The sequence below is a fragment of the Aythya marila genome (genome assembly GCF_965140915.1).
Source record: "Aythya marila genome assembly, chromosome: 3".
In the NCBI taxonomy this organism is placed as follows: Eukaryota; Metazoa; Chordata; class Aves; order Anseriformes; family Anatidae; genus Aythya; species Aythya marila.
In genome coordinates, this window is record NC_139044.1 from 93,831,413 (window position 1) to 94,115,728 (window position 284,316).

Genomic DNA, 284,316 nt, shown 5'->3' on the forward strand with positions numbered 1-284,316 from the left:
GACAAAAAACTTTTTAAATTAAGCTTAACTGTAATAACCTGTTTATCAGTAGCCATATAATTGATTGAGATAAGCTTGTGATATTGAATTTCATGAGGTAATGTTAAAAATATTTTTAATTTATCCTTTCCATCTCTGTTCTCCTTTAAATTCTTTTCGTTTATTGTATCATAAAAATTATTAGAAATACATTATTTCCCTTAATCATATCATTCTTTAATATTCTTTTTTATAATGTAGCAGAAATGATACAATCTTTCATATGATTAAGAAAAAAATAAAGATAGAAAATTATTTTGGCTTAAAAGAGACATGATCATAAAATTAAGGGGAAAACAGAATCCAATATGAGACATACACTTGAGAAAAAAATCTTCTTTAGCTGGAAAAAAAAAAAAAAAAAGGGAAGATATCAGAAATACTCTGTGCTCCACAGCACACAGAAGTATCAGAAAAAAAAATGCATTATTTCTCTGAATAGAATACTATAGTTGGGATGTCTTTGTACATGCTAAGGTAGGTTTTAAACATTTTTTCATTAGTCTGGCACTGGATTTGAAAATCAATACTGCATTCCCTGAATCAACTTTTGCTGGAGATGGCAGAAGGCAACTTTCAGAATTCATTTGCTGTTAATACAACTACTTAAGTTTGCACAGCTGGGAGACTTCTATTTTTTCCTGCAGCCTTTTTTTCCCCCTCCCCCATTCTGATTTGTTATTGTTTGAAATTCTGAGAATGTTTTACACACATTTCCAGTGTACAACATTTGGACACTGATAAACGAATGACAAGTATGATATAAAGCCTTGTGGAAGACCCTGCAGGGTCTATCCAGGGAGAGGCACACATCTGTCTCCAGCTGTGCAGCTATTTAGGAGTGAAATGACTTGTCCTGGGTTGGGCAGAGATGGTAATTATTTTCGTTGTTGATGTGAAGATCAAAGGTTATTCTCAGGAAGTAAGGACAAGGACTCTGCTATTTAGCAGGAAAGATTTATACAGGACATAATTTAATACACGGTTTGCACATTAACCTGGTGCTAATGCATGTAGATGACAGAGAAAATGTAAACAGTCCTGATGTAAGATAAATTATAATTGGTGAAAAGCAAATTAATCTACTGGTCATGAATCTCCCACAAGTTAGCAGAATCTTGAGCAGCTGCTACATTCCACAATCACACTTTGAAAGGGGCTGCTTGGTCAGGATTTCTTGCTACAGTGCAAGTAACTTGTTCCTCCTGTCCAGTGTGGCTGCTTTTTTTTTTTTTTTCTTTCTTTTTTAATAATGACCCCCTGCTTCTAACAACAGCATCCAGTCCTAGACTAACCTAACTTACGTATTTATTCCCGTAAGAGTGAATCATTAGGGTTAAGGATTTTCAAGGTACAAATGAAAAACCACTCCCCTCCCCCAAACCACAAAGGTAGTAGTTTATAAATGACTTTTCATAACTGAGTGTACCATGACCTCATGGTCAGTAGATGAGATGTAATGTTTACTTCTCCACAGTTTCCTGATACAAGGCCAGAAATCCATGAAGTAGATTTCGCATATTTTTGGTTCCTAAAATCGATTTATACGTGCAAATAGTTTTTCTCTGTTAAAAGTTATTCAGTGTTAAACACAAATATACAAAGTGCTTGAGCAAAGAGGAAAAAAAAAAGCTGAAGAAATTATGTGGGAGAAAACATCAGGATCTCACAGAAAACCAAGACTAAGACTAATGAACTAAGACTTATGCACTAAGCATTGTGACATAGCCCGTTTTTCAATAACACTGACACACGCATAAAAGCTTTTCTGTTCAACAGCAAGAGTTCCAGTATCAGTAGGACCTTAGTTCTCTTTACTGTTAGATTCTGTTCAGATATGTACAGGTTTAAATCAGGAAAAATGCTATGAGCCAGAATGAGTTTTACTGATATGAAATCAATACAAATGAGTTTTGAATAAACATGACATGCTCATTGCAGATTCTTATGATAAACAACTACCTGTTTGGCAGAAGTTTAGTCAAAAACAGTGGCCAAACTATTTCAGAACTGTAGTTCATTCACCAATATTCATGGAAACTTGTTTTGCCATATCTATTAGAATCCAGTCATTTATCTCCTGGATAACTGCTAGGCTATGGAGAAACAGTGCAGGGAATGAAATTCTAGACTTTTTCCCTTGTCTAACTTTCTTTCAATTTTTGAATGTGCAAGAAAGCACATCCAAGGGATCAAAAGAAATGTTCTCCTCAGATGGCATTGCTATGATGCAGGCATCAGATGTCTGAGGAAAGCAGCTAGTGGTAGAATGCGCAGAGAATATCCAAGCAGGCTTTCACATCGTAGAGAAGTTTCCACCATAAGAAAATTTGGTTTTCTAATTTTGTGCAGGCCCTAGTAAATCTCTCAGCATAGACTAATCTGCAATTACAATTAAGTACAGCCAAAACCCAGAAATACTCCACCTAATTCTTCTGCAAGCCAAACCTCACTATTTCCCCACTGTACTGCCCTCCCACAGAACAAAATTTTACTGGATTCCCTTAAAATAGCAAATGAACTTTGAATTCATTGAGGGAAAATCAGCTTCAACCAATGAAAGATAGGCTAACCAAGCGAGGGGTTACTCTTAATTTAACACATAAAACATTAATATATTATATATGATTTCTTATTATATATTATATATTTTTATATATATATTATGTAATGTAGCATCCTTCAAGAATTTAGACAGCATTTCGGTTTAGTTAAACCAGTGAGGTAGTGGAGTGGTGGTGGAGTGGTGAAGAAAGAAGAAGTAAGAAAGGCTTGGAAAAGGAGGCTCCACACCTGCTTTTTCGTATGTAGTAAGCAGAGAACAACAGGTACAGTAAAGCTTAAAGTGATGAGATTACCAGTCATTACTGGACTGAGATAATTAAAAACTGACCTGATAGGAGCTTCAGCTACTGAGACTACAGCTTCCTTATTTACCTTGGTGATAAAGAGCTTCCATGTTGAAAGATTTGGGTGCCAGCAGTCCATAGTGTCAAATTGCTAGGAAAGAAGCATCATGAAATCTATAGCAGTTGTTTGTGGGCATGAAGAGATGGTTTCTACTGAGCAAAGCTAGGTCATATCAGGTAGAGCAACTGCTGTGCCATCACCAGGAGAGAAAGAGCTGTATGTGCTCTTCTCACAATTGTGATACCATATCAAAATTACTATAAAGGTAATAAATGTTGGGAACAGGTTATCTGTACTACAGCTGATTAGTATACAGAAAAATGTTTCTCCACGTAGCTATAAATGATTCATCAAAAACAAACAAAGCAAAACTAGCAAAAACTCTAATATGTCTTGTATTATCTGTGACTGTAACACAGTATGGAAAGTTTATAATGGAGCTCAACTCTTTCCTGGTCTCTTTTTCATTTCCTTTATCATGTTCAGAATGTTCTAATGCATTTATTTTTAATGCATTTGCTACATTTTACACTTACTACTCTGTTAACACTATTTTTAATTTTTCCCCTGAATAAGTCTGAAACAAAATTGTTTTGTATCAATTTCTATTCCACAGTTATTGCTAGAGAAAAACAAGAAACTCCACAATTATCTTTCTAAAATGTTCTATAATGACAAAACTACAAAACTTTCAGAAAATATTTTGGAAAAAAAAAAAATCTAACCTTTAGCTTTCAAAAGATCACAATGTGGACAAAAGCATATTTAATAAAGTTATATTGCATACAGTTAACCTCTGAAGTACAAGATGGATATTTGCCACTTGTGTCATGTTTTCCAGGATGAATCAATTCTCTACGATTTTACCTATGTTACATATCTTGTGGTAGAAGCTCATAAAAATCCACAGCTAGTCACTTAATAAAGACTAATAACATTAACTGTGCAGTGCTGGGAAAAGCAACTGAAATGGTCCATGCTACTGACAAAGCCAGATTTCACAATAACTTACAGCAAATCTGTAGAATGTGAATAAACTCCTTAGAGGATAATTCAATTGTTGAAAGAAAAAAAAAAAAAAAAAGACAGTGGCAATACAAGAATCCAACACTTAGAAACGTTCTTTTCTAGCAGTGTCATGAAAAACTAATGACTTCCTAGTGTCACAGAAATATAGCCGTTTCACAATATCGCTGGGGAGTGATATTATTAAGCACACAGTGCTATTAAACAGAAGTTCATTCAAAAAAAAAAAAAAAGAAAAAAGAAAAAAGCTCGTGTTTCCTCCCAGCCGTGCAGCTCTCATACATTTTTTCTTTGTAAAGACAATTGCTGAGGATCTGGTGGTAATGAAGACTCCTATTATGTAGGAATGTTTACAGTCATTAGCCTTCAGGCAAAGTTCATCAAAGGAATACAATTACTTTAAAAAATACCTCTGACACTTTAAAAATGCCTTAGCGGCACTTAACTCATCTGCTTTCAAACTAGTTCCACAGGTTGCTGCAGAGCTGGACTGCAAGGGAAGCCAGGGTGCATGGTGTGGATCAGCTTTCTAAAACCAAGGGGCTGCAAAATTCGGTGTCATACCACATTCCTCACCATGTGAATCACAGGCCATCGCAGCTGCTGGGTTTGGGTGGATCACCTTGTTCAGTAGCATGATCAACTGGCTGATAGAAATCAGGAAAAACAGAGCGATTTCCTGGCAGCAGATCTAGAAGTGACGTATGGAAATGTTTCTTCATACCAGTCGTGGTTAGCTGGTGGAACGCATTGCTGCAAGAGCACATTGAGACGGGCTCTAGAGTGAACATCTATCATTTTATTTCTAACTCCCAAGATTTACACCTATAAAGCCTAAATATATAGATGAAAATGCTAGGAGATAAAACTTCACACACCACAGTGTTATAAATGAAGTCTCAACTCTGAATTTAGTAATATAAAAGAATATTTATAAAACAAATATTTCTAAAAGGTATAAAAGGCAAGTAAACAGCGCTGGGTGTGCAGGGAGTCTACGCTCCACCAACAGGCGCACAAGAACATCAAACATTCTAAATATACAGAACATTGCTTTACATACTAAACCCGAGTATGCCTATACATATGTACAATCAGTAAAGGTAACAAACAATCCTTTAATTCCATAACTTACTAAAATTGAGTACGCCTATACATAGAAGGTAACAAACAATCCTTTAAGTTCCATGACTTAACAGTCTCCATTTTCCATTCTTCGGGCCTTATGTATCCCGTTCTTCACGGATAGAAGAGAAGCATATCCATCTCCTTTTCAAGGCCAATAGGCCTGGGTCAAAAGGCACGTCCAGGTCAACAGGGGGCGTAACAGCAAAAGCCTTCGATGGCTGTAGCAGCAGAGGGGCCGATGGCATAGCAGTCGGATCAGTAAAGGAGCCCACAGCTCCCTCACTATCTGGCAAACCACACGTTTGTGATTGTGGCTCCACATGGCTCTTTAAGGCCTCAGAGATTGCTTGCCAGGTGCCGAGCAATCCCACTTCAACCTTGTCATTTTTAGTTGCAGAGCCCCACACCTTGACCTCAGTTTGGTCCCATATTTCAGGCTCATAAACTGTCCAATTGTTAATAAGGAGAATAAGCTGTAAGGTTACCAGGACAGTCTTTGTTCTAAGGACGTATGATTCACCATAATGCGCAACTGCTTACCAGCGAGAGGCAGTTGTGTGCACAGGTCCGCTTCTCTCAGCTCGAGCTTCTCTCCAGCTCCAGGGCGCCTATTTCCAGCGACTTTCTGTACGAGCTTCTCTGAGCAGTTTGCTAAGTTTGGCCGAACCTATCTTCATGAGGCAATCAAAATGCCTGTTCCCGTCCTGGTCTCCATTCTGCCAGCCTGTTCCTCTTCACTTCTTTTTCCTGCTTCTTTATTGATGTAACTTCATCGTGCTGCTTTTTTTTTTTTTTTTTTTTATCTTGAGGGCAGGCTCCCCTCTTATACCCTTCTCTCCACAGCAGTTCTTTTCAAAACAACTTTTTCATTGGTCAAACAACTTTGAATGTAACAACAACAGCAAACACCCAGAAACATCCATGCCTTAACGGCTGGAGAACAAGAGAACCATCTGGAGAACAAGAAACCGGAGACTGCATGGAGTCTCCTGAATCACCCTTCTTTGTTCCCTCTAAACTCTTTTATATTCTTGATGGTCTCATCGTTAAGAGTCTAATGTTATCTCAGTCATGGGGTTTTCCAACCCCCATGGCCACATTCCTAAATCTCCCCCTTCTTTATTAATATCAACCATTTTCTCGACACGAATTACCACTCCATATATAACAACAGTAAATGAACCAACTCCTAATAGATGGTTTACAGGAGAATTTTCTGACGTATTACCCATTTATTTCACCAGTTTTCATAGGTGGCTGAGAAATAGTGATGGGACTATGTTAGATAACTGACAGTGTGACAGTTTGACAGCTACTTATAATTTAGGCTATGCTTTGGACTTTACCAAAAACTTCAGCAATTTATACCAAAAGTGAGTTTATATTTTTTTGTATATATCCCACCATTTCTGAGTCCTAACATTAGTTTCTATGCAACAAAGCTTAGCTAAGAAATCATAGTCATTTCCAGCTTTAGTGAACAAGCAGTTTTATTCCTCACTGCCACAGAACCTTTGGTCTTGATAACCTAATTTTGCCTGTTCCATGTGTCTGGAATAAGGTTGCTGAATGTTAGAAATGGTAGGATTTTATTTGATGAACTTGTATCCTGCCTCACCTTGCATTAATTACATACAGGAATGTCAAAGGGATAAGAATCTATTATTTTAAAATGTAATGCAAGTGAGAATAATTCATATGGAGCTATTGGTCTCTGTGAGAGCAGAACTGTCAAGAAGAGTCCTTACTGTCACTGTGCACTGTTGATGCTGCTTCCTGAGCTCTACATTTAACTAAAATGTTATTAATTTATAGCATCCATAGCTTTTTGGTGTTTAAAGTAGATTGAGCAAGTTTCTATTGCTTCTGGCCTGTAGATATTTGATGTGTATTGCTAAACTATTAAAATAAAGAAATCTGATGATAAATTAAAAAAAAAAAAAAAAAAAAAAAAAAGATTTAGCTCCAGGATACCCTACAGTCTTTGTGGATATAACTATTCACTATTCACTATGTTAAAATACAGCGCTGTGAGTCCTCTCTTGTCCTGGACTCATTGCTCATTGTCTTTGGGAACTCTTTGGAATAGGAAAAGGCAAAAGATTAAAAAAAAAAATAATAAAGAGAGAGAGAGAGAGAATTTTGAGCTCTCCTTAAGTATAGCACTTAAATCTTTCTTAAAAACTGTGATTACTTATAATAGGGGAAAACTTATACACAACTGAAAACACAACATCTGGCACTATCAAAATTTTTAGGCAGCCTTACATAAGTAATCTCTGCACAAGTTTATGAGTTGTAGCTTTGGTGCTGTTGCAGAGGGCTGTTGGTGCAGCCTTCCCTGTCACACAATTACTTGGTGTTGGCAGCTACCCATCCAGTCTCCATTTTTGATGCAATGTATCTACCCCAGCTCCTAGTCTCTGACTGTAAAATCCTCAGCTGTATTAGGAGAAATCACCTTTGAGAAGATATCAACACTTATTTTCAGTTCAATCATTTACTTTTATGCTTTTTTTTTTTTTTTTTGTACTTTCTATGCTTTTTTTACTTTCACTTGAGAAAAGAGAACACAAATTATTGTTTTCACATCCTGATTTTTACACACTAGCCTAGTGATTGCTTGGCAAATACTTCTACCTTTGCAAGAAAAACAGTAGGTAGATCGGATTTACCATACAAGTTTAAAGAAATCTTGTAAAATCTATGCACTTGGGCCAAGCTTCATCTGTGAAGCTGTGCAATGTAGTGGCATTATCTGGCTGAGCAAGAAACTTGTTTTAGGACAACACTTTCTTTAAGTGGTGGAAATTCTGCATTTCCCACTGCCAGGAGAGACTGGCTGCCACATTCCAGAACACTATAAATACCACCATGCTTTCTGAACTGGGTAGCACAGTTTGGGCTGAAACCATAAAAGAGGAAAAGAAAAAAAATGATTGATATGCTAAATAGACAAAAAGGAAATTAGATGAAAAAAAAAATTATGAGAATTTACCAAGAATAGCAGCAGCTCTGTAAAGCCGCTCAAATGTATTTATTCTATAGCTAAATTTATTTATTTAATTGGTTTTGTGTTGTACTTTGTGTGTTGCAACACACAAAGTATTGTAAAAAGATGTTAGATACAAAATGTTAAAGAACTTTTCCTGTAGATTTAATGAACAGTCTAAAAGGAGTTTATATTTGGAGGATACGAGTTAAATATGTATATAATTCAGAGTGCAAATATGCATTCACTTTGGTGTAGCAGAAGAATTTTTCAAGACTGAAATCTCAGGTTGCAATTTTTAAATGATTTTCCATATATTATATGGATTGAGATTAATCTTAATTTTAAATTGGTTAGAGAGCCCTTCAGTATTAATCAACAGATTTTTCCAAGTAATACATATTTTTCTACCTTCCTGTCTTTGACTCCTTGAATTTAATAAGGTAGGGATTTCCTCCTCCAAAGATGGATCTGCTAAATAAATTTGAATTAACTTAAACGTGTAAAAAAATATATATATATGAAAATAATGGTCTGATAATATCAGGAGTCTGAATCTATAATCCCACAAACACAACAATTTGAAATTAAATCTGAATCTACATGCTTTTCAATTACTGTTCAGAAATGTTAGCTCCTTCGTATATCTTTTAAAAACCCTTTCCCCAAGCCCATAACCTGAATGTGAAGTTCATATAGGAAAATATTATAGAATAAGGCTATTATTCTACAAGCTCCATAACTCCCACAGAATTTCCCTTATGAAAGGGAACTCCAGACTGGCCAGTTGGCTTCACAGTCATCTTTAGTGGTAGAGATATTCAGTGGGGTTATTATTGTGGGTAATGCCCCATATGCTTCCTGCATTAAGAAGGTGAGGGGAGAAGCACACCTGCCATGACATAAGTCATAATGAAATGCACTCTGCAAGGTAGAAAAGCCCTAACAAAAATGAGTGGAAAATCTCTATTTCTGAATTTCAGTGTGGAGTTGTAGAAGGCACTTCCAGCCAAAAAACGATCAGGTTTTGAAACGAATGATGGGGACAATCTGTATCCTGCATTTGCAAGTTCACAGGAAAGGCTAGAAAAGAAAATGAGAAGAGTTGCCAGGTTTTTAAAACAGGATGGTGAGTTCTGAGGGTGTTTTTGGATGGCAGCACTGACAGGCCACACCAGTTCATTGGTGTTAAGCTCCATGCAAACACAAACACACAAGAGTAAAAGTACATTCCTGTGTGCCCCACAACAGATGGTTTGTAGAAATCACAGAATGAACTGACATTTAATAATATAACTGTACTTCGAAGCAGGTTTTATGATGCCAAGTACAGTATATGTCTGCTAAAATGTAACCATAAAAAAATCATGCACAACTTGCATATGTCAACCCATTTATATGGCAAACGTGGGGCAATGCTATGTCAGTGGTTGGGAAGTGTGGCAGGGGTATCGCTTTTTCTCCAGCATCTGCTGCAACCCCTGCTGCAGACAGGTGCCAAGCTGGGTGGACTTCTGCTTGGACCTTGTGTAGCTTTTTGAAGCTTTAAAAATGAACAAACAAAAGGGGCATGCAAATTGAGTACTCCTCCATTTTCATTTTAGTTGGCTGCTTCAAACCATTTCAGCAGAACTACCTGAATGACTCTTTGAAAAGCAACCTATACTTTTTACCTATAAACCTTTCTCAGACATGATCAGTTTAGAGGGTATTTCGTAAAGCATCAATAGACTAGTGCAAAAACACAAAGGTGTGCAGAATGGAAACGCTGACAGACCTTCAGCTACAGTTGTAAGCAACCCAACTCAAATGTACTGCTGCTAATTAAGTAGATGAAACAGAAAACGGAGAAAAATTAGTTCAAGTTCAGTGGTTACTTGCTGCAAATTTGTAAATGGGCTCTCTACCATGGAGATATGTAAAATAATGCTCTTGTTAAAAGTTATGTGGAAAATAAAGGTTCTCAGCAAGCTAATTTTACTCTGTTAACAAAGCATGGTTTCAAGCTATTCTTGTTAACCATCCACCCACTTTCTCTTCCTTCACCACCTCAGATTTGCAGATAGGAGGTACAATTACAGTCCTTTGTTTCATCCTGAGATCTCTTTACAAAATAAAGTCTGCTTTCATCCTGTTGAAACCTATGTGCTTCATTGTGTAAAACTAAAGGAGCTGAGGTCTAACTTTAAAGTAATCCTTTGTGCTGCTTTTTTTCCCCTCCCTTCTCTTTGTTGTATGTATAGTCTAACTGTGTGCCTTCAATTGAACTTTTCCCCTGCCAAATCACACACTTAAAGCAAGAAAAAAAAGAAGCTGGGGTGAAATCCTGGCCCCACTATAGTTAATGGACTTTAACAGGGTTAGGTTTCCACTCTAGTGACCAGTACTCTTTTTGATGCTCCTTTTAATCTTGCCTGAGATGTTTGCTGCTGGGATGGAGGTGATATGATGCAAATTTCTGATGTAGATGGTCTTCTAGAAAGAACAGAGTGCCATGAATTTGTGTGATTTAACTGGGTGTGAAAACCGAACTTGACAGAGTAATGGGAGTCAGGGTCTAAGAACAAGTACCCCATTTTTAACACATAAGCAATTCCTAATACAATTCCAAAAGTGAGCTGTATTTGCATTTGTATTGTATTTGTGTTTGTGTCTATGTTTTTGTTCATATTTTCATTTCTTCTTCTCTACTGGACTTTTCTGATCTGCCAGAACATCCCAGCATCCCAGGCCAACTGATTTGTCCAGTGTGCTTCATGGGGTGTTCTGGCAACTTGTAGCAGAAGAAAATGCTGCAGAAGACAAGCAGAAAGGGTTGTAGAAATAAGGTAAAGCAGTCAAAAACAATAAAAAATTACCAACATAAGACTGACAACTGTGGTGGGAATCTTTCTCACTAAGGTGGCTGGGGCAAGCAGAAGACTGTCTGCAAGATCGATGTAGTGAAGTTAGAGGGACAGAACAGTTAAGATATTGATGTTAGAGTGCTTTTTGTGATAGTCTCTGCTTTTTTTTTTTTTTTTTTTTTTTTTTTTTTCATGCCTGTAACACAGCTGGTCTCTGAAGGAGCCACAGGAGATGGGATTGATGGCAGTCTTGTCAAAAGAGTGTGTGCCTGAAAACTAAACCCTTCCCCCTTCCTCTGTCACTAGTTTCATCCCATGGTGATTTCCTGGCCATCTACTTCATTTCCATTAAGTAATCCTGCTGAGTGCACACTGAGCCTTCGAGGCAGCACGTGCTTTGTGTTGATCAAATCCACAGGGAAACAGAGATTGCAGTAGATATGCTTGCTCAAATAGGCAGAATGAGCAGCTTCACATTTCTGTATCTTTCTCTGTATCTTTCACCAGTGAGTCTCAGGATGTGCACCATCATGATCCTGGAGAAACTCTTCTTCTTCCTTACTCAGTATCAGCTCCTCTCTGTGACTGAGGCACCACTTTTCTGAAATCAATACTGAAAAATGGTTAAAATTCTTTAAGTTTAGCTTCTACAAGAAAATTTACTTAATTGTTCAGGCTCTAAGAAATCACATAATGACCTCTACTCAAATTTAGCTTAAAAGGAAGACTAGTTTCACTGTGATCATAGATTTTTTTTCCCTTTGTATTTCTCTTCAAATATCTTTTCTTATTTTCTTCTCCTGACACACAGGGGAGCTGATTTTTAAAAATTATTAGCTGATTTTTAAAATTATTATTATTATTATTAATTATTATTATCATTATTATTAGTTATCCTCCTACAAATACATCCATGACAAGAATACTAACAGAAATCATAGAGATCTCTGGTGTTTGCGTTTTGCATAGGATCTTCAGAAATTAGAGATGATGGCAACATTTCTTAAGAACTGGAAAAAAGGTCTAAAAACCTTCAATCTGTTTAGGTTATCAAAAAGATGACTGAGTGGTGATTTGATTACTGTGTTTAAATACATCTGGTGAAACATTTTGACATTGTGAACTAATCCAAAACAGGACTTTTATGAGGACTGAAATAACCAGCAAATGTCAATGAATTCAGAGTGTAGTTTCAGCCAAAAGTGGAAAAGCTTTTTGTTTTGGTGCTTTTAAAGCTAAAGCTATTCCTGCATTTGAAAAAGACTTTAAAAATTTACTGAAGTGAAAAGAAGTTAAATAAAGGACGAACCTAGACATTTCATATTGACCCACACCTTTTGTTTGTTAAAGCAAATACTATTATATTATATATTATGTTGAAACTAACTGCTCTAGCTGTCCAGCTATTATTGTGTTAATTATTCCAGTGCTAAAGAGACATCCCCTGCAGTAGGCTTTGTACTCTTAAATTGATGTAATCAAGAAAAGCAACAAGACTCTGTAACTCTCTGAGCCTTCTTGGATATACAAATAACTATGGTCTTCTGTCAATGGGAAAGTCAGGGAATGGCCTACCCACATTTTAATCTGATTAGTCTCATGTATGCTGAGAAGGGGAAGGAAAATTATGCCAAGTATTGTTATCTTCATTGTTTTTTAGTCTAAGTAATGATTCAAGGCTTTCCTATTGTAACCAAATGATATTAGCAGCAACCTTAGGGCAGAGCATTCTTATGAGTTCTGATTTTTGGCTTTGTGATTTGAAGATGCTCAGCTTTATAAAAGTACTTTGCTAAAATATTTATTCTGTATATCCCTGCATGAGAACTGCCATATTTTGGTACATTTAAACTATCATGTACAAATTTATAGAGAATGTAAGAAAAATAGACTTTGGGAGTGAGATTGTTGAGTCAGGGAAATGGACCCCTGAGAGGGATGACACGAACTTTTGTCTGAATGAGGAATATCAAGCTTAGTGTTTAGGTTGGAGAAGGAAAAACTGTGAAATAGAAGGACACATTTTCATAATTCCTATGAGGCAAAGTGACTTTGTTCATATACAGCCCTTGTACCTGCACTCTGCTTTTTGGAATAAGAGGTAGAACTGGTCTCTCACTGTAAAGAGGACCAAATTTAAAACAGTAAAGATTAACAGTCTTCAGCAGCAGTACTTATGTCTGCTCCATAGGCCAGCCAACAGCTCTGGACTCCTCCAAGCTGTTCTGAAAAAGAAAGCATTTGGCTAATTGGACAAAGGTGCTTGGTGGAGCTCTAAAATAATCACTACCATCCCTCATCTTTCCCAGCCCTAAATATACATTTGAACTCTATCTTTTAATCCTGTTTTTTTGGCAGAACATCTTTAATCTCCTGCCCTCCATACTCAGAAAAATTCATCTGCATGTGAGTGTAAATAAAAGTTACTATTTATAGTAGGTTTAAGTGATTTATATTGTCTAAATTTTTATTATACTGTCATGATGAATTTACAGGCTTTTTTCAGTGTTTTGCTTTGAATAGAGACTCAAATGTGTGCTCTGCTTACACTGTCTAATTACTGAAGTGGGCTGTTTTTTTCTTCCAGTAAGAATTATCTTTGCCCCTTCCTATCTTTTTCTAAAACACAATTTGAAGTCATTCACAAACAGTTGCAAATTTGACTTGAAGTTTGTTTAACTGCTCTCACCAAATGAAAAATAAAGAAAAATTTTGGAAATTAGAAATTTTCCAAATGTTTTAAAGCCTGGTTTAGTTCATAGCAAATCTAAAATGCCTTCATAACCCTGTTTTGCTGCTGTTAGTGCATCCATAGGTAGGACACAATGAAGTAGTTTGAATATTTGCTTAGATGTCCTTCTCAAATTCTCTGCCTTTTTTCTTCTTGGAGTGTTTTCAGCCTTTTCCCGCAGAATACAGTGTGGTGGCTTTCTCTGTCACTCTTTCTCTCCCCATGAATTCCTGTTTAAACCCCTATTATTTTAAAGAAAAACAAAAACAAACAACAACAACAACAAAATTAGTAAATGCTATTTTGATTAGTGGGAGAGGAAATAAGAATTTTATTGTATATTTTGGTTCTGTGGTCATACAGAAAATGTAATTATTTGTACAGTCCACTACCCACACACTAAATTTTTGGGTGATGAATTCCTGGATGCATTACATTGAATTAATAAAGCAATTTGATGTCCTGGGTGGGGGAAGGTCTATGAAAAGTTGGCTGGATGAGTTAGTGACCTAAGGACTGCTTACTTCTTAGTGACTCAACCTGTTTCTTTAATGACTGTTTCATTTTGTTTTAATTCCATGGTTGTTGTGACAGAATGAATTATCGGATGTAGAAAAATGTCAAAGAATCTGGTTTCAATTAATCATTAATCCCCTTGTGGTTTGCAGGGAGCTGTGGCAGGAGTGGGGAGAAGGCTCTAAGGCCTCCATAAGCCAGGCTTAAGTCACAGCAGGGCAAGAAGTACTCAGAAGTTTCTGAAGTGTCAAGAAAGAACTTGTCTAGCTCAAAACTGACAGACTTTGTGGTATGAAAAATAATCCTTTCATTCTGATTGAGCCTTATTGCATCCAGTTATGGGCTTTGCACTTCAGGAAAAAATGTCGTTCAGATAAAAAGGGAAGCAGAGGAAGTAAGTTGCCTCTCCAACATAATCCTAACTATCTTCCACCATGTGAGCTTTGAATCAACAAGATTCAAGTGTGGTCATCTTCCTTCAAGCCAAATGCTGTAAATCTTGGACCAGTGGATTCCAAATCAGAAGACAAGGTGTGAACACAATGAAATGAACTACAAAGCTACAAAGCAAGCTGTAGGTCTGCAGGGCAGTATCAACACCAGTCTCGGAACTGGTATGGGGAAGGCTATGGTCTGACTATGGAGTCAGACCCAGTAATGCATGGGACAGGACCAGTTTGTTTTCCTGATATAATATAAATACCATGAAGATGGTATTGCTCTAAGAGAGTGTTAACAGAGTCAGAAATAGGCAGTGATTCTGGTCTCAGTAAGTTACTCACCCAAGTGAGTAAAGCCTGTGTTTTGGTCCCTGATCTAGTGGAAATGTATTTACATGAAATAGCATAGTTTCAACAGACACTGAGTTTGCCCACTTGCTCCCAGAAGGCTTTGTAACTTTTAAGACTCTCCCTAAAGATGAGGGTTAAAATTCTTAAACACAGAGAATTAATTAGCTACTGTCTGGATTAGTACTTTAACTCATGAGATACGGGATGAAACGAAAAGGAAGTTCTGTGTAAAACTTAACCTGAAGAAAAACAAATGAAACTATTGTATGAATTCAGCAGAATTTATGTGTAGGGTTAGGATGACTGAAACTGAACCTTTCAGGGGAAAAAAAAGAAAGACCTTATCACTGTTAAAGGTTGTCAAGACATTCTTATAGCACTTTTTATTATATTACAGTGCTAATACATTTAGACATACAAAGCTAACTCTAATGCTTGGACATGTTCTCTGCGAATGTAATATCTTCATTCTTTTCTGGAAAGATAAGACCTGAAAACAGTTGTTCCCCTCATGAGAATGATGTCCTAGGTATTGTGTAGATGTTTGCTGCTGTTTTAAATAGTTTCAGTGGATCAGTTGACAATGCTTCTTTATAGTTTATTCTACAAAGAGAGAAAAAGTTAATGGATCTTCTAGGATCACATCATGATCCTAGAAGGCAATGAATGAAAGCAAATGGAGAAACCTTGTTTTATAATTAGGGCACAATATGTGCAAATACTTCTTTTCAGCTCTGCTCATTGATATTAAAATGTAGTACCAATTGCAGTAGAACTATTTTCTTACAAGAACATCCCTTTTGTTGCTTATCAATTTACCAATGTACTAGAACAGTCTTCTGCACTATTTATGACTTGGAAACCTAAAATAAGTGATTGTTTCAATAAGCGAAGCCTCTTTGATCACACAAAATACAGTATTTTAAAGAGAGATTACGTTAAAATTTCTCAGTATGAGATTAGATATTTAGTGTGTCTCCATTTTGACTTGCGCTCCAAAGCTCTACGTTCCCAAGCTGCAGCTACAGAACAAGTTTAAAGTAGTATTCCCACCATATTTGTTGCTTAGCTTATTAAGATTTGGAGAGCAACTGTGGTATAGTCAAATGTAAGTGCTAGTAAATAGATTACTCATTCTGGCATATAGAACCTACACAGTTCTCAGACAGTCGAAACAAGTACTTATCCACTCCTTAATTCCCCACTATCCAAAGGAGAGAATCATTGTTTTCTAAGCCAGATTTTTTTTCCCCTCTTTTTTTCACAGTACATTACATAGCTCCATTACATAGCTATCAGTGATGGCACTGATGATCAACATGGTGGGAAAGGTGGTCCACTGGTCTAAAAAGAGAAAAACAATAAGCAATATAAGTGGAAGCCAGAAAAAAAATAAAAATCTGCAAAATAGAAACAAAAGAATACATTTGGTCTTTTCTGTTAGTTTGCTGCTGTCATTCCTCATTCAGTTCAAGAAAAGAGCTTGCCCAGTTTAACTTACTTTTTTTATTAAAAGAAAACAAAACTGGCACTACTAAAGAGCTCTATGTGCAGTTTCTAATGGGGTAAAAAAAGTTGTAAGAACCTCAAGAGCAGATGAAGGGCTGTTGAAGCCTATAGCTGTGACAATGCTTGTGGGAAAGTCTGGAACAGCAGGGAGGAAAGTGTCAGCCAAGAAACCAGAAAAATGGTCCAAACGCTATCATAAAGCCCTTCTTTTAATAATATGTTTTTAATTTTAATAATATATTATTATTTGGTTTGTTTCTTAGGGCTCTGTGTTTATTAAAATGCATTCCTTGAAGCTGCCAGTCTTTTGGAGCTCCCCTAAATTCCCTCAACATGCAGCTTTGGTGTTTTTCCTCTGTTTTGAGATGGTACATTAATAACCACACACTACTATAGGCATTAAATGGGCCACCCACCTTCCTAACAAGTCCTGTGTTTCTATCTACTCATCATGGCAGCTAGCCTAATGGGAACGATGTCAAGGGGTGCAATGAAACACTCTGTGTACTTCTTGACTTCTATCTTAGGGAGGATCTTTCCCTGTTTGACAGCTATTCATTCGGTCAGGGAGTGGAGTTGATTTAGTGCTGACTAGAAAGGAAGAGTGCCACCCGCCATACCATCAACAGCAGATCTGGCTTCCAGCCTGTGCTGTTGCCCTCCGGTCACGTCTGCATACATATGACCTGTAAGTTGCTTTAATGACTCATAACTCTTGAGTTTATCACTCATGCATGCTGCATGACTGTGACCTATAAGCAATGTCTGCAGTGGTGGGAGCCTCATTTCTGGCTGACTCCAGACAGTTCATGCTTGTTCTGCACTCCTCCCGTCTCTGTCTGGCCAGCTCTGCTGTTTCTGTCCAGAAGGAGACATGTGAGCACAGATGAGGTTTCTGAGGAAGTCTATGTCTGTGTGTGCATGTACAACTTTTTTTTTTTTTTTTTTTCCCCCACAGGCAGGGCTGGCAGCTCTGCTTATTTGAAGTTGCCTGACACTTCTGTCTATAAAATCTCATTTTCAATAGGTGAAATGTAACCATCTGATCTGAAATGGTCCAAAACTGGTCCACATCAGACCCCAGTCATTGTATGGGATATAAGCTTCTTTATTTGAAGTTTTCAGGCAAACCTCTTCAGTGGTCCTCTGAAAGTTAGGGACATCGACATATGGCTTTACAAGGAGTGCATATCTTTTCCCCCAGTGGTAACTCTTTGGTGAGTTTTTCTCTGAAAATCGCTCATGCCTTCACAGTGGCAGGGATGCCTGCCAGCTCAGCTGCCACACTGGTGACCTCTAGAGTACAGGGATATGGTTTCAGTGAAAATGTGTCCAAATCCAGATGAGAGTAAAGTCACCACCTCAGAAATTGTAACCTGCCCTATAATTGCAGCTTCACTTGCTGTTGCTGCAACCACATAAAGGGCTGTGAACTGGTTGTAGGCTGTTCACTAGCGTTTCTTGATTGACTAAGCTCCAGACTACAGTGCTCACGTGTGCAAGCCTGACACGTATCCTACAAGTCCTTAGGACGTGCCTTACAAGGCACCGTGGATTCACTAGATATACCCAGTAAATACAGATAAGACATTATGCTGGTGGCCACCTTCCAATGATCCCAATTGATCTTACTAAGGCCAGGTGCAGGGATCATCCTCTAGATTTAAAACTAGGTGGCTTGCCTGCAGCCATACTATGTAACACTTGGCCCAGCATTACCTGTGGGTGCCCCAAATCATTCCCTTACCTTTGAGGAATAGTTATTAGTTTGTGTGTACATGTGTGTGTGCTGACAAATTCATATCTCTCTGAAATAATCTGAGGGATATCTTGCAGTTAATTGAAGTTGTATTTTCATAGTGTATACCTGAGGGTAGCTGTGTGGCATAAAAGCATGTGAGGATGTTTTATGACACAAAGGCAATTTGGATAGTGAAGGACTGTGTACAGCAGCGGAAGGCAAACTGGGCTCAAGCATTTGATTGCAGTGTTCTTTATTGCCTGAGCAATGGACTGGTTCAGTTTATGATCTGTACTGCTGATTACGGATGGTCCCTGGTGTGTGTGGCCCACCTAGCAGTGTTGTGGCATTGGAGGGAAAAGTTAGCATGAGGGAATTAAGTGAAGCCATTTCTTTGATATTTCTCATCATTCAATAGCCCCTCATTCAATGGCCAGAGTACTCAAATTCCTCAAATGCAAAGATTCTGTGCAGTTTAAAAGTAAGGGTATTTATGATGAAACTCAGATGTTCAGTAAACATATATTCAGTCAGACTGGTGAAGAGGCAAATACCAAGGTACCTTAGAAGGACCAGGTGGGCTCCAACTCAGCAGACAGAAGAAAATCTTACTTACCAAAGGCTGCTTACTCTTCTCCAGTCAGAACACAACACTTCTCCCCTGCTATCACGTTGCTATCAGCAGATGCTAAAAACGTGACCTACCCTTTCTAGTGATAATGAACAAAGAAGACCACTCTAAGTGTGTTATTGAGTTACTTCATTTGTTCAAGTGGAAGAATTTTTGTCTCATGTACTAGGAGATCAAAGGGAGTTACATAGAGTTTCAGTTTTATTTTCTTTCTTATATTTGTAATTTTCTTTAAATGACCTCCCTGACCTACTTCAGGTATAAAATAATTGTAATCTAATCACATATTCTGATATTCAGAATTTAGGAAATTCCAGAATAAAAGACATTTCATCCTGTTAGTGTTTATATTAAAATGTAATTCTATAAAACATAAATATAGAAAAATTCCAGCTATATCAGTATACATATCAGATGTATTGGTATAAAATGCAACCAGATTATTTTTTTTTACAAGTCTCAATCACAACCTACATTATTCTGTTTCCTAATATATAATATATATATAATTTATTACTGTGTCTGCTTTACAAAATATTCTTGAACTGGTATTTTTTACTACTTCTTTCATATATGCCTAATAATATTTCCCAATCAACTGCTAAAAAAAATCCTCAGTTTGATCCTCCCTTCTTTCTAAAATTGCTAGTCATGAGTAATGAGCCTAATCACTGAGGTATTTTCCTACTTTATTTGACATTTTCTTTATGTAAGTATCCCATATTTTAATAATAATAATAAAAAAATAGAAGTCCTTCAATCATAAATTACATACAAGAAGAAAAATGCATAATACAAAGTAATAGCAGACTATTGTTTTTAATAATTGCTTCTAATAATTTTTAATGTTGTGAAAGAAAAAATACAATGCATGTTGTTTTCAAGCAGAGCAGCTTTTAGAGAGCTTTTATCAACAGCAGCTGTCACAGATGGGTTATGTTAGTTAAGAAGATTCCAAAACAGGAACAACAACAACAAAAAAAAAGCAGCTTATATAAATGAGTAGAATATCAGCTTGATTATAATAGTCTTTCACTAAGAGAGTATATAATTCTGGGATCATCTGTGTTTCCTTAGACATGAGTAAGGAAGCATAGACCATAAAAATATAGTTCAGAGCACTTTTTCCCACCTAAAATCTTGTATCTACTCACTAGCTCAGTGATTAACCAGAACACAATATATCATTCTGCATATTTTGAGGACTTCGTAGGAGCCTGGATGAGGGAACTGTTAAGAAGATCATGAAGCCAAATACTAAATTATTTAGTCAAAAGATAAATACTTTATTGCCAGATTCACTTCTGAACTGCACTGATATTTTTATCTTAATGTATTACAAATTTATGTTTTTTTTTCTTTTTTTTTTTTTTTTTAATTTGAATCTTTACAGAATTTTAATTAAACAAAACTCTTTTCCATAGAATTAACATAGACAGTCACAAAACCAATTATATTAATAATCTGGAAATGACTGAAACTTTGTCTGATGTGATCTCACATTTTCTGGTTTTAGTCATGTTGATAGTATTAACTGGAGTATTGTCAATGATTCCTGTAATCCGTTTTACAGCACAGCTCTTCATGATGGTGGTTGTATTTTGTCAAATTCATGGCACAGTCAGATGGGAGAACTAATTAACATCATTGGAACTAATCAGGCCATTGCTTTAAGTAACATTTTTCTGGCAAAATCCATCAACAATCTAATAATAAACCATTCATTTCAGTTTTTGCTATCGAGATTGTTTCTATATTCTGATTACCAATTGTAATGCATATGGATGCAAAAATATGAACATTTTCTTGATCTTATATGATCTTATAGTCATTCTAACAGTCACAGGTCTTTTTAATTCTATAGTTTGTGTTCTTGACAGCCCAGCAGTGCACCTTCAGCAGGACAGTCAATAAATAGTTTCATCTTCTGGAAGAAAGATAAGGATTTGAATTACCTGAGGTTCAGGTGGGACCTTGTCTTTCATTTCTTGTCCATATGCCAAAGGCAGTAGATCACGATGTGAATGGAGGTAGTACTACTGTCACTTCTTACTTGAAGAACAGGCCAATCAAAAAGCAAATGTGATGTTTTAGGTACTGACAGTAGTTCAAGCATATAAATCCATTTGACAGCATTTGAAATATGTGGCAGGGTCAGAAGTCTGAACACTCTCCTTTGGCTGTGTCTCTTGTACTCAAGTAGGCTGAAGTTACCCATACCCTCCTAAGGCAGCTAACTTTCTCAGTTTATTGGGAAATACAGGGAATGCAGATTCTTGACTCAGTGTTATGAATTTTATTCCATAACACTGGCACCTGCAATCATCCTGGCCACATCAATGTGCTCTTAGAATGTGCCTGAACTAGTGAGTATGACTAGTGAGTACACATCAAGCTATAGTGGAGTTTGAACTGCACAAGCTGCTGGTGCAGAGGAATGACTGGAGAACAGTTCATCTCTGCCTGCACTTAGACATGGATTTACTGCTTTACAAACTCTCTCTCTCTCTCTCTCTCTTTTTTTTTTTTTTATGCATGATATTTTGGTATCCTGGCTATATTAGAGAGGTTTGTTTGTTTGTTTGTTTGTTTGTTAGCTTCCTGTCTGACAGTGATTGGTTTCATATTAGCAATGAGGTTTTGGGGGAATCAACAGAGAGCAGCTGTAAACCCATGGGATCTCAATTTTAATAACTGCCTTATAAATTGGTGTTCATAGTGTGAATATGAGAGTTGAAAATTAAAAAAAAAAAAAAAAAAAAAAAAAGGTTTATGTATTCCCCTGAACTACAATCTCTTGGAGAAAATACTTCACTAACAAGTTGTCTTTTTGCTCTTTAAGGGCTAAGAACTTCATCGCTTATACTGTTGCTGTCATCCTCCTTTATTCATAATCTCTGAATAAGTAATTCAGAAAAGTCATAATCAGTCTGAACTTAGACTGAAGTTTGCTGCCTGCATTTCAGATCTGTAGAACATCCCATGTTTTTAAAAGCATTATCTGCTATTTCTAACAACATTGATCTAATCAATATGTACCATCCTTCTAAAATCCTCACCCTGTGTTATTGAAAATCACAGGCTAAAGGAATCTGTTGTAGCTCTATTTTTCTAAGCATGTCTGTAAGCTCTTTTTGGATATCAGCTACATATAAAGAGTTTTCTAAACTCTTTGTTAAGATAAGGCATGGAACATTCTGTGTGGGAACTGTCATATAACACGTTGTAAAACTTTTTAAAGTTTAAAAAGTTTCACTGTATCAAGAGGTCAGAAAGATAGGGTATTTGGGAAAAGGAATGTGTTAGCTTGTTTTTGATATGACAAAAGGAAGAGCCAGTAAGTAATGCATACTAAAGCTACTAAAGGATTAAAAGGTGCAAAATGCTAAATAAAATGGCAATAATATTTAACAGTAATTACATCACCAGTTCCAATGATTTTGTATATTTTTTCTTTATGTGAATAACAATAACATATTAGATACTAAAAATAAAGTTTTTTTTTTTTTTATAAAAACTTTTTCACAAATTTATATCTTAAGAATCATTCATCATTTTAGAGAGAGTAAAAAAAAGACATATAGCAATAAATTGCTCATACAACCAATATCTAAACAAAATAACAATCTTCAGTTCAAACTGCTGGCAAAATTGAATTTGTTTGAATGAAATGCCTTCAAGTAGGCCAATGAACCAGCTAAATTGAAATTACAAAATTGAAACCAGCTATCGAAAGCACATCAAGACATCATCGAAAGAACTCACTGGAACTAGAAGTAGAAGAGACTATCACTGATTTTTACATAAGAGTGAATGATATAAAACACAAGAAATCCAAACATAAATGTTATTTATTTATTTATTTTTTAATCAATGTTAATCAAACACAGAGTAGGAATTTTAGATTGCTATTTCCCAAAATAAAGTCAGAATGAAATATTAAGGTAACTCATCCTTTTGCCAAACATTTTTTTTTTCTTTTTATTGTTTACTGTTTGTACTGCAGAACGATCTTGGCCTAACTCTTACTAAGTATTGCACTAGCCTGGACCACAGTGCTAGTGTTTTTCCTTTTTGCCTTGAGCCATAATTCAAAAAAAAAAAAAAAGAAAAGTCTAACAACTACATTTCCAATGGTGTAGCTGTAGTGGAAGAGCTAAGAGCACATGTGAAAGGGAGCAAAATGAGCAGCCTTTTTGTTCTCACTTCCATGAAGTAAATACCCTTGTTTGGTAGACCAGAGGAGGAAATTCAGCCTGCATGTAACATTTTCACCCAATCTCCTGTTCAAAAGAATAGTTAGCAGAGCTGAAGTCATTCTGCCAGAACACTGTGTATCTTTGGCATTCCGAAATAATCAGACACAGAATATATTCCTGTAGGTATAATTGAATTCTGAAATAAGTACTTACCGTAGTATAAAATACACTTGGGCAGCATTTTCATTACAGCACTTAATGCAGCTGAAATCTGTATGAGTGCCTCAGAATTCCCCCAAAGAGTATCATGTTTTCAAAAATAGATTTGACAGATGTACAATAGGTCATGAAGTACTTAACAGAGATAACACCTCGAAAACATAATTGCTTCCACAATAAAATGAATAAAAGTGTAGAGTCTTCAATAAAAGAAGTCTGAAATGCTACACATTTGACTGAAGTACCAAAGAGAGGTTGATCTTTCCAAGAAAAGAGCTGAAATTTATTACAAAGCAGAGGTGGAATATCTACACTCAAGACATGGATTCCAAAATACCAATTATTTTATTGTGACTGTAGGACATTTAAGACATAGATTGGTAGGAGAATTAAAATTAATTCCTACAGTCTATGAAAATGATTCTGATGATTTATTTTCAAAAACTCCACACTTAATTACAAGATATAATAGAAAAATGCTGATTAGGTTCTCAGTTGCCAAACTGATTTAAGAACTGAAATAAGTCTGGAACTTTTTGAGCTTCTACTGTCATTCTGAGATTTCAATATTTTGGAAAGCAGTACTTATAGAGACACTTATTTCCATTTGATGGTGTTTCTGCCTTCTTTACCAAAGAGATTGTAAATTAAGGAAAGTATGTTCAGGTACAAAGAATGTGTTAAAAAGAAATGTGTCTGATAAGATGTCTCATTAAGTATACGCATAAATTCCCTTATGAGCAAAAAGAAACATATAATAATATAAGAAACAGATGTTTTCAGAATGGATGACTGTGGAGAGTCATTATAGTTATATATAGTTAGTGAAATTGAATGGTATAGTGTCTTTTTTCCATTTACACAGTATCAAAATGCTTCAGTGCTAGGTGTCTGATTTGCCTAACCACTTATAGTTGTTTCTTAACTATGCAGTTTGTAAATCTGTTGGCTCTGATTACTAATACTGGCTGTCAGGTAATCAGAACAGAATAATTTGCATGATGTTTATGTATTTCTTCTTTAACAGCCATGAGCTGAATAGACAAATCTCTACTTGATTGGATGAATACAGTCCTGAAGCTTTTCAGAATCGTTATGATAGTTACCAGCATTAAGGATTCAGTTTCTCTCTTGCCTTCTCTTTAATGAAGACAACCACCCCAAACTCAAACCAAATAAATGGTGGAATTTACACAAAAGAGAAAGAAAATCTCTTCCCCCCAGGCCTTGCTCTGCTGCAGTTAGAGTCAGTGGAAGTTTTGCCAATGACCTCAGTAGGAGCAACACTCTCTAAACTTCCTTTTTTTCTAGCAGGCCAATAAACTTCTTATCTGCACCATGACTGCCACATATTTGTACCACATATTTTTGCCTACAGTTAGACTAGCTTAACACTGGGAAAAGTTACATAGCCATAAATTTTGAAGGCGTTTAATAGGGCTTTTAGGCACATAAACCCCTGTGAATCAGCAGAAGTTATGCAGCTGAAACCTGACATTCACTCTGGAAGTGCTATGGAGGTACCATTTTCTTGTATATGCTATGACTGTTATTAGACATATGGGCTTTTTATATAAGAATAATGAATGTAAAATGGACTGTTTATTTGTGATATATGCTATTGTCTGAATTAATAAAACAGTTTCTGCATGGATGGCATGTTCAGGAAGAATAAAATATTAATAATGAAATGAAATATTCAACCTTTGACATACACATTTATGAGTGGCTGAGGTGGCTTTGGCACATTGCTGGTTTTGTTGTCTCTTACACTTTTTTGTTATAATTTCAGCTTTCTAGGAGGGAGGTCAAATATCCACATTATATTTATAATTACAGTGCAGACACATTCAGGCAGGCTATTTTCCAAACATTGGTCTGGTAGTGTTCCTCAGCTCAGACTTGAGAGGGTATCACAGGATGTAATGCCAGTCAGATGCAGTCTTTTCTGACTGGAGGAAGAAAAAAAAAGCAACTGTGATGTAGCTGTGGGTTGATCTGCCCACTAGGACATCTATCTCTCTTCAAGCAGAGCTACTGCACAGCCATCATTTACATTAAAACTCCCAGTCCATTACCAACAGGTGACCTTGTGACCTTAGTTTAAATGCTTCACATCCCATTACTTTCCTCCTGAGCCATCTACTTTCTGAATATTTTTATAGTGCATCTCAGCATTGTCACATGTTTCTGGCTTCATTTCTGGAAAATGTGTCTGTTCAAGAAAACACTCCACTGTGTGCTTTATTTTATGTATCTTGTGAAATTAAAATGTAGTGTGCCATTACCTTTTGCTCTCCATAGAGATAGGCTGAAAACACACTTATGTGCTTTTCTTATGTCTTGGGCTCTGAACAATGGCAGTTATTTTTTCCAGTCTTTCAAACATAAAAACTAATGTAATCATAAATGCATTGAAATTAAATACTAATAAAGGGTCTTCAGAAGAATGCATATATTCATGTTCTCACTTAAAATAAAGGTTTATTATACTTGAAAAAGATATTTGAAGTATTCCAGCTTTCTAAAGCCTTGCAGTATACTTCTGTAATAGCTTGTTACCCATTACTGAATAGATTTAATTATGCTTTCTCTGTAGTAGAATTACAGTTACAGATGTTTTTTTGCTACTGATTGGAACGTCAGTAATAATTTAATTAGATATTATGACAGTTTCCATAGCTTATACGTTAACACAGTTAAATTCTCTCTGTAAACTAATTTTGAGGACAAATGTTTCTGTTCAAAACCTTTTACAGTGGAAATGTTTCAAAGGTAGAAAAAGTTAATTATAAGGCTTTTTTCCCCTTCTAAATCCTCTGAAGGAACAAGAACATTTTCCATGGAAATATGGTCAGTCACTGAAATGTTAGAGAGGCTCTAACTGTTGAACACTGAATAGTATATGGAAAGTATATGAAATCTAAACTACCTTACAATCTAAGTTAAACGGTACTATTTATTTATATAACTATAGTGACCCTCAGTGTGTAGAAGATATGCTTTTTACTGTGTGGTTTTCTTGTATGCGAGAACATTGAATGGCGGTATTATATTTAATTAAAAGCAATAGTGGGCCTACCCAGATGTTAAAAGGGCTTGATGTGAACAGTGTGTTGACATCAGATGAATAGGAGAGGCCACCTGCTAGCTCCACTTTTGGCTTTGTGGATGATTTGCATTCCTGTGGCCTGTTGCTCTGCATGATTGCTCTCAGCACTTCACAGCCCCATGAGCTGTTTAATATCATGGATACCTTCCAGCCATGCAGGCTATCTCCTTTTGTAACATCAGTGCAAAAGAAAGAATGACCACTTGCATGATTTTGATGGGTAGAGTATGATGTTTTCACTTAGTATATACCACATCAAAGAAGAGGAAACGCTTTTATATAAACTGGATTAAGATAAAAATTAATCCATTCTTGCCTAATAACAGATTTTTTTTTTCTCTTTCTGAAAGATAATGCTCATCATTTGAATCTGAGTACCATACAGTTCAGTCTGTGAGCAGTATCCCTGTCTTTCCACTTCAGCACAAAATATTTTTACTGTAAATCTGTAATATTAAAATAATTTACTAATTGTGTGCACTCTGTGAACACTGAGGATTCCTTTAGTAGTGTAAATGTATTCATGAGTGCAAATGCAACTGTTAGACTGTATGCTTTGTTAGGCCAGTGCAGTCCTAATTCCTATCACGCTTCTAAGAAATTATACATATAGCAAGAAATTATACATATAGAGGCAAGAAAAAAATGAAACCAAGAGGAAAAAGAAATCATAATAATATTTCCCAGTAGATAATATTAAAAGAGAAAATAAAAAAATCAGATGCATATTGTCCTCTTCTGAGATTACACTTGCTGCATAAGACTTAGTGTAAGTTCCAGCTTGAAGGGAGTATTATCACTCAAGGAGCAGAAGCATGCCATTAGCTAAAAATAGTCAGAGTTATTTTCCAGATTCTTTTGTATTTGTGATCTATATTTACTTTTCTAGCAGCAAGTTGACCTCATCCCAGCAAGCTCCACTAACATTTCCTTGTAGTTTTATATTTTGGTATTAAATAATGTATTTAGCAGACATAAAAATGCATCTCATTATGGTGTGATAAAAGATACGTTCATTCATTTAATTTCTAGAAACAAAAAATAACAATTACTTTAGCTTACAGTAAGCTGCTGAGAAACATGCTTGCTTTTATGTTTGATATATCTTTTTCATTATACAGTATGGTGATTTAAGGTACAAGACATAAAAATAGAATATTAGTGCATAACAGATTTATATATATTGTGTGTGGTAATTCAGTTTTAACTTCATGTTAAAGGTTTGTTAAAATGTTGAACATTTTAAATCAACTTTTTGCTATAACTGAACAACGAACTTTGTGCCAAATTAGCTATTTAAGAGCTAGAATAGCTGAGATTAAAGCAGAATTTATATACCTAAATACCTCTTTAGAAGCCTAAATCTAAAGCACAGATTTTCTCACTCCTTACTCAGCTAACTCTGAGCACTGGCAGTATATAAAATTCCTATGTACTTAGGATTATGATTTCAAAGCTGCTCATATGTCTCAAATTTTATTTCTCAGCATATCCACAGACAACTCAGCCTTAATGCTTAAAGACAGTAGAGATTTTATTTTGAATTTCAGAAGATAAAGTGTCCCTAGCACTTATGAGAAATATGTTTTTGGGCCAATCCTTTGGCTGAAAGGGTCTAACAGTGTTTGTAAACCACCAGACTTCAGAGGTTTTAGGGCATTTGAGCTGTCAGTTTCTTCTGGTTCTTTAAAATTTTTCATTGACTGATTAGATGCTGTTTAGTCAGTGATTAAAAAAGTCAGCAACTCCATGGCTTGCTTACTGGTATTACCCAAGGAAAAATACAGTGATGACTAGGGTACTCCTGCAGGGAAATACAAGGATTTGGCTCTGCTCTGGCAGGATCTGGACCACTGCCACTGGACTACTGGCTAAACAGGAGGTGTGTGGTTGTCTTGGTTTTCTTGGAAGAAAAAAATGTCCCCAGTTTCTAGATGGTGATACACCATCAGATGGAGTTATCTCTTCAGCCTGTAATTAGGTATAGAAAGTCTTAAATAGGGTGACAATCTGCTACTTAGAGCATTTTCTACTAGCTGCTTTTTTAGACCTCTGCTTTCTGAATCCCATTCAGGGGTCCCTGATTCTGCCCCACTATTGAATAGAAAATCTAACACGTGGCTGCAGATCTCCCTGAAACCTGCATTTGAGTGCTGGATGTTTACAACTGCAGTGCTTGATTACTACTTTTTTTTTTTTTTTTTTTTTTTTTTTTTTTTTTAAGACAGTTCCAGCATTGGGCATTGCAAAGAGACTTTAAAAATGCTTGCAGTGTCTGCAAACACACCATGGGGGGTTGTACCTAGGACCATGTGAGGAGCTCTAGGGTGTCCAAGATATGCGCAGCAGGTCTGACAGATATCGCAGGACCTGCAGGAGATATCTGTTCCTCCAGACTGCCAGCTAGGGGACTAAGGCTTCTCAAATGGCACTGGGTTTTTGTAAGTAGGCAGTTGAATTCCAGTAAGGGTGTTTAAGTTCCCATGACAGCCGTTATCTAATCAGCACAGTCTAGAGAGTGATTTAATTTACTTTGTGCCTGGATCTGGGAATGGCTCTTCCAGCTCCACGGGCTGTATTGGTTAAGCCTTCACTGGAGCTTGTGTGTCTGGCATACACAGAGACAATTAAATGTAGACATGTAAATATAAGTATCTTAATCACGCACTGAATCTTATACTTAATTGTGGTATTTTCCACTGCAATTAGTAAAAGTGTAAGGATTTAGAGAACATTTTGAAACTAATGCAAATGTTGTAAACCACCTATTCTAAGGTGACCATGGAAGCCAAGTATTGTACAGTTGGACTGCAGCATAAACAGCAATTACTTATGTCCATCTGCATAGGATCAGGAAAATGCAGCAAGAATAAGACATAGTGATATCATTCTGCCAGTGAGCAGGATTGCAGCACTAGGTTTAACTAAGACACCTTACAGCTCATGTCCACTATGCTTCTTCTGGAGGGGTCATGCAGGCCTAGGAAGGCTGAAGAACTTGCGACTGGCAGCAAATTAAAGTTTAATATGCACTGCAATTTGTATCTTTCAGAATCCTACATCACTTCCCCATCATAACTGTGTGTTAACTGCCATTACTTCCAAGTATATGAAGTAATAAATAGGTCCCAAGTGCCAAGTAAATACAAAAAAAAAAAAGAAAAAAAAAAAAAGAAAAAAAAAAGAGGCATTTCTTCTCCATGTGGGAACCATCACTAGTGAACTATACTTATGTAAAAAGAAAGTTATTACTGTTGTTCTACAAGTGTTTTCCTTCACTGGAAAGCTGCTATGGAAAACGACAAAGAGTTTACTCTTTTGTTGAGTGCTCTGTAAATGCTGTATGCCTTCTCCAGATACAGCTTTGCAGATGGAAATGTTTGAGGTGAGGCTGAAAGGTTTACTGAATTGTGACCTGCTATAACATGAGTTTTCTTCTCAGCCTTATTCTTTCTGCTTTGCACTACCCAGGTGCTGCAAAACAGCTGTTGGGATAGCAGATCTATGCAGATGTAAATTCTCCTTCATGCATGAATGCCCATATAATATTGATAGAAAAGAACTGGAAAGCTGTGTACCAACAGATTTTTAGCCTTGAAAATGAAAATGAATGAGGTTTCCCTGAATAGGTGAGAGTCCAGAGCATTCCTGCACTCCAGTGATCCCTGCTTCTTTGAGGCTACGAACAGATTCGTATCATTTTGAAGCAGAGCTAACTTCTACTACAGTCAAATTAGTTTCTACTGAACCTCAAGAACACTGAAAATGACCTAAAGTCATCTGTGCCACCCATACATGACAGGGGATTATGTTTAATCAACCCTAATTAAGGATTTTCAGGATTATATAAATTTCACTTTTAAACAAATGCTAGAATATCACCCCTTTGACTGTATCATGGAGACAGCTTTACAATAATATCTCCAGGTACATCCAAAACATGATAAGGAATTGATAGAGTATCTTTTTTGTTGCTATAGCTAATGGAATGGTTAGGCATGATGATAACTACTGCTGTGCACTGATATTGTATACATAATGATTGGGTTGTGGGGTACCACACTCTTTACGACTTATCTTTGTCTATTTTTAAGCAAAGGATTTATATTATTGTATTATATTAAAGTATTAAAGCATTAAAAATATTAAAGTATTATATATTGTATATATTAATTGAGTGCAAATGTGTCTGATTCTCTGATGTAAAGAACTGTTCTTTGTTGACAGTCCTTAGTCTCTTGATTGCTTGTTTGGTACTGACCAGCTGTGGCCTTAAATGATGAAATCTATTAAAATAGGAACTGTGGTTTCTTCAAAGTATGTATTTCACCTTCAATATGGTGAAGCAATCAAACACTTAGATGTAGCTTACAGGAAGAGACTAACTTTGCTATAATAAGTGCTGGCAGGGCCTCAGTTCAAGGAAAGAGGATGCTGAGGAATGTTAAAAGCAGATACTGTTATCACTTTCTTTGAGTGCTGAGTTTACCTTCACATACAGTTGCTTCAGATCCGCCCTCTCTAACCTTAAAGAAAGCCTTTCACTAGTATTGTGACATAATTTAAGGAAGGTGTAGGACTGAGGGAGGTCAGGAGGGGAGTATCTCTATCTTTTCTTTGTAGTATTTCTACAGGAAATATATAGGCAACTCTCTGGATTACATGAATCTCTTTAAAGATTTGCCGTCCCAGTAACAATTAAAAAACAAACAAACAATCAAAAAAAAAACAAAACACAAAACTCTTGTTTTGTAAGAGAAACATATTTATATAATATAATCAGAAATTCTGACCTAGGAAAAGATTAGAATACTTTCATGTAAATTCCTATGTTTGGAAAATTAGAAAACATACATTGCATTCTTGACTGCTGTGTGTTGGCAACTTCTCCCCCTGCTCACTTTGCAGGGAATCAAACACAGTTTCCCTGATATTGTGATAGAAGATGAGTATCATGAATTGATTCTTTTTGAGGATAAGCCTTTCCACAGTACAAAACCTTAGGACCCTTCTGCTTACAAAATAAATATAAAGAACTGGTCCCAATCTCACCCACCACCAGCCTTACAAACACACTTATCTGGTGACTAAAAACTCACTGAAATCTATGGATTCACTAGGACTGCAATGAGGCCACTGGGAGATTCACTTCAACAGAGATACTCAGATGTGATGAGAATTTACAGGACCAAGCACTACTTAGGTGTTTGTCCCACACAGAGAAAACAATCCTTTCTCCCTCTTTTCCAGAATGTAACTTGTTCCTTGTGTTTTCTCTCTAGCATATTCTCTGGTGTCTCACAAGATTTTTTCTGCTTCCTCGAGAAATAAATGTAACAATCATATTTGTGGTTCACATTCATTCCAGTGGGATTCTTGCTTCCTAGCTCTTCTGAAGTACTAGTCACATATTCCCAGCTTTCAAATGAGCTCTTACCTTCATTTGGCTCCACTGGGAGAGACTCAAGCCTTTTGTGACTCTCTCCTTGTGAGAAGCATTTGGTTTCCTTATTCTTTGTCTTGTATTTATTACCTGGTGAAGGCAAGAAAGTTCTCTTCTGGTTACCCTGGCTGGCTGTGTTCCTTCAGCAGAAAAGGTGGCCTCCTGCTAGCGCATCTTTCTCACTAGTGCTTTGTGGACACTCATTGATGTGGGCACAGTGGAGATCTCAATAGCTGGAAATGGATTGCTAGGTCCAGCTGTTGGTAACGTCCAGAGCTCCCAAAGTCAGGTGTTTAAAAAAACAGTAGATTCTGTTTTTTCTCAAAAAAGGCAGTAGACAGTTGCCTTTTTATCTGCAGTGATCACATGAATTGGACATGTTTGGATATGTTTAAGCTGCAGTCTTTCACATATGCGTGACTCTATCTTGCATGAACCTATTTGGTAAGTTGGTATCAACAATATAGATAGAAAAAAAGTAGGATGTGATTTTTTTTTTTTCCTGGATTTTCTGCAAACTTCAGTTATGACAGAAGAAACTTCAAAACAGTGCTTTGGGACCTCAGTGGAGATCATCATACCATGTTTGCTTCTGCTGTTGTGAGCCAGCAGGAGTTACACTAATTCAACAGCGAGTAGAGCTTGCGTGAGCTGTACCCAAATTTCTTGCAACTGGAGGCTGGAAAAGGGCAAAGAAGTAAGGAAAAATAGAAGGGGTTAGAAATGGAGCATGCTATTCCGTTTCCTTCCAAAATGAGCTCTGGAAAAACACGACTTTGCTGTCAGGACTGTGCTCTTAACCCACGGTAAAGAGCCTGGTCTGCCAAAACAAGGATGATTTTCCACCTTTGAGCCTCCTGTACTTTTTCAGTGAAACTAACAGAGCAGAACTGCTTTACTGCATAAAGCAACAATACTCTTAGAAAAAAAAAAAAAAAATCTGTTGTCAAAAAGAAATGTTATTCCTAAGTCACTTTGTTGTGGTTAATTATAGAGTAGAAATACCTTTGAGGTTTTGATTTTTTCTTTTTTCCCTCTGCTAGCATACTAGCAGGTATTATGAATCTGGACTATCTCTTCCTGAAGCATGATTATGGTTATCTTTAGTCCTGAAGCACTGCGCTCTTCAGAGTTAAGAAGGCAGAGCAAAGGTCAATGGAAGCTCAGCTCATGACTTTTTACAATCCATTTTTTTCCTTAGCACACAGTATGAGGAAGTCCAAGCTGTGGTGTTTCAGTCATATGAATGTCTTTTGGCTTTCACTTCAGCTTGTATTTAAAGCTGGATAACTGTTTTAAAGGGCACTTGAATTCAGTGTCCTTTGTAGCATACTGTTCTGCGTCTGTTTAAGAGGTGTTCCATGTGCTTTTGGCAGATGATATTTCCAGCCATTCTGAAATGTTTAAAAAGGCCAGTTTTCTGAACTGCCTGCTGCTGTATATGTTGTAATTCCAATTCAGGCTTTTGAAATTATGGTTAGATTCAGTATTTTAGTTTTACTTTGTTGTGAAAAATAATAACCAAAATAAAATACCCTTCCAAAATACAAATAATAGAGGAAAAATAGAAAAATGTCGGTTTAATACTTTTGTGGTTCGTCTTTTTACATTTGGAAGACTTCATTTTGTTCCTTTTTGACCTTGCTGGGAGCCAAGAAAATCAGTTCTCACTGTAGCAATACAGGAAGCTTCAGGACCAGAATATAGCTTTACAAAAGAACAATATTGTTAATTGCTGGATAAACAAAAGCACTGGGGATGATCCCCAGAATGAGACCAGATCTTCATGACCTTATAAATTTTGACACTCTTCATGGTCACATGCACAACATGAGATAATAGAGAGAACAGCTGTTTCACCTTGCTGCATGATGCAACATACATACTTAAGCAAGTAAGATGGGATGATATATATGGATGCTCTTTCTTTCCTTTCTGTTTTGCTCATTAGAAAATAAAAAGAAGCTGTTGCGACAGAGCTCAGGGCAGAGCTTAAATTGCAGAGGGCCTTAAGCTGCTTATCTTTATGGTAACCTTAAACCAATGCTACTTGTTAGGTAATTATAGCAAACAGCCATTCTAGATGGGCATGGGTCACAGTCTCATTCATCTGCCAATCCTCTACAAACTATGTATCACCTTATATTTCATAATTGTTAGCCCCATACAAATGTCTCATTCACTAAAGTGCTTAAAAATATCGGGCATCCATGTTTACGAACTTGAATCATTTGCCAGATACATAATTGTGAAGAAGCCATAAAAGAGACTTATTGTTGCAAATATTTATAAAGGAGGGTTCACTGGTTTTCTGGTGCTTTGCTCATCAATCAAATAGTTCGCTGTGCGTAATTTAGATGTTGGAGATGTAAATATGTCAATATTTAAAGGCTGGTGGAAATATACATGAATGTTGTGCAAATTCATGTCTCAGTATTAATAATAAAAGGTACACTTCAACGTGTGTGTGTGTGTATTTATGCAAATTTTCTCATTAGAAATTATATTATTGGAAATACAAATCTAGCACATTTTCACACGTATAGAGAAGGAACTATTTCTTCCAATTTAGTATACATTGCGCATAATCCCTCAAGTTACATGCTTATGAAATCCAATTGGAATAAATATGTATCCTTTCTATGTGGGAGCTGCTACATTTATTTAGGTTTCTAAATTTATGTTAAGCAATATAGCTAATGTATTTTTAGTTGACATAGCGTTGTTCTACAGAATGAAATGGCAGTAACACTGAATCTGTACAGGCATTTGAGGTGTTGAAGGCTTTTAACTCTGACCTTTTAATTTTCATTAGCATTCATATAAAACTAGCATATAAGGATTCTGGGGTGTTCATTCAAGCACTGTTATTTTGGGTATCCAGACCAGAAACATAATGAAATGCCTTTCTTTTTGCTCTGTATAGCTCCACATTTAAAAATATTATGTGTCTTAAGTTAGTAGTGCTCAGCACCTCACAAAACAGAGTCCTGAAGCAGCACAGTTGTACAGTTGCATTTTATTAAGCTAACATTAAACACACACATTTCAGGCTTGGTATCAATTTTATACTGTTCACATGCTATGGTGGTTTGCTGTTTTCAGGTTTGTTGCTTTTGCCTCACAGTAAGAGGCCAGTTTACAATGCAGGAGAACAGGCTGCACCTTGGTAAGAGTAAATAAATTGCAGACATGTGCTAAGCAGCCACCCCCAGATTGCCTCCCCATTGCACCCATTGCACTTTGTTTCTGATCTGCCACACCATGGTTATCACCGGCCAGAGCCTCTCTTCAGCGAAGGCTGCCAAATTTGCTGAAATCCTTCAAACTTGAGTGGCAAGTCTCTGAAGGATTCATCTGATGGAGGCTTGATATGTAAGGAGGCCTTTGCCTTAAAAAAAGTGTATCAAATTGAAAGCAGTTGTAATTTGGAGCATAAATCATAGATCAAATAACATATCCATAGTTTGCCTGTCATTTTTCATGAGAAAAACATGCATAAAAGGTATTTTGCTGAGGAATACATAAGTGGAGTTAAAACGTAAGAGAGAATGCTTGCTTTAAAGAATGACTGGAGCTTTATTTGAGAAAATATACTTTATCATTAAGATTAATATAGGTATCCAAAACAGTATGTGTCTGCAAAATTCCACAATAATTTAAAATAGATTCCTGTTGGTGAGCAAGGCCTACCTCAGACTGATTGTCACATTTGGCGACTTGCAGATCAGGGTCTAAAAAGTTTACATCTCAGTGGGAAATGTCCTTTATCTCCTTTCACAGCAGGTGACTCTGTCAGATGTGAAGAATGATACCAAGAAGAGTCGTTCCAGCCCACTTTATCTTTCAGTCTTGTTTTGCTTTATTAAATTTTTTAAACAGTTCATCAGGTTAGTCACCAAGCTTTATTCTCTATTATTGCACTAATTTTAAAATGATACTATTTTGTCTGCAAGAATAATGAGAAAAAGTCATTGGGGATCAGCTGTGGATACATGGCCCCTCCTTTACTCATGCTCTCATGGGGCAGATTAGTCATGTGTTGGTTTAACACATCCCTACAGGCAATGTCTTATTGCTTAAGGTTCAGAAATATGAATAATAAAACTAGACCATAAGCTATTTAGCTTGCTAGAAATTAAATTTAACAGCTTCAGCTCATGAATCCAGCTGTAAAAGTACATACAAGGCATTAAATTAACAGGAACACATGGAAATCTACAGGATCATATTCCAGAGGAACCAAGGTTTGTGCTTGTCTTACCAGATAATCTGGTATGACTAGACAAAACAGATTTCTTTTTCTTTTCCTAATGTTAAACTTTTCATTCCACTAACAAAATCCTTCTCTGAAGAAACTTTACTGCTGGAGAACAATATTCATAACCATTATTTGTCCTTCTCTCATAAAAACACCAAATCTCTCAACTAGTCCTCCCTGTCCCTGTAGCAAAAAAGTTGAAGCACTTTTGGAGGGATTCATGTGCCCAAAGAATGATCTTTTTTCAAATATACTGACTAATCTCAATAAAAATATACACGTAGCTGCTGCCTACAGACTTGTGCATATCCTTAAACCATCACAGCCACAGTAGCACTAACAGTATTAGCATTTATATATCCATAAAAAAAAATAAATTAATGACTAGAATCTTGCATCTCAAAAAAAAAAAAAATCCAACTCAAAGGGACTATCTTATTATCATCATCATCATCATCATCATCATCATCATCATCATCATCATCATCATCATCATATTATCATCATCATTATTATCATTATCGTTATTACAGTAAAGACATTGCTGTTGTTACTGATTCTATGTGGGAAGCATTCAGACACTGCAGTAAGAGGCAGCAGTATGAAATTCCAGGGTAGATATGATGGGGTTCACTTATTTTTCACTGTACAGATCATCATTCACTGATATTGTAAGATATATTTGAGCCTTTTGTGGCAGAAATTTCATATAAGTTCTCATGTTTAATGCTATAACTGGTTTTAATACAGTGATGAGTAAGGAAGTATGGGTGACAGAGTATTGTGCTTTATAGAAAGGTGTGCTTTGCATCTATTATGGATGTATCAGTGGGGACATGTTGGGGTAGGCCAGGTTACGAGGAGTAAGGAACACCTGGCCACTTGTCTTCCTCCAGATCCTACATGCAACACCTGCACGAAGGCCAAATAATATGTCATTACACGGGACTTCAGCATTTCTCATTGTATGGGGAAAATAAAGTGTTTTTTTTTTTTTTTTTTTTTTTTTTTTTCCCCCATAGGGAAAATCCCAATTCTGATTCTGACGCCAAAAAAAGAGTCCTTTGGCATTAACATTGTGTTTTGGCAGCAAAAGTCATGACAACAGACTTTGATGGTATATCTCTGTACAGACCAGCGTACCAGCAATAGCTATGAAGGAGAGCCAAGCCAACGATCAGCTTCTAGCCAACAATCCTCCTCCTGCACAGCTACACTAGCAATAGGGTGTACTTCTTACTTATCCCACAGCGCCCTGTAAAAGATGAACTGCTATCAAAGTCTTGGGTCATATCTTGTATGAAGTCAGTTTTCCCTTGTTGCCTAGATATTCTTTACATAGTTACTGCTGGGTAGCCCTTTAGGAGAAAGTTGGTTTCATCATAGCCACAAATCCATCAACTTTATTGTTTTCTGACATCATCTCTCTTGCCCTTGTATTGCTGTTGCTAGGTGACATGTTACCTATTGTGAAATCAGAGCTGAATAAGTGTTGCTCAAGTTGTCATGCTTACTATCATTTCAGCTATTGTATCTAGCCTTATCTTTTGTGGTGGTAGAGATGGAAGGGCTAAGTTATGGCACTATAAAAGGGAGCAATCAAGTCTTTGAAATTACAGCCCAATCAATATTCTGGTGCTGGCTAATCGAAATAAATAAATAGAATTGTATATTGATGTGGATGATGTGTTTTGTTCACATCAAAGATACATATTGAGATACTTCTACATACACATTAAGATACAAATACATCAAGTCTTAGATCTATCTGCTAAGTAACCTGTCTCAGGATCTACAATCCATTGGTTATCGTATAAAATCAGGCAGTGATCAAAAATTAAATCTGCCTTTAAGGAAAACTATCCTTCCAAGCATCAACTGTACAAATACTTGTTATATTTTTTAGCCTTTTGTTCTTAGCTATCCTCTCATGCATGTTGTCACTAGTCCTTAGAATTCTGGTAAACTCTTAGCTTTTGTGATATGCAAAGATAATAATCCCTACTAGTTGAGAGTTCCCAAAATATGTATTGAAATTAAAATATTTCTGTCATTTTGAAATGTTCTGCCTGCCACGAAATTCATTCTTGTTTTTATGCTATAAGGGAAAAACGTGACATACTCAATTTTAACCTTGGTTAAAAAGTCATACTTCTCTGTTTTGTCATGATGACATGTGTTAAGAATCAAAGGAATCATTTGCTTTCTTAATGGGATGGGAATATAATTTGCAGTTTGTTTTAAAAGCTGAATCACTGTTTTCAGATATAATTCCTCAGGAAATATGTTTTCAATTATATTCCCCTCCTCTTTTTCTCTCAGAGCAGCTACACAATCTTTTTAAGCAAGACATATTAATGTTTTTCATAAAGATACTTCTGAAACACCTTCTTTTCTAATTTTCCATTTTTGGTAGAGTTGCTTATGTAATACTTAAAATCATAGGCCACTTATTTTGATTATGTCTATCTCATTGATTGCTGACTTCATTCACTCTTGCTCTGAGTCATGACTAGCACATATCATTAGTGTCCTCTCTGGTTAAAACTCTGCCTCATGATTTGGGGACTCCACCTATTTCCCTACTCTTAGGGCTTGACTTTGATCTCCTTCCATTTTAGAAGGTCCCATCTTATTCTCTTCCTAGCGTATCACTGTTGAAACGCCATAAAAATGATTCACTCTGAGATCTAACTAGAGAAAACAGAGATTATTTCTTGGTTTTCTTAAAAGGTTTTCAGCAATGCATCTACCCTTTCATGTGCTCATTCATAAAATCTAGTCATGACACAGATAACAGAAAACAATGAGACTTTTTATTCCTTGTTTACAACTTGTTCCTAGGTATTTGTGTCTAAAAGAAGCATCATTTTTCATGTATCATTTTTGTCAATGAAAGGCTTTTAAAGAGGATTATTTTCTGATTACCTTTCCCTTTCTATATTTTGCTTTCTTTGGGAATTTTGATAAATTGGGATAGGGACAATGTTTTATGTTATGCCTGGATACAGCTAAGCTCAAGACAAGCAAGCAAGTATTGTTATATTTTTGTGTCATCGTAATTAACCTCCAATGTGTTAGCAGGATGATCTCTTGCTGGACATCATTATTTTAGTAGAAATAAATAGTCCACAGGCACAACAAAATACCTTCAGAGCTAGTATTCTGAGAATTAGCATTCTATGGCCTTTCTACCCTTACTATAAAAAACAAGAATCAGACATTTAATCTATGAAGCACCACATCCTGTCTGTGATGGTAGCCAGCACCAGATGTTTTAGACAAAGGTGCAAAAAACCCTTACAGTAGGCAGATGTTGGATTATTTCTCTATTAAGGAGGTCTCATCCTAAGACCTAATAAGAGATTGTCTGAAGTCCTAAAGAATGAAGTTTTATGTACATTCCAGAACAGTTTTCCAGTGTCTTACTTACTAAGTTTCACTCTTTGAGAGTTTGTTTGTTGTGGAACAATGGCAGGAATTGTGTTGTGTGGGCTCCAGATGTAGGATCAGCAGTTTCCCATGCCAGAGCAACATGCAAGAACAAAATCTGCTCAAACAAAAAATTAAACTGCTTAGCTGTTAGCCCCTAGCAAACATAAAGAAGCAAAACATAGCAAAAACAAAACAAAAACAAAAACAAAAAACATTTCTCAACAGTTTAGAAATTAAATCGATGTTCGCCAGAACAACAGAAGGCATGTTCCTGACTCCAGGCTGTCCTACTGCTAAGCTCCAAAGTCACACTATAAGACATGGAGATGTCTGTGCTTTTAGAAATAGTTGGACATACTTCTGTCATGGGAAAGCTTTGGCAACTTAAATACAGTGGTCACTACTTCAGGCACAGATTTACCATGGGTAAATGCCACTGTGTTTACAATGGGAACACAAGTTCATTGTCCCGACAACATGTGCAGTGACAACACTATGGCAAAAAGCAGGAAATGGATGCTAATGAGGCTGGAAGAGGCAAAGTCTCTCTGGGACCCATTGAAAAAGCAAGTTAAATCTTCTCTTTCTTTCTGTTACGCACTGTGCTACTGCCTCTGTGGATACAATACTGCCTCTGCTGTTTGTGTTAGGTCTTCTGGTGCTCCATGGCTACCTTCCTTTTTGTTCCTCAGAGGTCCCACTGAAAGAGGAGTGTAAGAACTCAAACCACCTCCATTAACACTATAGTACTGCACATCTTTGATAGCTCTCCTTGAGCTTTGAATTACAAATCTGATTTATAATAATCAAGGCATTGTGTCAAATCATGATCCTTAACATCATGTGAAACACCTCAAAAAATTTAATGGAAATTCTGTATGAGCAGGTGAGGAAAAAAGCTTTTTACAAAAACAGTAAAGAATAGCCTTAAGTCCAAAGGTCTATTTACCTGTCATCCTCAAGGGGAGTTATAGATCTTTAAGCGTCTCTCCATACTAGGACCAGCAATACTTAAAGGTCAAAGAAAAGTCAGAACTAATGTATCACTGTAGAACTTAAAGAAATACTCTATGCATTGTTTTTAATTCCTTATTACTCAAATTCCTGGCTGTACAGTGATCCAGTGTCAACATTTGGTTTGGCATTTAGGATTCTCTCCTAGGAAATGGGAAGTGTGGGCTCAGTAGTCTCAAGGCTTCTCAAACCCTGAGCCAGGAACTTCATGGCTGTTCTGTGCTTGATGTTTCCTGCTGACCAAAGCTTACTGGCTACCTGTTCACTATGTGGACATGCTGCACTGCCTAGAAGATCCACCTAAGCTTCCTTCGTTACAGTGGAGAAGCAAGTCTAAAACTAAGCTGCTCCAAATAACTCCCTGAGAGTGTTGTGGACCCCTCGCTCTCTCCACTGACTCTGCAGAAATATGCAGCTAATAGGCAGTCTAAATTGCTCTAAAGTCTTATAAATGTTGCAATGCCTAATTTAAATGCCTAAAGTAGGAATTGACTAGTGCTATCCATACCTATTTTAATTTTCTGCAGACAGACTGCTGTATCTGTTGTCCCTGGTAGGCACCTGAGCACCATGCAGCCACTCGCTCACTCCCCCTCAGTGGGATGGAGGAGAGAATCGCAAGGGTAAAAGGGAGAAAACTTGTGGGTTGAGCTAAAGACAGCTTAATAGGCAAAGCAAAAGTTGCAGAACTAAGCAAAGCAAAACAAGGGATTAATTCACTACTTCCCATTGGCAGGCAGGTGTTCAGCGACTTCCAGAGAAGCAAGACTTATCACATGTAGTGGTTTCTTGGGAAGACAAACACCATCTCTCCAAACATCTGCCCTTTTTCCTCCTTTCAGCCAGCTTTTACTGCTGAGCATGATGCCATATATACAGTAATAGGTAAAACATGGGTGTGTTATCAACGCTGTCTGCATCACAAACCTGAAACACTGCACCATACAAACTACCATGAAGAGAATGCCACCCCAGCCAAAATCAGCACACTGCTGTACTAGGAGCACACTATTACATTTTAAAACCATTCTTTATGATCAGAAAGATTAGAAAATTGCTAATTTTCTTAAGAAAGCTAATTTCTGTGTTGCCATAAGACAGCTGACACACAGACCTTAAACCCCTCCAGACCTTCTATGTGAAACAAATCCCCTTGTCATTGGTAATACAAATATCTGCTTTGGAGGCAAATTGTCTTTTAACTGGGGGAAAGAAATCATTAAGGATAGAGTGGAGTAGCTGATACTGCAAATGACATTCTTGTTATGAAAAAGAATGTTGTTCTCTTTCACAACATGGCATCAATATTTTCATTTAAGGGTATTATTTTCCTTACAGATATGCATTTGTTTCAGATGCTTTGGACTCAAGAAAGTGTTTGTTACTGCAACAGCAATATGAAATAGTGCACATGAGTTTTTATGTGATAACATCTTACATTAGTGGTGCAGTGAAAAAGTAGACATAAAAAACCCTACAGTTTTTCCAAGTGTTTTATTTTAACTTGTTGTTGCTACCATTATGCTGAAAGGGGAATCTCTGAATGTAAATATCATTCCAGTGTTTCCTATGTGATCCTTTCCTCTAGAGTTACAGCATTCATTTGCTTGATTCAGTTTTTGCTATTGAAGCCAAAAAATACAATCCTTTGTCTTAACTTATGCATGCTACCAAAGAGGATTTAAGATCACAGGACACAGCTGAAAACTGCAATCTGACTCTGAAGTTAAATACAAACAGAAATGGAAGAAATAAATGATGCACACATTTACTTGATGATCTCAGATTACTTTGTATTATGGTGCATGTGATATTTGTTTTTCTTCCCCATTACACACTATTTCAATTTATTTTTCATTATTTAGTCATATTTTGTCCAAAAGCTTTTGCTATGTTGATAGTTTAACAACTGCACTTCGTTACCGTGATATGCATTTTTAATTACACATTGTTTAGGCAAAATGATATGAAATAAATTGAAAAATACCACTGCCATATTAAACATGAGGAGACTACCTTGGCAAGCATGTTTTTTACCATGCAAAATTTTGCTCTAAGGAACAGAAAATGTCTACACAATATGTGTTATTTCTGTCTTTTCCACCACTGTATTTTTAATTGGAGTGAAAGTAATTTAAAGTGGAGTTAATACAACTGAGCATGTATTACTAACTTAAGAATGCAATAAAAATCTTCAGAGAATGCTTGGAAAATTTACAGAGAATACAAAGACTTTGGAACCCTAGCAAATTCAGAATTAACATAAAGTTAAAAAAAATAAAAATTGTAAATTATATCAAAATATATCCTGTTATACACATGTACAAATGTATTCAGTAGATGGTAGCTGTAGAAGTAGATGGTAGATCTTTTTAAATGAAAGTTCATGTCTTTAAGCACTCTAAACAACAACAAAAATGTTCCTGAGGCTAAGTGTACACCTTTAGTCTGTGTTATAACAAAGTGTATCTCCAACATTTAATACCTAGGGCTTAAGTTCTTACACATTCTTAGAGTTCTGAGTAAAGGTGGGAAAAAATAAAGGTCCATGGAGTAACTTTCCTTACTCTGGTTTTGGAATATGTTTTTAATGAAATATGCATCTAAAACTGTGCTTTGGACATTAGATTTCAGAAAAGCAAAATTGATCCACTTAGCTGTCATCTTCTATTGTGTTTTTCAGTAATTGTTGTTTAGAACATTTCAAGTTTTTGAAAATATGCTATGTTAATCCTCTTGGAATCAATGATTCCTGTTTTATATAGCTACCACAGTAAACTCTGGTCTTTGAAGATAATGTTTGCCTGTTCAGTAACACCTCTGCCTACAGAGGCACCTGCTTTTTGGTTGGCAAGTTAGGAGGCAAGTTTGTACTGCACTGGATTTTTTTTTTCCCTGTATTTTTGGTCCTAGGTTGAGTAATGTTGGTGAAAGAGAAGAAATAGAAAAGTTCTAGTAACAGACAAGTCACTGTACCAGAATATAAACTTACTGTTGCTCTGGGACACTGTAATGCCGGGGACATAGCAAACAGTGCACACCAAAACAGTTTTAAAGACAGTTATATGGCCAATGCCTAAACAAAAAAATCAAATATAGTTATACTGTGTATGCTCACAAAATATTTTTTTTTTTATATGAACATAGCAATTAGAAGAATAACACTAAAAAGAATACTAAAATCTGACTTTTGATTCTTATTGCCAATGTATATTTGTGCGTTATTCGATGGTGTCTAATTCATTGTCACTTGCTAGAAAAGTTTGAAATAGAGAAGATGCATATTAGATATTAGTTTATTAGATCCTACAGTTTGTAATAAAATAACCATCAAGTTAGCAACCCATCAATCTCTATTTGTCTTGTGTTTCATTGCCTAAGTACCTGGTTCCTTGGACTATCTGGGCTTCTCAGAAACACTCCTGTCCTATTCCATCTTGTCTTCCCTCCCCTTAATGCTGAAACTGCACCCAGCTCTGATAGCCTGCAGGAGGGACACACTGTTTACTTATCTCTTTTATCTACCTGCCTCAAAGCTATTACCACTCAACCAATCAAGTTTGGCACCATATCTTTTGCGGTATACGATGAGATTATATACCCCTATATGCAGATTGCATTCCTGTTTGCATTTCATTTGCACCTTTCTGTAACAGGATGTTGACAAAAACTAGGATGATAAACTTGCACATGTTGTTTCCAAATAAACATAGCATTCTATTATTTAAATCAAATTTACTACACGTAAAAAAACAAAACAAACAAAAAACCCTCTATCCATCTCTTACCAAAATCACAAAACCTGACATAGACAATTTCATTTTGTAGATATCATCCTGCTGTAAGTTCAGTCCACTTCTATCTTCGATGGTGACCCTTTCTCTGAAGCCAGCAACATGTTTGCCAAGTATGCTGGTTTGAGACTTTCCCTGTCTGCAAAAGTAGAAACCAGGTATAGAGTTGAATGAAGTGACAATGTAATGGACTTAATAATGTTATCTGGATTAGGATTTATTTAATTAAATGTAGCTAATACAGCTATCTACATCTGAGTAGTTACGTGTGGGTCTTGATAGTGAGTAGATACATATGCATATAGTAAAATATGGTTAATTTGTTCCTGAAATAAATATTTAAAATATAATTGTTGCCTATGAGAAAACAGAAAAGGCGCATCTTTATTTTTTTTTTCCTTGTTGGAAAGCACTGGCCCCAGAAAGCAGTGCAGATACACTTGCTAGGTGATTATTTTGCCATTCTTTGACTCAACTCTAATAAATGCTCTGTACTTGTGAAGAAATGGATCTAGCATAAAAGTCATCTCAGCATCTCTGTCATCATTCAGTGAATAGTTCTTAAGGATGATTTAAAGCTTCTCTTTGTACCAAGTGATGTGAAGGGAATGCTTACTGGAAGAACAAGAAGTCTGGCCGCACAGACAGTCAATACTGCTTTTTTGTTTCTTAATAGCATAAAGGGAGGAAGGAAATCAGAGGTTACTGCCTATTCCAGCTTATACGCCATATAAAAAAAAAAAATAAAATCAGTATTTATTGGCAGAAAAAAATGGGTGGAGAGGGAGATACCAGCTGCATTTATGTGAAAAACAGAGATGGAAACATAGGCTACATAATGGTAGGCAAAATATTTGCTCTGAAAAGGAAATATTTTCTTAAATATTATAATAGCATCTTGAGAATCCATTCAGGAATTGGCTCGTTGCTTCTCCTGATAATGCTGCGTAGTAGGTCAAGCCACTGAGACGAAGAACTTACAGCCTAAGAGATGGAGTCAGACAAAAGGCATATTTGGTTTTCATTTACAGAAATATCTCAAATGGAAAATGTAACCCATAAATAATTCCTGCCATAATTCTCTGTTTTTTGTTTATTTGTTTGTTTTTGATAAGCTTCATAACAATTACATTTACCTATGTAGAGCTGACACTTTGGAGAGCACCCAAAAGGCTGCAGAGTACCATTCTTACCGATGTCAAAAGCAGTGTCCTTCATAAATACAAAATAACATCGCTTATGGTACAAGTCCTTTCTTTTGTGATTCTGTGAATAGATGAAGAACTTCTGTGATTATGAAACTAGGTCTAAGGTCACAGAATTCCCCTTTTATTTAATACTGCTTAGTAGTACTAGAATAAAATTAATATTGTTGTTGTTGTCATTTGCGTGTTTTACACTGTGACCTAGTTGGCAAAAACACTGCTATCTGATTGAATTAGGGAAAGGATAGAAAAGAACAGCATTCAACATCTGGCAAGATGTAACTTGGACTTTCTTCCTGATTATGTCTGTTTCAAATGCCAGGTGTCTATCACCTGGGGTGCAGCCTTACTTTGGCAAAGTAAATCTATTACTACCTCTCTGAAGAATGCTGTCTCTGAATGATGCCGCTGCTAATGGAACACTGATTTACTGCCACAACTGTAAAGAATCTTTTCTAACATCGTGTTACACTTCCCATCAATTTAGATCAACCAGACCTACCATATGTGAGAAGTTATCTGCATTTTTCTCCAATAAAGCTGAAATGATGAAAGCTTTGCTTTCCCTGAGGTATCATCCAATATTGGTAGCTCAGTTGTTTTTTCTTTAGCCCTCATCTTCTCCGTCAAGGCTGGAGCATATTATGCCTGCAATGCTTGCCAGAACTCTATGGCTTATTTGTTGTTTGAGACTCACCATATGTGTCTTTGATCCCTGCCTAGTAGGCACCTTGGCTGCTTGCCAGTTTGGCACTTATGATTATCAGCGGTATGAATAGCTCCCTTGCTTCTGATTCTGTCCTTCTTGCTGTCATCAAATCACTCTTTAAACAACTTTCTTATTTTCTTTTAGATGCTTGTAAATGATCGACCTATTTTTACCATGCCTCTCTTGGCCAAGGGTTTGTGTCACATTGCAGGAAATCCAACAGTTTGATGTTTCCACTTCTAATGATCTGGCTGCCAGCTACCTGTGTAATTGCATGGGAACAATAACCAGTACAGCAACATCTCTTGTGGTAATATTTGAAGTTTCTCTGTGTTTTACACAAATGTGCCCGTTCTTCCCATGTGGTAGACTTGGTGGCATGATTTCTTTGAGAGATTATTTATTTTAGTGAAAAGCATTCCTTTCAATAAACATTTTAAAACTTTTAACCAAAATATAGTGAGCCAATGACAATGATAGATTCAGAGGAGTATCAGAATGATAAATAGTTTTAAGAGACAGATGGAAATCCAAAAGCCAGTCATGTTCAATTTCTATTCACTATCCTGATGTAGCACTAAACACATCTGAGTCCTTCCATGTGTTCTAGTAAACTGAAGTTGTTCCAAAATGCCATTGAACAAAAAATATGCAGAATCAAAATAAGGAACAGCACAGGGTATATAAAGGTCCAGACCACGAGAGGCCCATGTGCTCTCACAGCCAGATCAGCCAGAAGTCTCCATTATTCTTCACATGATTTTGCAAAAAATGCTGGTACTACCACTGAAACTAGACGAGGTTAAGCAGCATATGGTACCATAACTACCTTCAGGTTGACACATAAAGTAGGGTTCAGTAATTTTTTTTAGCCTCTGCAACTAAAGAACAGCATTAGCATGATTATGCTTGCTTAAGACACACTCTGCTCAGAGCTACTTTCACATTGTGCTGTTCCACGTGACTCTTGTTCAGGAATAACAATTTGCTGTAGTTCTACAGCTTTTAACACAGTGCTTTTTTAATAGATAAATCATCATGCCCTTCTCCTAAGAAACACAGAGTTTCAGATGAGTATTGTACTCACACAAGTATGTCTCCTGATTTTGAGGCAACTGCCTACATATAATTAGAAGCACTTGAAAAATTCAGTGCAGAATTGCCAAGGATGAAAAAAAGAAATGATTAAATGATTTCAGGGAGAATTAGAGGTGCAATAGAAAAAAAAAAAAAAAAAGAAATTTTATTTGGTATAATCTTTTAATGTATCATTATTGTGTTTTCCTTCTTTGCCCAACAACACTAGGATTTCAGCTAGAGATGCTCCTTTTCAGCATACTTGGTGGCAATCTGAGTCTTACAGCAGATTTGTGTCAGAAAATGTTGACAGGGGACTTAGCATGGCAGAGCACATTGAAGGTTTAAGCCCTACAAGAACAACATTCAGATCTTGCAATATGTTTGGTTATGCTAAGGAGCAGGGATATGAGAGGGATTTAATTTGGAGAAGGTAGCAGTTTGATGGCTAAGTATGACTTGCTTATGATGGGTATTATCATGAAGCTAGAGTCATCATGTAATAGGTAATTAGTGGAATTTTGAACTGTTAAAATGTAAGAATTTTGAAGATACATTTTTTTTTTTCCAAAAGAAGAGAGAAAAGATAGTAACTACCTTAGATCACAGTCAACACCTCATCACTTCCTTGTGGTCAGATTTGAACTTATATTAGAGATGCCCACTAGTGCCATTTAAAAATAAATTTAAAAATTGTACTTTAAATATTTCATTTCTTTAGAGCTGTGATGATGCTTGAAGAGCAAAATTTCCCAGCCCCTCAAATGCTACCTAGGTTTGGTTTACAATGGGAACAGAAACAGGGAAGGGTTTTGATGTGCAGAAGAGCAAGCTCGAACTGCAATACAGCAAAAAAGGCAGTGCTTCAAGGGCATCATGCCTATCAGCAAAGGATGGAAACACAGACTTAACTGTAAATCTGGTAGTCTTGCAGAAAATGACAGAGGGAAAGGTTTAGTGAAATTAAATACTCATTAATACCCAGGAAAAGGAATCAATCCAGAAACAATTTCCAGTGCATACGGTGTTTCACTTGCGAGTAGCCTGGAAAGTTGGCTGACACACTGAGTGCTGAAGATGACAAAATACAACCTGCTGCTTCTGAGACATGTTAAAGCATGAACAGTATTGCGTTTGCCCCCAGTTTCTGCCACCCAAACCACCACAAGCACGGGCGTGCACAGAAAGCCTCGACGAAGGCCTGCTGCCCCACGACCGACCGAGGAGCCAGGTTTCATCCCAAACGGGCCAGGTTTTATCCCAAACACCCTGCACAGCCCCACGATCCCTCCCAGCAGCCCTGTCCCTTCCCTTGGCCCTGCGGAAAGCACGCAGAGCCCAGGCTGGGCTCCATTTCCTCAGGCTGCACTCACTTCCAAGGGGGTTCAGGTGCCCCCACGCTTGCTCCCCGCCGCCTCCCCCGCGGGGTCCCCGTGTTTCCCCAGCGGTTCCCTCCCCGCAACGCCGGGCAGCCGCGGCCCCGGCCGAGCTCCTCAGGTGAGAGGCCGATGGTGGCGGCTGGCGGCCGGCAGAGGCGGCGGTTGCCGCAGCGGCCGCGGGTGGGGGCGCGGCGGGGGTGCGGGCTCCCGCCCTCCGCCATTCGCAGGCGCCGCTGCTCGGGGCCGGGCGGCTGCCGGCTGCGGTTGACCTTGCGGCCGGCCGCCCCGCCATGGGCACGGTGCCGTCGGCGCTGAAGCACTGCCTCAGCTACCAGCATCTCCTCAAGGAGCAGCCGTGGATCGGGGAGCCGGTCCCCCCGCCGCAGCCCGGGCAGGTACCGCCCCGAGCCTAGGGGTGGGTGAAGGGGTGGGAGGGGGGCGGCCGGGGGCGGCGCGGCGGCCGCCAGGGGGAGGCAGGGGAGCGGCTGCAGCGCGCGGCCGGGCGGGGGTCGCCGCCCCTCGCTGGGGGAGCCAGGGATAGGGGTGAGGAGGTGTTAATGGAAAGCCACTCGTGTGCGTGTCCCCTCTGCCCCCCTTATAACCCCATGTGGGACCAGCGGCTGTGAGCAGCTGTGACATTGTGGGGTGAGCAAAATGTCGGCGAGCCGCGCTATGGTCATCACTGCCCCGAGCTCGTGTTTCTGAAGCTCGAGTCAAGTCGAGCATCCTGCAGAGCCCCCGAGCTGCTGCCAGCACCCCGGGGCCCCTAAAGTGTGTCCCATAGTGAAGGGGAGCCCCTCTGCTGGAGCACCTCCTGCCCTCCTTCTGCACTGACCTTGGGGTCTGCAAGGCTGCTGCCAAAAGGCAGAGCCGGAGCCACCAACGCCTCCAGAACAATTTTACCCTCTCATGGCCCGCTGAGCTCCTGGTAGTGGTGGGCTTGTGGAGGGAGAGTAGAGGTGGGGGCTCGCCATCCTGCATCGCTTCTGAGTAGGTGTGGGGAGTGGTGGAGGTACTTGGGGGGTGGAAAAGGACATGGGATGAGGAAGCACCTAGGCAGATGGCCAAGCAAACGCCATAGGGTATGACTGCTCATCATAGCTTTGGAAGGGAAGAAATGAAGGAAAGGGAAAGCCAGCTGTAGTGGAAGAGGCTGGATAAATCTAGAAAGATGTTGAGGGAAGATGTCAATATGAAGTACTCAAAGTAGGAAATTTTGAACATGATGTTATCTTTGCTATGGCAACCCATGTATTGATAAACCATATTGTGCCTGATCATTCATTCCAAGTCTAACCCCAGTAATCAGTAACTAATCCAAACAATAAAAAGCAGACCTAGAACAAAATTGCGTTAAGAATCGTGTAAAATGCATTTGTTGTTCATTGCATCTTTCTTCTGTTTTCCACATGCTTCAGCTATACCTGGAACACACCTTCCATTTTTCTCCACCATCTGGAACTGACATGAAAATACTAGGTAGCAACATAACTTTAGAGGTGGGAAGATCATGCCAAATACAGTATTCTCAGTGACATGAAAGCTAGCAACACTCCATTATAATTTTGCTTCAGATGATCTGGGTTGATATCTCACAGCTACTCATGTGAAATACCCAAAGCAATGCTTATGGGAGATGTAGCTAGAAACTTTGCCAAGGCATAAAAAATACTGTTGTAAGCACAGGACTTCATGTAGGTAAGCTCCATACAACTTCCAGCTATTGCAATTCCATGAATATTTCACTTTAAAACATAGGGTTGCTTGGAGAGCAAAGTTACTGAAAAGAAGTAAAAATAAAAAGGTAATTGGGCTAAAGGCTAAATAGACAGTAAGCAGAATTTACCAATATCTGTTAATGGAATTTACTATCATCCATTTCACTTACATTTAAAATATTCCATATTGTGTAGATAAGCTATCACACGCTTGACTTAGTCAATGGGACACGACATTCTTGTTGCTGTGCATTATTCCGTGTTTTTCATTTCTTAATCATGTTTTCTTCAGAAAAAAAATGCTATCATACATTTTATACAAGAGAATCATAGTTTTGATTCATTTTCTTAGTGTTACGGTGTAAATGTTTTTGTTAATAGGTAAGTTTTACTAAGAGCAGTGATAGCTGCTAACACTGTTGAGAATGCTTTTAAGCAACTTCGAATACTCTGCTACATGAGAGTTTGTTAAACACTTGGATTTATATCAGAACTGCAGAAATGGTCAAGGATCTACTTAGAAATGAGGTGGCATTGGATTTTTTTGCAACATTATGGATATTTCCACAGTGATCAAGATTGTTACTGGCAGTGACTCATGGCACTTGAATGGAATTTGTAATGTGCTTTGTGTTCTCATTTGTACAAAAAGCTTGGGCTGAACAGTGGGGAGGAAGGCTGGTGGCTGTTCATCTGCTGCTGCTGGTTGCCCTCTACCGTAGTGGAAGCCTTGTGGCAAGAAGGAGAAATGCTCTGAGAGCAACCAATGTTGGTCTCATCCCACAGATGTAATATTTTCGCATAGCTTAAAATGGAATTTTAATGCATTGGGAATATGCTGAGGACACAGCATAAGGACACAGCAGGGAAGAACTGGATGGCTGAAGAAGTGGTGTAAAAGACTGGGATGAAACTCAGGACAACAAAATGTTTAGATATTTTGAGACCAATAACCCAAACTTCTGCTTTTAGCTATAAACCATGAGATTATCAGTTAGAAGTAACTGAAGAACAGAAGAAGCATGGAATACTAACACATCATGGGAGGACTGTGAGCTGCCAATGCAATACAGCTGTTAAAAAAACAAATGAAATCCTAGGATATATCAGATAAGGTATTTCCAATCGAACAGGGAAATGTTAATGCCATTGCAGAAGACTGTTTCTGAGGCTTGTTCAATTTTGGTTAGTCATGATGAAGAAACTGACTTCCAGCTGGAGCAGCTTAGGTCTTGCACCAATGGAATGGTCAGGAAAATGGAGATGCAATGCTAAATGACTTTGGTTTGTTTGATATCTACTGTTAACACCTAGGGGATGGGCAGGCAGGGAGACAAGAGGGAAGAGCTGCTTAAAGTAGAGGAATATGCTGCTACGCACACAACTGCATACTTTGCTTGCATATTAAACACAGTTAAAATTCTGAAGAAATTCTTAAAAGCTAAAGAATCAAGTAGGGGCATACTGTAATAACTTCCTTACCAAAGTAACAGGGTGAAAGACCTTTATAATGTAGGCATAGAAATAGGGTTATATAGAGTCACAGAATATCTGAGTTGGAAGGGACCTGAAAGAATCAAGTCCAGCTCCTTGGTCCCCAGAGAATCACCCAAAAAATCAGACCATGTGTCTAAGAGTGTTGTCCAAATGCTTCTTGTTCTGGCTCAATGACGTGCAGCTGCCCTGAGGAGCCTATTCCAGTGCCTGACCACCCTCTCGGTAGTCTGTCTCTAATACAGTGGTACTGCAATTTATACAAAATTATACACATATAAAAAAAAAACAACAGTCCTCTTTTAGGCCATCCAAGTCATACTTACACGCATATGCTGCCTGTAAAGTTAATGTGTGGACAGCTGTGTGGTTTACACATCACAGCCACGACAGCAATGATGTGACGTCCATAGTAGCAAAAGTGTGTGGATTCCCAAGAGAGTTTAAAGCTTATATAACAAGGACTATAGGAATAAACATTTAAATGATTTTTGAAATAGAAGCAATTACAAGTCCATTTTTTTATTGCATCACATGGCTTACAGTACTTTGGAAAAATAGGATTAGTTAAGGTCACAATGTCAACTTCAGTGTGAATATTCATCTTCTGTCACTTTGAATCAGTGCATCCTACTCTACTCTGAAAGCTTATATTATTAGCTATTATAGCTTATATTATTAGCTTATATTATAATATAATTATTACATAATTATATTAGCTTATATTATTAGCTTATATTATTAGCTATATCCAAATATAGCTAAATAATAGGCATCTTTCTATGGGACAGGTTTGTTTTAATGTGCCACTGGATAGGTGTACTGAAAGGTGTGGTGTATTAGGAGTGTATTAGGATTTATCTGCTTTGGTGAGAGTTGCCTATATCTACTAAATGCAAAGCAAAAATGACTGAAAAATAAATTTCTGATCTGTTGCTCTGCTGGATGTGGTTGTGACTCTAGGATGCATAGATCTATCTAAATGATGCTGATGTGGACTACATGATTCCATAGGATTTTTGTCACAGATTTAGGCTGTTATATAGGATGCAATACACAGAATTATTAATAGTTCAGTATGTTATCACTGGAAAGCACAGTGTACATTACTGTCAATTTTTGTAACTACAGAGGATCATAAACTCTTTGCACCAAACATATATAAATATGTATAACAATGGACAAAAGCTGAGGTCCTCTAAATTAGATACCTATCTTCTGTTTTAGTGCCTAGGTCACAATTATTTTTAATTGCCAAATTATTTGTATTGATCCAGACCTAAAATATTCTATGATGCAGATCATAGAATCATAGAATGGTTTGGGTTGGAAGGGACCTTAAAGATCCTTCAGTTCCAACCCCCCTGCCATGGACGGGGACACCTCCCACCAGGTTGCTTAAAGCCTCATCCAGCCTGGCCTTGAATACCTCCAGGAATGGAACATTCTCTCATCTCCTCACTGCCCCACAATGTTGGATCAAGAGGTAGATGGAATTGTCTTACTTTTGCAGTTTTAATGTGGCAGTTTGGATTTTGCAATATACAATCACGTTTTTAACCATATGGTAAAAACCTCTCAAATTTACTTTTAAAGTAATTCAAGAATAATGTGATGAAAACCACAAGCCATTCAACAAGCTGATGTGTATTTGTCTTTACTACTTTTTGTGTTCAACAGTTGATTTTTGATTGAAATTACAGCATAAAAAATGAGGTGTCTGGTATTATGCTACCTGCATAAAAGGCATGTCTGTTTTACTGGAATCTTTAAGCTACGCCTCCAACCGACTGATTTGAAACATACTACATTTTGTGTTCTTTTTATCACCATGCAATTATGTATTCCAGGAACAAATTCACATTTGCAGGTTCTTCTTAAATAACTACTTATGTTATTTTAATTTTTTTATTTAGCTTATTTAGTTTAAGAATTACAAAAATTTTCTGTCAATGATATTGCAAACATTATGACAAATACAGTATACAATAATTTCATCGTAATTTACTTTCAGTTTGTTTCAATATGTTGAAAATTGCATAGTAAGTGTATTTTCAAGTGTGAAAAAAGAAACTAGAGGTCCTGACCTTTATATTGCAGAATTCTTGTTGCCTGATTTTTTAGAAGGATGACATCTTTTAAACATACTTAAAGAATTCTGTATAGAGAAGGCATATTAATTGCAAAGGGCAAATATCTTGCATTCTTTTTTGTTCTTCTCTCTCTTTGTGCTTTTACCCACTGTTCTTACCTCTTTCTGTGTTTTCATATAGAACTTCCAAGGTATTCTGACTTAATGTTGTCTTTCATGTACTTTAAATAACTGATCACTAAAAGACTTGGAAATTCCAAATTTCCATCCCTGCAGATTCCTGCACGTGTAGAGACCTTGTCAATACAGATCTATCAATAGACAGATCTTTTTTCTTGAGTAATACATCCCAAGAATGAGACTTTTTTGCTTTGTTGCAGATTCCCATGCATCCAAAGCATCATTTACTAGCTTTGTGTTGTTAAGATACAAAGCATACAATGCTGTTCAAGCAATAAATATAAATACAAGAATAAAGTAAAAATGATTACTAAAAATAGAGAACAATTTGGAGTTGAATTATCAACTATAAAGTACATATCAGAATGCTATATCATTTGTTGATGACTTTTGAGATGGTAAATAATATCTGACATGCTGACACATGCTGACACATGCTGACACTACATGTAAATAAAAAGCACAACATATTCCCACTGAATTTAACAGGAGTAGAGAGAGTTCAGTACTGAATTCTTTCAAAAATTTCCTTTGAAGACAAGAGGAATTTCCCCTTTAGAAGACAAAGGTGGTAGACTCACCTCGATTTCTTTTTTTTTCAGATATTCTTCATGCTGCAGTATAATAGCTCAAGAATATTGGTGGGTGAAGAGTGGAAAATCTGAAAAGGCTAAGTAATCAGTTAGCTAAACTTGCCAAACAGGATGTTAGACATTAAAAGGGTGATAATAAAGGGTAGATTTGACCCAAGCAGGGTCACTGACTTTTATTTTTCTTTGTGCCATTGAATCGTCAATAGTGGAAAGATAACAGAAACCTTTTAGTTGATACAGATTTGTGCTGTATGGGGATTATTATGTGGATTTAGAACTTCATAATGCAGCTGGAATTGTTGTAAAGGATTTTACAGATCTTGCTCTGCAAATTTGGGAATTAAAAAAATACACAGGAAATTTCTACTCAGCCCCAACATCTGTTTTTTGGTGAGATCCTGTTTTTGACTTGTCCCACCTCCACCTCCTTCAAAGACTACATATGGGCACAGTGATGTTCATTTCCTCACTTGCCAGCTCAAGGAGAGAGATTAATTTCAGACACCCCATGTGTCAAGTCATCATTCTAAAATTCATACAACTTGAGATCATTCTTTTTAATTCATTTTCTACTTGCCTTGGCTGGGGATGAGTCTAAGTGACTTGCCTAAGCTCAAGAAGATTCAAATTTAATTCCTACTGAAATAAGTGGGAATGTAATCATTAGCTCAGGTTTTAATCTTAGTAACACTTTAATTTACAAGCTGTGACTCTTCTCGTTTCATAGTTACTCTAGTTTGGGTAAGAAAATCTCACAAGCCGCCTTATCAGACTACTTATAAGAACTAACAGTTGGTCATAGAAGCTTTTCTAAAGCAAAATATTAACTGTTCCTAACTAATCAGATTTTGAATCTTTGAAATGTTTGATGAGGTGACTAATAAATATCAGTAACAGTAGTCTCTTTGGTGGCTTGGATCAACAAATTGTTTTTTCTCCCTTAGAGTTGGCTTAAAGGTGGAATGCAGTTACATTTATTTGCTTTCAGTTTTAATGCTTTTTTGATGTTTCAGAGGAAGAAGGTTGCAGCGTCTGGAATGAAAGATTGACTTGTTTATGAAAGTGTGTGCTTGAATTGAAGTTTCCATGTGAATATCATGCAGTGAGAAACTGGTGCAGTGGAGGTAGTGTCCAGAGATAAAGCTGAAATAAGTTTTGTCACCCTCTGCACTTTCACAGCATAAATATTTGAGGTATTTAACCAACGTGATGATTCTCTGAAATTTTAGGAATTAAAGGTTACTGATATCCTTTGATGTGTGTCAAATGTGGAAGGAGTTATGTTAAAAGAAACTCCGGGGGACTTCAGAGAAGTAGTTATTTAATACTTCAGGCTGTGTTGAATTCTCTTCTATTGTTTAGCTCCCTCATCCATTTAACAAAGATGAACTATTTTCTTTAACATTCTTCTTTTCCCCCACATGTATATTTAAAAAGATACATGAAGTATGAAAAAGAAAATGTGTATTAAAGATGGTGTGTGGTATTGTGAACTTGCTGGGGAGTATGTACCACAATGTGTGCCAGTACAGATCACAATGCATATGTGGACCTTGATGCACTCACTACACAATCAAGGCCCACGCACTCAATTATTTGTGAAAAGTAAGGCTCATCAACTAACTGATCTTCAGAAAATGCTGGAACAGAAAGATACTATTTTTAAGAATGAGAAAGAAAAGCTGCCAGACACAAATTTATAAGGGAAGGTTCCCTTTGGCTATCGAAGCCATCTATCTTCTATCACATGGAAGAACTCAGCAGGATATTGAACTCTTAGAAAAGTTGCTTTATTGCCTGATTTGGAATTTCTGAGATAAGAGCATGTAATATGAAACCTGTAGCTCCATGATCAAAATCAGGCTTTCAAACTGTGCTAAATACCAGTAAAGCTAATGCAGCATTTTAGCTTTTCAGCAAAGGAGAAATATTTTATGGCTGCTGTATTAGTGGTATACACTTGTATAGACCTCATGGGGCAGAAATGTCAAAGCAGTGTGCAAACTTGAAAACTAAGCAGTGGAGTTGAGATAAATGTTTTTTTAAAAGGATATAAGTTGTAATGAACAAAGAGTTTTTTAAATTTGAGTTTATGAATCAGATACAGACTTATTTTTTTTGACTTTCTGATCGTTTAATCAATCTCTCACTCCAGAGAAGTTAGAAAACTGATAAATGAATGATTTATATTTCAGGACAATGCTTTCAGGGATAATTTTAGGAGTTGCTTCTTTAAACACAGGGTTTTAGAGTTGCAAGTAACCAACTTTCCAGACTTTCACTGGGTTAAACATAATAGACAGTGAAGACTTTGATTATTATTTGGAACAAAACTAGAATGTGAAGAAGAAGCTGCAGGTGATAAGAAAATTATACTTTCTAAAAAAAAAAAAATTATTACAAGCAAAACTTGCTAAATGTTGCATTGGTGAAAAGCTGTGCTGGGTAGACATTTCTTCTCTGCCTGTTTTTTTTTTTTTTTTTTTTTTTTTTTTTTTTTTTTTTGTCCACAGATGTTAGCTGTTTTGTATGGGAATAAAGGTGTTAGTTTATGAGTTTCTTGGAAAAAAAAAAAGTTTAAAGGCTCTGAATGCATGAGATGTGGACTGAAGCGCCAGAGGACATTGGTGGAATGTTAGGTGAAACCCATAGGGAAATAATTCAACAGCAGCATCTGGAAAGGAACTGTATGTGGCTTTAGGGTTTACTTTTAATGCAAGTAGTTAAGATGAGATTAAATAGAGGTGTTAGTATGTGAGAAATGGGGGAGCAAGCTAAGTGATGAAGGTATATCATGTGGAACACTGGGATTAAGAGAAAGATTTAACTGAATCCATAGCTGATCACAGCTGAATTTTTAAAAGCTTGGAAACATAATTGGAGTTGAACTATATGTTGGCTTCATATAAAGCAAAACAGCTTACATGAAGAATTTATTGGGAAAGACAAGAGAGAGGATAGGCGAGTTGCTTGACCCTTTCGCCTGAATGGTATGAAGAAGATGGAAAGTTTAGCTACTAAGCCAGCTGGCTGTTGGCTACATGGAGAGGAATATACTGGTGACTGAGAATTGTCTCCCTATCATTTTTTTTTTATTTAGTTGCCTAAGCATAGTTGTCTACTGCTGTTTGAGCTGCCTAGGCGTAACTGAGATAGCTCAGAGGTTTGACAGATATTGACAGGGTTTAGGGGAGACCCATGCCCTCTGTAGTTGCAGCTGGAAGTCAAGTGGGATGCATCTCAACTGGTAAATGCAATTAACCAACTGAATTGGGCTCAGCTGTTATGTCATATTCTTTTGGCCATTGCTGACAGTACTGAGAAATGGGTTGTCTCAGCTGGCCATGCTTCCTCGATGCTCCATAATATCTTATGTGTACTCCACCTCCTCAAACAGGCCACAGGTGGTGTCCTACATGCCTTGTTTCAGGAACCTTAAGACAATACATGTTAGTTAAATTTATTAAAATCCGTAGCACACCTGTAGGCATCCGTGTGTAGATATCTTGCTCACATGTCTTAAGTTCCAATTCATTTATACCACTAAGGACATGCGAGGACATTTTGGGCTTAGTCAGTGGTACTGCTGGATTGCCATTTTTACCCTAATTATTATTATCTTATCACCAGAGTTTAGAACAATCCTTTGGTCAAGATTAGTAGTGTCATAGTAAAAAGAAAGTACAGCTAATGATGACAAAATATATTTGTAAAAGTTTTTACAGTTATTTAACACTAACCTATTGGTCTTGTTATCAGTTTTACAGCTATGACAACCATTATTCTTTCAAAATAGTCTGAAGGGATATGATCCCATTCTGTTTTTCTCTTTGTCATAGTTTCTCCTGTACCAGTCCAGTCTCTTCTGCTCCCCTATTTTCAGGTTTACATGATTTAGAACATGTTAAAACCTTACTGCATTATTATTTCATGAAACAAAGCAGAAATTTAACAAGTTCAGAGAAAGCCTCAAATATGCCTATTTTTACTGTGACATACCATTATAATATGTGTACTTTGTAATAAGCTTATAAAAATGATAAAATATTAAAATATTTATTTAAAAGTAAGGCAGTGTCTGTCTTTTTCTGATTTTTAAATAAGGAAATTTTTCAGTACCTTTAACTGTTATCAGTTAAATGGGCAGAAATTGATATTTTTAAAATATGCTTATATTTTACTGATTCTGCTGCAAAAATGGAACATTTTTATAACATTCAGAATGGTGTAGCATTCAAGATACTATAATTTCCTTCCTACTATTGGGAAATTATTATGGTAACACTTTACAGATAACATATAACAGATGTTATTTTTCTAAAGAGCTTTATAAATTTCAAATTCTCCTGAAGTACGAGTTACCAACCATGGCTAAATAAATAACCATTAAACTACTGTCATTTTTATCAGTGCCTTTTGGGGAGAAAGCTACGGAAAAAGTAGTGGTGGGCCAGCTGTACTTGAATTAAAAATTTCCTTGATCTTTTAGGCATTGGCTTTGGACACAGAAGGTGATTTTGATGACAATAATAATTGAGGATAGTTGGTTTGCTTCCAACTTTTTACTTGAGTTCTTAAGGATCTATGTATAATTCACTTTTATTGACAATGAGGTATTCAAAGAGCATATCTGATAGGGTGGATGGGCTGGCTTGTCACCGTACTCATTTTTTCTTCATTGATATCCCGAAGCATTATAAGGGCAAATTACTTTCACATGTTAGTCTTGTAAGGATGATCATGCCTCTGCTTTTTCAATGTGTGTGGAAAAACACCACTCTTTCAGCCTTCTAGAATTCTGTCTTCAGTCTTGCCTGTAAAACACCATACACACCATAATACTATTACCATAAATAATAGTAAAGGAAAGTGTGGGAGGTTTTGGCTCCAGTGTCATCAGTGTGCTGTTGATCTCAGTTCTCTGTATCCTTTTCATCCAACCCAGATGGCAAAGTATAATAGCTTTTCCAGACTTTGACCAAGATAGGGATGTGGATGAAAGTGAGTTGGCTGCAAATCAACTTGGTTAATGGAGAAATGCTGCTTGTTAGCCAATGGAAGCATTTAGGGAAATAGAAAAAGGTAATGTATACACCATGCCCTGAAAATACATTTTTAATTTTTTGCTGCAGTGACCAGCAGTGTTGGGATCTTTAAGAACAGAGGCTGATAGTATTATTTATTATTTATGATTCCATTGTAATGCAAGTTTATCTGTTGTCTATGCCTCTGCTACTATCTGACTCTAGTAAAACACTCCCTTCATCATTATTTTGCAAGTTATACAAAGTCAGGCATCTGTGTGACTACAGCATGTCTGTCTACTTTTAGGTTGCATGAACTGTTAGCTGTGATTGACACATATTCAAACCTCTGTGATAACACATGCTCTCCATTTGTAGAAAACAGCAACAATTCATTTTTCTTTTTTCTTTCTTTCTTTCTTTCTTTCTTTCTTTCTTTCTTTCTTTCTTTCTTTCTTTCTTTCTTTCTTTCTTTCTTTCTTTCTTTCTTTCTTTCTTTCTTTCTTTCTTTCTTTCTTTTAATAAAATGACAATCCAAGTTGTCAGTGATAATTCAGTGATAACTCATCTGGGAGACTGTTACTTGACAGACACAGTCTAATTTTTTTTGTTGTGTCATGTTATGAAGAATTTTATGTAATATACATGCATCATGAGTATTAGAGAAGGGTTTTCAAAGACTTTGAACACGTTTGGGGCTTGATTTTTATCCTCCTGAGTATCTGTCCTGTAATGCTACTACTTTTTTCATAGCATCCAACATTGTGGATGCCCCATCCCTGGAGGTGTTCAAGACCAGGTTGGATGAGGCCTGGAGCAACCAGATCTAGTGGGTGGCATCCCTGCCCATGGTGGTGTGTGTGTGTGTGTGTGTGTGTGTAGAATTTGGTGATCTTTAAGGTCCCTTCCAAACTAAGCCAAATTCTATGATTCAGCGTTATGGCAGGGAATGGGATGTGGTTTGCAGTTGCTCTTAGAACTAGCTGCTGCATATGCTAGACACAGAGTACATAGTTTCTGAAATTTCATATTTTCAGGGCTGTCAGAGCAGCAGCTTCAGTAGGCTGCATCTCCCTGTGGAATTTTATGATCCACTGAAGCTTGCATTCAGCAAACCTTAAGCCACGACCACCAGAAACACTTGCGTGCCCCTCTGCTGACATGTTGTCAATGGCTATCCTTGGAACAACAGCAATAATGTAACATTACTGTCATGATTTAATCACAATTTAAAATAAGGAGCTTTATGCAGTTCTAGTGTTCACATTCTTACCTTCTCTTACCAAGCCAGGGATCTGTAACTGTCTTCACATCATGATCATTTTAATACATATTTTCCAGTATAGTTTCACTGGCTTTTTTTAAACTCCTTCAGAAATCAAATTATGTGAAGAAAGGTAAGATTCTAAAACAGTAAAATACATAAATTGATAATAAATCTTGAATGTTTATATGCCTATATGTCCACTTAATATTTATTTATTATATTTGAAGTAATACTAGCAGTTGCATTTTAGGTAGTAATCATCTTTAAGTATGTTTCTTCATAAGTGTTTACATTTTGAATAGGTGGTCTTAATAGGTTTTGCTCTTTACCATTATGTAAGTTAGCAAATGTAGCTTTTATTAGTTTTCTGTCCAGCACAGCCATTACTATGTACCTGAGACATAACCACCAGTTAAATCGTATTCTTTAATTTCAGTGTACCTGGCTTTGCATGGTTTTGGGGGTTGGAAGCAATATATGGAAAGTTTTAAAGCAACGACTTCATCGGACCTGAATCCAAATAATTTTAGCAATTCATTTTTTTATGTACTGCTACTGCAAAAACATGAGCCCAGTGTAGTAGTTCAGCGTACCTCTTCAAATTTGGAAGGAATACAGTTACATTCTCTGTTTGCTTCAAATAATGAGAAGAAAATCCAGTTTTTGAAGAAACTGAGATGGTCATAACACAACAGAGGATAATTTTGTTGCAAGATCAGTGTGGTAGCCCATGCAATTTTTTTAACTAACAGAAGTAGTTTCAGAATACATTCCAAATGCACAATGTGACAGAAGAAACAATGAGGTGACTTTAAGCCTGTTTATTACTTCTGAACTTGGCACTTCCTCACAAGAGGGGAAAATGAGAAATAGCCTAAGAAAGAATGTCAGTTTAATCTTTGATGTAGTATGAAGAGTATGACAGAAAAGAACTTTCCACCTTTTGTGTATTAAAAAATGCATTAATAAATTAGAACTTATTCTTACGTTTTTACAATAAATGTGTAAGTAGACACTGCCAAATAGTATCCAAATGTATGACAAGACTTTCAATCAAACAAGAAGGAAGGAGTCAGGGTTTTCATTTGTGTATTCGTAGTTCAAGTCAAGTTCACTTGAATTAGTAGGCAATGTATTTGTTGGAGGCAGCTGCAGGTTTAGTTTGCATCTCTTAGTGGCTAAACACATCCAGTGAAAGCAAAAGGGCAACTCCAAATCATGGAAAACAATATACAGCAGGTGTTTCGCACAAAGTATGTGAGGGTTGACCTTTTCTGGTCTAGCACAAATGAAAATAGTCTGAGAGGTGAGGAATTCCCTTCTCTTATTCCCTCTGTTTGACTCCTGCAAACAGAGATTATCTTGATTTATTAACACTGTAGCTCTTTTGGAAAATATGCTATTTTGTGTTTGGCCTGAAAGAAATGTCCTTTCATACAGAAAGGAGTTGCTTATTTATTTGATCTGCTAATACGCGAGATCTCTTGTTACATTTTGCTAAGAGCTAGGAGATAGCATGCTGGGAAATCGGCTTGCACTCTTATTAATACTCTGGTGATTCTCCTAGCAGAAAGTTCTTTAATGCAACTGAGAATTGTGCCTCAGTTTTCTCTTCTGTGAGTGTGGTTGTTTTTGTGTGTCACATGGAGCTCTTTTACTGTTGGAAGTTTGCTGTATTTTTCATGTAAGAGGCCTCTGCTTTTACATAGAGCCTAGTTTGTTGCTTGGACAGAACACTGTCCTTTGGGATGACTCTCATAGCATCTGATAGCTGTAGTCTCCAGTGGATAAGGTGATGATGCAGCAGGCTCAGGGAGAGTTAATGCACAAACACTACTTTAAAGGAATAGCTCACAACTGCTGCTACCCTAATCTGGAGCATATGACCTCCATAAGTAGAGCTTCTTCTTGCAGTGACGGTCATGAACACTTGCTAACCTTTCTGTTTAGGTTCAATTGAGAGAAAGGGGCAAAGAGAGGAAGAAACACGTCGCATTCTGCTCCCAGCATGTGATCACATGGAGTAAAAAAAGTTCTCAAAGCAGCGAGGTCCAGCAGCTCACTAAAGGAGGGGAGCTGAGGGTGGCCATTGTGCTGACAAGGCAGTGGGGTCACCAACCAGACAGGGCCCAGCCCCACAGTAGCAAAGTGAGATGAGCAGGGAAGACCCTGAGATGGTGTCGTGGTTCCGCTCGAGTGGGCAGCCGAGCTCCACCACAGCCGCTCTCTCACTCCCCCTCCTCAAAGAGGAATGGGGAGAAAATATGTGAAAAGGGCTCAAGGATTGAGATAAGGACAAGAAAATCACGCAATAATTATTGTAACGGGCAAAACAGACTCGGCATAAGGAGATATTAAGATTTATTGCCTACAACTAACAAGCAAGAGAAGTGAGAAAACAAAGGAAAAAAAAAACAAAAGCACCTTCCCCCCCCATCCACCCTCTTCTACCTCCTCCCCCCGAGCGGCGCAGGGGAACGGGGGAATGGGGGTTATGGTCAGTCTACAGCACTTCTTCTCTGCCGCTCCTTCTCGGTCACTCTCGTCCCCTGTGCTGTGGGGTCCCACCCACGGGATGCAGTCCTTGATGAACTGATCCGGCGTGGGCTTCCCACAGGCAGCAGCTCTTCCAGAACTGCTCCAGATATGGGTCCGTACCACGGGGTCCATCCCTCAGGAGAAAACTGCTCCAACCTGGCTCCCCTACGGGCAGCAGCTCCTGCCAGGTCACCTGCTCCTGCGTGGGCTCCTCTCCACGGGCTACAGGTCCGGCCCGGAATCTGCTCCGGCAGGGGTCTTCCACAGGTGGCAGCCTCCGTTGGTGCAGGGCCACCTGCTCCACCGTGGACTCCTCCACGGGCTGCAGCGTGGAGCCCTGCTCCACCGTGGTACTCCATGGGCTGCAGGGGGACATCCTGCTTCACCATGGTCCTCACCACAGGCCGCAGGGGACTTCTGCTCCGGCGCCTGGAGCACCTCTCCCCCTCCCTCTACACTGACCTTGGCACCTGCAGGCTGTTTCTCACTCCCGGCTGCTGTCTGGCGCAGCGTTTTTTCCCTGTCTTAAATATGCTCTCACAGAGGCGCAAAACAACATCGCTTATTGGCTCAGATCTGGAAAACAATGGGACCCTTCCCAAACATGGGGCAGCTTCTAGATCTTTCTCACAGAAACCACCCCTATGGCCCCCTGCTACCAAAACCTTGCCACGTAAACCCACTACAGATGGTAACTAGGTTCAACCAGGAGTCCAGATCATTGGGCAAGTTTGTGGTGATGAGAGAAGTCCCAAGTTTCAGCTGCAGGCGCAAGTCAGTGAGTCAGGGTCAGGATTAGGTCCCGTGATGGTAATCAGGGTCAGCCACACAGCCCAGTGACCACTGCGCAGGTCAGTAGTGATGACAGAAGTCTAAGATAAAGCTGGAAAGTTAGTCCATGTAGGTCAAGGTCTGGATCAGCGAGAATGGTATGTTTACAGAAGAGTTAACTTCAAAACAAGAGGCAAGAGTTCAGTTGAACTCAGCTTCTAATGAGTAACTTCAGCAGCAGAATAGAAACCATGCCAGTTGCTCCAAAGAGATGCTCAGAAACAGGAATTAGAATCCTCATTTGGACTGATGGTGCTTAAATATCTGTATGCTACATGTTTCATTTCATATACCTGGAAGACCGGTGGTGTGTGAGGTCTCACAGAAATAGAGAGTGGTTGAGGTTGGAAGGGACCTTTGGAGGTCATCTGGTCCAGACCCTCTACTCAAGGAGAGCGGCGTACTGAGGACTGTGTCCAGCTTCTGAAGATCTCCAAGGTGGGAGACTATAACCTCTCTGGGCAACCTGTGCTAGTGCTTGGTCACCGTCACAGTAAAAAAGCATTTTGTGATGTTCAGATGTGACAGTTAACTTTATGTGCATTGCTTCTCATCCTGTCAATAGGCACTGCTGGAATGATCTTCATCTTCCTTTAGGTATTTATATACATCTCACTTGCTGAGAATATTTTGGATGGAAATGATCTGTTACAAGGAGTAATGTTACTTCCTCTCCTCTAAGTTTTTGACTGTATTCTGAATTTTCAGTGAGGGAGAGTTAAGAGGCAGAGATGAAATGCAGCAGCCGGTTAGGTTAGGAACCATGTCAGCAAAGAAGGGTGAAAACCTAATTTACAGTGAGGAAGAGAATACATTGCCTGCTGAGCTCTTGTAGGAGTTCAAAAGAAGCTTCTCCAAGTTTTCTTGATAACTCATTAGATGATGTATAGTTATTTGAGGCAGATGTCTGCTTGAAATTAAGACACCTGAATTAAGACATATGTTGGTGTCTACAGCAGCTGGAGTTCCTGTGACAGCCAGTGGAGATCTGGGACAGGACTCAGCTGCCTAAACAGCTGCCTAGTGCCACTCTACACCTAGAGTATGTGGGACATCCTTATGGGACCTGGATGTCTGTAGTAAAATGTGCAGGAGACGTATTCCTTCTAGAATGGCACTCAGTCTCTGAGTGGTTATAGAAACCTGGAAATAGAGACTGTCAGCCACTAGAAGTCAACTACAGGATGAACTGAATCATTTTTTATCTCCATCAACTGTATTAAATAAAGCTTGTTCAACTACAGTGGGAATTTAGACATCTGGCATGCCTTTAGACATCCACATGGAAGCAACAATTCAGAAGCCCAGTTCAATTGCCATTTCAGGTGCTCTGCAGTGTATAGACATCTTGACAGGTTTGGAACGGGACCTTACTAAGTGGGTGAAATGTGCCCTTTCTGAACCGCATATGGAGGCCAGAACACTTAAGTTGTCAAGAATGACTCTAGGTACATGTATGTAGACAACATGAGTAAGCTGAGGTTTCTTAAGCTTGACATGAATACTGCTCTTCAACTTTGACTTGCGTAGCTTCCTGTCCTATCCTATCCTATCCTATCCTATCCTATCCTATCCTATCCTATCCTATCCTATCCTATCCTATCCTATCCTATCCTATCCCTTTCAGAAATCCTTTAGGATAGGATAGTAATAAATAGATTATGTTTTTCTTTTTTAAATTTGTGACCATATGTCCATGAGTAGTGTAGTTAGTGTGACTTGAACTTTCTAGTTTTCTGTGAGAATAGTATTCTTAACAGTGCAACATTTTTCATGAACTCCACAGCATTCCCTGTTAATGTCATTTGTTATCTTTTGAACTGTCAGTTCTTGAAAATTCTGCTCACTTGATAGAATTATTTTTATGAAAGATTAATTATCTAAACAAAAGGATTTTTTTAAACTATTATTTGTTAGTTAATATTATCTGCATTTAATTACCTTCTATTAACTATTACGGTCCTCTTTATAAATCAGATTAAATCAAAGAACTGGCCTCTCCGACAGCATGAGCATTTCTAGTTTGGCTGAATTCCCCTGTGTTTAAAATCACATTTCTTTTGTTCTTGTATGAATGACTTGTATTTAGTTGTAAGTAGCCTTGCAACAATGTAATAAGTGTACTAGCAGATTATATTAGAATTTCATAATCAGTGGAAATGGCAGTCGAAATGTTAAAGCTATTACTCTGCAATAGTGAATTCCCGGTCAATTCAGGTAAGTTGCTGATACATCTAAATCACTGCTCTTTCATGAGCTCTCACAAGCCCTCTAATAAAAGTTATAAGCACATTCAAATTACATTTGAAGAGGTGGGCTAATGTAGGCCATAGGTAAGCTTACTACCCAGTACAAGACAGACATGGACATGCTGCATGGGGTGCAGCAAAAGGCCATGGAGATAATTAACAGATAGGAGCATCTGTCATATGAGGAGAGGTTGAAAGAGCTGCAATTGTTTAGCCTGGAGAAAAGAAGGCTCAGGGTGGTCTTATCAATGTGTATTAACTACCCGATGGGGTGAAGTCAGGCTCTGCTCTGTGATGGGACAGGAGGCAGTGGGCACAAATTGAAGTGTAATGAATTCCATTTAAGAATCAGAAAAATGTTCTATTCTATGAAGGTGGTCAAATGCCATGTTGCCCCGGGAAGTGGTGGACTCTCTATCCTTGGAGATAGTCAAGAGCTGGCTGGACATAGTCATGGGCAACCAGCTTCAGTTGACACTGCTCTTATTGGTGCAGGGTGTGTGTGTTGTTGGTTGGATTGGACTACATGATATATAGAGGACCCCTCTGTCCTCAACAATTTTTTGATTTGCTCCAGATAAGTTAACTCTACATACAACTCTGCTTAACAGAATGAAATTCTGTAATGAATTACTTGGATTTTGTATTTTGCTGCTCTTCAGTTGATTGAATTCTTTACTGAAGAAGGCAGCCCAGAACTATTTCTATTCATTAAGTGGCATACTGCTGTTTTTTCTCCAACATCCCTAGGATTAGGTATATCATTTCATTATTTTTTTTTTGAAAGCATGTTATTGACTCATTTAGTTTGCTATCCAGTTTAATATCCTAATATTTCTTTATGGAATGGTTTAGTCAGGTTCCGTTGATCTTCTATATTTCCTAAGTATCACTTATTTTTTGGTCAAAATTGTCAAACTGGAGAAATAAACATGATAGAATTTGTAAAGGACAGACATAAAATGATTCTTTTAATTAGCCAATATTAGGTATGATAATGATATCCAAAATGTCATGTCATGTATTGCTTTTAGTACATTGTATTTGAGCAGGAGGGTTGGACTGGGTGACATCCAGAGATCCCTTCCAACCTCAACAATTCTGTGATTCTGTATTTATTTCTCCAGTATGTGAATGGAATTTGGACTTCTAGTCTTGTTGTCTAAACCATTTGTAACTGCTTTGCCTGATATCTCTGTTCTGTCATTCAATTTGTGAGTACTCAATAATATCAAAAGAACAGTTTACTTACTGTAAGTTTCTCACGGGTTCATGATTATTTTTGCTAGTTATAGCCTCCTTCAAGCTACTGATCTTTCAGTGCTTGAGTCAGCAGTGTAGGGTAGATGTTCTACGATGGATCCTCTGTTTATCTTTGCTGAGGGTTATTCACCAGGTGTGTCCCACTGTTTTCTGAATATCTGTATATATTCTTTATATCTCATGGGTGAATCTCCTCCCCTTTTCCCCTAGTTAACTTAGGAATGAATATCTTTTATATGTCTTCCTGTAGTGTGAACTATATAAATAAGTTTCTGTAATATCGCTTCAATCATTATTTGATTTCTAGTAAGATTTTTATTTCTTCCTGTTTATTTCCTCAGTGTCTTGTAAAGTTTAGAAGATTGACCATTGTTTTCTTTGTTCTTCTTCCAGCAATTGTACTTCTTATCTCAGAGCCTTTTCCCAGTTTTGGGGTATTTTTCCATGTCTCTGCATATGATGACATGTATAGATGGAGTTATGATGACGCCTCTCTGCTGATTCTTGTTTAAAAGCACTCTCCTGGGAATTTTTTTTTAATTTTTATTTTTTTCTTCTCCAAAACAGACCTACCTTTGATCAGTTGTCCTCTGTGGCAGAACACCACCTTGTGGAAAAGAAAAGCAGAGCTTTATCTTTGCTTAGTTAGAAAGACGGGAAAGAACCAAACCTCCAGATTAGTCACCCTTATTTTTGGGTCGTTTTGGTTTTGATCAGCTCTGGATGATATCTGCCAGTACTATTAATTGCCATATAGATGAGCTGCGTGGAATGAAAGTCAGAAGGCTGAACGAACCTCAGTGCCTTTACTAGAAGTTCTGAAGCAGTTACAGGGCTTAAAAAAGTGTGTTTATTTAATTTGATTACATTTATGGTTATGTAAAGAAGATTATATTGCTCTAATTAAGGGTTACTAGGATTTCTATTTATAACTCAGGGAAAATGTTTCCATACAGAAATTTGGCATTCAGTGTCCCAAGCTGAATCGTATGGCTTTCCTTTTCCTATTTCTTTTTTTTTCTCTCTCTTTTTTTTTTTTTTTATAAGACTCTTTGGCTGCATTTTGTTTTGAGGGAGGCATTTTTTGTGGTTTTATATGCTTTTTGTTCTCCCTTGGCAAGGCTAGATACATGGAAAAAACAAATTTTCCAGGCTCTTAGTCTTTTATGTCAACTATTTCCTTTTTGATATTTCAAACATTGTACTTTGGTAGTCATTACTTTTTAACAGAGCCAGTATATAATTCAATAAACAGTCACCCCTAAGTATCTGCCATAACTACTTTTTATACTTCATTACATGAGAATACTTCATTTAATATAATTAAGTATTATTTTTCTAAAACCAAACTGATTTGCCTGACATGTTTGGTGTTTAACAAATACTTGTGTATTTCTATAGGGTTCGCTTTTTTTTTTTTTTTTTTTTTTGGATTCTCTTCATATACAAAAACTGTTTAATGCCTTGCTTGAATGTATCAAAGTTTTCTGTCTCCTTGTTGGTTCTGAAAATCCTTCTCTTCTACCCGTGGGGATGGTACACATTTAAAGCCCTCCAGTTAGAGTTAGGGGGACTCAGTGCCTCAATTCAGGAAGCTCAAGTCCTGGTTAAGGTCTAATGTCATCCAGATAGTAAACCCAAAGTGTTTAAACTCTGAATAAGCTCTTAAAGACTTCAGTCTGTTCTGTGGATTTGATGTTTGCCTTGTGAATGCAGATGGCATTGAGCCTGGCACAGAAAGTGATTGGTGGCTCCTGTCACTTCTTCAGCTATGTTTTAAGGTACGTCCAAACATTCTATGACACTGATCAGAAGACTTAGCAAGAAAGCAAGGAGTCTCCTTTCCTGAGACCATTGACAAGTGTATAACTCCAGCTTCTTGGAAGAATGTCCTAAAGACTTGGTTACTGAGTACTCACAGGACAGGTGAGACAAAGGTGAAGAGGTACTCCTTTCCTCCTCTGATTCAGCTTGGGCCACAGAGTGTGAAAAATGCTAGAGTCACTTAGTAGAAGATGGAGCATGTAGTCATTTAGTCCCTGATATATTTCTGAGTTTTATCCAATGATTATGTACTGTAAAATGCATAAATACGACACAGGGGATTTATTCAAAGTATTTGCATCTCTTTTACTCACTTGTTTTCTGAGCTTCAGTAATACAGCACAAGAGAAATGATTAGTTAAGCAGAGGAGGATGATGGGAAGAGGAATTGTGAAATGAGTAAGAAGCTGGCTGATGAGGAAATAAATGAGAATGTTGAAAGCAGATTTATCAGACTGAAGGGACATTGCTGATCGAGATCCTCAGATCTTTTTGTTGAAAGTTTTTCTTCAATAAAACCAAACCAAATTTATTGAAACAATACATCTTTGTGTTTAAATAAGGTGATTGCGTTAGTCCAAATGTTTTAATTGTGAAATATCAGAGTAGATCTACTGATGTCAGAAAGATGGGAGACATTGTCAGTAATGTACTGGATGCCACACAGGAGGAAATGAGTGACCTTGAAGAAAGGAGCAGTAGAGTACAGTAGATTAAATCAGATTAAATTGAATGCAAAACAAGGCTTTTCTGGATGAAGAGCCAAGACTCTAAGCCATTAATTCTTCAGCTTGAAAAGTGTAAGGGTTTGTCTGTAGTGGATTTGCATTATGCCGCAGGCCCTTATGAGAGTCATCCTGTACATCCTTGTCAGTGTCATGGTCACCAACAGTGAATTTTAATTGGGACTGACTAGTGAGCAGGAAGGCTACAGAGAAAGTCAGGGGATAAGAGCCCATGGCTGGAAGAGATTAAACGTGTGTAATATCACAGATGGAAAATAAAAATCAATACTTGACTGCCTTTCTGCAATGCCTGTTCACACTGTTCTCTGTGAAATCCAAGGACTGCAGATCTCCCCTTAACTGGCCATGTGAAAGGCTATGACACTTGATACAGCTGTATGTGCTGTTCTGGGAAGACAGGTACAGCTCTTCAATTTCAACAGAAGTTTTACCACAGTAGGAACTGAATAGGATTTACAGGATTTGGCTTAAGAATCGAACAATTTTGCCACTGAAGTTTTATGGATATTTTTCATTCTCTAAATTAAGCTTTGGTTCACATAATCTATTTTAGCTCCTTTTTTTTTTTTTTTTCCTTTTTTTTTTTTCTTCTTTTTGCCAGTCACAGCTTTATTCATAGCAAGGCTGTGGCATTTGTCTTGTAACAAGAAGGATCTGATAATCATGAAATAAGCCAGATTTATGCCTTTAAATCTGAAGCTGTGCCATATTTGTGAAAATAACTTGGGAAAGAAAAAAAAAAAAAAAGAGAAACAATATGCAGCAGATGTGAAGGTTTTACCTTCACATTTTAGTAGGTTTATACTGTCAGTGAGTGTGGGCTTAGCACAGCCTGACAAAGTTTTAACTTACCAGATGTTCCACGTGATCAAATAGATACTATGCAGCTGTTTCCCATTCTTTTTACTGCGCTCAGATAAATATACAGTAAATGCTCTGAAATATGTTTATTGTATTTTAGCCAGTATTTTGTCTGTTACTGTAGAGAGAGAGCTTCCTTTAATGCATGGGTACTGAGAATGCAGGGAAAAAACAAGGTGCTCTAGAAGTTTGGTGTAGATGACTCACTTTCCATTGCTGTGAGGAGAAATTAGCAGTCACTTGGTAGAAACTACACTGGTGATACTAATAAGGAAGGGATGAAAAACATGTTTTAAAAGTTGTGAGATTAGCGGTCATATTTACGCATGGCAGAAGTGACTTCTGCAGGCCGTGCCTGGTCTCTGTGCAAGCTCTGACTGCTGCATGCAGGAGTTGTCCCCTGGAGCTGACAGTTTCATGGCTCCAGTGGAATTTAGCTGCCGGGGAAGGTAAAGGTTGTAGAGGGAGCAGCAGTCTCACAAGTAGCTAGCACTAATCCCATCAAGGGCTTTAACACTGGAATGAAGATGCTGGGTTGGATTTTGTATTCGGTGCAAAACAGAAAACAGGGCACCTCCAGAGCTCCTGATGGAGAAGAATGCTTCTGCGTTCTTCATCCTGTCTGTTCACCTGGGAGCTGGCTCTGTGGCCAAAGTTAGCCATCGAATTTGTTTTTAAAGACGCACAGCTTTTGGGGGTCAACCTAAGCAACTGCTCTGAACTGTTGCAGGTCCTACAGGCCCAGGTTATGTTAACTACCACACCTGTCAATTTGATTGAATAACAGAGCAGCTAAATAATAAAAAAGGAAGTTTCATTTCCCTTCACCTGCTTTTTTGATCTCGTTTCTCATTCCTCCCCCTCCAGCTCCCCATGCTCTCCTTAGCCCGTTGACCTTACTGCTGCCTTCTTTCTCTCCTTTCACCATCAGCCTCCTGCCTTTTCAGATCTGCTCTTAAACCTGGAAAATTTTTCTTGTCTACCAGGGGCCTTCCTTGTTCTCCTTTAAATCTTTCTTTAAAACCTTCATCTTCCAGTGGAGGAATTACTTTCATCTTTCATTAATAATCTCTTCAACATTTCTTGTCTTCTCTGCCCTGTTCCTTTCAGATTTATAGCCTAGTCTTGCAAACGTTTACACAGAAGTAACCGTTCAGTTAAATTGAGAACATTCAGGTAGAAGCTTGGAGGATGGGATCATTTGTTTGGAAGCTTTTTGAAATGGGAATATTTCTCACTCTGTAAAACACGGTGTTCATTTATGGTTTTATGTACATTTTTATAATAAACATTTGTAGCCTCCGAGGAGCAGTGGAACGTATGTGCAGATAACTTCTGCTTTATATTCCCTAATTCAAGGTGTGGACTATATTCTCACAAAGTTTGAAAGGCAGTGAGCAAACTTACTGTTGACAGTATGACTTTATACCCTGAATAATATAAGAACCATGAAAGAGGACAAGTACAAGCTGTGCCTTTTATTTTAAAGATCTTCATTGTTTAGTGTTTCAGTATCGATTTGTGTTTCAGGAATCCCAAACATCTGGACTGCCAGAGTACATAAAGATTGTAGAAGTTGGGCCAAGGGATGGATTACAAAATGAAAAGGTAATTTTTCTCTTTTAGTGTGTGTGTGTTTTGACATGGATATCAGTGTCATTTTCATTGTGTAAAATACATACATCCTGCTAATCACCATTTTTTCCATTTTGTACAGTAAGTATATTTGCATATATTAATAACTGTCTTGCATGTTAGAATAAGATATTATTACTGTTTAGCCAGATGTTAAATCATATCACTTCTTGCTAAACTTGGTTAACTAGGCTTTCTGTTACTTAGCCACCATTTTTTCTCTGGAATTTGTTTTGTCAACTAATTGCATTATGTCATGACATAATTAGTAAGCACCACAAAATACTAGCTAGCTATTTTTTTAATATGTGTTTGTGCTACATATGCTACTGTAGTAGGAATAGTACAATAGATTTTGTCATATTTCCTGGTGAAATAACATAGAAAGGAAACAAAATCACTCTTTTAATATTATTTGCCTGAAGAGGGATTGGGAAGCATGGAAGAAGATTGAAAGAGACTGTATAAAATACAGTACATGTGTCAAAACAATCATCCCTTTCTGCAAATGGGAGGTTAAGCTTATACATGTTGATACTGATATTAAAGGTGTTAGTAGAGTTAATGGTATTAACAGAATAGGAGAATTACTCTGCCTCAGCCTTGGAGCTTTTTTTTATCCCATTTTTCTGTGGGTGGACTCTTCTGTATTATTTTCCTTTGTCACTTATTTGCTAGGCTGATCTTTGGTTGCTAACAATTAGGGCAGATCTATAAACAGTTACATGGAAATGTTTCTTTATTCTTTTGTAGTGGGCAAAGAAATGGAGTAGGATCTTGTATACTTCCTAGTGCTTTTCCTGTATTGTAGCTTCGTACTCTCATTAAACAGTGTAGTCATGGTATAATGTACCAGTGTAATTCGTGATTTTAAAATATATGTATTGATTATGTACGAAAGACTTATGAAAGTTTCTTATGGCATGAAATACTTTACTATAGCATGTCTCCATGTTCACAGGTGATAGTCCCAACTGATATCAAAATTGAGTTAATCAACCGGCTTTCCAAAACAGGCCTTTCTGCAATAGAAGTGACCAGTTTCGTTTCATCCAAATGGGTGCCTCAGGTATGTAAAATCATCACCATTTCTACTTTCAATTTACATGTAATTGCAGTGATGTCTTCCAGTCGTATTGTCTGTATAAATATAGATGACAATGGAACAGGAGTAAATTATCATCATTATTATTTTTTTTTTTTGTAAAATCAGATGCTGTAGTCAGGTGCTGTTTACACAATTTTCAAGTTTTGTGGTTTGATTTAGGTCCACTGAACTTGGGCTAATTATTAAAAGTAGTCCCAATGCACATGCATACTATATGTGCTAGGACTATACATACCTTTATCTGTCTGTCCCACTAATTGTATTCCAATGAAAAACATGAATCTGGAAGAATTTTTATTATATTTACCTGTGTCCATTGAAGGGCTTGTTGGAAAACAAAGGTTTGTAACTTCTAATTACAAAGTGCTCTGCCAGCTAATGTTATCCATAGCCATGAGTTGCTTGCCTTGGAGCGGGGGTTACCTATGGTGAGTGCAGACATAGTCACAGAATCACAGAATCACAGAATTTTCCAGGTTGGAAGAGACCTCAAGGTCATCGAGTCCAACCTCCAACCTAACGCTAACAGCCCTCCACTAAACCATATCCCTAAGCTCTATATCTAAACGTCTTTTGAAGACTTCCAGGGATGGTGACTCCACCACTTCCCTGGGCAGCCTGTTCCAGTGTAGTCGGTGTCAACAACTGAAGAAAATGACTGGAGCACTGCAGTGGATGACTACAAACTCTTCAGAAGGAGTAGGCTAGGAAGGAGAGGTAGGGGGGTAGCCCTGTATGTTAGGGAGTGTTTGGATTGTCTTGAGATTGATAATGGTCATGACAGGGTTGAATGTTTTTTTAGAGGAGGTTGTAGTGAGGTGGGCATTGGTCTTTTCTACCAAGCAACAAGCAATAGGACAGGAGGGAATGGCCTTAAGTAGTGCCAGGGGAGGTTTAGTCTGGAAAATGGGAAAAATTTATTCACTGGAAGGGTTGTGAAACACTGGAACCAGATTGCCCAGGGAAGCAGTTGAGTCACCATCGCTGGAGGTATTTAAAAGATGTGTAGTTGTGGTGCTTGGTGACATGGTTTAGTGGTAGACTTGGCAGTCTACCACTGTTAATGACTGGACTTGATGATCTTGGAGGTATTTTGCAACCCAGGTGATTCTGTGATAACATGGCCACTCATGGTCTTGGCTGCTCTGAGTGAAAAGACAGTGTAGGCCATGTCAAGACTTCTTAACAGAGCTGTTCTTGGGAGCCTCTGCAAAGCCTTATTCCAGCTTTTTCTTGCTTCTAGCTTTGTTCTCCTGCCTTTCTGCTTTCTTTCCAAATCTGAAATATTAGACATTGTCATCACCCTCCAAACATAAAAAAAAATTCAGGTGATTTCCAATTTCTTCCATACAGCACTAGGGCAGGAACTTGTGTGTGTTGTGTGCAAGGAACAGCAATAAGTGAGGAATGGGAGAATTGAGTTACAGGATGCTGAGTGGGGATAAAAGGTGTAGGAAAAATGGATTGACACCATGAGTAAAGACCAACTGGGTTATAGGATTCTGAGCTACTTTAAAGTGAGTTGCTTCACCACTTATGCAGTGATAAAGAGTTGAGAACATAAAGTCAATTTACAGAGTGACAAATTCAAGTATCCATATGAAGAGCAGTGCAGCTGATCTCTGGGGAACATTCATGGCAGAGGGGACTTCTTGTGGAAGCAACTCCAATTCAGAGATGTAGAATCAAGTGGAGAAAATCCAGGTACCCAGAACTTGTACAAATGGAAGAAACTTCTCAGAAATGCTCCCTAGCACCAAACCAAGGCAGCAGACTCCACTGAGTCTGAAACTAAAATCCCACTGTATGCACATGAACAGTTGAGTATTTGTATGTTTAGTAAGGACTGTGCAAGTTATTTACAAAGTAAAACTTGAAAGTAATTAATATGAGAAAATATTTTTTTAAAAACAATTTTGTTTGCACATCTTCTGTCAAAATGTATAAAAAAGTTTGTCCAGTTTAAGCTGAGAATGCATGCTGGAACTGAGCTGTGTTCCAGGGTTTCCTCTGGGAAAAACATGGTATGATCATACTTTTTCTTATCATGAGCAAGCAGGGTGAACTGGCTGTACAGCACATACTGATTAATTTTAATGTTCCTAGGATCACTAGAGAAGGGCCCAAAGGAAGGATAATAGGAAAGAGGGAGAGAACACTGACAATGCAGAATTTCTTTGGTGACAACATAGGAACAATATGCATTCAGACTGTGTTGATTGAAAGTGTATATGCTAGGTTTTTGCAAGTGTCATCAAACTTTGGTGGTAACAGTATGGGCCATTAAGAATACCAAATTTAGAACAAGTTTGTCAGTTTTAGAAAAAAATGACCAATCCCTTCTTATCTTAAATTCATGTCTGAATATTTTATTTAATGGCTTTATTTGTGTTTATTTATTTATTTTTTTTATTTTAAAGATAAGATTGTGTTGCTCTGATATGAAGTGCAGTCCTGACTTTGTCTTTTCTTTGCTCCTTTCTTTTTTATTTTCATAGGTCATGGGAATAGAATTCATGGTTATGTTTAGATCACTCATTCACTTATTTCTTTTTTTAATATTTTAAAGCTCTTTTATGGTTTCCCATCCACTGTTTTTTTTGGCAGTGATTTTATTGCTGAAAAAAGCTAAAAGAAAAAGTTCCACAGTAGCAAGGTGCCATATAAAACAGGATCCCACACCTATAACCTAAATGGCCAAAAATTATAAATAACTACCATTAGAAAGCTTATTTTTAAAGAAATTTGGAAAAGAAATATTTTATTACAATTTAAAATCTTCTAACATGCAATATATGTTAAAATGGGATTTTACCTACAGGAAAAATATTAATGGGACAAATGTAGTACATAAAATATTATTTGGACCTGGCAGCTTTATACTGTTTGAAACTGTGTCATTTTGGATTTCTAGTATATTTTAAGTCAGGCTATAATTTTAAAATACGGAATTAGTTCCAACATTTGCTATTTAATTAATCATTTATTTTTAAACATTCTCCCTTGCCCTGAGAAATTTTTTTAAATTAAGGAATGAAAGATTGTTCTTAAACCGATAAGGCATTATAGAATGTCTTTTGTGAGTTTATCAGATATATTAGGTGATCACACTGGTTTAGTTTACGTTAGAAGCAATTACTAAAAGTTGTATTATACCATCACTTGATTCCTAATGGAAAGTAAGTTGTACCTGGCTATAAGACGCATTTTATACCATGTATCCTCTTTTTTATAGATGTGTGGTGGGCTTGCATACAAGGGACATGCACACATTTTTCTGGCATTTTTAATTCATCCATATTCATAAGAGAAAAGCAATGACAAGAAGATTCTAGGTTGATGGTAGTACTGGCTATATATATATAATTTGATATAATATCAAATATTATAATTTGATACAACGTGCTTAGAACTGTCATACTGCATCAATATCTTATGCATTCCAAGTTAAAAGTTACTAAACCTTTGTAGTTCATCTATTTTTTCATACAGTATTCCTAAACTGACTTTTCATGAGTGTGAAAAGAATAAGAAATCCAACTCAATATCAGAATAAATATAATTTGCTTGGAAGATTTGCATATATGAGTGCTGATTTAAACAGTATTTAAAACACGCTATTGAGATTATTTTTTTAAAACTCAAAATCTGTAAGACATGAAATACAAAGGATATGTGTTATTTTATCTTTATTGTTTTTTGCAGACAACATTAAAAATAAACTTGCTTTTCTTCCACTTATTTCAAGAAATAAATTGTCTAAATAATCTACAGTTTATTACGTGAATAAATCATTGATTCATCTTCCTGATTACTACAGGGAACTATATTTAATCTTGAGTGAGAAAAGCTTAAGTACGTCTTACAAAGGTAGAGTTTCTCTTGTGAGAGGAGGCTAAGGAAAACAAATGCTTCAATAAAGTATTGTTCTTTGACCTTTTTGTAATAAACAGTATGTTCTTCTGTTAAATGAAAATCCTGAGTATATTAAATGTTGCGCTATGCAGAGTTCCATATTTTGCTTTATTGTTTTATGAATAGACTTATGATTAGTCTTTTCAAATATGCTGGTTACAGTGTTGCATAGGTTCAATCACAAGTAAGATTGTGAAGTCGCATTAGTAAGAGTTCTGAAAATTCAGTATGTGGACAGTTCTAAAATTTAGTTATTTTGTTGCTTCCACCTGTGGAATCCATTAAGGTAGTTTTAAAGTTACAATAACAATTGATGATTAATATGATAAAAAGGTTTTCAGCTTATGATGCAATTTATGTTGTTACGGATACACACAAAAAGAACATTTTGATAATTTTAGCTCCAATTCTGTATTCATGTAGAATTTGAATGCTTGCAGCTCAAGTATTCAAAAGTTAAGAAATGCAAGAAAGGGCAAGTGTACAACCTCAATTTAATCCCTTTCCTGTTATCCTTTCTGTATGAACTGTATACAATCTAGACAATAATCTAGACAATAGCACAGTCTAAGTGATTTTTTGCTTAGATACATAAAATCAAAAAATAATTGACAATCAATACCATTATTATATATATATTTTTTTATGTTTTAGATGGCAGATCATAAGGAAGTAATGAAAGGCATCGAGCGACATCCTGGAGTCCGATATCCTGTTCTCACACCTAATCTTCAAGGTTTTCATAATGCTGTAAGTGCATTTGTAAAAGATATCCACAATTACCTCCTTCCCGTTTTCTTGTTTTCCTTCATTTCCAGCTCAGTACCATAAACTAGCTATTTATAACGTACCCTATCCTGTTAGAGCTAAACTATGCTTTTTTTTTTTTCTCTTTTGATGAAAAACTCTGCATCTTCATTGTGAAAAATGACTGAATTAACAGAGTGATGTTAAGTTCTATATGTTCAAGCTTTAATGAAAGTATCATTCAATCAGTCTTCGCAAGTTCCTATAGATGATGATTGCATGTAAAGAGAACGAGAATTCCTTTTACTTCTTTGACTTGTTGGCCCTGGAAAAGGTTCTGAAGAGTGTTTTCTTATTGGAAAGTAGTGAGTGAATTAAATGAAAATGGTTTATAGGAATGTATTAGATTTCTTAAATTTCGCATTTCATTTCAGTAGGGTTCAAAATTATTAATTGTTTCAGTTCATACTAGACAATATTAAGAATGATAGGACTTGAAGTGTTTGGAGCATTTCAGTCTTCAAAAAACAGTAAATTTTTTCTGTGTTTTCTGAAATTGTTTTTAGGCTTCTGTGCCTTGCCTTGATATAGGACAAGCCATATTTGAAAGAGGTATTGCTTGATGGACGTTTGTGTATAGTCTGTCCTTCAGGTTCTATACTGCACATGCAATCTCTGTTAAAACAGAATCCTGTACATAGGCGAGTCAACCATTGGTAGTCAGACCATTTATAGTGCCACAACTGTGTCTGCAGCGGTAGCTTGTATGAATTAAATTATATCTCTACATACTCTATTTAGAGATACAGTGAAGAGAAAACAATAAATAAATAGTTGCAGGTGATTCCTGAGTTCTTTCTTGCTGCTATGTTATTTTTTCCCTCTATTTGAAAGCATTTTTGTTCCTGTAACAGTTGCTGAAGATTCAAAGTTATCCCTCAGGAGCAGAAAGTAAAGGGAAAAAAGTGAGAAAAAATGAGAAAAAATGATTTTTTAAAACTATTTTATTTTATTTTATTTTATTTTATCATAGAAAAAGAGTCACTGGAAAGTGAGAATTAATTAGCTATTCTCCTAAGTTTAAATGTTTTCTCCAATCACTTGACTTTCATCATTCTGATTTACCTCATGTTATTTGATTTACTGAGGTACTGAGTACAAGCTCAGGCTAAGTGCCCCTTCAGTGAAGTAAAAACATTGACAAATTCTCTAGGCTGGTATTTGCTTAGAGACTTTTTCTCAGCAGACTCCAGATGCACATTCTACGTACTGTCCCTATCAACTATGACACCAAGACCAGTGGAGCTCTGGATACTACAGTTGACTGTATCAAAGAAATTCCTTTTGGTTACTGTTGCTGGTGTAGGAACAAGCAGGGTACAGAGCCCTGTCCTAAGTGTGAGAATGACTTCCTAGAGTTCACTAGAAACAGGATTTTTTTAGAGGATGGATATTTCAGGGATGTTATTTGATCTTTTCTTTTTTGTGAAAAATGAAATGTAAGTATCAATCATTGTTATTTTTGGAGTATATTCACATAATTTCCTGCATTTTAATACCTTGTTTTATCACTTCAGAAATGTATGTGTATCAAATTGATAAGAAGAGGAAGGAAATTTGCCACAGCATAATGAACTCAAAGTTTAATTCAATTGGTTTGTATGTAGTAGATTAAAAATAATGTAATTAAACTATTATTTGAGATATAGATGAGATTTATAATGTACTTTAAAGTCTTATACAGAATTGAACAATCTAAACTTCTAATACAGTGTTATGCTTCTATTTTGTTGAAATGTATTTTCCAGATTGCAGCAGGAGCTACAGAAGTCTCAGTATTTGGTGCAGCATCTGAATCTTTTAGCAAAATGAATATTAATTGTTCTATTGAAGAAAGCATAGAAAAATTTGAAGAAGTTGTTAAATCAGCAAGGAATATGAATATTCCAGTGCGTGGGTAAATATAAAGATTCTTAAGTAATACAGAGATATTGGAGTCACTGTTAAAGGGATTATTTTTGTACCAGTAGAAAAGGATACTACCAAATTTTTACATCTTAATGTAATAAAATAACAGTTTTTATTGTGAAAACACTTTTTTTAAAAAAACATATATTTATTAATTTTGTTCTATATATTGTAAATACTAATGACAACTAGTTTTTCTGGAAATTGAAAAAAATAACAACTGTATCTACATATCCATTTACTCTGCAAATTTTTATATTATCATAGGTGACAGAATAAAATTTGTTTTGTGTTGCTGAGATCTTATAACATCCTGAACCTTAAAAAGTATCCTGCATACAGAATAATAGTATTGATAATGTATCACTTAATACACTGTAGGATCAAGGTATAAAAATGATGGAACAAATTTTTTCCTAAAGAAAAAAAATATCATGATGGTTATCCTGAAATCTCCAGGAGCTGAAGTGTATGGAGTATCTAGTGCATGCAGCTCTGAAATTGCCAGTATTTATCTTTATCTAGAGTATTTTATTTTAAAGTTGAAATACTCCTGAGTGTTACTGGCCCTTGGACAGTCTTTTTCATTTGCTTTTTCTGTTGTATTATGCAGAGCTTCATATCTAAGATTATTGGTGAACATCCTCGTGAATACAATAACGTTCATATAGTTTCAAGATGAAACTCCTCAGTGAGGTCCATTGAGAATTATTAGTCATACAAGCTACATATAAACTCAATCTAAGGAAGTACCTGGAGCTGAAAAGTGATAGAGGTAGATATTTTACAGGCTTAGTGCTTGGAAACCTGTCGGGAATAAATACTGGGATTTCTCTTTGCTTCAGAAATAGTGAAGAGGTAATGCTACTGCTCTCTTCTTGCACAATACTGTGTTAGTTTGAGTATTTGCCCTGAGAAGGGCAGACCTGACTTCTAGTTCTACCTCAGCCTCAGAGGATCAGAGAATAACAGAATGGATGAGGTTGAAAGGGACCTTCGGAGGACATCCTGTCCAACCCAAGGATTTTAACACACATCTATCCAACAAAGGGTTTTGACACACAGCTTGTAAGTGTTCAATCCTTTTTGGCTAGCCTGGTTATGTATTTCAGGTGGACAATCACTTACAGGTAATATCTTTCAGTGTATTAAGAAACATGAATTTGTACCAGTTTAAATACTCTACCTAGCTACTATTCTCTCAAGCAGAGTCAGGTTTTGCCTTCCTGAGCAGCATATCTTATAAGAAGTCTGTTGTCTAACAGATCTCTACACCTATTTGCTGTGTTTTTCTGAAAGTAAACTCTGAGCTGAGAATATAACTAGCAACTGAAGTTCTCCAGGAGGATTAAGATCAGGGATTAATCAGACAGAATTGTAGGTCCCAGATAGGTTTAGATAAAAGGACACAGTCAAATCAGAAAAGGCAGCATTTGTATAGCAACAAACCTTTAGCACTGGTGAACATTGGTTCACAAAATTTCTGTGTTCCAGTTTCTTCAGATGTCTAAGCATGTCAAGTAGTTTTTTCTTTCATGTTCCTGTATTTCACTACCAAAACTCAAAACAAATGGCACAACAGAGCCAGCCAACCATCAAGGGAATCCTCAAAACTTGTGCATTGTATGTATTTTTGGATAGCTATGGGTGTCAATAAATGGACTTTGCAACTGGTCCAGGAGATGTAAACTACAGCTGATGAAGAAACTCCCTGTGGTGGACTCTAAGTTGATGTTGGAGCTTAAAATGGTAACTAATCTTCTCTGCACTAGTTTGCACATGCTTAAGAAAGTGGAACCCCGCTGCTTCTTTTCCACAAATGTGTGTCTAAGGCATTTGTATTATGCCAGCAGAAGCTATTCTGGCTCTGATACACTGACACGTGATGGAAATGGCTGTTCCCACAATGGGATTCTACAACATTCCCATACATTTGTTGTTAACTACCTGATCAATCATATGTGGTCACACAGCAGAAAAGATTGAGAGAGCACCAGGTTGCGAAGACACTTAGAAAGAGGATGAACTAAGAGGCAGAAAATGAGAGAAGCAAAACAGAATAAGACAATAATAATATTAAAATAATTAAGAATAAAAAGAAAGAAAACAAGCTTAGAAGATGCAGTGAAAGGGATATCAATAATCATGTAAGAAAGCAAACAGTGAAGAACAGCAATCCAGAGATGAAAAAAAAAAAAAAAAAAATTTAACCCAGAGAAAATATAATCAGATTATGAAGTGCTTACTTACTATCAGATCAGAAGTGCTTACTTTGTGCATCCAGTGCAAAGATCTGTAATTTCACTTCAGTGTGCAAACCTAAGCAAACTTCACATGGCATGTGCAGGACAATTTTATTGAATCTGTCATGCCAGGTGCAACATGTTACACAACACTTCAGCAGTGGACTGCTAAATATCAGATATGCTATAAAGAGAACAAAGTTGAAGCTGTGAATGAAAGCTGTGATGTAAGTCCATTCCAGCTATAGCTATCTTCCTCAGCCTTACAAGTCTAAGAAGAGTGAATCATTGAGAAGCAGGAGGCCACTGACAGAATGATTGCCTTTGTAGGACTGTAACTGAGTAAAGAATCCAATTAGAAGGGATAAGTACATTGAAGTGTGTTTATATTACAGCTATCTTCAGCACAGAATATTAGCTTGGGAACTAATTTTTCTAGTGAAAGTTGGAGATTGAGACATTGAGATATAAGATATTAAACTAAAGTTATATTTCAACAAGTCAATAATTTTAGAAGACTGGCTAGTATTTGTCCAAGGGGATCTAACTTAATTCAATAGTGAAGTTGCTAATCTGCTAGAACTCTGACAAGAATCTAAATTGCAGAAAATGGAGCTTTCTTTCATAGCCAGAAAACCTCAAGTAATAATTCAAAGTATCTAAAGCATCATCTGAATATTGTTTTCAGTATATGAAAATATTGAAAATAAAGTTTTGAACATGCTAGTAAGTTAGAAAATAAATCAGAACCAGTTAATACAATCCATTTGGATTTTCAATGCACATTTAAAAAATCCCTTCCAGGAAGATTTTGAAGAGGCAAAGTAGTAATTAATGAGAAATGAAATGTTGTTAGGGATCAGAGTCCAAACAAATAATGTTTTTGAGAGAATAGTTATCAGCTATTGTGATACACTGAGTCTCGTAGCTGCACGTTCATACTCATTTAGACACACTCCTAATGAGTTACAGAAATCTCTAGGAAGCACTGAGACTGAATGATTGCTTAGAAATAAAAAGGATTGATTAGCGTCCATCTACCTCAGTATCTTCTGTTAAGCTTCAATATCCTGTCTTTTGTAGACTAGAATTCTGAAAACCAGAAAAAAAGATCAGGCGCATGAACATGCAGAATACAAGACTCTAATGACAGATCTCTTTAACAAAGTTCTAGAAGGTGGACTTGAAACGTCTAATTAGTTAAAAAATAAAGAAATACCCATAAAGAGGAAGCATCAGTTCTGAATGCCAAATCCAGGAAGTAAATAAGTCTGTTTACAGTATTTCAGCTGCTTATGATAGGACGATTATGGAAGCAGCCCATCAATTCCAGCTCAATTCTGGAAGTCTTGTGCTAATACTCAACAAAAGCCTGCACTGAATTCCTTAGGACTTGAGTGGAGGTGCTTCATTAGTTTGCAAATACTGAAGTACATTTAGAAGACTTGTGGAGTTTTACATTGCATTTAATTATATAAAACAGAGAGCTTCTCCTTCTTAATGAAAAGTGTGGAGAAGATAATCAGGAAGCGGAACTTAAAAACAAACAAACAAACAAATAAACAGCTCTGGTAGTAATATTCAGTGCAATGAAAGTGACTTTTTCCTGAAGATAAAACAATGAAAAAAGAGTTAGCTATTGAAGTCTGTGATTTACCATCTTGATTTACGATCCCATATAGCTGCTACTATAAATATTACTTTTAGTGACCGATGAAGTAAATGGCATTTTCCATGAAACTTTTTTTGCGAGATTGTCTGAATGATGAGATGATTAGGACTTTGTAGCAAGTTGTTCTTTACGCAGTTATGCCCAGATCTATATTGTAAGTGTCACAAGTCAAGCAGGGGCAGAAACTGAGTTTCAGTATTTGAAATTTGGGAGTTTACATTAAATGATGTCAAACCTAGCATTTTAGGAACTAGAGTATGGAATATTACTTAATTTATCAGCCAATATTCAGTATTTAGAACTGGTACTCATTATTTCACTGATTGTTTCTTAATTTCAAGGAGAAGATTAATTTCAGGTTTTATTTTGTTAAGTGGCATTTATTTATAATTATTACATATTGATTACAGCTACTGTTGTAACACGAGGCAAAGCTGAGCATGAAAATATGACAAGTCTGAGATTGTTGTCCTAAATTTGTTTTTAGTTACCAGAGAGAAATAGGCAGCCTTCAGACTATAATTTATCATGTGTGCTTTCTTAAGTACCTGCCTTAGAATAAGATGGATCACTCTCTGGATGATCCTTTTGGCTGCAAAGGAGCTTGGGTCCTATCCTATGTTAGTCACACTATAGATTGGCCTGTCTAAGGCATGGGCTGTAGGTGATTATCTTTGATATCAAAAGTTAGAGCAGCTAAACCCCATTCTACCTGTGCATATACTAAGGATTAGAATCTTGTAATTTATGTAAATTGCAATAGATACAATTAATGTATTAATAGGCTTTATGGTGCAAGGTAGCACGAAATGAAGCTGTGGAGTATTAGGGCAAAGATTTGCACTTTGTGCACTGAGAATTATTATTATTTATTTATTTTTTTCAATCACTCTTTTGGAGAATAGCTGCTTATAAAGAACTGTGGCCAAACTCTGCAGCCTTTACTCAAGCAAGCTCCCAGGGCTACACATTTTGGCTTCTAATGTAAATTTTGTAGGCTAAATATTTTGCTTGAATTACTTAGGTAATAAAAATATTAATATGCATAAATTGTATTTATATTAATTTCAATACAGAGACTGTTTCCTTTCTAAAGCACTATTGTTGTTTAAAGTGTTATTTATTTGCAGGAAATGGATAATTTAGTGCCTTGCCCTAACACCTTATTTGAGCAGTTCAAAAATACATCCAAAAATAATTTTAAGGGGTTCAAATTTTATTTCCTATTTTTACTGGCATTTTAGAATTTATGTAGTGAGTGTAAATCATTGGCAATCCTTGAATCTTATGAAAAATGCACTCAAACAGTTGAAACTAAACTTTAAGCTTTTGCATGTCTTACTGTTGCTACAGCTGCACTAACATTGACTCGATCATCATCCAGAAAATTTATGTTGTCAGCTGTCACATTTAAAATCTGTAGCACAGCACACAGTTTTCTAAATGTTTACTAAATTAGTTCAAATGTTTATGAAGAATTGAAATCTTGCATATGGTCTTAGCAGTTAGACTATTTATTAGCATCATAAAGGGGTTTTAATTTTTATTTTTTTGTACGTGCATAAAAACTTTACAATAACATCTGGGACACATTCTGTGAAGACACTGCCAAATCAGTGTTATAAACTGTGGTCAGCTAATGACCACTATGCATATTTTGCATGTGACATGGCACAAAATACTGCTGGTTTTAGGATTGCATTTATTAATACATAATTCAGGTACTGTTAAAAGTACCATATCTTTTTCAGTGATTAAAAATGGATTTTTTACCAATCCAGGATTGGTAAAAAATTGTGGCAAATGATAGTTGCAAGTAATCACTTGGATTGTGTTTTACCATAGATGCAATTTTAATGTAAATGTATATGTGGAGAAGTGAAGTTAAATCTGGTTAAAAGAGATTCTTCAAAGTGAATGCATTCCAAAATTTAAAAAGACATGGAAATAAATCACAGTTGCTACAATAGAAGAGCAGTAAGGAAATAGGGATTTTCCTGTCCCTGTTTTCCAGAAATGGCACTTCAGTACCTACTGTATATCCCGTGACAGTGAAATAATCTATCTCCCTCTGAAACATTCAGTTCTGTATACGACTGTCTTAATCCTAATAAAATTAACAGGGAATATGAAGCTGAAAGGTTGTAATATTTTATATATATCAAAAAAGCACCTCTTCAGCAATTAAAAGCTGTATTTATGTCCCAGTCCTGAAAAAAATTCATGTGAAGAGCCCTTTTGAGGCCATTTGGGCTATTTGCATGTGCAAATGTGAGTGTGTATGCAAGTGTTTAGAGGTTCAATGTTAGAAAAACAGATGGAAATGTTTGCTGTAAAATAACTTTTAACTCTAGAAGCATTTCCTTACAAAGCTGCTGCTTCATAAATTAAAACACATGTAATCACACATTAATTCTAAACTGGTGTATATAATTCCTTAGTTTATAGTCTTGTAACTTTTAAGAATGAGCAGTATGCTGAGTTCACAATATGTAAAAGAATATTGGAATATATTGATATGTGTCTATAGAATTCAATACCAGCTGAAATATAGCGATATTTTTTGCTATGACAGATAGATAGCATATAAACAATTATATTGCAATATTATCAAAATAGTACAACTGATACCTTTTATGTTACAGTATAATAAAGGTTACAGGTTAAAAGTACTATAATTGTTGATTATAGGAAATAACTATTGTTTTACATCTATGCTAATACACAAGGTAAGACAAAATCGTAGAAGTTATAGAATAAAGATTCAATTTTACTTATCTTCATTCTGCTTTTTATATTTGCATTTATTTTGAAAAAAAATACATGTGAAAGAATGTATCAGTTTTCTTTTAATATACTTTATATCAAGTAATTTTGGAAATAACAAAGTTTATTTTGTTAATAAAGAAACATTCTAATTATCCGAAACTTCTGATTATCAAGACAATTTGATCTTAATTCAGTTCAATAATGCCATTTTTCCTTTTTTTACAGTTCATCTTAGATACCTTAATTCAGGTCATTTGGCTGGATACTCAGAAGTACCATCAGATAAACTCTTAACAATGCAGTTTTGCACAAATCAATGCAATTTAAAGCTGTGTATATTTTACAAATACAGGCAGAAACTTCAACCTCATATTTTCTGACTTTCTAGAATATATAGGGCTGGACTACACATGTTTTTTAATTTTTTTGCAGTGCTTTAAACCACTGTTGTTAGACTACATTATGTTCTGTAGCATAGTCACAATTATATAAGTAACAGGGTGATTTGTATTATTGCTGCTTTAGAAAGTTAGTAAAACCAGCTTAACACCTTCATGTCACTATAAGTGAGCTTATACTTGAGACTGTGGGAACAACAAAATGTAGACGAACATTTAATAGACTTCCTTGGAAGCAGAACATTTTAATGTGTGAATGGTAAACAAGTACAGGGTTGCACGATATTAAGCCAGCTGGTCACAGTCCCCGGGAGAAGTTTGAGAATTCAGAGATTGCTAGCATGGTGGGATTTTGTGCATTTGCTGTACTGGGCACAGGTTAAGAAAATGATGTAGGAGCCATTATAATAATTCTATCATACTGGATGATTGCACTATATAAAAGGAGAGATTTTTCTTAGGAACAGCTTTTTACCATTTTTTACTCAATTTTTATGTGCCTGTAAAAAAAAATACTACTGTTGGACCAGAATAGCTTTTCCTTTAATATATATTTATTTATTTTTTAAAAAAGGATACCTGCGGTAATTAAAAATTGTCCCTCTTTCTTGAAAGTATTAGTGGAAATTCAAATATGAAATGTTAATATGAAATTATGAGGTAACAATACAGTGTGTTTGCTAGTATGTAACTGATTGCCACATGGATATAGGTATCAAACCTGAAGTGGTTAAGTGACCCCTTCATTATAGTAACTGTTTTCTTCTGTTTTTAGAGAAGTCACTTTTGGAATTTGGTGGTGTTTTCTAGGCATCTTAAAATTACTAATGAATACTATAGGCTTTCACTTTGAAAAGCACATAAAGTGAGAGCTATTTTTTGATATTTTTATTTTTTAAATCAGGTGCAGAAAGAAATTCTGGACTTATTTACACATTTTGGGGTTGGCTTGGAGATTGTGTTTCTGGAAGAATCAATCTCCTTTACCTCCTCTCTTCTTTGTATTTCCCTCTCCTTGCGGTAAAGGTTGCCTGTTTCTAACAAATGTCTTCCTTTGCAAAGAGACAGATCAACCTTCGTATTATGAATTCACCAAATGATAGGCATATACATTTTAGCACGAACATCCAATAAAAATAAATACATCTGCAGTGAACATGGTAAATTATATGCGAACTTACACTATAATAATAAACAGGAAACAGCAGCATCTGAGTCTGCAACTGGCTTCTCAGGAGGCTCCGTGCTTCCAGCTGTGGTAGCAGCTGTGGATCTGGCTCTGGAACTCTTGCTGAAACAAGCTGACAAAGGGCTGATTACAACATGGAGTTCAGTTTCTGCTTGGATTCATTTTCCTTTTAACACTTTGGTTATGAAAAGTTTGCTCATTTACCCTGTTTGTGGTTTCATATCCTGCACTTCACAGTCATTGGGCTGGTGTGGTGATTATCACCATTCCTAGTGACCTTGATCTTGGGGACCTGATATTGTCTTACGTTCCATTTGTGGAGCTCTGCAATTTGGTTTTGGCTTATTGGAAGAAATTGAAAACTCTCTTCCTCTTCCTTATCCCTCCCCATCCCCAGAGGCTGTTCAGCATTTTTATCCAGAATATTACACACTAAAGTTGTTGGGTTTTATTTCTTAATTGTTATTATATTCATAGAAAACAATTTAGGAGAAGATCTTTTGAGTCATAGAATCATTAAGATCAAATGATACTCACCTGCAGAGAAATCTGGAAAACAGGCAAGAGACTAGGTAACCCCTGCCAGGTGAAGGAAGCAGAGATCTTTTTATCACTTTTTTTTTTTTTTTTTTTTACTGAAGAGAGTAATTCTGATTTCACGCAACCTGAGTGAGAGAAACAGCATCAACCTATGTGTTCCTAAAGCAGCTTTATAGATACCTCCACATATTGCAAGCCCTTCTTTCTACTCTGGTTGCTTGGGCTATTTCTTGACAGCATGCTAAAGACATAGTTAAGCTACTAAAATGCCTGGCCTTGATTCAGCAAAGATTTAAGTGCATACTTAGAATTAAACACTTCCATTGCAAAGTCTGGTTTGTGAACTCCCAGATATTTGCTTCTGCTCTCATACTAAGGAGTGTCTCTGGTGAATATTCCGAGACCAAGACAGTCTTTTTCATTACAAATTCCTTTTTTCTTTTAGTCCTGCCATCTTTTTAGAAAACAGCTGTATTCTCCAGCTTAATTGGAGAATATTAAATCCCAAATTAAATCCCAGTTGCCTCTGCAACTCATTGCTCAAATTCTTCCCTCTTTTTCCCCTCTGCTTTTCTTCACACAAGTTCTTGCTTTTTCTCCTAAGGAAAAATAGATACAGTATGCCCTTCCTTCTGTCACTATTCTTCCTCACCTCCCATAATGCTTTCTCCTTCTCCACTGTCAGAACAGCAGGAGTTTCTTGTCTACTTCCCATCTGTACCCCTTCTACTTGCCCCAGTGACCCCATGTTCTGTTCTTCCTCTTATTTCTCCCCTCCCTTACTCTCTTTCTTAACCTCTTGCTGTCCTCTGGCTCTTTTCCATTGCAATAGAAGCAAGCATTTGCCTCTTAAAAATTGCACCTTTGACCCCACTTGGTTCTTCATATCATATCTCATCGCCTATCTGCTTCATTCCTAAGCTCATTGAAGGCGCTGTTTATAATTACCGTCTGGAGACCCTCTTCTGTGATTCCCTCCTATAACTCCTACACTTTGGCTTCTGTTCCTTGCTTGCAACTGCAACGGCTCTCACCAAACTCCCTGATGACAAGATCTCAGAAACAGTAGTCTATCCTTATTCTTCTCGACTTGTCAGTAGTGTTTGCTGCAGTTGACCAGGCTCTTCTTTAAACTTGTGTCCTTTGTTGCTTTCTATGGCTGTCTTGTTCATTTTCTTCTTTCCAAGTGGTTCTTCACCATGTTCTTCAAAGTCTCTAAAACCTATTTTGGAGGGGTGTGGGTGGAGGTCTTGGGGCTCTGCTTTGTCTGGATTCTTTTTTATGCCTTATGGGTTATTTCATACACCACAAAGAAAATGTAGCTGCCAAATGTATCTGCATATAGCAGATAACTTTCCTTCAAAACCTCCTCTTACTTGAGTTTATTAATTTGGAACCACACAAATGCAATTACAAAGCATCCCACCCAGAGCTGCCTTAAGTCTGGATGTCTTGGCAAATGCTCAGAGCAGATAAATGATTATATTCCCTTTTTCACCTTGGCATGCACATTTTCTTTTTTCATATCATAGGTTCTCTGTACTGCTGTTAGCTGTGCTGGCTCTTACTGGCATCTGTTCCAGCTTGTATTACTTTTTCTAGGAATGACTCAAATTGTATCTGCTATTTCCAATAAGAACATAACAAGAACTTGTCAAATGGAATTCATATTTTATGTTCTCTACTAAAAGTGCTTATCCTGTTATATTTTTGGAGTGCATTTCACAGTTTTACAGCCTCATCTTAGGCATTTCACTTCCTTTGACACTGCTATCGAGTCCCATTTCTGTTGATCCTGTCTGTCCTTCAACAAATCCCAGTGCTTTTTTTGTAATGACAGTATCAAAAAATTTACTGTTATCATCACACTTTTTATGACAGTTCATTAAATGAAAATATTAAACAAAATTCTGCCCAACTCATCCTTGGCAAGTTCTACTAAAAACAGTTCTTTCATTCTCTACAGGACTTTGTTCCCTCTGGTAGGAAGTCCTTTACCTGTCTAATTCTTTTAGTAATCCCTGTTTTCTCCAGTGTAGTATCAGATGCCCAGTTAGATTATATCTATCATATTTTCCTTGTTTAAAATGTCAGGCGAGGCACAATGGTAGAAGCATGCAGAGAGTTCATAATCTCAAACAGATTTGTATGTTGTAGAAGGCAGATTCCTACGGTCACCACATACTTTCATACCTCAGTACGCGCAGCTGAATTATGTGAGCTCAGGCGAGTTTCTGCTAGCTGGTGTGAACTACAGGGAGTATATCCTTGCTCTATAGATACCTTTTGGCCTGTTTTTACTTCTGTTTGCCCTACCCCATTCCAGATGTCACTCATGCCACATTATCATTACCAAATTCAGTTCTACCTGATCTAATATATATAGCTGTTAGGAACATGTCAGATAAATGTAATTAAAGGGAACATGTGCATACATACTGTATGTTTTGCATTTACTTTGTATTTAGTACTGTTCTTGCTCACTTCATAATGAGTTTTGTGGCTGATGTTACAAAATAATTTCATTACAAGTCTGTGTTCACTAGCTCTAGGCACCATGGTATTATGTAAAAACCAATCCTTTGGCTCTAATTTTTTTCATGCTTGGTAGCATTTGAAAAACTCTGGGTATGCAAAAAAAATTAAGGAAATTATCTTGAATTGTTTCAGACTTGTGTCACTGAAAAGCAGGACTGTGCTTAGTTGTTAAAAGTAGCTACTCTTTTATGTAGATAAGAAAATTGAGAATTTTAAACCTTAAATGGTGACATGTAAATCAGGGGATATTTAATGAAGTGTATGGCCAAGTTTGAAAAACCCGGTTTTCATAATAACATACAGATAATTGAAATCATGCCTAGTAGGCATCTGGGCTAAAATTATGAGCAGGATGTAATGGACCCAATCACTTTTGTGGAAATAAAATTAATTTCCATTTCTTTGTTGGGGCTAATCAGGTTCCTTTTAGGTTCAGGGTCTGCTTCATTCTCACTGCTGGTTCCAGTGTGCCAACAGCATACCTTCATATAAGGGATGGAGTATGTTCTATGCATTAAAATGCTGACATTTTTTCACAGTTTGTTTTTGCCTGTTACTCATCCTGATTTCACATTCTATCAATCAGTTTCTCCATCAGCTGCAAAGAAACAATACGTTCTTTACCCTGTGGACCTTGACTACATACAAACTGGCATCTGTTCAATCCAGTTTGCATTATACAGTGTATAATTTTACATTATATCCTTCAGTGCTGAGGGAAGGGGAATGACAAGGCATCGATGAAGGCTCTTGTTCTCCTATTAAGCAGTTGAGCAACCTCCCACTGGGAATGGGGCTCTGCCTGCCTTTGAAGCTGTTGTAAATCCCTCTACAGCCACACTTATTTTGATTTCAAATGGCTGTTTCTGGTTAGTTTAATCCTATTTCTAATCAATTTAAGATAAACAATTAGAAGCTTAATTGGAATTTCATGGCTTTTAATTGTCATTAAAAAAAAGGAAATTTAAACCAAATTGTACATTAACACAGCATTAAGACTGAACAATGAAGGCTTAGTTGTGGCTCCCAGTTTTTGTGCTTTGTGGAGTAGATAGCTGCTGAGAGACACAGGTTCTCACAGATTCTTCATGTCCCAAGGCATACCTTGCAATGGAACTGTAATTTTCCTGAGGCACTGACACACAAATGCCAGCAGAGATACAGAGGGCTAAAGCTACCCTGTTCACCACAGTTCTAGCTACTGATGAGATGACAAAGTGGTTGTAAGTTGCTTGCGTCCTTCTGCTGATCTTTATGATCCAGGTAGCTGGCACAAGGAGGAAAATGATACCGTACTTCCTCTGAATTCCTTGTGTGGGCCAGGCAAGGCAAAATTTGAGCTGACTCTTGTAACTTAAAAGGAAATACTGAGAAAAATCAAAGTTTCCTGCAGCACAGTTAACTTGGCTGCATTGTCAGCCCTTTACAAATTGTGACATACATTGTGCATAAATAAAGCTATAAAACTTTGTTCTGTGATTTAAAAAGAATTTTGGGAAACCTGTTATTTTCATCTGATGTAATTTTAACTTTTCATTGGGATCTTTATTCTGCACTGACTGGCTTAACTATTCAAAATTATATTTAATTTTTTTTTTTTTTGAATGTAACATGTATGGATATAGATATGTACATATAAAAGAGAAGTATCTTTGTGTGTTGTTCTTTTTGCTGTAGGTATGTGTCTTGTGCATTGGGATGCCCGTATGAAGGAAACATCATACCAGCTAAAGTGGCAGAAGTAAGAGTGAACTTCTGGCTTTTTTAATGAAATAAATATACATTTTAAAATGTCTATAAGTAATGTTATCTACTTAATCCTAAAAAGTTCTTTAATGAATAACATTTAAGGGAAGCAAACAAAACACAGCTAATGCTAAGGCTGGGTGTACAGCATCAGTTTTTCTCAACCATCTGCAGTCAAATCTAAGGAAAACAGTGTTTTTTGATTGTTATCAGTCATGAGAAAAATATTATGTGGTATTTCCTTCAACAAGAATGCAAGGAAATACTTAAGGAAATAGATTCAAGCACATATGTCAGTGGACCACATTGTATGAGATGATTTCCAACACAACAACCTCTTGCAAAGGGAAACTGATATTAAATCTGCTTTACACTGGCATGAGCATACTGTGCCAGTAGAGCCACTGCTAAAACATTGTGCTTCTGGCATGTGACATACAAGTGTAATGTGACTAACACACGAACCAAAGCTCATCACCAATGTGATTTCCTACAACTTGACTCATTATATTTCTGTGATAGAATAAGCTACACCTTCCCTCTGCACACCCTTTTTTCCATTTAGAATAAAGGAAATTGAAAAAGATATCTTAGTCTATTTTTTTTCACAGCAGAGATGACAGATTAAAAAGACTGTAGAGTGAATCACCAGTGTTATATTTTCCAAGAAGACAAAGATTGCACTGAGGGTCCAATGGACGTTAAAGATGAAAGTGGGGAGAGAATTCAAGCAGCACAAGGCAGAACACACCAACTTTACTCCTGGAGAAAGACTTGTCTTCTTTGTTACACTTACTCACCTATTTTTGGTGATCTAGCAGAATCTCCAATTTTTACTTTTATTTTTTTCTCTTGTAGCACTAGCAGCTCGTCAACATTTGCCTGATATATTGTGTTCTCTGTGTGTGGCTTTCAGGTTTTGTTCTTCTGCATCTTCTTTTAGCATACGTTCCAGATGGAACTTGTGATAATGCTTCTCCCACAGTGACCACATATACTTACACTCTTTGAAAAAATAGCTAAATTGGAAGGTACTCAGTATTTCTAAATTAATTGGTTTTAATATGAAGTGAAAGTTAGAAGTGACACAGCTTTAGTTAGAGCAGTGATGACAGATTCAGCTGTGCTGTTGGTAAATTGCTTACTGCAATATCATGTTCCCCAACAGGCTTCTTTCCATGTGTTGCTCGTTTTTTAAAAACTGACTACTCTCCTTGTGCAGGAAAAGGTTCCTTTTCAGTTTGACAGTGGGAGTGCTCTAATGTTCCAAACCTGCATACATTTACTCACGCAGCTATTTTATTTTATGTCTTCATCCAAGTGCATGTCTTTTACCTGTACACCATTGTGTATGTGTTTAAGAATGAAAGCTACCTCAGTAAATTATTCATTCAGGCACTGATTCAGCAAGCACTGATGTTTGTATAGAAGTATCTGATTAGCTGTTAATGGGTTTTACTTGAACATCTGCACTCATCCTCTGCTGAATCAGAATTATCAAAATTACTGGCCATGTTGCTCAACCCTTTCAGGGAGCTGCCTCTTGGGTCATCATCTTTCTTGGGACAAGAGCATGTGACTGTGCATTGTAATCAGCAGCTATGATTGAAAGGTTTACAGGTTTAGACTGTTTTTTCCACAGTCAATGACAGTGAACAGTTTTTTTTTGTTTGCTTGTTTTAAAGCAAAAACTTTAACTGAAGCAAAAGCAGTTGGGAGAGATGGATCATTAACCTGTATGCATTTCAGGCTTACTAGGTACATAACTATTTTATACAGTTATCTCGTGAGTCCAGACTTCAGATGCCTTCTGACTTGTAGGATCCATCTGGTACATGCATATGGTTCTTTATTTAAAAAAAAACAAACAAACATTTATCATTAATTAAAATAAAACTGCATAACCCTTTTTATCACTTATCTTCATCTTGAAGTGGAGTTACTGTTTAACTGTTTATCCTCCCCTGATTTTTTATTTTCTACCTTAGGCAAATGAGGCTTGAAAGTTGTTGAAAGCAACGAGGATGTTGATAACATCCTCGAAGCCAGTTGTGTTGTCCATTATCTTTCAGGTGTATACTTGGTTTTATCTTTCTGCCTGCTTCTTTCTTCTCTTAGCATCCTTTTAACCTAGATCAGTGAGTTCATGTAAATATTAATGATACAGTAATTTCCCCTTGCTGATCAAGCTATAGAAAATGTACCCATTCTTGTTTCAATATTGTTATATTATTGCAAATTTTCTCTTAAATCACAAGGGCTGCAGCATGTTTTATGTTGTTGTTCACTTAAAACCATCTGTAACTACATTATGACCTTTTGTATTTGATTTAAGAGGATAGTTTTAAATATGCTTTGCAGCAGTAGGATTGTTCACATGCTTAAGGGGCTGCAGTGTTGGGTGACCAGCTTGAAGCAGCAAAAAGCTGATGCAAAGTAAAACTGCCCAATAATGCAGAACATGGACCTATTCAATTAACAATGCTGCAACCTCATAATCACATTTTGATTACACTGACAAAACAGTGCGTTCTCTTCTCCCCCGCCCTACTCCCAAAAATCCACACTGAAAACTTGTAAAACTATGACTAATGAGCTGCCTCCTACCATAGTAGGGTAGAAAATCCAGTATGAAAAACTCCCATTCAGTTTTTAAGCATGCACATTCTTCTTGAAATTAAATGTATATCTCTTTTTAAGGGTCAGTTTAAGGTTAGATCATGACAAGTCAGTGATGTTGCTCAGCTTGTTAGCAAAGTGTCCTGTTGTTCTTTCAGAGCTATATTTTCAGAAAGCTAGAAGACCAAAGAACACTGGAAATAAGCGAATTCAGTATGGTTTCTAGCAGTTTATGTAGCCTCCTTGCCATCACTAAAATGCTCACCTATAAAATGTTTGAATCAAGCGTAGAAAAGAACATGAAAAAGAAAAAAAGAAGTCTACTTCTTTCACCCTGATCTTAAACAAAAACTAAAGTTTGGGTATTAAATAGAGGTAATCCACCTCTAACTGCAGATGATCTATTTTGTCTTACAACAGTAGTCCAGCTTAAACACCTGCCATGTGCTGATGATATAAAAATGTGCTGCAAGATGGAATCCCTTTCTGCAATCTGGTGAATGTCTCTTTCTTAAGTGTATATGGAATTTATGTTGATATGAACCAGGGGCTCTGACTGTAAAGCACAAGGAGTTTTACAACATTTACAATAGTCATAGCACTTACAGGCTTTAAGCAGAACAATTCAGACCACTTGAAGCTCTTTTTCAGCTGTTCTTTGAATTAAGTGAACAGTGATATTAATCCAGTACTTCCGGGACTGCTAGTGCAGTACTTTGTCAGTTTCCTCAGACATATTCACAGCAATCCCACTGATGAAGCCTTGGAATTGATTTAACAGGAGAGTGCACTGCAACTGAAGTCGTCTTGGAAAAGAGTTGTATTTTTTCATTTCTAAACAGTTGTTTCCAGACTGGGATTCCATTCCAATGGAATGGCCTGTTGGGATCATCGATGCACAGTGGGGAGTGCTAAAGGGGACAAACATACTCAGCAAGTGAAAATAAGTTGAAACCCTTTCCAAATAAATTTGACAAAGCTAAAATAGGAAGTTTTTACATTCAGTTTCTAAAGCAATGTGCAAACATAATTCTGTGCTGCCTAGTGTATGTCTCTCCATACAAACATGATGGGGCCAGACCTCAAATCTCATACGCACACAAAGAACTTGCAGACACAATTCTTGAAGCATTTAAGGCTCTATTTCTGTAAGTAAGCATAAGGCTATGTTTGGTATTAAGAAAAATTTTAAGACTTAAAAACTAGGATGTTAATTGTGTTATAGTTTTGCTTTTTTTTTTAGTATTTTAATGTTTGGCTTTGTGAAAAGCAAGCAAAATTAATATTAACTACAGTATGTTAAAACTTCAGTTTTCATTGATGTTTTCAGTGCCAAGACAAATCTAAATCAGGCTTCTTGTTAATTATTTATTGTCTTAGCTAAGCCATGTGCTTGGCTCTGTGTAATAAGCAAACAAAAGGGCAGGTCTTTACCCTGCACAGTTCGTAAGCTGAAAAGTACATGAAGAAAAACAAACAGCTGGGAAATCCCCAGAGACAGGAAAATGTTGGGAAAGGGCTTGACAGAAACTTAATTCATAATGTAAAATCTTGCTTATTTAGATTCTGTGGGAGAGTCAAAAAGCAAGTTGATAGATTTGGCTTCATTGGCTATTTCATGTACAGAAGCAGACCTACAAAGTTAAAAAGAAGAGGATCTATGGGAAATTTTTCTTGGGTTACAGTTTTCAAGAATGAATAGAGAGGATTTCTGATATGTAGATCCAACTCAGTGTGACAAAAACTGAAACCTATCGAGAAACATGTCCTTTCTAATGTATGTTCTGGACCCTGTTTTTCACTCTTTCATCTTGTCCTCTTTGTGTTTCTTTTTTTAACCAGGTATCGAAACGGCTGTACAGTATGGGCTGTTATGAAATCTCCCTGGGGGACACAATTGGTGTGGGGACTCCTGGAAGTATGAAAAGAATGTTGGAAGCTGTTATGAAAGAAATTCCTCTGAGTGCTCTTGCTGTTCATTGTCATGACACATATGGCCAGGCATTAGCCAATATACTCACAGCCATACAGGTAATGCAAGTCCTTATTTTATAGATATGATAACAATAGTCTTATTTTAATACAATGCACAATTGAAAAAAAAAAATAAATCCCACCCTTAAAGAAGCCAGTAGAAGAGGAAAGAGCCACTCATTAAACTTTTCAGCAAGTGTTGCTCACACTTTGAGTTGTCTACAGATATTATAACTATTGTTTTTGCAAGAAAATTTCAAAACATATTCTGCAACCTTGCATGAAATTGAAAGTATCCAGTTCTGAATTTTTATCTACTTACTAATGTCAATTCCATACAAAAACCCTAAGAAGCAGTGATGATGATTATATCCCATATATTTTGCATGAACAAGGGAGATAAAGTATTTTTTTCTGATGTCTTTTCCTAGGAACATCAGTCGATTCATTTTCCACTAAAGTAAAATGTCTATTTTACAAATGTTTCAAAATGTAAAATAGTGTAATTACATCTTGATTTCATATTGATAAACCTAAATTATTGGAGATCATGTACGCAGAGTGGTCTAGATAATTTTACTACTATTAACACATAGTATGCTTTTATGTTTATGAATTTTATGTTTATGAATTACATCTTCCAAATATGATGAGAAACAATTTGTATCCTATTTAATCTTATTTCAAATCCATGGCTAAATAAACAGAAATAGTTAATTTCCATATTTTTCTCTTTCTGTTCATATATTTTTTATAATAGGACACAATACCAGAAATAGACTACAAATTCTAATGGAGTTTTTGTAAGGGTATCACGTTAATGAAAAATACTTTCATATGTATGTGCATTCCTAAGGAGATCTATTTTTATTAAATCTTACAGAACCAAAAACTGTTTACAAATGTTAGGCTTGTATTGTTCTATTTTATATTTAATGGCATCTTATGCTCCTTGCAAGATATACCATCACTTATTATGTCAACTTTTCCTTTGTTCTGACTTGTTATTTTGGCACTGCTCATATTATGTTGTTTGGAAATAACAGCAATGTGTTAACAGTGCTAGTGATACAAGCAACAAGAGGGAACATGGAAATGTTTCAGTATGGTATTTGATTAAATACTGAATCACAAAACTTGATAAAAAGGGCTCTAACGTTTACTCATACTATTCACTATTGACCCCTACTCACTTTTACTGTTGCAAATGTGCATGTATGTACCATGGGATAAATCAATTGCTAATTTCACAGTTAGCTTCAGTTGCAGATGTAATAGCTGAAAGCATGAAAACCCCTGAGCATGGGAGGAGTTCCCCATAAAAATACTCGAAGCATTGTTTTTTAAATCCTTCCTTAAAATAATTGCTGTCATGGTGCCCACTAAACACTGAACAATAGTTATGCTTTGTTAGCCCTGGTATTTGCTGCAATACTCATTTCATGTTTACCTCATGGTCCTATCTTTATATTTACTTCTTAAATCAACTTGGTAAAAGGGAAAAAAGCTCTTAGTTACCTAATGTGCAGTTCAGGCTAATTAACATGTAAACTCAAGAGAGCAATAAACTTAAAACATATCCCTCGTGGAGTCTTCTTTGATTACTGGGAAGCCTAAGCTTCCATCAGAAAACCTCCTTATGTGCTCAGGTTCTGCTACAGTGCATGTCTGAAGGTGCTGTGTTTTTGGCTGACCTGAACTTGTCACGATCTTGCCAAAATTCCTTGATGAAGCAGGCATTACACAGTCTCTCTGACTGGCTTTATGCAAGCAGTTCCTTGGCTTGGTCTGAAGGTCTCTTGGATCCTCAGTCTCTTGGATCCTCACACAGGTCCAGGACATCACATCCCAACCTATCTCAGTGGTCATGCACTGACTCTAAGTAGTGGCTTTGTTGCTTTGTTCAGAGAAACTGGGCAGCTAGCAGAGAATTATAGCTATGTTGTGTTGTTTCTAAAACAGCGCAACTTTTGTGGGTCAGCTAGATTATAAATGCCAAAACCAGATGAGAATACCGAGGTCCCTGCTGCTGGGCTTGCCTGTGTTTTCCTTTCTGCCAAAGAAACATGAATGGGTAGTTTAAAGTACTGGAGTGAAAACCCTTGTCTTCAACTCAGTAATCTGTTTTGTGAACCAGATTTTCCATAGATGAATTCCTTACCCTGCCTGCTTTATGGGTTTGTATGACCGACACAATATTTCATCAGGAGTGAAATGTGATTGAGGGGTTATCGAAATAATGGTCTGCAATTATTGCTTGAAAACCATTTTCAAGAATATTCGTCAGGCAAATTACACTATTCCTAAGACACTGCAAACTACAAACTCAGACTGAGTACTGTTGTATTGTATATTGTATTTCCTAAGAATTAATGAATGACAGCTGGAAAGCCACAAATCACTCTACACTAATTCAGGCATTGCTTCGAAGGGAGATCTCCTAGGAGTGGAAAGAGGTGCTGGTGATTCAGTAAGTAATTTTTTATACAGATCACATTGTTCCATGCAGGATTATACTACCCAGAATATTTTCTTTTGTTTGGGGCTGATCCAAAGTCATCTAGAACTGACAGGCCGTATCTGTATAAGAAATTAGCAGGGAAGTAGCCTTGTAATTTTAGTATTCAGTTTTATGTGTGTTGTTTTAGCAAAAGGATAGGTAGTGAAAGATGGGAGAGAGATTAGCCAACTTTTAAAGGATAAGTAATTTTTTAAGTTGCTGAAGCGAGTCATATAGGCAGAAAGCATTGCCTAAATAAAAAGAAAAAAGAGAGATTCACTTTGTTTTATGAAGAGAATCTATGTAAGAATGTGAAGAACATGAAGTCATGTTTCATTACAAAACATTAAACAGTTTAAGTAGAAACACGATTGGCTCCTGGTTAACTGGCTTAGTATTAAAATATCAGAGTATAAAATTTACTGAAGAGACAATGGGAAGAGGATCAAACAGAATGGGAAGTGATGTGGTGATCTAATTAAAGGTTGTGTGGTATTTTGAGTAAAATTGCATATGTGGGTTAGCTAATGTGACAAATACAAAATGTAGCTAAAAGAAGTTGTAAAACATCTCTAGGAAATTGTTACAGACCTCCAAGGAAGAGTAAAAAGATGGGTCAGAAAACTTCTGTGCTGGAGAGGCCTCAATAAGGTAGACCATTTATCTCAGGAGATTTGAGTTACCTTGACAATTGACCCCTGTAGCGTTTAAAGAAAGAGTAAGTTTTTTAATGGAAGTGATATAAAACTCTTTTTTTGTTTTTTTTTTTGCATAGCTTGTGTAGTTGCCAGAAATAGCTTTGTCTGTTTTCATAGTACATGCCTGAACATGAGAAGAGAATATGTAGAATAGGTAAGGAGGTGTTTTGCCCTGCAGTGATACCTCAATGAATGAATGAAACAATTGACTGGTAATCTCACAGAATTTTATAAAATTTGAATTACTAACTTAATTCATTGATATGAACTGATCCCTACACTACTGGGATCAAATCCTAACTTACAGAAAACGAGTTCCAATGACATAAGAGGAGCAAGGATTTTTATTGCTGTGTGTAATCATTTCCACCTTACTAGGCACTACAAGATGATTCGTCTTGATGATTTCTCCAATAATATTGCTTATATTAGTGCTTTCCTTTTCCAGAAAATAGGGACTTTGAAATGAAATGCACACTTTAGTATCAGAAACAGAATTTAACGAGCCTATAATTAAGCTTTCACAGCTGAAAAATTCATGTCTGAGAATAGGGTGTTTTTCATCATAGACATTATAATATATCCCTGTAAAGAGACGAAAAAAATATATATTGTTCATTAATATCTTTAAGGTCCTTAAATTTTAAATATTATTATTATAATTATTATTAAGAACTTGGAATGGCTGGCTGCTGAACTCTTCCCTTTATAACTTAACCGAGTAGATTCTAGCCCCTTCTGTACATGCTGGACAGACAAACCAACTTGCATATTTTTGTGGCTCAAGTTTACATATGGAATAAGGACTAGATTCACACAAATACAGTTGGTGTTGATATGGCTAAGTTTGAAGTGCCAGAACCAGGAAAGGGATCTGCATGTAGCAGAAGGTCATGGTATATTAATTAACAAGGATTGTTATGTTACGGGAACAGAGTTCACAACAGCCAGCAGCCTGAAATGGGAGAGCCTGTGTTAAGCAACTGAAAAAGGGATTATGGTTTAAATTCCCCTCTTCCATGGTTCTTATAAACTTACACTTGAAGCCTTAGGTGAGATGAAATTTCCACCCCAAACCATCTCCAAGATGTGAGTACCTGACTTGTCTCTTTCTTCAAATACAGGATGTGCTGTTTGTGGTTGTTTGGTTTCCCTGTAGTAACATCTCACTGACCGCCCCTTTAGCTAGCTGTTAGAGGCCAGCTCACTGCTAAGATATCCCTGCCAAGGAATTGCTGCTAAGAAGCTTCTATAGGAGCTCCCCCTCCTTCACTTAGGGGTGGCTTTAAACCTGGAGCCCTTTGTGCTTGGTTTTCACCTGAGCTACCCTGCAGCAATGTTGCTGCTGTGCTTGCACCCACTCTTGTACCTTGTTTCCCCCCCTCATCCCTGCTCACTGGCTTGACTTTCTGGCTTAACCTTGGACCTGGCTCATCACTAGGATCTTGTTGAGTGATCACTGGACTGTGACTGATCCTGGTTACTGTCTCCAGACCTGGTCTTGACCTAGACTCACTGACTCAGCTTCCTGGCTCCTTTTTGGTGAGGTTGTTGCTGCCATTGGCCTAGCTGTGACTCTTGGCTCTTGGCTTGCCTGCCTTCATGGAGCAGCCTGTCCTTGCTACTTGAGATAGTTGAATATTTAGAGGAGGGACCAGCAACCAGTATCTTCTGATTTAAGGATGGCTCTGAGTAGCAGGTGATAGTGTTGAACTGGGAGATACAGTGGCTGGGCAAGTTAGCAGGCCTCATGTGGTTTGATCTTGGAGCCTGGCTGGAGGCTTTGTCTCTCAGAGAGGCAAGCTATTGACATTCATTTAAATCATACATTTCATTGGGTCTGGTTGTACACAAAGCCCTAACAGTTCTGCATTGGGAACTAAAGACTATATTCATAAGGATGAATTTCCAACTAAGTACAGCATCTGCAATAATATTTCTATTCTAGAAAATTCATTGCATTTGTATCCTGAAGACAATTCCTGCACATTTGCTTTGTCCAATTTATTTACTAAATAAGTTTCCTCGATGGCTACTAAAGGATCCAGTACTCATGCTAGTGTAGCCCAGTAAATGACTTGTATGTACAGCTAGAAGCCATACAAATTACAGTAGCTGAATAAAATAGAGAAGTAATACAAAGAAATAATAGTAAAATGGCATGATGGTATGGATAGCAATGGTAAGAGGCTGAGCGGGAAGAAAGCAGCTATGTTTGTATACTAGTCACATATAAATATTCAATTGCTCTTGGGTTTCTGTTGATAACTTGTTACGTTTTTGCTAATTTATACATTAAAACATACATACAGTATTACAGATTTTAAAAGAAGCAACAGGATAATTTTTGAAATACAGTTTTACAAAACTTTGTTTTGTAAGAACTTAAAAGCATATTTTCCTATAGTTTAGTTTTCATGAGCTTTATGTACTCATTTCATGCTTCAATTTCATTTCCAAAAAGACAGAAAGTTAAAACGAGCTGTTTTTCCTGGATTTACATTGAAATTCCCCTTTTTTATAATTATAATGAAAAAACATAGCTAGGTTGTGATCTTTTGTATGACTGCTTGGACAAGGTCACAAAATTAATGGTGATTTAAAAACTAGCTGAACTCTGTTGCAAAATGCTGTATTAGCAGAGAGTAATGAGGACATGGTGTAAGTAAAACATCAACAATAAAACTAAAAAAATCAGTTCTCTGCCTTTCTAATGAAACGGCAATCAAAAATCCACAGCATGCCGGGCAACAAAACAAAGACGTTAGAAGAGGACAAAGAAAGGAGCATTAGCTCAAAGCGTCATTAATTCAGGTATGCACATTTATTTATGTGCTGATATAAATGGTCACCATGTTGGATGATCAAAATTGTGGACTGCTTTTTATGTGCCCAAAGTGGTTTAACCACTTCACATCTTTCACTTGTTCTTTGTAAAACAGAGAAGTATGCACAAGCTTTGAATAAAGACATAAAATCTCTCTGGTCTCCCACCTTTATCTACCATTGACTCCTACTCTCATCACGTTCATCACTTGTAGTTGTGCTTCTTCCTAGCGACCATAGGCTACAGTTGTGGTAGGACTCGAAATTTGTTTATACACCTATGTCACTCAACTCGTATCTAACTCGTTAGCAACCTAATATTGGACATTCAAAATGATATTTAGAAAGAAAAAAGAAATCTTTTTTTTTTTTTTTTCTGGTAAGAAATACTTATGAAATACTAATAATTAATATTTCAAAATTAATAGCTAATACTTAAGAAGTACTAATGTGTGAAGCCTTGTGTATTGCCATCATACCAGACTTGAGCTAGGAATTTGTCATGGAACAGTGAATATGAGCTTAATGGTTGAGGAAGGTAGTCTAGCCATATTTGCCTGTTGCTAAACAAACTGAACACACTGTTTTTTGGGCCAATAAATAGTAATTGAGGAGATGAACTTGTATATTGCCAAAGTTCTTGCTTGAATAATACATTAACTACCACTGGGATTGTTTTATTTTCTTCTGTGTGCTGGGGTGCCCATTGCCTAGCATTGAAATAATTTACATCTAAACTTATTTTTAATAGTTTAGTTAACATTTCAACATTATAGTAAAGACATTTTTTTTAATTTAATTTTTTTTTAAGCCAGCAGGGTGGTATTATATGGAATAAATGAGGTACAGGAGGCAGGAAACATAAAATCTTGGCTTGTCTTTTCTTGACTTGACATGTCACTGAGCACATCACTTTTTCTCAGTTTTTCATTTATGAAACAGAAATAAGGCTCATCTCTCTCTTTTTTTTTTTTTTTTTTTTTTTTTGTGAAATGCTAAAAAACATACACAGAGGAAGAATATCAGACAAGTACAAATTATTTTTATGAAGTCCAGATTTAAAAGTTATTTTTGAAATTGTAATTTATAAACAGATTTCAAATCTGGTACAGAATATAATTTTGAACTAAAAAAAAAGTATAAAAAAGTATATGAGTGGGCAAGTTATCAAAATACATATACATGCCAATTCAAATCCATGTAATACTCCATTTCCTTTCTCCTGCACAGCCTGGCACTCTGAAGAATTTATGCAGTTCAATGTGGATTGGGAAAGACTTACCATATGAAACACTTACATATTTTGGGATCTTCAAAAATGTTTTTTTTTTTTTTTTTTTGCATAGAAGAGGAGAGGTTTCAGCAGACTTCACAGGTTTATTTTCCTCTGCTGTTTATAAATGAATCAAGATATATTAGAAACTGTAGAAGACTTGACAGAGAGCTACAGAAACTATTTTCAAGGTTCAGATAGGGAAACATTAGAAAAAGTACAGCTTGACTGAGAATGGGATTCAGGAAGGGCTGGTCATGCTTCAGTATTTTGCTGGAATTCTTTGAGGCAGTTGCTGCCAAAGAAGACAAAGGATATACAGTGGCCATCATATGCTTTGATTTGTCAGAAAACAATTTACAGTGTTCTGTACTGGAAGTTAATATTAAGGTGTGGAGTCATGTAATAAGTGGAAAGTTGGCAAAATGGCAGGAAACAAATGGAGTTATAAAACGGAATTTCTTCAAGCTGTAAAGCACCCATCAGCAGGGTTGTGGAAGTATTGGCCTGTGGGTCCCAGGTTTTCCTGCTTATATGAGTAATTTACTGTACCATAGTGTTCCTGTTAAGGGCAATCACTCTAATGTATAGAAATTAAACTTTTTAGATTTAGATTTAGAAATTTTAGACTTCCAGTGTGAGAAACAGGATAGCTAGCACATTTTTTTAAGTGTAAATCTGTCTAATACTCTAAGACATGCAAAAGAAATAAGTTTGGGACCAAAACTAGGAGTATATGAATACATTAATTTTAGGTAAAGTAAAATATTATTTGTTACAACATGCCTGTTGTTTAAAAAACAGGTCTTCATAGAGCTTTTTTATTACTCTAGGAGCTAGTTTGTTCAGAGCAGTTACCAGTGTTACTTTTCTGTGTTTAAAGTATAAATGATACTTTTGAATTATTTGTCAGTAAACTAAGAAAGCCATTAGTAATGACCAAAAATTCTTTAGCAAACACCAATTTGTGTCTTTATTTCTGTTTCCTTTCATTCATTTTTCCTCATAGAAACAACACAAAACATCAGTAAAACTAGCAATTAAAAAGTTTAGATGTTTAAGCTGAAGAAATACATTGCATAAAAAAGAAAGAAGAGAGTGAAAAACTCTTTAAGAATGAAAACAGAAGTGAGTAAGACTATATTTGAAAGCAGGTAAGTTGGGGGAAAATGGCAGGTGAACTGTGAAAAGGTACCAGATTGCAAAGTTTCTATTAAGAAAACTTAAAGAGAGGGTATGCACTTTAGAAAAGTAGAAAAACACTTGTGTTATATCAAATAATATTACTACTATAAGCAGTCAGCTAGTTACTTCTGTAAGTGAAAAAGCATACTGCAGAAATGAATAAATCAGACCTACATATGGGAAAAAAATGAAAACATAAGCATTCATACTGAAAATCCGAGAGATGTTTTCCAGTATTTTCTCTGTTCTTTCTCTTTTTTGGCCTTTTTCATAAGTACTGGTTTTATATTATTCCCTGTAATTTCAACAAAATAAAAAAGAAAGAAAGAAAATGAACAGACACTACCACTCCTGCTCTTTTCTCAGATCAGTACAAAAGAAGGAGCAACCCTGTTTTTATTGCTTTCTGTTGTTTCTCGCAGGATGTGCATAGTATGCAGTTTCTGAAGGGCTGAATGTTTCTGATCTTTCTCTCTGTGCTTCAGAAAAACTTAATAGCCTGATAGTTAACAAATAAATTCCTCATTGCTAATATTACAACTGTTACAGTATTGCTAGGAAAATAAAAAAAGTTTGAACAGTGGACTTTGTTTCGTGATTTTTAGTTTTTGAAGTTTTTAGTTTTCACTCTTTTTAGGATAGGAAAGGTAATAACGTATTTTGTTATATACTGAAATAGCAACCAGAGTTGCTAAGATGAAGAAGTATTTACATCAGTATACCAACAGGTAGCCTGTATGATCTTTAAAAAAATAATCTTAGCTTATTATAAACAATTAACAAATAATAGAAATCTTCATTCTTCTAGCTGCTTCTAATATGATGATTGAATTTCAGAAGCTTTCAACCCTAGTTACTGAACCAACAAACCTCAACTCTCTCTGTTTCAGGATACTAATCAGAAAAAGAGATCCTTCATCAGTTATAGATTATCCTCGTCTCCAAATTCTCTCACTAGTGGTAACTTGGAGCAGTAGATGCAACTTCCCTTTGGCTTAAAATCAAGCCTCAACTGTCTTTTAAAACATTCTTAAACCCTGAATTTCTCATGCAAACCCATGTATGTCTTTGTATGTCTCTGCAAGCTCATATGGATTTATCACTCTAGATTTAAATGCAATATGAACGGAGAAATCACTGTAGCAACTAGAGAAATAAATTCTAAAGTGGTTTTAACAATTTTCTATCTTAAAGCCAAAGATAATTTCTGTACTAATAGCACTGAAGCTGTGAATTTATAGAAGGAATGTGTTTGGCCCAAATGCTTTATGCTCTTTCCTCTTTTTCTGCACTGACCTACTTATACTTTTTTTTTTCTTGGAATGCTTTTTTATTGTAGCTTTCTTAATCACCTCCTGAATGCTTTCACTTCTGAGTTTCCCATGCTGTAAGTGATGTTCAGTTGCACATTTCATTCTGCAGTGTTGGTGGTATGCTCGTTTCAGCTTCGTTGGTATTTTTTTGTTTCATTAAATCCAGAACCATAGTATTTATTCCATTACTGGTCATCTTTCTCCTGTTGTGAGTGCACTTCTATGCATATAAAAATAAACAGATTCAGATAATTTATTATAAATGATTCTTATCTCTTCATCAGATGCTGTTCTGCATCATTTGTTAGTTATTATATCTGGAACTATAGTTTGTAAAATGGAAAGAAATTAGAATTCATAGAATATGAGTAGAGAGTTCTGTCTTATTTCACCTTTTGCCAGTTGATTACAGGTTTGGAAAACTGTGCTTGCAAACAAGGTTTATACAAGATAGCACAGGATGTAATTTAGATACTTAACCAGCAGATTATAGGCTCGTCTGAGGACAGTACTTCGCACAGGCTGTTGTCTACTTCTCTCACCTTTGTTCTCCTGTGTAATTCCTTTTTTCTTTTTTTTTTCTCCCATTCTTTGTCTCCCTCAGTGCCTAAGTGGAGCAAATAGAGCTCCTAAGTGGAGCTGGCAGCTCACTGGCAAGAAAGGAGAATGATATGAACAGATACCATGTTCTTACATGTACATCACCTAATCATAATATTTTCCCTGGCACTTATGTTAATTTTCTCCTCTCTTTTACTATTTTCCTAGCCATTGTTTTTTAGATGTAAGTCCACATAGCCAGAGCAATAGTCTTTTTACAGACCTCCTTCTATCATCCCAACTGTGTCTTGTTTAACTTGACTATTTAAATGACTAAGAGTCAGCATCATCCAGTTCTGAAGTGGACTGGGCAGTAATCCAGGTCTTTCTGTTAGAGACAGACATTCATTTTTTTGGAACAGAAACAAATTACTTCCAAATGCTGGAAATGTAAGAAGGCTTTTCAAAAAAGGTTTTCAGGTGTTTATAGAACAAATTAGTATAAAATAGTTTTCAAAATGCTAAGCCCAATTTAAAATAAATATTTAGTACTTTTAGGAGTTGTGAAAATATAGCACTAGAAAACTGAAATCACTGAGCTGTAGCATGCATAAAAATATAGTGAGGACACACTGGTGTCAAATTCCCCCTGTACTTTTCTGTTGTACCTCAACTGGATTGCATGCATAAAAAGGTAGTACTTTGTTTATTTTTTTTTTCACGAGACTACATGTAGGCTGTAGGTTTGACAAGATGACTGTAAAGATCAGAAGTTGTTATTTTACAACAGTTTTGGATTCACTGTCTGAAAATCTAGATTATCAAGATGACTGGAAAATGAAGAATTTTCATTGGCTTGAAGTTTGTTTTTGTGCCTCATTCAGCATCACATAGGCACTCTCTAATCCAGTCTAGTTCTCCACAGCTATTACCTGTCCCCTTTGGTTTTATGATATCTTGCTTGCTTCTTACACACCTATAACAAATGAAATGGTATTTCCACACACAAATATTTCCTACCCACTGGCTCATCCCAGATCTGCTTCATCCTAGCAAGCTAGTCCCATTCTCCCCTCTTAGCCTCCTTCCCATGTTCTTCACCAATTTCTGTCTCATCAGACTACCTGTCTGAATAGACTTAGAACTACCTCCTCATTCCTAAATATTGTCCAATTCTCGTTATATCTTTCCTTTATTTTTTCCCCCACTGAATTTCATGATGTATTTATTTTTGTCATATCTCCATTTGAATCAGTCACCTTTCTTTCTGCTGCCTGGGTCCAGTGAAGTGTCAACTGGCTACATCTATGCATGTAAACTAAATGTGTCCGGGCTTCTCTGGCATTGAGGCCAATTGATATGAAAAAGCTTGCATCCATAAAATCAAATTCTTACCCTACAAAACAATGTAATAGAGGTCATTCTTACCCTACAAAACAAAGTCACTGCCATCTATGAATGATTTCTAAGTGGTGCTAGTTTCCCAAAAGTGCCTGAGATTGTTTGTTGGAACCCTACCTGTCCCAGGCCAAAGCCATTCCAGAGACTGTGGCAAGAGTTACACACAGTGGACAATTGACTTCCAGTACTTGGAAGTCTTCCCCAACACAGTTTAGTCTACTGGTGATATACACAGCAACAAAAGAATGCACATTTCTGTATATTAACAACACAAAAAATAATTTGTGCTGTCATTCCTAGTGGCTTTTGGAGGCTGTCCCCATGGCTGAAGTTTCAGAGGTTCTGGTCAGCCTTGTCTGTGTTCTGTGCTGCTGGAGTGCCAGAGGATTTTCACTGCCCTTCTGATACAAGTCTTCATGATGCAGCTGTACTCTGTGTCTGTCTGTACAGCTGAGGTGGGACTCCCCAGATTACATGTCCTTGGTTCAAGGCATGGGGTCATGAGCACTTCAGGAGGCTATCATTAATCACCATGAGAAAAGCAGCGCATTTAAGTTGTTTTGAAAAGCTGAACTGTTATGGCTATTTTTTTTTTTTTTCCAAAGCAATCAGTTCAGGGCAGATATCTGTCCCATAGGATTTCAGCTTGATTAATGAAAAATTGGCAAAGCTATAACATAGTGTACCATAGGATCTGAATATGGAAGATGCTGGCCAATCTTTGCAGCTGATTTTGCTACCATGTCACTTTAAATTAAATTTCTAATTTAAAAATGCCACAAAAGTAATGTCTGTTTTTAAAAAATCATAATCTAAAACATATTTTAGATTAATACTTAGTTCATGTTAATAGACTACCTATTTGTTCCTGTGATTAAGATGTCCTTATGATGGTAATTCTAGGATATCTAGTTTTAGGTCCTTGCTACTTTGCAATATCTTAGTATGCCAATAGTTGTGTACCTAGCTTTGTGTTTTCAGCTAGTCTCCTTCTGGACTAACTGTGGTATAGCCTTATTCTTTTCACTTTCTTTTTGTTTTGAGCTTACATGCTGTACACTGAAAAGCTGTGTGGTGCACTGACAGTAATACCATATAGTACTTCAACATAATTTTAAAACAATTCTAAAAAAAAAATAATAAAAGTTTGGTGAGGATACAATTATATTAAGTACATGTAAGGACATATTTTCATGGTATTCTAAAAAGAACTTATTTCTGTAAGAGTTGCTTTACTTGTTTTTAGAAATTCTCCCTAAAATTATATTGCACTTCAATCAGGCTATGACTCTGCATCCATCAGTTAGAAGAAGATAAATAGCTTTTAAGCATGTGTATTTTTCCACACTGTCAAAACGTCTCTCTCTCCCTTTTTTCCCTAAAGTAATTATTTTTGAGTTTAACAGTAAGTGTAAAGTAAGGACAGAATTGCAACAGTGCTTCCCACTTGGGACTGATGTTTCTTTTCATGACCTTATGTTAATTGTGAACATGGTTATTCTAGTTTATGCCTGGAAAAAAGGTATTGCATGGAAGCTGACTTTTAGACCCAGGTGAGGTCAGACTAGCTTGCCATGGCAGGAACAGTCCTGGGAAATAGCTACAACTGGGTCGCAAATCCCAGTGTCTCCAGTAGGGAAGTGCAGTGTTTACAGGATGATGCTTACTTCCTTTTTGGGCAGCTCTACAGACAGCTGTGCTGAGGGGGTGGAACTAAACCTCTGGCCGTTCTTGCATATTTATGGCTCCTCAGAACCAATTTTGTTACAATCCAGCAAACAATGAAGGAGGGAGATTTACTTCCTATTGTTGAGACATATCAGGTGGCTTTAAACAAGCTGTCGGGATGTTTCCTAGGGTAAATTAATCATCTAAACCATTTAAAAATTCGCTGCAGAAAGTGCAGAGGTACTATCATCAGACATAGTGAAGCTGCTGAGTTCACTCTAACAGAGTGTGTTGGGTAGATCTTTGTAGCTGTATGAGAGCAAGTGAACATTTTGCATAACTGGAATAAGTCGAAGATGACTCTTCAGTCAAGACAGAAACCAAAGCCGATGCAATACTTAAAATATGACAATCATCTTTTCTTTCTGTGCTGTCCAAAAGCAACACTGAACCAGTCTTCTGAAGTAATTCATTTGTCATTTATCTATTTTTTTTTCTTTTGAAATATTACAGTATAAATTGAAACAGCTAGGGTTTCAAAAATAAAACCTTTTTGGTCATTGTAAAGATAAATGAATGATACACTCCTTAATTTTTGCCAGCTTGCATATTTTCATGTTTATTTATTTTTTTCTCCTTTGTTGCGTACTGCAAGTACTATACAGTGACAGATTGTCAGAGGCAAATGATGTGTTTTGCTTAAAGTCCTTTCAAATGCAGAAAGTAAGCAATTATAAAAAGATTTTTCTCTGATCTTTTTCCTTATAGTTAGATGTTACTCACAGTAAGAGTTGTACCAGCCTGTAACAGTATTTGATGTATATTTTCCTCTTAAGAATAAACTGTATGAACAGAGTAAAAGTAGACTCAGCAAGTAGCAAGGCAATATAATGTGCATTTGCAGCAAAAGAGAAGATGCTAAATTGAATGTTTTTTAAAACAAGGGCAGTGATCTGGCTTTACTGTTAGAAGATATTTTAGATGAGCAATTTGCAACTTTTATATATATATATATATATATATAAAGGAACTTTATGCAGCATAAGGGGAAAAAATGTAAGATTATATTTTGTGACTGCCCACCTTGGAAGGCAAGATTCTTTTGGAGGTACTATAATGTAATAAGGTATTGTAATGTAATGCAATGGATATTACAAAGTTGATCCAGTTGTAATGGAATAGTAGAAGCTGAGAAACTGTTACACTTTCTTTTAAAGTTTACTGCATTATGATGAAATTCATGGTGAAAACTTCATGTTAAATAAAGACGCACTCTGACACACAGTGTCCAAAAAGATGCCCTATTTGATTACATGCTCTTTGGTCACTGCTTTACTGTAGTTATTAACTGTTTAATCCCTTCCTGGATTTCTACTCAGAACATTATATTGTAGCAGAAAATGGAAAGTTCTACTTCCTTGAAATTACATAGATGAATGAATAAAACATATATTCCAGAGTTCTTAAAGGGAGGTTACTCCTTGGTTCTGAATCTTTGCAGTAGAAGCTATATTTTCCAACAAAACCTTACTGGTCCCATTTGTTAAATACATTTGTCTGAATCTGGAATAAAATTAAGCAAGTGTATAGCTATTTGCAAATTTGGGGTTTATTTAGTGGGAGTGAATTAAAAAGACAAATGTACTGATGGAAATAACGTACTATTTTTGTTGAAAAAGATGTAGAAGGACTATTTTTTATTGCAAAAGATGTAGAAGGAAATAATAAAAATATAAATAATAAAAAACAAACCAAATATTTAGTACTTTATTATACCATAACATGTACTGAAATTTTGCTATAACTTTGGCTTAACTAACTGTGAACCTGGTCTTCCTCTGGAGAATGAGGTGTGTAAAAATGAATACATTTGTTTTTGTTGTTGGGTTTTGCTTTATGTTTTTTTGGTGGTGCTGTAATTTTTTTCCATGCAATGATTTTCAGAACCCTGATACCAATGAAGAAAAAAGCAGCAGTATAGCTTTGTAAATATTTTATAAAATGTCCATCTGAAGCCCCTCAACCTCTGCTAATTAGAGGCCATACTGTGGAGATTGACAGGGTAAATTACCAGTTAATGTTTACACAACAAAACACATGCCCAGTACAATATCCTACACTGATGTTACTGAAACCAGAGTCCGGAAATGTACAGTGGAAACAAGACGTGGTACTTTTCTTGTGCCAACACAAACAGCAATTACAGCACAGTGTGAGAGAAGTCATAAGGAATACTACTGCATATCAGTAGTTCAACGAAGTCAGCACTTTTGTGTAATTGCAGGGGAAAAGGGCTGAAAAACATTACAGATCTCAGCAAGAAATGGCCCTTTATACTTTTAAACTGATCCTTGATAAAACAATGCTGGGGTCATGAGAAGGCTACTCTGCCAATTTTGCTTCACTGTGGGATCCATTGACATCTGGCTGAGCTGCGGAAGCTGGAAAACTTCTTTAATATTCTCTTGACAGTAAAATGGACATGTGGAAAACATTCTAATCTGTTAATCTTTGGTGCTCCTGAAGAAAAAGGACATTTGGCTTTATACTTTGTGATGATAAATATTAAGTCTCCAGGTCGAGCTGTAAATAAGTTGAAAGCGTTCGAATGGAGAATGCAGTTCTTATTTTCCAAATATGGGAGAAGATGAATATGCACCTGTGTAATCCAGATGATGTAATAAATGCCAGGAACTTTTTTCTATGGGTAGTTTACCATACATCTTGGCAATTTACTTTTCTTTATGGTGAATGTATTTTGTCAATGAATAGTAGGGAGTAGAATCTCCAAACTTCCTTATGTCCTACATATGAAAACAAAATAAAGCATTGTTTCACTCAAGGGATTATGAAAATAAAAGTCAGAGAGATTCAAAAAAAGTAGTTATACCTGAATAAAAAGTTTTTATTTAACAGCATTAACTGTAAAAATCCTTTTTGACCTGAACTTTAAATCTAGTATGGAGTGATAGTGAATGATGGAGATAGACATTTATTCAACTTGAGATAGAATGTACAATTCTTTGTTTCTGCCATGAAGTATATTACTAGAAATGAGAAGAAAGAGAATTATTTAACAAATTAAAAAGTAACTGCTATGAGCATATACTATGCATTGTAAATATGAAACATTTATTGTATGTATTAACATAAAATGGGGATGATACCAGGGGAAAACTAAACTAGAATTCAAAATTCTGAACATTCTTTTAGTACATTTTTAATTAATCTGAACAAGTAAAACAATTAATAAAATAATGCATTCATACATTTGATGAAAGTTAAACTGGCTTTCTTGATCAAAGTAGCAGACTACATCATTATAACACATGTGCCCTGTTGGAAATGTGTGACTTCCTTTAGGTATCTTCTTTTACAAAATAAGTCACCTTAGGAATTAAGAGAACTGTTGCTTCTTCTGAAAGCAGTGAAATTAATACAGTAACATTTAAAAAGATGAAAACAGATTTTTGTTCTTTGATACAATGAGTTCCTTTTCTTTCTGCCTGCTTATTGGGGAATCATGTTTCATTGATTGTCACTGGGATCTACAAGAGGCGTCAAATCTGGGAATTCCAACTGCAGGTTAGAACTATTTTAGCGGTTGTAATAATAATGATACAGTCTTGAAGTTCATGCCTTTGCTCAAGCAAGCTCCCAGAGAGTAATAAATTCTTATTTTTAGTAAAATAAGAATTAGTCCAATTTACCTCTGGAAGGCTGGGCAGTTTCAAAAGAGCTAGGTCTGTATGAAATAGATCCTTGTAAGCAGTTGGAGTGTGCTGCCAGGGCTTTAAATGTTGCTGTTGCCTAAGGAAATTGAAAGTGCAATAAAATGTAGTCGAGAAATGGAGGGGTAAAGGCGAAATTGGAGAGGGTCTAGTCTTCTCAAGGAACATGCACAGAACCCACCACCATCCTGGTGTTTCTGAAGTAGCTGAAAACTTTAGCTTCAGCAGGATCTTCTATTTAGGTGTTGCCATGGGTTTATGAATTTTGATCCATTGAGCTTCCCAAGCTTCAACTCCAGTGAGCCAGTGGTGGTTTCAGACTGTGAAGACCACACATACTGTGTGGGTGACCAGCCTGTAGACATGGAGATGATGCTTCTGTAGGACTCCACAGGACATCTGGAGATGAGCCCCAGGGATGTGGGGGAGGTCCCTGTTTTTGCTGACAGGGTGGCAGATGGGTGGGATTTCAGAGATAATGTGGGGAATGAAAGTCAAAACAAAGTGGTTTTTGTGGGTGGGTGATGTTCCTGGCTCTAGGGGAGTCAGGTGCTGCTGTGTGAGGCTGAATGAAAGTCAGATGGGACTTAAATGCTGTTACCATTTCACTCCTTAAGATACCCTGATGCTGACATACCATAATACTGCCATAGAATGAAATAGTTCTGTTCTGCTTTTCCAGCTTTCTTGTAAACACTATTATTGCTACAAATGTACTTTATTAAAAAAAATGTTTCTTCCTGTCCATTCAAAGCCCTCAGTATGTTTTCAAGTTTATTTTTGTTAATTTGCACTGTGATGTAGCATGTGAGAAGAACCTTGTGGCTGCATATAGGGAACAATCTGGCATAAGTGTTGTATCTGCGGACTAAACAGTTCTGTCCACTCCATTGCTGCCCATAGCTTTTCCTCTCTAGTTCCTCTTTCCTTCCTGATCCCCGAATTATCTTCTATGTTATACATGTTTAACTGGTCTCATGACTGTGTCCAAACTTGAATCTATAAACTGAATATCCCAAATTTTAAATCAGATTAATCCATAGTATATAGCAGGCAAACAAACTGTGAAACCATCACAGGTTTACCTGAGAGCAGAGCCTTCTGCTGAAGAGCATCTGGGGCAATAACTACTTACTTGAAATCATCAGCAGCTGGCTTGGAAAATCTGGCAATGCCCTGGGTTGCTTAGGGTGGCAGGGAGAATGGAAAGTCGGTCTGTGTCATCATGGTCATCACATCTTCACGAGGCTCCACAAGACCTTAAAATGTGTCTCCTGCTCCCCCTGCAGGTTTTGTGATCCTTAGCAGGGGAATAGCTCTAATAGGGTACAGTCCTGAATTAGCAAAACGTAGTTTCTTCTAAGTGCACATACTCAAAAAGAGAGCAAAATATGCCCGCAAAGGCAATGCTGATAGTGATTTCTGAACTCCTGTTTCCCAATCTTAATTTTATTACGGTGTAGGATTTTGATTAGGCCTTTCTAAGCTTTTCAAAATCTCAAAAAAAAAAAGAAAAAAAAAAAAAAAAGACAGGAAAGCAGTCTCTCGTACATTTAATGACATTTATCCCCCCAAAACATCCATGGAAATTCTCCAAAGAACTGGATCCACAACACAGATCTTGAGTGTTAAAGCCAGTAGGCGAGAGATTGCCCATGCAGTTGATGTACTTCAGGCCAGAGGTTTTTCTTAGTTTCAGAGAAAAATTGCTCCATAGTTCTTTGTTGAGGTTGAGGGAAAGACCATGGTCAACTGCTGCTGGCTTGACCTTCAGGCATTTTAGCTACCAGAGTGACCAGGTTCCTGATGATGAGGTGGAATTTTCCTAACCCCAGGCTGTATGAGCCCTTAAAATCAGTGCTACTCCTGTGCCAGATGTGTATAAAGCTGTAAGAATGTCTCCAAGAAGCTCGAGTTAGAATTATTGAATATTAGCATAACAAAGCATTTTTCTTCCCCAAAACTTGTTCTCGGAAGTGGCCAACCCCATTTTTCACTAAAACTTTCCAAAACAATCCAGCCTGAGGCAGAGACAAGGCATGGAAAATATAAGATCCAGCAGTTAAAGGCTGACAAAGTAATAAACAACTGAAAGTAGGGCCTTATGATGGAAAGTGTTAGGGAACTTTAACTCTAGATGTCATTGCCAGCTTTGCTTATAATAAATGTGTCAGTAGCAATATGAAAAGATGTGTGCAATAAGTTAAAGGAATGCTGTATTAACCTATTTTATGCAGCACGTCTGCCCACAAATTGCTTGCATCTCAGTATGTTTCAGGAGGAAAGGATTTTATTTTATTTTTTGGCTGAATGTACCAATTTTCTAAATAAATGAAATGGGAAATTATAGATTTTAATGTAACAGTGACACCCTGTGGTGAGTAGTGGAGGAGTTTCCTCTGAAAAGTTTTATTTTGTGATGTATTAATTTTTAGCAAGAGAGGAGAGAAGCAGCAGCAGAAAGGAAAAAAGTTAGCCTTCAGAATTTTCCACAAAGAGATGTGTCATCCTGTTTTATTGCTTTGTGTGTAGAAATGCATGTTTCTATTTTTTCCAAAACTAAAATAATATTTGTTTACATGCATTTGTCTTATTGAAATAAAGAAGGTGGCAAACCTTGACTTTAGACAGAAGAGTCTTTGTGGGCACAGCCACCTTACAAAGAATTATTGGTGTAGTTACTTACATTTCTGTGGTTATCTGGTTCTCTACAGGAGGAGTTTCCCTGATGGCATACCAAGTAGTGATGGTAACTGATGCCAGTACATACAGTAGCATGACAGTACCACACCTGTGCCAGCTACACACTGACAGGGATGCAGCATTAAACAGTCTTATGCTGCCTTCTGTGTGGACAATCTTTGACCTAGAGTGTAGGTCCTCCCTTCCTTCTTCCTTGAACAAATGCTGAAATAATGTAGTGGTCTTTGGTCAAAATGCACCTATCTTTAAAGCACTGTGGTACTGAACTTCACAGTGCTGTGGCCCATAAACTTTCTGGGCTAACAAATCTTTTCCAGTTTAATAGGGATATCTTTTTTATGCATACCTGGGATACTGGTTCTTCCCTAGATCACCTAGGTACTTTATAAATGCAGCTGATAAAAAATGATAAAAGCCAGAAAAATCCAACATATAATATGGTTTTGAAATGTTATATTAAAAAAAAAAAAAAGATTAATAATTTATGACAGACTTGGTTTGTAGCTTCAGATTTATAGTTCATGCGTCTGTGGAGTTACTGATGCTGACCTTGCCATTTTTAAGAAAGGAACAAAGTTTCTTTTACAGAAACATTTCTGTCATATGAAGCCAGGATTAAAGATCAGTAGTGAAGGTAAATAAGAAGACTGACTGTCCCAACAGGAAGTTATGGGGAGGCAGAAAAGCAAACCGAGAAACATGAAGCATTTATTATTCATTGGCAATAATGGTTTCCTGTTAAAACTGGCTATTTGACAAAGGTGATGAATTTAATTCCTTGCTCTCTCTTTGGGGAATTTGAAAGCTAACATGGGACAGGAACAAAAAGTCTTCTGCCTTCTCTAGAGAGTAACTGAAGCTATCCAAAGCTAAAGTTTGGAAGGTCTTCAGGAACCACTATCAGGAATTTAGTGACTGTCAAACCTCTGCAAGTGTTTAAAAAGATTGGAGCATTTAAATGGTCCTGGAAGCCAGGCCATTGTTCACCCACACACATATCCATGTGTAAACAGCTCAGTGAGTGCTCATCTTGGATGTGTCCTATGAAATAGCTGCAGTGCAATATTTCATGAATCTCAGCGCAATTTAGTGCCTGTCAGGAAGTGACAATGAGACTGTGGGCTTTTTAAAGATCTCATATTGACAGTGAATGTTTTGCAAGCTCAGCTTGCTGAAAGGCTCGAAACTCATTATCTCCTTTAAAAACCTGACAAATATTGTATATCTGATAAAGGATGAGGCCTTATTTTACACTTTATGTCAATTTTTAGCTTTTCTTTTAAAGCCCCTTATGGTTTCAAGTGCTGCAAGAGCAAAACATCTTCATAGCTGCTCAAAATCATAGAGAAATTATTTATTAGGTGCTATATCAGACTCTGAGCTTGGATGGGCTGGGCTGTAATATTAACCTTCAAATTAGTTAGTAGTGCTGCTGAAGGATGTTTTCCAACATCTGTTTTTAGCATGATTAGAATGGAGCTCGCAGTACGTATTATTTAAGTACTTTTTGAATGGGGCCACACGGGCGATGAACTGCAGTGATTCTGCACATGAATCAGACAGCACGTTATATTTGCCTGTCACTGAAAGAAGTAGCACATGCAAAAACAGATGGGTGCTGCTGAGCCTGCTGCTGAAATAGCAGTACAGTGCAGCAGACATCAGAAGGGTTGTAAAGAGAACTTTAAAGGAAGACACTCTCTTTTTATGTTGGAAGTATATTGTTTCTTATTTTTCTTGAAGTTGAAGCTCTGTGAAGCACTGGAGCAGGCTACTGAGAGTAGTATAGGTGAACCCACAGGAGCAGGTTCTCCCCAGCTTTCAATTGATGTACTTTTCCATATGATTTCGGATGCTACCTTGCCACCAAAACCCATTTAGTTGATATTTTTCCTATTTTTGCATATTGACAAGTGTTTCATGAGATACTTTGCTGGAGTTAAAAAGTGACTGTTTATGATAAAGCTGTTCCCTGAATCTATTGATCTTCCTAGGAGTTTAACAACTGTGATGTATGTTAGCACATTATTTATCTAAAACCTTTATCCTCCCATAAAAGTTAGTGAAAATAAAGTATCAAGAAGGATTCTCTAGCAGCTATGACATAACCTGACAGCTGGGGGGAAACACCAGGAAGGACATTTTTTTCTACCTTTTCCTCTCTAAAACAGTCATTCCTGATAGAAGTCTTTATTTCTGATGAAAATCTTAAAATCAGACTAAGACAGCAGTAATGATAACAGGATGCATGCTTGTATCAAACCAACATACCTACATTCTAGTCTCCCTTTTCTATTTCCCAGACGTTCACCACCCTAATTCTTTCCAGTAAGAGGTTTTTGGTGTCTTTCTGCAGGGACACTTGCAAGCCTGACAGCTGCCACTTTGGAGCTTGAAGCAATGACTTTTAGAATAAATGTATGAATCTTAGCAGCTAATGCAAAAGAAACAGAATTTCCTGTTGAAAGCTATTTTAAACACATACCCTCTGTGTATTGGGCACAGATGTGTTGTATAACACATTTTCTGACCAGCGGGTTACACAAACAAAGTGTGTGACAAGTGACTGAAATGTGAAACATGTACTTTAGCGATTCACTTCATAACTCACAGATTAGTGTACTTTTAAATACAATATCCTTCTCAGAAGGTCTCATTGTGTGAGCAGTATGAAACAGTAATGTCTTATCTGTCACCGTTATGTAACTTTTCTCCTCTGAGGTTAAAGACTTTGAGCAACTACCTAGCTCAAGATAAAGCTTTTTGTCTTAGAATAGGACCTGGGACAACACTTAATTGGATTACTCTTTAGTTTTACACTCTAGAACTGTTGGAACTTCAGCAAGCCAGTAAGGTCAATGATGGAAATGGAAATGATGGAAATGATGGAAAGCTAGAAGAAAGTGCAACAAAACCTTAGGGAAGTTAATTTCAGAACCAAAATACCCACATATAAAGTGAGGCTGATGGGTGTAATGGGAAACGGAATTTAGCAACTGCAACACCATCTTTTGCCTGCCTTATCAGGTAGTTGTCTGTGAAGGAGAAACTCAGGCTCCTAGCCTATGGAGATGGTTAGATCCCTGTATGTATGAGAGCAAGAGAAACCAGCTTGCAGTGCAGTCAGACAAGCTGGTCTTACCGACTTGCAAATGTAAGCAACAGGAATGATTTAACCTCTGAATCTCTCAGAACCCCAAATCAGAGCTGGAGTGAAAACTTGTCTGTGCTCAAGAACTCCCATCCAGAATTTGAGTTGTCAGTGAACCGTAATTCATTCTGTCTGACTTCTTCTAAACTTCTGGTGTTCATCTGCATAAATTTTAGGTGGTTAGCCATAGGGGAAGGGGATACTCTAGTGTGAATAAGGTAGAGAGTTGCTGGTGTCTTTAAAGACCTGATGACCTCTCTGCATAATACCATTACATGCCTCTCATTATCTGTAGAGCTTGAATGCTTCCAAAGGCACCTAGTCTTCAAGAAGAAGGCTGAAGAGCTTTCTCTGACAAGGGAGACTCAAGTGGCTGGGACCGCATACCTAACATAACAGAAAAAAAATGCATCCCCCTTTCAGCATTATCTTAAAAACCAGTCACAGAAAGAAGAGGGTGCAAGAGCTCACTGAACAAAGCAGTAGAAATCACAGGGTCAGTCCCTTTCCTTGCCCAGTCAAACACACAGGTTAGTCTTTATCCCATAGGAAATTTAATAATATCTGTTGGGCGTAGTTGGTAATTTTTCTACTATTTTTTATCATGAATATGCTGAGAGAGGATTAGGAGAAAGAAAGAGATCAGATAAAGTAGGAAGAAAATTATATCAGAAAATTATTAATTAAGGACAATTGTCTGTTTTCTTACTTTAATAGAGAAAGTTTAATACTGTACTTCAATCAGAACTTATACCTATGGAGACCTTCTGTGATACCCAAGCTATTCTGTTACTTGAAGCAGCTTAACAACTTGGCTTTTGAAAGCTGCTCCGAGACTGTGCTAGGTTGTGAAATTTACTGTTTCAGGAACTGTTTTTTCTTCTAGACTTGTGACTACTGTAAACAAAGGGTCAGACTCACCAGGATACAGTTTAATCTTTTTATTTGCAGTTGTTTTGAACTCAAACTCTTTAACAGATGTGTCAAAATTTAATTCTTCCTTACACTGCAGTGTTCAACTTGGGTGAAAATACCTTGTAGTCTTCCTCTAAAACGAGAACAAGAAAAATGTCCATAGAATTATTAACATGGTGGTTTCATTGTCTCTAGTAAAGACGGAAGAAAATAAAACCAGAGGAAAGAAAATGCTACTACTGGCATTCATTGTGGAAACATTGCCATTAATATAAAACACATTTTAGAGTATATATGTCGCAAAACCTTTTGGTTAACACATAATTCAGATGCTAATATTAAGGCTTCCAACTTGAAAAGGCGTGTTAAAGTTACTCATTTGAGTAAATGCATTGATTGTGTTTGGTTGTGTGTAAACCTTTCCAGGAGTAGATGCACTTAAAAACATCACACAGTGATATTAAGAGAGAGAAATCATAAAACTCTGTTTGGCTCTAAGACAGCAATCATCTTATCTGCCAAAATTATATGTAATTGACTGTTAGTTCTCTGTTCCACATCCTGTGTTTGAAGAGTCTTACCTTATAAAGATGTCAGGACTGAGGCTGTTACATTTTTTTTGGATGAACACATCCATTTGTGGAGAAATATGTATCTTATCTATGGCAAATAATATGTGTAGCCTGCTATTTATGAATAATTATAAATAATACTTGGTGATGGTGATGCATTTTTGTGTTGTAATTTTCCAGATGGGAGTTGCTGTAGTGGATTCATCCGTCGCAGGTCTGGGTGGCTGTCCCTATGCAAAGGGTGCTACTGGAAATGTGGCCACAGAGGATGTGATATACATGCTTAATGGTCTGGGGATCAATACAGTAAGATAATCTTTACTTTCTACTTAAGATAATCTTTACTTTAATGTAAAGAAAAACATTTTTCTAGACAACATGAGATGCATAATGGACAGTTGTGCTGTACAAAAAATATTGGAGGCATGTGCTAGTTTTTGGCAAATCAGTGTTATAATATGCGTTGACACAATATGAACAATATTGTCTTCTCTAGCAGTCTAGAGCAGGAAGGGTTTGAGTATTTGACAGGAATATGAATAACCCCACTTCCCTAACGGGAGATATGAGGAGCTCAGTAGCAACGGCTTTGAGTCATTGCTCTGCCTCAGTAACCTCAAAATATAACTACTGTAGATATTGCCTCAGAAGTCCAATCAGTGTTTCACTGGAAAGATTGAGTGAACCTCAGCTTTTTTTTTGAAAGCTTTGAATTTGCTTCATAATGCTTATTAATATGCTGTCAATTCTTCTGGCTTCAAGGTAGATAAAGAATTGTGTTTGGACATAGGACAAGCATAGGACAAAGATATTTGTCAGTTATTCAGTTAATATATTTCAAAATTGTGCAAAATCTGTTCTTGGCTAGAACAGCGGTTTTGGATGCCGCATACCTGGAGGTGTTCAAAACAAGCTCAGATGAGGCTCTGGGCTGCCTGATCTAGTAGGAGGCATCCCTGCCTATGGCAGGGGGGTTGGAACTGGTGGTTCCTTCCAACCTGAGCTGTTCTATGATTCTATGAACAGTTGCTGACTTTTGCAGGCTTCACAATCATGTTTATTTCCAGCCCTGTTCTTGAAGGAGAGGGCAAGGCAGCTTATCTGCACTGAGCTGCACTTTAATTAACCTTGCCAGTGAGCCTCCTCATTTCATGAGCACACATTTAGTATCCCATGTTTGGTTGGCATGTTAATTATTCTGTAATCCTGAGAACCAAGAACCTTCTCAAAAGGATCTGTTCTTTAATCTTCCTTTTGGTCAGGATTGTTCTAGAAATGTGGCATAATGAGTTTTTACTGACTTAAGCAATACAATGGCTTTACCTTTAACTTGGATTTTGAGAGTCAGGTTCAAAGGAGAAAATATTAAGAGCTGCCAAAACTTCTATGTGTGTAGCTTTTATTTAAGTTACTGCAGTGACAGAAAAGTCTAATGTCTGCCATGCAAAGACCTAAGTTAATGGGGAATTATTGCCTATCTATTGCAGTTCAGTGTGGCATGCATGCTAACAGAGTTCCTTGACATAAAAGAACTGTGGAATTTGTATCTGAATTGTACATCCCTGGACCAGTTAAATCATATTTAGTCCCTTACAGAGTTCACTGTAATGATTTTCTGTTTTCATGTGCTTCATAGGGAGTTCTGGTTAGATGTCAGATACCTGTTTGGAAAAGGTTTAATCACGTGTCCACTGGACAAGTGAACTGTTTTGAACTCTGCATAGGTGATTTGGGGTGTCATTTTCATGAAGCAGATGCTTATTCTTTTAAAATAACAGCATTCTTTAGAAAGGGGAGGAGAAATCATGCATTTCAGTTTATGTTGGTGGGTGCCTTTTAGAGTTAGCCTTTCTCTGGGCAAAATACCCATTGACTTTTATGACTGACATCCAGCAAAAGGAATCAATTGAATAAAAATGCCCTGATAAAAAGAAACATGCTTTGCTCCAGGCTACTTGATAAGACTTACTAGTCTGTGAATGATCTGGTATCAAAGCAGGAATCTAGCTTATCCTAAAGGCTGATTCCAAATAACATGAAGATAAATATCGTCAAATATTTAGTGCTCCCCATTTTTTCGTTTTAGATTATGCAGTAGCAAAACAAGGCTTCACTTCTTGACCCTTTTCTGGCCCATTAAAAACAAAGTGGTTTACTGGATGAGAGACAAATCCCTGGATGTAGACACAGAGTCTCAAAATTATTGTCTTAATACATGAGCTTTGGTCTTTGCAGTGTTGGTTGGTTTTGATACCACGACCAATTCTGTAAAATCATTATTGAAAAAAATCTATTAATATGTCCTTTTTTATATAATGGCACAAAATGAAATTACAATTATAGTTGTGCCCATTTGCAAGGAGCTTCTTCTCTTGTTCCTTTCATCTATGCATTAAAGCTCTCATTTTGTTGACTAAAGTCACTTAAAGTGTCCACCAAAGGATGGACAGTATTTAAGTGTACATTATTGTGTTCAGATTGACTAGATATGTCAAAATAACAATTAATACTTGTTATGTACTTTTCTTCATACCGTGTAACCAAGAAATGACACATGAAATGAATCTTTAGCAGGCTAAGTGTGAAATAAATTTGTAGTAGAGCCCATCTACAAAAAGGTTGATTGTTGAAAGGTTGTACCACAGTGAATAAATAACAAATTATGTCATAGACCATTAATGCTCATGAAACTTTGTAGGCAGCCATGTACAAAGACAATTTCTATATGGTCCCTATGTAATTACAGTAATAGAGCTTGTGCTTACGATGTCTTTGAAGTAGCAAACAACAAGCCTTTCTGAGAAGTGACTAAATACTCTTAGCCTCACATTACTGACAATGAAACCAAAGTTCAGAGAGGTAATAGGTTTGGTATTTATGATTGCTGAATGAGAAGTGATTAATTGAAGTCAGTGGGAGTTAAAGAGCTTTGCCTTCTGGCAGAAGCTTTTCTAACTTAACTAACTAATCCAAGTTCATAGATACTATTGGAATCACTTGTCTTTATGCTTCATGGTACCAAGGAGGAATTCTGAATATGTGGAATACACTAAATGCACTTAAGTACATGTCTGAGCATCTATTTGAAAACCTATTATTTTGACTCAACAACCTTACAAACATACGACACTACTCTTTTCCCATATCTATCTGTAAGTCATACTTGTGAATGCTGGGTTTTGTGTCCTCATGACAATCCTCTTAGGATTATGACACATAAGAAAGACAATTTAAAAGCCAGAGATGCTTGTATTCCATTTAGTGAATGTGAATTGTGAACATGTTTCTTATCAACGTGTGTCACATTATGCATTGTTACAGTGCTGAAAATGTGAATTTTGCATAGTTTGTGTTTTTACTTTTCATCTTACATAATCTAACTACCAAGTATGTCTATGCTGACATGTACCTTACTTCTTCCTAGTAAAAAGCATAGAAAAAAGCATACGGTAAGAATTTTTAGATTGTGTTATGTACAACAGTTCTCTACAAACTAAAATGAAGTAATGACCAATAAAGGATAAACAGAATGAGCTGAAATCACCCTGGTTATAACTCTATAAAATGAGAGAGTTATAAAAAGATGTGTTTGAACAATAAGTTTTAGATGGTGCTGAATGCTAGAACTGATTGGAAACAGAAACTTTTTTTAAAATTAAAAATGTTTTTAGTTTCATTTCTGTGAAGTAGTTTCTGTACTCATTAACATTCTGAGTCAACTCCAAGAATGAAAAAGACAAAGTTTACTGTAGAATATGGTAAGTGCTAGATCTTTCAAAAAAAAAAGCATCCCAATGAGGTCTTGGTCTGTACTTCAGTACATAAATCTGTAATTGTTATGAAAGTGTACTTCAGGTGTAATAAATCTTGCATTCAAATATGTTTACTAAACTAACACACTTCTCCCAGTTCTGCATATCTACTCAGTGTATTTGCATTTCAAAGTCCCCATTTTCATCCCTTCTACTGGCTTTACTGGCTTCTAAATCCCAGTTTTTGGAGCAAGTGCTTGCATCACTTAGACAATTTGAAGTCTAAAACTTTAACTTTAAATGAGTAATTCAAGAAACCAATATTGTAGTATTTTTTCCTTTTTGATCTGATTCTATTTTAGCAATCAAGCAGTATCTATATGTGTCATGTGTCTTATATTAGTTCAAAACAAAACAAAACAACAAAAACAAAACAAAAAAAAACCACAACAGTTGATTGCTCAAGGAATATTTTTTTATCTAGAGCTTATCAAGCAGCTGCAATTTTTTAGTCAGTTGTACTAGCTATGCAAACTGTACTTTTGCATAGAGGGGAACTTTTTCAAGATGGTGATTATATTTGTTCAAGAGAATGCAAGATATTGTTTCTCAATGATGTCAGTTGCCAATAAAAGTATGTTTCCTTCATTTTCCTGAGGTACAAATGGAATATTTATGAACATGAAGTTTGGTGATAAGTGCAACACATAAGTAGACACTGTATTTTATTACAACAACTTCTAGTTATTATTCCAGTTCTTTATTCCAGATCTTTTTGATTTTGAAATGTATTACTAGAGTATTTGGTGCACTGCTGTTAGGGTATGAAATCACCGTTAGAGTGGTAGAACCTTCCAAACACCTGGGAGCTGTGATTGTTGTGTCTCTATAACTTTACTGAGCTCCATTGCTTCCTATCATCCACCTATGATAGGAATCAGGTCCTCTTCAAAAATTAGACATTGGAGCAAAATAACATGAAATTTAAGCATTTTCAGTGTGTGCATTTATTATTCTTAATATTTTTTCACTTCTGTTTTTTAGGGGGTAAATCTTTATAGAGTGATGGAGGCTGGAAACTTCATCTGTACAGCTTTGAACAAGAAAACAAACTCAAAGGTTGCACAAGCTTCCTTCAATAGTGGAACAATCAATTGAATGGATTTTCTTTGCAGATTAATTACATTTATCATCCACCTTGACCAAGGACATTTATATCAAGAAAACAAACATAAGAAAATCATTTCAGCAAAGAACTAAAGTAGAACCTAGATATAACTTTTTGTTATGGGAAGAGTTTCTGTACTGTAGTGTCTTGTCAAGAATTGTCTGATTTGTAAGGATGAAATAAATGACTGTCGTACAGAACACTATGCTTGGTACTTCTACAGATGAGAAGAATGTATAAACACCAGGCCATTTTACCATTCTTTAACTGGAATTTTTTTTTTTTTTTTTAGGTAAACTGGTTAGAAGCAGTGAATACATAGTTAATTTTTAATCAAGATTACTTTTAGAACAGTACAAATATTTGTAGTAGTTTATGAGATCCCACATTGTGTGTGGCCATTCTATCATGTGTTTTATTTATCTGAATCTATATTTTTCATTTGTCAAGTCAGTTGTGTAATGACCATGGAGCCAAATCTGAATGTACTGTAAGAAATTTTTATCTATAGCACTTTTGTTATTTTATTTTGTTTAACATCTGCTAAGTATATGGATGACTTTATCTTGTTCCAAGACTTTGTGGTGAATGGCAGCCTTCCAGATCCTCCAAACCTAATGCAAATTTCCTTATTTGTTACATATGTTAAATTTGTTTTAGTTGCTTTTTTTTTTTTTTTTTTTTTTTTCAACTGTATTAAAACCTAATTGTATGAAGAAATTAAAAATTGGCAAGGTTTGCAACCATTGTTCAGGGTCGTAGTAGTGTAGAAGGGGCTAAACTTTTGTCCAAGGTCTCATCAAACAATTTGACTTTTTCTTCTGTAGTCTATGAATTGACATTTTGACATTCTCATTAGTTTTTGAGGATGGTAATGCTCTGTTGTACTAGCTTACACAGACGGAACCACCTCCAATTTATCTCTGTGCTCTTGAGACAGTTATACTATACTTTTAAATGTCTTAGTTCAGCAAGATGCTAATTAACTGCATTGTCATTTTTAGAACATAATGAACAAATGCAAAGAAAAGCCTTATTGTGTCTATAAACTGTTCAAATGTTGCATGAAAATACTGTCAATTTTTCTGTCTAAAACATCAGTACTGTTACTGACCTTGTCAGTAACATACTTCCAGAATTTTCTGTGATCTGTATTTTTTTTCTGCAAATAGCCTGTTCACGTGGTAAGCCAAATCCCTGGACTATGTTATTTTTCCATATTCTCTGTTTTCCTGCAAAATATGGAAGCTTGGGAAAAGGTGAGATGAAACAAAGTGGAAGATAACATGTAAATAAGGAAAAGTGTGGATCATTTTTTTCTGAAATTCAAATCTGCCAGGTTACAGCTGAGTCTTAGCTTGCCTTTGAAATTCCAAAGTGAACTTTTTCTGAGATCTTTGAGCCGGTACTGGAGTCTGGAATTGGCACAGCTTAACAAAATCAAACTTGGCATGCCATGAAACTCAAAGATAGAATTTTAATACAATCCTTCTATCCAGTTTATGCTGCAGTAACAGTCAAAAACAATATACGCAGCATTGTTTTACTCTTTTCATGGTAAAAGTCAAAGGATAAGCAAAGAAATCTGCTTAGGTGAGGCAGGAAATTTATTGCCTATCAATCCAAAATAAATTGCACCCTTTCCTGTGACGTCCAGTAAGAAGACTTGCAGGTAATCTTAAAGACATGGAAACCCTGATTTACGTGATCTGTTCTGGGTATGTAGTTGGATTGCCACAAGAAAATGTTCCATCCTCATTGTAGGCCAGTTTAGGAACTGCATTGATATTATCCACTTTTTGGTAAGTAGAGTAACTACTACATCTTAGATAAAAGTGAGTTGTACTACAACCACAACTTCTATGTTAAATAATATACCTATGTAGATTACAGAATAAAAGAGCTAGCTCTGCTCAGCTCTTTGAGAGTTCTAGATGCCTATATCCTAACTACCATGAAGGGTTTCTGACTTTTTCTCTAAGACCCTTAAACCCTGGAGAAGTTGTCAGATATGCCTCTGCACGTAGTGCATCAGAGGTTGTTCAGCATCTGGGATGTCCTAAAGCTCTTAACTCTCACTATGCCCGAAATAGGGTACCTATTAGTCTGTGGGGATGAACAACCTAAACTGCCTCAGTTCTTTATTGATTCTGCTTTAGAAACTGCTTGGGAGCTTATGAAGAGTCTTAAATGCAGGTCTGTTATTCTATAATGATGTAAGCATTGGAAGAGACGAGCAGTCACATCTGGAGCCGGTACTTTACCCACACGTTCAGCTTCAACCACATAGTGAGTTATAGTAATCCAGGGTGGAGGTCACAGACATATAGATTGTTTGTCAGGATTGTTTATAGGAGGAAGAAACATAAAGCCAGATTCAAAAAAAAAAAAAAAAAAAGTTTATTTGCCAAAAGTGCCACCTGGAATAAATTATTTAGGCATGTGGATCCAGGTGAGCAATCTCCTCAAAATGCTTCTTTACTTGTAGTGTGACTGAGAATTGGTAGACGTCTCATGTTTGTGCTACTACAATTTGTTCAGCGTATAATATTCTGCTGCTCTGCTTTCCTGAGATGGCATTGTTTTGGCTGTGCAGAGCATTTTAATGCCTAATCCTTAGCTTCAGAAAAAATAGGCATATTTTGCCCTTAAGATCAAGGGCTAATCCAATAGTTATTCTGTGCGCATGCATTACTCACATAGGTAGCACCGAGTTCACCACATAGTAAAGCAGTTGAGGCTGCATCCCTCCAAAAACATGGCAGGAACAGTATGTGGTATGATGGTGCTACTGTTCCAGTGCTTCTGATCTTCTAAATTTTTAAGTTTACATTCAGAGCAACTTACCATAAGTGGTGCTTGCTCTTTGGTTCCTTTCTGTGTCCCCCACTGAGTACATTGTTGTTAGTTCACCCTGAAGTAAGCCTCTGCCTATGGAAGACTTAAATCCAGGTGTTTTATTTGCGTGAGAAGGTGTCTCAATTACTATATTATTATTAAAATTATATATATATTTTGAAAGCTATCAAAAAAAACCAACAGAGTTCTGTGCATGATCCCACAGATAAAATGTGAGGACACGCTGACTCCCTGTCTGTTTTGGTGATGCTCTCTGGGATTCCTACCAGAGACAAATTAGATGTACAGAAGGAGCTGGGGTTGTTTAGCTTGGAGGAAAGAAAGCTCAGGGGAGACTTTATTGTACTTTACAATTACCTTAAAGGAGGTTGTAGAGTGGAGGGGATCAGGTTTTTCTTCCAAGCACCAAGTGAAAGATGAAAGGAAATGGCCTCAAGTTGCACCAGGGGAGGTTTAGGTTGGATATTAGGAGAAATTACTGAAAGAGTTGTGTGGCATTGGAATAGGCTGCCCAGGGAAGAGGTTAAGTCACCATCCCTGGAGGTTTTCAAGAAACATATAGATGTAGAACTTAGCAGAATAGTTTAGTGGTAGACTTGTTAGTGCTAGGTAAAAGGTTGGACTAGATGATCTTAGGGGCATTTTTCAACCTGAATGATTCTGTGATTCTATGATTTACTTCTACGCTTTGAAGACTCTTCTGAATTCCACTGTTTCGAAGTCACTGTAAAGATCTCATGGAATAACATGGAGATTATCTTACTTGTGCCATGGCCAGAGAGTATGTAAGCTGGAATGCCCAGGGCAGTCTTTGGTCTGTGGCTGTGTCTGAACCTGTGAAGCTTCAACAGATGACCTATGTCATGTTGCTGGAATTCTCTTTAATACTTTCATAGTAGCTTTTCTTCTTGTACTGTTGGCAATAGCTAGAAATTCAAATATTTTCTTCTTTGGCAGGTCAAGGCACTATATTCTAAAGGCATGGCTTGTGTGCTTTTCTGGAGAAATTGGTCAGTTCCACTAGTAATGGGCATAATTGTTCTTTAGTGCCTTTCACAAGACAGCAGTGACATGGATCCCTTACATGCATAGTGCTAATATCTTCCAGCAGCAGCTTGCTTTGTAGTTGAAGCTTTTATATATTAGGGCAACTTGGCTCTGGACCAGCACTTTAATGTTTCATTTTCGTCTATAACCAGAGTTTATGGGAATAAGAAGTGAATATTCTGGTCTTGTGAATAAGTCCAGAGAAGCGTTGGCTAATTTTCCTTTCTTAATAGCATCATTTGGGTCCATAAAACTTTTATTATAGTAAAAAGGAGTCACAGAATGAAGAGTATGAGCCTGTGAGGTAAAATTCCTATGTTTAGGATCTGTGCTGTTGAAATGAAAAAAATGTTTGTCCAAAGGGTTAATGTGAATGTATAAGATCTGCCTATTTTTTCACAGAGGTATTTTTAAAGGGTAGAAATACTGTTCAGTTGCTATACTAAATATTTGAAAATTAGTATTCTGTGCCATAGATTTTTTGTATGATTTCTCAGACTGCCTTAAGTTCTTTTTAAAAATTAAAAAAAATAAAGTCCTGTTAACATGACAGGATACTGAAAAATTTCTTTAGATCTGAAATGTCTAGAGAACTGCATAAATGTAAAAATTAGTCTGGAGAACTGAATGAAAAACACATTTCCATTCCAGTTCTTCATGATAATTCTTTGGTTGGTTGGTTGGTTGGTTGGTTTGTTGTTGTTGATGATATTAAGCTATGGTTTGAGCATTATTTTTCTCTATGGTCCTGCTCTAACACAGTGTTGATCTTCAGTGCTACCATAAACAGCAGGCAGAAGGACCACAGCCAAAGTCAATTTAGTCCTTTGAAACTGATGTCAAAAAGATATGTTTGCTAAGGAATTGACATGTACCCTCCTTGTTAAATCTATTTGTGATTTTGCAATTTGTGATGTTGAAGATGAAACAAAATCTATCTCAGTGTTTATTGAAACTGATATGCTCATCTATTACACCAGATTCAGTGGCTCTGACTAACCAGCTCTCACATACGGCATTAGTAAATATAAGGTGTCACTCTGACATGTACGCCTGTGTTGACTTTGTTACCTCGTAATCTGTTTGGAGTGCGTTTTCTTAGAATTACCTTTCTATCATTTGTTCCCATGTGCTTTTATAGTTGACAAATCTCTTCTAAGTAACTAGGAAAACATTTCTTCCCTCCATTAACTAAACATTAAAAGCTACAGCCAGTAATGGAGGTAGGAGTTGAAAAATTCAATGAGGCATCATCTAGCTTTAGATGTTCAAAGTAGAAATCTGTGCCCTGTACATGATGTCAAGAACCCCTGCACAGTTCATGGGAGACTGAACAGCTCTGTTTCAGCTGTGGTCTGAAATGTCAGTGTGTCAGCTGGAGAACTTTCTTGGAAAAGTCAGCAGTAATAATCCTACTGAGCTGCAGACAGTTGTCTTCACCTGCTTGAATAAAATGGTTAAAGTTTTCCCTCATGGAAAGACACCCAAGAACTCGATATTCACTCTTTTAAGGCAATATCTTGTGGATAGTGATGGTCCTGCCTTCCATCCATCTACTGTGTTACTAGCTTGATCTGACACCTAGCCCAGAGTACAGATCATAATTCCCACAACAGCCTGAGAAAGCTGTCTGTCCAAGAAGCACATTCTCTCACCTCACAAAAAGGTGACATGGCTAAGGAATATCTTCCTTTTGAAGAATTCAAGACTCACTCTGGCAAGACAAGGGAAGTATACATGTAGGCTTGAATTTAAAGCTTTGCATCTTCAGTGCTGCGTAAGGAAGAGATAGTCCTGTGTATGTCTCAAAAACTACACATTTAATTTGAAACAATCTTTAGATAAACTGCATAAACAATATTAAAAGCAAACACTGCAGTCCGGTATTTCTTGTTTCAAATGAGAATGTTATAAGACTAAAATTTATGCTTCCTCCCTCTAGCACAATTGTTCTTTATTTTTTTTTTTTTCCCGAACAGAAGGAGGACAAATCATGTCCTTACCCAAAATGACCAGGGAATCCCAATTCATCAGTGAGACATCAGTGTTTCTCAGATGGGAATTAGGTGCAGATGCCTCACTTCAGAGGAAAAGATTTTAGTTGTGAGTCTGTTACAAAAGATTCTTCATCTGTCATGAAATCGTTTTGCAGGATGTATGATATTGTTGGGTCTTAAGCATGCCTAGGACTGAAATTGCAAAACAGGGGGATACTGCTCTTTGTTAAAATGCTACTGACTGATTTTTTTCTGTGTCCATGTAGTTGGAATATGGCACTCCTTATTCTTTGTTTCAGAAATAGAGTCTAATCATGATCACCTGAATACAGATCATCACAGCAGAGATTCCTTTATTTAATAATTAATGACTGGATACAATTGACAGAATACAGTGACACTATGAAATATAAATCAAAAGAATTGTGATACAGGTACATTTTACATATGTAATGGAGGAACTTTACTTTTCCATTGAGCACTAAAGTTAGCCCTAATGAAAAGAGCCTCTAAAGTTGCACAAGTAATACAATTTCAGCTAAATATTTTGCTGTCTTTAAAATAACTCACTTACATAACCCCAGTTTCAAATACATCTTTTGTGTGTCTAAATGGGTGTTTTTAAGCACACATATGAAGAGAGTTCCTAACATCCAGATACAAGCTAATTAGAAAATGGAAGGTTTATAAGACAGAAAGTTACAGGAGACGTTTTTGTGACTGAAAGTTACAGGAGACGTTTTTGTGACTGTTTTTGTGACGTTTTTGTTAAACCTGAATATAAATGGATTTCTTCAAATTTTGAGACACAGATGGTTGAGCAGTGCATTATTGGTTTTTAAAATAAGACTGAACAACACAGGGTTCACTTCATATTTCCTGTATAAAGAAATTATTTTATCCAACACTGATAAACGGATTCTCAATGCTAATCTCAGAAATTTGAACTTTTTCCTCTTAACAGTTTGAAGATTAAGAATATTAATACACTTACACTACTCTCAAAATACCTACATAGATATACTAAACTCTTCAAATTGCTATACTGATACAGGAGATCCTTCTGATTAGCGAACTACCCAAATTTCCACTTTTTGTTTCTGTTGTATTTTGTCCAAGGGCTGATTTAGTAATGAAATAGCATTTAATTGCAAAATAAGAAGGATTTATTTTTATTTTTATTTTTATTTTTGTTTTGTTTTGTTTTGTTTTGTTTTTGTTTTTGTTTTTGTTTTTGTTTTTATTTTGGCTTTGTGCAAATCCTAAAGAAAGAGAAAATGTCTAGTGTAATAATTGTTTAAAATCTCTAAAACTCTATCCAATATAACTGCACACCAAAGATTCTTGCTCTTCTGATCATGTCAGAAATTTGAATTTCTAAATTTGGTGCCTTTGTTCTCAATCAATCGTGGTCAAAACTGGAACTGAGTTCAGTGTAACCAGTATTTCATTCCTGATACTATTTGTTATGTGAGTTACATTTAGCAGGAAGTCAGAAAAAAATCAAACTAATCAAATTCAAAATCAAATTAATTAATCAGATGCTATCATAACTGGTTAATACATACGCTGCTTATGGTAATAGTAGTACAACAAATACCAGTCCATTACTTTGTGCTGACCAGAATCTGATCATTACAAAGATTGAACAAAGACAACCAATCACTAATAAATAGAAGCTTAAATCTAGAAAAGCAACTCAGCTATAGGGAGAAATCCAGAACTCATTGCCACAAAGTGGGATCCAGAGTGGTGGGTTAGCGCCCGTGACTCCCAGTACAGTGCATGGGGAGAATAGGGCACTTCAGGTATTGCCTAGAGACAATGAATAGGAAACAGAGATGATGAGAGGGGTTGTATGTTCTCTCTTGAGAACTTTGCTTCAGCCCCAAACAAGTTTTTTTTTTTTCTCCACTGGGCATTCATACCACAGAACATTGTCTAAAATGGTGGTTTTCACATTGACAAGGCTCACTCGTTTCTTTCAGAAGCATCTCAGAGGAGAAAGAATAACCAGTTTCAACAACAACATACTGGTCAAGACAAAAGCCTGGGTAGTCAGAATTTAATTCCCCTACATACTGAGAGTGGCTGTAATCATGAACTCTCCCTCTACCCCACAAAGTGCTCTGACATCAAACTACAGGCAGCCTTACTGTACATACTACCTCACAAATACCCCATTAGGTACTTGTAGAGCAACCTTGTGTACAAAACTCCCACATATGTGCTTTCTTTCATCACAACTCTCTGAATGTATCCAAGTGGATTCCTTTTTTTCCTTTCTGTCAGATGAATCCAGATCCCCAGGATGGCTTTCAAAGTTTGCCACTGCTAGGCATGTTGAAAGGCCAGAATCATGCCAATACAGCATTTATACCCGTCATGTGAGTCTACAGATATAGTAAATGTGCAGCTCAGGACAGATCTGTGAATCTACACAAATGAAAGAGAGTAGAGAGTACTTTTTTTTTTTTTTTTTTTTTTTTTTTTTTTTTTAATGCTTGTGAAAGTTTTAATATGTGTTAATAAATATAAAAATCTTTTGTATGCTCAACTACAAAATTCCATAATTTATTGTAGGTTTTCTGATATATATTTTATTATCGCATATGTACAACAGGCTGGCTTTCAAGAATAGCCTTAAAAAGCATGAGCAATGGAGTAGTTCATCTGTGACTTTTATAATGGACCATAAATGTTTCAGAAGAATGGTCTGGCGAGGGACTTCTTGACTCATGTTTTGTTCTGCAGGGTCTGAAAATAAAGAATGTGCATGTATTTAACAATAAACTATACAGCTTTGTTTTGAACTGTGGTTTAATTGAAATCAGTGGCAAAATTCCCCTCCTTTTATGATGAACACTGTGGTATAAAGTAATTCCCTTCACCATTATTAATGTGCTGTTCTTTCTTCCATCCCCTGTATTCTTTAAATCTGAGTTTTATTTATATGCTGATATTCCTGTAACTGCAAGCCTAAAGAGAAATCCTCTGTGCCCATATATCCTTGACTTGCCTTTTGCATTTTTCTGCATGATTCGTCTTTGATCTGCCTCTAAATTTAATAATGAAATTCGACTCAATATCCCTCCCACTATATATGGCTCCTGCTACATCATGTTCTGTTACCTATCATCTGACAGTGTAATTCTTGAATTCTGGCCATTTAATTTGGTCCAAGAAAATGTATCATTTAAGAAAAGGCCACGTTCATTTGACTAAGTGAATGCACATTTCTGTTTTCTTACTGAGCACTGGCATATGGGCAGTTTTTTATACTGTGTGTGGGAATGTTTACAGAATCCTATCAGCAAAAATGGTATTTGGCAAGAATATTAACTTCAATAGCAGCATTCACTGTTTGGTTTTTAAATATGTTATAATACTGAATATTCTCATTTCCTTTCTGCATTACCTCTGCCTGCTACAGAGCTAGAAAGGTAGCCTTGCAGAATTTTTGAATTCAGATTTCACCTTCTCCTGCCTTGGGACAGGAAATGAAACCTCCTAAAGCCTGGGATCTCTGTATGAATGGAGGGCATTGTAGATATGCATCATATTTCACTTCTTCCTGCTGACACCCACAATGTCAGTTCTTTCCATCACTGGGACATGCTGAACTGTTTTTAAAGACAATCACAGTGCCAACCTTTCAACTAAATCAAAACATTTTATTTTCTGCTTTTCCAGTTTCCTAGAACCAAAGATTAATACTCCTATCAAATTACCTGATCTTTAGGAGAGTCAACAGGACTATTCCTAGGAGGAGAACTATGCAGGAGGAATAGGCAATAATGTAGACTGTTTCACCTATAAGCCAAAACCAGAAAGCAGACAAGAAACATTTACTTCTGTGACAAGAATCAGGTTTGAGATCTGAATTGGAATACATACATGTACATATGCACACTAAATTAGCAATCAATTCTGATGCCAATAATTAAAAGGAGGAAAAAAGCCTGGGTGGTATGCCGAAGGTAGGAATTACTCTTCCTTCATCAGCTGGTGCAAAATCATTTTCAGACTCCTCTTAGTAAATACCAGCTCCATGTGTAGTGATACACTTCATATGTGTACCACTACCTTTTACTGTACCCCAGGGAAACTGCAACAGCTTGTTACTCTGATTTATGTTTTGGAGTATTTTCCCTGTTGATTTTGAGGTGTTAATTTTATTCGATGTATTGAAAGAAATCTGGCTCTTACATATCTGCTAGGTTTCTTTTTCTTTTCCACATATTACCATAATTGCAGTGTGAAGCAATAGTCAATCTAGAATCAAATTAATGTGAAATGGGATCTAGCATTGTGTTTCTGGGCCTCGTGCCCATGGAGTTTCCTCTTTCTCTTAGGCTGCTCACCAAGAAGTCACTTAGGCAGTTTACATGCTAAAAATTCCAGCTGTTGAACAACTGGGAATTGTTTCAACTTTTGTTTCCCAAATGAGGGGAAACTTGTTTTTGCTGGTGGAAGAAATGTAGGAGTTTTGATCAAATATTCTGAAGAAAAAAAAATGGTCTTGGTACAAAACATCAGCCCAGAACTTGGCATCAAAGGGTACAGAAATTAGGACTCAAAATCAGAGCCACAAGAATAAAGAATGAAAATTTTTACTTACTTACTTTTACTTTACTTACTAAGTAAGGTTTTCCACCTTACTTAGTCAGGGAAACACCCACCAAGGAAGAGGCAGAGTCTCAGCCCCATCACTTACCTGAGGTGGGAGAAGGTCAAATTCTGGTCTCTGAATCAATTGTGATTATTATGTAGTACGTGTGTGTTTGTGCATACACACACACAAGCTATTGAAAAATACTTAATGTGGTGAATATTTGATGGAAGAGGGTGTATTTTGGTCCCAGTGCAGGACTGCTAATACCATATGTTCAAAGATGGTGTCCCTCCTCTCAAGTTATGACAGCTCTTTAAAGTGATAACTTTTAGGAAAAGAATAATTTTTAGTATTTCTTTGCAATTTTTGATCTTCATTGTGCACTGAAGTCAATTTTTAAAACTTCCTATAACTGCAGGGGCTGTATATATATATATACATGCATATATATATATATGACACTTCAGACAAATAGAAGTTTTCACAGTACCTCCCTTACCATGAGGATTGATAAATTATTCTGAAGAACAGTCATGGATGGTAAAAATGGAATAATCAAATTTTACCAAAATATTTTTTATTTAAGAATTTTGAAAAAATATTGCATTCTGATTAAATAAAACAATCTAAAATGATCAAATGAAACCCAAATGTTCTTTTTTGTGTGTAATTTTTACAAAAAAGATATATTTTTGGTGAACTACTTTCTTGTAAAAGAGATGTTGATTATATTTTCAGTTCTGTGGGGAACACGTGAAAGTTGTTAATAATGAGATCATGCTAGAAGCCATATATTTTCTCCTGCTTTCTGAGAAATTAGAGAATTTGCAAGGCTGTGAGAGGGCACAGTTTGGTGACTGAAGGGCTAATTCTTCATTTCATATTTTCATTTTATATATTCTTTGTGGCTAAAGTACTTGAATGTGCCTATTTACGTTTCCTTAAAAAGTTGGGGTGTCTGTTTCTTGATCATAGAATCATAGAATCATAGAATCATAGAATCATAGAATCATAGAATCATAGAATGTCCTGGATTGAAAGATCATCTACTTTCAACTCCCCTACTCTGGGCAGGGTTGCCAACCACTAGAACAGGCTGCCCAGAGCCGCATCCAGAAAGAAGAGCTCATCCTGACCTTTTTTAAAAATTCGAGAAACAGTTATATTAATTTTCACTATTAATCTATATCCATCCAGTTGTTGAAATGTGAAATACTGATAGTGATGTTAATAAATATAAATACAAAATTTTGTCTCTGTTCATCCCAAGTCCCAACCATGAAAACCAGAATACATATGTAAATTCTTATATGACATAACAGTCTGTTATGTCTGACCCCATTTTGATCACTGTATACAAGTTATTGATCAGCTGAGTATAATCTAAAAAAGAATGTTTTAAGGCTTAAAAAGCAGTACCTTAAACAAGCAATAAAAACTGAAATTAAGCACATTTGTAGTTATGGGTTTGTAAACAACTTAAGCTCTCATACTGTGCTCCCATTCACATTTAGCAGGCATCACAACGATTGAATACATGATTAAAAATTAGAATATTTTCCCACTCTTAGCAGAACTGGTTTAAAAAAAAAAAAAAAAGCGTACCTAGGTACTTATATCATTACTCTTGAGAAGCAGCCGTCTCTGTTTTTTGGTTCTTTTCTGCACTGAGGTGCCAATGAGCAAACCTCTTTTGGGTTCTCTGACCAGGTGGAGAAAAGGATACAAATATCTGTGTGCCTTGTGAGGAGTGAAAGGCACAAATAATGTGTAAAGACTTCCAGTAGAACCAGATAAAATGCGAGATGTTTCTATCTCCGTATACCAGAGAGTGAATTGACACCAGTGGAGAGCAGACATTTCCATTGCAAAGGTGCAAGGCTGTACTGGGCTGTACTGTCCTGTGGAGGTGTTTCATGCTCATGAGAAGCTAGGGGACCAACCTAGGGACAAGTCTATGGCAAAGCCAACATGACTGTGTGACAAATGTCTAACCCTTTCTTGGATAGGCTGTGAACCTCAGGGACACAACCAATGGAGCAGTAGGTACCAGTGAAACACTAGATGAAGCAGTGTATATAGACATACAAACATTTCCAATGACAAAGTTTTGATAAAGGATAGCTGTGCGCCCAGCAACTGGAACAATTAGTGGTATCAGTCTTGTGGAAATCTACCTGTATATGTAGTGAGATGGCTGTGAATATTGATCAGATAGATGAATTTTGGATTGTGCTCAAAAGTTTCTTGGCTACCTGCAGCTTCTCACAGGCTTTTTCTACATTTATAAAACAATGAGATCGACAATGTTTCATACTTTACAAATTAAAGTTGCTGGAGCTGAACTAATCTCAGTTCCCACAGAAGCTGGTATAATTATAGATAAACCTTGCCAATTACTTGTTTATCTAGATTCTCAGCACAGCAAAACTGCTCAGTAGAAAATATATGATAACTCTATAATTTAAGAGGAAAATAACATGAATTCCAAGAGTTTTGGGTCAAGCCCAATTTTATTGTATCTCACAAGAACCAGATAAGAGTGCTATATACCTAACTTCTTCCAGCCAAAAAATACTTTAGCTCCAAAGCTCTACACTGATGAAAGTAAGTGCTTATCTTCACACATGATTCATTTTTCAAATTAAAGTGTAAGAAGCAATCTTTTCAATTATTTGAATCTGTAAAATCATAGCAATGATTTGCATAGAATGAAGTCAAAACTAGGCTGGAAGTGCATAACTTGGTAGGCAATAAAAATATTTTCTGAAATTTGGAGAACATTTTTAGTTTATCACATTATTATTATTATTATTATTTATTATATTTTATAAAATGACATAAAATTCTGGCCCCATCTGAACTTCCAGAAAAAGTCTCATTAACTTTTGTATGATCAGGATTCTGCCCACATCACACCTTGTTAACCAGGCCATATCAATTAACAGACATCTATGTTGTGTTGTTATGTACCCTCCTGGGTATGTGAACAAGAATAAATCCAGTTAAGACTGTTAATCAGCCCTCTTTTTATATTGCAAGCCAAAGGCCAAGGGCAGAGGACTTTATCTTTTACATCTTCTTTTCAGGATAGCCTGTGGTTCAATATTACTGGCATGAACCAGTTACTTGTGTGGTTGATTTCACTGAGTCAAATGGAGCCCCTTTACAATGGTAAAGCAGAAATGATACCTCTCCTCTCTCCATGTGCCAGCTGCGCCAATGCTTCCCAAAGCAATTAAGTGCTTTTGTTACCTAATCTTGTATTTGAACATCACAAATGTATTTAGGAGGCTAAGGTCTTTGAGATACATCATGCCATGATGTAAAAAGTTAGCAGGCATCAGATGCTCTGCAGCAACACTTTATGCATACTCAATGAGTCCACAACAAGTGGTTATCTCTTGTGTACAGAGTTGGGCATTTGAACTACTTTTGACCCAAGGTATTTGGCTACTACATTCACACCAAAATGTCTGTGTTTACACCAGAAGCTGGAATAATATTTCCCTGCTGAAAAGGATTATATTTATTTGCATATATATTTGAATATGTTTATATTTATTATTTATTATGAAACACTCCTTTTATAAAAACAATCCTATTCAGTGATTTGCAGTACTTTCTTCAAAGTTTTTGAACTTTTTAGGAACCCTGTTTTTTGAATTAAAAAATTTAGAGACTGATGACTCATCTGTAGATGGTCATTAATATGAATTTGTGAAAAAAACTTTTATTTTAGGCAAACTAAGCAAAGGATTCTTCTGAGATTTTAAGGTAGGGACAGCACATCAGCAAATGTTATCTCCAGCTTTCCAAGTTCAGCAAATATCCTTAAACATCTCCAGACACACAAAAGGCCATATTTGACAACTTAACCATTTTGCCTCTGCACCATGGGATTCTTCTTGGGATTTGATTTCAGTAAAAATAAATATTTTGTGAAGATGATAACTCCCTTTGCAGCCAGAGTAATGCACATTTGCTAGCATACGAATCCAGGATTCTGGGTTAGATTTTTGGCAGTGGTATTTATGAAACAATTTGCAATATGGTTTTTATCATCAGGTAAATATCCTGAATCAGATTCTTCTCCTTGACCTGACTTCCTATGAGACATTAATAGGTTAGAGAGTTCCCAGCTAGAGTACATGACAGGTCCAATAGGATGAATATTTTATTGTATGGTTTAGGTTGGTCAGCATTCTTTGTGTTTTTCTAAGACCATCCAAAATTCTGTTAGAGTTCAAGGATGGGTTCTTGGAAAGCATTCAGATTTCAGTGGGAGCAGAATTAACTGGGTGCAGCCTGCTTTTTGCAAGCATTTATCCAAATATTTGAGAGAAATGCATACTGCATTTTACCTAATGAAAGGTTCTGCAGTTAGAACTAGTCACTGAGGTGAAATAGCTCCCATTTTACTTTTTCCCACTTAGAGCAGAATTTCTTCCATTATAACTTGTATTATTTAACCACTAAAGTCTAGTTCCAACTACAAATTCAGGCTTCCCTTTAGTTGGCAAAGAGACTCCAACATTTTTAGCATACAGCAAAGATGCTAAAATTAATGCTAAAATTACATTTGAATGCTCAATTATTCATGATATACGTCTCAGGAATCCTATTCCTACCAATCTATATTTATATGTCCTATGTTGCCTACTTCAGCAATAGCTGAAGGATGGTGACAGAATATCCTTCTTTTTGTACTGCATGCAGAACTTGAATTACTTTTTAACTGTTGAAGGTGTTCAGTATTAGCATTACTGAGAACTACAGAACTATTTTGTGGTAATATCTGAAGTATCGGTGCTCTGCCCTGTACAATGTAGAGAACGTCACTCTCATTAGAGTCAATATTTGTGCATTAAGCTTTTTAGTGTTCTCGCTCTGTAATGAGGTCCTTCAAAAGAAAATATAAAACTCATATTCTTTCAACCATGAGACAATTTGTATATTAATTCAATATCCTTCAACTTTATGTCACTTACTTGCTCACTGTAAATGCATGCAAATAAAACCAGATGCAGCTCTTCAACCCTTGGGATATCACAATCCACAATTGCATGCCATTCTGTTGCATGAGAAAGTAATATCTGATGGAGTGTAACACAAGATGCTTCTCAGATCACTTACTGTGTCTCCCTAATTTTGTTGTTTTAACTAGTATGGCACATATAGGCAAGAGAATCACGAGAGAAGTAGGTGTGACATCAAAGATAATCATTTATACTACACATTATGACTACTACTCTCTAATGACTGTATGGAGAATCAGACACTGGCGGGCTTAATAGCTTAATTTTCCACAATTATAATATAGTGATTGTGAGCCATCTATTTCAAAACCACTTATCATAGAAATTGGTTCAGTCTCATTATCTTTATTTTGTGGTTACATAAGCTAAGGCAAGCAACTAGAGGTTTTTCCACATTATGCTGAATGGGGGAACAACAGGTAAGGCTCACTTTCCTGAACCCACCCAAGAGACCCAACCTTTTGTCTTCTCTATCACACACGTGGGAAATTTCAAGAGTACTTTTATTAAAATCATGAAGTGATTTGCCCAGACTCACCATTCATTGAAGAAGAATGTAGCTGTGCTCTGGAAAGCTTTTCTCCTGGTACTTCTGTATTCACCCAATGAAAACCTTTCTTCTTAATTGAAATTTGACCTGAATATTGGCAAAACATCCATTTTAAATATTATTTTTAAAAAATAATTTATGTGAATATTATTGCTTGACATTTTGATAAGAATTTATAAAGGCAGCTATGTAAAAAATTTACTTATTGATACTCAGTAAACCAGGTGAATGAATGAATGTTAATTCTTCCTTTTTAATCTCAAGTATATCTCCCCTGTAGTTTATTTTATGGGGGAGAAGTGCACTTCAAAGAAACATATTCTTTGCCTCAAACCAACTTAAATTATCTTTCACAGAAACAAATTTAGAAATTTCTCACCAGTTCTAGATCCCTATTGCTAGTTCTCGGTATTTGCCCATTCAAATTTCAGTGTTAAAAATCCTTATCACCAGAACAGTAAAAAGTATCTAAAGTTCATTTCCAGGCCAAACAAATAGGTTTGTAGAAGGGGTTGGATGAGGTCTGGAATAGACTCAATATCTCATAGCTACCATAAAGACAACCACATTTAACACAGCAAATTACAATCAAAACCGTAATCATATCTCTCTTCAGTTTAGTTGCATTACTACTATGCATCTAAAAAAGAAAAAAAGGACCAAAACAAGCAAGTTTCAAATCACTGTGCAACTGTTCTGTATAGTAGATGCCAATCTTTTATTTAGCCAAAGGCTCTGGATCCCCAGTCTGTTTTTGATTGACTAGCAGGAACTTCATTGCACCACAGGAGCAAGCAAGCTTCTGTTCTTCAATCCCAATTAGGTTAGGGAAGTTTCCATCACAAAAAACCCTTTTATCCTGAGACTGCTTCAGGGAATGGCAAAAGCTGATGAGCAATTATTTGATTATTATAATGTGAGGGTCATCTTTTTGCTTTATAGGTAAAGAATAACTAACAGAGTGATGTGATCAGTCATTTGGACTATTAGATACAGCTGTAAAGCAAACAAACAAATAAATAACATTCATCAGCAAACTCACTGCCAGTACAGTCTCAAATCTAACAGTGTTATGGTATTGCTTTGTCAGGGGAGCTAGTACTTAATTTTAAATTTTTTCTCAGGCTGAATTTTAGTACTGATTATCTAACCTTAAGGGCAATGTTTCTGCAACATGATTTTAATTTCTGGGTAGACTTTGAGTGACAAGAAAAAATTATACCATTATCAGTGGCAATTTTTTGACCACTAAAACTCAAGAATTAGCTAATTCATTCAATGAAATGCGTGCATGCAATTAATATGTTTTTAAAAGACATCCCATCAGACAGAACTATGAAATAATTAATCCTTTTCATTGAAATCTTTGGGAATAATTACTTCTCCCTAGGTAGCTTGCAAATATATAATTACAAGAAAGTGACTGGCATAGGGTGCACTGTTCAATTGAGTTAATCCTAGTGTTTTTACTTAAGGCTAGATCCTGAAGCCTCCATTCACAGTCTTAGCAGCTTTGAGAGTCCAAGTCTTGGTTGTGGATGTGGCCTCACAGTTCTTTCCCAGATAGCTAGTTTGCAATTATTTCCGTGGTGCCGGGAATACAGCTAGAGATAGTATATACATGTACATGTATTTAAATTCAAGGTGAATGAAATTAAAAGATTCCAACAGTATTTTGGATATAAGAAGTTTAAACTGTTTCCTCTTAACTGTGTAGGTCTACATGATCCTCTACCAACATATACAAAGAAAAACAAATGAATTCCTCTCCTGGAAAATGGAAATTAATGCATTGCCTTCCATGGCTTGTTTTCTAACACAAGCAAGACCTGTGCTCAGAAGTAAAAGCTAGAAAACTCTTGGTTCAATTTTTTATTCTTTCTCATTACTGTTAAGAAACTGTGAAAATAGAAGACTACTAATTTCAATGATTTTTATGATTTTTCACAACACAGCTAACCTGTGCCTAAAATGCCAATCATTTTTAAGGTTAGCATTTATTAGATAGCTTCCTAAATATATGTCAGCCAGCTTACAGTTTAAGAAATACTAATATTTATACTCCAAGAGGAGAAGAAAAGGAAGAGAAAATAACATAATATATATCATATGTACCAATATGTACCATGTTATTGATACAGACACTACACAAAGGTACAACATTAAGCAAATGGCAGAAAGGCCTTGAAACTTGTCTGATCTGCATAATATTATACACCCCATAAATTATTCTTTTATTGTTATTCCAGCCAGAAAATTAATGTAGTCAGATATGTAGCCAATTTATTGATTTACTGCTAGTATAAAGTATCTCTCAAAATCAGAGAAAAAACTGCACATGCAATTTGTGTTTCCGTTTGGATTAAAACCCCACAGATATCAATCTTGGTGATATCAATGGACTTATAGTAAATATATGCTAAAGATTTGCTGCAAACCAGCAATTTAATTTAAACTTTTAAACTGATTATACTTCAATGTGTCATGTGTTACTCACGTAGCTCACTGAAGCAGGTTGTGCTGTGAAGCATATGATGGAAGAGCTTGCACAGTGGCTGTTCTGCTGGAGGTGAATTCTGGCAGGTGCACTCCACATGCAGCATTGTGCCCCAGTTGCTAATGTAGGCTGCTTTGCACTCAGCATTTGCAGAACAGGGCATGTCATCCTTAATTAAAGTTTCAAGACAAGCTTCATCATCATAGCATTTTTTGGTCACATGTCTCCAACATTTTGACTGAAAAGTTTTATATTTTTTCCTGGCAGAAGAAAAGGAAGTATACAAACAAAAAAAAGATTTCACAAAAAGGCAGTTAAAAATGATCATAAAAAGACAGTTTATTCTCAAGGTATCATTTCAGTCTTAAAAATCACAATATTTGGTAATAGCTGGCGTAATTTGGCTCTGATTTGCACCTAATCAGTTTCAGTGAAACTGCAAATTTGTAATTTGAGAAAACAGTTGGCTTTAGTCAAAAAGTTTTTGAGAAAAAAAAACTGTACCCCAAATCAGCACCTGTATACACTTTCCCAGGGTCCAGCAAAAATTATTGTGAATACCAACAGTCTCAGATTGTCAGAGAAGAGATGTGGACAGAGGAATAAGTCCAGTCATCATCATGAAAAAAAAAAGAGGCACCTTTCTAGTGGGTAAGCTTGTTGGATAGCATGGTAGGAAGAGTGGATATTCAATGTAATTAAAATAAAAAAATCCACATCCAGTGCTAAAAAACAACTTACCAGCCAAACAAAAGCCCCAGACAGAATGCTAACAAAATATGGCCAATGATGTAGAAGAATTTCATTGCATATATTAAACTTTAAAAATTAATTTACAATGGAGATAAGTTATGTGAAGAATTAATTTGTTTCCCAGCTCAATAATCTTAAATGATTTCAGTTTGTTTGCTATTAGGTGGAATAAAATTAGCCTTTAATGTACTAGGTATGACAATAGAAAGGATCTATTAAAGGCTAACTAAAAAATCTGTAGATATTGATTGGAAACCAGTTTATCACTTGCATTAAAGATTAGCGGACAAGAGTAATAAATTGTTGTTGCATATTGTTCAGTAATATATTAAGATAATTTTTCTTAATCATAGGTTAGCATTAGGCTGCTAATCAATTGTTCATATTGTATAGTTCTTACAAGCAAGTGACATGGAAAAATGTGGAGTGTTACAATGCCAGATAGGACCTTATTGTAAATATTTTCATTATACAAAGAAAGGCTTCAAAGCAGATGCCACCTCTGTACTAATGGAATTATTTTTGTTCACCTCCTGATTTATAGATATGTCTAGCCATAATTCACAGAATAATTTTGCTAATTATGTTCACTTATTGTCAATGCCAGGAAACATTAATGCTCTGAAAATAATGGGTAATTCAGCAAGTTTCCATTATGATATTACATGTGTACACATGCACATGCACAGACTTACATTTGTAGCCCAATTCTTCTTGACATAAAAGGGGCAATTCCCACTGACGTCAATCTGAATAGCCTGCACAGAACTGAAAGCATCTCTTGGTCTCCTGCTTTGTTTACTGAAAGTTAATTTGAGCACAGCTTTGAGGTAAAAATCAGGTCTAAACCACAAGGGAACCAGGGACTACACTGAAAATCAAAGTGAGCCAATTGACCATCCCCAAATGGTGGCAATTAAGAAGTGTGAGCATAGGCTAATCCTTTCGTATATTTTCTAAAACAAAATAAAATCTGAAACTGTGTTACTCTTCATTACTTTGGTAGTCTGTGAATGTTTCATGGCAGCTTTTTTCACATTTCAGCATGTCTGAGAAGAAAAGAATAAGATGAAAGTTTTGTGAAGGGGCAAGTGGCACAGTGCTTCAATACAAAGGGTCAGAAGATAAGGTGGAAGAGGTAATTACTTTAACCAAACAAACTTCTCCTAGCCTGCTGCATAATTTGTGTAAACAGCTAGAGGGCAAATCTGCAGACTAGCAGGTGTTATCTGAAGAAAGTGCTAATGAAAATACCTCACAGCACAGTTTGTCCAGTTGAAATGGACAAATGAAATGTTAAGAGTCATGGAACTGGCAGAAGAAAAGGCTGCACTAGGTCCCAGACCTATCAGAAAATGAATGTTTTAGTTTACTTGTGGAATTAATGCATTTGACGCACCAGACATCTATGATAGATAGCCAGGTGGAACCTTGTAGTCACTTTTCAGACCGGATTTCAAAGAATTGCTGTCTGCATCAGCAATTTCTGCCTGGGAAAATTGGGTAAAATGACCTAATAAAACCTAATAATGTGTTATATAAACCTAGTAATATGTTCTCTACCCACATTTGGTTCATCTACATATTTTAAATATTCTGTGTGGTTTTTGTATGTGGTTGTTTGCCCAGAGAGGTTGTAGGTGTCCCATCCCAGGGGGTGTTCAAGACCAGATTAGGTCTTGATGAGGCCCTGAGCAGACTGATCTAGTGGGTGGCATCCCTGCTCAGGGCAGGGGGGTTGGAACTAGATGATCTTTGAGGTCCCTTCCAACCTAAGACATTCTTTGATTATATCTCTTTCATGAGATGTTTTAAAGGCCCCTTCTGGGTGAGTTCGTGTGAAGAGGTTCTCTAGATACCCATGTGTTTGAATGGACATAGGGAGAAAAAGCACTTGCTGAAAAGGTGGAGTATGAAGGTTTTCTAAGTGCTGATAAGCTCTAGAGAGCTGTTCAACTTGCAAGAATCAGCAGTGCATGCTGGCAAAGAGTCTCTGCTGTACTACCCAAAGACTGGCTTATAAGTCAGTGCAACATTACTTTTATAAGCCTACAGCTGAAGTTGGCCATGAGCATACAGTTGAAGTTGCACTAACCACTATGAGGGAAGGTGTGAGTGTGTGAACAAACTCTGTGAGGGAACAAACGAATGTGTGGTGTAAATGCCTTCTGCTGTTGATAACATTTGGAGTTAATCAAAAATAACAGCATAAAGAACAGAAGATGTTCTAAGAAGTATTGACTGTGACCTCTGTCCTCTTAATTTTATCCCATATCAAAGAAAAGGGACTTTGCAACAAACCCTTATCTTAGAACATTCCTTTTGCACCTGAATAGTTTGGAGTAGTGCTATAAGGTGATTATCAGATCTTGTGCAAAAAATAAATAAAAAAATGACCACACCAAAAATTGTGTTCTAAAACTGACATCTAACTAACATGTCATGATCAAAGATTAAAGATGGTAAACTTTCTGCTGTTTCTATCCATGAAATATGGCTTTTTGAAATGTTAAACACGAAAGATGATATAGAATGGATACAGTGCAGAAAATAATTTTGCTATAGATGAGAAATATGGCACATGTAAAAAAATATTTGATCAAAAAATTATTCTCAGTCGTATGGCTAGGCAAAACTTAGGAAAAGTAACATTTTTTCTACTTACCTGCAGAATTCATTTTCCTCACACATGTGAATTACATTTAGGCATGATGGGTGAGGAACTGCAGTAACTGCACAGAGCTTGCCATGAAGAAGTTCTTTGGCTCTGTGGCAGGATTCATCAGGCTGGATACAATCACAAAATATCATCATTTGGGCAACTTCCAAAGGCATGTTGTGATAGAAGAACCTGATGGCTGCTTGACATTCTTCCGTGTTGCACTTCTTACTTACTGAGCAGACCTTAAGGTACAGGGACAACTGTTTGTTACATACTTCATCTTCAACACAGTCCTTGTTCACATCCAAACAGGTTCTGTTTGCTGTGTGTGCTAAAAAGAATAATGATTTTTAAAATGAAATCACAAGAAAACTTTTCTCAAGTGACAACTGGTGATCAAGTGAATTGATTATCCTGCCTGTTATATTCCTATTAAAAACAAGTTTGACTCCCAAAAGCTCTGAGACAGCTCTTCCAGCACTGCCTCTTTTAAGTCCATTCTTTAGCCTTCATACTCCTCTCTTCTACTGCTTGGCCCTCATAGGTAACCCCCCTGCAAGTTTCTGCCCTTGCCAGATGGTGAGGAAGAAGAAAGTGAGAAATGGAGAAATGGAAATTTCTTCATAGAAAGTAAGGTTTCTGGGAGCTAGTGGTTAGTGGATACTTGAACTACTTGAAACTGCTGACATCTCCCACTGGGCTACAAAACAACCAGTGGAGAAGAGAATACTCTGTTTTTTAAAGCTAGTTCAGTGTTTTTTTTTTTTTTTTTTTTTTTTTTTTTTTTTTTTCTCCCAGCCTATGCTATACACCTTCCAAAAAGATCTAGATATTTCTGACCTTATAAAGTGGTTACCTTTTGGAGTAAGTTTTCCCTCTATATCAGGAATGGTATTTTTACCTATAATTTTTGGATTTTTTTCTATAGAGTAGTTTAACTAAGAATACGTAGGGTTCTATTGATTCCCTTCTGTTCAGTAGCTTAAATGAAACTATTCATTTTAATCTGGAGATACAGTGTATATTATGTGAAAAGAGAACTGAAACTAGTTACTAGGATATATAAATAAATTCAGAATTACCTTTTTTGGAGAGAGCAGATAAACTCCACTGTAATTTTGTTTCCATACTAATATTTTCTAGAACAAAAAATATGTGGATATAAGCATGTGCAATGATAAATCATGTCTCAGCTTAGTTCTCAACTTTAAATTATTGACTGTGTTGCTGGCCTAGTGCTGGTAGTAAAAATAAACAAGATAAAACAAATCAGCTTGATCAAATAGGAACTGTCAGCTTGTTAAACTCTAAAAGCACTGTTAAATATATTCACAGATTTTGGGGTGAAAACGCAGTTTCTCAATTGCTGTTGATAACATTCTCTACATAATTATACATCTTGTGAACAGAAGAAGAGTTTTAGAGCTGCTCAGCACAGAGTAAAATCAGATCAGGGTTACTGTAAATAAATAAAGGCCAGAGGCCTTAACATGTTCATCAGTACATACAGTTTTTAAAACTCAAAAGGTTTGTCAAGTGTTAAAGTAAATGCAGGCAGAGAATTCTTATTATTAGAAAACTGTTCTTTTTTATTATTATTTTTGTTTTTAGTTATAGTGAAGTACTGAAAGGGACTGATTAAGATCAGGTTTTGAAAGATTAACACATTGAAGGAAAATAGAATTTGCACTTAGGCTATTGTTTTGCTATCAGATTATTCATTTGCATCTAAATAACCTCTTAAAACTATCTTGTTTCTAAGGTTAAACTGCAAACAATTAAGAGATTTATTTATTTATTTATTTATTTATTTTTCACAGATGTGCTCATAATAATGCACATATGAAAGGACTCAGATTCTTGGAATAGCACTAACCTGTGTCAGTGTCCTGACTTTTATCATCATCATCATCATCATCTTCAACATCATTTTCATTAACTGCTGAAACTTGGTTCTCTTGAGAGTATTGTAAACAAGGGTTGTTAAATATTCCCTTCCATATTTTAAGGCATCTTATTTGAAGTGGCTCTGAGCACTTGCACTCTCCTAGCACTGTTTTCTTCAGTTCTTTCCATGCCGACAAGCATTCCTGGCCACCTGTTGGGAGCCTGCATTCTTCTGCCTCTGCCTGGCATGCTCGCTGGAAACTCTTATACACTAAAAAACAGTATGGGTCTTCTTGACAGCGTTGTTTTGCAATGCTGCAGTCATTCCCTATTTCATCTGCGTATCTTTGGTTTTGGTGGTTTCTGTCTTGCCTAAAATTCAGCTCAGCATCAGATTTTGAGGAAGTTTTCAAATACTCTGTCCAAATAGGTAAAAAAAAAAAAATAGAAAAAAAAAATAGAAAAAAAAAAAAAAGAGAGAGAGACAGGTATCATAAGGAAGTTAGAAATTCATCGCTGGTCAGCTCATAAAAACCTGCAGGAAAATGAGTTAAATGTCCCTAGTCATGACATAACTAAATTCAGCTGTATGTATATATACACAATTTTAGCCACCAAGATTGGACATAAAATGGATTATCATTTCAATTCACTGCATAATCTCTGAGGAGAGAATAGCAGTTCCAGAGCGTGGTTCATTCATTGCCTAAACTAGTTATTCAAGACAGGAAGAATTACTCCTGAAAGGATCTACCAACACCATGAGCTGTCCTTTTTATGTAAAACCCATACTAGTGTAACTCCATTCAAGTTTTTTGCTATACCAGTAAGAAATGTAACCTCATTTAATGGAGAATTTTTCTTTTTCATAATTAAAACTTTATGTTTAATTAGTTACCTTTGTCAGTACTGCATTGCTTCCCAAGCAAAGCTGTGATGCTACAGGAATCATCTGTAGTGCAGACACAGTTCTTAAATTCTGGGTATTCGTCAGCCAGGACCTGGATGATTCTATTACAGCCACTAGTGTCTTCTGCCTTGCATCTATTACCTAGAACTCACATTTAAAATTATAATGTTGTTAATGTTTATGAACGCTTAAGGGATGTGGTTACATAAAACAATTCAATTGAAGCACAAAAATAATGTGTTTTGCCAAGAGAAGATGGTTCGAGCCTAGTTTTGTTTGAAAACCAATCATAATTTACAAATTTTAAATAATATTCTGAGTGATGTAATAAAGTTGTGGGTACAATATTCCCTTGTATTCAATCTGACCTATTACCAGAATATCTGTTCATGTTCATGTTTCCAAAGCACATAAAATGTTAAAATGATTACTTCTGTCAGGAATTAAACAGAATTAGTGTACTTTTGTCTTATAGGAGAGTTCATTTAAGGGACCATATTCACCGGAGTCCACAGAGAGGTAAGCCAGGAGACACCATTGTGCTGGATTGCAATGACAGCAATACCTGCAAGGAAGGGGAATAGAGGAGCAGAATAGTTGGGATCTGAGACCACTTCTACAGAGCATGTGAGACAAAATATATCAATCACCCCTCTGTTTATGGACTAAATGGTTTTCATTATTGCTTAAGATTGTTACACATTTCTTAAGAAAGTTACATAAGAAGCAGTTTATTACCATTTAAGTAAGTTTTATAATGTGAAAGTCATGGTCTACTTTGTCAAAGTAGGTACACAGTTCCCCAGACCAACACATTTTCCTCTCATGAATATTAATCATCTCACAACATGGAAGATAAGAAATACGTGGCTCACAAGAGGCACGTATTCAGGCAAGTCATGGGGTGGCACAAGGATTTGTTTTAATCTATTAAATGCATATGCTACTGTCTCTGCCCTGTCAACAGTGATGCCTTGGTTCCTGCCTTGCTGCTTCCCAGGTGGGCAGTGTGGCGTACCAGCGCTCCAGGAAAACTGCAACACTCACAGCCATGTGTCACCACTGCCACTGACAAGTTTTAATGGGATTACAGCTTTAATGTCATTTATATATCGTTGACAGGAATATCAGTGGAAGGCAGTCAAGATGAAGGCCTGCAAGAGGAAAGAGTGCACTTTGCCTGTGCCTGAAGGAATGAGGATAAACTACGCCATAGTGCACATCCCCATCCTACTACTCCCAAATCCTTTTACAAACAGTACCTCTGTTGCCCTTTTTCCAGTTGGTGTTGCTGACTAAGGAGACTTTGGGTTTGAAAATATGCACTGCTCCAGGGGCATGTCACAGTTCAGCAAGGAATCACAACTCCCAGTCTCTGCTCCCACTTCACCTCCTGCTTCAGTAAGGGAGGAAGTCATAGTGCCTGGGATTGCTTGTATATGTCCATCCCATCTCATTGTTTCTTCTGAATTTTTAGGAATATGACCCTCACCTTTACTCTCACATTTCCTTCTCTTCCTAGTAGCCAAGAAGCTCAGAAGGTCTAATAAGAGCTATTGAAGGTCATGGACATAGGACACTCCCTGACAGTAAAGATAGGATGGAAAATATGTGGTGACATGGAGACTATGGATGCCCATGAATGTAGGTGGAGGAATATTCTACTGTGTATTTTATCCAATGACTAAAGAATAATAAGAGAATTTCAGGAAACAATTTCAGGAGGAAAAGTTTCAGGGGTAGGAAAAACAGTGATGATGAGGAGGGGCTTGTGTAAAAATTAACTAATTTACAAAATTTATGACTGTCTTCTTCATGGTCTTAGGGACACTTCAAGGTTAGAGGTGGGCAGAGACGAGAAAATAAGAAACATAAATCCCAGTATATTTTATGCAGGTACCCCAGTCTTACTTAGCTTATCTACCTTTATGGTACCAACCACACTACCAGTGTATTGTCCTATGAACATACTGATCAGTTACAGCAGCTGACAACCAGGGGGTGGGATGTAGGTAGTGGGACTATGAACTTACAAAGGGCATAGACAGAATCAGGAAGCTCATCAGATATATAGGGTTCCCTTGCCTGGCCTCTTGAAAGCTGTGTAGAAATAACCTATTATCAGTATTGGTCTGTTTGTACACTGTGTTGATTCAGCTGTGATGAAGAGTAGAAAATATTTTATTGCTGGTTTTCAATTATTTTGCTTTATTATTCATTAGTTCTAGGTAATATATTTTAGCTTATACATATGCTACCAAGGTATTTACAAAAAATGTTCTCTGACCTAATGCTTAGCAGCTATTCTTCATTATTTGATTTATTTATATGTACACAATTTAGGTACATGTGACCACATAGAGAAGCGTACACAGAGTAGAAGCTGACACATCCACAGTGATAATGTCTCTTCTTGCACAGTCAGCTCTGAAGTCATCTCAGTAGGAACTGCATCTGAAGAGTGCAAAGGAAAATACAGTGTTTTCCCTTCTAGCACTGGTGAGACTGCATCTGGAGTGCTGTGTGGAATACTGGACTCCTGAGTACCAGACAGACATGGGCATACTGGAGCGGGCCCTACGAAGTGCCACAAATATGATGAAGAGACTGGAACACCTGCCTTATGCACAGAGACTGAGAGAGCTGGGATTATTCATCCTGAAGGAAAGAAAATGATACACATATTCATGTGTATAAATACCTGATGGGAGGGTAATAAAGAAGGAAGGACCAGACTCCTTAGTGGTGTCCTCTGACAGAACAAGAGGTACAAACACAAGTACATAGAAGCTGCCCAGAAAGATAGTGGAGCAACATCTTTGGAGATATTCAAAATCCATCTGGAAACAGTCCTGTAAGATCTCCTGTAGTTGATCCTGCTTGAGTAGGGGGGATAGAACTAGATCTCCAGTGGTCCCTTCCAACCTCTGTAATTCTGTTACTCTAAGAAAAGTAAACCAGTAAACCTACTTCCATATCTAATTCAAAATGTGGTACCTTACTTGATTTTTTTCTTTTGAACCCAGATGTTTCCAATTCTGAAACATTAACTACTGGTTAAATCAGGGCTCAAAAGTTTATATTTTTTTTCAGTGAAATAAAAGAATAAAAACCACAAACACAACAAACTCCAAACCTTAAAAATCTTCATTCTGCTATGCTGAAATATTTTTGACATTTTCAAAGCAAAAAATATTGATTCCATAAAAATTAAATATTTTAACCTTTTTCAATCTGACATGTCAACTGTCTTGTAGACATTTTGATCTTTTTTTTTTTTTTTTTCTTCACTGTATATCATGGCATAGAAAAGGAAATGGCAGAAGGGCAGATCTCAGAAGGCCATAAACTGAGATTCTGAAAAGGCTGCTGTAGTAGAGGAGCAGTGATGGACAGTTTGACTGAGTAAGGAGTCACTTAGGCAATTGTCTAGAGAGTGTCCCCTGTCCTGTTCTGAAGAGCAAAAGATGTAGACCATGATAATGCACACATTTAACTTGGAGTTTACTGCCTGAGAGTCTGAACTATTGAACTTGTACCACAGAGCAGGAGCATTATTATCATTTGTAGTTAGATTTTGATAAAGAAACTAGCAAAAAAGAACTTTTATCTTGTCACCTCCAAATACTACGTTTATGCTCAACTCTAACGGGGCCTTTTCCACACACATAACTCACTCCATGAAATTTTTTATTTTGCATATGTAGAGTACATTTGACTGATAATATAATGTTGTTCTTAGTAATAATGCTGCTGGTAGGTTTTCTATTATTGTTCCAGTGAACTTTCATAGAGGTACCATCAGCTGTCTGACTGTGGGTCCACACCCTTTGGTACATAATAACCACATTTAGAAAAATTTGCCCTAGACATAACAGGCTATTTGAGTGCTCTGCAATGCTGGAGAGTCTTTGCTAAATGCTATTGTCATAACAAAATATACAGATGCAAAACCAAAGAATCACAGGAGAGTTTATTTTCAGAAGGTTTCCGTGATCCAGTTATATGTCATTAGTATTAGTGAATAAGAAATGTGCTTTAGTGAGAGAAATAGCATACTATGGGACAATGCAACAAATCTAAAGGGGAATCCACAGAACTTATTATACTGGCTCACTTCACCTGGTGGCAGGGTACGATGAAGGCTACAGTAGAAATCCTGAACTTTATGTCAAGTAGTCTTTGCACTAATGCTTTTGTGCATGATGTGAGAGATAAAAATTCAGCTTCTAATTTGTGGAGAGGTTTGGGGCTAGACAGTTTATCTTTAGCTCACTGTGTTGAGCCTGGAAGTACTGCATATTCCAATATTTTTCTTCAAATACCAATTTTTGAAACTGCTCCACTTCATATAAAATATTTAAAAACTCAATAGAGCATGAGCTGAAACCCAGTTCCTTTGGGAACTGTTGTAACCATTAGGATATCATGTATTTTTCATTTACTCTGTCTGTTCTTAAAAGTATTAAGCCATTCTATGCAAAGCAGATACATATCTGGAACAGGACACACTAAGAAGGAACCTCAGATAATTTTCTGCTCTAATTATTTTAAATATTGCCTTGTGACCTGGGACACCTGGGTTCAAATCTCTGCAACAAATCAGATAGCCAGAGCCATTCAGGCAGCTCCTACTGCAGGTGAATATTCCAGCAATGGGCTGTTGAGCGTGAAGCCAGGCAGTGCTTTCTGCTGCCTGGCTTCACATACAGACCAAATGTGAGACTGCGCTCTTAACTCCTGACAGGGTGACATTCACTTCATGAATCCTGCTGAAATTCAGAACAGAGTATGGTGTCAGGACATGGCAGGTTTTGTTCAAGCAATATCAATATAAGGAGAAGGAGGGTTTCCATGGAGATTTAAATACCTCAGTAATTCCCAGTGACTGAGAATGTGCCTTACAGAATTAAGTTGATAGAAATAGCAGTTACGTACCTAAATCTCTTTGGTTGCATTTATGAATAGGGTCAAGGCACTGACTAGGCTAATGGCAAGTGACTGTGTATAGATTGCTGCACTTTAGCATGGTAAAGTCCAGTCTGTGAAGATAGCATGGGCCTGGAATTGCTACCAAGGTGCAGTTTTGTGCAGCCAACCTAGGGGTAAGAAAATTAGCTGTATGTGCACATGCTGTCACATGGCAGTTGGAATTAAGGCCAGAAAATAGTCCCTGACCCATTTTATTTACTTATACTGATGTAACCTTGGCAGATCTAGGCCCTTGACATTTATAAGTTAACAGAGAAGTCATCCTAGTGACATTACCATGTTGTACTGCCACTCTTTTTCTCTCTTCCATATTTACATTATCTAACAAATGAATACTTAACATTTAATTGCACGGTCTTTGGAACTTTATATTTAAATCTAAATTTAAAGAAGGGAAGACATTGTGACTGATACCCAATGACTTTTATGTGGTTTGTTCAAGAAGACTCTAGGCCTTTGGAGAAATGAACATTTTCATCTGAAGTACAACAAAGATTAAGATGAGTTTCAGGTCAAACATAATACCTGGTCTTCCCCAACTTAGAACATAATTATACTTTACTTGGAAATGATGCACCAGTCATTGGAAGTACAACAAACAGAGACAGAGACTATTTTTCTGCTTCGTTTTCTTTTTAAGGATCTGTTTACAATTCAAGGAGGATTAGTCACATTCATAACCTGCAGTTTATTGTATCATCACTCCTTGGAAATGACTCTGATATGTTGGTACTATTCACTGAAAAAATGCAGTATGCCCCCCTACAACGCAACTTTCTTTGAGGAATGCTTTATTTGATCTGTTTCTTATCATAATATAGCATTAAAAGAAATAATTCTAAGTAAATACTATTTTTTTTTTTTTCTTTTTTCTTTTTTTTTGGGGGGGCTATTGTATTAAATGAACTCTGAATTACAGAAAGCAAGGTTGGAACCTTTTTCCAGTTAAATTCTGGAAAATGATTAACATAAACCCACAAGAACATAATTTCTGCTGAATTCAGGCTTGCTGAATTGGTTCAAGCTCTGACCTTGCTTATAGTCCAGAAATTTCATTTACCACCTTATTTAAGGGACAGTGTCACTGTTACTGAGAATAGAAATGGCCACAGTCAAGGATTTCAGACATTTGCTTCTAATACTGTCCTTTGTTTTTTGAAATCTCACTGACTTCATTCAGTTACCACTGTAATATTATGACATAACACGAACGTGCAACAATTCAGCAGTTCAAATAAAATATATATTAAAAAACAAACAAACAAACAAAAACACGGTGTACACCAAAAAGAATTACCTGAAATATTGCAGACATCTTCAACAATACTCCAGACACTCTCACATCCATTTGCAATATTTATACATTGCTTACTGAAGTGCAGACAGTCAGTAGTTTGGGCAGTAGCTGTATTTATGAAGTACATTAATAACACTGTAAAAATGGAATACAATGACTATTTAACACAACAGATACCTTTAAAATTTACATTTAGACAATAACAATATAATTTAGTGTAGTTTAGTATAGTTTTTTAGATTAAAACTATATAGCCACTCACTTTTTGATAGAATAAAACTTTTCCTGTTTTACACCTGAAAACATAAACTTTTAAGTTTTTAAAGTTTCAGTGTGGCAAATTTTATATTGTTTTTACTCCAGAGTTGTGATATCAGCCATAGCTACATATACCGTCCGTTCATAGATACAGAATAGAATAGAAATAGAATAGAAATGACTGTAGTACTGAGATCCCCAATAAATTATAGAGGGAAGACTGAGTATACAATTCAGAGGAAACATGATTTTATTTGGATTGCAATTTCATGAAGCTAGAGGCTACACAGGAGTTCCTATGAATAGAAGACATGAAAGAAATTTGAAAGCTATACAGCTGTTAGATAATAAATAGAATTTTATTTCATAATGCAGTACTATTCACCCTCTTTATTTTTATTTTGCATTTCTTGAAAGCGATCTTCACATTTATGTCTCTGTCTTCCCTGCATGCACTGAACCTAAGGGCCATGTTAATTGCATAAAAAAAAAAAAAAAAGGTTCTAAACCTGAAGATTGATGCAGAGTTTTCAAGACAAAGAACTTTTAATCAGCACCACCTCTGGCTTAGGTGTAGAAAATTAGATTGCTTTGCTAAGGGAAGACAAATCAGTTGGGGTTTAGCTTTTTCATCAACATTCCCCCGGTAACACAACTTCTAATTTGTAACCATGTAACCATGTATTTTAATTTGCTGTAAAATCAAGCTTCAGACACAGATTTAAGGCTTTATCAAACTAGCTGCTGAACACCTGCTGGGAGCATTTTCTTTGGATATTGAATGACACTACATCTCCCTACCAATGCTCATTTTTTATGATATTCAGGCAACTTCATTCAAAATTTGAAGAGTTTCCATCTCTATTTAATTCCTTAAATATGATCTCTGAATACGAGGCGTGAAATATTGTCTCAGTACTTGTCCAGACCTTATCCAGAGGAATGATACATTTGAGAAACAAGAAATGAAATACCAAATATGTCTCTTAATGATCTCAAAGAACTGCTACTATTTAGAGTAGATACCATCCCTTCTGGAAATGATGCTTAACATGATGTAATAATGCTGCTGTAGGGAACTCTTTCTGGAGACACATTGATAAGGATGCAGTAACATTTAATACTTTATAACTGATAGGTGCAATAGCATTTAGTGTGCTTCTGAGACATATAAGAGGCCACGTGTGCTTATCATAAGAGGGTGAAGTTGCTGCTAATCCTTTCCCATTTGTGCATATCTCTTCTATTTCTCAGATCTATGCGGGGTAAATTGTGAAAGCAATCATCTTGAGCCTGTGACACTCTTTTAGTCTGCTTCTGCCAGTCAGTCTGGAAGACTGATTGATAGACATGACTCCTGCCAGTCAACAGTGAGGAATATCCAGCTGGCCCATCCAAAGGAATAATTTTGGCTCATTATCATAAAATGTTATTCCTGGGACTGCCTGTAAAAGTTCTAACTGCAAAGTTACTTACTATTTACTTAAATTACAGAGAAAAAATTGCTTATACCTTACAGGTGAGAATGACCTGTATACATAAGGCAGTACAATATTACATATCCAGAAACTTTTAAAGTTTATACTTTTTAAAGTATATTTTGCTGGATGGCCATTTCAATATGCTTTAGGTATTAATGCAGTGGAAGATGTATACCTCCAACTGGGATCCATAGCACAAAGACTCTGTCAAGAGTCCCTGCTGTTAAGAAAGCTTTTCATTACCTTTGGCTGAAAATGAATAGTCAAACTAGGGACTAATTAAAAACCCAATTAGCAGCTCCTTTGTTAGGATTATTTCAGACTGTGTGCATTTTAAACCTGACTGGAAACTGTGCCACAAAAAGAAAGAAATGCTTTTGCAAAATGAAGAGGTAAGTAGCATAATCTGTGATTGAAGCTAATTCAGTCATAAGAAAGGGCTTCTCCAGATCTAATGATGTATTATGGATAGGTCTTTTGTTTCCTCAGTAGTACACTGGTCATACTCTGGCAAGACTACACAAAGCAGTTTGGCCTATATGATTTTAGAATGAAATGCAATCTAGTTATCTAGCAATCACTTGCTTAAATTGACAACCGTTATTTTAGTCATTCACTTTAGTTATTTTGGAGTGTTTGGAATACTCAGAGGCTTGTTTGCACTTAGGAAAGTTCAGGGCATCTAAAAGTTACTTTGTAACTAAAACTTTTAGAGGGATCTAGTTTGATGTGAGGACACATACATTTAGATTCCATATGTCTATTTTTGTACAGATGTCAATTCATTTTTTGGAAGAATTTGGTATCTAAATGATGAGGAGGTAAAAAGGACATTTTAACACTTTCATTTTGCAGGTTGGGAATTGAGACACAGAGGAATTACAGTGTCTCACCTAAGAATAAAAAATTATCTGGCAGATAATAAAGAATAATAGGAAACTCAAGCTGTGGTTTCCTGTGCAACAAGAGCAGCAAGATAGCTAGCTCCAAAGGAGAAAAGCAAACAGTAGTTGATATCAGGGGTTACAATTGTGATAAAAGACAGCTTTATTCTAAGAAAACCTGGAGCAGAACTACCTACAGAATATTTTTAACAGTGGAGTAGAAGTTTAGAATAGTGGGATGGTAAAGAGAGAAGCAGCACGTATATAAAATGTAGAGAGGGGAAAAAGAGGAGAGAAGAAATAAAGAATGGGTTGTTTCATGCTCACTTCTACTAATTATTTCTGTACCAGCTTTGTTGTCTTCCATTCCCTCCCCCCCCAACTTTTATTTTTTTCCCCCTCGATTCAAACAGAAGGGGAAATGTCAATAACCCTCCGTGCAGCACTGAACGCTTTCCACTTAGCAAACGTGGCTGTTTATTCAGACAAGGCATCCCATCTGCATGTCTCCTCTCCTGCTCAACTTCTTATCCGTTCTGGTTCCGCCGGCTGTGCTACCCATGTTCAGACACACCACCCGGGCCGAGCCTGGATGAAAAAGGGTCAGAGGGACCGGTGGGGAGGAAGCGAGGGGTCCCGGCGAGGATGAGCAGCACTTACCGCGGCGGAGGAGCGCGGCCATGGCTACAGCTCGGCGCCGGGGCTCGGAGCCGCCCGTTCAGCACCTGCGGAGCGGACAGCGCCCGGACGGCCCCGAGCGGGCACCCTCCCGGTGCCAGCGCCGGGCTTCTTCCACCTCCTTCGGCAGGAGCAGGTGGAATGAGCCCCCGCCCGCCCCTCCCTCGATCCCTCCGCCCACAAAGCTTCCTTTGATGCTGTTGTTATACCCTGTGCTTACTTTCTCTCTCTCTCTTTTTTTTTCTTTTTTTCTTTTTTTTCTTTTTTTTTTTTTTTTTTCCAACTGCACTGCATCTAGAAGAGAAGTGGTTCTTGGGTTCATTTTTCATGCAATTTGGCACTCCCTCCTTATTCAGCTGCCACTTGATTTCAGGAAGAACTAACAGAGTAAGGCTTTGGCTGATGCTTATAATGTCTCTGGAAAATGTGCTTTCAAGCACTCAGTCTTGTTTAACTGTTGCTGTGTGTGATCGCTTTTTTGTAATGTTTTAGAAGTGAGTTTGATTGTTTTCATCTCAGATGTGGGACAGGCTCATGGTCTATTAAGTAGAAACAATAGCTGTGGAGCATGTTGGACAGCAGACCAGACGAACAGCCTTACACTTTTCCATAATACTTTTCCATAATACTTTCCATAGACTTGAGGAACAGTCAGACAGAGGAACAGTCTTGCAAGTTCCATAGTACTTACTTAGGCATCTAACTTCAGGCATTTCATTAAGATACATCAAAAAACAAACAAGCAAACAAACAAAAAAACCACCACCATCAACAAAAAACAAACAAAAACAATTTGCCATACTAGAGTCAGAAACTGGCCAACCCTAAATTGTACAATCAGTGACATGTCAGCTGAATTTGTTTCTCTGTAGATAGATGCAGGAAATTATTATTAAAAAAAAAATGTTTTCCCTTTTCCAATTTAAATGTATTTCTGCAAGGAATAAGCTAAGAGAAACAGATGTATACATAGATGCATAATTTGCTTGAACAACCCTCAGACAACCTGAGAATACTGAGAATTCTGAGACAACTCAGAATATGAGTAAAGCCATGTACTTAAAAACCCAGATACAGCTGAAGCAAGAGTAGATAGCATGGACTATAACACTAGCCATGCTGTAAGAGTTCTTGTTCACCTAGCTACCTGTCCACCTACTAGACAAAATGAAAAAAGCATGACTACAACCAGTATAAGGTGGCTGAATACTCAGACAACAATCATTTGTCAGTAAAGAACTTTTTCAGCTGGAGGACCATTCCACGCCCTTCGCTCCTGTAAACAACTCCTGTAGCTCATGCAATGAGCTCATGCAAAAATTTAGCATACACACTAAGTGGTATCACCTTCTAGCTTGACTGGATGCTCTTTGATTCTTGCACTGGAAGGAGGAGCAGCAGCAGATCTTTATTGATCTCATCATTCCACTCATGAGACTTGTTTTTGCAAGTTGCTTATACCATAGAGAACATTTTTAATTGCATTTGGTCTTTGAAAGATTTAAACAAAAAGGAACCATAAAACATCCAGCATAAAAAGCAGATATATATGGTAGGTGAAATTCTATCTCTATTGGCAGAACCAGAGCTTGAGAGGAGTCTGGATTTTACTTTTTCTCTGTTTAGCTGAGGAAAATACAATCTTGCATGTAATTTTTTTTTTATTATTATTTTTTTTATAACTGATTTTAACATAGTAAATTTATTATTTTTAAAGTGCATTCAATAAAATAAAATACTTTTTCTTCAACATATCCAACAGCAAGAAAAAAAAAAAAAGAGGACTTATTTTCAAGTGAAAGGAATAGACTGACAGCTATTTTGCTGTGAGACAAATTTTAGTTTGCTAAACTTGCTTTGGCTGATTGCATCAGTAGGTTGTGATGCATCTTACAGTGAGAACTGAGTTAAGGTAAAGTTTAATGTGGGCTCCTTCCCATGATGCACTCTCCAGTTTAATGACATGCATCAATTTTGCTCGTATCCTACAACGACATTGTGCCCTCTATGCACTCCAGAAGAAAAGGGAGGGAAAAATTACCTTTTTGGAGGAGGAGGGAGAAATAAATTATTTTGCAGTCATTGCGACTGCAGGCCATCAGCTTAGCAGTACAGTGACAACAAAAAGCAGCAGGAGGTCAGGATATCAGTTCTCCAAGACTGTGAAATATGTTGAGAAACAATGTACCAGAAAGATGATGTCACAAACACCAATTATATACACGGGAACAAATATGTTGTGATTCAAACTCCATGTCTAATGATGCTATGACTAAATAGGAACAATGGCACTAGAACACTAGAACTCGATTTCTATTCTCCTAAATTGCTAGTGAAAATATTGGAAAACCAAAGCAGCTAGAGGTAACAAAACCCAATTTAAGCTTGGCTTTCAGATCTTTTTCAATATTTAAAGGCTAGAGAAGAAATGCTCTTTCCTCAAGTGATCTTTCTGATGGATAAGATGGAGTAGAGCTGTTTTGCCATCCTATTCTTACTGAAGACAGGAACAGCTATACATCAAAATAGCCGTGTTGGTAAAGTTTTGTAGATATGACAGTCAGCCAACCACTCTTCTAACTCACCCCAAACTTAATTTTAAGTATTACTTCATATGTCAAAAGAAGCCCAGAAGTCACACACAAAAGACATAAAATTCTGTATTGTTCTTAAAATCTTTCCCTGTCTTCTTGCAGTTGTTTCTATCTTTATTTATATCTGCTCTCCCCTCCCCTCCCCTCCCCTCCCCTCCCCTCCCCTCCCCTCCCCTCCCCTCCCCTCCCCTCCCCTCCCCTCCCCTCCCCTCCCCTCCCCTCCCCTCCCCTCCCCTCCCCTCCCCTCCCCTCCCCTCCCCTCCCCTCCCCTCCCCTCCCCTCCCCTCCCCTCCCCTCCCCTCCCCTCCCCTCCCCTCCCCTCCCCTCCTCTCCTCTCCTCTCCTCTCCTCTCCTCTCCCCTCCCCTCCCCTCCCCTCCTCTCCTCTCCTCTCCTCTCCTCTCCTCTCCTCTCCTCTCCTCTCCTCTCCTCTCCTCTCCTCTCCTCTCCTCTCCTCTCCTCTCCTCTCCTCTCCTCTCCTCTCCTCTCCTCTCCTCTCCTCTCCTCTCCTCTCCTCTCCTCTCCTCTCCTCTCCTCTCCTCTCCTCTCCTCTCCTCTCCTCTCCTCTCCTCTCCTCTCCTCTCCTCTCCTCTCCTCTCCTCTCCTCTCCTCTCCTCTCCTCTCCTCTCCTCTCCTCTCCTCTCCTCTCTCTCTCCTCTCCTCTCCTGTATGTTCCAGCTTCACTATTGGGTTTATCTTTACAGATAACTTTCAGAAGATAATGTCTCAGGTTTTCTCAAATTTTGTAAAATAAAAGGAATGAATAACATAAATAAATAAATAAATAAGAATATTTGTATTAAAACATTTATTTTAGAAAACCCAATTTTATTTTTCATAAAAATAACTAAATCTTTACGTGGATAACCATATTTGATGCTCAGGCAAGAATTAATTAACACTTTGTACCCATCCTTATAATTAAAAACTTAGATAAGCGCTAATCGTATCATTTGTGTCTGGAAGATTTGCTATTTGCTCTGGCCAGGAAATAAATAAATAAATAAATAAATGTTTAAGTGGCTATGTCTCATCTTTTACTTATATTCTAAAAAAAAAAAAAAAAGGTATTGTTACGTTTAAGTTGTGACTAACAAAAATCCCTAGTAATGTTGCAATATTTTAAATTGGGAGATCTGAATGAAAAGAGAACTAAGAAAACAATAGAGAAAAAAATTATCTCACTAAAGGGAAAATTAAGGTCAGAAACTCCATATCCAGCATGTTAAAAGAGAGTTGCAGGAGTCAAAAACTGACAGTGAACTTTAACCCCCGTAAACTAAGTCACCAGGGATGCATTATCTTCATTCATAAAGGGAAAAAAAATTATATATATATATATATATATATATATATATATAATGTGTGGTAGGAAGCCCCACGCCAGGGAGCTTCTCCCATAAATAGAAAATGGATGTGTGAATACTTTATCTACCAGACCAATGACATATCTCCTCTAAATTTCCAGAGAGAAATACTTTATTTTAGTTTTTCAAAACTTGACATTTTCTTGGCACATAAATCTGTTGTTTGTATCATTAGTATTAAATGGCAGTTGAGAGAAAACAATTGTGAAAACAAGCAAGATAACCAATGTTTTCTATTTTAAGTATCTTCAGAGATCTTCTGGAGTAACACTTGCAGACATTATGGACTAAAATGAGCTACCGAAGTTAAAATGTCCAGTTCTTCAGGGGTGCTGACAGTTGTTATTCCTATTGGCCTGAGTAGGAATTTTGAGCTTATAGCACCTTTGAGCACCAAGTAAGTTTTATTTAAGTAGTTGCTTTCTAGGCACTCATCTGAAGGAAAAAAAAAAAAAAAGAAAAAAAAAGAAAAAAGAAAAAAAAAGACTGACTATTTAGTGTAATTTTATGAAAATGAGTGTGACTTGCACTTTGCATTCACATCTTAGAAGCATGTCTGTGCTTAGAAAAGCACCCTGGAATCTCCCAAAATCAATCTGAAGTGAAAATTCCTTTTACTACAAGGGGTGTACTAAAAGTGAAAAGTAATTCCAGAATACCACCAGTGCATAAGTAAGCATTCCTTGTAAATAAGTAATTCATTAATAGAAAGAGGATATAAATAAATGATGTTTGAGACTTCTTTCAAATACTTAGAGTTCTTTATATGATACGTTTTGGAACATTCCACAGCATCTAAAATATATAAAAATAAATATCTACAGTATTTACAAAGTATGATACAATCCAATCTTTAAAAAGACTTCTAAAGACATGTTCTTTTAGCTCATACTGAGGTAAGTAGGTTTCCATAAGACTGAGAAGAAATAGAAGAGGCAGTCGTTTTGCAGGAATCCCTTTGTCCAGTTGTTCTAGTCTGTAACACAGCTAAAAAACTGTGGCATTCTCAGGTGATAGTACATGTATTAAGCCAAAGTCATCCTTGCTGTAATTCCATCGAGGTAAATTTAGTTATGCTAGGGACAAATTTATCCCACTCTGCATTCTCTGTGTTGCCAGTGCATTCTGCAGAAATTCTCACTGCTTCGTCTAAATTTGAAGTCATGTTCATCCCTGGTATGTGGAGATGCAGTTCCACTGACTTCAGCGGGCTGAGTGTAGCTGTGATACCTGTAAGATAAAGATTTTAAGATGAACTTACTGCTTGTAGCTGGTTCAACAGCTGACTGGCTCACCCTGTGATTGGTACTTTCTCTGAACAGTATAGAGAGATGGTGATCTATTAACAAAACGGCCTGCCAAAAAAATCATTCAAATTGCACTTCAAATTTTAAGCAAATACTTCTTGACTGAAGCTTAAGGGCATTTCTGATGCATAAACTTTATTTTTTTTAAACTTTTAAACATTTTAAATGTGTTCTACTACTTATTTAACATGTGCTACTTGGTAAATTGCCCTGTCTTCCTTATCCAGGTGCTATTGTGATCAGTGGAGTACTACAGGTTCAGTTGTCAATACAGGACAGGAAGGAAAAGGAGAATTAGTGTATAGATCACTGCAATCCTATTGTTGGTTAGTCTCTGCTAGATTTAGAAGAGCTTTACTGCACATACAGACTGTGACTTTGCAAGACTAATACTTGTATAGCTGAAACACAGCTTAAGGGTGAAGAAGATGTATACCTCTTCCTAACACTCTGCCAGAAGTTCCATGCCTAGAACCCTTTCCCTTGCCAGCCTTGTCTCCTTTATTTGAAATTTATTCTTAAATATGCAACTTTATTTCTCAGTCTGGGAAAGGCATCTTTTAATCAAAGCAATCACAGAGTCTTAGGATAGTTGGAGCATTTCATAAGGACTTCAGTTAAGAACAGGTTTATAGCAAAGCTCCACTGGTTACAGGAGTGTCTTCACTGATCAGGAGCAGACGACAATCTGTACCTGATTCCAAAACAAGACTTCTTTTTTTTTTTTTGTAATCTGTTTTTCAAAGGACTGGGTCTCTCCACTACCCAGTGGAGAGTATATGATCACCAGAAAAAAAGGAATACCATGCTTGCCATTAAGACTGCACATAAGATTCAGTTCAAGATTAAGAAACCTGATTTTAGGCATCAACACATAAGACAATTTAGGTGTCTAAATTTGTGCTCAGTGGAAAGCTGGCCAACATGGTTACAACGTGGAGAGTAGACAGTGGTTAATGGCCAGGTACCTACTCTGGAGTGTGTCAAAAGGCTTTTTTACCATTGTTGACTGTGTTTATAGGGGCTCAGTACAGCTAGCAAAGCATTAGTGTCCTTTTTAAACACTTGGGCATAGGAGTGTGCCCATCTGCCCATTAGAGATGGCAAGTGTAACAGAGGATCTATGTGCTCCTGGACCAGCAACTGTAGGACAAAAAGAGTACCATAATCCTGTAGGGTAAAAAGAGTACCATAAGGAGTCTCAGATACCTGTGTTTATGTAACCTAATCAATACTATATCTCTTTTGGGTGCTTATACACATAGAGCACCTATTTGTACCTACATTTATGTATTTTCATCTTGAATTTAAATCCCACTCTGAAGTCCTAAAGGAAAAAGCTCCTCTTCTTAATACAGAAGAAATTTGTATCTGGGTTTGGTTTCCAACATGTTAGTATCTATTGCTTTAGACATTGTGGAGTGTCCAATCCAGACTTCAGTTTTTACTCTAGAAAGGTACCTACTAGAATCCTCTGTTTGGGCAAGTAACCTTAATAGTTTGAAACAGAAGTGTCTAAGTGAGTCACCCTGTGAATATTCTACAGTAAGTGGAGGGAACATATGTCTTCAGAGGTAATTTATTTCTTCCTTTTTAGATATTACTTTCAGGAATAGACTGGCTGTCCTTGGACATACCAATTTCTTTTCTCTGGTATATATATAGCCATATAGTCCTAGCCTGAGATAATTTCTAGACAGCTAACATTCACACCCTTAGGAGAAGAAGGATGAATCCCATTCCTTGTAAAGTCCAACTGAGATATAATGTATAATGTACTGAGAAATATCAAATAATAAATTATATGTCATTTTCCATTTTTTTTTTTCACAAAGCTACGGAATTGCACAATAATTTCAATGTCTACCTGGAATTGTGAAAACTTGAAGAATGTCTGCCTTTCATTTTAGACTATAATCATCTGTTTATCAATCTGTATTAGAGAAAAATCAAGACTGGTCTCCCAGCTGATCCTCAATACATACAATATCTAAACAACAGGAAAAGGATTAAAAAATAAAAATAAAAATATGAGAACAAAAATTCGTGTGACTTTCTTATTGGATCAGCCCAATCCACATCAGAATGTCTGGTGAGCAGATACTTGCCTGGTGAAAAAGTAAAGGATATTCAGGTAGTACAGTCTGCACATCCAATTTTGGCTAAAAGAGATATCTGCTATAAAATATTCCACAACTTCAGAGAATTAGCTCTGAATAGAATATACCTCTTCATAAACACATTGCAACTCTGTGGAAAATTATTTTCACTCTTTTAGGTACCTGTTCTTTATATACTTAGGAGACTAGAGAATGCAAAGATACAAAGAAAATATTTAAATAAAATACTTTTACCCTACTCTCTCCCCAACTGCAACTCAATTTTTTAAAGAAATTATATGAGAATTTGATTCACAATATAATCAATAATATAAGTTGTAGCATACTCTGTAAAATATACTTTATAAGTTACTTTTCTTACTGTCAGTTCTTAATTGTGAATACCTTTCTCTCATCGTGTTCTGCTTAGATTCAAAGATTGTTCTATGGACAATTACATTTTAATTTCACGGCATCAAAAAACATAGGGACAAGTATACTACCAGTGGGTAATAGGTGCAGTACCGTTTGCTGGAATTGTGTTTATGTTGGTCAATACAACGTGTTCTGAAAGTTTTGAAACATTATCAAAATTGCTGATCTGGGTGGTCAAGGATTTCCGACTCTCTGTACTGGCACGACCTCTGGTAAGCCGTTCATCTTGGTGACTGTGAATGCCAAAGATGCAACAAGAAAATGCTGCTTTAAATTCTTCTCTAAATTTCCCTGTTACACACAAAAGAAAGATTCATGGAAATGTTTACTGTAAACCATTTTTCAACCAACTTTATAGATTAGAAAGAAACAGCTATCTAATGCAAATTTAATCCAGAACATTCAAATATTTTTCTAATGCCACTAAAGTAGGAAATTACAACTTCGACAACTTAGAGAATGACAGAAAAAATATAACCTTTGTAAGAAGATATGTTAGGTGTGGTATGAAGCCTAAATTATTCTTGGCTAGACAGGACGGACAAAGTAGAATGACTTATGATATTATGGTGTTGATAGTTTGTTGATTCACAACCCATTTAACAAAAACAACCAATTGAGCAATAGTAGGCTTAAATAACTGGATCATTGCTTGACATGTGAAATGAGAAGAATAGTTAATCCATATTTAAACTTCAATACATTTTAAAAGAAAATTCAGTGTTCAACAGCCCATTAGTCTGCTTTCAGAGCTCAGGGTAAATTGTTCAAATCATCCTCACATTACACACCACAAAAACACAGAGGGCAAATGTGTAGTGAGGATTAAAAAACTTTTGCCTCCCTGCATTTGGCTCTAATACTACCAGTTTAGGTCCTGTTTCTGCCATTCATAGCCAAATAAGGCAAATACAAACTAAGATAGTCTATTCAGTGAGTAATATCCTGATTGGTTCTTTGGCCTTGAATCTAATTGGTACAGTCTGGCCATGCAGGTGTTACTAAACACTCACAGCTTCCAAAATCTGATAGCTGCATATAAAATGCCAACTGGGGACAGCTCTTGGCCTGTGATAACTCTCAGAGAGTATCCAGAGATTTAGGGAAACAGTAATTGTTTCAGATCAAAGTCATGTCAGTGACTTCTCTAAAAAATTAATGGCATGGGCAGTCAAATTCAAGCACTTGGACTCAGGCCCTGACACTAGGTTGGTTATAGGTAGATAGTCTGAAGGAAATGGGATACATTAGGCAACTTGTTCCAAGAAGAGGATCTAGCTCCCACTGGAGGAGCTCTACTGATGTTACACAGTCATTAATTTTATTTGCTATGGCTCATTACATATAAACTACACATTAAACTTGAGTTCTAGGTAACTTACCACTGAGGAAGTTATAAATAATAGGATTGGCTGCACTGTTTGCGTATACAAGCCAGTGTGAGAATGTGAACCAGGCATATACAGTTTCTCTGTCATCAGCATGATTAAACATCCCAAAAACCCTAAAGAAAAAGAAAAGCAAATCTGAAAGATGCCAAATCATATAAAAAGATGTCATCACAAGTTCTAGCCTAATATTCTCTCTGATTACTTATTTGTCACAGAAAAGCTGATTTAACACTTCTTGTTCTCTTGAGAGAAGAAATTTTTCTCCCTATACCTCAAAATTTTTTCTTGGTGTTTTTGCACAATAGAGAGACTATAGACACATAAGTACGTTACTTTGCAACAGTGCAGATATAGGACTTGTCTGATAAGTAGACAAAGTTAGTGGCTGTTAGATAAAACAAAAAAAACATGGGAAAAGTCGCTTTTGACCAGTTAATGTCATTGACGTTTCCAGCTCTAGGCCCATTCTCCAACAAACAGGGTCTCTGGAATTAGAAAAGCACTGAACTGGTCCAGAACTGAGGTATTGAGGCTACAATAACAGCTTCTGTCCTAGAGAAATCTGCTTTACACAGGTTCCTTACACCTAATTTAGCTATTTAAACAGAAATCTAACTTTAGGCCTTCTCTGCTATTGTAGTTGAAACTGTCTTTGTAGTTACTCTGTGTAACTACATAGAGTTCAGATCAGAGGTAGCCTGAGCTGCCGTATGGAAATAATTATTTCTCTCTGCATTATCTACCAAGGGACCCAAGGATGAAAAGTACTTAAATTAGACCTCAGGAAAGTGCCAGAATTGAGTGGGATGTATTGTAGCTTTTGTATACAACTTGAAACTACTCCTTAAAAAATTAAATATTACTCAAGCACCAACAGAAGTGTTTCTTTTTTTAGGATGCTTTGCCTCTTGAAATCAGCTAATGGCTTCCAGATAAAATCTGCTATATGTCATTACTTATTGGCATGCTAGAGGTCTCAAGAGATGTAACTATATCAAAACCTGTCAAGCACTGTACAAAAAGAAGAGTGTAAACAATTACATCTTAAATGAGCTGGAGAGAAAAGGGTAAAAAAGTGAAAAGGAGATTCCTGGAGAACTAAAGAATTAGCCTAAAATTAGGCTGAGAATTGGATCTCAAAACTGTGTATGATGAAGCTTGGGTACAGTCCCTGGGGCCAAACCACAACGCTATTCTTGATAACCTTCAGCTTCTGCTTTAGGGAAATGAACTTCCAGGGTTCATTTACAGCAAACATGCTGTAATCCCATCTAAATGACAGGTTTTAATGAGGAGGTAGGTTAGATAATTTTCATGAGGAAGAGCTTATAAATAAGGCTTGTACTGTCTGGCCTACAGTTTCAATACTGCAGATAAGTTAGATACATCTTTTTCTTGCAACTGTATGCTTATTTTCAGTTTCATTATCGTGAAATAGGTAGGTTTCTTCAAAAGTATCTGTCAGAACAAGTGGAATCTCATAACATTGGGTTGTATTTAGACAGGAAGTGTTTACATTTTGGGATAAACTTTACCTTTTCAAGACATTCAGGATGCTAATTGGTAGATAGCAAAGTGCAAAAACCAGGAGGACAACCATTAACATACGTGCTGTTTTCCTTCTTGCACGAATCTGTTTTATTTCAGCTGCCACAGCACTGATCTTTGACTTTGTTGACTGTCCCAGCCCTCGCTGCTGTGCTGAGGGCTGCAGAGACTTCCATTTTTTCTGAACTACTGAAGAAGTTCCTGGGATCTAAAAAAGACAAAACAAGGGACATCCTCAAAATCAGCACTTTGAAAAAATAGCACTGTGGTATCGATAACAAAGAAAATAGACATGTATATATAGACATGTATATATAGACATGTATATACGGACATGTATATGATTGACATATGTTGACATATACAAGGTAAGCTTGTATGGAAAAGTTTTTTGTTTGTTTGTTTGTTTGTTTGTTGTTTTTGTTTTTTGATAAATAAATTAACTGATGTAGATGGAAGAATCAAACCAGATTTCAGACACACTTGAAGGAGTGCACAAAAAATTGTTTTGTCCAAATATACGAACTGCTGCATTAAAATTATCCTCACTTCCCACTTAATTTGCCTTGCTTATATCTTCAGACTATCATACCTACCAACATCTTTTGACTACATACTTACTACTGCTATAGTTATGTTGCTGTGAAAGTCCATCTATCTATGTTTGCTGTATGACAATGGATTATCCTATTACTTTGTTGCTACTTTAAGATATTAAACAACTTCTCAACATTGAAAAGCTAGGATTGAATGCCCACATAAGTTTAAGAGCTATAAAAATATCAAATATACAACCTGAAAGACAATGCAACAGCTAAAGAGGCCACAGCTAAAATGTGGATCTCCATGCAATGCTCTTCAAAACTGAATGAATACATAGTGAGGTATGGGAGCATCACAAAAGAGTTCCAAGACAGGAAGAGTTAAGTTAGCCAAAGACACCATGCAATGGGTAGATGTAGCACCAAGCTATTAAAAAAAATAAATACCGTAGTCTTTGCTTTGTGTGCACTCATACAAGACAGGCCAAATAAAGAATTTTGCTTCATTATATCAAAATTATTTCCTGCCTTCAGACTCATTCTTAAGACTACAAATGGCAAGGACTTTCTCTGAGAAATCAATGACATTTATAATGTTTTCAACATTGTACATTGTGAAAACCTTTTGGGTAGAAATTTCATTTTATTCATAAGTAGTGCAATTGTCTGCAGGGTGACAAGTCCCATGAGTGCAAAAATGTTCATATTTAAAATTATCTGCAAAATTCACATCCTCTGTTGTAGAATTTCAAAAAGTAGGGCTAATCCTCAAGAAGTGCCCAGAACAGTATGAGATTTTTGATATATTTTTTATTTTTTTCAGAAACAAACAAACAAACAAAAACAAGTTAAAGTGTTTTTAAACACTTTTTAAACACATTTATTCTAACCACATTGTTTTTAAACACATTATTCTAAAATTAAAGTATGCACATGCAGAATTGTTCTATAATAGCTATTATGCATTTTTTCATGAATAGTTTCCTTGCACAGACAAGCCCTTAATTTAGCATTTATGTGCACCATCAGATCTGATTTACAACTATTGGAATCCTTTGGCAAAGTTGTTTTATAATGAACAGTAAATCAATGAAGCAGAACAGGAAGATATATTAACTTTATAATAATAATAATTATTATTTATTTAATTTTAACTTTTTAATTTTAATTTTTTAAAAAAGAAAAAAAAACAAAACCAAAATAAACAAAATAAAACAAACAAACAAACAAACAAAAAGTGCATGTTTTCTGAGGATTCCCACTCATTCAGCTAAATAAGTAAGACAGTTTTATACCTGGACATGTTTTGTCCTATTCCAAGGGATTTAACATACTTTGCTGTAGCACTGCAATGTGTCTTTGCCATGCTCTACAGGGATCATAAGCTAAGATTCTCATTCTGTCTTATCAGTGGTGTTTTATTTTCCTGTTCTAACTTAGAAATGGAAACTTTTTACTCCTCTTCACTCATACCTCGAGTACTGTGTTCAGTTTTGGGCCCCTTGCTACAGGAAGGACATTTAGGTGCTCGAAAGAGCACAGAGAAGGGCGACCAGGCTGGTGAGGGGTCTGGAGAATAAGTCTTACGAGGAGCGGCTGAGGGACCTGGGTTTGTTCAGCCTCAAGAAAAGGAGGCTCAGGGGCGACCTTATCACTCTATAAGTACATTAAAGGAGGCTGTAGCGAGGTGGGGGTTGGTCTGTTCTCCCATGTGCCTGGTGACAAGATGAGGGGGAATCGGCTAAAGTTGCGCCAGGGGTGTTTTAGGTTGGATATTAGGAAGAACTTCTTTACCGAAAGGGTTGTTAGACATTGGAACAGGCTGCCCAGGGAAGTGGTGGAGTCACCATCCTTGGAGTTCTTTAAAAGATGTTTGGATGTTGAACTTAGTGATATGGTTTAGTGGAGGACTTTAGAGGCTGGACTGGATGATCTCGAGGTCTTTTCCAACCTAGACAATTCTGTGATTCTGTGATACCAGATTACCATTTATCTGAATTACCATTCAGATAATGGAAATGGAAGCAGAGAAACTCAGCCAAATCTCTCCTGACCTATCCCTCCTGATTATGCCAAAGATTCACTAGAAGAATACTGTGACCAGCTTAGTAGCTAGATGCAACTTCAGTGAAGTTTCTCAAAACAGCTATTTCTACAGAAATGTTAGACATGACAGTGTACATGTCTTCTACATGTCTGTGTAGGTAGAAGAGTCTTTTCTGCTATTTCAGCAGTATTCTATAGCTTATCAATCGGGTGATCAAAGGTAGGGACTCTGAGAAACTTTCTACTGAACATTTTTTCCTTTGCCTTTACCTGGCAAATAACTGGGCTTTGCTACTGGTAGTACACTAGCCAATAATACAGTAAGAATTTTATCAGGAAAAAAAAAAAGTGCTATATACTCACAGATGCATAGCTGAATGAGTACCTTCTAAGGGACATAACATTTTGTAAGTGTTTGTGTACAGAGAGACATTTACGAATAGGCATTTATGTAAACCAACAAACACGCATTATGCATGTACAAGTATACAAATGCAATACATAGTACATAATTATGTAATATGTAATAAATATGTAATAATACATAATGAATGTATTTGTTTTGGTTGTTGAATCAGTTATAGAGATAGTTATGTAGAATTTGTATAATCCCACAATTTCAGTAAGAGGCCTCTAGCTGTGTTGAAGCAAATACTAAGATTTGCAGAGTTACTTTCTGAGGCAACTTTCCTCTACCTCCTCAAATTATTATCAATTATTATTATAAATTATTATTATCAATTATTATAAGCAGACAAAATCTTTCCAAATGCAAAAACTGTTTGCAAAGATTAGAAGGGAATATTTCAGCTGCCAAAATAAAAATGGGCAGGGATCCTAGTTATTAATATAAATAGACTTTAGTGTCAATGCATTTGGACATCAATAAAAATGAGTATACAAGACTTGATAATATGAATTATGTATCAACACTTTTACCATAAGCCCATTCAGTCCTATTTATTTGTTCAGATGGCATTTTTAATCCACTCAAAAACCACAAGAGAACACTGTCTTCTAAGTCACTATTTCCTTTCTAATAATTAAAATAAATTACTCAAAATCTTAATGTTTGTGGCATGATTGTGTTTGCCTTTGCACAGATGAATCACTAAATCAAAGATTGCAAATCTTGTATGTAAAGATGTGCTTGAAGACATAATCAGTAATATTAAGAGCTCTTGCACAAAGTATCATGTGGATACCTTGTAAATTTTTCTTTAGTCATCTGAAACTTAGCACGCACAGCACACTCCATTAAAAAAAAAAAAAAAGAAAAAAAAAAGAAAAAAAAAAGAGAATTCTTAGAAAACTGTAACACAGAAAACATTTAGTTTTTGAGCTTTTTTTTGGTCACATACACCTGGAAGGCTCTTTGCACCTTGCAATAGGATCACTACATTTAACTGAAGTTCTCATAAACAACATGGTTTCTTAATTGAAGGCATTATCAAATAATATACTTACAGCACTGTGTTCATTTGCTCTACATGACTGATTATGGCACACCTGCTGCACTTAGACAAATGCCTGATGTCTGCAGCCAAGTCAGAGTTGTTAATAGCTCTGTTCTGCAGTGGAGCGGGAGATCGGACAGGCAGGGTTAATTTTTCCATCACCAAGCCCACTCGAGGGAGCTAGGGCAGCCCTCACGAGGGAGGTGAACGAGGCGAGAACGAGGTGTAGGTGGAGCCAGCAGCGCCTCCTCCCCGGCCGTTCAAAAGCTGCCCCTAGGGAGCGCAGTGACCAGGACGGGCAAACAGGGTGTGGCACGTCAGGAGGGAGTGGCGCGGCAGTTCGCGCAGGCAGGGCGAGCAGGAAGGGCAGAGCGTTCCCCCCCCCCCGCCCATACAAACACCTCCTCTAACAGCGTTTGTTGGGTCTCCTCTTGGAGGAGAGGGGGAGTGAGAGAACGGTTGTGGTGGAGCTCGGCAGCCCACCTGAGTAAAAACACCACACAGCAGTCTACCACTAGCTCAGCTGCAATGGTGTACACCAGGCACGGTGTGCTCTCCAGGAAGTCTGTACACACCCAGACCGACTGCCCACTCAAAACTGCAGCAGTTCAGATCTCCAGGTGCAGGGAGTGCCTGAGCCTGTTGCTACAACCTGCGGGTGGCAGAGAGACTGTGTGCGTGAGGTGCGAGCAGGTGGATGACCTGGTCCACCTTGCGGCAGAACTCAAGGAGGAGGTCGAGAAGTTGAGGGATATCAGGGCGTATGAGCGGGAGATAGACTTGTGGAACAATTCCCTGTGGGTTCTGAAGGACAGGTACCGGGGTGAGACACCCCAGATGGGAGTGGACCCCCTGCCCTGTTGCTGTGGGGCAGAGGGAGGGGACCTAGGAGTTGAGGAGGAATGGAGACAGGTCCCTGCTCAACATTGCAAGTGATGCCCCCACCTTCCAGCCCCACTTTCCCAGGTGCCCTTACGCAACAGGTTTGAGGCCCTGGAGCTTGAGAGACCGGTAGCTGAGGAAGAGGTAGAAAGTCTACCCAGGATGATGCCTAGGGCAAGGAAGTTGACTCCTCACCTCAGGACTGCCTCCACCAGGACAGAAAGAAGGGTGATTGTTGTGGGCAACTCCCTTCTCAGGGGAACAGAGGGACCTATTTGTCAGCCTGACCCTACCCATAGGGAAGTCTGCTGCCTCCCTGGGGCCAGGGTCAGGGACATTGCCAGAAAGCTTCCCAACCTGGTTCGCCCCTCTGACTATTATCCCCTTTTAATAGTCCAGGTGGGCAGTGATGACGTTGAAGAGACAAAGCTGAAGACCATCAAACGGGACTTTAGGGGACTGGGACAGTTAGTGGATGGAGCGGGAGTACAGGTGGTGTTTTTGTCCATGCCTACAGTGGCAGGGAGGGGTACAGAGAGGACACGGAAAGCCCACCTGATAAACACATGGCTCAGAGGCTGGTGCCAACACAGAATTTTTTTTTTTTTTTTTTTTTTTTTTTTACCATGGGGCGCTTTACTTGGCACCCGGCCTGATGGCCGCAAACAGGTCCCTATCTCTAAGGGGAAAATGGATCCTAGGCCAGGAGCTGGAGGGGCTCATTGAGAGGGCTTTAAACTAGGTAAGAAGGGGGATGGGGCTGAAATAAGGCTTGTTAGAGCTGTGCCGGGGAAACAATGGCAAGGCTGGGAGAGAAGGCAGTGGCCCAACTGAAGTGCATCTACACTAATGCATGCAGCATGGGTAACAAACAGGAGGAGCTGGAAGCCATCGTGCGGCAGGCAGGCTACAGCTTGATTGCTATCACGGAAACATGGTGGGACCACTGTCATGACTGGAGTGCTGCAATGTCTGGCTATAGGCTCTTCAGAAGGGACAGGCAGCATGGAAGGGGTGGTGGTGTGGCTCTCTATATCAGAGAGAGTTTTGATGTCGTGGAACTTGAGGCTGGGAATGATAAGGTTGAGACCCTATGGGTTAGGATCAGCAGGAAGGCCAACAAGGGAAGCACCCTGGTGGGGGTCTGTTATAGAATGCTGAACCAGGATGAGGAGATGGATGAGGAGTTCTACAGGCAGCTGACAAAAGTTGCGAAATCATTAGCGCTTGTTCTTGTGGGGGACTTCATCTTCCCAGATATATCCTGGAAGCACAACACAGCCCAGAAAAAGCAGTCTAGGAGGTTTCTGGAGAGCATGGAAAATAGCTTCCTGTCATAGCTGGTTAGTGAGCCTACCAGGGGAGGTGCCACGCTAGACCTTCTCTTCACAAACAGAGAAGGACTGGTGGGAGATGTGGTGGTCGGAAGCTGTCTTGGGCAGAGTGACCATGAAATGGTAGAGTTCTCCATTCTTGGAGAAGCCAGGAAAGGGACCAGTAAAACCTCTGTATTGGACTTCTGGAGGGCCAACTTTGAACTGTTCAGGACACTGGTTGGTAGAGTCCCTTGGGAGGCAGTTCTGAAGGGCAGAGGAGTCCAGGAAGGCTGGGCACTCTTCAAGAAGGAAATCTTAATGGCGCAGGAGCAGTCTGTCCCCACATGCCCAAAGGCGAGCCAGAGTGAAAGAAGACCAGCCTGGATGAACAGAGAGTTGTGGCTTGAGCTTAGCAGGAGAAAGAGGGTTTACACTCTTTGGAAAAGAGGGCGGGCCACTCGGGAGGACTATAAGGATGTTGTGAGGCAGTGCAGGGACAAAATTAGAAAGGCCAAAGCTCATCTGGAGCTCAATCTGGCGACTGCCATCAAAGACAACAAAAAATGTTTCTACAAATACATTAATGCAAAACGGAGGACTAAGGAGAATTTCCAGCCTTTACTAGATGCGGGGGGGGAACTTAGTTACAAAAGATGAGGAAAAGGTGGAGGTGCTTAATGCCTTCTTTGCCTCAGTCTTTAGCAGCAAAATCAGTTGCTCTCTGGATACCCAGTACCCTGAACTGGTGGAAGGGGATGGGGAGCAGAATGTGGCCCTCACTATCCATGAGGAAATGTTTGGCGACCTGCTATGGCACTTGGATGTATGCAAGTCAATGGGGCCGGATGGGATCCACCCAAGGGTACTGAGAGAACTGGCAGAGGAGCTGGCCAAGCCTCTTACCATCATTTATCAACAGTCCTGGCTATTGGGGGAGGTCCCAGTCAACTGGCAAATGTGACGCCCATCTACAAGGAGGGCTGGGGGGCAGACCTGGGAAACTATAGGCCTGTCAGTTTGACATCAGTGCCAGGGAAACTCATGGAGCAGATTATCTTGAGTGTCATCACGTGGCACTTTCAGGGCAGCCAGGTGATCAGGCCCAGTCAGCATGGGTTTATGAAAGGCAGGTCCTGCTTGATGAACCTGATCTCCTACTATGACAAAGTGACGCGCTGGGTGGATGAGGGAAAGGCTGTGGATGTGGTCTACCTTGACTTCAGCAAGGCTTTGGACACCATTTCCCACAACATTCTCCTCAAGAAACTGTCTGCTCGTGGCTTGGACTGGCATACGCTTTGTTGGGTTAAAAACTGGCTGGATAGCCAGGCCCAAAGAGTTGTGGTGAATGGACTCAAATCCAGTTGGAGGCTGGTCACTAGTGGCGTTCACCAGGGCTTGGTACTGGGGCTGGTCCTCTTTAATGTCTTTATCGATGATCTGAATGAGGGGATTGAGTGCACCCTCAGTAAGTTCACAGATGACACCAAGTTAGGTGCATATGTTGATCTGCTCGAGGGTAGGAAGGCTCTGCAGGAGGATCTGGATAGGCTGCACCGATGGGCTGAGGTCAACTGCATGAAGTTCAACAAGGCCAAGTGCTGGGTCCTGCACCTGGGGCGCAATAACCCCAAGCAGAACTACAGGCTGGGAGATGAGTGGTTGGAAAGCTGCCAGGCGGAGAAGGACCTGGGAGTACTGGTGGATAGTTGGCTGAATATGAGCCAGCAGTGTGCTCAGGTGGCCAAGAAGGCCAGCAGCATCCTGGCTCATATAAGAAACAGTGTGGCCAGCAGATCTAGGGAAGTGATTCTCCCCCTGTACTCCCTCTCCCCCTGTACTTGGCTCTCATGAGGCTGCACCTTGAGTGTTCAGTTTTGGGCCCCTCGCTACAAGAAGGACATTGAGGTGCTCGAAAGAGCACAGAGAAGGGCGACAAAGCTGGTGAGGGGTCTGGAGAACAAGTCCTACGAGGAGCAACTGAGAGACCTGGGTTTGTTCAGCCTCAAGAAAAGGAGGCTCAGGGGCGACCTTATTGCTCTTTATAAATACATTATAGGAGGCTGTAGAGAGGTGGGGGTTGGTCTGTTCTCCCACGTGCCTGGTGACAGGATGAGGGGGAACAGGCTAAAGTTACACCAGGGGTGTTTTAGGTTGGATATTAGGAAGAACTTCTTTACTGAGAGGGTTGTGAGGCATTGGAACAGGCTGCCCAGGGAAGTGGTGGAGTCACCATCCCTGGAGTTCTTTAAAAGACGTTTAGATGTTGAACTTAGTGATATGGTTTAGTGGAGGACTTGTTAGTGTTAGGTCAGAGGTTGGACTCGATAATCTCAAGGTCTTTTCCAACCTAGACAATTCTGTGATTCTGTAATAGATGTGGTTTTAATTTCACTTACTACAGCCCCTTATACAGAGTGCTATCATCTAAGCTAGGAAACAAGACATCTGTATTTTTATATCACTGACAGAACTAAGAAGTATTTGTCTTTTTTTCCATAAAAAATAAAAATAAAAAAATAAAAATAAAAATAAAAATAAAAATAAAAATAAAAATAAATTACCCTGAACTTGTTAGTGTACAACATATATAAGGAAAAGAAATATAGTGAAGATGAAACAGAAAACACAACTGAAAACAAACACCCAGACCCAAAACTGTTTAATTTTTAGCCACTCAACTTCTGCTTTGAACCTTAGCAAGCATTTTCAAGCTACATGAAGGTTAAGAACAATTACCCACATTAAATAAATTAATGGGCAATTTGAGATAACTGGAGGATTGTAAAGAAAGTAAAAAACAGAAAGTTAAGGAATACAGTGATAAGAGCATTGGCCACTACAGGACAGAGTCACAGATAATTATTCAGCAACACACAGGATCTTAGAGCTATGTTAGACTGAACTTAATTTCAAAAGAAACTCAGCAAAGCCTTTTTTTTTTTTTTTTTTTTTTTTTTCCTCATGATGAGTCCCCTCAAATTGTAAAGGTTAAATTTTGTCTTGAAACTGTCTTCTTATTTGGTCTTATAAATGTAAGAAGATAAAAGCAAAAATGATAATTTGAAGTTCAAATGATAGATTTTTACTTTAGAAGTGAGAATAATTGCTACTCTGAAGATCAAATATCAAAATATCATAAAGTCATTTTTCCACATGTTTTAATTATTCATGAGATATTTTTTGTCAATATAAGGTTTGATTTTTATTTTTTAACATAGTTGGGACTTCCACAGTGGTTTAATTTGAACCATGTAGAACATGTTCCTGATGTGGCAGATAATATACACTGGCCAGGACAGCCTCAAATTCAGATGATATGAGACATAATGGCGGAAGAAAAATGATTCATGCCCATATCCTGAAAGAAATGTCAGCCACTGTTAGAGCCATTTGAGAGGAATAAAATTTGAGATGACAAGGAATATGTTGCATAATCTCTTCAACAGGATGAGTTTATTGTCCTTTATAGAATGACAGGACAGGATGGTGGAGGCCTACAGCTATAGATAAAACCCAGACAAAGTGGAAGACATCGGAGAGGACCATAGACATAGACATAGATTCACAGTAGATTATGGCACTGCTAACACCCCGAATATGATTCTCAAACAAGCTGACACCAGTTCATATGTTGGAGGGGTAAAACATTCATAAAAAATTTCAAATCATTTTTGCCACTTCAGTTCTCATGTTGTGTGTTTGCTCGATTGTCTATTGTTTACTATTTTCATTTTCTTTCATATATTGTTAATGTAAAACTTGAACAACTAGATGTTCATGTTATAAATTACAGAATCACAGAATGGTTGATGTTGGAAGGGATCTCATTACTGAAAAGAGCCAGGTTCACATGGTTCCCATCAGACAATTCCAATCTTTCAGTTCTGATAGTTGGACTTTCTATTCCAACTTTTGTTCAGACTGGACCTGTTATGAAACAGAGACTTTACAGAATGAAAAATAAATTTAAAAAATCAATTGTACAAACTACTAACAAAATGAGAAAGACAATCTTAACTTTTGATTGCTGCAGAAGACTTGAGCAGTACACAGTCACCAAATATGATCACCTAAGGTCTTTCAGTAAGCATTTCAGACGTAATGTCTTTCCTCTCTCTACAATCAATTTTTCTGTTGCCTTTTCCTCTCCTTCTCTCCCTGTTAGGAGCCTTTCATAGATATGAGCAAGGAGTTTTACATTGAGCTTGGCTGCCTTCATTTCTGAATGCATCTCCCTTCCCATCCAAGGTGATGGTAAGTCATCAGTGTCACTAGACCTGTTGACATGGCTGAACGTAAAAATTCATGTAAATCCAATCTTAAGTGACCACATAGAGCATATAGGTAAAGGTGCATATGGGAATCAACACCTAGCCAGAACAACAAAGAGAGCTAATATAAGTGACTTACCTGGCGACACCACAACTTTCGAAATATTTGTAAATAAGCCAACACCATAAGACACAGTGGTGCCATGTATGTCACCAGGAAAAAACACGTGTGGTACATTTTGGGGTAAACCTCAGCTGGAAAGAGAATTAAAAAAAAAAAAAAGTATTTAAATATACATACATTTCAAAATCACTTTAAGCCATTATTCATATAGATATGCATGAGTATTTCAAACATAAGTAATAATGGAAGATGCATCCAGTAACCTCATGTCCAGGACTGATTTTTTAATCACCTCCATACACATTTTGTTCCTATTATAAACATGTTCTTATCTCATGCATCTTTTATCTCTTTTATTACATTATTGCTTTCATACGACATTTTTGCTTTAAGGTATTAAGTCTTAAGAAGTCTTAAGAAGTTTTGTTTTTATTAAATCAGTGAAAGATGGAACACTGCATTACCTAACAGTAGCTAACCAGTTAATTAAACTACCTCATCTTTGACACATTTAAGAGGTTGTAGAAATGTCTTTAGTTTTAATTCTGCAAAGACAGAATTGTATGCCTGTGTAACTTGTACAGTCTCTCATCTATAAACATAGAATAGATATAGAATAAGCATAGAAATATAGACTACATATTAGAAATACTCTACACTCTTCTCCCATGCGCACAGGGCAGGATCTCTTTTAATCTCTTTTTGGTGGCAGAAGAAAAGTATCTTCTAGCTATACTCAATTTATTACTGTGATCGCATGAACAAAACCAGAATTAATTCGGTCAAATGTGCTAAACAGGATATTCACAAGTTATTTTGACACAGCTTTAACAATATTGAGTTTGCTACTACTGTGCTCTAATGCCCTATGTATCTCTTTACAAAAGACAATTTATGAATGTTAGAGACTAATATAAGTGTTGTGAATGTGCTGTGTTTTTAAGAATATTGTATCACAAGCTTCATCGTTAGATTATGGACAAATGTGCAGTTGGTGCTTGGAAAACTTAGTTTCGCTTTGTAACAACAAATGTAGTTTGGTATTATCAGATGTTGGTATTAATTACAACTTAACATTCATGGACAGCCTCAGAAAAGGAATTAACATTATGTAGAGTGACAAAATGTAGCAGAAAAGAAACTGCACTACATGAGCAGTTAGACTGCATGGTAAATCTAAACATTGCATTTTGGGCTACAGTAAAGAGGGAATATTTACATTAATTTCTGAAATTTCTCAGTGTTTCAGGATGGTGAGATCTACAACTGAAACACTGTGCTGATTGTACTTTTAATAAAAAGAAAGGAAGAAAAACGGAGTTACATGAAATGAGATCTTTGGTGAATAAAATGTATTTTCTGCCTCTTAAAGTGAGTAAGACTTTTCACCATATCAAACAAGAAGTCCAATTGCATGTCAGGAGAATCCCTAAGAGGTTGAACAATCAAGGAGATACGCAGACCTAGCCCATAACTCTCATAGTAGAGAGGACTGTACCATCATGTTAACTCAAGGCTCACCCTCAAACCCTGACTCCTATAATGTCACACCATGTTGATCCTGAAAGAGCTGGTCAGAAAACTTCAGTATCAGGAAAACAGACACTTGCTATACAGATGTTACCAAGTACATCACATATACATACAATAAGCAACATCTAGCCCGTGTTCACTGCTGGCAAAGGCAATAGAAACACTGATTTCACAGCTTTGATGGATAAGAGTTCAAACAATTTAGATGAGCAGCATTGAGCCCTAAGATTCTGTAGCAAATCAGGTTATCAACTCTTAACTGAACAACCATAGCCAGTGGCTCATGTGAATATCCCTGGGAGAGGCAGGCTATTTAGGCATTTTTTTTTTTTTTTTAATAACTGGCAATGATTTGGGTTTGTATGGTTACTGATGATCTGAAAATTGGTTTTACACTTCAAAAATGCAGCATCACAACAGTCCAGTAAGACAGGGAAACAGTGGCATTCAGGCTTCACACGTGGCGTAATGTTAACTTACTGGGATCATGGGAGGTCAGAGCTGAAAGTACATTCCTTCTATTCAGAAGGAGGTGCCACCTGCCTCATCAACGCTCTGCAGGCAGCCAGGCCCCTTTCAGGTGGAAGGACAGTACATGTTTAAAAGGCCATCTGGAGTTTATGGCTTCCAATTTATCATTCCAAGTAAAGTGAAACATTAAATGAGTCTAGCTATCTACAAAGAACTGATGAACCAGGTTGGAGAAAAATCCTAAGACTTGCCTTTGAAGTTTAGCCACCTGGAAAGTGCCAGCTGCTAAACATCAAAGGAAACCTGTCCCTCCTCCACCCAGGGTAAAGCCTTTCGTAGAACTTTTCTCTAAGAAGCATGACTCTGTTTAGCTTCTCAAGGCAGAGAAAAGATTTAAAGCTGTTTGGCAATCACAACAATGAGGAGTAGAAAGGGCTGTTTTGGGATACTGTTCATTTATCAAGCAGGCAAGTTGCAGGCTCCTTGAATGAGAGCATCAGTCAGTCTATAGGACTTGGTGATATATCAATTCTATGACTGGGACCAATGATCCTCTTACTCTCCAGCAGAAGAGGTGAAAACTGTACTTTCCATCAGTGGGTGACTTAATGGGCTGTGGGATGGGGAAGATCATTTTTAGATTTTCTCACAACACTGGCTACTGTTTTGCTGAAAAGAGGGGAGGTGAGTAAAGAAAACAAGCGGGCACAAGGATTGGAGTGGGGTGGGATTGATGTTCCAACTCAGTACCAGCCATACGGTAAGATTACTCCACCTGATAAATTATCAGTATGCTAAAATAAACCTTCTTTTGTCTGCTGTAAAGTTTCCTTCTCAGTACTGTGTTGCAGTCCCAGACTGTCGTTCAGTGAAACAAGGAGGCAGAAGTTTGAAATCACAGCTTCTGGATTTTGCCAGAATTTTTCTATATATGTTTATATACACATATATACAAACTGAAAACAACCCAGACTCTGAAGTTTTTGATAAGTCTAGCAAACAAGATATCCCCTTAAGCACAATGAAACTGGTACTCTTGACAGCTTCTATAAGAATAGGGAAAAATAAACAGACTATCAAGTTTTTTAGCATGGAGAGTTCCCAGGTTCCCTAGTCTCAGGAAGATGCTTATGAGGTTTTGGACTTATCGATATGCAGAAGCAAAACAGCTTAAAAAATATATTTTAGAATAAACCTTAATAGGTAGGGATGTTAGATAGTTCATGCCCATAGCAGAGAAAATTATTTTACCCAAGACAGTCCCTTCCAAAATATTTTCCTATGTCAGAGTACTTACAACTAGTTAAATAGTAGAATAACATTTTTCAGACATGATATATCATGTTTTGTGCTATCAATTAATAATAAAGTGTGATTTTAGTATTAACAATATTTTAACTTCCTTCTGTATTAAAGTGTCCAACACATTTTGCCTTAACTTCTGAATTTTAAATCACAATATAGTTCAAATATTTTCATTCCTTGCATTTATTTTGGACATAAGAATATATATATATATATTTCTATTACTAAGATTGGCCTGTTCCAGGTCATGTCTGAACACATGTAGCTTCTAACACTATGCAGTACAGTTGTGTCTGTTCAATAGCTGTACAGTACTCTTATAGCATGGATCAACATTTAGAGTCTGTTGTTTTCTACACTCCAGGTAGCAATTAACATTATGGAATTGAGTGCTGAACACTCCGATAAAAGGGATGTATAAACCTTCATGTAACAATGCAAATTCCAGCTATGTTATTTTCCAGAATTAAGACAATATGTTTTTGTACTATTTTATGAGTAATCTAGGAGGAAATGGAACACAAAGTCTTCCTGTTGTTTCCATTCAGCCATGTAGTATGGGGAAAGGATTAACTCCATATTCTTTTTTATCATATGCAAACGGGTTGGCTAATGCACTTTGGCTAACACCCTTTTCATGAACAGCTCTAAGAGAATGTATTTAGCTGGCTTGAACACATAGTGAACTCATTTTAATATATGTTTCTTTTATTTTGGCACTTTATCATCAAATTCAGCACATAGCAATTACAGACTATTATAGAACTGTGGCCAACACTGGCTCCTTCAGTGAGTCTGCATAGGTCACATGCTGGATCCTTCTGCATTCCCAAATAAAATATTGTTATTAGACAGTACTCAAAATGAAAAACCCTCAGCCTAGAATTGGCAATGAATTTTATATTCTGTAATGCCAGAAGCAATTAAAAAGAAATTGAGTCTTGTTTTAGGCTGAACTATTGCTCCATTTGCAGTCCCTGGCAGTTCTCCAACCACATGCTTGAAATCTTATTATTAGTCAGGGTGGCCACTATTTGTTCACCGTTTAGGATCCCAAGTGTCACAGTGTTGATCAGACCTTCCTTCCAGACGCTCACCAGACTTGTATGGATTTCAGCAGCTGGACCTAAGTCTGTGTAGGGTACAGTTCTCTCTCCTGCTTTGGCATCCCTGACATTTTCCCAAACTGTTCCAGACATCTTCCTGTCTGTTAGTACTCCATAGCACCTCACTTTTCGATGGCTCTGAGTTCCCAGAATTAGTACAGACTTCTGAAATACTTTGGAAAATATCAGTAAGCACCCCCTCTTAAAGTTCCAAACTTGACAATTCTCACTTTAACATCCTTGGGACATAAGGTGCATGTGATACTCTGCAAAGATTTCATTAGACAATATAAAATATATGCAGTTCTAAATAAAGCAGTAAACACTCAAATATAATCCCTTTACTCTTCAGACAAATTGACACTCCTATAGGATTTGCTCAGCGTCTCTTGAACGTGTACAGTATCTAACATCTCCACTATCTTTGCGAATGCATTTTTTTTCCTCAGGAAAACAAATTTCTTTCTCCTTCAAAATCCTCCTAGTTGGTTTTCTTTGACCAGATATTACAGTAGCTAAACAAGGAGAAAAACAAACAAACAAACAAAAAACCTCGAAAATATTAGCTCTTTAGTCCTTCATCTGGCTTTAAAGCTCATCAGTCTTTTAAAACTGTTGTCTGCACTCTTTTGTTTTTCTGTTTGGGAGCCTCTGTGATTTTAAACCCAGGTTCTCAGTAGAAAAACTGCATCTTCTATACTTTAGCCCAACTCATTGTCCTTAGACAATTCTAATTGAAACAAAATGATTTCTGGCTAATGACACTCCACTCTCCATGGCCTGAGAGGGATATGTTTTATTTTGTCCTCATGGATAATGTATGGTTAGCTCTACACTTACTAAGACATCCAAAAATTTGAGCAACCTATTAACCTATGTTAATACACAGAAAGGTTCCTCTCTTGAGTTACTTTGATAGGCTATTATTACAAAGCAATGAGAGGATTATTTTTAATTGACAGATGGAACATACTAGCAGAATAACTAACAATGATAGTGCATTACCATTAGAAGAATAATTTATTTAAAAGATAGCAAGATAAAAAAAAGATTGTTATCTTTAATTAGAATGAAAAGCTTTCCCATTTCAGGAATCTTTCATAGACATTTAATGTAAAATTATTTTCATTTTATGTTCAATATCAATTAAAAATAGAGAAATAGAAAAAAAAAAAACAAAAGCAGATATATCATTTTGGAGTGATGGTGTTCCATTTCTGGAAAAAACAACAACAAAAAACAAACACAAAAATAACTTAATTTTATGCGCAAGTACTTGCCTTTATTATGCCCCTTTCTGCCTCTCCAAACATCTGAATAAAGGCTCACAGAAAAACCTGTAGATCAATAGACTTCATTTTGGATAAATACACTCTATGTGAGTCTTGCAAACAATCTGGGAGCTTCTCTTCTTTTATACAATGGGTGCTTCAGCTCAGGCATATCTGTGGGCTGGAACTATTCTAGTCCAGTATCGAATGAGCTGGTCTTTAAAATAGTTCTGCAGCTATTACAGACTCTAGTCTGAAAGTGACATTTTCCTGTTCAAGATCAAGATGACCAATGGAGATCTGGAAGTTTTGAGATTGTGTTCCCTGATGAAATACTCTCCTGACCCCCTAATTAATTAACTGCAGTGTTTTTCATCATTTTCATCTCCTAGGTTGATTAAAACAATCTTTGCTTCAGATCTAACCTTGAAGTGATGAAGGCGTGGATAATTAACTCTGCAGTCAAAGTGAATGGACACAAATTGTACTCGGAGTGAATGCTGTGAAAGAAAATAGTCACATAAATACTGCAGCATCCAGCAGCAGAATGGGATACAAAATTGTTCACAGATGAAAAGAGAACACTAGAAGTAAAGAACAGATGTGTCTTCTCCAACAAAACAGCAACTACAATACTTCCAGCTTAATGGGGGTTCCTGAAACCTACAAATTTTCAGCACATCTTTGTCTGGAATCAGTGCCAGCCAGCTAATGGACATCTCTGCCCCCATTCATTGCCTTGTCCCAGGGGACTAAGCAGGATGAGGGAATATGATAGCCAACGTCTTCTCATTAATTCCCCAGTGGCCCTGCAGAGGGAGGAACTTCCAGAACAGCACATGGAAGAACCCTCAGCAGTTCAAGCTGCTTGAACTAATTTATCATAATAATTAAGTACAGGTGATCCAATTGTATTTTATCTTAATTGTTCACAGCACTAGAATCTTCTACAGACACAGAACTGATGGAGAATCTGATTGTATTTTAGAATGACTTGAGGCTATTAAACAACCACCTTTTCGTTATATGTTTTGGCAAACTTGGCTTTATTTTTCTGTGTTTGAATAATGGTATTACTGATGGTCATTATATCCAGTGTCAGAGTCACAGCATGTAACTCATATGCTCTATTAGCACTGGAGTTATGCCAAGGCCCACCAGAGTTGAATCTTAACCATTCACGTGAGTGGCTAACATGACTTGCTGTGTGAACTCAGTCAAAATAGAAACAGTTACTCATGGCAACCCTTATGACTTCTTACAGTGGAATTCAAATACAGAAAAAGTTAGATTCAGAGTTAATCTGGAAAGGCAGAATTATACTTCTTGGATAGAATCATTTGTAACCAATTACAATTTTAAAGTTATCTAAATGATCTCGTCCATGACAAATTTCAAATTGTAGACTAACTTGCTACCCTGTATCCATGACACCTCTGTAAATTCTGTAATGACATGCAAATTGCACTGAAGTCCCAGGAGATACAAATAAGGACCTAATCAAATACCACCAATTAGCAAAATCAGTGTAGCAGGTAAATAGAAGTTCTGTTCCTGTGTAGTTATTTCTGAAGACTAAAAACTGTAAACCTGCAATATCCATCAATCACTGAGAATTATATAACCATAAGCATTTAAGGATGGGAACATTTTCATCCTCTGGGAAACATTAACATGACCAAGACATAAGTCAGGCTCATTCTTTTAAACTTGGTTTTAAATGCACTTTTAGTCTTAGCTGTATAAAAGAAAATATAAATTCGTAGTGTTTGAAAAACAGTAGTTCTATGAAAGGTTATGTAATTAAGAACATTCTTGATATGTTTATACACTTGACTGCATATTAAAATGTCCTGATATTTTTATTACATAACAGCAGGAAAAATTCAGTCTTTATGATCAATGACACACTCACCTCCCCAGTGCTCATCACACACTGTGAACAAGGTGGTTTTATTGGCTAATCCTGGGAACACACTGCTGCACTCCATAACAATAGCCTGAGGAATCATTATGATGCAGGACACAATCCAGATAATTATAATGCTGTTCCTTGCTCTCTTGGCTGTGCTTTTAAACATCAAAGGGTGACAAATTGCATACCATCGATCCAAAGCAATGCAGCTAAGTGTTAGTACAGACACAGAGACTGAAACTGTCTAAAGAGAAGGAAATATTATGTCAATGTAAATGTAATTTTTCTGTTTCAAAAGTGATTTCTTGTAATTTTTGAGTTTTAAAAATTCTTTATATTTTCAGCATAGTTTATTATTTGAAATTATGAAATAGAAACTATTTTCAGAAAAAGTCTCAGTTTTAATTGCTTCCTATGGAATTACAACAGATATCATCTGCTGTAGAATTGAATGAAATAATAGAACAAAATAGTTCAGTTGGAAGGGACCTACAAAGATCATCAGGTCTAACTTGCTGACCACTTCAGGTAACTTTGCTAACCAAAATTCAAAGTATATAATTATTATTCAAGTATCTCTTGAACATTGACAGGCATGGGGCGACAATAACCTCTATAGAAAGCTTGTTTCAGTGTTTGACCACCCTCATGGTGAAGAATTTTTTTCCTTATATCTAGTCTGAACCAATTCACAGAGTAGGGTGCTACTGAATGTGAGTAGGAGTAACAAAATCAGATTCTTAAAGAACAAACTTATGCATCTTAGAATTTGCATAGCTTTATCTGAAAGATTACTTCTAAAACAGTCAACAAATCAGATTTTTTTTTCTTTGTAGAGCAAGTTAAAAAAAAAAAAAAGTTTTTCTCTATTATATTTGGATATCAGCACCAACATTTTGCCTTTTCAGTTTTCAAAGGAACAACAGAAAATCAGAATCTCATGGAAAAAAAAAAAAAAAGCTATCAATTTAAATTAGACTATGTCATTTTAATGTCTTATTCGTTGTAGGAAATAGCATCACTTTTGTTTTATTGTTCGGTTATCATTTCAATTTCTCTTCAGAATTTCTAGCACTAGAATGGAGGCTTTGAAACAAGTTTTGTGATTTTGATACTATCCAACCGAAGACATGTGCTGAAGGACTGTTGCTCTTGACAATGTAGCTTTTCAGCCTGAATGCATAGATCTCTGCTGAAAATACGGGTTGTGCTGGGTGCACAAAGATGGTCACCTGCATACTTTCAGAGTTTTCCACTTAATTCTTTTGATTTATAATGACTGAAAGACCAAGCAAATTGTCATGATAGTATGCCCAGTGAGTTCAAGTGAACTGCTATACCTACAAAAGGTATCTGTAAAATGTTTTTTATGCAAATGATCTCATAACTAATTAAGTCCACTGGTAAGGAGTGGTGGCAATTATAATAAGGCAGAAAATCTGATCAGCTCCCATTATACCAGGACAAGATGACTATTTTTAAAGAGTGCAAAATAAGTCACTAAACACATATGAAGGCATGGACTCCACTCAGAGTTCTTCAAAAGTTCAGATTCTCCATCCTGGACATCTGAGTAGCTGTTTAGGTACACATACAGAGAGAATACTTCTGTATGTAATTCTATGTCCAGACATATTTCTTGTTTTGTGTATCTTCTGAATTATTAAAAAAGATCACACAACGTGAACGGCATAAGACAAATTTTTCTTATAAAGTGCATTGCCCAAGTCTAACAAGAACAACATTTCTTAAGCACAAGCATATTCATAAGTGGAACAGTCCTTCAATCCTCTATAGGTAACCTGAGGTATCTACATAAGTATAGCAGTGATGAATTTTTGTCACATAATCACCATTAGGAAGATGATATTGCTCTTTCTGTTTTTCATAACATGGATAGTGTATACACAAATACAATAAAATAATACCTGTAAGTATGGAATCACTTTGCAGAGGGGCTGCCCAAAGAACCAAGTTTCTGTGATGTCCACTACTAAGGTTGCTGGAAGACAAGTAATTGTGACCAGAATGTCAGCCAGAGATAGATTCACTATGAAATAGTTGGTGACTGTCCGCATGTGATGATTCTTCCACACTGCAATGCAAACTGAATTTGGAAAGAAAAATTAGTGAGCTGGAAATGACTTAGGGGATGCTTCAACACAAAACCACTTCTCTTTGCAGAAATAAGGAAATGTTTGCATCCTTTGTTTCATAAAGAGTATTTGAATATGCAGTTTATTGTAGAGACCATGTGTTTTCTTTTAGAGTGGAAACAAAATGGTACATATAGAAAGATTCTCAGTAAACAAAGAGTAGTTTTCCGCAGACCACAACATAGGAAATAATCTGACATATTATGCAGTTTACAGTACTTCAAGTACTATCTTCACTAACTATTCACACATCTTTCTGCTATTTTAACCCATTGGCTCTGTTCTATGGAAATACACATCTACATTTGTGAAAGCTTTATTTAATTAATTAATTAATTAATTAATTAATTTATTATGACAGTGTGATGCTTAATTCAAATTACTACCATGTGGAGTCTTGTAAACTGTGTCAAGAAAACAACCATTTTATAAAATATGTTGCTGGGAATGCTATATCTATTGCATCTGCAGAGAATGTGTAACATTTGCCTGGGAAAGAGGTATCTGTGATTTGAGGGAAGCAAATGAATGTAATTTTTGCAGTATTTAGCTCAACCTATTTTAAATGTAGTGTATTTTTGACCATGATTGTTGTGACCAAAACCAGTATGTAGCAGGCACTCTAAAGGATGTACCTTAAAGCTTTTATATAATTTCTTTCCCCCTCTTTATTTATTTATTTATTATTTGACAGGCTTTTACAAATGAAGCAAATCATAGAATCATAGAATAGCTTGGGTTGAAAGGGACCTCTAAGAGCTCCTAGAGTTGGAACCTCTTGTTCCAACCCTCCTGCCATGGACAAATTACTTCTTTAACATGGATGCAATAAATTCATAAGTTAAAAATGCAAAAATTGAGTCTGAGAAACTAGACTAAAAACATTTTTTTAAAGAACTTTGGAAGTAAAACCCAGAGAGATCATAGCAATCAATTGCCTTTCACCAAAAATTCTAAAAAATCATGCTCAATACTTTCCTGAAATAGCACAGTAATTCCTGTAAGAAAACACTACAATTCATTTTACACCAAAGATTCTTTTGCTGTAAAAAATATTTCATTCGTCATACCAATCTGGATGAAGATTCAAGGTCTCCTTACTGTGCCAAAATATAGCACTATGCTTAGTTTAGATATATTAAATAGATCACAAAATGCTGCAGAAAAGAATTAGAAAGAACCTCAAGATTTTGTCCAAATCTAAAAAGGAATTGCCTAGAGTTAAGCCATTCTCTTATTAAACTAACATTTCTGGCACATAAGTTTTTGAGATCAGATGTTTTTTCAGATCCTAAGAAGGATGGTGTGCTTGAAAGTTTGTGTCCATCTCCCAGCTACATCGGTTAAAGAATATTACTTCATAAATTTTGTCTTGCTTGTCTTTATACCAACCCAGTTACAGAAAAACTATAAGTCATTGTTTACATTTTAAAATCTGTTAAAGGTGAAAACATCATGCTTCTCTTAAATATACCACAGTGTTGAATAATCTTGGAAGGGAAGGGAAGGGATAGGAAGGGAAGGGAATTTGAATGTCTGATCTACTTCCATTTTGCTATTTTCTCTCTCTTTTTTTATTTTATTTATTTATTTATTTATTTATTTATTTTTTCCTGGAACACAGGCAACAATGAAGAACAGGCTTTCCCAGTGGAAATACTTCAAATATGTAAAGATTGTTATTACATCTCTACTCTGTTTTCTTTTCAGACTGTAGAACTTCACAGGTCGGTATCTTTTGCTGTCATTTTTAGAACTTCTGTAAGCATCCTTCTTTCTGTTCTCTGGATGCTCTTCAGAATGGATCACACCTTTGTTGTCAGACTGTAGTGATCCAAATTAACACAATACCCACTCATGACTTTCCTAAAGCTTTAGTAGGAACTAAGTTTGGATCATGACGGCTTCATGAGGGCTAGGTTTAGACATCTGGGGGCAATTTAGGGCAAAGGGAGAGGGAAGAGTGAGGTGGCCTTCAATTCCTCTAAGAGAAGGTGATTTTATCAACAAACTTGTTTCGGATATGGGCTTACAAATTTATTCTAAAACACATGCTGTACCAACATAGATGTTCTTCTAATGTATGCAGACACAAATGTAAATACTATAGCTTGTAGAAATTTAATCTTTTATATATATATACATATAAACCTCTCTCTCTATATGTAGATATCTATCAGGAGCTTGTAAATGCAAGTTAAATTCCCTCTGCAAAGCTCTTTGCTGCCCTTGGAGAACATCTCCCATGGTATTCATTTCTTTTATTTTCACCCTGAATACAGAATTTCACGTTTTCTTAGCTGTGAACTTAGATATCTGAAAGGCAAGGCTTGTAAATCAAAAGCTTAAAGGAAACATACTATTTATATTTACAGTCCGTTTGGGTGATAAAACTTACATGCTCAAGTAATTATTTATCTAGCACTGCAAGATAATAACTGTCCAGATCTTTATCATTTCAAATTTCTGCATGGGATTACTACAGTTGTAACTAAAATTACAACAATGTGAGGCAGGACAAAACAGGGGAGATACTACATTGCTGCCCCACTGGAATGCTGTTTGCTGCTGGAAATGCAATGCTGGGAAGAAAAGTTGCAAACATCACTTCATTCACAGTAATGTTAACACTTTGGGCTGCTGTGGCCTGTTCTTTGTCTTCAGTATAATTCATATTTAATTGAAGTGGCAATGTTTTTCTGTACTGTTTACTTCTTTGATGAACAGATTAAAAAAAAAAAAAAAGTTGTTTTGAAAATTCAGATTTCAACTACTTCATTCTCGTGTTGTGGTTCATCAGTCCTACATTCTATCTGATTCAGGCAAATGCGTCTTTTTCATCAAAGGATGTCAGTGCCCAAAGGTGCCAGATTTAAGCAGACATGTCAAAGAGCACATGCTCTTTGATGAGCACATGCTCTCTTGTGCTGACAAGTTTGGGAAAAACACCTGAATGCAAACATTATTTCTTGTAAAACAAATCCACAAAGTTATAAAATATGAGTTCAATCTCATTGGCAACAGAGAGTGCCAGAAATCAATTCACAGCATTTTGCATTTTGTGTTCAAAGGCTTCTATAAGTATCAGCAAATGAAACCTCACAATACCTCAGAGAGCTAAGAAAATATCATTTTCATCTCTGAAACAAGGGAAGTGAAGCACAGAACAGAAGTTGCCAAAGGCCACACCGTAAATCAGACAGAATAAGAAGCATGGACTCCTAATTCCCAGCTCTGTACTAAGCCTTCCAGATCACACTGGCTTAACAAGGATGGAATTTAGATGAACTTTGATACTTGCTGTTCCTCAGAGAAATAAAAAAGACTGTGCCCCTTGCTACTCAGGGAATGACAAATGCAAAAGGCAAAGCCAATGTACAGAGAGTAGTTCTAAATTCCTCTGAATTCTAATCTAAAGGAGCAAGAGGCACCTGAAAGGTAGAAAAATGATTATTTGCAAGCATAGAAATAAAAGATAATTTGTTACTTTAGATTTCTTTATGCTTGTGTGGTTCCCCTTTTGATCTCATGCATTCTTTGAAGCATAGACCATTTTCCATTTTTTGTATGACACATAGCACAAAAGCATCTTAATTAACATATTTACATACTAACTTAATAATTAATGTCTCCCAGAAATTTATTCTCTGACTATATACAAAAAAAGTGAGTATGTATAAGAAAGACTGTTGCAAAAGCCTCTGAAAAGAAATTATTTTAAAAATGAGTCAGTTTCCACTCCCCCTCTCCTCCCCCCATTGCCCTCTGCTGGTTGAAGTATTGCATTCAACACACGCATTTACAATTTATTTCAGTGCAAGGATAAACAGAGCTGTGAAGCTTTGCTGCAAGTTATTTAAGCAGGGTAGAATGGTATAAATGACAGAAAGTTACTTCAATATATTCCGTGTAGACCAGATGTCTTTCTGAGTCTACTGCCTACTGCTTAGAACAAGCTTGTTCAGTAGTCCTGGGTATCAGCTTTGTTGACACACCAGTGATCTAGCAGATCAGTGAGAAAAGCTCTCCTTATGGTATTCAAACACTATTTTGTGGGAGTGCAAAGCAATCTGACTATGCCACTGACTACTTTAGAACTAACAAAATAATTTTGCATACTCTCCACTCTCACCCTTTTCAACATGCATTTTCATTTGAGGCAGCTCTATAAAGAACTGGAGGCATGCAGATCACATGTAAACTCTCCAGAAACATGTGTAAGGGAGGAAGCTCCCTGGACTGCAAAATGCTATCTGCCTACCCAAAAGGAAAAGACAGACAGCAGCAGCTTTCTGCTCACCCTGGAGAAGAGAAACAATGATGCAAACAGTAGTAGAGATTCTCAACTGGAAGTACTCTGAAATCATGAAACAGGAGATAAGGCCAGCAGCAGTCTTCCTGTATATATATATATATGTATATATATATATATGTATATATATATATATATATATATATATATATATATATATGAAAGGAGACACCACAGACTAAGAGGATGTCTGTTTAGTTATGGAACCTTGTGGTGGCCCAAACTGAGCTCTTCGGCTCTTCGGACCTCAGAAGATCTATGAACTAGTAAAGAGTTCTGAGCAAAACCAAATATTTTATGCAACCTCTGCTGAACATGAGTGACGAAGAAAGTGGGAGAAATTGTATTAGCACAGGCAGTGAAGATAGGATCACCAGTTCAAGAAAAAATGTGTGTATAACCTTCCCAAACTGTGGAAAACTGTGAGAACTCTGTACTGGAACCAAAATACCTGCCAATTTTTTTTTTTTTTTTTTTTTTTTTTACTATGTTCTGTATTACAGATTTTATTTTATAAAAACCCTCATGATTCCAGTTAATAACTTCTGCAAACAAAAACATGCAGGCCAGTTTACACAAAGAACAGCTATTTGTAGTGGTTATGATTTAATTAGACTGATCTAATTCCTTCATCATACTGAAGTTTCTCACTGCCGATGCTTCGGTTTCCTTCCTCCACAATCAAAAGAACTTTAACGAAAACTGTTGCTATTCTTAACTCTGCCACACGGTGTCAGCGAAAGCTTGGAAACTAGCTTGAGTTGTCAGACCGACAGTGTTTGGGAAAACTTGTGGAGGCTTTTCTCAAAGACAGTTCTGCTATAATGAAACTCGCCCACCTTCCAAATACCAAAACAAACAAACAAACAAACAAAAAATCAAGCCAAACCAACACAAAAAAGCTCACCGGACTAAAAAGAACAAATTCAAATCTGAATTCAAGTTTAAGATACTGTTTGAACTCCATCAAGAAAACTTCATATACCTCATTGCAGTCCTGAAGAAAGCAACCCTCTTAAATACAACAATACAGTGAGGGTTTTAGATTGGTATTTTTCATGTACAAATCTAATCCCTGTCGGTTTAGTGTTCTGGGGCATTTTAATTAGAGACTGTAATGCCATCTATTCAATTAGCATAGCTCATTGTACCTAAAGATGAATATGAAAACAATACAAAGGCTCCAGCTGGTATAAATGCAGCTGCTTGCCTCCTGGAAGATTTATGCTGTCTTGAGCATATTAAACATTGTGCTGGAATCCTTCTGTTGGTGAACAGTTGGTTCAGCTGTCAATTTGTTTCCTACGTCAGTCTTAAATTATTTCCCTAACACTCCAGAAATCTTGCCAACCTCTCATTTAATGGGTCATCTTCCAACTGGACTTCTTGGCCAAAATAAAAATGTAATTTCCATAACAAGCAATACATGACATTTCCTTAAATAAATTAATTACTCTATGTCTTACCTCATTTTTTGGTAATAAATCCCAAATAGGTACAAAGTATTATATATATTTTTTTCTCCATTATGCTATGCTTCAATACCTTTATTTGGCTTTAGTAATTCATTACCAAAATTGTATGACTAAAATACGACCACACAAATTATATGGAAGTAATGCTGTGAATATAAGCACTACTTATCAACATCTTCAAATGCATAAGGCAGGAGGCTTCTAAAGAGCTTTCCTCCTTCACAGTGTTTTACAGTGATAAAAAAAGTTGTTTAATAGACTTGAGTTACACATTATTGCCCATCCACTCACCCTCAAATGTAAAAAAAAATTTAAAAAAATGTTTCCATCTGGCAAAGATTTGGTCCTTTATATGGCAATCTCCCCGTTGTTCTTTTTTGACATTGCCTACTGTGAATGAAAGCCTCAGTGGTGGGGAGTCTATCAACATTGTAATGCTGAAAGGAAGTCTGAATAGATAAAACACCAAACGGGATTCTGCTAGATCTCCTGTTGAAACATTGAAGCAATGCATACTGTTAGATAGAAAAATGCTATCACTGAAATTATTTTATGTTCTATTCCTGATTAAGAATTCTGCTTTAACATAGCAATCTAAAAATTAGGTGTTTAAGCCTGGGCTTATTTTATTTATTTTAGGAAGGCTTTCTATGAGTTTTCAATAACTTTATTGATGATCTTTATCACTTTAACTAAATTGTAGAGGATATTTAATTTAATTTAATTTAATTTAATTTAATTTAATTTAATTTAAGAAGTAAATTTAATTTAAGAAGTAAATTCTGGATTTTTAAACCATCAGTGAGAACAAAAGATCTAAAACAGAGAGATCTCTTCTGTGAATAAAAAGATGATATCTGCTTCCTAGGCTGTCCATCTGAGCTCTACCACTTTACCCACTACTGAGTTCTAAACTCAAACATTACTTCATTTTTTACATCATTACTCTTAACTAAAAAAAAAAAAGAAACTAACAGTTGATCAAGTTTACATTGAAAAGGCAATAGAAAGACTGACACAAAGAACAGACACTTTTGACACAATGTTTATTGCAATGAAAATATTGAAAAAATCCTACATCTGGTAATAATGCCCAGCAGATAAGAACTGTCCTTGAATATATAAAGTAACAGCTGAAAAGATGGATTATGTTCTGGGCTGCACATACAAAGGAATTACATAGCTTGGAAGTGAAGTGCCACCTCCTCCTCCCAAGACACACTAAACACACGTCAACAAAAGTCATGGAAGCATGACAAAAGGAATGGGACATTAGTTCGTGCTCCCTGTGTATAACACATAGACACATTTGCATGGTGCAGGTTCCATCACTTTTTTTGTGTAAGACTCTAGAAGAAACACTGAAACTGTAAGAAATATAGCTGAATAACACAGAATAAATGAAATCTAAAACATTTTTTTCTTTCATCAGCCTGAAATGTACTATGGAACTGTTTCCGACAGAAGACAATGAGAGTCTACATAAATAAAACATACATATAACATCTAGTTTGCTTGCAGCCATATAATTTCTGAGGAGCTTCATAGCTACCAAGTGTTATCTTATGATGCTAGAGAAGAACATAAGAAGTAAATTCTGCTTTCTGAAAGTTTATCTCTACAAAGTACAATTGAGAGTAACAGCACAATCATCTAATTGGCACAGGATTCATTTTCTAATTCAGTCACATTACATAATCTTAGGCAATTAACAACCTAATGGGAATGGGAGTTATTACTAAAAGATTGGCTATGGTATACAGCCTAACAAAAATGCCAGTTTTGGTCAGTTCTGGATGAAGTGAAAGATATCATCACATATTTTTCTGAGCTTTCTATACTGATTAACACAGACTGGACAGTTTTAAATTATTCCACTACATACACAGAGTTGCATATACTTATTTGTCTATCCATCGTAACAATAAAAAACCTACAAAATCCTTATGCACATTTCATGTTAGAGATGGAAGGACGCTTAATGTAGCTGTCATACTGCACATGCCACTACAATAAAAAGATTTCACACTTCATTGTGACTCAAATTCAAACCTGTGTGACTCATTAAAACCAAGGTGAGCTTCATAGCTGAAATGCTGGGCAAATCTGAAACCATATGCTTCAAAATGCATATCAGCATAAAATAGAATTGCATTAGGAAAAACCCATCTATTTCCACGTCCATTTCTAATGAAGATGTATGAATGCTTTTGCTTTAGACTATATGAAAAAAATAAGCTCTGACGTGGCACAGCTGTGTAAGCAGAGAGCAGGCTGCTGAGTAAAGACCTCTGAGCTGATATACCTCTTCTTGGGGTCTCTGCTTTGCTTGGGAGCTGCATTCAAGCCCAGGCTCTCACATTTAGCTCAGGCAAGACAAATGTTTAAGTGTGCATGTGCTTGGCCATGTGTCTGTCCAATATTGATTGTGGCCCTGACCTATAGACTTGACTTCCTGGCCTAACCTCGGACAACCTTCATCCCTATGAATTTTTTTGGTAACTGCTGGGTTTTCTGGTAACTGTCTGACCATCACCAGACCTGTCCAGCTCCCCTTGCTTGGGCACAGTGGAACTGGGCTGCTGGTCTTGCTGCTGCCCTCAGCTCCTGTCTTCTTCCACTGGGGACCAGTGTGTTCTAGCTCTTCTCTGACAAATTTCAGCTGGGAGATGTACTGTACTGAAAGCATAAATCAGATGATAGCTAATACCCACCCCCCATAAAAAAAAAAAAAAAAAAAAAAAAGTTTTACCAGATACGTAGCACAGAAAGTAAGCAATAAAAAATGTTTCAAAAAAAAAAAGAAGCATTCCAAAACTTTTTTTTTTTTTTTTTTTTTTTTTTTGAAAGATGATGAGCTAAGGTAGAAAGTGGCAACAGCTTTTATAATGCCCCAAAGGCACATCAGTCTGAAGAATACTTCACTGACTTAAGGGAAAGGTATGTTAGTCCCTGTTCAGCTCCGGGTAGACTGGTCTTTACTGTTTTCAGTGGTCTTGCTAGACTTGGGCAGCGGCTGAAGAGTCAGGATAAGTTATTTTCCTTCTCCCATACAAAGATGGTTCTTTCAAAACATCACTTATAATACAAAATCAAATCAGTCCTCACCAAACTACCACACCCAAGGCTGCACCTGTTTTGGGAGTAAATAGCCGAGCTAGTCTTCAGAACTATCATTCCAACAGCTTCGAGAATGTACAAAATTAAATCGGATAAGTATTTAAAAAGAGTTTCACTTGTTTCTTAAGAAGGCTTCATAAAAGTTTGTTCTTCTGTAAGAACTGCTGAATAGCTAGCACTTAAGTCATGGTTTATGATACATCAGATAAGAGATATCTCATCAATAGTGCTGTGGAGAACAGAAAGGAAGAAAACTGGATGGAAGATCAGTCCTAAATTTTCTGTTTCCAAAACATGCGTGGAGTTCCAGAAGTAAGAACAATAACATTATGAAAAACAGCTATGAATTAAACACGGCATGGGAGTCCATATGATAATGTATGATAAAGGAATATGCTTGTTTCTCTTTCAGTACCTTATAATGGTTTTTGACCCTTGAGATTGGGCATTTTTGCACTTGTTCAGATTCCAGCCCTCCTCCTTTGTCACCAAATCAGTTTAAAGCAAGACTGTTGTCTTTTGGAATGAGGTTGGAATACAAGTAGCCAAACTGCTTATTCTTTCATTCTGACTGAAAAAAAAAAAAAAAACCAACAAAAAAAAAAACACAAAACAAAACAAAACACTAAAAAAGGACAGTCCTTTGTATCCAAATATAAAGGCATCTTCCAGACAGATGCAACTGTTAGCAGAACTCAAATGAAAGTCAACAAAATTTGTATTAACATTCAAGGCATTAGGTATCTCTTGCAGCTTGTCTTCCTTCAGTCCTGGGCATTGCCCTTTTTCAGAGCTCAACTGCACTATTCATAGGAGACAGACTTGCCTTTTGACATGAGAAATGCTAAAAGGAAAGAGAGTTGTCTGCCCTCTGGACTTTGATCAGAAAGCATATGCAGTGGAACAAGTTATGCTTCTGGATGTAACAGCCTATAAAGAAGAAGACATAATGACAATTCAGCTTCATCTTTCAATGTATTTCTACTGTTTGGGTATCTCACAAGGGTGTGCATGTCTCCTTCTTGCCAGTGATCACTATATTATGCAAATACCAGTATATTGCAGCTGATACCCTAACCCTTCTATAAAACTGAGCTCATATATTATCTACCTTAGGTAGATGAAATGTATAAATATTACATCACATCCTGCATTGTATCTTTTCAAAAAATGATTAAGCAACTCTTGTTAATATCAATCCAAGATATAAAGGTGACTTACATGCAGCTGGTGCTACAAACATAAAGTGCTTGATTCTGTGACCAAGGTGCTGGAGCAGGTCCAAAGATAGATAATAAAGCTGGTGAAGGGTCTAGAGCACAAGTCATATGAAGAGTGGCTGAGGGAGCTGGGGATGTTTAGCCTGGAGAAAAGGAAGCTCAGCAGACACCTTATCATGCTCTACAATTACCTTAAAGGAGGCTATAGTGAAGTGGGGATTGGTCTCTTCTCCCACACACCAAGTGATAAGACAAGAAGACCTTAAATTGTGCAAGGAAAGGTTTAGGTTGGATATTATGAAAAAAATCTTAACTGGGTTGAAATTCTTCAAGGGTTGAAATGTATTGAAACAGATTGTTCAGGCAAGTAGTTGAGTCACCATCCCTGTAGGTCTTCAAAAAACATGTAGATTTAGAGCTTAGTGACATGGTTTAATGGTGGACTTGTCAGTGCTAGGTTAAAGGTTGGACTAGAAAATCTTAGAGGTTGTTTCCAACCTAGATGATTCTATGATTCTATATTCAGTGCCAGAGTCCCCAGATAATCTGGACAAAATAAAATGCATTACCTTAAAATAGAGGTAGGTGAAATATGCCTCATCTAAGGCAATCAGAAGGATTTGTGTAGATTAGAGAAGAGACCCATATAAGAGAATACATGACCTTCATGTAGATTCCAACTCTGTGTTTATATTAACCTGCAGATAACAATCCAATTCTACCAACATATGCATGCATGCATAGACCTCAATATGCACCGGTTGCTTTTAAAATGATGGCATAGATATATTTGAGACATTACAGTTGCCTATTGATCATCATTGACTAGAGCTCTGGTGTTAGAATTATACCCAAAACTTTCATTGTACACCCATAAAGAAAGAAGCCCTAAAAATCAAGCTATAGGAAGCAAAAATCAGATGAATGCTGTTGAGTTGTATGAGTGAGACTGTGAACTCCTTGAAGAAAGGACTACAGATGGGTGCTGTACAGATCTCAGCATAACATGGTGCTAACAGAATTACAGAATGGGTGGGCTTGGAAGGGACCTCTGAAGATCATCCAGTCCAACCCACCTGCTGAGTAGGAACCCTTACAGCATGTTGAGCAGGATGGCATCCAGGTGGGTTTTGAATATCTCCAGAGGAGACTGCACAACTTCTCTGGGCAACCTGTTCCAGTGCTCTGCCACCCTCACAGCAAAGAAGTGCCCCCTCACATTGAGCCAGAACTTTCTATGCTTCAGATTGTGCCCATCGCCTCACATCCTGGGTCACCATAAAATATATAGCAAATAATAGAATTATCCAGAGAAGACTAATTCTCTGTCAATTAGGCTTGATTTCATTCTAAGCTGAAAAGAGAAACATCACCAAATTCTGTGAGTAAAAAAAGTCTCTGAGATCTCTTGCAGACATTCTGCATGGTCTCCAAACCATGGCATCCAGCACGAGCTTCAAGCTGGGCACTGGCAGGATCAGTGTGCTCCTTCTCCCAGCTCCTGCCAGCTCTGTGGAGTGCTGCCAGAGTCCCAGCATCTTGGCTAATGGGACACCAGAAGGCTGCTTGCTCTGTGGTCAGTCTTTGACCCTATCAAGGTCTTCCCTGTACCATTTGATTTTCAAGACTGCATGTTTTCTGAGGGAAAACATTTCAATAGGAAAGTTCTGACCCCTTCGAATGAATAACTTAAACAAGAACCATCCCCATTCTGAAGTGTTAACTGTGTGGAATTGTTAATCCCTTATGGTCTTATCCTTATCTTAGGGTTTAACCTTAACCTAGGGTTTAACAGCTGAAACTGATTAGTGTGGAATCATTGTATCAGTAACTAGAGGACTCCATGCATCCTAAATGTATCTTTCCTTCTTTTATTTTTCTTCATTTCTATTTCAAGCACTTTTTAAATAAAGAAAAAACAGATAATTAGTCCAAAGTCAAAGTACATACCCTGTTAAGAAGTTTTGCTCTAGTTTCACAAAGTTGAAGGGGCTCTACTTCTGTGCAGTGGTAATGGAATGATTTGGTCTAGTGTGAAAAACAGAAAGTCCTTACCCTCAGTATCTATTCTGCCTCTAGCGATAAATAGTGACTAAATGAAAGAGAAAATAGGACAAAATATACTGATGATATCACCCTAATTTCAGATTCTCTAAATGTTCATGTAACTATGTCTTAAAACCTTCTTAAGACCTGCTTCTTCTCAGTGAAGAAGCAATGAAACCTCTGGTGAGCAGCTAGTGTGGGCACACACAAGAATCGTTGCTATGAAGAACCTGAATGCAATAATCAAACCTGCATTCAGATGCAGAGGCTTGCAAATGTTTTCATTGTAGCTGGTTTGTGCAGCAGTTTGGACAGGGTATGTCAACCCTCCTAATTGAACTAAAAGCTAAATAGCAATGCAGACCTTGTTATACACTACTATTAGCAGGACAATTCCTGCAGTGCAGATCAGCCAAAAGCCCAGTAGATGTCAATCAAAGTTCAAGCTTTCTACCCTTGGCTGTTAATTAACTGTCAGAATGCTTTAATCTCGCTTATTACTAATATGTGAGGGATGTGCTGTGCCCTCCACTTGCACAGATGTTATTATGGGAACACAGTGAGTTGCCTCATTCCGTGTGAATGCATAATTGAAAATAGACAGAAATTAGTTTTTTTTTTTTTTTGAGACAACATAGGGAAGGGAAAGGTATTTCATGGTTTCTTAAGTGCTAACTTAATAAGACATGGAAAAAGCAGAACTAGAGCATTGACTTCCCACACTAGTCCAGCAGCACTGCTCAAACGTAAGCAGAGGAACACACTGCATCATTAAGGGTGAAACTATAAAGCGCTGTGAGCCACTAAAACTCTCTTTAGAACCGCTTCTGCTTTGCTTTGAGAAGGTACAAGACTAAATTGCAGATTGACTGTGAGTAAGGGTTTTTACAGATTGACTGTGAGCAGGAAACTTAACTTTCTGGGGATTTCAAAATGTACACTCTTATGTATCAGATTTTCACTGCCAGCCAAATAAACAAGGTTTCACAAAAGATGTCTTTGGAAAGACCACATCAATCTCTCCCCTCAAAATCACTTGAGCCTGCAATCAGTGCAGTGTGAGCTTTCTTGCATAAAGATGAGACAGTGTTCAGCTAACGAGCACCTGCACCTGCCGATCCCACAAACAACTTGCCCATCAACAGGAGCAGCAGTTTGGGTGGGTGAGGTCTGTACAACGTACAAAGGCAGTTTAAAGAAGCAAAAGGCTCGGGCAGAAGCAGCCCAGTAAAAGGACAGGTGGGCGGATAGCTAAATGCCAGCCTCCATCCCAAGATACGGTACAGGCACATCAGGGAGGAGCAGCTGCGCATCAGCACTGATACCGTCTCTGTCTTCGAGTGCAAAGCCAGGAAACCTTTTCATCTGGTGGCTTCAGGGAGGGAAAAAAAGAAAAAGGAAAAAAAAAAAAAAAAGTGTAAGCAGGGTGAGAGCTGCTGTAACCAAAGGTTTGACCTTGAATCTTTAAAGGTGAGAGGACAGCCTGCTTACAAAACGGGTGGAGGTGAATAGGCAAACACAGACAGTTCTCCTGAAGCTGTCTTCTCTCAGGATCAGAAGAAAAGACACTTTTCGTCGTGGTTTAAAGCACAGGCTCTTTGGGAAGGCTACTATCTTTACCCTGAGAAGCTGGCTGCCGAGCCACGGACCGAGCAAGCACACCCGGGCTTGTGAATAGCCCTCTCGTAGCCTCTTTGGCTGAAGGCTCACTGGTTTCGCCAACGTGCGTACTCGGTGTTTACCGGCAGCTTGCGTGCCATTCCAGACAAAAACAGCATCATCAGTCCGTCGAAAGAAAAAAAAAAAAAAGCTTCGCAAAACGTTGCCTGTAGCTGCAGTCGTATTTGCAACGCGTCTAGGGAAGCCTTGAGCGCTCGCCGATGGCAGCGCTGGTGTGCATAAATCCTGCAGAAAATCATGAATGGAAGCCCCGTATGGCTGGGCTGGGCGCTAGTGAGCCGCTCCGTTCATGAAAATGTCAGTGCTGTAAATACGGGACGCAAATGGCCGGGGCTCCGGGGGAGAGGCTGCTCCACGGCGGCGTGCGCGGGGGAGAGATGGGGAAAGGCGGCGAGGGGGAGATAATGGGGAGAGGGGGAGATGGAGAGATTGGAAGATGAGGAGACGGGGAGATGATGGGGCGAGAGGGAAAAGGGGGGATGGGGAGACGGGGAAAGGGGGCAAGAGGGAGATGGGGAGATGATGGGGAGATGAGGCGAGGGGGCGAAAAGAGGTGGGCGCCCTCACGGCCGGGGCGAGGTCACCCCTGTCCCCCTCGCCCCGTCCCCCTCTCCTCGTCCCCCGTTATCTCTGCCAGCCCGATAAGACGCCCGTTTTGGGGTTCCCAGCTCAGCGGGGCGCAGGAGGGAGCAGCATCCCTCCGGGCGGGCGGAGAGGCGGGGCCGCTGCCCGTGGAGGGCAGGGCGGGCGGTTTCGGCACCTGTGCCCGGTGGATGGGGACGGGAGCCTGGCTCGGCTGTCCCCGATCCCCCGGTGTCCGGCGGTCCCTTCCCTTCCCGTAGCCCGGCTACTGGGGATGCAGCGTGTCCAGCCGGGGGGAGAGGCGAAACCCACCCGCGGGTCAAAAAAAAAAGGGGCTGGGAAGCAACTTCGGGGCGCCACACTCACCCAGGACGTTCCCGACGAGCGCCACGATGAAGACGACGATGTAGCCGGCGATCAGCGCCCATTCGTACTCCTTGGGGTGCAAATACTCCTTCCAGAGGTAGCGCAGGAACTCGTCGTCGTCGTAGTCGGCGGACGGGCTTAAAAAAGGCTCCCGGGTCTCGTTCAGCTCCGGGGAGGATGTCCAGTTCCTGCGCGGATGAGAAGCATCCTCGGGCTGCGTCCCGGACATCCCTGGCGGTGGTCCGGGGGCTGGCTGAACCCTCTCAGCGCTCCAGCACTCTCTCACGCCCCTCCATTGAGACTTGCGATCGCCGGTGCCGAGCTGGGTGTGGGGAGAAAATGACGCGGAAACTTCGGGAGCCAATGCGGGACCGGGCTGGGGCTTCGAGCCGGCCCCAGCCGCCCGGCAGCCTTCCCCCGAGCCTTTTTCCTCTCCGCGGGAGCGGAGGATGCACGCCCTGCCCTGCCCGGTGTGTGTGTGGGGACATCTGTCGGGGGAATCGATGGTTGAAGGATGGGGGTTCGACGGATGGCTCTTGCGGAGGAGGCAGAGGATGAAGGGAGTAATTAAAACTGAGCGGTCGATGTGTCTTCCGGGGGCCCCTTTGAAAAGTTCGGCTGTGTGTTATTGGTGTGTGGCTCTACCTCCAACGCACGGGCTTAATACACAGCCAAATATTCATAAACAGTGTAGTGCTTAGCTCTAGACAGCGCTGGCTAAAACAGAACAAACCTCAGAACAAATCTATAAGCACAGTGAACAGACAAGCGAGTGGTTTCATCACATTTTAGGACCATGAAGGCTCACTGTAGGCTTGAGTGTAGTTACAAACCTCCAGTTTGGGATCTCAGCTGCCCCTTGGCTACTCTGGATTGAGCTGAGCTGGCAGAAAGCAATTCAAGAAAGCCCAGAAGTGCTAGTTAAACAGCGTGATAGGATTCCCAGATTCTAGTCATTGCTTCCTGAATTGTTTTCATACTCTGCCCAATGTTCAGTTCCTGAGAGAGAAGGGACAGGGCTGGACTTGTCCTTCCCTGACTGAAAAAAAGTCCCGTTTTTCAGGTAATCTCTTCATTTACTTGCTGAATAACTTAATGAGTTTAATGAGAATTATAAGCACCACTTCCATTGTGAAAGGGTACACCTTGCTCATTTAAGCAGTTATGTGCAGGGTCTACACCACCACAGAGTGGAGAAACTATTATGTGACTCTACTTCCAACACATAACTTTAGCAGAGAGGCAGATACTCTTGAACACTGTAGTGCTTAGCTTCCTGAATTGTTCTTCATAAGCATGGAGCATTCCCTCATGCCTTCAAAGTCCGGTCCAGCATCTCCACCTAACCACCCAACCTGGTGTTGCCTTTAGGCACCTGTTTTTATAGACCTGCTCTCTTTGTTTTATTTTTGTTTCTGTAAAATAAAAATAAATAAATAAAATAAATAATAATAATAATAAAAAACATTCATATTCTACTGGAAAGTTGAATAGACCTTTCACGATAAAGACATCAAAGAGTGAGATATACTTGGATATACAGGTAAGATCAGCACCTTACATAAATTAGAAAGGTAGACGTCACAAACCTCATAAATAAAGATTAGATACTCCTCAACTAAGGAAAACAGCTAAGATTCTGTTAGTAAAGGTATGAGTTTGGGGAAGTGATTTAAGCTCTCCTGAGGACCTTAGAATACTGATGTACTTAGTACACAAAAAGAGACGTGTTTAAGGAGTTTGTCATGGTCCTCACTAGTGTAGATGTAGAGCATGACCATTTGGTGGTCAGTATCAGACAACGATCATTCTCCAGTTTGTTTCATATGTTAAAATGTTGATCCATAAAAGCCACATCTGCTTCCAAGTTGCCATAAAATCTGAAACAGGTAACACTTTTTTTTGACATAGAATACTCCTTTCTTCCTCCCTCCCCAGTAGTAAGGAATTGAATTAAAAAGACATACATGTAAGTATTAAGAAACGATGTGGTTTTATGAAAAATAGATCTTAGAGCTCTTTTTTTTTGTTCTTTTTTTTTTTTTTCTTTCAACCAGATAATAAATTTGATTGATAAAGGCATAAATGATTGATCATGCAGATTGATAAAATGCATGATTTTTCTATTCCTAGAGTGCTGTAATACATTTGCTTTTATTGGTACAGCACATTCTTATTAGGTAGACTGTATAGTAGAAAATCAATGTGGCACACATTATAATGATTAGAAATTGTCTAACTAACAGATCTCAGAATAAAATGGTAAAAAAAAAAAACAAACAAAAAAAGACTTGTCATTGAGCTCATGTCTTTCTACTGTCAGATCTTGGTTCTGTTGCACTCATCATTCAATGACCTTGAAGAAGCTGGCAGGTGATCCAAAAATCAGAGATAATCAGCTACACACTAACTCCCATCATGAATCTGTAGCCAGAGAGCTTCATGTGATAATTGCCAGTACAAATAAGTATACCTGTGAAAACACATTAAGTATGAGAAACTTGGCTGAGCTAAAATAGGCATCATGCATAAATATCTGCTATTGAGGAAATACTTTTCAAATAGAGTCATTTTAGCTGTATATTTTAAAATCAAGATCAGATGCTTTCTTAAAAGATAAGTGCTATCTGTAATGGGAATTAATTCAGAAAAGTCATCTGACCTGTAGCATGCAAGAGGTCAAACTAGATGATTACAGGAGCCCCATCTGCTTTCTAATTTGTGAAAGCATGTTAGAAAAATAGATTAATTTGATGAATTTTACTGCTGATTTATGTCTTAATTATACAATTTACATCAAGACTAGTGCAAGAGTCTAAATGTGTTCTTCCATATGCAAGTGAATAGTAAATGCTCAAATGTATGTAATTCTTATTTTATTAACCTTCCTCCCCTCTCCCCCCCCCCCTTTTTTTTTTTATTTTTCAATTTAAAACCTGTTTAACATGTGGTTTTAGAAACTCCTACAAAGAATACACTGGCTACACAACACTTAAAAGGAGGATAAATTCAGGGTTATATCTATTAACATTTTCATCTCACAAGAATACCACCTAGTACTTTATTTAGCTAAAGAGTTCACATACATTGATATCTTTCTAATTCGCAACTTTCTATCACTAATCCCAAAATACTGAAATTAAATTTCAGTCATAAAAAATATGCCTTGTGGCTTTCAGTGTCACTTATTTTATGATATTAAACCATGTGAATATAAATCAAACACAAATTTATGCTTTATTGCATCTGATAGCTCAAAGGAACTGACATTCATAGGGAACAAACCAACCCTACTTCAGCATCCAAGTTTATTGCTTTGTCAAGCACATTTTCCCCCTCCATAATAATCGTTCTATTGCAGACTGGAATTAGATGATCTTTAAGGTCCCTTCCAACCCAAACCATTCTTTGATTCAGACTCACATTTTTATAAATCACACAAATAGACAGCAGTTTTTCATGTTAGAGTCTAGCACTTTAATTTTAAAAACTATTTGATTCAGAGGATTAGGTCTATACATGTCTAATAGTATATTAAATTCAGAACCTTTTATCAAAGCAGAATGAATTATAAAGTTTTTGCAAACTTGGGGTAAGAGGTAGCTGAGCCTTAGGGTTTCTGTTCAGCCTTGGCTGAACATTTGACACGTGCTTTCATTCTTGGGAAGCAAACTGCATAAATACGGCTTTTAAAGAGAAATAGATTGTTGTATTGGCAGTAGAAATGAATTGTTTGAATATGTCCTTCCTTCCCATTTTCCTTTCACTGTTTTGATTTAACAGCTTTTCTCTGTTCCCTTTCTCTGTTATGAAATATGTCACATGATGGTTCAATAGAAAAACAGCATTACTGCTTATTTGCTTGAGCAATCCTGCTCAGTCATGTACCAGCTTTTGTCTGCGAAGCCCCTCTGGTATCTTTCCTCCTATAATGGTATTTCAAGGTGGAACTGCTGCTTCCCTGGCAGCAGCACTAAGTAGTTTCTGAGGAGCACTTGGGCTATCATCAGCTAAATAGATTGTGAAGAAGGGAGGACGTTAAATGTGTAAGTAGAGAGAAGCTGAGAGCAAGAGAGAAAGACTGATCGAGAAGACAAGATTTGGATATCTCTACAGCCATAAAATTTAGTTGGATTATAAAGGTAATATCTACGAAGTGGTGAGGTGCAAAGAGCCACAAAAGGAACATGAATACTGTATTGTTTGTGAAAAGAATGAATTAATCAGCAAACCTTATAAATGAATGTAATGATGCTCCATCACACAAAACTTCTGCAGCACCACATTTTCTTTAGGCCTCCCCTCTTGTCTTAGAATTAATTCACTCATAAACTGTAGGCTGAAAAAGCAAAACTAGTTTTAACATAACAGATATTGCTGATAACATATATTGCCTTCTGCTGATTTTTTGGAACCACTGGTGATATAAGAAGCCTCCAGCAATTAACCTTTTTTAGCTAACCTCAGGCATTTTTATCTTTATTCTAAAGCAGAATAGGATCCTGTTTTAAGCAATACAACAGTGAGCAAAGGTACTGTTACCTTTACTAACTATAGTACCTAAATGTACTATAGTTAGACTATCAGCTAAACTCCATTGATTAATTAGCTCACTAACACCATTACAATGAAGCAAAGCCAGGGTGATTTGCTCTATTTATAGCAACAATCAGATAAGAAAGTTCAGCAGTTGGTTAAATCATGCCATCATCATTATTAATATTCACCAATGTAGAACATTTGAAGTGAAAAGGTCTTATTTTAGTTTTCCAATTTGGTGAAATTCATATAAAAAAAATAAATCAGTGCAAGCACACTATTCCTCCGTGCTTTTCTTGGGCTTCTTTCTTACAACTAAGCACTAAGAAGAGTTCACAAAAACATTTATTTTGATTAGGAAAATGAACGTGTTCCATCTGCAATATTCACTTCTTCATGAAGTCTACAAATATCTAAAAACAAACACATTTAATGATGAGGGCACAGATCCAACCTTGACAGAGCAAATTACAATACACCTTTCCTAAATAGGTCTCTGAACTGTATTCAGAAGCTGGAAGAGGGATGACTATTTAACCTTTTTCATAAGACATGCCCAATTATAATTTCAGTCAGCAACTTTAAATAAGCAAAAAAGAAAAAGCTCTTTTTCACTTCATGTTTATGTAAACACTGAAACTCATTGCAGAGGCCAAGGCAAAGTTGCTTCAAGTCCATCAGAAGCTGTTACATGAAGCAGTTTGGATGTAACATTGCACTTGAGAGCTCTGAAACCAAAAAAAAACAAAAAACCAACAACAACAAAAAAAACACAAAACAAAACAAAACTCTAAATTTAAACTGTTTCTTAAAATTCATTTCCCTAACATCTACTCCTATCCCACTTGAATACAGCACAGTGTCTTCAGTGTGATCTGAGAAAAGATGGACATATTCATACTGAGTGTTTTGAGGAATTAGAAGGTAGAGGCTCAAAGCTGTTTTGAGATAAAGCGTTTGGTGATTTTGGTGATTTTAAAGGAAATAACTTTTCAAATGAATCTACCATTTATTTATAAAATTACTTATAGTAAAGGTTTTAATGACAGTTAGAACCCTGGATCTAACCTTTACAAAATGCAGGAAGGGACAATATTCTTCAGAATGAAAATTTTAAGTAGACATTGTAGATTAACAGCAGGAATCAAACCAGTGACAAAAGAATTTTTTAAGTGATGTATCACTTACAGTCATATTGTCGTGGTTCCGCTCGAGTGGGCAGCCGAGCTCCACCACAGCCGCTCTCTCACTCCCCCTCCTCAAAGAGGAATGGGGAGAAAATATGTGAAAAGGGCTCAAGGATTGAGATAAGGACGAGAAAATCACGCAATAATTATTGTAACGGGCAAAACAGACTCGGCATAAGGAGATAGTAAGATTTATTGCCTACAACTAACAAGCGAGAGAAGTGAGAAAACAAAGGAAAAAAAAAAACAAAAGCACCTTCCCCCCCCATCCACCCTTTTCCACCTCCTCCCCCCGAGCGGCGCAGGGGAACGGGGAATGGGGGTTATGGTCAGTCTACAGCACTTCTCTGCCGCTCCTTCTCGGTCACTCTCGTCCCCTGTGCTGTGGGGTCCCACCCACGGGATGCAGTCCTTGATGAACTGATCCGGCGTGGGCTTCCCACAGGCAGCAGCTCTTCCAGAACTGCTCCAGATATGGGTCCGTACCACGGGGTCCATCCCTCAGGAGAAAACTGCTCCAACCTGGCTCCCCTACGGGCAGCAGCTCCTGCCAGGTCACCTGCTCCTGCGTGGGCTCCTCTCCACGGGCTACAGGTCCGGCCCGGAATCTGCTCCGGCAGGGGTCTTCCACAGGCGGCAGCCTCCGTCGGTGCAGGGCCACCTGCTCCACCGTGGTCTCCTCCACGGGCTGCAGCGTGGAGCCCTGCTCCACCGTGGTACTCCATGGGCTGCAGGGGGACATCCTGCTTCACCATGGTCCTCACCACAGGCCGCAGGGGACTTCTGCTCCGGCGCCTGGAGCACCTCTCCCCCTCCTTCTACACTGACCTTGGTGCAAGGCTGTTCTCCCACTCCCTTGACTCTCCCGGCTGCTGTGTGGCGCAGCGTTTTTTCCCTGTCTTAAATATGCTCTCACAGAGGCGCAAAACAACATCGCTTATTGGCTCGGATCTGGAAAACAATGGGGCCCTTCCCAAACATGGGGCAGCTTCTAGATCTTTCTCACAGAAACCACCCCTATGGCTCCCTGCTACCAAAACCTTGCCACGTAAACCCACTACACATATGAAGACTAATTGACAGTAGCATTATAGGCTATGACCTGTATTTTCTGTACTCGGGTTCAATGGGCTACTAGCCCACAGTGACATAATATCAGACCAAAAGTACTACATTGTCCTTATCCTTTTATGAGCATTATTAGGCTTTTTTCTTTGATCTCTGATCCCTCAGAAAAACAGATCATATTCCAGGGGGTCAAAGATCCCTCTAATCAGTGTCATATCTCTGACAATGGCCAAGTAACAGGTGTTTAAAGGAGAAAACAAGGATAAGGCAAGTTTGTAATGATACTTTCCACCATTACTACTTCCCATCTTTGAGCAATCTGCATGTTAGCAGATTCCCGAGGTAAACCATTAGCAGTCTGGTTAATAGGTCTTCACATGTTTTTATTCTGATAATTTTGCTTAATTCTCTTCTGAAGCCATCTAAACCTCTGGCTTCCACAGTAGCTAGAAGCAATGCTTCCCACAGTTTTTTTTTGCAGTGTTCTTTCTTTGCTACCTTTAAAACTATTGTTGGATAATTCTATTTGGGTTGTTCATATAAAAGAGTATATTTCCCTTTCCACTTTTTTCCCTACCACTTGCAATATTATTTTCCTCAGTAAAATCTTAAGGAGTTCTAATATGTTTAGTCACTCCTTGAATGGATCTCACTTTCAGCAATCATTTTATTTTTGTTAAAAAATATACTTAACTTAGTATTACCAGAAAATTTTATTACCTTCTATATTCATGTCCTTTCCTGAATACTGCATGACCATGGTGATCGGTACAGGTCCAGTGTAGGTCCATGGATCTAGTATCAAATTTCTATAGGCAAATTTTCCCATTTTCATAAATAGTTCTTTGTTTCTACTGTTGACTTTTTTTTTTTTTTTTTTTTTTTTCTCCTCCAGTCTTGAGCACATCAAGAGAACAAAGGAACCAATCAGATGGTAATGGAGCTTTATGAAGGTCATTTAAAAGATCCCCAAAGTAGATTTTTGAAAAAAAACAACACAAGTATACTTCATGAAATTCATGAGTGATGACTTTTTAAGGGAAATGTAAGATATGTAATGTATACTTTCCCTCTTCAAAAAGCATGATGATTCTTTCCTATCATGTATATTCATGACTACTACTTCTATAACATGAAACTGCAGAATATAGAAATCAGACTCACCAATCCAGTGTTTCAGAATCCTTGGCAGTCCTTGTAAAAGTCTGGTTACATACATGTATCCGGCTCCTATATTGTTTTCAACTAGACATTACTTATTATAGTTCCCAGGCTAAAAATTTAATGCTTGAATTCCTTTAGTACTCATTCTGATTGTCATCGGATCATAAGAAGTGAAAAAATCTTTCAGGACCGTTTGTTTTTTCTAAGACGACAAATACTGGAATAGTCATTCTTATATCATATTTACTTAGGAACTACTGTCTATGGGACAGGCTAGGTATGACCTGGCTTATGTCTCTGGTTTTAACCTTTTTCCTTCTTTCCCCCAGAACATCACGATCATGTTGGTTGGTCATGTTGGATCTGGAGTGATCTCCAGCTTCTGCTAGCTCCAAATTGCTCCAGTGAACTACCTGAGCTAGTGTTGAATCCTGTGTCAGTGTCACATATAATGTAGACATTTTTGCACCCTACTGAATATTCTCCTTCCTTTTGAATGTTTGTCTGTTCATAACTTCATTTAAAACACCTATTTCAGGTCATCTAGCTTATATTTTAGTTTTCCAGCCTTTGCACTGTTTCATGCATGTGATCTTGTTCTTTTTCTTCTTCCTTTTTCATTTTATTTTATTATTTTCATTTTTTTTCATGTTTTTCTTGGTGACCTGTTAAAATGAAAATACACATTTACTCTTTATTTGTTGTCACTTATTTGAATTTTGTTGACTTTTGCCATCTGCTTCATCTGAGTACAGTGTTCTGTAACTTCACTACCAGATGAATCATCTCAAACTGTGTACTTTTTAGTACATTGGTTTTCAGATCATTAGTTTAAACACTTCCCCATAATTATTTCTGTTTCAAGTCTCATCAATAGATTCCACTGGCCTTGGGTGGACTACCTCCATCATGTGTACATTCCATTATTATTATTTATTTACTTATTTATTTTTATTTCACCAGTTCCTCATTGATTGACTGCTCTTCTTTAGGCCACTTCTCAGTCATAAATTGACATTGCACTTTGTCTATCCCTGTTCATGGTACTGAGAACATTTCTCAGTACATCTTTTCCCGAACTGTGTATATCATCTGCTGCTAATATACTCTAATATGACCTCTTGAGATTTCCAGTTATCCAATAAGTCATCAGAAAACAAGACAGAAGTATTTGGGCATTAGAATAGTACACAAAGCATCACAACCATGTGTATCCATATCTTTGTTCTTGCTATTTTGCTTCCTAAGAAGTGATTATATAAAATAAAATAAAATTAAATAAAATATTTCAGGTATGTAATGAAACTTATTTTCCTTCTGTTTTTAATGAAACACTGCATTAATATTTTTCTTAATCATTCAACAAAATACTAACAAGAGTTTTAAGTGGCTATATACTACATAGCACAGAAACATGCAGAACTTTGCACTAATTTCTGTAATTGATTGTCCTGGTTTCAGTTAGAACAGAGTTAATTTTCTTCCTAGTAGCTGGTAGAATGCTATGTTTTGGCTTAGGATGAGAAGAGTGCTGATAACACCCCGATGTTTTAATTGTTGCAGAGCAGTGCTTACATCAAGCCAAGAATATCTCAGCTTCTTGCTCTGTCCTGCAATGGGCAGGCTGGGGGTGCAGCAAGAGCTGGGAGGGGACAGACCCAGGACAGGTTCCCAAACTAGCCAAAGGGGTATTCCATACCATCTGATGTCATGCTAAACAATATATAGGGGTGGCTAGCCGGGGGAGCGGGGACGGACTGCTTGGGGTTAGGCTGGGCATTGGTCAGCGGGTGGTGAGCAATTGCATTGTGCATCACTTGTTTGTGCACATTATCCGTAGTAGTACTATTATCATCATTGTTATTATTATTATTATTATTATTGTTGTTGTTGTTATTGTTATTATTATTTTTCCTGTCGTATCAAACTGTCTTTATCTCAACTTACGGGCCTCACTTTCCGTTTCTCTCCCAGAGAGGGAGGGGGGAGGGTGAGCGAACGGCTGTGTGGTGTTTAGCTGCCGGCCAGGTTAAACCATTACATTGATCTAAGGCTTTTGTGATTTAAGAGAGTGTTTTCTGCATTAACAATTGAAGATGTAATTAAGTACAAGTCATACCAAAAAAAAAAATAATTAAAAATAGAATTTGTTACAGCTTTTGATATGATCTCTCTTGGACAGGATGCTAACATGTCAATGTATGGGGTGAAAGGTGAAAGTACACTGTGGGGCCAGTAGGAGTTGTTTTCCTTCCTTCCTTCCTTCCTTCCTTCCTTCCTTCCTTCCTTCCTTCCTTCCTTCCTTCCTTCCTTCCTTCCTTCCTTCCTTCCTTCCTTCCTTCCTTCCTTCCTTCCATTTCTTTCTCCTCTCCTCTCCTCTCCTCTCCTCTCCTCTCCTCTCCTCTCCTCTCCTCTCCTCTCCTCTCCTCTCCTCTCCTCTCCTCTCCTCTCCTCTCCTCTCCTCTCCTCTCCTCTCCTCTCCTCTCCTCTCCTCTCCTCTCCTCTCCTCTCCTCTCCTCTCCTCTCCTCTCCTCTCCTCTCCGCCATGCCCTGGGTGACGCTGGGCCAAAAAGAAAAGAGGGACTCAAAAAAAACACAACCCCACCAAAAAAAAAAAACACAAAACAAAACAAAAAAACCTCAACCCTTCTTCTGTTATAGAATCATCAAAACTAGAGACTTTAGTGGTCTTCTTCAGCTCCCCAAGTATTGAATATGTCATTCTGTATTCATCTGTTACTGTTGGTTACATGTTTCACTAAGTTTTACCTTGCCTGGCTGTGCATCAAAGAATACTGTCATTATTATTCATTATCCAATTTCCTATCAGACAGCTGCTGGCTCAGATATTTATTATGCTAAATACAGAGTAACTAAGAAGTTACTCTGCAAAAACAAGAAAGCATAAACAAAATAAAAAAGAGAAAAAAACACACACCTATGCCAGGTTGATGAAAAGAAGTCCAAATGTTAAAAAGCCTAAATACAGATTAATCTTGTACTGCAGAATTTAGCCCAGCTTGAATATCAGATATGTCTTTTAGTGAATTAAACCCATATTTTTCTATTAGTCAAGTCACCTTGCATTTTATGAGTCAAATCTAGCTTCAGTTCCTATGCCTGAATACCAGACCTTATGATTAGTGACAGATTTTTCTCTTTCCCCTTTACCACTTGACAGCTTTTGAGCCTCAGATAATTATATTTCTCTCTATTATTAAAATCTTTTTGTATCTATGATTTAAAGGAAAGATATGTATGTACTTTGCAGAATGAGCCTATTAGAGAGTGGAGGAGGATGTCATTTAAGGACTGTCTCTGCAACCAGCAAAGGAAATTGCGAAAGGATCAGTCCTGTGACCTGGCTTATGCAAATTTACCCACCTACTGTGCAGTGCCCCAGTGGGGCTGGCAGGAACCTGAGTGGGCTCAACTATGTGCAAATACAGAGATGACTGCTGATTTGGACCAAGGGACTGGAAACTCTTCAGCATAGGAACCTTGCCTTTTCCTGTATTTATAAGTAAGCTGCAAGCTGTCAGAGTAATCTGTGTAGAAAAAATATTATAATGTCTCACATCATTGTTACATTTTTGGGCACCAATACTGAAGAGGACAAACATATTTTTTGTGAAGTTGAAACTGAGATGCATCACTTAGCATGCATTGAGTGATCAGTACAAAACTGGAGCCCATAGCAGACTTAAAACCTTAAGAGTGTTCCAGGAACACTTTTGGGGAAATATCCAGATCTGTACAATACTTCCAGTGATTCTTGAAGACAAATAATCCACTTTATTATTATTATTATTATTATTATTATTATTATTATTATTATTAGGATCTTTGGCTCCTGGCTAGAAAACACTTTCACTTCATGGTAGTTTTAATTCTTTCCTCTTCTAAAGAAAACAGACTAGGGTTTTCAAAAGTAATTGAAGATACATATATAGTTTTATAAAAACGACCTCTAGATTGCTTTGTTATATTGGGAACTAAAACAACACACTATCAATAAACATGTTGGTCGTGTATAATTGTCCTTTGAATTATTTTCACATTTAGGACCTATAAGCATTTCATTTAAGATAATTAAAGGAGCAATTAGATATTGCTTGTTTGTGGCATTCATTTCTTGTATGCATAATTTCATGTTCACAGGCAACCTTTCTTCTAATCTGTGCACGAAGCATAGTCTTTATAGATTATTACCTGGTATCTAAATGTACAGTGATACATATAGGGCCCTGAGGAACATATTGCAAGCATACCTGTTTCCAAAAGCTTGGTATGTTTAGGTATTTCTCTCTAGTTGCTTTTAAAGGGTGGTAAAATTAGCCATACAAAGAAGCATAAATACTAGGGAGTCGAAGAGCCACATAACAAAGACAATAGTGATACCAATGTTTTTATAAAATCAAGGTCATGTTTCTTGTAAATAAACCAAATTTTAGACAAAATACCGAGAGTTAGTCAGATGCATTTCAGTGTTAGCAATGTAAACATTTAATTTACTGAGCATTTTGCTTTGAAGAATGTAATTATGTTGGCTGCTTATTTTTCATTTTTTACAGAACAGCTTGCAAACAAGGCATCCATGTCTCAGTTTAAGATCAGTTGGATCATGAGTAGCCAAGATCTACAATGAAAGATCTAAAGAACTCATGGTGGAACATGAGCAGAGCTTGGGAAAGTATTATTTAAGAAAGCATTATTCACTTCAGTTTTCTGGTTTTAAAATTATTCACCCTTGTCCGATGTTCCTCAGAATTCTTTCAGTGGCTTTTTCTTCTGGATTTCATAACTCTGTGCGCTCTAGGTGTAAAAGATATTTATTGGGATATGCAGCTGAGCTCCTCACATTTTCACTGCAAACAAGATATTTACATATATTTATATATTTAATTAATTTCATGAGGATTCTGTATGTTTATGTAAGTCATAGTAAGTTGGTTCCAACCACTTATAGAAAACTGTCATCACCTAACCCCCGTTCTTCATCTGGAAATTGAGTTCACAGAACTTCCTTACCATGAATGTCTCTGAAAATATAAAAACAAAGTGCTGTATGTGAAGGAGGTGAAGGATGGCAAGCTGAACACCTAAATTTGCATGAGTTGCAGAACTCCTGGCACTAGTGCACTGACTGAAGTTCAGACTAAGTCCACTAAATCCAAACTAAATTCTGTGATTTTAAAAGACTGTTTCTTCCTTTAAGATTTTTTTTTCTTCTGTAAGTTGTTTAAATAATTAATTTTGCATCAAAATAATCACAAATGAGTCTGGCTTCAGAATATCTACAAATACATAAATGGAATTGGTTCATAACCTTTGTAAGGATATATGTATTCTGTTACAGGACATATAAATTGCTTTTTTATTTCCATTCCCCTTGACAGATAATAAGAGTGAGCTGGATCATAAGATGGAGAATCTACACTGAATAAAGAGCTCTTATGTATGTGCCCCAAATTATTAGTAGCATTGTTACAGTTCACTGAAGGTCTTTAATTAGTATGCATCCACAGTGAGAAAGGACAGTGCAGAGCATTTTACAAGAATACGATATCATTAAATAAACCAGTGGTGTTGTCTCATCAGTAATACTGTTGGATATGCTAGTCAATCTACCATTCAAATAGCACACTGCAGATTTTGAAGATCTTTGTAAAAGGGTAGTGAGAGTGATAAAGACAATGAGAATGTCTTTGAAAATATGTTGATTAATGGGGCTGCTTTACCACAGGACAAAAAAAATCAGAAAGGATATCAGTGAATGCATGAGAAATAATGAAGAGCAAGAGGAAAGCAGACTGTGTATTTTTGTCCTTTTTAAGTCATGGCAGAAGAAGGAAAAACTGAATTAAATTAGTAGTAGAAAATACAGCATAGATCCAACACCTTTTCTTTCAATAACGTAATACCATAGAACTCATTAAGGCTAAAAATGTTGCTACCATATAGAATCATAGAAACATTCAGGTTGGAAAAGACCTCTAAAATCGTATAATCCAACCTTTAATCTAGTACTAAAGTCCACCATTAAACCATGTTATTAAGTTTTACATCTACGTGTTTCTTGAAGACTTCCAGGGATGGTGACTCAACCACTTCCCTGGGCAGACTATTCCAATGCTCCACAACCCTGATAAATGCTAAATGCTGCTAAACAAGTAAAGAAATTTCTCTTAATATCCAACCTAAACCTCCACTGGCACAACTTGAGGCCATTTCCCCTTGTCTTATCACTTGGTACTTGAGAGACAACCACCTTGCTACAACTTCTTTAAGGCAATTGTAAAGTGTGATAAGGCCTCCCCTGAGCTTTCTTATCCCTAGACTAAAAAACCCCATCTCCTTCAGGTGCTCCTCATAAGACTTATTTTCTAGACCCTTCACCAACTTCATTGCCCTTCTTGGATATGTTCCAGTACCTCAATGGCCTTCTTGTATTGAGAGTCCCAAAATATATATAGTATATATATTTTATTCATATATAAAACTATATATATGTACATATATATACATAAGAAAAGCTTTGACTTAGCCCTAATCTTTAGCTTTTCAGACATTCTTGTCTTAGAAATTAGGTGAAGTTTCTGAAGATTCCCATTGACAATTAAGATACCTGGGATCCTCTTTCTCATGGGTTAATGCACTGTGAAATCTATTCAACAGATGTGCTGAGCTGCATTTTAAAACCAGCTAAAATTTCTCATCTCCACAAAACCTACTTACTGTGAGTGCACAAAACAGCCACAGATAAATTATATGCCTACTGTTGTCACAAAGTAACAGGAAAGATAGATGATTGTTGCTGAACCAAATATGTTTTCCAAATTACATTCAGTCCAAAATAAAATTATTTAAAGGAAAAAAATTCAAGAATATTATGTCACTTCTTGAATATAGCACTGTAACATTCTTCTTGGATAATTAAGAAAAGAATTAGGTTTCGCCCTCTGTTGAGGTATCAGTGCAAAAGCTGCAGAGGTGTACACCTCAGAACATAGAAATTATAGCTCAGGTATGCAGATCAAGCCACAAAAAATTGTACCTGTGTGATGTGTGTAGGCAAGATCTAGTAACACAGTTGTTCATAAATGCTTTGCTTGTTCCTCGCTGCTATAGAGAAAATAAGAGGTTAGCATAAATAACCAGGAAACTGTCTAAATTACTCTTGAGTAATTCAAGACATTTACACACATACAGGTTTCATACTCCCAAATCCATTAACAGAACTTAATACAGTAGATTGAGAGCACACTGGATAGCAAGCAATGCTCCAGAGTAGAGGACTGATGCTGCCTCCTGTGCATCAATCTGTCTCCTAGGCAACTAGTATTTAATTAATTATCCAAATATGATGCCCTCCCTCTACTAGAGACAACTTAGATCATGTTTTTGCACTTAGGTGGAATACAGTTAAGAGGGAATGCACTGTATCTTGCATCTGAATCCTACCTTTAGCTATCGATACTTTTCCAAGTAACATTATAGCACAGTGTCGATTATACCCTGGACTGTGTTGTAGTGTTTTGCTGCAATACTGTACTGTATTATCTGGTCATTTTCAAAACTTTTCTTTTGTTGTATCCTGTAGTGGAAGGTGGGTATATCCTACATAAATACTTTGCTGCTCACTCACTTTCTTCAAACCTTGTCATCCCATGTACCCAAAGAAACACAGCTTCTTTGTTGCGCTGTAGCATTTCCTATTATTATATACCATATTATTATTTTAACACCCTCCTAGTTTTAAACCTAGGCTTTAGATTTGCTCTGTGAATATTTTTTTTCTGTGCTTTCATTCATAGGCAATTAAAAGAAGAAAGAAAATTAAATTATTTTCATTTAAGTAACAATGTTGAAATTGAATGCTGAGAAACTTTCACTTTGTATCAGAATTTATAATATTGTTTCAAAATAACAGTTATCTCTATTGACTTCTGTGTGTATTTTTACTGTAAGACAAAAATATAGATATAACCTTAGTAAATAAAATAAATGATAAATAAATAAATAAAAAAGCACGAATCACTGAGGATTAACAAAGTACTCAAAACTGCAATACTCCCCACATCATTTTGTTTCTTGCATAAATTTCTGTCTGAACAGATATCTGGAAAAAGTATCACACATTTAAAGATGCTACCAGAAAGCAATGAGTAGCACCCTTTCAGTTGCTCACTTCTGCTCTACCACATGTTCTGCTAACATTGACCAGTTTCAGAAAAGATCTACTATTTAGAGAGGAAGTGAACTTCAGATGAGCAAAGTATTCACTTGTCTACTTGTTTGTCACTTGAGGTGCTTGTGCATGTGTTTAACTGATATTTGGTGTAGTGTATACATCTAAAGATGTATGGCATGGTCTCTGGTCCTGAGTCAACATGCCACTGGCTAGCTACAACTACATTACTTTGCGCTTGGCTTTGAGCCTCTTTGACTACAACTCTGCTGCTACTGGCTACTTCTATGCAGTACACTAAACAAAGCCTAAGCAATATTTGAGTATGTTTTGGAGGTTAAAATAGGGCAGGAAGCACTTCCAACACACAGGTCTCAGAATGTCACCCATTTCCTAACAAAAGAGTTTATCTGTACTGACATGAGACATTCCATGACAACTAGTGTCATCAGAAGAAGTATCCTGGCTTGTTTTAGGGTACCCTGGGTCCTCCTTCTTTCCCTTCATGAAGATGGATGCGACATTTTTGTTTTTGCAGTCAGCAGAAATCTTATCATGACATTTTACAGAAACCCTATCATGACATTTTAAAGATGACAGAGAAAGGCCTCTCAAAGAAATTATCCAGCTCCTGCATCAATGGATTCATCCCATCCCACTTGATTCCATAGTCTTGTGTATGTTGAATTTGCTTAAGAATTCCTTAACCGCGTCTTCCTCTACTATGAACAGTGTTCATTATCACACCCTCTGTTACTAGATCCAAGAGGCATGAGATCAAATCTTACCGGTAAAGGTGGAGAGGAAAATACTACCAGATAATTTTGTCTTTCCTGCGACCGTTGTCACTAGCTAAGTGGGCAATGAACCCACATTTTCCTCAGTTTCACTTCTTTTGCTGACATCCATTAAGAAACTTTCGTTAATGTTCATGTATGTTGGTAATTGCAGCCCCAACTAAACTCTGGCTCCCCTAACTCTGCCCCTACATGCTTAGGCAATGTCTCTACATTCCCCAAGTAGCCCATCCTCATCAACACCTTCTCTGTATTTCCTTTTCATTTGACTCAACACAATGGTAAGTCTGCTTTTAGGACTGGACAAAATAAAAGTGGTCATAGTCACCTGATGTGAAATGCTTAACCACTACAAACTGCTGGTACAAATGTGTTCATAATTTTTTGAAGAGTCAGGAGTCATCGATTCTGCACAGATAGCATAAATCTTTAATAAACAACACATAAATCCTCTCTGAAGCATCAGAACTATATTAATGCCCTTAGTTTTCATCTGGTTGCAGCAGGTATTGCCAGGTGACCCAGTAGTGCCCAGAATTTGGGTTGATTGTGGTTGAAGCATTGTGTATGTCTGGCTGATGGAGCTGAACATAGGAACAGTTGGTTACCTCTCCCGGAGAATCCAGCTACAGATCCTGTAATCCATGGCATAGGCTGCTTTTAGATATTTTTTTCTATTTGAAACACACTTTATTTACTTAGTTAAGATGGATTTTCCTAGGAAGAGAAGTGTCTTTGATGTTTTCTATGACAAGCGCGATATGCATTATGTTTGGGCTGAGTTTTCAGTTAAATGAAATCAGGCAGTACAAGTAATAAATCATAGCAGCTATAAATCAATAAAACCCTGTGAAAGTTAGGACAAACTGCCTTGTTCTTATTCTAAAAGTCTGAATTTAAGAGAAAATGACAATAGTCTAGAAAAAATAAGAATACAGATTAAAAAAAAAAAAAAAAGGCTGTCCTTGAAGACTTATTGTGGGAGCAGAAAAGAAAGAAAAATATAGGAGGGCAAACAGAAGAAAAAAAAAAAAGAAAAAAAGAAAAAAAAAATAGATGTGCAGAACTTTCTAAGAACCCAAAGAAAATCATTCACACATCTGGAAATAAAACTCATGGCTCCTGATTCTAAATCTTGCATCTTATACAACACACATTTGCTCCTCAGAACTATGGGACTGTGACCAATGTGGCCTGTTAAAACATGAAGCATCCACAAGTCTGAGTGCTTTAATATATTCCTTATATCTGAAGTTAGTCTTCTCTCGAAGCAGTGGATAACAGCAGAGCTGTGACTGTGTGTCCTGTTGTTTCAGCTGTTAATCAAAGCCTGCATCCCCTGTACTGGGTACCTATTGAGGGTAATGCACATGGGAGGTTGCTGAAAAAGCTTGTAAAAACACTGCTTTTAATCAGCACCTATTAAGGCTTCTCCCAAACTCACTTTGCCTCCCTGGAACATGGGGGAGTCACTTAACCATGCCCAGGTCGTGTTCTTGCAGGGGTGATGTTTAAATGTAACACATCATAAGCACTGGTACAGAAAACCACTGTGCTTCAAGGCAGGCAGCCAACTACCATTGCCAACAGCTCACAGCCCCCCTTAGGAGCTTCCATCTGGGTAAATAAGTGGTATTTATCATGAAAGTGAGGCTATGTCTATATTAATAAATTAGTATTCAAGACACAGTTCTGTAGCGATTGCATCCATACTATTTAACTCTTTTACTCTTCTAATCAGGGCTCCCATGTCCACACTGTATTGCAGTTCACTAGTGTTAAGCATAGGCATAATCTGAATGAGTGCAGCTCCTGTCAGTGTTCCTACAAGACTGATGTCATTCTCAATGAATCCCAAATAATTAGATACATTTACTGTCACACTTCAGCATAAGTATTTCAAGTTTATTGATCATATTCTTCACTAATTATTTGTGTTTGACTGAAGTAAGGCATGTGACACAGCATCATATGAATATTTCCTTGCATGCATGAGCATGATTAGACAGATCAGCTACTGTCATTACAGAATTTCTATTTTGGAGCAGCCCAGTAATGTTCTTGGAGAAAGAGATGGATCAGTGCAATTCTAAATTACTCCACTTGTTCACATCCTCAAGGCCTATTCAAAGCCAGAAGCTAGAATTGCAGAAGTATGCCAGTGGGTCTAGTTAAGTTCAAGGAATTGCCTTATTTCCCAGTAGTGCCCATAAAATGCTTCTTAAAAGAAAAAAAAAAATAAAAAAAAAATCAGGAAGCCTTTTAAATGTTTTGACTTAAAAACACTTGGTTTTGGATCCTGTCCAAGCATTCCAGAAAATTTTCTTAGGTGACAGAATAGATGACATATGAAGTTTCTAGGGAGCCACTTGAGAAAATTAGTTTGGCAGTAGTTTCAATTATAAGGAAGGAGTACTGTAATCTGTGTTATAATCCATTTATTTCTTTTATTTAAATTGCTCACATGAAATAAAGGACTGTTATTAAATTAGTTGAAGGATTGTAGTTTATGTCTTATGAAGATGTGGGCTAAGAAACCCAGTCATGGGAGGTCTCACCTTATCAAGCACTGGCATAGTTGGAGATGGTGCTGGTTCCAGTCATGTTCTTCTGGGCTATAAAACTATAGATGATAAAATTGCTAGGGAAAATCTTAAGGGAAAAAATAAATTGAAAGGAAGGAAGGAAGAAAGGAAGGAAGGAAGGAAGGAAGGAAGGAAGGAAGGAAGGAAGGAAGGAAGGAAGGAAGGAAGGAAGGGAGGGAGGGAGGGAGGGAGGGAGGGAGGGAGGAAACAACACCAGCAAAAAGAAAAAAAAGAAAAAAAAAAGCTCAATTTTAATACTATTTATACTTCTTTTTTTTTTTTTTTTTTTTTTTTTTTTGATTCTTCATTAAGATTGCTCTATATCTTAATTTCCAAAAGACAACAAAGGTGAAGTTCTGTTAACAGACACATTTTCAACCTAAAACAGACGGCTCCAGGCACTGGAAGGTATACATACTATATTTAGCACATTTTGAGTTATTCTACCTCACCTCACCTCACTCTCAAGCAACATTCTACAGAACCTGAAAAACAAGTGTGCTTGCATGGGTGCAAGTGGCAGGCTTACAGTACCTGAACTAAATAAGAAAATAAAACCTCTATCTTTCTTGTTATTTTCTGAATGATTATTTATAAAAGTGAACAAAGGATTAAAAAAAAAAAAAAAAAGGAACCCAAGGGAACTATATTTTAGGTGGGTGGACAGCAAAAAATTAGAACCCATGGGATTTATTAGAACCCATGGGATTTCAACTGCTCTCTCACTCCCCCTCTTTAAAGGGAAAGGGGGAAAAAATATGATGAAAAGGGATCAAGGGTTGGGGTAAAGACAAGATCACTCAACTATTATTGTTGCAGACAAAGCAGACTCAGCATAGAGAGATTAATGTAATTTATTACCTATTACTAACAAGCTACAGAAGTGAGAAACTAAAACAAACAAACAAAAAAACAAAACTCAAAACACCTTCCCCCCATCCACCCTCTTCCCCTTACCAGTGCAGAGGAACAGGGAATGAGGGTGGTAGTCAGTCCCTACTACTTCGTCTCCACTGCTCCTTCACGGTCACTCTCTGCCCCTGCTCCATGTGGGGTCTCTCCCACGGGATGCTGTCCTTCCTGAACTGAACCTGTCCTTCCTGAACTGCCCACAGGCAGCAGCTCTTCAAGAACTGCTCCCACACAGTTCCGTCCCACGGGATCCATCCCCCAGGAGCAAACTGCTCCAGCGCGGATCCCCCACGGGTGGGCGGCAGCTCTCCCCAGACCCCCCGCTCCTGCGTGGGCTCCTCTCCACAGGCTACAGCTCTGGCTCTGGGCCTGCTCCTGTGGGGGCTCTCCATGGGCTGCAGCCTCCTCCAGGCCACATCCACCTGCTCCACTGGGGGCTCCTCTCTGTAAGCTGCAGCAGCATGGAGATCTGCTCCATGTGGAACCCATGGGCTGCAGGGGGACAGCCTGCTTCACCAGGGGCCTCTCCACAGGCCACAGGGGAGCTTCTGCTGTGTGCATGGAGCACCTCCTGCCCTCCTTCTGCACTGACACTGGGGGCTACAGGGCTGCTTCTCACTCCTTGCTTTCCCAGCTGCATTTGCACAGCAGTTTTTTCCCTTCCTTAAGTCTCCTCTTACAGAGGTGCAAACAACATTGCGTATTGTCTTGGCCAGTGTTGGGTCCCTTTGGAGCCATCCGAAACTGGCACTTATCTAACATGGGGCAGCTTCTGGACTCTTCTAACAGAGGCCACCCCTGCAGCCCCCTGCTACCTAACCTTTGCCACATAAACCGAATACAGGCCACTGGATTGTCAGGCACGTGTTGTCCTTGGTGAAGCCATGTTGGCTGTCTCAGATCACCTCCTTGTCTTGCATGAGACTTGACATTGCTTCCAGGGGGATCTGCTCCATGATCTTCCCAGTCACAGAGGTGAAGCTCACTGGTCAGTAGTTCACCTTTCTAACCTTTCTGAAAATGAGAGTGACGTTTCCCTTTTTCTTGTCACCAGGAACTTCATCTGACTGCCAAGACATTTCAAATATGATGTAGAGACGCTTGGCAACTCCATCAGCCAGTTCCTTCAGGACGCCAGGATGCATGTCATCAGGCCCCATAGATTTGTACTTATTCAGTTTCATCAAGTGGTCTCGAACTTGCTCTTCGCTTACAGTAGGAGGGCCTTAGCTCCCCCACCCCTCATTTAGAGGTTTAGGGAAACAAGAGACATGGGAAGTAAGACTGGTAGTGAAGATTGAGGCAAAGAGGTTATTGAGACCTCCATGTCTGTTGTTACCAGTTCTCCATTCTTGTTTATCAGAGGGTGTATATTCTCCTTGGCCTTTCTTTTCTGGCCAATGTGGCCAGAAAATTGGCCACTCCCTTGCTATTTTTTTGCATCCCTTGCCAAGCTCATTTCTCTGTACATCTGGACAGCATCCCTGCACTATTCCCAGGCCACATGTCCCTGCTTCTGCTGCCTCTGAATTCCCCTCTTGTGCCACAATTTGATCAGCAAGTCCTTGCTCAGCCATCTCAGTTTCCTGCTCTCCCTGCTTGCCTTCTTGGTCCAGGCACTGGAACTTGCATGTCCACAATACAAAGTTGATAAAATTGTTCTTGACCTGGTTTTCAACCATACTAAATAATTCCTCTGCCAAACAGTTCCTGGGAATAGTTCAGGTGGTAGCACAGACAAGGGAATATTCCCAATAGAGTAAGAGAATAATGAATCCTCCTGTCTTGGAGGCAGTTTAGGACTGGAAAATGAACCTGGACATTGTTACTTTACTAACATAGATGTAACTTGACAACATTTAGAACATGTCATGAATGTAGATTTATTTTTAAGTATCCTGTCTAAAAACAGCCTTATCTCCCATTTGTACTGGCATAGAGAAAGATTAGCTTTCTGATTCCCTTTGAATATGCAAGCAGTATCTGAGAATAATAGCCAAGACAGTTGATAGCTAAGATGCTAGCGCTGGCGGAAAAAAGATTGCCTGATCTCAGGGGATCTAACTTCATCATTAAACTAATGTCATTTAAGTCTGATAAAAAACAACCCTTGTAATTCTCCCACCTGCAGCAGAATTATATTTCAGAAAGAAGAATCAAGCAGTAGCATGTATGCTATGTCTGCTAAACCATTTCCTTTATCCACCAACTGACAATCACATATTTTTATAGAACTGATTTTCTAGACAAGCAAGTGAGAGTTCTTTGTCTTCCATTATTCATTCTCTTTTGAGCTGTTAGTCCATAGATGGGAACTCCCATCACTGTCTCCATTTTGAGAAGGAATGAATTATAAAAATTAGATTCTTTTAAATCCTACACACAAAATACAATTTCCCTGAGCAGAGGAGGAACAGGACAGGTTTTTAGTTTCCTTCAGTCATCCTCTCAGTCATTTTTTTTTAGCCATAGGGTTCCCTTCTTGGGACGAGGTGCATGACTGCTTTTCATCCTGTCTTTTCTCCTTGTATATATACACTCTTTTCAGACAGTCTCCTCATTCACAACCAGTCAAAGGGAGACCTCTCACACAGTACAGCTCATCTCCACCCTGGCTCTGGTATTTGGCTACATTCTCTAGGAGTTGGCATCTTAATTTTTATAGCTTGATGTCATTATATGAAAGAGTTTTAGTTGTTGCATCTCTTTAAGGTAGAAGAAGGCTGAACTAGACATTGTTCTGTTTAAACTGGGCTTGTTGCTTGATCAAAGACCCTTTCACAGGAATGACTAATACCTTCCAGGACATGAAATATCCATGTGCCTCTCATTATTTTCTATCCTTAGCTGTGATGCAAGAAAGCTGTTGCAAGTTTGAGGCTAGCTAAATTCAATCAAAATTTCACTGTCTGACCATTCGAAATTCTTCTGTAGAACACTGTTTTCCTGGTGGATCAGCCAATTAACACTTTGAAAAGACCTGATGGTGGTTATTGACAGCTTGGATTGCATCCTCAGTAACTTGAGGATTTCACTTGTGGATATCAACTGAAAAATCATGTTCTGAATTGTACTTCTGTCTCAGAGCCTAAGCCAGGAGGAAAATACTAACTGTACCATTCACATGGTAGCCACACTAACTACAAACCAGCTTCACAAGGTGTCAGCACACAAACCATAGTAAACCTCTTTGTTCTTGAAGGCCACTTAGGCACATGTCAGTGGGATAATAAGAATAAGAATGATTTATGGAGCATGCTAGGTGTCTAGTAAGACTTTACTCTCCTCATTTGTGTATTTGTGTCTATCTCAAAAGTTAATAATACCAACATCCCCGGTAATCAAGAATTTAATGCAACACAAACCCTGTCTCATTGCTTAGGTGGTACCAGCTTTGTAAGGATTAGTAAAAGACCTTTGGACAAGTGAGTCAGCAAGTCCTTCAGCTCCACACTGAGAGCAGGATACCTGCAGAATGGCCTTGGATGTGTAGTAGAATTGTTTATCCTATGTACCTCTAAAGATAGAATAGTGATGCTAGATCATATTTAGTAGATGCCCCCTCTTAAGCATGTGTTTTATTATCTATGGCATAATGCTCACTTTTATCTACAATACCTTAGATGCTGAACTGAGACATCCAATACAGGATGATCATCTTCCTAGGGTCGGAAGTGAGAGAGAACACATCAGAAAAGTTTCCAGAGAACCAAAAACTTAGACAGGCTTGCCTGGAAGCCTTTCCTTACCACTGAATTAACTTACAGGACCTGTGCTTTGAACTCAAGTGTATTTATTTATTGCTTTAAGATGTACAGAAAAAAGGTTGTTTTACCCTAGCATGAGGCATGAATGGGTGCCTGATAAATGCAAAGGTTTATTAAGTTCCTGATATATTTAACTTTGTGAACTGTAGTCACTAGATCCCAACCTGGATTGGACACATGTAACTCAGGTCCTTCTCAAAAATAAGGGTAGAATTTATTACTGTTACCAAGCGAGTTCTTTGTTTAGGAAATTCTGTTCAGATAGTAATTTTCTAACTACAGCAGAGAAGAGAATGGAACTCAGAATCCAGTTTAGAAATTTCTGCTTTTCATTGTATGCATGAAAGCTGTATTCTTTTCAGATTAATCCAGAGACAGCAATGTGAGACATTTTTTTTCTTTTGTTAATTCTTTACACTTAGGTTTAAAAGATTTACTATTTATATAACTCTATTTTTGCATCTTGTAAAATATAAATCTTTAAGTCAGAGCTACAAACTGCACTTCATATGTAACTGAACACAAATTTCATCTTTGATATTAAATATATCTTTTTCTATATTTTAAACTAAGATTCTAAAGTACATCTGGTACGTGTCTTTCCCTCCTAACTTTTTTTTTAGGAAGAAAAAAAATGTAATTTTTACTAATTATTAAAATATATATATTAATTATTACTAATTACATTTTGAAATTGGCCACTTGCAGTTGATAATGTGACATTAGGCATACTTATTCATTGTAAGCATATTCTGTTTTTTAAAAGTGGGTGAAGTCTACTACTTCAGACAATTTTAATTGGCATATAAGACAAATTACTATCATGATAAATGTATGGCTTATTACTCATAAACTGATTCCAAATACCATGATTATTTAAAATAGATTAATTCTTTAGAATGCAAAATAATCTGTACAGAATATTCCTAGCTGGTAATTTATTCCTCAACTAAGGATGCTAAAAGATGTTTTGATAGACAGATAAATGCATTTTCTTACTTCTTGGTCGTTTTACTGATATTTCTAATATCACGAAATGATTAGCAATCTCCTTTTCTCAATATTTGCCCTAGATTTTTTTTAGGAAATATTCTTGACAATTAATTAATTTCTTAGGAAAAAATATGACAGCTGAGTGAAATAAGTGCAGATACACCCAGAATAAGAACAGAAGAACAGAACTGCAGTCATGTCTGGGAGGTTTCCATTATTCTTTTTGACTGCTGCACTCAACTTGTTCTAGTCTGGAGTTATAGGATCATCTCAATCTAAACAGGTGGAGAAAATATTCAGTAATTTGGATGTTTTGCATAAATTTAAACATATCCATGATTGATAATGCATTTGAAAGAACCTATCATCTGTTAGTTCCCTGAAGGTAAAACACTGAAAAAAATCTTTCTTAATAAAAATGAAGGGCAGGGAATTAAAAATAAAATAGTAACAAAATAAAACGTGGGGAAAATATTAGAAATACTTCCAATATGCCTGCATAACTTTGATTATTTTTATTCATTAGCATAGCAGGATTCCTTCTTGGCTTATCGTTAGAGGCAATGCTCTGTGCTTAGCCATACACATTTTCATATCAAGAAAGAGCTGCTGTTCAGACAAAGTACAGGGGGACAAATAATCCACTCTGTGTTGACCACAGTGTTTGCTTCTGAGTGTGCTTCCCAAAAGTGTGTCATCAGCACAGTGAGTTAAAGATGACATTGAGAGGTAGCTTGTATGGAATCATGTTAAAAATAAATAAATGAATAAAAGCAACATCAATTATACTTACATATATATATGCATACATTTGCATCCTTTAATAAATAAAGGATTAGTTACTTTCTAGTGCCTTATGTAGGCTGGAGAAACCATTGGCAAGGGTTTGTCAATGAATGAATAATCTGAGAGATCATAGGAGTTTCTGATAAATTTAAATTTTTAACAAAGATACAGAAATGTATGCAACCTCTGAAGACATTGATATTACTCATTATTTTACATATTTTAATATTTTTGTTAGTTTTAAGATTTGCTACAAATCCTGACCAGCTCACAGTGAGCATGTGATGCTTGCTATTTTAAAAACAGACTATACATAAAATGCTACTAATAACATTTGACATCCTTGGATGACATTTTGTATCCTTGCTGGGTAACTTAAGTGCAGAAAGTAGAAATTTATCTCCAGAAAACCAATCTAGAAATCTTGAAATCCAGAACTTCCTAGCTAGGCGCATTCCTGGTCAGTCAAAGATTTTCCTACAGGATTCAGTCAGGCATCGTGCACACTCAGAAGTGTGGAGAGCTAGCTATTCATTCCATTTTTAACCTAGCATAATTCTGTGATGTAGCGGAAGAGTGTTAACAAAAGGACCTTAGTAGATACAGAAACCTCTCATGAATGATAAAATACCAAAAAAAAAAAACAGGCAGGAAAAAAAGATGCATCTCAGAATGCTTTAAGAAGCTGTTCTTTTAATTTCTAATGAAAACAATGTAATGGACTCTAAACCATTGTCCTGGAGGACACTAATCATAGTCAACACGTTTTTATAAGTTCTGAAATATTTTTCATGTCCCTTTAAAATATTATTCTTTCCTTCTCTGACTATTCCTAATATTATTTCTATCTTCATTGTGGTCACACTGTCTTCTTTCTCTACTGAACAGTTTTTAGTGAGAGAGCATTTAATCTTATTGATCTTATTCACGTTTCTTAATTAGACGCCCTAGTCCTAGTTGCTCCCTTCCTCTGAAATCATTGTTGAGGTCAATTTCAATCAAAGATGGGTTGTGTCATAAAATTCTGATTAGGCTTTTGATTAGGTTAGTCTTGGGCAGTCTGTGCTCAGGTTTCTGGTTCAGACACATGCTTATCTCTAACCATATCCACTGAAGCCTGTCTTTCCTTTATAACTTGTAAATATTTGACATTAGACTGATGGGCATTATACTGCCTTATGGAGCATAGATCCAAAACTGATAGATTTATGAAAATTGTAACTGTTGGACTACAAACTTTACTTGCTACTTCTTTCAGGGTTCAGAGATTAAAGAGATTAAATATAGATTTGGATCCAAACGTATTCAACTTTTTACATTTTATCATTTCTATTCCTTTACAGTATATCACATTACTAATGTTTTACATTACATTTTTTGCTTTTATTTCCATTCTTCCCAAATGGTACTTCAGAACATATTTCATCAGTGTTGCACAGGCTGACTTTTACCTGTGTATGTTCCTTAAGTTCAGTATTTCTATTTCAGTAGCCTTATTCCTGGTAACAGGAATTACTGTTGTAATGGTTACAAGTTTCACTGAAAATTAAGACAAAATATTGTCTTGATTTGTCAAAAAATTATTTGGGCATTATGCCTAGATAATTTTCTTCCTCATTGCAGCACTGATTCTACTTCTTTCCAATTTTTGTTTGTTTTATGGTTTTTGAATTTCCATTTTGCAATTCTTTGCAGTTTGCAAGATACTACTCATCTTACTTCATCTTACTTCATTAACCTGTATTTTCTCCTTAATTCTTTCAGGGTCTTTTTTTTTTTTTTTTTTCCTAATATTGTGCATGAAGTGCCTTTTCATTTATGGAGAAGTAGAACCTTAATGTCTTTTCCTTTTCATATGATCTACAAGAATCATGATGTTTTATATTCAACTTGAAAGAAATTCTATATGTTATGGCTAAGTCTCTGAGGAATTTGACCCCAGCTGACTTCAGTGAGTCTTCTAACAACAACAAACTGACTTTATTTATTTATTTATTTTTCCTAATCATGTCATTTTACAGATCAAATTTAGAAAAAAATAAATTACCAGCTTATGAGGCACAAGGAATGGCATCTCCAACTTCTATGAAAAGGTGAAGAGAGGAGGGATAGGAATCTGTGATTGCTAGTAGACAAAGGAAGGATTGGTCTTAAAGTAAATCTTCAGTATTTAAAGCTTTATAACATGAACACAAAACCTTAGCTAGTTTCCTGCTTATAAAAACAAACAAACAGAAAAAAAAATCAAACCAAAACAGAAAAAAAAAAAAAAACAAAAACAAAAACCACAAACACTTTAGATTTACCTTACTGTTTTTCAGTGTTTATTTATTTTCCATTCAGTTGAACCAGCTTGTGATTATTCAATTTGTTAGTGTCCATCAAGTCGTCACTAAAGCTCTCACTGCTTTCTAGAACAAAGTATGAAAGAGGACCTTTTCTCTTGAGTACCTCATCTTATCATGAAGATCCGATGCTCTCCATATTGTCCAGATTGGAAAATCCCATAAAGAATACAAATACTACAGGAACTTTGTCTACAAAAAAAAAAAAAGTAGATTTTTTTTTCACTTGTAACTCATCACTGGACTCCAAACGTTTCTCCATAAACTGTGCTTTTCATCTCCAGATTGATTTGGATCTAAACAGATTCTACATTTTTAATTTTAATATTTTTATTCCTTTAAAGCTTATCACATTACTAATGTTTACACTATCTTCTTTATTTTTTGATGAGTTTCTAGGAAGACCTGAAAATGATATTTCCTTGTAAAAGTTAATAAACAATATTTTGTGGTTTAGACTTTGTTTGCTTCTTTCAACCAGTATTATCTATCAGAGTTTTAAAATGAGTCTGATCTCAAAATTTAGTTTAACTGCATAATATTTGTCTTCTTTCCTTTAATAATTGTACCTTTTCATACATCACTTCAAATAGCTTAATGGTATGATGTTTTTGAAATTTATGTTCTAAGTAACCTCTATAATTATGGTGTTTGAATAGTAATTTTTTCATCCATTGCTGTGGGCTGATGCTCTGGGTCTTTTGCTTTCATCATGGAGCTATTTTTAACTCTTACCCTTATGGGCTAATAATTTAGACAGTAGCTGTTACATACTAGCAAATCAGTTATCCACAATTTTTCCTATAAATAAATAAATAAATAAATTGTTTATGTACATGTTGAAGGAGAATTGCATTAATATGTAGAAATTCTATCAGCAACATATAGTGTTTTTTTTTTCTTTTCAAATTTTTAATGTAAATTAGGGAACTGTCACCTCACACTATAATACTAAGCAATCAAAGAACACATTTGCCATTTAAAATATTTTATTATTCAGATTTTTCAAATTACTAGGTAGATTAATTAATTCAGAGACTAAAGCTCAGACCTCAGTTTAATGCATATGGAGTTGCATAAATACAAGTAACATCAAAATTTTGCTTGGTAGAAAACAACCACCACATGCTTATATATTAACAAACAGTACCTAATGATAAAAGTAAAAAGAAAAAGAAAAGGAAAAATAAAAATAAAAATAATAAGAAAAAGAAAAAGAAAAAGAAAAAGAAAAAGAAAAAGAAAAAGAAAAAGAAAAAGAAGAAGAAGAAGAAGAAGAAAAAGAAAAAGAAAAAGAAGAAGAAGAAGAAGAAGAAAAAGAATAAGAAAAAGAAAAAGATGTACTTTCACAATATATATAATGAAAAAGGAAAAAAAAATCAATATCACAAATGACAAATCTCATGAAAATGTAAAAATATGTTTATATTTTTCAAATTTTAAATAAGAAGTCAGAAATGTTGGTTAATAGAGGCTTCAGGTATTTTTACTGAAAGAAACCACATTGAAGTTTCTAAGAGCTGAAGTTACAGCTACTACTTGCAGGTAGAGTTTGCAACATCAGCAAGAATGTTATTAGTAGTGGCTTAAGGGAGGATGTAATAGAGTACTCAGAAACATCCACTTCTAAATTTTGCAAGTTTACTTCCAGCCCATGTCTGGCTCCTTTTTTTTTTTTTTCAATACTTGAACAAGAGAAATGTGTTCCATTACAGCTACCAAACCTTGTAAACTGTTGGTTAAATCTGTCTTTTCAGATATTGTTTTTACAAAAAATCCAGCATAATTCTAAAGATCTACATAAGTTAAGAAAGTTACAGTCTTAATGAGATTGGACCTTGTGTCTGAAGTGGTAAAATAGCTTTAAATTCCAGTTGCTTGGAGATTGAATAAGTGCTTGTACAGTATGTGCAGATGATGCACAAACATATTTATTTTATACATATTTATTCACACACATGCACACACGTACATATAGCTAGGAATAGATTTCCCAGATAGAAATTTATAATTAAAATACAGAAGGAACATATAAAAAATATTGAAAGAATTTACTTCATTGAAAGAGCACTTCTTAGGGCACAACTCCTATTTTCTTAAGGTTCACTAATCCAACTAGCAGACAGGAGAGGAAAGCAGTCATTTTATTTGTGTGAGTTTTATAGAACAGATATATGCAATTAGAACAGAATACAATCCCCTTGTTTAAAAAGTAACATCTAAATTTTGACTCAAAACTGGTCCATTACTAAGGAATGTAAATTGACATAGTGTTTCACCCCTCCCCCCCTTGTTTTTTTCCCTGTAAACAATATAAATAGAAATCTATGTCAAATTTAAAATATTTAGGAATTAGACTTACTGAAATCATCCTGCATTCACAAAATGTGCTTGGGAAAATAAATCAAATGGGCATTTTTATCACTGCTTTTGGTTTGATAGCAAAATAAATACAAGGGAGAAACAACACATCTGGTAGCAAATGATGGACAAAAATGTAACAAGCCAGCAGCTGGATGAATCATTGCAGAGGCTCTGACAAAAATACACCGACCTCACTCTGACATTTAATTAAAACATCAATCTTTAGTTGTTTGTATGAACATAAATAAGGTAATTAAAACAAACAAACAAGCAAACAAATAAAATTGGTAGGTTGCATTTCATACGGGGTTGTTAACATTTCTGGTCAATGGATTTCTCATCTTATCTATTCACATATTTACTCACAGGTTATGATATATACAAGTTTTTGTACACAGGCATTGTATTCAGAATTTATTTAGAATAACATTTAAGTGAGTCCTCCAGTACTAATGAGTTCAACCAAGGGAAAACAAACAAACAAACAAACAAACAAAATAAATAATGAAAATAATAACAATAATAAAAAAGCCAAAATCCTTAGCTGTTAAACAAATGAAGAAATACATTCTAAAGAGTTATGAACAGAGGTCTTGAGCCTATTATTTGGCCAAGACAAAACTGCCAACTTAAGTCTGTACAAGTTAAGCCCATCACATAATTACTGAAATTCAACATTTCTTCTCTACCCCAATACCTCAAAAGAGCTAATCAAAAGCTGCATTCAAATTGAGAAGATGCTTAAAGCTACCTGAGAAGGAAATCATCAAAGTGAAATGGTCTTAAAATCTGTACATTCTGGAATTTTGACAACTAAGCCAGAAATTACTGTGGATCTGTTAGCAAGTAGGGCAGTCCAGTAAGAGCCAATGCATCAAGCAAAACAATGCTCAGGATTGGACATCCACGCTATAAATGTTTCAGAGGGCTTTTCTGGCCAAGAGGCCAACTTGGTCCCTGTGGCTGAATGCTTACTAGTGCCTGAATTGTATCAGTAGCAGACCTTCTAGTTCACACAAAATGAATTGAGTCTGTGTGTTCCTGATATGAATCAAAATATAGTGAGGAAGATTCATGGATCATTTTGTAAAATACATCCTCAATACAAGCTCAAACACCAATGTAGTTTCCCATTTTCCAAACTCTTCTTTTCAGATGAGAAGTCTATAATAATTCTTAAAAAGAAAATTCTAACAAGCATTCTTAAAAGTACAAGTGGTGCTGATTGTGCCTGCTATCAGATTAGAGGGCACAGTTTTCATTTCTTAGGTGACCTGAAGCAGTAGGCTACATCATCATTCTCCTCTGCTCATCTTAACTGCCCATCTGATCATCTGTTCTCTGATACACTCCAGTACAAGTTATTTTGCTGCACTAGCCCAGGTTTACCTGGGGAGAGGAAAATCCTTCCACTATCCTGCCAAATTAAAGCTCAATGTTAAAATTCTCATGCTGAAGAAGGCAGTATGTCCCCATTCCTTGGTGCCTAACATTTCTTCTCTCCCAATGTAAGAGAAAATTACAAGAAATGTATTCATCAAGGAGCCAGATTCTATGGACATGTGCTAAAAGAGCATTTTTCATTTGCCTGCCATATAGGTTCCCTTGTTGGATTTAAGCTTTCATGTACTGGATTTCTGGATGGATCCTCATGGAAAGATGGCACTGAGTTTCTGAGATCGAGAAAAATTGCAGCATGCCCCTAACCAAAATGAATGCACACTGAAAAATTCATAGCCAAAGTAAGAAAGGCTCCTAGTTAGTTCAAGCACTATCAGGTTTTGCTACTCCAAGCAAGCAATGTTTTGGACTGAAAAAGACATACATTTAAATGCTTCTTCTAAAAGAGGTGTTCAGTTTAAATGTTTATGGGTTATACCTTGTGAGAATGAATGACTAGTATTAGAATTGGAATTAGAATTGAATTAGAATTGGTATTAGAACTTTTATTCCGAAATATAGCAGGGAGGTACAACTTTTTTTTTTTTTCTTTTTTTTTCTTTTTTTCTTTTTTTTTTCTTAGTAGGATTTCTTAGCAGAAAACAGAAGTAGTCAAGTATAACTTCTGTAGCTCAACCAGCAGGTCACCTTAACCTGTAGTCTAATCCAAGAAATTTCATCAGAGGTGTGAATTATTTCAAAACCCCAGGACTAACTGAGAGCAAATACTTCAGAATTATCATCATGTTGAATCCGAACACATAATCACAATAACAGGACCCGCTTAAAAAGGTGGCAAATAGAAAGCCTTTCTTAATTACACAATGAAGGGTAACTTTCACACTGACCATGGGTTAGGAAACTACATTAGTAGATTAGTCACATTAATTTCCCACCTAGTGGAGGGAGGTTTCTTCTGAGATTGAGTCAGGGTATGAGTGAATGGGGAAGCCTGAGACTACTTCCAAATTGTCTCTGCTGAACAGAATTGAAACATGCACCAGTGTGCTCTAATCTTGCCTCCCTCAGGAGAGAAACCATGCCATACAGATGGACAGACATGGTGTCTCTTCTGATGAAGGCTCCAACTAGATCTAAGTGATGATAAACACAAGATCAGTGTACAAAGACACTTCCAGAACCAGGGTTAGGTCCCTGCTACTGTTTAGTTCTCTCTTTTGGTAAGAGAGAAAGGAAAAAAACCCTCTAAGAAAAAAGAGAGAAAGGTATACTTTCTCATTTCCCTTTTATCTCTTCCCACAATTTTTATCTTTTTCACCTGCTTTGCAGTGCTTATTTTGCCCCTTCATATCCAGACTCAAAGACCTCTGCACTGGCAAATGTGGTATGACATACAAATGGAGAGCATGGAGAAAAAGAAAAAGGGTATTTCTTTTTGCCAAAGTTGACTGACATTGATCTGGTATTGGGTAGTAGCCTAACAGGATTAGTTTAGAAGATTCCTTCTCCAGCAAGAGGGAGATGTTCCTCTAGGGGAGTTAAGAGTAAATCTGAACAGCCTCCTGGCAGTACTTTATTCATAGAGGAAAGAACATCCCTAGAAAGATTAACCCCACTTTAGTGAAGTAAGACTTTATTCTAATTACTTTTTATTTAAATATAGTAAGATCTTCAAGCCAGGGACTTCCTTTCATGTATGTAAGCACCTAAAATACTTGGCACTATTAAATTACATACTTAGCTTTAATAATTAATATCATTCCTTGTGGTAGAGTTAAACTCCATCTCACTGTTCTGGACTCTTTCCCTTTGAAGTTTACAAGGAATAAAGATGTTGTCCAGCCAACCCATTGCAATAACTTTCCATCTGTGTGGAAGGAGAGAGCCTCTGCTCCTCTAAGAGTGTTCGGTCAAGGACCTTTTCAGTGCAAAAAGTGGATAATAAGAGAAGAGGGAGGCTGTAAACAAGAACAGAGGCACAAATCTGACAGACAAACATAGCACAGACACAGAAAAGAAACAAACCTCATCAGACACCATAATTGGCAGGCTATCAAGGAGCTGCAAGCAAATCTGGGCTTTGCAAACCTGAGGGTTGAGGGTGATGAAGGAGGTTGGTAGAAATATGCAAGCTGATGAGGAAATATGAAGGGGAAGGGAGAGTAAGGAGGAGGGAATGGAGAGAAAGGGGTATAAAAAGGGGCAGTTATGTGTAAAATGGAGCAGATCAGTACACTTCTCTGACTGAGTCCTACATCTGATCATCACAGTCTGTTTTTTTTTTTTTTTTTTTTTTTTGTGAAACCTTTCCTTAACTATTTCACTCTCTGTCTTTTGTGTTTGGGTCTGTGTTTGGTCAGGGGTGCCAGGTGGGTGGAGTGTCCACACTGGTATCTGGGGGACCTGTGGACATGGGGTGCCTGAGAGAGGAGTGTGTGTTTGTGTGTCTGCAGTAAGCACCAAACAGGACCATCTGGCAAGGAGGAGACCTGTGCGGTGAGTAAGAGGCTCTGGGGTCTGACTGGGGCTATTGGACAGACAGAGGGGCCATGCCAGTACTCAAGGGATCCGTGAAGATGCATGTGTGCTTGTAAACCTAGAGAGTATTGAGTGTACCCCTGCACCAATGACATTTTGCCTTTGTCAGCCCTAGAGGAGAAGGGCTTATGAATTCTGTCAATCCTATATGTAAGTGCTGTTGCTGCTAGTGCCCTGTCTGTGTGACCATCTGTGTCCATGTCCTGTGGGTGTTCTGGATGTCTTTGGTAGCTGTTCAGCTTCACTAACAGATGAACCTGAACCTGCAAAAAAGGAAGCTGCAGCTGCTGTTGTGGCTGAGCAGGAGGAGTCCTGTGCTGGGGCTGCTGGAGGAAGCCTAACATCCCTTCACTGTAACCACAGTCAATTTGGTAAGACAAATTTTTGATCATTAAATACTCTGTAAATGTATGAGAAATAATTGCCCTTCCTTTTGGAAGTTGTTTGAGAAATGAGTATTAAGGTACTCTATAAATTGTGTGTTTTCAGAATTGCTTGTGGAATAAAGTCCTTAACCTTTCCAAGAAACATTAGTCCACATAGCTTTTATTTTTAGAAATAATTATAGAGTATCATATATGTAAGTAAAAAGGAAAAAGTAATTATTTTTACAATAGATCTAATTCATAAAAAAGGTTTTATAGAAAATGGAAATGTCAACCTTTAATTAAGATTATGTTGGACTAAAATTAAAAAATGCCTGTTTAATAAAAAGTAAATATTCCTTCAATTCAGTGTATATTGGGGAGTTATAGTACAAGTTACCAGCTAAACAGACTAGGAAAAGGAACAATTCTACACTTTAAGATTCATTCACTATTGTTTCTGGTTTTATTAATATTTTGCTGCAATAAGTTATTACATAAATTATTTGATTCCTTGGACACAGGCTTTATTCTCTTCAGTGTTTGATTCTAATTTGCTTTAAGATAACTAGTTTACAGTTGTCCAGATCAGCACAACAGTCAGGGAAAAAATATCATCCAGACGTTGGGATGGTTACTATTCTTAGTGTCCTAGAGTACCTGATGTTACTGTGTTTAAAAAAAAACAAACAAACAAACAATAATTTTTTTTTTTTTTAAAAAAAGGAAGTCCCATGTTCATACTACCAAACACCGAACACAGTATTTATGAACACATTCTAGATTTTCTCTATCGATATCTAATCTTCAAATACAACCCACATGACAGGAGGTGTACAGAATATGGCAAGTACCTTGAGACCGCATTCAGCCTACTGTCTTGAAAAAGGCCTGTAAGACTTATCTTGGAATAAATACATTAATCCTCTCTGTCTTTCATTGCTTTTTCTTTTTAAAATGAAATTCAATAATGTATCATTAATTATAGATGTACAGGTGTACAGAATACACCTTTTTGATACGCAAGGGCTGTTCCATGCAAAATAGAGAGGATGTGTGTGCGTGTAAAGATGTTCTCTGATGGCTGGTGTTTTGTCAGAAGAGCTCTTTAGCACTTCAGGATGGGTGGGTTGCAAAGCACCAGAATACTGGAAGCATTTGAGATATTTTTTAATTGAGAATGATAGACAGGAATACCAAAACTTGCAGGAAGCGTTATTGAATGCTGGCTGCCTACCTGCTGAATTAGAGAACATACAAGTATTTAAAATTTGGTTTAAAGCTTGTGAAGCTGCCAGATCTTAGCGCTCTAGAAAATCAAGCTGGAAGCTTATGAAACTGGCTTACTGAATCTAAATGGGGCTAGTGAACGTGTCTGTCTCTATTGGCAAGACTAGCCATCAAGAATTCCAAGCCCCTAAGACCAGTTTGGAAATCTGGAGAAGACTTACCCTTGGAAGAGAAAGGCCATGTTAGCGAATATTTAAACAAACAAATCATACACAAGTCTACAGCACCTGATGTGATGCAGGCATGAGTACTTGGAAGCTGGCCAATGTCACTGCAAGACCACTGTTGATTATCTTTGAAAGGTCACAGCCATTAGGAGAATATTCTGAAACCTGGAAGAAAGCAAGTATCAGTCCTATCTTCAAGGAGGACAAGAAAGAGGATCTAGTGAAATACAGTCACAATGGTTTGCCCCATCTTGACTCCATGAGAAAGTGATTGGAGCAAGTGTTTTCAAACATATAAAGGACAAGAAGCTGATTGGATCTAGTCAGCATGGATTTGCTAAGGGCAGATCATGCCTGACAAATGTGATAGCCTTCAGTGAAATGGCTAGCTCAGAATATGAGGAAATAGCAATGGGTTTTATTTATTTTGGTTTTAAGAAGATTCTTGATGCTGCCTCCCATGCTATTCTTCCTGACAAACTGATGCAGTTTGGACTACATAAGTGAGGTGAACTGCTGGGCTCAGAGGGTTGTGATCCAGCAACACTATGTCCAGTCACTACTGGAATCCCCCAGGGTACCAATACTGTTCGATGCTGTCATTAAGGATCTGGATGATGAGACAGAATGTGCCCTCAGCAAGTTTGCAGATGTTACAAAACTGGGAGAAACAGCTGATACATTGGAGAGTAGTGCTGCCATTCAGAGGGACCTGGTCAGGCTGCAGAAATAGGCTGACAAGAAGTTTAGGAAATTCAACATGACTAAAGGCAGAGTCCTGCCCTTGGGGAGTGTACTGAGCATAACTGGCAGGTAGTGTGTGGGAACTTCAGGAGTGACCTGTGTAAGAAGAAGTCAAGGACCGTCCTGTGCTAGTCACAGCTGGTTCCAGTTGGCTTAAGAACAGATAAAGTAGACCCATTGTGTGCCAAAAATCAAACAAATCAGATAATTTTATTGTGCCTCTGCAAAAACATATTTAAGAAAAGGCAGTGACCACTGGGAGATACAAAACAGATGCCAGAGAAAGAGGCTTGCTACAGAAGGAGAGATACCAGATTTACAGTGCAGCCATCTGGAAAGCACCTTTGTAGAGAAGGTGCTGGGTGTCCTGGTGGACAACAAATTGACCACAAGCCAGCAATGATCTTTTGAGACAAAGACCAATAGCATTCTGGGATACATTATAAGAAGTGTTGACAGCAGGTTATGGGAAGTGATCCTTCCCCTGTGGTCAGTTCTGGTGAGATCTGGAGTGTCAGCCACTGGGCTTTCCAGAACAAGATAGACATGGGCATACTGGAACAGGCCAGTTCCATAGTGGAATGAAGATTTTTAAGGGACTTGGCATATGAAGAAGGGCTGAGAGAAATGGTTCTGTTTAGCTTGAAGAAGAGAAGGTTGAGAAGAATCTTATCAATGCATATAAATACCTGATGAGAGAATGTAAAGAAGAGAGAGACAGGTTCACAGTGATATTTAATGAAAGGACAAGAAGCAACAAACACAAATTGAAGAACAGGAAATTCCACTTAAATATAGAAGAGAACTTTTTCACTGTCTGTGGTGAAACACTAAAACATGTTGCTCAGAGAGTTACCATGCTTGGAGATTCCAAAAACTTGACTGGACATGGTCCTGGGTGACCTACTCTAATTGACTCTGCTTTGAGCAAGGATGTTGGACAAGATGATCTTCAGAGGTCTTTTCCCAGCTCAGTGATTCTGTAATTTGGTGATTGTCTAAGTCATCAAAAAGGTTGTTTCTGTCATTCTGAGAGCATTTGGAAAGTTTGGTTGATTGTGCTATATGTGTTTTTTTTTTTTTTTTTTTTTCTAGACATGGAAAAACTCATCAGAGGATGAGGTAGCAAGGGCTTTTTAATGCAACAGCTCAGTGTTTGGAACATTCTTCTGTGAGGAGGGAGGCCTCTGTTCAGTATCCACCTCTGCGTAGGTCTTGTTTGAACCTACCATAACAAACCTACCAAAATGTTCCCATGAAAATGTCCTCATATCTTAAGCTTGATTCTGAGATGTATTGCTCTGACATTCTATTGCTGGAACTCTTTCATTTTCAGGTTGTGCTTAAACTTATAAACAATATTGAAATGACTTTGTCATTAGGATAGTCATAAGAAAAGTGGAGTTCTGTAACCGAGTTCCTTTTCCCATTCTGGAAAGTTTTTTTTCACAAGTAAGTATCCACAAGGGATGATTGAGGATAACCTACTGAATACTTATCCTGGTAGATTATTCTGATGCGAGCTCAGAATCTGAGTTCAGCTCACCATCATTGTAAAGATGGAATGAAATACAGATGTCACACATACTGGACTAGTCCTATAACAACTACTTGGCTGTTCAAAGGAAGACTGCTTGTATTATCACCATCACCATGGATTTAACTTTATTTTTGTTTGCTTTTCTGGAAAATGTCTGCAGGGGATTGGACCACTGAAAGTGGGTCAGGGGCTGGACTTCTTTTATTGGTCTTCACAAGGCGGGAAGTATTGTTTTGGTAAGAAAAGATGAAAATAATTTTGATGACCTTATGTGAAACATTTTTATAAAATTGAGTGCTGAGTCAAAGAGCCCATTGTGAAGGTAACTATAACTGAGGCTTTTTCTCTATAAATTGGGATGAATTCACAGAGAATGGGAAAATGAAATAAAAACAAAACACACACATACAACAAAACACACTACAAACACAAATGTGTGATTTTCATTCAAGGTTTGTTGAGTGCCATGGTCAACTGTAATATTTTATGAACAACATTAAGGTATGTGACTGCCATAGCACTTAAAATTATGTTGGCCTTGTGTGGAAGTACTGATGGCAATTCCACTTCCACTGACTATAAATTAATTTGTGCAGAACTTGCTGTTCTTCTTTCACCAAACTAATTTGCAGAGGTACTAACAACAGAACATTATACTTTTTGAAATTCATTTTCTCTGTCTATCTAATGACATTCGCTCACACACACAAACAAAAAAACCACACACCTCTAAATCCAGAAGAAAAGACTTTCTATAGCTCCAGTTAAATATAACAGTTATGAAGCTAAAATAAACATTAGAAGCTGGAAAAGACCTTCAAGTCCAACCATTAACTTGACCTACTGAGTCCCATTAGTAAACCATGTCTCTTGGTGCTACATCCACATCTCTTAAATACCTCCAGGGCCAGCAACTTTACCACTTCCCTGGGCAGCATGTTTACTAACCTTGAAGAAGCTTGACAACCTTCTTCCATGAAGAAATTCTTCCTAATATCCAATTTAAACCTCACCTGGTGCATCTTGAGAACATTAGCTCAGATCATGCTTGAAGTTGTGATATTTCTTAAGTATGTCACACAACTTGAATAATCACATTTAATTTACAAACTAATTTACAAATTAATTTACAAATATTTAATTTACAATACAAGTTTTTTTTTTATTTTACAAATTTATTTTTCAAAATAAAACTCACTTGTAAACTAGCAAACTGAACAGTTTTGTCAAAGGCCAACAAAGAATGATAATATGCATATTATTTATTAAAACTCTCACACCTCTGAAGAGGGCCATTGCATTCGACTGTCTTTCAGGAACTTTCCCTGGACTGGACTAAATTCTGAATTGTGCTCCGGAATTGGCTGGGACAGTGCTAGCTGGTCAAGACTGCCAGGTGCTGTTGTAACAATTAAGTAGTTTAGACAGTTGAGTTACCAAGTCTACTCCTTTTACTGTGCTACTTTATTTTCTAATATAGAATATGCAGAGTCTGAGAAGGTCCAGTAAAGTAAACAAATCCCAGCAGGCAACACAGCAAAAGAGAAGTTTAAAATGTAGGATAAATAAAAAGTCTGTAGCCCAGAGCTACATCAGAAATGCAAAATAATTCACACTTATATGTTGATTTTTATTTTCATTTTTTAAATCTATTTATGTTTTACAAATAGCAAAAGAGATCTGTCAGAGAAGCAGTTTCAGGTCATAACATCATGTGACACACACAAATTACAACTAATGGTTTTATAGAAAGTAGCCAAGAGAGCTCAATGGATCATCATATAGTCTAATGAATGATAAATTAGGAATTAATCTTTGAAAATGGCAAGAAATCCAGAAGACAGCTGCTCACATATTTCACATAGTTATTACAGTTATCATATCTAACATTTAGATATGGTAAAAAAGGGTGAATCAGAGCATCACTTCTAAGCAACATAATAGCTAATTCAGGGCTAGCAACAAGGAATTAGCACATTATCTGACCAGCACAGAGTGACTGATAGTATACAATCACACTTCAACCCTTGCAAGAAGCTCAAAGGAGAATCTTAAAAGAGGACAGATTCAAGAAAAAAAAAATAAAGAGAAAAAAAAGAGATCTGTGATGTGGTGATTGAAAAACACACTCTATCCATCTAGTCAGAAAGAAACTATGGAGGTCACTTGCCACAGATAGCAGGTACTCAAACAGAGTGGAAAATAGAGAAGTTTTTCAATTCAACAGACAGGAGCATGCTGCTAGAAGTTGAAGCCAGGCCACTTCCCTGAGGATGAAAATTAAACATTAGAACAGTTCATCAAAGGAGATGGGGGAATGCTAAGCTCTCACAAAGATATTGAATTTCATTTTAGAAGCCAGTCATTGATCCATCTCCTGGGTGCAATTCTGTAGCTAGCATACAAAGTGAGCCTGAGCAGAACATCATGTCATCCCATGGCAATACTTGAGCTCATCTGTGCTGAGCTTCCCCAGTACAATGACAGGGCACTTTAGCCTGGGTCAGTGTCCTCAGAATGTGTCCTGTCATGTCCTTTGCCCAGATCTTGCCCAAGAGCCTAATACCAGCCAGTCTCTCTGGAGCCACCACAGCAAGACAAGTCCCATCCTTGGAGCTACACACACTGCTAGTGAACATAAAGGGGGCTAATTCTAGCTTGTGTTAAACATTCTTGATTTTGGGGCACTGTAGGATTCTTTTACATTTCATCCTGTCACTGCCATCCACATCAGTCTTTGGACAAGAGGACTTTTCAGCTTGAGAAGTTCCAATTTATGTCCCACTGTGTACATGGCCAAAATATAACTGCTCAGGTTACACGTTGAAAACAAACAATCCCTTCTTGCCAACACTAACTAAATACTTCTTCAGTTAGAAATGGCTGACTGTTGGCTGGCAACTGAAAATAGACCTATTGTGGCTGTGAAAATGAGAAAATTTCATCATAGAATTAACACATTAGTGATTGCTAAGAGGTGACATCATTAAAAACAGTTGTATTAGTTCTTTTATTTTGTATTTAGCTCTTTTTTTTTTTTTTTTTTTTTAGTTTAAGGAGCAACCTGCTGTAAAAAAATATAGTTCCAAAATCCTCTCTTCTCTTATGAACTAGTAAATGTTTTCTAGTTGTCTAAACCTAAGCTTTCCACTAGCCCCCAGTATGCTGTGGCTGTGCTAGGGAATTGCTAACACCATTAGCAGTCTGTTAGTTAAGGATCCTAATGAAGGGGTTTTGGCAAATGCTGCAGTTTTTCCTATCATAGTAAATAATGTGGATGGATTGACTGACATTGCATCATCCGAAGGCCAGCTGGGACACCACTGCTGATACATACAGCTCAGTTCTTTTCTCCATAAAACCAGAAGGTGTGCACATCCAAACTATGCTGGGAGTGGTCTCCATATAGCACATGTTAACTCCTAAGCTGGGACACTGCTATTATACCCAGCCCTGCCAGGGTCAGTGCAAAGAAAATAAAGATGAGGATAATAGCACAATAACAGCTTGGTGTTTGGGCCCATGCACCAGCCCTTTCAAAGATCTGAATACACACAAAGAAGAGGAAGGCAGAGCATTTCAGCAGCACACTAGCAGCATTAACAGAGCTCTACTATATTACAGTGCTGTAATAAAATCCATTGTGTTTTTGGACTTGTCTGTTTGAAGGGAGTGGGCCCAAACTTAAAGTGCTACTCTGGAGAGCAGGTTTACTAGGAGGGGAATATGTGGTGTGGGCTTGGGGATTTTAGATGTATGGCTGGGAACAAAGCTAGCCAAGCATCTGACCCAGTCTGATCCCGAGGTTATCAAAGGAAATGATGACTACATCATATCCATTTATTATTTGACAATCTGCACTAATTAAAGAAATCACCAAAGATGTCAAATTCAAATGTACTGTGCTTCAACACTATTTTTAATTTCTACAAAAGAAACCTTTCTTAAATGGAGTGTGGTTGTAGTGGGAGGGATTTGACAACTGTAACTAGCCTAAACTCTCAGTAGAGAAAGAGTGAACCTCATTGTATGACTCCAGAACATAGTGAAAGTATACAGAAATTTCACAGAATCACAGAATCACAGAATTTCTAGGTTGGAAGAGACCTCAAGATCATTGAGTCCAACCTCTGACCTAACACTAACAGTCCCCACTAAACCATATCCCTAAGCTCTACATCTTTCCTGTTAAGCTTGCATAGCAGCAAAAGAATTAAAACATAAATGAATGTAAATACATTTTCTCATACAAATAAATATTATTATTTTTTTTCAGAATCCTCCAACTCCCAGTCTTTTAAATTCCCTTTTAACCTTTCTAAACTCGTTACAGGAAACAAATTTATTGTGGATCAGAAATCACAAAATAAAACCAGAACATATTAACACTTCTCTGCCACTATTATTATCTGCCTTCCTAAAGACTAGTCAGCCTATTAACACTACAGATATTTATCCCAAATGAGGATACATTTCATTAGCTATACTAAAAGTGGGATTTAGTTTGAGATGAATTTTTGTATGCAGGGATTCAGTTTTAGATGAAGATAAATAAATTTATAGGTATCTATTGGCACCTAAAGTGTCCCATTTCCCATTAAGTCAATAGACTTATTGCTGTCATTGGCCCTGGGTAAGCAGTTCATCTCAGCCTTCATTAGAGACCTATGATGAAACTCAGTTGCCTAGATGTTGTTGTCAAGTACCATTGCAACTAATGTCTGGTGTTCAGTTGTCTTTCCAGAAGGATGCAAACCTCCCATAGATTCTGTCTCTCTCAGCAAGTGTCTTGCACATCCCAGTGTGTCTGGACCAGCACTAGGGGACTGCACAGAGGCAGATGAATCCTGCCCATAATGCTTGGTCAGGTAACTCACTCCATTAGCAGTAATGGGAATTTCAAATCATATGGCATAACTAGATATCTAAATGAGAGTCTTGAATCTTGAAGTGAGAATCTTGCCCCCAAAAGACATTATGAAAACTCTGTAGCTGGTAAGAAGCACATGCTATACAGCAGACCATTTGCTGTTAAGAATAAGATGCAACTAAATATGTCTTAGTTGGGATTTATCTTATATTTTATCTTAGGTGACAGAAAGTTTCAGAAGCCTATAGAATGATTAGACAGAGTGGAACAGAATTGAATAACTCAGTCTGGAGAGTTCTCAGGAGGTCTCTATTCCAATCCACTGCAGGGTTAGCTGTGAGATCTGACCATGTTGCTCAAGGACTTCTTCCAGTCAGGTCTTGAAAACCTCCCTAGACAGAGACTACATGACCTCTTTGGGCAACCTGTTCCAAATGTTTCATTTGGAACTCCAATTCTTCAGTTCAATTCCAATTTCACTTGGAACTCTGAATTCTCCTCGAAACTCAAGCACTCACACTTGTGATGGTTTTCCAATAAATGTTTCTGAAATAGTGAAAAAATAAGAGATGATCAAACTCTGGATAGAAGATGTTTTTGCATCCTTTTAACAGCAAAACTGAGGCAAAAATTGTAACTAATCAATATATACATATATATTTAATATTAAAAAAAACACATACCTAATAATAGCATAAACACAGAGATACAGACACTTAGGAATGCAATAGTTTTTTCTCTAGACTTATGCTTGGAAAACTGTCCAAAACTTGCTGTGTTCAGTGTCACCCTTATCATACACTTTGCATGTAACTTTAACAACATCAATTAAGAGTTTAATTTTTAGAAAAATTTGGACATTGCTCCTAGTCTAGAAAAGTTTGAGTAGGAAGAAGGAAAAGATTTCATAAAGTATCTACACTTGTAGACAATAGCAAAACTGAGGAGATTTGCAATGTTTTATTCATAAGATTAGTTTGGATACTAAGTTCCTGTTTCAGGACAGGAGTTGAGACTTCACAACAGCTATGTATAGCAAGCAGTACATGAGGCCTGAATCCATTCTTGCCTCACAGTCAAGACTGTCATGTGTCCAGTCCCAGTTCAGAACCAAAGCAAACCAACCAACCTACCAAACAAAAACACACTAAATCAAACACAAACTAGGTTATGGACTAGAACTAATCTATTTAGCAAAGCCATAATGTAATTGGGTAACATATGTGGGCTTACAATAAAGTTGTCCATAATGGAAAACTATTATATGTCACCTTCTATTCTTAACTAAGGAAAACAGTCTAAAATTTGAGAAAGAAATACTACCAGAATTCCATATTTCCATATTTTATTTGTTTACTAATACTTCCATGGTAACATTTAGTAATCTGCAGATGTGTTAGATCTTTTTTTGTTTATGCTAGACGTTATTAGAGATATTTGAGATGTGACTTCATCTCAAGGACAATGACATTTAACCAGTATTTAAGGTCTTTTGGTTAGAAGAACAGATATCCCCAAGTTCCTATCTCACCATATACATGTCATGTTTAATTTTTTTTTCATTTATAAGTTCAGAAAAATATATGGAAAAATGTACCTAGTACTGAGAAACTATGAGAAACTATAGCTAGATACATCAGAGAAATCATTACAGTGTTTCCAGATATTGTATTTTGGAGAAGGGTTCATGACTGAATAACCAGGAACTTTAGAAATAATGCAGTCAGATTGAGAAACAAGTTGATTTTTGGCACAGTGCACTATTATATAATAGAAAAATTAATTAAAAATTATGAAATGTGACAAATCTTTGTATTTTCTGACCCTAATTTAGCTCGGGCTGTTATAAAACCTTTCTTTTATGGGGGCAGATTACACTCTGTCTGTGAAATATGGAAACTTTTGTTCCCACTTCAGCTGTAGACACAGAAGCACCGACACTGTCACCTTTGCTTCACTAATGGCTATGTGCCACATTTTAAATATAAACATTTTAAATATAAAAAAAAATACCTCTAGGCCATGTTCTTTGTTCTTGTACAACAGCACCTTAAAGATAAAGCATTTTTTCTTGAAAAGATGGGGAAACATTTGCATAAAGAGTGGAAAAAAATAACATTCTTAAAAAATAGATTTCTTCTTAAATTCTTAAAATCACAGAATGGCTGAAGTTGGAGGGACCCCTGAAGTCCAGCCCCCCTGCTGAGCAGGATCACTAAGAGCACATTGTGCAGGATGGCATGTATGTTTTGAATGTCTCCAGAGAAGGAGACTCCACAGCCTCTCTGGGCAGTATGTTCCAGTGCTCTGTCACTTTCACAGCAAAGTGCCCCCTCATATTCAGGTGGAACATCCTGTGCTTTAGTTTGTGCCCATTTCAGTTCATTAGATCATAGCACAAATTAGATTCATTAGCACAAATAACACATGGTAAGATTTTTTGGGTAGTCCTTTGGGAACCCAGGAATTGGACTCGGTGATCCTTGTGGATCCCTTCCAACTTGGGTTATTCTATGACTCTGTTATGCTATGATTCTAGGATGTTGCCACTTGCAAAGTGAGCCACAGTATGTTTGGATCATTGTGGAACTGGCAGCTATTAATTCTTAGAGTAGTAATTAACGTTCATACTAAAATTCCCTCCAGGCAGAATATTGTTGCTGTTTACCATTTGGGATCAGGAGATTTTAAGTTAATTTTTACATGAAGTTATACAGTACTTTGCTGCAGGTAGTACTGATTCAGTACACTGGAGATTCTTTAAAGCTGTCAATTTTCAGAGCAGAGAAAACATACAACTGAGATACAAGCAAGCATTGATTTTACAGATTAGTTCTTGACTAGATAGCTTTTTAGCTGAAATAAAAGAGGAAGGGTAAAGAGACAAAATGGAGATAAGAGCTAATAATACTAATAATGTCATAAATGGCATCTTTTAAAGTTGACTGTTATTATATTAAAAGAGTAACTGAGAAATACTATTAGCTAGCTATTATTAACTTATAATGAGTAAAAAATGGGAAAATGCACTTGCAAAAGGGGCAGCAACCCTTTTCTTATCATCTACTCTGAACTACCAGCTGGAACAGTGGTGTACTGCAGTTTACTTCCTTTCCCTTCAACTCTTTTGGCATTATAAAAGTTTGTGCACTCATACAACGCCAGTGATGTGTACCTCCTCTTCACTGCTTCCCTTGATTTGTCTTCAGACAGCTCTTTAACTCATCTTGATCAAGTCTTAACAGCCAACAGAGAAGGCACATTAAATGGAAGAAGCCAACTCATGTGAGAGCTTTAAAAAATATTCGCTGTGTCTTCCAACAAAAGAGCAAGGATTATCAAATAAAACTAAAGGTTGACTGGTTAAAAAATAATAATTAGAAAAAAAAAAAGTAGTTCTTATCAATGCAGGTGTAAACTGAGAATGTCCCTGTGTGCACATGATTAAAAAATGTGAATGATAAATTTTATATAAATCGAAAATGGAACTGGATATCTGCAAGGAAGAAAGGTTCACTAGGATTTCACTAAGGATTTATTAAATATAAATCCAATTCTTGATAAAGAAACTCTTGAGCTTCAGAGCACTGAAATTTTGGAGAGCATCCCAAGGAAATATGCACTTGCACTTGTATACTGGGCATCTCCCCATGGCCATAGGGGGACATGATGCAGAGCCAGATGGACTGGTGTGGCCACCCTTTCTCTTCTCCCTGTCTGTATTCCCTTCATGTTGAATATTGCTGTCAGGCTTCTGGCTCCTTCTTTTGTGCTCAGATTGATCCCTAGTAAGTAGCAGAAGTTGAAGAGTAAATAAAATTCTTAAAAAAAAAAAAAAATCTACTATAACTACCACGGAGGAGAGAGAATATGGCTCAACATTTCTTCAGTAAGAAAATGGAAATGAAGAAATGAATACTTTGACCAGATAAATTCTCCTGGAAGCAACCCTATTCAGTGCTTGCATGAATACCGCTGATCCCTGAAATTGGTTTCAGCTGCCTTTCCCTGTGAAAAGTATCCTGGGATCTTATATGATAGGGAAAACAAAGACATCATGGATATCATAACTGCACACAACTAAGTGAAAACAATTGCATTTGGGGAAATTTAAACATCTGCAAAGCACCCTCAAAATCTCTTTGCATGGAATCTGTTTCTTCAAATATTTTGCTGAGCATTTTCAATAAAGTTTGCAGTCATATGGTGGAGTAAGTTAAACACTGTGTGTTTACAAAACACTGAAAGTTTGACACACTGTGTCAAACAATGATTGAAATGTATTCTGCAAAGTCATTTAAATTTGACATATACAGAAAATCACAGATGGCAAAATATATATTTATGCAAATGTTCCAAAATTAAATGACTTTGCATAAATAGAACAGATATAACTATGGTTTTAAAATTACTGTAGTCCACTGAAGAATTCTTTATACTTGGTAATTCTGTTCTAGTAAACTGGATCATTTGGAGGATATAGAAAATTAGATGTGACCTTCTACTGCATAAATTTAAAGGTCATGACATCATTGGAAAAGTGATTTCCCTGCAATGAGTCCTGACTTTATTCTGATTTGTTCTTTCTTAACATTGCTGTTTATCAGTTTGGTTTTCTTGCTAGCTGCATCATGTATTTTTTTAGAGCAAACACTAAAAATCAAAAAATTATTCATTGGAAATGTAAATCTGAAAGTTTGAAAGATTATGTAGTTGACAGAAAAAAATATCTCTAAATGCTAATTAACTGTTCTCTGTCTTTTACTCTCTAATTGTGTCTGCCCATATCTAACTGTAGTCTTAATATGGCTATATAGGTATTAATATGGCTATTTCGTTTGACCATTTGTGACTCTGCCCTTCATAGAAAAGTATAAAAGATGTATTGATATATAGGCAGGTCTAATTGACTGAACAAACACATGAAATGGCAGTTTTGAAGAGGGAAAAAAAAAAAGTAGATATTTACTCAAGATATAAAAGCATCTTAATCTCTTGTGTACCTGTATTTGTAAGGATACTGATACTTAAAGTGCAAAATATAACTTGTAAAAATGTCAACCTCTGTAGCATGTAAGACAAAACAACAACAACAACAAATGATATTTGTGTTGGTCTTGGAAAAAAAAGCGAATGGGATAGACAAGAAACTTATATTGTCACAGTTTTAATAACACGCCACTTTTATTCTCCAAATACTAGTGAGCTGAAAGTTTTAAAGAAAGGCCCCTACTTACTCTTCTTCATGAAGAAATCAAATATTTGCCGTGCAAAGCAAGGGAGTTAGTTAAAGCCTTCCTACACATTTTATAATTGCATATTTTGTAATAAATAGTGTACTAGAGAAGTACTTCCAACCTTTGCTACAAATTGCTGTGAAGAGGTTTTATTGTGCAAACAATGATGCAAACTTTAATGGTCACAGTGAGAAGACTGTGGTAAGCAGTATGAGGGTATATAGAGTTTGCATATTCGTGACTGAAAACAAAACTTAACCATAGATTTTAGCTGGGTGCGTTCATTCTGCAAAGAGGCAGGGTTCTTGTTAAAAATCAGTGATAACAAAATGTTATTTGTACATGTTTTAGAATGAAGAGTTTAATCTGCAGGCATCCATCATATATAGATTAAATAAGTCTCATGCAGAGAGTTAGAACAGAGCTTTGATCTAAACCCTACAGGATCTTTTAACTTTCAAACTCCACATAAATGCAGCCATTAGAGTCCTCCGAAATGTTTCTAAACATGCTCACTTTGGCTGCTGCTAAGTATAGCACTGAGGCCTGAGGAATCCATTTACATTTTATTTAGGCAGTGTAGAGGCACTGTCAGCTATGTACTAGGTATATTGCTTTCACAGCAACCATAGTGTCTGGAATATAAATTTCTGTAACTGCACTCATTGTTCCCCAAATGCATATTATTTAATCTTATTTTATCTTCTGAATTTTATGTATAAGAATGTCATTAAAGCTCCATTATCCAATGTTCTTTTGCTCCCTGGGTGGTATTTATACTGTTATCTCAGCTGTGTTGTAAAATTTGGAAGAGCTTCAAGAAAATCAGTACAGTTACTCCAGATTAGTGATCTTATTGCTTATATCCAAATGTTGCTTTTAGTCATGTATGACATTCAACTTTCTTACATGTTCTTATTTCTACACAGTGGTGAAAAGAAGCCATTATCAGAATGTGATAATGACAGGGAGGCTAGGAATGAAACAGAGATCAGAAATTGAGAGATAGTTCTGGTGACACTGATATCTTTACTAGTTATAAATGGTTCCATAAAATTTAGTAAAGTAATTGGTAGCAGAATGAAGCTACTGAGTAAGAATGCTCAGATGCAGTAGATAATGCTGTTGCATGATCTAAAAAAAAAGTGTTGCATGACATAAAACAAACAACCAACCAACAACAACAAAAAAACGACCGACCAACCAACCAACCAACCAGAAAAGTTTCTTCAGAGCTTCCACAATATTGTGGCTTCAGGTCAATGCGATGCTTAGAGTATAATTGTAAGCATAAGAAAAGGAAAGGAAAAGCAAAAGTTCTTCAAATCATCAGGTCCTTAAAAACCCTCTTAATTTTGAAATTATATTTTGATGGTGCGTGTGTATACAGAAGGAATGGTATGAAAAAATGGTAAGCTTAACTGAACGTCAAGAAAAGCAGTAGGTAGCAGGTGGTAACATTCTTATTTCTGCCTCTGTCTGAGTTTAAAGTCAGAAGTCATGTATTGCAGTTTATTAAGACAGTGGAGAACTGAAGATACACTCCTGGGCTTGCAGAAAAACATTCTGTAATTTGGGTCGGTCCACTGATATATAAAGAGGTTGGAGATGTTCTACAGTCTCTTTTAAGGCTTAGAAAAAAAGGTACAAAATGAAGGCTTTCTTAAGCAGAGGAAAGGATGAAACATGAACAATTTGTTAGTTGTGTAAGGAATGGACAATCTCTAAAGAGGAAAATACATACAATGAAGCTAGCAGGAAAACCATAGAAGCAGATCAACCCGGATTTCATGATTCACTAACTAAATTGATAAACTGTCTTGACAAGAGTGAAAACAGGATACTGGTGCCTAGAAGATGTTTATGTTCCCAAATAACTGCTACAACAGATGGGTAAAGCCCTACTACTCCTTTGCAAAATAGCAATTCAACATCAGTCTGGTACAAGTGTTGAAAGAGAAGTGTGCAAGGGCTTTGTGTGTGTGTGTTGGAATTCTGGCAGTTCAGAGCTAAAATCAAGAATGGAAAATCTCATCTCTTTGTAGGACAGAATTTGCTCTAGGTTTTTCTTCATCTCCGCCTTTGGCATGGCAGACTCCTATTGACTGGGAAGGAGTGGCTTGCCTGCTGGGTGAAGTGGTGGAAGTCCAGTGGGGAGTGGGAACTGACCCAATCTCTTTACCTTTGTGTGACCTCTTTAACTTTGTGTGACCTTGAATGAACCATTCAGGGCCAAATTTACTTCTTATTCTTTCTTATTTCTTCCATTAAGATGTGTCTTTCCCCTTCATGAATGTAATTAGAATTAATTTTCTGTTTTTCGGGCTTTTCAGTGGTGAATTCATTCCATCCAAATAATGTTTTATTTTCTGTTAGCTCTAAACTTAGCTGCTGCTATACTGGGCAAAATCAGGCCCTTTGCCTTGCAGAACTTCATCCACAGAAATTATGTTAGGAACGTCAATCTGACTCAGGGATATGCAGCAATACTAATTCAATAGAGCCTTTAAAATGCAGGTTACAAATGAGAACAACATCTGTGGAATCTGGTTTTAGGTAGATGCAGTAACAGTCTCTTTGCCTCCTAGATGGAGCCAAAGCACTTGTCTGCAGTACTTTGGCTTGTGGGATGGAGGAAAGCAAGTAATAGAACAAACACCATTACCTTTGCTTGCATTTCATGATTAGTATTACTTGCAATTTCATACATTCCTCGGAATGCATTCTAAAGAAAGAAAAAGAAAAGAAAAATGAGTCTCCATTCTGCATGGGACTGTCTTTCATGAGATGAAGCTTAAATCAGTGCAGAATTTAAAGAGCCTTTTTTTACTTCTCTGCAGCCAGGCAGTGCTGCTCACTAGCTGTACGCTTCAGCAGGCACTGCCAGGTACCTGTTTGGATTCCTGGAACATTAATGTTCAATCTTCTTTCCCTTAGTCGTCATAAAGGATAGATAAAGAATTTCTGGCCTCAGGATAGAGACTGAACATATTGTCTAGATGAGATCTCTTAGGTATTTATAAAGGAAGGAATGTCACAGTCTAGAAAGTCATGATCCTGAAAAGAAACCAACAAGAGGACATCACATATTGAGTGTAGACACAAAATCAAGGCAAACCTTGCAGTTTTATTTACTTTTAAATAAACATAGACTAATAAATAAATAAATAAAAGAACAAATAAAAAAAAATATGCACACATATACACACACACACACACAAAACAAACAAACAAACAAACAAACAAAAAAAACACAAGAACAAATTCAACAGTACCATTCACATACATGTATATATTCTATTTCTGGGATACTCTAAAAATATTGGGAAAATCACACTCCTCTTTCAGAGCTCTGGTGAAATTTAAATTAAGTCACAAGCATGTATATAGGTCTGTACCTGTCTGCACAACTTACTACCAATCAGTATTCTAATTAATGCAATTTTCACAACCTCCTTTGTGGTATTCAGTGCCGTCTGCATGCCCACAGTTTAGGTGAACAGACCAAACAAATGGAGGAGACCTATCAAAAAGCCACAGGGTGAAAGTGGGAAAGGAAGAGGCAAAAGCTAAATTTATGCTGAACAGAAAGACAAAAGACTTAAAACAGATATTACCAGAGTCTAAGAACATAAAAACCATAATAACAGCACTATAAAAAATATGAAACATAATGATAACATAATAACATTATACTCAAAGTATTTTTTTTCACAGTCTAAGAATAAAAAGAGAATCAAGAGGTGACTAGTGGTCAGTGAACCAGCTGCACACCAATGCCAACTAGCACGTGGGATAAGATGATGGCTACCTGGAAGATAACCTCCTACGTGAAACAGCCACACCAAGTGTCATATTCACTGCAGAAGAGAAGGTCAGATCCTTTCCTCTGGTTTACTGTGCTTCTGTCTACGTTTTTGGACTCACGAAACAAACAGATTTTAACAGCTAAGAAGGTGCTGATGGATCTTTACGTCTGGCATCTGGCCTGTCTGCCTTGCTTGTGATTTTAATTTAATTAATTTATTATAATGTCTTACAATTATTTTTAATTATTTAATTTGCTCCTTAAAATTGTTTTTAATGATTTAGTTCACGTTTTTTCCCCATATGTTTTTGCATGTAGTAATCAATGGCACAGATCCTACAATGACTTCCTTATTGGACATTCTCTTTTCCACAGTGGATCTGTATAGTCTATACATACAATGTGGACTTTCCCCACTTCTTTGAATTAAGCAGTAATTATCTATAAAATGCTGCACTGAAATATATTTATATATATATATGTTTTAATCCTTATCCTTTAATCACTTAAATTCAAGGATATTTATTTTGCCCCATCCTTTTTTTTTTTTCTCTTTTTTTTCTCTCTTTTTTTTTTTTTTTTTTTTTTTTTTTTTTTTTTAGCTGTAACAGAAGCCATATGCAGGACAGGAAGTAAGTCTTTTAAATTATGACTTGATAAAGAAAATCAGGTATTTATATTGCAACATTGATCATGTGTTATGGAAACTGAAGTATTTGGAAGTCAAGTTTCATCTTTAAAAATGGATAGACATAATCATTTTTTTGCTATGTACATGCCTATACCAAGATTTCATAAGAGAAAATCTTCCAATCTTGGCTTGAAATTCTAAAATTCTGGGCTGCCTTGTATTTTTGTTCTGCATAACACTGAATTATAAATATGAAACCAGTGAAGAACATTATTTTAATGTGTTTTGAGCCCTAACTGTCTGTAGAATTTGGTCCATGCCTTTATATGGGTATTAAACTGAGATTTGTAGCTCAGAATAAAATTTTACTTTGAATTTCCTTGTGAGAAGTTGGAGTGACTATGTGACATTATGTTTTGTAATGGTAAAGCTTTTTCTACAGGTGTACATATCCTGACCTGCTCTTTTGGAGCAATGGTCACCAGTATATTTTATAAATTAATGTATCTGTTTTAAATCCAAACTAGGTAATTATCTGGAACTTGAGGCCACAAACAATTGATTCCACAAACAATGAGTCCTCCCTCAAATCCAAAGCTTCTAGCTGAGTATGCCACAAAACAAGAGCAAGTAAAATTTAGGCTCCCTTTCACTATTTCAAAATATTTTCTCCTCCAAGCATACCAAGTACTGCAAATATACAATCCTGATTAACAGCCAAATTCTATAAAATATCTCTAGCATATACACTGGGCAATCCTCTTAAAAGTTACTAATCAAACATGAAAACACCCCATGCCCTATAAAATATGTTAGTGATCTTTAATTGTGTATTGTATGTTTTGGCATGAGGCAGAGTATAAAGCCTTTTGGAGCACCGTATACTGAAATAAGCAGCATTAAATTAGTCTTTAAAGAATATCTACACAGATCTTACCATCTTTGCTCTGGCAAAATCACTGCTGAAGTCTTGGACAGATTTTCAAATACAGCAACTGCAGTTCATACCATTTGATAGACCTGGTTACACACAGAAAAACACCTCTAAAACTGTACCCTAATGTCTGCACCAGCTACCCTTCAACATGTCTATGCTTATGCATGCCCAGATGTTTTCTTTGTTATTTTAATTTTAATTGAATTTAAATATGTTTTGAGAAAAACATGCACCTGAAGGATGCATGAATCACATCAATGCATTGCATTCATTGGAATTCAAGTATTTTAAATAAACAAAGAATTTGCCCCTGTGCCTTGGCAGTGCTGTCATGGAACCAGTTTGCTCTCTGAAGAGGGAGTGTCAGGGAAGGTGGAAGGCTTAGCTATGAAAACAAGCCCATCTATAGCTAAGCCAAGCTGAAATAAAACGTTAATTAAACTGCAATTACTTTACGACAAGATTTGCATGTCGGTTGATCATAGCAGGAAACAAACACTGAACTGATGTCTGGAATCACAGGACTATCCAGCCATAAAGCAAATTGCAGAGTTGGCCTATGGGTATAGAGCTGACCAGCTCTGGGACTCTGCATCTGTGAAGGTCATGACAAGTCCTAATGGAGGGAAAAGTAAGAAGGTGTTCAAAGTCTTTTTCTGCATGACTGTTACTTGAATTAAAGCTGTAGCAAATCATCATTTAAATGAAATACTAATTTTATATAAAAAAAAAATAAAATTAAATTAAATCCTGTGCTGTAAGCTAGCTGTTAGGCGCCACTCAGTTTTGTAAGAACTGCAAAGAAGAAAGGTGGTGTGATTCATGGGGAAAAAAACAAGTATGAGAAGCAGAGCAAATAGCCAACATGCAGGGACTGAGACTGCTGGGAATGCTGGTATTGAAGATCAAAATGCTGCACAATTGTAAGAGCAAACACTCTCTTTGTAACACAGATATGCCCATGGAGGATAAAGATCAGACAATAAAGTTTTAAAAAAGTAAAGAATGGCTTTACTGTCTTAAGAAGGGTATGGAGAACATTGCAACAGTGTTAGAAATGTTTAATGAGAGAGACTACAAAGAGATAAATGTGTTGTTGTTTTGTCTTATCTTTTAAAACTGATGTGAAGAAGCAGGAAAGAATAGATAGGCTACAGAGACAGCATTCTGCTGTCCACATTGAAAATCAAGGACAAAAACTTGACAATGGGAAGCATGGTCATTTGTGAGGTAAATAAGTACCTCTAGGAGAGGCTGTTGACAGAAAGAGGACTATGCCTCCAAGTATCAAAGGGAACTGGCAGGGAAAGATCATAGCAATGGTTAAAACTACGATGCTGATACAATGCAGAAACAAAATCATAATGTCAAAAGTGAAAACAAAAATCAGGATTAGGAGAAAAAAATATGCTGTATACAACAGGGGAAAAATAAATGCTTCAAGTCAACCTGAAATATTTCCTGAATTTTTTGCCCCCAACCTTTCCCAACCTTTTTTTTTTAATTAAAAGATTTCCTAACTGTGACAGTCCCAGAGTGGAGTTATACTGACAGAAGAAGCATTCAGGTCTGTGGTTTTTGGAATGGGATATTTCGGCCAGTTCACAGAGAAGGCAGACAATCTTGTCACAAACTGCTAAAGAAGAAAAGAAGAAGTCTCTGACAAACTTTACCGATGACAATGAAGTTAATGTAGTGCCTATTTTTAAGGCTGCATTGCTACAATATCCATAATAAGGAAAGTTATTATAAGCAGTATAAATTCTGAGCACGACAAAACATCGGGACACTATGGGACACTAAGTCCCGTATGGGACACTAATATGCAAGACATATTAATATACTGGATTGCATTTTCATCGCTGAGGAGCAGTTCCAGTCAACTCAGCAAAAATGGGTTACTCCAAACAGGAAAAAATTCAAAATCCAGCATTGGCCAGAACCCAAGATATGTATCTCACAGTTGCTTTTTTCTATTAGCAAATTGGTGCATTGTGGGTGGAAGAGGGAATCTTTAAGAGGATCCAGACAGTAGTATTAACAGAATTAAGAGCTGACAAGGTTTAATAGCTGCATATTTCACACCTAGAGAAAACACTATACCTGAAAAGAGAACAACCTTACATTTTGACATGGACACCTAGCTGAAAGCACACAGGGAAACTTGCAAGGTGTATGAAGGTGTGTGTCTTTGATCACCCACAGAAGGAAACTTTAGGCTTGAGAAATCACAGCCTAGTTTTTTTAGAAAACTTGTGGACAGGCTTCTATAGTTGTAAGGTCGAGAACAGCATGGTCACAGTTGTCTGCCTATGAAATCAGACTGAAAATTTTTAGCTAAAAAATGGCTAAATCATGCCAGCAAGAACTGTGATAAGGTATTGCTGGCAGATTTTACAAGGTATAGCATATTAAGTTTACTACGGCCATAGTACATGTCAGATTAACTCAAACTTGTTAGCACAAAACAAGATACAAAAATAAATTATGATTCCCATGGGAAGTTATAAAGCAATGGAAAAGTACAATTGGCATTAGTTCCATCCCAGAAGCTGATGGCAAATATCAAGAGACAGGAAAAGATGCTGACAGTGCTGAAACATTATAAAACATCATCCAGTGAAATAGATAATAGTCCACTGCAGAGACTAATGTACTAGATAACCCCCCTTGTGATGTAAAAGGCAATCTACAGTATCCCATCAGAACAGGTATGGGTTTGATCTGATCTGAAAGTCTGTCAGAGAGAACACCGGGTGAAGCTCCAATGCAAAAGTGAAGGACCTGAGGTTTCTGCACACAGCAGTTTGGAAACAAAATCCTAGTAAGCACAAGTCAACGTGCAGGATGGTATTAGATTTATAACCACAGATGGATGATAGCAACAAAAGCAAAATTGAAGAAAACTGCAGAATACTAACAAACTGTTCAGATCAAGGCAGGAAGAAAACACAAAATGTGCAGGTCACAAGAGAGGCACAAATGAGCAAAACAGAAGGCCTAATCCTCCTGAGGCACTGTTAGTAATAGCTGCAGGAGCAGTCTCACTAGCAGCATCAGCAGCCCAAGACATGCTCTAGAACAACATAATGAAAGGTGTATGAAACTTATCACCTACTCTCAGGTTCTTATGGTGTGACTAATTCTAGTAAACTTTGACCCCAGGAAGTAAGAAAATGATAGAGAGTGCAATCAAATAAAGGAAGGGAAGGATGTAGAAATACTGGATCCTGGTGAAATCGGATTGCAGGAAGGAAGAGGTTGGAGGTGCCACTCTGACACCAATTTATGTAGACAGAGCTGATGGGAACCTATCTGCAGCTGCACCACCTTACTTAATTTAGTTTTACAAGCACTGACTCCTCAAACATTATTCTCTATGTAGTACACAAAACAGGAACCACACCACCCACAAACAGACAGAGAAAAATGACAAGGAAGTCCAAATAGGATATATAGATCTGAGACCTGACCCTCATAGGTCACAGGTGCACACCCACTGGTTGCAGACAAAAGCTCATCTTCTTCACTGTGATGGAAGACAATGGTTTCAGAGGTACAGATATGAGATAAGCTGATGGCTGGCTACACAATATATAAAGTGGAGATCCGGATTGAATGTTATCACAAGTGCCTATAATGTTATCACAAGTGCCTAAATGCAATGGAGTGCTAGACAAAAATATCCCATATTACCTTTAACTGGTTGCTATGTCAATTACGTATGTAGGCCAGTGGGGACACGCCAAAACTGCTATAGTCACTTTTGCTCCACACTGCACCCAAGCTAATAAATATTGTTTCAGTAAGGCTGGAGCATATTGCCTTCATGCATCTATCATTCTTCGAGTTCTAGAGCTGGTTCAGTCATTGCTAACTTGAACACTACACTGTGCTGCACAAGCTGACTCCTAAATCATGTTCAGGACAAAATTTCCATGTTTAAAATAGTTGTATTTTTTTTCCATTGAGAATTGCCAGGACAGGATTTCTAATAACTATGTGATATAGGACACTGCAAAAATTATATACAAGTGACCTAGTAAATATATGCATTTTTCACAAGAGAACGATATTCTGTTAACATGAATGTTGATGTCATTCTCCCATGCTGATCCCTATAAATTGCCCAATGTAGCAACCTATGTCTGAATGCTACATATTGCCCAATGTACCCAGTAGATTTTGGAACATATTTAATGGAAAATATAATAGTAGACTATAGTGATCACAATGATTACAATCTCAGAAAAGGATTCGCAAGCCATCTCTAATCTCAAGACCACAAAACACCAACTTAACATGAGACTAATTGAGCAAAACCTTCAGGAATCAACAACAACAACAAAAGCCCTTCATCGCTAGGCAAATTGAAGGACAGGGCAATGTTACGCCATAGAAATGATACACATTCCAACAGCAGACCCGAATGGCATATGTTGCAACATAACTCAGATTGTCAAGATGCTAAAAGAGAGATAAGTAGTCACAATCAAGATTGAACATCTTGGTACTATTAAAGACAGATTATTTTGTATTCTGTCCTAAAATTTTCCTCTGGTATATCATAGGAATTCAAATAACTTTTGATGAATTTCACTGATGAGTATTGGCTTAAAGAGCTTTTCTCATTACTGCATTGACATTCAGAGAAAATAGGTAAGTAATTCATGTAAGAGACACTCACCACATTGGGATATGTCTTTTCTACATCAGCAAGCATCTGCCTTTGCAAAATTCAAATTTTCAGATTCTTCAGTTTTAGTGGAAACTGACAAATTCAAATTACTGGTTTGAACAGAATTGACATACATTTTCTTTTGTGGCAATGAAATTTTTCTAAGGAAGGCATGAAACCAATTGAAACTGTTAGATATTTATGCATTGTCCTGGTTCTGAAAACTGATCCCTAGAGTAGAGCAGAAGACAACTTGTTACTTCAGTGTATCCTTTTTTTTTTTTTTTTTTTTTTTGAGTTTCTGTTAACAATCAATGTTTCCTTTATTCCTACCCACTCTATAAATGCATATATATGAATATATATACATATATATACATCTTGATTTAACTTCAGACAACAGAAATTCAGAATAAAAACAACAACATGGCACCTCAGTTAATTTATTTTCATCTACCATAGAAAGTCATATATTATAATCTACAACATTATATACAATTGTCACATGGCAGGAGCTTTTTCATAGGAAAATTATGGCAACAGTATAATAAAAAGAATTAAGATGAAGTCATTAATAGTTCATATCTGAACAGAGCTTCCTCTGCTGTTCTGTACAATTAATTGTTATTTTTAAAGACTTCTTTAGAAATTAAGATTCTTTAGAATAAGAGAATAACAGCTTAAGAACTTTTAAATACTGTTGCTATAAGCAAAGATTTGACTCCTGAGGATTCTAGGACCTGGGACTCTAAACACTACCCTTATAATGCTGGAGCATTATAAACTTTATAGTGAGTATAAATATTACAGTGGTAAGATGCTTATTATATTTTAGTTTTTTATTTTTCTAAAAAAACCCTCTTCCTAAATCTTTCTTTAAAAAAAAAAAATCCTCTCCTTCAGGAGGAGGAAAAGGGAAACATTTCTGATGTGTCTGAAAATACTGGTTGTACAAAACATGTGTTTAAGGGTACCATAGGACACAAACCCATAGAAGGGCAAGTGTTCGATACATGTTACCTATTACTCTGGCTCCAGCCTTTGTGAGAAAGGATCCTTCCAATGCTGCAGGAATTCTTTTTCCAAATTTACAGTGCCTTCTTAGTCCATATTAGCATGACTTTGCACTTAATTTATTCACTTGTTGTATTTTATGATCACATAAACATCCTTTTCACATCAGTCTTCACAGTTTACTATTTTGCTTATGATTTTGCTATGCAAAATGTGTACTTAATCTCCATTAAGAACTCTGGCCTGAAAATTAGATATCGATTTAAAGTATACTTCCCAGGACTAGCAATTTCTTTATTCTATCTGTAAAAGACTAAGCAATCTAATAAAAACAGTTATTAAAGTATCTCTTACTTTTACCTAGAACTTTCCTAAAGTTAATGGAATATTACATGAATATATCTGCTAATTTATTATTTTATAGTAAGTTGACCTTATTTGAGGTGGTAATCAAATTAAACTCTAGCTATTTTCTTTTGAAAGGATATTTTGATTAATCTTCCAACTGTCTCTCTGGAAGAAAGGAAGCGTTCAAGAATAGATAAAAGAGGAGCTTCTCGAAGACAAATATAGTATAATAATCATAAAAAAATAAAGAACCCTAGGACTTCAGTCTGCTGTAAAAGACTCCAATTTTCTCTTTTGACTTTGTTACTATCGAGGGAGTCAAGCAGAGTTAGGCTGTAGACAAAGAGACACAGAGATGAAGGATATGACTAAACACACAGATAAACCAGGATTCAAACATTTTCTAGTTAGCATTTCTTGATCTCCCACAGCTTTTTGCACACAAGCTTATACGTGGGTAGACAGATTGACTCAAATCCAGAGGTCTCTGGAAAGTGAGAAACTGTGAACATTTCCCACCCCAACACATACCTGATATAGAAAATACATGGATCAAGCACAGGCAAGGTCACCTGCACTTCAAAGTCAGCTTTTTGAATTTAGGAGTTTTTCATGTTAGCTTGCTCATTGTTTAAATTATCTAACACATGGCTTAACAAACAAGTTGTGTAATGGTGAATAGTCTTCATTAGTCTACAGCATTCACCATTTGAGACATTTTACTTTAAAAGTCGCATGTGATTCAGTTATCAGTGAGATAAATACTATGGCTGCTCTCTTTGTGTTGTTCTCATGACACACCTTTGCTTGACTTTCACTGAGTTGTAAGAGGGCTGCAACAATAAATAAAAATGGAGAACTGTTCCATGTTTAGCTATGTTGCTTCTATATGCTCTCTCTCTCTTCTCATTCAGAGCTTGAATCACATCATATAGGGCATACCTGTCTCAGATTTTGTTCACTACTTCAAATACAGCTTCCCTGAATAATACAGTTTGGAAATTGTTTCATGCTGATTAAGGATGATCTATGTATACACTTTTCTTCTGGAGGTAAAACTCAGGATGAACACACTCAAAAAACCTGTCTGTTAAGTTCAAAAACTCTAGTAGGAACTAACACTTTTCATATTCTTGAAAGAATTTAAGTGTTTTCCTGTGATGTCAGAATATAAACTCTCTTCTTTAGCAGAGCAGGCCTGCAGGTGGGAAGAGGTGCACATATGATCATGAATTACACTTCCTCCGTCTATAGTAGTAACCATGCCTGAGAAGCATTGCAAAGAGATAACTAATGTCAACTTTCATGCCACATGACTTAATTGAAGATCTGTTCTTCATTCCATCCTAATCTTACATTTATTTCCATGGTGATGCAGGTTTTGAACACATTCATCCCTGAATGACTTCCACTCCTTTGTTATTAGGCAGGTGTGTAGCATGAAACACAACCACCTCAGAGAAATTCTACACGTTCACATTGCTCCAATGAATACGAGCCTTTCTTGATGTTTTGTAAGCTGCACTTTCAGATGAGTCAACAGGGAGTAGCCTTAAATGGGTAGCCATGCTCATAAACAAGAGGCTTGACTTATAGGCTTCATAGTCCATTTGGGGTGTGCCATCTGTGAAGGCAGTCTAAGAAATTTCAGGGTAGATTTTTTTTTTTTTTTTTAAAAAAGTAACTCTATTGAAAGCCCTTTTTAATGATTCTTTTGTTCTGAAAGCTAAACCTCTGTAGTTATGCTGGTGTCATTAGTATGAACTTGTTCTTAATTTTTATCCCCATTAGATTGAAATATTTTGCAGTAAGGAGGTCTCCAGGTCACACTTTCTGACATGAATAAAGAAATATCCTATCATTCTGGTCATTTAAGGGTAGATTCACAGAAGAAATTTTAGAGAAGAATTTGTCAATTCTACTTTGATAGTTTTCCTTCTCTTAACTGTCTATATTGCAGATTAGCTATTTATTAGACTTTACTGACATTTGCATTTGAGATCTGAATGAGGCTATCTTAAGAGGAATACTGTGATTCAATATAAATCAGCACAGTGCTTTATGAGATAAGATCAAAGCCAAAACGTTAGCAGCTTTTACTGAATCTGGATTCAGAAACATGAAGGTGCACCTTATAGAGCTCAAAGGCAAAGTGGTTCCCAAGCAAAAGTAAAATGAAGACTCCCAGCACAGTGAGTCATGTTTCTATAGGGCTGAGATATGCACAATTGAGAATAAAGCAAGAAAATAACTACATTAGCTGTAGCTAAAAGAGGAGTTTATGAACTAAAAGTTAGGTCAGTGGAGCTCCAGTCTCTGCTCCCTCCTAAGACATCCATGCTGGAAGGTGCTCACATTGAAACAGAAGTGGGTACTGCTGTGAGTGAAAGGAATACTGAGGGAATCTTTGTCTGGCCATTTGTAGACACTTATCTGGGACAAAACAGATGTATCTGAAGCCTAAAATTTTCCCTTTGGCCATACAGGGTCCTTTGAGGTGCTGGTCAGACTCACCAGCTGTCAGATCGAAGGCTTCTCAGCTTTACACCTATAAAACCATCTCACTACTGCACATTTGACAGTTATACCTAGAAAATACTGAGTAAGATTTTAATTACAAATATGAAATGACTACACATCCAATTTCACACAAAGTAACATTAACAGCAATGAAAGGATCTGTACAGATTGTGACTTTGACTAACGATTTCAGTGCAGGTCCTCCCAACTTATCCAACAGTAAAACAAATCTTGTATATCAGATGAATACACAACTCTTCTGTGTGATCTCTGTGTGATAACACCTCAGTGAAAGAATATCTTCTTGAAATATTTGTTTAAATGTTAAACTAGTGGGACAAGAAGCAGATACCTCCTGATTCTGTGATCATCATTAATATGCAATATGCCTAGATTCTCAATGCCTTGCAAACTTTACACAATAGCTGTACATTTAAGTATAATAAAATACTTTTGTTCAGTATTTGTCTTCTTTCCCACATGCTCTTTATAAGGCTATGAAGAGTTACCTTTTTACAGTTAGAAGGCAAGGAGATGCAGGAAAAGTACCAGCTGTTGAATGAAGCATCAAGACGTGAGCAGGATCACTAGCTGAGGCAGTTTCTCTGCCTAAAACCATAGGAAGCATTATCTACTGGACATTAATTTTTAACAACAGATCTCTGAAGTGACTTTGAAGATACCAGGTGATTAAAACATATTGAGGAAGCAAAGAGAGGCTGACCCTGTGGAATGGGAGAAGCTGGGAGAGATGGAAGGATGTTCTGGGGGTTGCAGACAGGAGCCTGGCCAGCCAATCTACTCTCCAGCTGATGCTGAGGGTCAGTACAACAGCCTTATTCAAGGACTCTGTTATCAAGTGTTTTCAGGTATTCAATCTGCGCTAATTTGTTTCATAGAGAACAATGTTCTTTACTGCTGATGGCCTTCACCCCATGAAAGCAGTATGCTCACACTTGACCTGCTGTGAGGCCATGGGGTGAAGGACAGGTTCTGAGGCTCTTGGGAGCAGCTGCAGAGTGAATCTAGCTTAGGAGAAATTGCCCATCTACAGGAACTGCATCTGGGACTCATTGTGGTATTGTCTTGAGGGGATATTGATAAAACTCCACCTGAGAGTGAAAATATTCTTGTGGATAAGTCCACAACATACCCTTCACATTCTCTTAAGCTTATTCAGACAACTTTCTACAGAATATTCTTAACACAGAGTGGAACACAAGCTATCATTTCCTCCTCTTTCAGAAAAGAGTTTACTGCATCTGCAGTATCGCAGTTGGTAATTACAGAAATATTACAGAGACAATTAAAAGAATATTGTGTAGGTTTTATCCATTATTTTACAAACTCATGAAAAATCTTTTTATTAGCATAGTTGGCATTAGCAAGCTATACTTCTGGAAATGTTAACTGCCCAAATTGGTACTCTGTTGATGTTAGAATATCAGTAAGGTGAAAAAACACTTCCAGAGCATCTAAACATAAATCTAAATACACTTATTTTAACCCAAGTGTAAACTAACTTAACTAATTAAAATTTCTCCCGATCTACTATTTAGGGAGAAAAATAAAAGGCTACTTATGCAGTGCCAGTACAATGGTAATCATTTTCAAGCCAGAACAACAGTGCAAATTTTAAATAATCGTTTGTTATTTGATTTCCATAGTTTACATTATTTTATGCTTGGCTGCATGAGAGGTTCTTCTTTTTTTTTTTTTTTTGGCAGGGGGGAGTCCACAATCATTTTGTGGAAAGTGATGCTCTGTGAAGTAACAGCAGTTCACAGATCATGGGCTGAATAACATTAAACTAAATCAGGAAACATTAAAGCTGTCCAAATAAGAATGCAGTGCAAACCTAGTGCCCACAAAGATGCCTTGCATAGGCATATTCTGCAGAAGATAAAGTTATAAAATGCACAGTGTAACTTGCATATTAAACCCAAAGGTTAACATAAATAAATAGTCTACCTCCCTTGAGGATGTTTTCTCAGAGAAGGCAGATTGCCATATGAGAAGAATAGAGATGTCTCTGTGCTCAGCAGCAGGTATGGCTTCAGACTTCTTGCAGGAATGGGAGAACTAAGGGTTTCCCCTCTCAGGACTTTCTGCCTCCTGTGTCACATGCTGGAGACATGCCCAAAGCTGAGGGTGGCTATCGGGTGCAGGAATGGGACACACACCACACCAGGCTGCTGTCCAGAAGTGCAGCTCCTCAAGCTTCAGAAGGACTACATGGATGCTGGAGGGCCACACAGCAGCCATTTCTTTGCAAGTACCCAAAATTACAGTGGAAAAGCAGAGAGATGGGATCATGAGAAACAGGACCAAGTGCCGGCGAGAAAGTAGAAAAGCAACTCCTCCAACTTTCCAGATTAATTAGGACCACAGTATAATGCAGGCTGGAAGAGACCTCAGGATGTCCCCCATCCGACCTCTTACTGAAAGCTGAGCCAGCTGTGGTGTCAGGCCAGGTTGCTCCAGGCTTTATCTAATAGGGTCTTGGAAACCTCTGAGGACACAGATGGAACAACGTCTCTGGGCAACCTCCTCCACTTCTGGACTGCACTCATGAAGGAAAAGTTTCTTCTTGGGTTTAGTCTGAACATCTTTTGTTTCAGTTTATTCCCTTGTCCATCCTCCTCAGTTCAGACCTTCCTATATATTAACTAGCAGTGACGTTGATCTCCTTTGCAAAGCAACATGAGGAAGGTTTTGTAGTAATGCTCACCCCAAATCTTCACTAATCTGAAAGGTTAGTAACTATGTGTGTTATGTGTGTTTAATCTGCCCCACAGATGAACAATAGAGAACAGAGTTCAAAATCAAAAATAAAAGTGAAATATTTATAGCAAAATAATTTGCAGAATAATATTTAAAAAGAGTTTCTAGTGAATCATGTTTGACTGTTCATCCTTTCAATTTTGTATGCACACTCTTATTTGAAAGCCGGTGTTCATTCTGAACTGGATGGGCTGGAATTTCTGCTTCCACAATGACTGAATGAAGTGGTCAGCCTGTTCTGGAAAACTTTTATAAATCTTATCAAATTCACTGAAATAGCTTACCTTAGAGGGGCAAAATGAAAATGAGAATCAAAATGGAAGTGCCTTCATTTCAGAGCATTAGTATCTCCCTCCAAAAAGCTTTCAGCTAAAAATCCCTCACCAGCTACAGTCTGTGAAATTTATATTCAAAATTTATATTCAGTCTACTTATGCTCTTTCGTTTTCTTTAAGGAGCGATTAGATTTTATTTTTTTTATTTTTTTATTTTTTATTTTTTATTTTTTATTTTTTTAAATTACCAAGATACAAGTTTAAATGATCCTCTTATGCAATGATGTATTGCTAAAGATACTAGTTGCATGGGAGTAGGTTGCTGGCATAATAAATGATGAACATTGTCAAATAGGAAAATCTATAAGAACTCAAAAAACAGTTTGATTTTGAGTATTTCTGGTCCCATGTAGATGCTGTGTTCAAAGCACTTTTCAAAGAGTATTACTATCAGAGAGGTGATCAGTGCTTCATGAAAATCTCTCTCTTCCAAAGGATTTATTGCTGGTTTTCTTAAAATACTTACACAGACTTTTGTGGCTTCAGAGAATGTTGAGTCCAATATCCAGGTCTACAAACAAAAGGAAACTGAGAATGTAACAAGAAAATGAAGTTTCTGATTTTTGAAATAAGCTGCCAACTGATGGTGGGATTTATTTGTGCTAGCACAGTGCCCAGTAAGGGTGTGTAGCACATCGTTATGTAGTCAAACTTAGCCTCTGGCTTACAGCAGGTATTTCAGTAATTTCTTCAATTAGTGCAGCCACTCCCTCAGCAGGGCTTAACAAAAAGCTCCTTAAAGCATTTAAGGTTTGGGAACTGCTGGCAGAGTCTTGGTGGTTGATTTTATGTCTTTTGTGCAATGTCAGTGAGGAGATGAGCTGAGGCTTTCAATGGATGAGTGTTTCCACATGTGCCAAGGGGTCAACCCAAGGTCCTGGGAAGAGGTTACCAGCCCCAGACCCCATGCCATTTCCTCAGTGTGGGTTCTCCATCCAGGCACACCTCAGCCCTCCTTACTGCTCAGCTTTCAGCCTCCTCATGTTAACAAGGGCTCCTTAAATTTGGGCTCACCTTGGAGCCATTTCGTAGAGCCATCTGCTTCTGTATGTGGCCAGCAAAACAATACTTTTGACAAAGAGTAAAGTGAAACTTTTTTCCTGACTCTGCAGAAGGTGTGCATATCTTTATAAATTAAGTCTATCCCAGCTGAAACCCAGACAACCTCCATCATCCTGCTCACTAGCAGCTTGCCTCCTTCCTGCAGTGTTGTGTTTGCTTTACTCTCAGCCCCACAAGGAGAAGACACATTCATCCCTATTGTTCATCCATTTTCCCATCTTGGAAAAAAATCATGGGGAAAAAGTCAGATACCAAAGTGCATTTAATTCTACAAATGTTAAGCAATGTTTCTTGAAAAACAAACAGAATTAGCGTTTTATTGCCATGGTAGATTTCCTAAAGCAAATTCAAACAGTAATTTAAAAGCACCATTGAAACTAGTACAATGCTTGAGGAATGAGTCATGTGCAAGCCTTCTTAGTTAAAATTTCAAAAGGACAAAGATATGCAGACTAGCTTCTGCTAGTATTGTAAATCATGGTGACTAATGTTAAAAGAGATTTACACAGCACAGTTGTTCCCATCTCTTTCTTGAACCTAAAAAGTTAGATCCAGCCTATACAAAGAAGCCTAGTTGTAAGTTATAGAAGTAATTTAGCAAAATGATGAAGCAGAGGGAACATATTCACCACTCTGTTTCAAAGGTTCTAATAGAATTATTAAGGTTGGAAAAGCCGTCTAAGATCATCTGGTCCAACCATCCCCCTACCACCAATGTCACCCACTAAACCATGTCTCTAAGCATCACATCCAACCTTTCCTTAAACACCCCCAGAGATGGTGACTCCACCACTTCCCTGATACATACAACTGAGAAAATTAAAGGTGGATACCAGGGGTGGTTTAGGAATTTTTACCATCTAGCAGTAGCTAGTTGCCATGGGTACAGGGAAAATATTGTAACTTGTTCCTGCCAAGATGAAGATAAGTAAATGGAAGACTTTTCTGTTTGTTTGTTTGTTTGTTTGTTTTTTAAAAATAATTAATTAATTAATTTTATTTCCTTGGGGTTACTATGTGCTGGAAAGAGCAAACATGGACCGAAAACTATATCAGCAAAAGAGCCACCTGCTCAATACTCATTTTATTCACCTTGATACAAACTTTTCTGGATCACATTGATCTATTAGATTAGATCACTTCCCTGACTCCAGGTCATGGCACTGAGCCTGCAGGAGTTCAAGAAGCATTAGGACAACACTATCAGACATGTGGTCTGATTTTTGGGTGTTCCTGTGTAGAGCCAGCAGTTGGGCTCAATGATGCTTGTGGGTCCCTTCCAACTCTGGATATTTTATGATTCTTTGATTTCAAGCCTCAAATTGCTTCCTAGTTCCAGCCTATCTGGAAAAACAATGGACACCAGTCAGTTGTCATTTTATTCTTTTAACCATTAAAATGTTCTTTAAGGCATACTTAGATCTTGCTGGCAGAGAGAAAATCATCATATCTCTTACATCTGTGCTTTTAAAGTTTCTCACCTAGGCTTTCCTCCATTTATTGTACTTGAAGTACCTGGTCAATGTACACATGGTCTGTGTGCATCCCTTGTTGATGCAGAAGGTTCACACCAAGCTGAGGGGGAACCAGGAGCTCCTCCGGAATTTTTCCCCTGTCGAGCATTACTACTGAATCTGAGCAATCAGGTAGCAAACCCAGATAAGAAAATGGTGCCTGTTGTCTTAAGGCATTCAGTCAGGGTTTTGCATCTAGCTCTGCCTCTTTATTTTAGCTGAGAGGCCAAATGAAAGATACAGAAATGTGGTTGCATGGTCTGTTTAGAAATCAAGTCCTAACTGGTTATGTAAGAAACCCGTGGAAGAACTGCTGAGCCTTAATCTCCCAAGCACTCGTCCAGTCCTTTATTTAAACATATTGCCCATCCTGAAAATCAGGACTTGGAACTGCTCTCTCTTGGGTGTAAATCAGCATGGAAATTGCCTCAGTGTTATTTAGATGTAGCAGCTGTACGCTCTAGTATTAGCTGGAAGTAATGAATACATTATTAACTGGTTTGTACAGCCAGCAGTATCCATTCATTCATGCTGCTTTCATTTTATGAATCATCTTTACTTTCTCATCTATACAGGGAATATGCATCATGTACATGAAAAAAAAAAAAAAAAAAAAGAACCCAACACAAAAAGATGTTTGAAAAAGTCTGTCATCAGGTTCTTCTTTTCTATACCCTTTCTTCTGATGATCATCCCTTTATGCTTACATCATCATCGTACTGAAAGAAAATTAATTACATGTTTCCTAACTATAATTTCATATAATTGATTACTAGCTAAAGCAAACCTCAAAGAAAGCTCTGTTCTTAATTTTGGAGGCCAGTGAGGTACCATCTGCAAAACCAGTCCTATTTATTAATGTGCCCTTTATTCTGAGGCATTTTGCTACTTTGCTAGGCCAAGTACATAAATATTAAATACGTATTTATTATCTATATGTTACAGAGGTTATATACATGTATATATATCAATCACTGTGTATAATCAGTTATAATATGAAGACTACTATGAAACCAACGCATTGGTACCAAACCTCACAAAACATGGATGGCTCGAACACAGTTTTAGTTGTTTGTTCTGTGATTGTGTCTATATTTTTGACAAAGCAAAAGAGGAGAGGTATCTGGGCAGGCTTTGACCCATGGCTCTTCACATACTTCAGCAATGTCATTATAACTATGAAAGTGGTTGTACCTTGAACATTTCTGTAGTGTATCCTTGTGTTCTCAGCAGTGACCTTCACTACTCCGTACTCACAGACACATGGGTAACAGTGAGGGGAGAGAAGGAGTTTCTTTGGGAAAACGAGGGAAAACTGAAGTTCAGATAATTTATCTTGATAGCAGGTATGAAATTTTCATCAGAGGAGGAATACTATGGACCAGACTTTGCTTGAGACTTCTCAGAAGTGTTTACAGGAACAGAGATATTAACTCACCTTACTGACAAGGTCAGATTCCTTCTTCTTATGTTTTTATGTTTCTTTTTGTGTTTTCTAATGGAGAGCTGAAAAATTGTGCTGGTGCTCCCTTCTGCTTCCTCAATGCTTAAAAAGGGGGACTTAAAAAATATGAGGGTGAGGTAGGGTGGTAAAACTTTTCCACTCTTTCTGTATATGTGGTAGTCAAGAAGATAGAACAGAATAGTTTCAGTTGGAAGGAACCTATGAAGATGACCTGTCAAGTCCAACTGTCAGACTACCTTGGGGCTGACCCAAAGTTAGAATATACCACTAAGAGCATTATCCAAATGCCTTTTAAGAATTAAGTATTAGAATTCTCCCCAGGCTTATTCTGACAGAGAATAAGCCAGAACACCATACAGGTCGTCTTCCTCTAGGCTTGAGCTCCACACCTGAGATTAATAAATAGACAGACTTATGGAGATACCTACAGAGCGTTTGGATGGGAACTGCCTGACCAGGTGCTGAGAAGCATTAGGTCCACCAGGTGAGGCAGCATGATGGGCACCCTGAGCACGGTGGTGGCACATATTCGGGCTCACCCCAGCAGTGCTCAGTGGGGTGGCAGCTCTCTCTTCACATAAATCACAGAGGTTTGTAGCTTTTGCAGCTTTCTGAGATTAATGTTTAAAGACCAAAGAAGCAGGTGGTTATGGTGCTCTGTGTGAAATGGTAGCCTGTGCTTTACGATGTTCTTACTTGCTACCTTACTTTGTTTGCTGCTTCAAAGGCTGCAAATGTGGTTTGTTGCTGACAGAGAATTAAAATATGCCAATGCAAACTTCAGCTGCCTTGGGCAGATGAAGACACTAATATCTCTTTTCTCTGATTCTTTTTCCTATTTAATTAAGAGATTTATAGGGGAGTATTGAAGTACTATGATATGAATACTTTGACCCATATTTTCTCTTGCTTTAAAACAATTTCTAAAGAGTTCAAGGGCATAATGGTTCCTGCTTCTCAAGTAAGAGGAAAAAGGTATTTAATTGCTAGTACAGAATGTGCTAAAATATTCTTTATGGTATACTTCTCAAAACTTGAGACAGCCAAAGTTTGCAAGGTCATATCTTTTGTGTTTCCTATAGTTTTGGAACCCAAGGCAGTTGTGTTAATGAAGAGATTTATTTAAAATTCAAAGAAAGAGGATTTATTAAGTAATAAAATGTGTTTGATCTTGGGGAATGAAAAATTAAGTTTTTTTTTTTTTTTTTTTTTTAATAAATGTATTTTTTGTGTTTGAACTTATATATTTATATTTAATTAATTTATTTATTACTCAGACTTTCTAAGACTTGTCATCTGAAGATGCCAATGCATTTTTTGAAAATAAAATCTCTGAGTTGTCCATATAACCAAAATTCAGTATGCTATTCTCTAGAAAGCCGCCCCCTCTGAAGTGCATCCCTGGGACGTCCAATGTGTGACTGAAGGCATCAAAATCACCCAAGTAATTTTAAAACCTTAAAGATTTTAAAAACACTTTTTTATCTCCCCTAAACAACAGTGAGAATTGAGTAGGATTACTTTTTCAAGATATGCTTGTCTACAAATTATAAAAAATCCAGATGAAATGCTTAATTCTCCAACCCAGAAAGAAAAATCTGATCTATCTCAGTGGTTTTGAAAATGGGACTTCAATTTCCAAATCCCTGCAATGATTCTTTGTATTTTACTTCTAAGTGGAGCAAGAGAGACTTATAATATTGTTTCCCTACTAATTTTTAAAAGCTCGTGTGTTCTAGATCTTTATGCAGGTTTATAAAGAAATGTAATGCTCACTCTTTTTGATGAGGTTAAATAGTGACTGCTCAAATAAATGATGTAAATAGAATAGAATAGAATTAAATAGTTCACTTGGAGGGGACCTACCAATATCATCTATTCCAACTTCCTGACCACTTCAGGGCTAACCATAATTCAAAGCATATTATTGAGGGCATTATCCAAATACATCTTGAACACTGACAAGCATGAGGCATCAACCACCTCTCTAGGAAGTCTACCACAGTTTTACTTCACTGTTTTACCCCCACAGTAAAAAAAAACTTTTCCTGATGTCCAAATTGAACCTGCCCTAGCAGCTTTGTTCCTTTCTCATGTGTCCTGTCATTGGCTACCAAGGGAATAGCATTCTCCCTTTGCACTTCCTCTGCTCAGGAATGAAATAGATGTTGATTGCATTCAGATTGTCAACTATCAAGTTAACTTGCTATGAATCAGTCTCTCAAGGTCATGAGATTAGCACTGTTATAATTGACGAGAAAATAATTCAAATAAATTCTAGTGTTGTGAACTGAATTATATATTGTCTGTCAACCTAATGTAGTGGGTTTACGTGGCAAGGTTTTGGTAGCAGGGAGCCATAGGGGTGGTTTCTGTGAGAAAGATCTAGAAGCTGCCCCATGTTTGGGAAGGGCCCCATTGTTTTCCAGATCCGAGCCAATAAGCGATGTTGTTTTGCGCCTCTGTGAGAGCATATTTAAGACAGGGAAAAAACGCTGCGCCACACAGCAGCCGGGAGAGTCAAGGGAGTGGGAGAACAGCCTTGCACCAAGGTCAGTGTAGAAGGAGGGGGAGAGGTGCTCCAGGCGCCGGAGCAGAAGTCCCCTGTGGCCTGTGGTGAGGACCATGGTGAAGCAGGATGTCCCCCTGCAGCCCATGGAGTACCACGGTGGAGCAGGGTTCCACGCTGCAGCCCGTGGAGGAGACCACGGTGGAGCAGGTGGCCCTGCACCGACGGAGGCTGCCGCCTGTGGAAGGCCCCTGCCGGAGCAGATTCCGGGCCGGACCTGTAGCCCGTGGAGAGGAGACCACGCAGGAGCAGGTGATCTGGCAGGAGCTGCTGCCCGTAGGGGAGCCAGGTTGGAGCAGTTTTCTCCTGAGGGATGGACCCCGTGGTACGGACCCATATCTGGAGCAGTTCTGGAAGAGCTGCTGCCTGTGGGAAGCCCACGCCGGATCAGTTCATCAAGGACTGCATCCCGTGGGTGGGACCCCACAGCACAGGGGACGAGAGTGACCGAGAAGGAGCGGCAGAGAAGAAGTGCTGTAGACTGACCATAACCCCCATTCCCCGTTCCCCTGCGCCGCTCGGGGGGAGGAGGTGGAAAAGGGTGGATGGGGGGGGAAGGTGCTTTTGTTTTTTTTTTTCCTTTGTTTTCTCACTTCTCTCGCTTGTTAGTTGTAGGCAATAAATCTTACTATCTCCTTATGCCGAGTCTGTTTTGCCCGTTACAATAATTATTGCGTGATTTTCTCGTCCTTATCTCAATCCTTGAGCCCTTTTCACATATTTTCTCCCCATTCCTCTTTGAGGAGGGGGAGTGAGAGAGCGGCTGTGGTGGAGCTCGGCTGCCCACTCGAGCGGAACCACGACACCTAAATACTATAAACTGTAAATTCTCTGCTGAGAAAGTCTTCTCTTTTAAACTGCAGAACATTGTTAAATATATTTGATGTCTTTGGAGCTAATCAAACTGGAAATATAAATATATATACATAAACATATAAATTTCAAAATCAGGTGAGCCTTGACAACGAATATCAGCTCTGTAACAAGTGATACTCCATGGAAAAAATATTTCTCAGTGCAGATCCCACAGATGGGTGTATGAAATAATAGTGAAATAAAGAGGGTATTAAACCAGGCTGTGAAAAGTGGTTTAGAAGACCAATGTATGAGGTGCAACTCAAGCCTACCAGTTTTTGACAGAGAGGTAAAACCAATCGGTAGTGCACAGGCCCTGTGCACTAGAAGCAGCAGTGTAAACACTGCCAAGTGTTTCTCACACAACAAAACCAAACAAAAACAGAGTTAAAAACATCCAGTGTTGCGGATATTGTCATGAAACGAATTATGCACTTCACTTGTAAGAGAGAATGGTCAACATATTTACTGATGAAAATAGTGATTTAGCAAAACTTAATCGTGGATAGGATGGAGATTTAACAGAGTTCTAATGCAAATGTGACATTACCAAGTTTTCTGATGGCGAGGTCACTTAATTATTTACTGCATAGAGGACATGGTCAGACTAAAAGCATCAGGGAGACCCTCACCTTGAGTCATGAGGTTCAGAATGGGGTCTCTTTTGCCATCGAAACTCTGAGGATCCTAGATACAACCAGATCCTATTCCCATCCCAAACCTGATGGTTTATGCCTGAAGGACTGCATGCACAATCAATGCTTTATATCCCTTAGTTAGGATTACAAAGTTTCAGCTTGCTTAGCAAATTACTTGCAAAGTTTCAACAAGCTACCTATTAGTCACTTACAGAGTATCTGTCACAGGTAAGGAATCTCTCAACCTCAAGGAGTAACCTTAAGAGTCGTCCCTGCTCCAGGGTAAGATCCTGGCATGCAGCCCACTGCAGTACAGGAGAGCTCAACAAGCTCGGGGCTGTCCCGTTTATGGGGTAAGATGACTGACTACCATCATATGTGCGTACCAGCCATATCTGGCTGGTGCATGCTCAGGTAGCCCTTGGATCTGTCTCTTCAGAATCCACCCGGAGCCTGGGCGGATTACAGCTGTCATGACCAGACGTGTTCATCATAGCCATCACTTATGGCTATCACCTAGGCAGGGTTACAGGTGACAGGTAAGAGGGCTAGGAAGAGTACACTGCCACAGACATTCTCAAATTCTTTAGAGGGAGGCACACTTCTCTCTTGTGTCTTATTTGTCCAAAAAGTGAGGACACTCCTTTAGATCCATGACTTGTGATCTTATCTCTGCCTGGTCATTTAAAGCATTGAAGGATGATGGCACAGTCCCCTGGACGACTGCAGAGGGGCTCTGCTTCTCTGAGCTTCTTGACTGAAACAAGAATTTCTCCAGCAAATTGCCCCCACCGCTAAAGACTTGCAGTGCAGGGACCATCCAGAGGTGGTTTTCAGTGACATAACTAGAAAAGCACAGTTTATTTTCTTAATTATCAAGTAACCAGTGACAGATGTTCTTTATGTGAGGGGTGAGAATAAAATTTGCTGACAAAAAGGCTTCTGATCTCTCCAGTTTTTTCCTCCAGTTCCTTGTGTATTCCCCTAAATCCTTGCTCTGCTCAGAAGAGGAGGAAGAGAGGATATGAATCTTGAGGTATGCATGCCACTTATTAGTGTACTAAGCTTTAATGCAGCAACCACCTGCTTGTATTGATTGCTGTAGTGCTTTTAATTATGGGAAAACATCATGTAGAGTTTCTGGGAGCACCAGCCCCTGGCTGCCTCATTGACTCTTCATTCATAGACTGAGTCTTCATCAGTGCTTGGATGTAGGTGTTCATGGACCTCAGTAATGCTGTACCAAACTGTAAGAGCTGACAGTCTGTCCCACCTTGGAAAGCACAGAGATATTTTTATTCTGAAGAGCAAGTCAAAAAGAACAATTGTGAAGGCTGTGTCTGATGGGCTTGAAACTGGCCATTACACACAGAGAGTGATGTTTAATCTTTTTAACTACTGAAGTGCTGATTACCTACTGACTTTTATAGCAATATAATGCTTCAAGTGCCACTAGCCACCATTTCTGGACAAAAAAAGAGCTGGGTGTCTCAAATACAGTACAGAAGCCAGTCATTTTTGAGATATATGGGGAAAAGCTGTCATATACAAGGATGTGCAATATAAAAAGTAACAGCTTTAGAGGCACTTAATAGAAGCGTTTCAGTTAGTAAGTGCTTGTCTTTCTGCTAACCAAGAGCCAGTTTAGTGGCTTTTCAAGCCATGAGTGTTACTGGCAAAGCCAAAGCATTGGCATTGGATGGAGGTAGAACGAGGTGACCATGTGTCTGAACTGATGGCTGCTCCTGCTTGTAGTTTCAGGGGTGCTTCTGGTCCTTAGGCTCCCTATCCACCAAGCGGGGATGGCAGCTCTAACTCAGCTATGACCATTTCTTGGAGATTCAAGTAATTCTGCAATAAACCTCAACCTAGTTCATCTGTTTTTCAACATTTTCTGAAATACCGGCATATTTTAACTTGCATATTGAATGGCATACACATACTTTCCTCTCAGAAACTCTCAGATCCTGTGGTCTTCAGTCTTCATTTGGCTATAGGCATAGATTCCTATTTGATCCACTTGATATATCGAGAAAATTAAAGGTTTCATTTTTTCAATATTTAACTAGTGGTGCTGGAATGCTGCAGACAGAGTTGCTGGCAGGGTGAGGTTGGTTTGG

At 37.2% G+C, this 284,316-nt stretch overlaps 3 protein-coding genes across 5 annotated transcripts; 1 reads left to right on the forward strand and 2 right to left on the reverse strand.

Moving 5' to 3' along the window:
- Window positions 1–48,930: 48,930 nt before the first annotated feature.
- On the forward strand, window positions 48,931–133,267 carry HMGCLL1 (3-hydroxy-3-methylglutaryl-CoA lyase like 1). Of its 3 annotated transcripts, none has more exons than XM_082757420.1 (9): window positions 48,931–49,102; window positions 72,918–72,995; window positions 73,984–74,091; window positions 78,700–78,795; window positions 80,601–80,749; window positions 93,787–93,850; window positions 98,317–98,505; window positions 123,105–123,230; window positions 127,721–133,267. In XM_082757420.1, the coding sequence occupies exons 1-9, from the start codon at window positions 48,998–49,000 to the stop codon at window positions 127,832–127,834; spliced, it is 1,029 nt and encodes a 342-aa protein (XP_082613546.1). In that variant the 5' UTR covers window positions 48,931–48,997; the 3' UTR covers window positions 127,835–133,267. The 3 variants fall into 3 exon arrangements, with proteins under 3 accessions (XP_082613546.1, XP_082613547.1, XP_082613548.1); XM_082757422.1 differs by lacking the exon at window positions 48,931–49,102 and adding an exon at window positions 64,867–64,882; XM_082757421.1 differs by lacking the exons at window positions 80,601–80,749; window positions 93,787–93,850.
- Window positions 133,268–136,288: 3,021 nt separating this feature from the next.
- On the reverse strand, window positions 136,289–162,441 carry GFRAL (GDNF family receptor alpha like). The gene is made up of 10 exons (XM_082755498.1): window positions 162,233–162,441; window positions 158,950–159,084; window positions 152,649–152,807; window positions 151,740–152,168; window positions 150,946–151,002; window positions 149,867–150,194; window positions 146,449–146,708; window positions 143,940–144,038; window positions 137,479–137,560; window positions 136,289–136,504 (listed from the first exon to the last, which is right to left on the reverse strand). Exons 1-10 carry the CDS (start codon window positions 162,252–162,254, stop codon window positions 136,417–136,419), a joined length of 1,659 nt encoding a protein of 552 aa, XP_082611624.1. The 5' UTR covers window positions 162,255–162,441; the 3' UTR covers window positions 136,289–136,416.
- Window positions 162,442–167,245: 4,804 nt separating this feature from the next.
- HCRTR2 (hypocretin receptor 2) lies at window positions 167,246–208,417 on the reverse strand (the record flags this gene model as incomplete). The annotated part of the gene is made up of 8 exons (XM_082755499.1): window positions 167,246–167,439; window positions 170,141–170,341; window positions 171,433–171,554; window positions 172,977–173,197; window positions 183,646–183,761; window positions 191,232–191,475; window positions 193,160–193,338; window positions 208,189–208,417. 8 exons carry the CDS (start codon window positions 208,415–208,417, stop codon window positions 167,246–167,248), a joined length of 1,506 nt encoding a protein of 501 aa, XP_082611625.1.
- Between the last annotated feature and the right edge of the window lie 75,899 nt (window positions 208,418–284,316).

What these genes read in the sequence shown, in the direction of transcription:
- HMGCLL1 (XM_082757420.1), top strand. Translation starts at nt 48,998, where the DNA reads ATGGGCACGGTGCCGTCGGCGCTGAAGCACTGCCTCAGCTACCAGCAT. An exon ending in CATCCAAATGGGTGCCTCAG is followed by an intron (nt 74,092 to 78,699) that starts GTATGTAAAATC and finishes TTTATGTTTTAG; the next exon opens with ATGGCAGATCATAAGGAAGT. An exon ending in ATGGTCTGGGGATCAATACA is followed by an intron (nt 123,231 to 127,720) that starts GTAAGATAATCT and finishes TCTGTTTTTTAG; the next exon opens with GGGGTAAATCTTTATAGAGT.
- GFRAL (XM_082755498.1), bottom strand. Translation starts at nt 162,254, where the DNA reads ATGGCCGCGCTCCTCCGCCGCG. An exon ending in AGATGTCTGCAATATTTCAG is followed by an intron (nt 152,808 to 158,949) that starts GTAATTCTTTTT and finishes TTTAAATGTGAG; the next exon opens with TTCTAGGTAATAGATGCAAG. An exon ending in AAGTCAGGACACTGACACAG is followed by an intron (nt 151,003 to 151,739) that starts GTTAGTGCTATT and finishes TTTTTGTTCTAG; the next exon opens with AAAATATTAGTATGGAAACA.